Source organism: Phasianus colchicus, chromosome 2 (genome assembly GCF_987193195.1).
Source record: "Phasianus colchicus chromosome 2, bPhaCol1.hap1.1, whole genome shotgun sequence".
NCBI lineage: Eukaryota > Metazoa > Chordata > Aves > Galliformes > Phasianidae > Phasianus > Phasianus colchicus.
In genome coordinates this window covers 22,998,691-23,287,048 of record NC_143437.1, presented here as the reverse complement: position 1 = coordinate 23,287,048, position 288,358 = coordinate 22,998,691, and the positions used below count along the sequence as shown (strand labels likewise).

The window sequence follows — 288,358 nt, the reverse complement described above, 5'->3', positions numbered from 1 at the left end:
TCTATTAATGTTCAAGTCCAGATACAAATAATATCTGATGATGGAAATTCTGGGATAAACTTCTGCTTTTTGGGTGTGTGTACATCTGGACCTAAATATGACATGTATTTCTTACTCATAAGTTCCCAAATAAATAACAAGAATGCCTGTTTAAAAAAAAAAAAAAAAAAAAAAAAAAAAAAGTGAAATGTATTCCTTTTCTCAGTGACCCAAATTACAAAGTAAACTCATCTGTCTGTTTGTAGGTAACAGTTCAGGATAACAGACGAACAGACGTGACAGTAATAAGCTGCCTTGGCCTCAGGCATTTGAGCACAGCCATTTTTCAACTAATGAATCAACTATAACAAGTCAGAATAGCCAGAAGTAAGTCTTTCTTTAAGGCAGATGTTCTCATTACTGAATCAGGCCAAGCGAGGTGGGATTTCTTTTAACCAAATGCTCATTCTGCACCATCAGTTTTTCCTCCTCACCACCCACTGAGTCTCACTTTCCATGTCCTCCAGCTGCCAGCTACCACAGCTAACCTTCCCAGAAGCAGAGATCCTCCCTTAGCCTGAGGCTGCTCTCCATCATTGGCTTCAGAGCAAGTGTACCAAGTTCGTTCCCAAACATCGTTCCCTTGCATTATATATAGCATATTGTGCTGCTAGACATGGTACTCGGGTGGCCTTTTTTAGCTACCTGTTGGATTGGCGAATTCATTCCCCTGCTGCCCTGGGGAGCCTTGATAATGATTCCAAAGGCTTTCACGATGCTTAGCAGGAAAGCAGAAATGAACAAGTGCAGACCTCCCTGCTGCTGGACTCGGACAATAGGGCTGCTCATAATACCAGCAGATGTTTTTGCTTTTTAGGCCATACAGGGCAAATTTATTTTCCTCTCAGGAGCAAATGCAAGCATAGCCAAGACTAAGAAATTTGGAGCTAGCTTCCGGAAACCCACTATTGACCTATGCTGCAAAGCAGTACTTACACTTCAGGTTCATCAATAATTAGGGTCTTCTGGTTAGTCCATGCAAATGCCAGCTCAGCAAAAAGTGATAAAATGGCCTTAGTTTCATACCCTGCTTTGCCAGAGTACCAGATGATTTCTCTGCTTTATGCATCAAACTCATTGTGGTGTTGCATTCTCCTTACCTTATGGCACTGAAGCGTGAAAGCTGTAGTCCTCTGAAGTCCTCATTAATGTTATATGCACCCAGCTAACCTATATCATTTTTTCCTTTTTACTAAAAAAAAATACCTTTTTTACTTTTTTTTTTCAGTATTTCTTGCTCTTTTTTGTGTTCACGGGAGCTCTAAAATTAAAACAGAAAGATAGGGGGAAACATAAAATTGTTTAAAGATTTTAGTCTGCAAAACTTTTAACTGGATGATTTGTTTGGACTCAAAGAGGCAAAACATGAGACTTTGAAGTTCTTCATGTGCCTGTTAAAAGAGAAAGAAAGAGACCCACCAATAGGAAGAAGTTGGCATGAAGCCCTCTTTGACACAGCAAGCACAATGTAAAGGATTAAAGGTCTAATCTAGAAGATATATTGCACACTAAACAGCGGAACCATTTAGGAGAACATTAAATGGCACTTAAGCTAAACAGTTGTCCTTGGGAACTGCAGTTTATATGTGACTGCCCTAATATCCATTTTAAGCTCGCAGGGCTTTGAAAACAAGATGTCATTGTTTTATAAAAACACACACATTTAATCTTCCCTTGCGAGTCTGTTCTTGAAATATCTGGCTGCTGGACTGGCAAAACATTTCAGAGGAAACAAATGGGGCTGGTGTCAAAACTAGTACTGTTGCACTTTATTTCTGAAGTTATTTGCATGTGCTCAGTTGATATTTTTTTGATCCAAATAAGCAAACCACAAACTTTTTCAATGATAAAAGTCCCATTTAATTTTTTTAACAGTATTCCCACTGTTCTATAAGCAAATAATAATAATACAGTTTAAGTAATATGAGAACACCAAGAAAGTGGTCAGTTCTACATTCACTTGTGTTCTGAGTTCTTCATAAATTAATATTTATGGAACTATTAGAAGGCTTCAGCCAAAAATAAAGACCACCCAGAGCAAGGTTTCAATTTTAGTATTCTAGGCACAGTTCATTTAAAAAAAAAAAACCTAGTAAAAAAAGCCTTCTTATGCACCATGTACAGTATGTGGATTTTCACGTACATCACTCAGTAGGCATGTGAAGTATATTCCATTCCTAAAAAATTACAATATGTGCTTTTACAATTTATTTACTATTTTTCATAAGGGAGAAATCATCCTCTCCACCAAGCAAATCAGAAATAGAACAGGAAAAGAGGCAGCAGGGAGGGGATCCTATGTAAAAATATACAGTTCAGTTCAAAAATCTTCCTATTTTGCAATTAATGATCTAGAAAATTAAATGGAGAGAAAAAAACATATTAAAAAATTTTCTATACATCTCATACCTTTGATCTTGTGTACTTGTATCAACAATGACACTAATCCTTAGCATTGTGGCTAATCAAGCAGGATATCCCTTGGATCAAGTCATCATCCCCAAAAGCTATCTGAAAAAAATAAATTGTGCCCTTGTATTCATCATTAATAGTTTTTATTAAATGAGCTGGTGTTCTCCAAACCATTCATGGCGCACAGGCAATCCCAGCTGGTCGCCTTGTTAACTACTCCAGAAGAGAGCCCAAAGGAAAATCAATGAGGAGAGCAGCCATCCCCAGTAGGGATCCAGTGGCCTAAAGTCACAGGTGGCTCCGGGCTGAGGAGCACTCACAAAGCCCTGCAGGATAGGCTGTACAGTGTCACAGGCATGAAGTAAGCAGACAGAAATCCTCTGTCTCTAGCTGGCAGTGCAAGCCATTTCCTGACTGCCAAACGAGTGGGAGAAAAATTAACAGTTATTTCTATAATAACCCTGCCACACTTCTCAGTCACCCAGACCTTCATGCTTATTGGCACTGCTGGCATGCAATTAACTGCTGCAGTATCTGTGAAGCTGCTCCTCTCAGGGCAGGGTAGGAATCCACTTAACTGTTTTTTAATTAAAAGCAGCAGCCGATAGCTCATGGAAAGCATTCTTTGTGCAGACAATATGGACTCTGTCTGTGCTACATACTTGCCATAGTTCTTTGTCCCCATTTGACATCATTAGTTATATTTGCCTGAACAGAGTGGTGAAGTATGCAAAGAGCAGCAGCAAAGATGAGGCAACTGCACTCAGGCATTGGCTTGTCTAGACCACAAAAAAATAAAAAAAATAAAAAATAAAAAAAGGCCGAACTAGAAAGTATTTTAGTTAGACTGTAGGCTTAAAATGTTTTGGTCTGAAATGTGGCAGCAGTGGTGAACAGAGCATTGCCCAGCTGTGGGCAGAACAGTGTGGATCTCAGGATATCGAGTACTTAAGTATCTCAGTCATCATTCTATCTCTCCCTTGAGGAGATTTCTCAAGACATTCTATCCTTTTCAGGCCTTCCACATATACAATCCAAATATCATCCCCTTCCCAAAGCCAGACTTTTCACTCTGGTAAGACCAACTCTTAGTGTGAATCCATCCTTTTTTATTTCTGTCATGCACAGTACCCAGGACTGAGCCTCGGGCTCTAGGAGCCTTCAGACACCCATCCTGGACCCAGCTGCACCTCCCACAGAGAGCTCAGAGCTGAAGAGAGCTGTGTCCCTCACAACAATAAGTTTTCTGCCCTTATAAAAGTAGGAAAGCTGAGTAGAGGTAGTGTCCTCAATTAGGACAGTCTCATCAGAAAAAAAAATGCAAACTTCCAGGCATGGGAGTCCTTCTTCTGGTCTGAAATAGTAGCAAAAATGGCTCAAAATGAAGTCTAAATGAAGAGTTATTTCAACGATTCATTATGTTATCTTAACTTGTAAGATACTGGAGGGAAAACTAGTCATCTTCCATCACAATCATTTGACTGCTTTCTCTGCAGCCTTCGGCAGAGTCTTTCCTCTCTGACTCATTTTGAGACTGCCTCAGTACCCACAGACGAGTCTTACATGCGTTTTGTGTATAGGACAACTCAGGGTTTTCTTTATTTTACTTCTGCTTTATTTTATGGTTAAAAAATGTCAATCAGTTGATATTTCTGTTGTTCTGTACATGCAACAGAGCAATCTCCCCTTAAAAATGACTGCACTAAAAGTTTCTGGAGAGGACTAAAGAGCTTCATGTACTGCAGTGAGAGGCTGGGAATGGAGAATCTAAGGGAAAAAAATGGTTGGCTTTAACAGGAAAAAATTATTTATGACACTTAAGTGGAGTTTATTTAAGCAGAGTTATTCGTGGCGGGTATATAATTTTGGACATCAAAATTTAAATATGTTGGACAATCTCCGAATTTTTCAGATTCACAATCTGGTAAACAATAAAGATAAAAAGTCTGTGGTGAGCAGAATATTTTCCCAACTAGAGTTGGCTGCTCCCATTCTGTAACAATGCATACCCACAAATAGCAAACAACCAAAACACTTTCCATTTCTTAATAGGCTGTCTGCTGTTAATTATTTTAGTGCCTTGCTGGGAACAATAGAGGTGGATTGGAAATGATGGCTCAGAAATGGTGAGAAATGAATAACTGTTGTTAATGCTTTGGACTTTGCTAGTAAACGGCAGCTCTCATTAGAAGATCTCAAAGCACTCAGAAAAAGGGTAACTATTAGCACACTCAATTTACAAGCTAGTAGAGAGGGCAAAGGAGTTAGTAAGGTGTTTAACTTTGAACAGGGTGGAGGGATGGCTTTTGCTACAGCTATTTATAGAGGATTTACACGACTGTAGTGTTTATTGTGTCTTGCAATAAAAAGCAGCTGCGGAAATACACAGCTGGCAAGCTTCAGTACCTGTGAGATACTGAAGACATTATCCAGAAAGCTGATGCACAGGTATGAGTAGATTCACATGTTCTGCAGCACTTTAAGCACTTCTATTGTAACAAAGGTCTGAACTAATTTTAAATGTTTATGTTGTTCAAAATTCTCTCTCTTTGCCTGTTTAAAGCCAGATCCTCATCCTTTTATAAATCATCCAATCACACTGGATAGCTACAGAATCAAGTCCTTCAGATAGGTTTTTACTGTGGAGTTTTTCCTAGGTTCCACTACAGCTATTGTTCCTGGTGGCTCTCTCAAACACACATATAAATATTTCTACAATATTAGTGGTGATATCGACCTAGATTCGCTTGATTAGCTACACAAGTGGGTTACAAGCTCAGCACTGTCTGCACTTTAGCTGACATTGTACCTTCTTTCTCATGAGGAAATTACAGAAGCTGATTCTGACCACTTCAATCCCCTTATACACTCATCTTTCTGTGAGCTTGCAAGGCCCTTTCTGTACACCAGCAGTGCAGGCTCTATACTGGCTCTGTATACACAACATGTAAGAGAGATGCAAAGAAGGATCAAAGTTGCAACCGTAAGCTAAACATCTGCTTCTGCCCAAGATCTGTTTTCCTTGACATTTTCTTATCTCACATGCCTTTCATAAACTCCAGAACTTCCAAACCAATTCCTCCTGTCTTCCACTGCATTATCCTGTCCTGCACTAAAAGAATGAATGTAATTTATATATATCTGGAGATTAAGACCCTATGGAGGGATTGCAAAGGAGATCTGACCGCTATTATAGCCAAAGGGCTCGAACAACACTGATGAAATAGCTGCCTGCGTAAGAAGATGGGGGAACTTTTATGTCTCTGTAAAGTGTTTGTATTTTTCATTTAGGTTTCTGCAAGAGACGAGTTGGGGCTTAGAACTTTACTCTTTAATGGAATCTCTTTTGAGAGGCCATGTAAAGGTCAGCAAAACTTGCCTTATTAAGAGAGAGAGAGTGAACAGGAAAAAAAAATAAAGATAAGAAAAAAAAGATAAAAAGAACCTGGAGATGCTTTGATTGAAAAGGAGAGCATGTTCAATTGCAAAAACCTCATCTTGTCTTTTTATCTGGTAAGACAGGGGCTTCTGTGCTCACTGACTGTTTCAAGATCCTAATCCTAAGATTTCATAGTGAGGCTCATCCCAGAGTCTTCAGGATCACTTCTACAGTCTTCTGTGAGCTTTGGATCGGATTCTCTCCACATGTATCCAATTAACATGGTCACTCAGTCCCTTGAGATCATCTTCCTTTCATCCTCTTGCAATGAGAGTTAGGTTTCTTAGGTCAATCCGATATGCAGTCTCCGTCAGCAAAACTAAAAGGGTAGTGTGTGGATGAAGAAAACACTGGCACCAAACAGCTAATACATCGGATTTTGCCATAATTTCACACTGTGTTCAATCCTATTGACGTCAGTTCTGTGCAGTGTTTAGCCCTAGATTTTCCCACAATGGGATCTCATTCTTCTTGCATGAGAATATCTTGGACAAATTGCCATGTCACATTCATTCAAAGGCCCATGATAAACCTTGCATCTTGCACTGGCTCCCATATACATCAAAGGAATCTCCGCATATAAAACAAGGGTAAAATGTGCCTCTAATTTAAGATTAAAATATATTGCTAAGACATAGGCTAAAATAAGAGGCAGCAAGGAAGTTGAACGACATCAGAGTCCAAAGTACTCTGTCTCAGAAAAATGCAGCCCTTTATAGTACAAGTATTTGACACAAATAGGGAAGAATTTGTAATGTGCCTTTTCAGGGAACAAGCCATATCTCCTTTCCTTCCTACTTAGCATCCCAACTGAAATGCAGAGGAAGAGAAGAAATTCATGATTGTATATGTTCTTTATCTCTCTTTTTACACTGATACTTTCTGGGCTTGGTATCTTATTCCTTCACCTATGATCTAAAAAAGCTGTGGAAAAGACAAGGATGTTCTTTCTCTCCCTTTCCCCTTCCTCCATATATGTATTTCTGAGATGGACAATTTAGTTTGTGGGAAAAAATCCAAAGCTGGTGTCACAGCTTAAATTCTGGTGATGATGTATGGGATCATATGGAAGAAATACATTAGGCATGTATGTTCCTTGCATATATGATTACAAATGTAGAGATGAAAGTTTATTTCTAAGAGTCTAAAGGAATAATTTAAACAGACGTTGACATCAGCTTAAGCTTCCTAAACCAGAGTTAAATTTTGAAATGCAACCTTCAGCTGAGAATATTATAAAAATACCACTGCAAAGGAGATTCTGCAGGGCTGTACATTTGCTGCTACTGTTCACAAACTGTGTGCAAAGTAAAAGTAAAGGCAACAGTGGCAGAATCACCTCCATACTCAGTCTTTTATTTCTATTTCTTGCATTCTGAACACATTGTCTAGATATCACTAGCAGAGTCACCTCAAGAGTTCATCTGTGGCAGTCTCATGGATAGATGGCACTGTGCTGGGAGCTGCTACTTCCATCAAATTGCACTTTCTGGAATGAGGGGAATGATCATTACATCCCATGACATTTTAAAACTTTTCATAATTACTCAGTTCACCCATTGCTATTCACAGAGCTATCAAAAATAGTTATTTGGAAGATTTGGGGTAGCAAACTCTGAACTATGTTATGGAGGGTTTTACAGAAGGATTCAATGTATTCAAATAATTTACAACTGTATCTGACCTTAATTGGGGTATTCCAAGGTCATATATATAAGAAACGATGTCTCTTTCCATGACTTCGGTTTTATGAAAAACTCCTTGTATAGTTCATGACAGTTTTAACTTTTCACAAGACACTTGCAAATTAGAATCATCTTCCTTGTGGGCCGGCTAATGGAAATCCCCTCATAAAGTTATTAGTCACTGTCTTACAATAGCTTCTTGTCTCTAAGTACTTTGATGTTGTACATAAGAGCCATGGATCAATTACATTCATTTTTCCCATTACCAGGCAAATATTTGGACATTTTCTGTTGAGTTGATTCAAGGCAGAACTAAACCAAAGGAGTTGCATACTGTGCAGACATTTCTAACCTTCAGAAGCTGAAGGTTTTGTGACCTGGGAGAATTAATAGATGTTTATTCTAGCAGGATAAATGGAAAAAGACCATTTCTATTTTAGGGAGATAAATGAAAAGCAAGGAAGATGGGGTTTGTTATGACAAAATTGTTCACAAGTGGCATGTTGAAATGAGGAAAAGCAGTTATGTATTTACATTATAATCCTAACGGAATGTTAGTCAAGAGAGTCTCAAGTGGTAAAATGCATTAGTAATTGTTGTGCTTCCTTCACTTATCAAAACAAGTATTTCCACTAAAACTCATCTGCTAAGACTGTCTCCATTGTAAAGATTCAAAACACACCTATCGTCCAGAGTCAAAATCCAGAACTTTTCCATTAAGATACGATTTCTTCCAACAAGGGGAACACATTGCTAATTTTTTCCTGACTGTTTCAAACAATAGCTGTAACTCTTCCACCACTGTGTCAGAAACACATTTTGAAAATATTTCACTTGCCAGGATTCTTCTGCAGAACAGAAGAAGGAAGGCAAGCCAGCTGGCATAGCCAGCAGTGGCAATCTCAAGTGTTTACCACACTCAGGAATGTTATGAAGCAAGAGCAAACAGATGGCATTCCCCAAAAATGGTGTGAAGTATTGCTCAGCTGGTACTGTTCTTCTAAACTTACTCAAGCTGACTACTAACATTTATGGGATGTTTGGCTTGAACAAGGATTTCATTGAGAAGAGACTAGTGCCCTATTTGGTCATCAGTTTTTCATTAAATCTTTTCTTCAGCAGAGACTGAAACCACTTCTTCCGTAATCCAGAAAGGAATATCTAGGACTGTGGTACAGAAAAACCCTCTGTCAATTCTGCCACTCTGCTGCTCTGGCACTGGTGGCCAGAGTGGATTGGCCATACAGTGAGAGAGGCTGTAGGAGAGAGTGTGTGGGGGCTTCAGACATCTGAAGTGATAGAAGCAGTGAGTCCTTAGAAGGAACTCCAAAAGGGGATTCCTCACCAGAAAGGCTGTCAATTTAAAAAGGTGTTTATTTTTGTCTGAAGGTTTAGGAATTTTCAAGGATGAAACTACTGTCAATACTGTCTAAAAAGACAACGGATTTAGAGCCATTCCAAGGATGAATGGGTGGATGGATAATGAATTTCACATTTGATGCAAAAATACATTTATGATTTTTTTTTTTTTTTTTTTTTTTTTTTTTGTGTGTGTGGAACTTTAGTAATATATTTATTAAGGCCTTTGTGAAACAGTTTGAGCTTCTCATTGAGTATTTAGATTTAATGAAAAGCTGGCACTCAGCCAGAAAACTTTCTTTGAAAAACTAAAGCATTTCAATCAATCTGTAATTGATTTTTTTTAATTCTCTGTGCTTGGAATAGACAGTGAATCTGGTTTGAAAAGTTGCACTTGTAACTGTTTGCAAGTCCTTAGAACAGTTTCTGAGCTTTGGTACAAAAGGGCCATATCTGTCATTTCCAAGAACATCTTATGTCACAAATACAAATTTATTTGAACAGAAGAAGACATAGTCTACACTATTAACTGCTGTGGCTGTCAGGAAGGGCATAAATCATTTGCCATCTGAATGTCTGTTCCATTTTTGTGAATTTTACTAAGGAGAAATGCAACCATAATCAACGACCATCAACTGTATAGGTAGCAGGACGTGGGTGCCACAAACACACAGTTTTGTGCTTTTTATCTTTTTCACCCATTTTTGTGGCTTCACTTCCTTTTCTATAATCTTTAAAATGAAAGACACTGCGAAGAGCTACAGATGAGTACAGTCTTATCATAGACAACCACCCTCAACCAGTATGTATTTCATTATACATTGTCTTGAAACTCCCTGCCAGGACTGCAGCTGAGGACAACAGTTGTTCTTGCATTATTGCATTCATCCTATTGTGTTTTGTAGTTTAAAATGTGTTATTTCACTGACATTTAAAATGCATTTGCAGCACATGCAATTTCAAAAAACAGAATGAATTTTACTGCCTCTTTCCATTTATGGCTCAAGCACTTTGTTGGAGTCATCATCATCCATCACAATGTCATTTCATGATTATTATTTTGCCTGCTGGGTACAGACATTTTACTTAAAAGTGAAAGTACCAATTGTGCTAACTACAATTATATGTTTGCAGTATATTGAAGAAAATAGCCACGGCGTGGGAGTTAAGTAAAAAGACAAAATTCTGCCAGGTGCTGTGCAACTTCAGACCCATCCAAGGTGATAAAGATCTAACATGCCTTGCCTTTTTCAGGGTCAGATCACTGATAATTAAACAGTTCTAGCAAATGTGATCTCATACTTATTTGTCTGGGACATTATGAAACACAGGATAAAGGAACTTCAAATGTGGTAGCAGAATACAGAGCACTAATACATGCAGAATGGAACTTAAAATGTGTTCCTTCATAATCCTATATTTCCCAGACAAATGCTTGTAAACATTAAAGTAAAACAAAACACATTTCCTTTTAATGGGGAGAAAAAAAAAAAGAAAAAAAAAGCCCTAAAAACCACAGGATTAGTAACACCAGTGAAGGACAATCCCCCAAAGGTCCTAAATCTTGTTTCCCAAATGTGAGCTAACTGTGTTAACTCAAATTTTTGATGATAGAGCATGGAAAATAAAAATTAAGAAGACAACTACTGGTAAAATATACTCTGAATCGATCCTGAAGTAATAATACCTCACAATGTTAATAGTTTATTGATTACACGGGATGTTCCAATGGTCAGACTTGGAAATAGGACTCAGAAATACTGGATTTTTTTTCTGTCTTGGCTGTAGGTTTCCTGCATAAGCTGGAACAAACCATTTCATCTGCCTTGTGTTGTAGACTCACGGCTAAAGAAAACGTACTGCTTTCAGCCTTGTACAAGTCAGAAACAGTGTAAGTGAAAGAACTTACTTGCCGTTCCTGTCTCCACCCAAAAGCATGGAGAGAACCAGATACACTTTGAGGTAGTAAGAGCTGCTAATATTGAATACTTCCACAGTAAAGCAAAAAATACTGTAGAAAAATTCATTGCTGTCAGATTCTGGATTTGTTGAATCCTATTTTTTTGACAGTAAATGGAAAAAGATGAAATTGTTTAACAGAGTTTTTTTTTTCAAAGTTGATAAAATGTCTCTTTCAGGCATCTCTTTTGTATTTCTGATGCCCAAGCTGTGCCCAGTCACTCAGTCAGAAGAGGAAAACTATTCCACAAGTGAGCATCCCATAGAATTAAATAGACAAAGCAGAATAGTTCACAGTGTGAAAGTACATAAGATGTAACACAGCCCAGAACACTATCTCTTTGACAACGTTTTATCTCTGGCAGCGGGTTTGGTAGGGCTTATTCTATACTACTCTTCAGCTGCCATCTACTTCCCATCTTCCAACATTTAGCAATTTCTGTAACTTCTACACCAGAGGCAGCACGCAAGACACCACATATTAATGACTAACAAAGCATCCAATCTTCATTCATCTAACACAGTAATTTGGTGGAGGGAAAAGATCACTTGTTTGCCCTTCACAGCATCTCTCCTGTGACAAGGATTTCCCTAATTTAATGACGTACTGAACAAAAAAAGAAACATTTTCCTTTTTCTATATCATGCCACTTATCTAATAAGGTGACCATAGTTTCTGCACTCCTGCAAAATTTTTGGATTCTCATAATTTTGGAGCATCTTCACCATGCTGCCCTTTCAGTCATCTCTTTTGAAAGCAGAAAGGTGTTATCAATTCAGTCTCTTTTATAGAAAACTTTCTCCAATTATTTTTTTCCCCATTTGCTATACTATTCATGTTACCCTGACAGTGGTACAGATCTGATCTGTCACAACTGAAGTTGACCAACTGACAATTTTATATTTGAATTTTTCCAAAGCTCTTGCGTGAATGCCATCCATTGTTTTACTGCATTGTCACAGTACTGATTTGCTCTGAAATCTCTGCCTTTCCAGTCTGGGAGTTTGCACAGACTCATTCTGTGTAAAGAACAACCCCAGTGTGAAAGACTCCCATCTCACCTGCAGCAGGAACCAATGCAAATAATTCACCTAGCTGTCTATAATGTCTTTATCTTCCTTCGCTGCTTCTTCTCATCCTGCTTACCATCCAAATGTGCTGCTTCTGATGTACACACAAAAGGTTTTACTGTTAGCTCTGATTGCTTCTGCAAGTTGTTTGCACTAATATTTTTGGCTTACTTTGCTGTGGTTTAACATTTATATTGCTGAGAATTGTACTCTTCCTGTTTTCTTTCTTCGGACACAGCTTCCATGTTTTGGAATACGTCTTTTCACTTGGAATGGCATCAGTTACACTGTTCTTTTACTACACCAGCTGCTGCTTCTTCTGGATGTGACTCATTCAGAGTTTGTTTTTATCAGTGTTATTGCTGTGCACTGACTGGCATGCATTTACTCTTTTGGAAGTACGTACACTACTTGCAAATATTTTACTCTTTTATCTGCTACTTCCAATTCTCCATTAAAGAGCTTTTTCTAGTTTTTTTTAATTCTCCAACTAACTATTTATCGAAAGCATTTTAGTGGTGGTTTCAATGTTATCAGCAAACTCCAAAATCTCTTAACAGATTTTCAAATAGAAATCAGACAATAGAAGAAAACGATTAAAGGAAAGTAGACAGGACAAAACCTTCTCAATCTAATTCATCAAGTCATCCAGAAATTAGTGTTCCATCAGTGTTTTGTTTCACACATTTGCAAAGATCATCCATAAGATCACCCCGAATGGGGTACAGATGTAGTACCTACCACTATATACTGACCTGACAGAGAGACAGGCATTCTATAATAACAGAAAAGAGTATTTTTGGTTATTCCTGAAAGTATATTAAAAGAGTTTTGTTTCATTAAATCTTAGTATGCAATTTGAGAGCAAGAAACCACACTGAATTGTTAGCCCTCTACAAATGATTTAAGATAATCTTTGTGAAACAAAGGGAACCATAGCATGCCTGGCTAAACTGAAACATCAATTTGATTGCATATATTTCACCTTTCATACAATACAAGATATTGTAATATTGTAATACAAGACGCTAAGCCTCCTTCAGCTAATCTGTGCATGGAGACTGCACATTAAGTCTGAACAGTTTCTACATGCAGCTTCAGACTCTGCATACAGCTTTAGGAAAACTACAATAAGTTTTCATACTTTGTCTCTTAGCAATCTTCTTAAATTAATAACTGGAAATATAAAGCAATGAAAATATAAGAGGCATATATTATTAATGCAGCTACTAAAAATCAGAGTGTAATGCCAAATTTACATAAAACTTGGGACTTGACTACTGTCTTTAAATGTCTCTTGATATTTTGGCAGGAATACAACAAAGCTTGTGCCATGCCAAATTTCTTTAATGTCTATAAGCATAAAGAAGTATTTATGAAGCTGCTTCCTGTATTTCTGTCCTCTTTAAATAACAAGTGAATCCTTATTTTTTTTAGAGCTCACAGTGAACGTCTTTCATCAACTGGAGAATTTATGTAGAAAAAGTATCACACACATATTATGTGGATATGGATAGGCACGTTTAACATTGCTTACGCATTTATGTTCTCCATGAATAGTGGTACAAAGCAAATGCATTACTTTTGTTTGTTTGTTTGTTTGTTTGTTTGTTTGTTTCCCAAGAGTGTGGGACGTCAGCAATTCCTCCAATGGGAAAGAAAAGCTAAATGAGTTCTTTATTTTCCACTTTGAGATTTGAATCCTATAAGCCAGTAATTTTTAAATAGTGGAAGAAACAAGATGGGGAGACTGGAAAAACAGATGTCATTGCAAGTGGCAAATAAGAATGCAATGCCATTCAAGAACCGTGTCCGTTCAGAAACTTCCCAATCTGATGTGATTTCTTTGTATGAGAGCTTGAGTAGCACATAGGAACAGAATCATAGAATGGTTGGAGCTTGAAGGGACACTTAAAGGTCATCCATACCAACTCCTGTTCAATGAACAGGGAAACCTACAGCTAAATCAAGTTGCTCAGAGCCCCCCAGCCTGACCTTGAGTGTTTCCAGGGGTAGGGCATCCACCACCTCTCTGGGCAACATGTGCCAGTGCCTCACCACCCTGACAGTAGAAAACTTCTTCCCTATATGCAATCTAAATCTTCCCTCTTTTAGTTGGAAACCATTTCCCATTGTCCTATCACAATAGACCGTGCTAAAGAGTCTGTCCCTTTCTTTCTTATAGCCCTGAAGTAAACTGAAAAGTCAAACAACGTATTATGTACCTGACCAATTTTATGTAAGATCAAATTCAATTTAAATCTTTTATTATTTTTTTTTAATGCTTTATTTTTTTTTTTCCTCACAGTAACACTGAATCCTCTTTAGTTGCTACAGAATGAGTTGAAGGCAATGAAATAGCAAAGACAGAAAGGCGTGCGTGTTTAGCCAGAGCCATGCTTTGTCACTTTATCATACAAACTATGTCAGCTGGTGTCAGCATGAGTAATCTAAGCTTCAAACAATATCACACCACATATAAATCAATGAACACAGACAGAAACAGGCTAAGTCTGCTTTAGGCACCCTAATGATCCTGAGTTTTTTCTAATAGCTTGTCAGACTTCAGCCTGTCAAGCCTGAAGATTTAGGGACAGGGATTCTCTGCAGATTTCCTGATTGCATTCCTGGTGGGCTTCTAGGAATCACAATGGGGACTCCTAGGAAAAGGGAAGAAAATGGATAGCCTTCAGGCCTTTATGAGGCACAGGTTATTGTCATGCCCCAACTAAATCCTAATTACTCTGATTAACAATGGGAGCCTGTCACCACTCATGCATAATAGAGAGAAAGTTTGGGGTAATTACTATCAAACTCTGTGGCAGCTGCCTAGGCCTCCCCACGTGCCCATGGAGGCATTGTCAGCCCTGCATGCCATTCCTCCCGCTGCTGTTGCCAAAATAGCCGTGCCAGTGTGAGCCGCATTTGCAATTCAGACCGGGACTGGATGGACACGGTGGGACCAGCTGCATTGAATACAGTGGGACCAGCTCCAAGAACACAGAGGAGGTCTCAGTTCAGTGTACTGGATATCTCACATCATTCTGATAACTTCACTCTAAAAAACAAGGGTTTGTGCTCGCTTATTACTCAGATTCAGTGTCAGCCTTCTCAGAGCTCTGTCACTGCTTAGCAGTTAAATATCTCCGAGGTATAGTGAAAGTAATATTTGAGGAGGTGTCTGCAACAGCATACAAACATCTAAATGAAAGGAAAAAAGGTGTAACACTGCTTTCATTTTGGGACAGGGGGTGGAAGGGGAGTTCCTTTAAAATAGAGGAAAGACTTGTTTTCTAGGGGAAAAAAAATAAGTATTTTGAGGTGCTTATGCTATGAAAGTAGTTTGCAGTCATGTTTAGGTGAAAAACTTAGTGTGACTCTGCACTGTGCACTGGCAGCCTGGAAAGCCAGTGATGGCCTGAGCTCCATCAGAAGAGGGGTAGCCAGCAAGGTGAGGGAGGGGATTGTCTCCTACTCTGCCTCTGTGAGGCTCTGGCTTTGTCCAAGTATGGGACCTCCAAGTCAGGATAGACATGGAGCTTTTGGAGATGGCCACAAAGGTGATCAGAGAGCTAGAACACCTCTCCTATGAAGATGGGCTGAGGGAGCTGGGTTTGTGCAGCCTGGAGGAGAGAAGGCTCTGGGAAAACCTCACTGGAAGACTCCCTTCCAGTGCTTGAAGGGAGACCATAAGCAGGAGGGAAATCAGCTTGTGAGACACATAGATAGGGATAGGACAGGAGGAAGTGGTTTTAAACGAAATGAGGGAAAATTCTGGTTATATGACAGGGGGAAGTTTTTCACAGAGAGTGGTGAGGCACTGGCACAGGCTGCCCAAAGAGGCTGTGGATGCCCCATCCCTGAAGGTGTTCAAGGCCAGGTGAATGGGGCACTGGGCAGCCTGAGCTTGATGTAGCAATTGGTAACCCACCCTGCAGCAAGGGGTTTGAAACTTGATAATCTTTGAGGTCCCCTCTAACCCCAGCCATTCTATGACTCTATGATACCCCTTTACTGACTCCCCAGCTCTCTCCTCTTGTGCTGACTGTGCTGCCATTCAAACTGACTGCTGAATTTCCTACCAAAGCCCCAGTGCTCCTGGAATTGCAAAGCCCCACCAGCATAGATGAGATGCATGCAGTAAATTCCAAATTTAAGCACACAAAGAAAGCAAAATACTGCTTTGGAAGCACAGGCCAGAGCAGCCACAGGCAGCCCTCTTTCCCTCTGTGGCATGCACCATCCCATTTGGCCAGATTTTTGTTAATGTTGATATTTCGTTCCCGAACTGAGGGAAATGAAATGTTGACAACCTGGAACTTCCCACAAAACAGACGTTTCCTTTTCCGGCCAGCTCTAATGTCCTCACGCACATGCATGTGTCTCTGCAGAATTATTAGCTGCTATGTAATGACACCGGGATTTGTGCCCACTTCCACCATGCGGTATGGAGGGAATCCAGTCCTCAAAAATCCAATGCTTGAGCAGTCACCGGAGAGTTACGGAACCTGGAAAGCAGGGAGGTGGCACAAACCCTTCCCCAGGGAACAACCTGGTGCCGTTTGCGTGTTCTGTGCAACTCGGTGGTGGGAAGCATCACTGCAGAGGAAGCCCGAGGAGCCTGAGAGGGCAGCTCCACACAGTGCAGTCTTTTCTTTGCAAAGCACAGTATTAAAAAGGCGGCACTGTTAGGACCAGCAGTGACTCCATTCCCTGGGAGTCCCATTCCTGAGTCTCCCAGTCCCCGCCCCCCCCCTCCCCCCCACCACAGGAGCAGTTGCAAAGTGCCAAAAGCCATCAGAAAGTCTGCATTACATCAGGGAAGCTGAGTATGCTGCCCCTCTGAGCTAGCCCACAGGGAAGAACAACAGGAGGGAGATTGTTGGGGAAGATAGGACTACTTAAGTGGCAATTCATTGTGAACCACTTTTCTAAGCTGTTGATAGAAGCATTAAGTGTGACAGAGGAAGGGGACTTATCTTTTTGCCCAAGCAGAACCCTAATGACTCCATAATGACTGCTAAATAATGTTGCCAATAATCTCCATTTAATTATACAGCTCTATTATGACCTAAAAAGGAAAGAAAACACAAAAGGCGTCTGCAATCCTGACATACCCTCAAGTTCCTTTAGCCCAGTTCTGCAAAATGTACACGGATATGCGGTGTGAGTTATTGCCAGGAAGACAACTCTCCCATCCTCCCTCTCGTCTGAAACATTCACTGTGCAACAGATTTGTCTGGCTCTTGAAGCAGCCATCAATCTGTGCCACGTCTGCCGCAGCTTGTTAACATCCAGGTAAGCCCTCTTCAAGACACAAATGTATGCAGCTTCACAAATCTGATTGGGAAGGCTCTTCCAAAGCATTTTATCTTTGACCAGCATGGTCTACAAAAGCAGGGTGTTTAATGAACACAGCACCACTTCATGTGGAAGTTTGAGGAACGTTTTTCGGACAGATGCCTATTGTAGAGGCTGATGGCTTACACAATGGCCTTTTTAAAAAGCCTGAAAAGTATGAATTCCCTCTTTATCATTATTAATTTTTTTACAGATGTTGAAAGTCTGAAAAGTCTGAAAATAGGCTGGTCTTTGAAATAACAGCTTAATGGTACGCTATGCATGCAATGGGCAATGGAGAGTATTTTACTTAAGTACAAAATCTATTTTTGGCTTAGTATTCCAAAGCTTACTTAATACTCATTTCACTAAAATACCTCTATAGGCACAGTCCAGATTCTGGCCAATACAAACACTGGTTTCATCTGGAATATTCAGCAAGGTAATTGATAAAAAACATGCATAAATAGGTGAAGGGTCTGTTGTCTGACTTCCACCACCAGCTCAGGAGAGTTATTGTTGTTATAAATAATACTAATCAGGGAAATACCAAGAACCAGATTTCCACTTACTGTGTGGAGAAAGTGCCAAATTCTGGATTTTGCAATTAAGTTATAATAACCAATCCAGTGAAGTAGGAATGAAGATCATCTCCAGAACAGTATTTTGGTGAAAAGGTATCATGATTCCAACTGACAGCTACTGCTCGTTTAATTTTAGATGTGTGTGTTAAGTATGCAGTGTTTTAAGCTCCGGCTGGTGAACCCTGCTGATTTTTTTTTTTTTGGTAAATTGGTAGAGCAGCACCTGTCTTGCCTTTCATTTATGGGTGTGAGGTGGAAGAAGTAGTAGGAATGAGTGTGAAGATTCATAGACCAGAGCATTACCTTAAATTAGGTGGGAATAATATTACGGAGGAGAGGAGGAGCTTTGGTAAATTGCAGCTGAAAAACTGCCTTATTTTAGTGTAAACCTTACAGTGAGTGTTGATTTGAAAATAGGTGGGAGGGACACAGACAGGCATTGCAGGGAGCCGACTTGTCTACAGGAGATGCCCTTGCTGTATTTCCGGGGTCACCTCATCTGTAGGGCATAATAACAGGCCAGACACTGCAGCTAATTATAATACTAAGCTAACAGCCTTACAGAAGCATGAGGAAAGAGACATGGTCATGCCAATTCATCTCATTTCGAATCCCACCAGTGGAATGGAATGGACATGAGGGCAGAGACTTGGGACAGGGAGAGCCACAGCCAGTGGAGAGAGAAGCCAGCCTCCCTATGAAGGTACCTGAGAGAAATGGAAGCAGGGACAGGAGGCCATCTCCCCCCCAGCCCCAGCAGCTGCCTTGGGCTGCAAAATGGAGGTTGAGAGGGAAAAATAACAGCGAGGAGAGGGAGACGCCAGGAGAAGAAGCTGAGTTCAGTGCATAATGCAAGTCCCGAAAGGCAATGGGAAATGAAGAAAGGCTCTGTATTCCTCCAGTGGAAAATATTAGAGCATGTACACATGCTGAAATGCTCTTATTAGACAGGTAGCAGCGACTTCTCTTTTCCTTGCCTAACTTTTCTTTTTCATTAGAAAAATAAAATAAAATTGGCTGGTTGGTGTGATTCAGCTCCTGAACTGGCTTTTCTAGAGGTAACGCTTCCTGTCTGAGGTACTGTTTCTGGCAAGATGGATTTCCTGGCTGAGATTTTCAAAGTCACCTGGGGAACCTATGTGTTCACACATGTACTGTGAATTTAAGCAGAAACGGTCATTTGAACCCCATGAGCAGATGTGAGATGCTCTTTTTTTCCCTCTCTTTTCACATACTCTTTATTTGCTGCATCTTTTATCCGTCTCTTTGCTGTTTGTTCTTTCTTTTCATTTTCTCTTTCCACTAAGGCTTCACATTTCCCTCTCTACTTTTCTCCTATAACTACCAGCTTATTCTATGTCTTTGACTTTTCTTTGTCTCCAAATCCTCTTTTTCCACTCGCACTTCTTTCTATTGTCACCAAGTGCCCCTTATGCAAAAACTGTGCTATATCTTCTGTTCCCAGTGCCACCTATAAAACGAGTTCATCGCAATGCTCCCTTCCCTGCAGTGAGCCTGCACAGACTGTCCAAGCTGCATGCACGAACACTGATCAACAATAGTGCTGAAAAACCCTCTATGAGATTCTGTGGGCTGGTGGGGTGGGGAAGGAGAGAGATTGAAATACATCTGCTTTTATTGGTTACAAATCATTATCTAAAAGTTCAAATAGTTTTGAACACTGACACATGGACCAAGCTGTTCCTCAGTGTGCCAGATTTCCTACTGGCATCTTGCATGTGCTGCAAAGACAAATTTGTGCCTTTACTTTTCAGTTTCCAACACCTGCCAGACCAGGAATTCCCCAGAGTGCTCTTTCTGACTGCCTTTGTGCAAATGTTGACATTTATATGCACTCTATTCCTCTGATTTAGAGCTTCCTCTCCTGTTTGTGTGGTAAAATGGGAGGGTACCACCTGAGCATGGGCTATTCTGAGGAAAGCATCCGTCTAATACTCTTCCTAGTCTGAAAAATAATTAGAATCAAGTATCTGAATGCACTTTTTGCTTCATTATCCAGAAGAAGATCATGCACTGATATGAGCCATGGCATATGTGTTTGGCTACTCAGATAGAAAATATCATCACTATTTTTAAAGTGTCTAAAAAGTGATAATCACAGATCATATTTTTAAGTGAAAATAGAAAAAATGAAAACAAAACAAAACAAAAAAACAATATATTACTTTTTATTTAAGAGATGTAACATTTAATTATGCAGTTTAGCCTAACACCCAAAGCATGGTACAATCTCTTACTTTAAAATACTTGGGTCCTTTGAAGTCAGGGCTTCTTTTTTTGCGGTACTTTGTTAACAAAAAGTCTGCCAATTCTGCAGGACAGAATTTATAGCAGCGGGTCAAAAGACAGTTCCTGGAGGAATTCGGCAGCTCTTTGTAGTAAATCACCAGTCATGTCTTTGATAAATATCTCCCAAGCTCAGCAGTAACTGGTCCTTGGTGCTGAAAGATGAGGCAGTGGACTCGTATGAGTCGTGTAGTTCAGTGAAAGACACGCAGCAACAAGGAACTAGTGAACAGTTTCTGAAGAAGTTATGGTTAAACCAGTGCTCATCAACACTGAACCAGTGCTAGAAAACAAAAGGAAAACCTGTCCTGGCACATGAATTCAAATCTGCTGCTCAGGTATGAAGTAAGTGTGCAGCACTTTGGAGGACAATAAGGCTCTAACCCAAACAAAGGATATAAAACCTTTTTAGAGGAATGAAGACCTCTGCAGACCTTCCTACTGTGTTTGCATCATGAACTGCTGTGCTTAGTCTGTTACTTGGTAACTGTTGAAATGGAGGCCCTGCAAGCACAGAGTAGTTCATGAAGTCCCCAGTTCAGTGAGCTGAGGGTTGATCCTGCAGCTGCAACAGAAACAAGCAACCTTATAGGACCACTCTGAGCAAGTTTATGGGACTGCTGTTTACAAAAGGCTCTTTTTTGGCCTTTCATGGTTAGATCTGCCCTGCCAATCAGCTACACTCAAGTCACTGAGAATATTTTTTGTGGCCTTTAATAGGGACCATGAGGAGTTGCCATGGGCGCAGCAGAACTACTGGATGGCTGGGGAGGGCAAGAGTAGAGGATGAAGATTCTGGGCCAGTTTTCACCAAGCGGAAGCAGCACTCCCATGGGAAATGTCACGGCATTTCAACACTGCTCAGCTTGTCAGTGCCTCATCATATTAACCTCAGAGCAAATGCTGATGAAGCTATGCGTTTCTAGGGGAAATTAGAACACTGGTGCCCTCGACCCTGGAACAGGGTAAAGCTTGGGATAACTGTTAATGCACTGACTCATGAGCTTCTACCATTAGAACAGAGTAGAAGAGGATGCCAACAACTGTGGGATAGGGAAAATTAATTGGTCTTATTATTCTTCTGTCTGAGATTTATGACCCGTCTCATCAAGACTATGGTGTAGACATAAATGAAAATAGGTGTGAGGAGCAGCTTGATTTGACAGAATGAAAATTTGTCCCCAGATGGCAAACAAATCTCTTTCCTTCTTCTATTAAAAAACAAAACAAAAAAAAAAAAACAGTCCATCTAGTTAAAAAAATGGATTAATTCCCATCTAAGACATTATGAAAATTGGTCTTGTTAAAAGCCTGGATTAGCTCTCATCCAAGCCATCAGATCGTCATCCAGGTACTGGAATCACGCTAGGAAAAATATTATTTCATATTCTTCCCAACTGAGTATCTGGCCTCTTTCCACCAGGAGAGGGAAGGCCTCCCTCTGAGAGGAATGGCACCAAGCCCTTTTTGCACTGTTTTAAGGACTGCTTATTATAATTCCCTTCTTTGTGAGATTCCATGTACTTTATCCTAAGAGCAAATACAAGTCTGGTCTGACTCATTAAGGTCTTTCAGAAAATGCAATGCGATTTCTGGTAATAGTTTTCTGAACCTCTTAATGAGGGAGATGTGTCTTTGCAATAGGAATCAGAGCGCATGAGAATTTCTGAAAATATTTCACTAATTCTGCCCTTATAGCTAAACAAAAACTACTTACATACAAGACCCAGATTCTGGATAAAAGTGACTGTTTTCAAGACCAAGCATTTACAGAGGGAAGTTTCTCCAGAATAATAAATTATCTCAGAAGAGATACAGAGGAATCATTGTTTCTCAAGCAGTAATGTTTAGAAGTCCCCTCTGTGTATTCACACTTAACACTCCATGATACAGGATGAAGCTGTTTTGTGGTTTGGGGAAGGATAAGTTTTAAAACGTGATAAAGGGCCAGGTCTAATATACCTCTAAGATCTGCAGCGTCTCCTGCTTCTTTATATGTACTATATAATTACAAAAAAAAATACAGTAAAAGTTTGTGTTCAGGGATTAATGAACACAGAGAGAAAACACGTATTACTGTATATTCTAAGACCATTGTATAGTTGGTTTTTCTGTTGACATAAAATAATGTAAGTTACCTAAGATTGTAACTTGTTAACTAGACTGTGAGGATAGATGTAGTACAAAATGAACCTAAGGTTTATAGGGAAGAGATCCAACTGTCTCTACTATGCTGATGCAAGTAAGAAAGAAACTTGGTTCACAGTAATTTTGTGTTTCAGCTCTGATGAGGAAGCTCATAACTTTCATGAAGCTGATCTCAGACAGCGTGAGAATAGATGAGCAAGTGGGGAACATAAATTATATGGATTCTCGAGACCCACACAGTTTCAAAAGATCGTTTCACATGATGCCAATCCTCCCTTCTTGACCCTCACTCCTTCCTGTTTCAACTTCCATGGCTTTGCAATCACATTTATCTACCTTTTAATATGCCTTTCTCTCCCCCGTTGCTGTGTGAAAGACTCCCACAAACCACAAGATAAACTAATTCAGGACTAGGTTTTCTGAGGCACTGAGTTCCCATTCAGGTCCTCAAATATGTGCCAGGTTTTCAGTAGCTTGGGTTGAACATTTCTGAAAAATGTGACCTTCTTTTATTTATTTAAGTGGGATATGAGATTTTTCTGAGGGTTCCTTAACTAAAACTAATGGCACACAAAGACTAGGAAAAGCAACTAACAAGCAAATTGGCAGTATACTACCTTGTGTGATTTTTTTTCCTCTTCTGGAGTCTAATTCATTTACTACAAAAATAGGTCAAGATGAACAACAAAAATAAGTCAGAATGATCCGAGTAGATGAGTGATTACCCACTCAACTTGTCTTGTATGAGAAAAAGCTTCTGGAGGGGAATCAACTCTTTGAAAGGGTTGATAACTGCAGGACAAGGGGAAATGGTTTTAAATTGAGGGAGGGGAGATTTAGGTTGGATGTCAGGGGGAAGTTCTTTACAGAGAAAGTGGTGAGGTACTGGAACAAGCTGCCCAGAGAGGCTGTGGATGCCCTGTCCCTGGAGGTGTTCAAGACCAGGTTGGATGGGGCCCTGGGCAGCCTGGTCTGGTATTAAATGGGGAGGCTGGTGGCCCTGCATGTGGCAGGGGGGGGGTTGGAGATTCATGATCCTTGAGGTCCCTTCCAACCCTGGCCATTCTGTCATTCTGTGATTCTGTGAAGGCTGAGTAACCTGAGTCTGTTCATCCTGGGGAAAAGAAAACTGAGAAGGGATCTGATAAATGTTTATAAATATCTAAAGAGAGGTGGGAGGCAAATGGATGAGGCCAGGCTCTTCTCGGTGGTGTGCAGCAATAGGACAAGGAGCGATCTCCTAAAACTTGAATGTAGGAAGTTCCATAGAGACGTGCAGAAGAACTTCTTTATGGTAAGGGTGACAAAGCACTGAAACAGGTTACCCACAGAAGTGGTGGAGTGTCCTTCTATGGAGTTATTTAAGGTCTGTCTGGGTGCCTATCTATGTGACCTATCGTAGGGTATCTGCTTTAGCAGGGCGATTGGACTCTACACCGTGACATCCCTTCCAAGCCCTGCAATTCTGTGATTCTGTGAATACCTTGTTAGCAATCCTGAATTTGTGAATGAGTTACCCATTATTATTATGATTTTGCTGTAACAGTTGAGATCCACTAATTTCCAATAGAACAGAATGGAACATATTCCTTCTGCAGAATGCTAAGAAAGGAGAGAATGGCTTCTGTAGCATTGCTTTTTGTAGTGATATTTATTGCAACAGTTGCCACAATCCTCAAGCTCAGAAAGATCTCAGGTCACACAAAATCAGGGGACTTCAAAAAAATTTACTCACCACTGACATTATCATTTGTCTGCTACCTTTGAAATACATTTGAGGTTTCATTATGAAGAATTGCTCACTTGTAAGATTAGAAATACAGCCTTTAAAAAAGCAAATTTAGGGACTTCCAGATAATAATTTGAGCACAGAAACTGAAGATTGAATTGTGAGACCTGTGATAAAATCCTAACAACTGGCAGCATTAACAGTGTGAATGTTACTGCAATTAATGAGTTTCAGGAATGCTATTAAGAGAGAATAGTGCCTCTGTGTGCAAAATACATTTTCCCATAAAACTATAGAGCTTGGCTTTGTATGTAGCTGCCAACTTGAATTAGTCAGGAACAATTCATGTCAAACTATCCTGATTTCCCACTTCAGTAAAGCAAAAGACTTTGTGGGCAGAAGAGCAACACAAGTACTTATATCTCCACTTCAGAAAGTTTTTGGTTTTTTTTTATGTTGTCTCAAGTGACATTACTGTGAGCAAATTAGGGAAACAAGATAGTTGTTGATCCAAGACAGATGTCTATAGGATTCAAAATTACTGTACAGAATTTGCTGGAAAAACATACTTAAAAGGAAATGAGAAATGGTCCACTGCCAGAATACAAGGCTGTATGATGTGGCATTTCCTAGCACTTCTCCTCAGCCAGTTTAATATTTTAATTAATAAAATTTCCTGTTACAATTTCAAACAATGGAAAAGGTTGGAGGAGCTGCAGGCATGCTGAAAACTAGATGTCAGACTGACAAAGAAAGTGGTCAGATGGTTTCAAAAACATAGTAAGATGCAGATTAGTATGGACAATGGCTTTAAACAAAGTCAGGAATAGCCACATGCACAAATTCAAGACAGAGAATAATCAATTCTGCAGAAAAGTCTTTGAGTACAAACTGGATATGATACCAAGCATAAAGAAGAAAGGAAGGAAGGAAGGAAGGAAGGAAGGAAGGAAGGAAGGAAGGAAGGAAGGAAGGAAGGAAGGAAGGAAGGAAGGAAGGAAGGAAGGAAGGAAGGAAGGAAGGAAGGAAGGAAGGAAGGAAGGAAGGAAGGAAGGAAGGAAGGAAGGAAGGAAGGGAGGGAGGAAGGGAGGAAGGGAGGAAGGGAGGAAGGGAGGAAGGGAGGAAGGGAGGAAGAGAGGAAGAGAGGAAGAGAGGAAGAGAGGAAGAGAGGAAGAGAGGAAGAGAGGAAGAGAGGAAGAGAGGAAGAGAGGAAGAGAGGAAGAGAGGAAGAGAGGAAGGAAAGAAAGAGAAAGAGAAAGAAAGAAAGAGAGAAGGAGAAAGAAAGAGAGAAGGAGAGAAAGAGAGAAGGAGAGAAAGAGAGAAGGAGAGAAAGAGAGAAGGAGAGAAGGAGAGAAGGAGAGAAGGAGAGAAGGAGAGAAGGAGAGAAGGAGAGAAGGAGAGAAGGAGAGAAGGAGAGAAGGAGAGAAGGAGAGAAGGAGAGAAGGAGAGAAAGGAAGGAAACATCATATTATATAGTATAAACATTTTTTGTTGGAAAAGTGTAACAATCCTTCTTCTCTCACTAGTGCTGCCAAAATTATAAGTGAAGCTCCATTCCCAGTAATCGGTACCACATTTCAAAGAAGAGCTAAACCACAGAAAGAGAAATTAGAATAATTTTCAAACATACACAAGGTAGCACAAGAAAGAATGTTCTCATAATGACTATAAAGAAAATAATCATAGATCAAAAGAACAACAGCAGATATTTAGAAGGGTTGCTCCAAAAGTAATGCCTCCTAATGTATTATGTTGACCCATGACATCAGATATTGGTGATATGGCAGGAGAGATTCAACCTGCCCACCAGTATTTCATCACACCTTGTTGCCATGTGACAAATGACAGCAGAGGGGCATTTTGACACAGTGGTGTCTCACAGGGAAGTGTGTATGAAGCAAAGGGGTGGAACTGAATTCCTCCATGCAAAAAAAATGGCACCCACTGATGCTTGCTGAACAAACAGTGGATGTGAGCACAGTGAGGCAGTGGGTGGTGCACTTCAGCAGTGGTGACAGCAACAGTGTGTTACCTCCTCTGGTGAAGATGTTTATGAGCACATGTAGGCTGTTGTCCATTGCTAGTGAAATTGCATAGCTAATGATGGAGAAATGTGTTGAAAGATAGTAATTTGCAGCTGAGAATTTTCTCTATTAAATAATGTTATTTGTGTCTGCTGTGGTTTCCATGGATTTAAACAGGAGGCATTACTTCTGGAGCAACCTACATAGATTAATCTTTAGGACAAATTTCAGTGAACGTAAGTAACAACTTCTATCAGAACAATAAGATAACCAAATGAAAGAAGCTACATCATTAACTATGAAATGAAGCAGTATCATCTTGTTGTGTACCACTGCTTCTGAAAATAATCCAAAGAAGAATTTCATGTCACATTAAATGCAGACAACTTCAGGCAGCTTCTTGTAGCACAGTCCAATGAAGTTTGCAATTTAAAGGGATGCGGAGGTAAAAGTATAAGGTGTGAGGAGGTGTAGTTGAGCAATTTTTCATAAGATGTGGATAAAAGCTAAGAGTACTTAGATCATTTTGTTTCCAGCTAGTCATTTTCAGTTATTATTTCACATTGTCTCTATTATGCATAAATTGAAATTAACTGAGTGGTTCTTTTTGGAACTGTAATCAGAGAGATAAGTAACAAAATTAGTGTAGGTTGGTTTAAATTTTATCTACCCTGGTTGATAATTCTGTGCTGTTTGGTCTCTATCTGTACCTTTTTGGCATAAATGCCCCAAAAGATAGTCACAAAAAATTTTAGTTTGCCGTCATAGGATCTGAAAAATTGCAAAAAAAAATTCAACTCCAACCTGAATTTTCCCAAAAGAGACTGACATAAATCTGGATATTATTTACATTGTGTTAGATAGCCAACAAAGTAACAAATGTTTGAGTAAATGAATTCATTATATCTTCCTTAAAAGGTCTACAGTCACCTTTCCTCATTTTGTATATCACCTTTAGGTGTATGATTGCTACAGTTTCACCTTAACACACTGAGAAACTGAACAGATTGCAGAAAGGTGGGGATCCCACTGAACTTAGTAGCTTGCCCTGCTTAAGAGAAAACTAAAAAATTGACAAGGAAATTAAGAAGTTAATTGAATCTGCTTATTCTAACAATAGCCAAAGGCAAAGAAGATGTACTGATATTAGATAATACAGTTTCATTTCTCCCTTGTCCTGAAAGGTGATATGTGTTAGAAGTAATGCCCCTTGGCACAAGAGTTTGCTGGAATGTACTGGTTAGCATGGATCAGTGATCTTAAAGCTTTCCAAAGAGGGTGCAAATGTCAGTCCACTGAGTAATGAGCACCAGGGAGGATTGTTCCCAACAGAATCTGTCTAAATAAATACAAAACTACTATCTGTCAGATTGAAAAGAAGGTCAAAGGCTATTTTTTTTTTCATCTGATTACTTGTTTGTCAAGCGTAAAAAACAATACATAAAAAATAAGGAAATGAGGAAATACCAACTGGCAGATGGCACAGCTTTATGAGATAGGTCAGACTGTGTGTAGAACTGTTCCCAAACAGTCATGTGAAAGTAATGAAAATTATTTTTTTTCCCAGAAAGAAAACATCTTTTAACTGCATTTGGGATATGCAATTTCACCAGTATTTGGACCCAGAGTGTTTTCAAATAAATATTTTGGGAGGAACTGAGAAGTGAGTTTTGTGTAACTGAGTGGCTATTCATTTCTCATGAACAGTGGGTTACTCTAGGAAAAAGATTTTTTTATCTTGTAATCTGCAGTGTCCATGCAGGCAGTCTATGAAAAGTAACAGAGACAAGAAGACATTTTCCACAGATTTACATACATGATGCTGTACCTTCACTAGATGAATGCCAGAGGTCCAGAAGGCAAAAATATTTCAAAAGCCACTGCCATAAGCAGAAGTTGAGATATACGCACCAAGGAACCAGTCCATCTCTCAGTACCTTCAGTGAGAGCTTGGATGACTCCCTCATTCAAAGCCCATGGGAATCAATGTGAGTCATTCAGAGACTTCAATGGACGATGGACCTGACTGTATTTGAATAGCAAAATTTATTTAAATATAAAATTTTAATTTATTTGCAAATGATTTGTGTACAAGAAAGGAACTAATTTAATCAAATAAATATTTTGCTATAAATAATTTGCCCTAAATCCGGTGCTTAACTGATTTCCCTCATAACTTCTGTATAATATCTGCGAACCTAAACTGTAATATAAATGGAGTAAAACTGAATTCCTGCATTCCATGGAGTTCTTTTTGAAGGTTTTATATGCTATATATACACACTATATTCATATTTAAAACAGCTGTTTAACATATGAGGATTTTACTACTTAGTTTACTTCTACCATTTTTCCATTAATAAATTCACCATATATACAGGCTTATGAACAGACTAAAACAGACCCAAATGTTCTAAATACACAGTCAGTTCATTAATAAATGATAATAAAGCAAGGGAAAATGTACAGTTTTTCTATTCATGCTTGCTGAAAATATGCAAGAGAAACAGATTGATATCATCCACATTTACAGACCACAGGAATAAAACCATGTAAGCCTTGATCTACCAAAGAAAATTTAAAAAAACCCAAAAAACAAAAAACAAAAAAGCCAACAGAAAACCAGCCATGTGTTTAAAAAAAAAAAAAAAAAAAGCACTTCAAGAAAATTCCAAAGGAAAAGAATTAGAGACACGTCTTTTCCTGGTTCTGGTCTTGCTCTATTCTCAGTCTCAGGTAATGAAGGTATATTTCCTAAAACAAAAGCACACAGTGATATTTTCAAAGGTACTTCGAGATCACGTTGGCTGAAACTAGCTGAATGATGTTGCAATTCAAATGTATTAAATCTAAGGCACCAAAAGCTACTGCTCTTTTAAGAATCTTTGGGTCATAAAAATGCCTGCTTTCAAATTCATTGTGAATACTGAGCCTAACAACCACACTTTACACAGTTCAGAGAGCCTGCGAGCATCGCCGCCAGCACAGACACACTCACACTTTTACATAGAATCAATGGCAAACTGTGCCGCAGCTCTGCCCCGGGTGGAGATGACAAACAGATGAGTTCCCACACTTGTATTCACTTGGGTTCTTTTTGGCAATTTTAGATGAATTCAGAGGTCACTGGAAAGTGAACTCTGACAGGACGAAATGCTTAAATTACAAGGAAAAAAGCAAACAAACTTGACCCCTAAGCTTGATGATGGCTCTGACAGTCACGAATTTAAAAAATAAGGAATAAAAATAGAAGAAATTGCTGAAGGTTTGATAGGGAATAAAAGTCTTGTGTAACATGGCATGATATCACTCCATGAAGCAGAAAGATTAAAATCCACTGTATCCTTCAGGTTTCCTAATTCTCCTCTCTCCCTAAAAATTCATGGGCTGGGGACAAGTGTGGTGCACACTAAGCATTCCAATTGCTTTTGAAAGGAGCATTTTGCTAGTGGAAAATGTGCCGTCTCTTTGATTGCAAATGTAGTTGATTGTGAGGAGAATGAAAGGATGACCTATGACATGACCTGCTAACGCAATAAGGTCATTTTTTTTTTCCACTCCTCACACAAAAGATAAGAGGATGACTGCTTACAAAGTGTTCTGGCAAATAGACAAATTAGGACTGCCTGGACTCCCGCTCCACTCAAGCAAGTTATTCTAAGTAAAGATAAGTGAAAGTTTGAAATGTTTTGAGGAGGAGGCAGGCTGCAAGCTTTCATTCCTTCCCCAAATGGATGGGTTGTGAAGGAGCAGAGCAAAAAATGGCTTGCCCAGGAGTCTCAGATTTCAGATGTGATGTTTCTGTAACTGTGTGGTGAGAGGAGGACAGGGTGGCTGTGTGGGTGCAAAGACGGTCTGAGCTAAGGACACCAACCCTCAGTTTGACTCCCAGGTTGACCATTTGTTTTCTGAGAAGCACCACTCTAGAAGAGACAAGCAGGTAAAATCCTCCTCTCAGATGCCTAGATGCAAGCCAGGTCTGTGTTAAGTTTCATACAACCACATCACCATAGCACTATATTCAAATAATGCCTGCCCTTTCAGGATAACTCTGGCATCAGGAAAATTCAGCTATGGCTACCAGATCCAAACTTGCATCTCTCCAGCCAGCATGGGCAAGGTTACATCCATACATGCCCATATATATAAACCTACTTTTGGTCTACTCTCAGACCAACATTTCAAGCACTGCAGGAGACAGGGAAAATATTTTCATAAATTGGTGGCGTGATATGAGATGAAATGACCTGAGAGTAAAAGCATTTAGATAGGACTGTGCTGCTCATTTATATACCTACCTAGAAAACTGAGATGAGTTTTAGAAAAATTAGTGTTAATTTTCACTTGAGCCGTCAATACAGCTATGGTTTGGGTGAGAGTTCCCTTGTTCCGACAACAACAACAACAAACCAACAGCTAAAGCTCAATCATTTTAGCATAGGATTGCTCTGAGCTTTGGATTTTGAACACTAACAATCAGCACAGAATTCCTGAGAATGTACTCATTCAGACCAAAAACGAAACAAAGGTTTTGTGAAACCCAGGAAGCCTGAAAAAACAACTTTCTAAGCAGTGCTACAAACCAAGCTGCAGAAAACCACAGAAAAGCCCAAATAGCATGCACACACACACACTCACACTCACAAAAAAAAAAAAAAAAAAAAAAAAAAAAACAGATGGAGAATGTCATTTTCTAGAACTGCTTAATAATCCTGCCTACAAAACTGGCAGGTTCTCTAATTTCTGTTTGATCTGCTTCAGAAATATACAGTATCATTATAATTCCAAATAAAGTTTATCCATCACACACCTGGTACCAGCTGCAAATCTAGCAACTATCCCATGGAAAGTAGAATCTTAATCACCCACCATAGGGTGACAGATCAGTTATATGTTTTCAACACATTCATGAAACGCTATCAAATGTGGTGAAATGTGATTTCACCTCACAAACATTTTTTAAAGGAAATGGAATATTCTTGGGAAATTCTGGAAGACTAGCAAAAAGAGAAATGTATCCCAGCATCACCCCGTTGAATCAGATTTGCACCATCTGACAGAATGTCGCTGTCAGTTCATTTGGGCTCTGGCCCAAAGGAATCTCCAGGCAAGAACTTGACTCTAAACATGGCAGCAATCTCATCCAAGGATTCATATGCTTTAAATGAAACTTCAGTGCTTCAAAGAGGCTGAAGCTACATTAATAGATAAGCGAGAGGTAAACCTGAACTAACTCTTGCATAAAGTACAAAGACAGATCTTTTCTTTTAAGTATTTTTCTCCATAATCAAAATGAACATATAAATGAACCTCTTAGTCCTGACAAAATTGAATACGTGACATGAAATAGGCAATGAGAGTGGGCCTGGCCCCACACAATGCACACAGTTCCCATTCTCTTTTGGTGGAATCTTTGGGAAAATTCAGTCCTATGTATCTGTCAAGACAAATCTTCATCTGTGACCAGAACAATGAAGATAGAGAATCTGGAGATCATTTCCCTTAACACTGTCTTGGACACGCTGATATTATTATGATGTTGTAGAGCATCCATACCTCCTATGTCATGATTATATTGCTAAAATATGTGGGCATATCTGCACAGTGATTCACCATTAGGTTAAAATGAGTAAAGTCAAATAGAAATTTTTATTGCTCCTTGTTTTAGAATATAACAGAAAATACTTGACATCTGGTCTCTTTTAATGGCATCTGGAGTTGTGTCTAAGCAGATACTACAAAATCAGTTTATTCAATTGCATTTGAATTTCAGTATGAGCTATTTCAGCAGATACACAAACTCTTCATTTTAAAGCTAGTTAAACTTACAAGGCAAGAAGGATCACTCTCTAGGGCTCCTTTGGTTAAAATCAGCATCTGTACATTGTACTCTTTGATCTCTGAACAACAAAGAGAAACCTCAACTTGGAGGCAGGATGAGGTAGAGAAGCTGAAGAAAGAAAGTATTCTTTGAACAGAACCGTCAGCTGTCACTCAGCACAAAGGCAGGACACTTCTGTTACCTTTTTGGATTGCGGACTTGTTTTGATTTCCAGCTTGCTTTTGCTTTTCTTTCAGGAAGAAGAAAGATTTGCCAGCAGCTTCTGAAATGTTTCAGAATTCCACTGTTCTATTGCCTGCACTCAGCATTATCTTCTAATCTCCAGCAAAAAAAAAATACAAGAACAATCAAATAGGGTTACCAGGAGTAATGGCATTGCTTCTGATGGATGCAGAATTACAGATATTAGGGTTAACAGGAACAGAGACTGTACAGGTTTAACAGATCTAACAACTGGTGCATGGTCATGGGCTCGTACTCTCAGACACTTCAGTTGTCTTCTGTGTAACTAATTACATGGAATATGTGAATCAGTATTCACAGAATCTGACTCATAAAGAGTACTCAGGGAGATTGGGTAGCTAATTTCAGCTCTGCAGTGACTGATTCATAGCTCAGCAACCAACAGTCAGATGCAGTATCAAATTCACATTGAGTTTTCTCTGTTTTGGCCCCTTGAAGGGACAGAGAACTATATAGTTACCACCTATCAGCTGTCCTGTAGCGTCTATGCTGGCAAGCTGGTAGACTTGGAGGCAAAAAGACTCACAGAGTTTTAATCTACTTTATATCAGTTTACAACTGGAATAGACTAAAGACAGATATAGCCAGTAACCAACTGTTACTGCAGTTCTGCTGCCAGGCAGTAACTTATTACGCTGCTATAATTCAGCTGTCTGTCTGAACTCTAACACATTTGGTTAATGAACACTCGTTAATTATTCTTAACCATGCTGAGATTTCTACTAGAAGCATGCAATTTAGGTTTTTGAGCATGGCTGCTGGGCTTTGGAAAAAGAGGAGGAAGTTAGTTAACTTTTCCACATGCATACAGAAAAATCAGGGTTTAGAATTTTTTTTTTGTTTTTCTGATTACTATGAAATGATTCCCTCAGACACTTTACATACAGGCACTTATACTCAGCTCACTGCAGATACTGTTGGTTTTTAGAAAGAAAAGCAACAAGTTCCAGGAGCACCTTGGCTCTGTGTTCTAGCCATTCAAATTTTGCCCACCTACTGAGTACAAAATAGGGATTTTAGAACATCTAACTTGTGGCGACAGAACTGAATATTTGCAAGTATATTGGCGCATTGCAAGAACATCAACAACAATAGTGTAAGTTGTATCTCTTACAAACTGGGACAAATTCTGCTGCCTGTTTTCAGTGCAGTTACCCCAGCAAAATCAACTGAGTGACTCCAGATTTATACTCATGTAATGCAAAGCAGAATGTGACTCACCATATGGAATTCATTTGGAAAGAAGTCTAGTTGTGAGTTTTATCTAAAGCTTATTGAATTGTTCATTTTTCTTATTTCTATTTTTCTTGGTTTCATTGCAGGTTGATAAGCAATCTGAATGCCTGCTGAGGACTAAAGTTATTATTAAACATCTGAAAGTAAAGGTACCTAGAGAAATAGATGAGCTATCCTATTTCCAAAACTCCATCCAAGTTTCTTTCTGTTGTTACCACACAGAACTCTGACCCAAATCATCACCAGCCCTAAGGGAAAGCACAAGAGTATAAATAAGTTATAAAGAATATTTACCTCTCGAATAACCTATTCAGGACCTGCTGTATGTTTATACAATCACGGTTGTTGCAGTATGGAAGGAATTCTGCTCCCCGGGCTGAATACTCCACAGCCACCAAACAATGGGATCGGTGGCTCCCGTGCACCGCAGTCTCTACTCCCACAGGAATTCCACATTTTCATTTGTTTCACAGCTGCAGTGCAGGCTTCACACACAGGCTCTGTGCTCATCACACAGGTTGCAACGAATGTGGCAGGCTGATGGACCAGCATGTCTCCCATCTTACTGAGAATGCCAGAGACATCAAAGGAGAAAACTTGTGATTCTAAGTGTCACATCAGGATTGTCTTGAGTAGTAGTCTCTGGTTTGACAAAAATCTGAGAACAAAATCAAAATCTGTGAAATTTGGGCCAATTCAATGGGCAGATGGCTTGTGCTATTAATTCCAATGGAAGGCCTGGGGTGTAGCTCATGGTAGCATTTGAGTCCTAACCAGAAAAAGAGTTTGCATGTCCAGAAAATCATTTCAAATCCATGCAGTTAAGATACAACTAAACATTTTATTATATTATTATTTTATTATATTATTATATATTATTTTATCAAACATATAATCCATATTTTAATTTGAAAGGTAGAAACATTCCTAATATATAATTTTTAATGCATAAATTTTCAGTTATGTGAGTTTTTTTAATGAAATAAAGGAATAAATAAAGTCAGTAATGCAAATTATTGGCCTTTAGTTAGATGCTCAATTATGCTATATCTAGAGAGTGCTGTTTGGTGACAAAGAAAGTCGCTAGACACTTTTTGCAACTGGTGTCTAACTCTTTGTCTAGTACTGAGAAACTATGAAGAATGTAGAAAAGATTTGGAAGAGACAATGAAAGGATTGAAAATACTAAAAGACTGAGGAACTCAATAGATTCTTGTGTCAAGGAGAATGAGAAAGGGTGACTTGCTTGGCAACATAAATGTCATAATTCTTCAGAGCTGCAAAAGATCAAATTATAAGAAGCTTAACTGTCTGAGCACTGGAGCTAGATGGAGTCAGAACAGTGACTGATTAACCACTAGGACAGATTAATAAGGTTGTGGTGAATTCTCAGACCATTTAAAATTAGGACTAGAATGTTTTCTAAATCAAATGTTTTATTTGGAGTGAAAAATAGCTTACAAAAGTCCTATCCCTAATGGAGGTCAGACTAAATGATCTTACTGCTTCCATCTGGTTTTGTATTCTTCAAGTAGGAATCTCTTAATATGCTTCCGAAGGGAAGGAGCTCCTAACATGCCTAGATAGCATTTACTTGAGAAGCATTGGTTTCTGATTGACAAAATGTATTCTACAATGTTAGTTTGCAGCATATTTTTTTTATCTTACTATTAAAGTTTAACAACCTGTCTTTATTAGTTTTGGTTGTCTTTAGCAGGAATACTTCACTTGTTAAGAGTAAGCTGTCCTCTGAGCAGCTGATAAATCAGACTAATTCTCTTACAAAAGGAGTTTAAGATTAAGAAAAAGAGACTTTGTGCAAGATTAGATTAACATAACTATTTACTTCCAAAAGGAAAGACTTAGAGGACAATGCCATAATATGTGTATCAAGTCACTTGTCCTGGTTCCAGAACTAATTACTATTACAAATATTGACTCTGTGCATCCTGCCAGCAATCCAACAAGCTGTCTTTTACTAAATTTTCTGTTGAATCAATCCCAGCTTCAGATCTACACAAGACTGTTCTACTGATGTTTATACAGACCTCAGGCCAGAGCAAGTGATTAGCTCCGGCTGCTTCAACTACTTTAGCAACACAGGGTAGATAGCTATAAGCTGGACCAAATGACTACATTTACTGAATTTGTCTCATCATCAAACTTGCTGTAAGTGAAGACATACAGAAGTCTTTATTTTATATCTCTTTTCCAGCTCTCAAAGTTTTCGTACTTATTTTCTCTTGGCAAAAATGAAAGGAGAAATGAGTGAATAATGGAGTGAGTGATGCTTTTCATACTAGCTAGTTTTTTTAGCAGTGCAAGCCCTTGTACTTTGCAGAGAGCAAAATGAACCTATGCTAGAGTGTAAAATATGGATGTTTGAAGACAATTCTGTAAAGGGAACAAATTTCTTCTTTCCTGTGCTTTATGACAGGCTCCTCTGAAGAAATCAGTTCTCTCTCTTTTGGGAAAAAAAAGTGGGAAATCTTTCATTTGTTATTAATTGCTACCAGTGTCAAGATACATCTTAGTCTCAGTTAATAACTTGCATTACTCCATCTTCTGTACAGTACTGAATGAAGAAAAATGATACAAGCTAAATACAAAGGCTAAAAAATGCAGCCTGGGGAGTACAAAATCTAGATCAACTTAGGAAATATTTCCACCAAAGAAAACCAGAAAAAATATCCACAAAATCAAAATATTTAATCAGAATATTTAGAAACTCACATGCATTGATTTTTCTTCCTAATTTTTTTTTCATCAAAAGTGACCCATATCTTTTAAGTGGAGCAAAAAAGGATTAAATAGCACCACAGATAGGCTTTCTGTGTGTAAAACATTTTGGATCTCTTTAAATTTTCTCCACTCATTTTTCCTCAGTGATTTTTTTTTTTCATAATGCGGCTTTGGAAAGAAGAATCCATTATTCATATGCAATGCCAAAATTCCTCTAATAAACCGATTATACTTTTTTTTTTTTTTCTCTAGAAAAATTTACATACAGATTTGAATCCCACACAACTGGATGGGGAAGATTTGTGCCTTCACTAAAGCCCACATTCTTAAACTTGTGCAGTGAAATGAGGGATGTGCTTCAAGGTGAAAATGTATCAGACAAAATTCCTTTTGAAAGCTTGAGTTCTGCAGTTTAACTCTGAGTAAACAATTTGCCAGTGTCTAATTCTTGTGGATCTATTTGCCTTGGTACATATTGGCTACTACTAAAAATGCTAGGAGTTAAAAAGAGAACAGCAGCATAAAAAGAAATCTTTCTAATATTGCATATGAAGTTCTGTTTTTGTGTGAAGCAAAGGGGTTGGAGCTGAATTCCTCCATGAGGAAAAAATTGACATTCATTGGCGTTTGCTGAACATTTACAAAGACCAAACAGTGGATGTGAACACAGTGAGGTGGTGGATGGTGAGTTTTAGCAGTGGTGACAGCAACAGTGGATCACCTCCACTGGTGTAGATTTTTATGAGTGTAGATTTTTATGAATGCAACATACAGGCTATGGTTCATGCTGGTTAAAATGCACAGCTAATGGTGGATAAATGTGTTGAAAAATAGCTTTTTGTAGCTGAGAATTTTCTCTATTAAATAGCGTTGTTGTCCTCTTTGTATCTGTTGTGGTTTCCAGGGAAATAAGGAGGAAGTAATATTTTGGAGAAACCTACGTACAAGCAGGGTGCCCTGGCTCCACTTCTGCTGTGTCACCTGCTCTCATGGGGACTGACAGCTTCATGGAGGTTTTCTTGCTCTGTTTTCTTCCCCATGGTTGGAAGCCGTTCTCACATATTCATCCCCAACTCCACTGCAGAAGGCAGATGCAGTGGTGCTGATCACCTCAGAAAAGGAAGACAGTAGACAATTTATCATGTAGATTGTCTCACATGTATCCCTTAAAATTCACATCGTCCAAATACAGCACTTTATTTTGGCAAGCAGTTATGTATTCAGCTTTTAGGTCTTTACTTCTTGGACGATTCAGAATGCAGTAATTCAGGAAGTAATATTTTAAAACATCTAGTACAAGAAATGGGGCCACTTTCTCATACTCTATTGCAACCATACTAAGCTATTCCTCTCATAGTCTAAAAGAAAGGGGAAGGGATAAAAAAATGTTCAGAGGAAACTGCCAGCAAATGCCATACATTTCTATTTCATTTTTCAATCTTTTTTAGTGTTCAACTGTCCTAAGTTCTGAAACATTTCATTTAATAACATGGTATTAATTTTGGGAATAACACCAGATCTAGAGTTCTTGCCAAGTACATGGGACTGGTTTGATATCTTAGCAATGAATATCACCTTCAGCCTTGAGTATTACTAACTCTTGTAATGCTAAGTTGGCATTATAATGTTCATAGGACTTTTCTTTCCAGACCAAAAGAATGAAAGATTTTATCAAGGCATGAAGTACATTCCAGCAGTATGGACAATTTCTTTATTGCTTAAAGTGTAGCTTTAAAAATCTATAGATCCTACTTATGAACAAAAAATTCCTTATACAGCTGTATTGTGTTGTTTCCACATTTGCTTAAACACAGGAGTCTGGCCACGGAATATACAAAAGATTCATAAAAACATGCCTATGTTACACATGTGTGAAACACATGGAATGTAACACGTGGCTTTCAAACTCAGGGCATGGGTTTCCCTTTCTATAACTATCCAAAATAAGAATTTTCTAACTAGGGACATTTTTTTCAATAATATTTTTAAAAACTTAACCTCAGAGGGTATCAAAAATCTCTGTCCTGATATGGAGCCACCCATATTGCAGACAGCTGTTCAGAAAAGATTACACCCTCCTGAAAAGCAGAAGGGTTGAAGTCTCTACAGCTCATTCTTCTTGGTAAGCAGGAACCATACATGGAAGATTGACCAGAGATATCCTTCCTTTACCTTCATATCTATTAACTGCATAACAAATTTGTGGTCAAAATGTAGAAGTTAGCTTATTCTGTTGACACTATCTTACATAAAGTTAAATGGGAGGTGGAACACAGTCCTTGGCAGCAGTAAGTATCCCAGTTTTCATATACGGAAACACTGCAGGATCAGTGCATTTATTTTCCACCGTCTCTTGCAAATGTTGGATCAACCTGAATAGCAAGAATCTTGCACTGATGTTACGTGTTTGAAGAATGCATCCTCTCATGCAAGTACTGACAGCTTATTTCCAAAAGGTGTCATGTTATTACTTAAGCAACATACAGTTAGTTACTACTAATCATTTCACTTTCATAAGCTAGACTGTAAGATTGTTCTATTTGTTGGTCACAGAAACATGCAATTACATTAGCTCCAACATAGCTCTTCTCAGTCCTCATCTGGTAGAGAAGTCAAATGAAGATCTATCCTGTTTCATGTGCAGTCTCTGGGTTGAAACGTGGCTTTCAGCTTAATGTAACCAGTAAACCCATCCTAATTTCTTAAGCTGTGTGTGCATGTGTGTGTGAATAGGATTAGTCTGAGTAGTGTCATATCTCTATTTCTGCAATAATGACAGGAATCTGGATATTAGCTATGGCTTAAATAAGAGCTCTGTGTTCATTTTCAGATCCTGACAAGAAAGTCTTCCATAAGCTGGCATTCAGTGACTACCAGAAGGCTTGTACTGCAGGATCTTCTCCAATGTTTTTTGGTTTGTTTTTTTTTTGTAAAACAGTATATCTGAGAGTGAAAAATCATCATTTTCATGGCAATCCAGATTGTTTCATCAAACACCTCTTGGCCTTGCACTCTGCTTTTGATTTTATGGTATTTCACTGACACAGTGCTCATTCTGGAGTTGTTGCAAATTTGAATTCAGATAGAATTAACTGTAGATCTGTTTCAATGATTTCAATGAAGGTGGCAGAATAAGTATAATTTCAACAGAGACAGAGAAAAGTTCCATTATTTTCAGATAGCATAAACTGATGGTGGGGCCAAGAAGAAGGTTTCAGATGGAGATAGCATGGGTGTCATCACATAAAAATTAGGATTAAAATAACGTCTAGCATTTCCTTACAAGAAACCCACGGATAAAGTAAGGCAGTGCTCTACAAATCATATCAGTGACAAAGGTGACCCTGGGACTTTCTCCTGTGGCTGCTGTTTTGGGACTGGAAACTGTGGCAACTATCAACAAAGATTTAAAATAAATAAATGAATTAATTAAAATAAAATACAGTCTACATTTATCTGGAGACCAATAGGAGCAGCTGTAGAAAACAACCAGCCTAAGACACAGCCTTAAATCAGCTGGCACTCTGAGGCCAGGATAGCTGAAGTGGTAGCTGATCCCATGTGCCAGAGCTGCCCTGCCCTGCATCAGCAGACAGGAGACTGTGCACGCTCTGATGGAGACAACATTGAAAATACAGGCTGCATATGTAGCTGTTATCATGGAAAGTACGTATTCCCGTTGGCTCCACTGTCAGATAGTCTGAAGCCAGAGAAAATGCCACAAAAGATAAGCCATACACCTCTTTGTTCATTCCACTTGTTTAAATGGTTGTCTGCTCTGCTCTGCTTCGTGGGGTCTTTATCAGAGTCATTCATACAAAAAGCATCAGTCTGCTTCTGATAAGTATTGCTGAGATGATTACTGCTGGAGCGTTGCTAGGAGCATTTAGTCTTGAACAATGAACAATGAGCAATCAACAGCAGGTAATTTATCCACTTACCTATTAAGATATTTAGTTAAATTTGGAGGTCCTGCTACTTGTTTGTTTCTGAATTACAGCTTCATCTGTCCCTAAAAACGTTAGCTCTTGGAGTGTCTGAGCACTTCAGATTTCATTGCCCTGTGCTCAGGATGGCTCAGGACCCAGTGGAGCTTGGCAAGCTGGGAAAACCCAGTTTTACCTGCTCAGTCTAAACACTGTCAGATACTACTTGTGACACAAGGCCAGGCAGTGGCCTGGGATGTGAGATCTTGTTTCATTGTAACAATACTAAATTTTTATAATCCCAAATGCTGAATCAACATAACTTCACTGCATTACAGACAGCAGAAATACTCTTTTTGTTTTTACTTGGATGCTAGCAGAACAAATAAAAAGAATTTCCTTGACATCAGAGGGGAGAGGGGATAAAAGGAAGTAGAACGGATCCTGTGTTTGCTGATGGAGAGAGAAAATGCCTCTCTGCCAAACTCTGAGTGGTGGACAACTCTGATATCTCACATACACCAAAGTTACAGAGACACCTTGAGATCCATCAAAATCAGATTATCTGCTATCCATCTGAATGGTTCAGTAAACTATAACTGCAATATTATCAAAGATTTTTTTTTTGTCTGTCTCTTCTAATTGGTATAATTTTGGAGAAAATAAAATTGTAATGGAAAATTCCACTGACCCAGATCTAATTTTTAAGATGAGGTGCTATTTGGTTTCATTGAATTGCACTAAAAATATCTGACAGAAAAAGTTACTGCCTGACCTGTATTTCCAAAGATTTCCTCCCCAATCCAATTCATTAATATTCAGAGACATAAGCAGTAGCGTTAGAATGTATTTCAAATATAGCAGTTGAAGAATAATCAGTGGGAGACTGCTTTGTTGATAGTTACACAGAGTCGATAATAGTTGTATAACTAAGTTATAAGAAGCCTGTTTTTTAGCTCTTCTTAATTATCCAGGGGTAACACAGTTCACTAAGCATGTCACTTAGCACAACTCCTAGCAAGCAGAATCTTCTTGAAGTTTGTTTAGAAAAGAAACAAGAAAAATAAGGCGAGTTGAAAGACCTAAAGCTGACCACTGCAATTGCCACTGGCACTAAGGCCCTAATCTTAAACTTAGGAGCCAAAATATCAGTAGGTGAAGTTGCTGAATTTAGAGCCACAGGCTCTCTGAATCAATGGGAAGTACATGGATCTTAATGAGAAGCAGTAAAGCACAAATGCAACTTGGACCTATGTCATTCTGCAGATATCACAAGGTTGCCCAAGATGGTCTGCCTTTGCAAGGAGATCAAACTTAGACTCCAAATGATATAGAAATGCCCAAGCTATCCTGAATGTGCTGTGAATAATTTTGTTGAGTTCATTGAGTTTTGGATCCAATCCATTAAATATAATGAAAATGAACCCACTACTGCTGTAATAGCCAAGATTTAAAAAGAGCCCACAGTTTTGCTTTTCTGTTATTTGGCACTGCTAAGCTTAATCGTTAAGGAGCTCTGACTTCATGAACAGGTGTAAGAGCAAATAAAACCTTTAAACTTTGCCTTTGTTATCAAGAGACCATCTAGTACCACCTGCACTCAGAGATGTTTAATTAAAAATAAATGTGTCAATGTTTAACAGAGCACTCCAGTGTTATCCGCAGAACTGCATGGGACAAAAGATTCATTTAGAAACATCCTAGTTCTGAGAGATTTTTAGGTTTTAGGGGCTTTTTCCTTAAGTTTTTCTTTGACTGAATTTATATGATATGAATGAGACTGATTCATGTTATTGGTTTGCCCTAACAGCAAAGAGGTATTTAGGAATGACAAAAATTGAGGATGGTGTAAGAATGGTTCTGAATTTGATACTGAATTTTTGTATCAGAGATTCTCAGATTTGATCCAGATGAATTTTGAATATGAAATTTTAGTGTTATTGTATCATGGTTTTATATAATCATTAATGTTATTGTATAATTAAAAATATGTAAAGAGTTTAACGAGTTTACTATTCATTTTATTTATAAGCATTAAATGAGTCCTCATGATTTTTACAGGCAAATGAATTGTTTCTACCAAGAACATTACTCAAAAAACGAGGTGCATTTGAGTTTAGCTTTAATAAATAAATAAAATTAAGAAGTTTGAAGCAATATGGAGGAAAATGCAGCTATTTTTAATTATTACTGTGTCTAACAGAATGCATGTTAATGAAATAATCTATGCATAACATGAAAAAGCTCTTTTTACTGTTTTTGAAACAGTGTTTACAGCAAAGTAAAACATGTGTGTGATAAAAGAACAAAGCAGAAATCCCTAGTTGCTAGTTCTATTTGAGAACTATATACAAGATATTTACAACATTTCTTGGTATGGTAGAACTCTGTGTGTCAGGATGATTAATTAACAGACATGAAAAGTTAAACCATGAAGGGTTCAGGAAGATATAGCATCTCCTAAACCATCAGGATAGGTAGAGAAGAACATTAGGATTCCTCAGTGTCTTGCTGCAAAGTTTTATTATCACTCAAAAGACACCTGGGTCCAAAGCATCAAGTGGAAGCAATTTTACAAATAAAAGGAGAGAAACCATTTGAAAAAATTATGAGTAACTTGTCTACTCAGAGGAGTTGTAATAGGATCTGGAGCTTTCATCCCCATCCAATTAACAGTGATGAAGACTAACTCTCATCAGGAATAAATTGGGCAGATGTTCCCATCACAATATCACTACTACAGCTGACACCAATTGACTTTCTTATTGGTTGTGTCAACAGAGAGTCAATGATTACATGAGTAAGAATTATTGTCCTTCCAGAAAGGCTTTAGGATGGCTAAAGAGTGATGAATGCAGTGTGTCTAGACTAAGTCTCAAATGGGAACAGGTATTGCTTAGACTTCTGTTTAAAGAATTGCAATAGGCCTGATTCTTTTATTGGATACAGATATTGTAAATCACAACTGCTGATTTACAGCAGTTTGAATGGTATCAATGGAAACTGTTCAACATAAAATTCATGGATGGAAGAACTGGGCTGGAACACTAGGCTCTTCAGGCTTTTTATTGCTTGCTAAATTGCATGCACACTGTCAGCTGAGGAAGGGGAGATTGCACTGTTGCACATACTTCCTATTAAGAGCTTCACTGGTAAAGATGATGAGCAATGAAAGAAGAATCTGACCAAAGTAATTTGTGGGCAAATGGAAACACTGTGTTAATGATTCTTCCAGTGCTTTGATGGAGGAAGAAACACAGTGAGTGCACCTCCTTTTATACTCTGATGACCTTTGTGGCTATTTAGATATAAAAATGTATTTTTTTTAATTATTCTAATTTTTCTTGACATCTTCTTTCATGTGCTCCATACCTTCCATTAGTTCTATAATTAGAATAATATTTAGTTAGCTAAAATGACTTCGTTTAAATGTGACTACTGTGTCTGGAGATAATGAGAGCAAATGTTGGCATAAAATTTATAGATACAGAAACATAAATAATTCTTTAATGAGTTCTTTCAATCTTAACGTAATCAGTGGAAAACTAAACCAGTTGATCCCCTGACCATGGAAATATAAACTCACAGCAGGATTGGCTGATAGCTGAAAAACTTCATTTTGGATAAGAGCCATTTTTAAGAAATGAGCTGTTTACTTAGCTAGGAAAGTTTGGCTGTAGTGAGTAGACATCAGAATTGTTTATTATTGGAACCCAGAAGCACATTAATTATGTGATTTGAGTGACTGGGTAGCATCAACCCCTTAGGTTTTACATGTCAGAGTGCCCTCATCTCGTGTGGTGTAAACTGACCCGTGAAGTGCACATTTGTGCACCGAAGGTTAAAGGAGGACTCTCCTCCATCTCCACCCAGGGTCTGCCAGGGTGGCTGCACTTCAAATTTATGTTTTAAGAAGATCAGAGCACTTTAATATACTGCACAGGGCAGCAGCATAGCTTCAATTTCACTTACATGTTGTGATTTCCTATGAAAGATCATCTGTCATTGGGAGTTCTTGTAACACATTTGCAAATAAGGTCAAACAATTTGTCCAGAGGTGAACACGGTAAGTATAAACACATTGTAAATATTTGAGTATGAGTTTAATGGTGTTTGAGAGGCTTGCACAAAAAACCTCACAAATAAAATTGCTATATTTAAAAACAAATTAGAAACTTGCACATTATTTTAGCCTTTGGTGGGCATTCATCATCATTACAGACATCTCTGTTTATTTTGGTTTGTGTTGGGGTAAGAGAACATTTAGAAAGGCCCAGCAGCATGCTGCAAATCGGGGCCTCGGTGCTCCAGTTTGGCCTCTCATTAGCAGCATCCCAAGCAGGGTTGCCCAAAGAGATTGCACTCACTGTGGAAATATTTTTGGAGAGTGATTATGGTTAGGGGAGAAGCTCTAGTTTGTGCCATTTAGAGTAGGAAAAGTTCAGCAGTGAGGTGTGAAATGAAGGGCCAGTTCTGCTGGCAGCAAGGGGCCTGCTGTGCTTCTTACATGTGTGAGTGGTCAGTTGCGGTTTCGTGTGAAAAACGTTAAGTGATTGTCTGCTAGTCTACATGGAAACTCTTCAGTGTCTCAGGGAAGACAGTGTGCAACTGACTCTCAAAGTGTTTTACTAATATTATTCTTAGGATTGGAGATCTACTGGATCTACCTCATGCGTTGATCAAAGCACTACCAGGGATTTCTCATGAATCCAGTTCTGCTTGTGCCACGTTTGGCATCTCTGTAGTAAAGGCTCCTGATCATAACATAGCCATATTCTAACTCACTCTTGATGTGAATACTTCCCTGCACAAGCACTTTTGTTTCTCCACTACATTTTAATACAGGTTTTGGAACATAGAATGAATGGATGTTTGAAATATATCTCACAAGTTTAGATCCCTGAGTAGTCTCCAAGAAAATCTGGATTTTAAGAGTATTAAGCTATTGATTTCTGAATCCAAAAGGGGAAAAAACGTGGATTCAAAAGTAAGAACGAGTATCATAACTTTCAAGTCCATGATATCTATTTTTTGGATCTTTATATAGAGCCCAATCCTGCAAGTACTTCTGCACATAACATGAGGAAAACCATACCTCAGTGTAGATATTTGCAAGCTTATAAATTCAGCTACAATGCTATTCTAAACAGAGAACTATGTATATGTGGACCAGTATCTAAAGCATCTAGCACATTTAGCTTTGGAATTGTCTTCAATGCCAAATGCGTGAAACGTCACCTGAAAGTAACATACATTTTTCTTCCAGAATTTAGCCTTCAACCACACAAATATGAGCAGCTACCACCACACAAAACCTCAGAATGCAGCAATAGGCAACACATGCTGCTTTGAATTCTTTTTTCATCTTCACTGAGATGTTATTCTTTAAATTGATCCTATTGCTACTTAATTTCCTACCCAAACATTGCTGCTGTTTGTTATTATTTGTTACCATTTGAATGGAGGAAAAGCCACATCATAGTGGTGTGGTATTAATGCTGAACACCAACTCTGGTCATGTCACAACAGGCAGATTTCTGGCAACAGTCCCGTATCACAGATGTTGATGCCATGGTTGGCTGAGGACAGGACTGTCCTCTCTGTCAGGGAGATGTGCTATGGCCAGCATTGGTGCAACAGAGAGAGAAGGCCTGCCCATGGTAATGGAGAGTTTGCTCTTGTTACTGATTAACCCTGGATAGCCACAGCCTGGGACATGGAAGAGACAATACAACAGCATGTTTCTGTCTTCTCACTCCTCATCACTCAAGACTGATTCAACTTTCTACAATGACACTGGGTCATACAATGAGGACAAACACACAGCACAAAGCTGTACCATGTCATGACTCCAAAGGCAGCTGGAAGGTGACCACAGCTATGGATAACATGAGTTCCTCACAGAGCCCACTGTATAGTTCATATGAACTGCATTATATGAAAAAATTTAAAAGCAGTTTAAAATATAAATGTATAGGTAGGACTCCTAGCATTAAAATAGACTTCTCTGTCCAGTAAAATAGTGTATGTAGTATGGGTAAAGAATTCCTGTTCATTAATCTTACTTTTGATCATCCTGAGCCAATTTCACCCCAGGGTTTCATTTGGTCTCTCCTAAAGCCTTACCATAAATCACATGATGTATAGCACACAAAGAATAATTATTTTGCTAAGGTTAAGACTAAGTATTCCACTGCCGTTTTGCCATTTTTAAGTTTTTTTTTTTTTTTTTGCTTCTATAACATTATAAATTGCAGTGCTTGAATACACTTAATACCTGTTGCAGGACACTGTATAAAAAAAAAGCATTCTAGGTGCCAAAATAACTGGGAGTGCCAGCAGCTGTTCTGGGAGCTCTACATTAGCATGACTGTATGGAGAGCCCATTTTCTTCATGGCTACATCTGGAGGAGAGAGCACTGCACAGCCTTTTCATGGCTCCTTGGGGAAAGACAAGCTATTTCATAGGGACTGACCTTCCTCTCAGCTCATGAGACACCATAAACCAAACTGGGAGAGAACTGGACTTAAACCAGTTTCTTCTCTGCCAAGATCACACCCTTTTGGAGGTTGCTTTGTCCCAGCACAGAAGTGTGAGCTGCTGCAGTAATTCTGCCATGAATGAGAGCCTTTCTTTTGAGTCATACGCTTTTGTTTCCAGTCTACAGTGTCTTGGCTTACTACTGTGCTGGGGATTATCCCTTCCAAAAGCCAGAGCCTGGAAAACTGGCCATTTTCAGCAGCTGTTAAACTAGGTTTCTGAGAAGTGTATATATATAAAAAGCAGTCTCACTACAGTAAGACTAGGTAAAAGACTGCAATAATAAAAATAATATAATAACATATTTTAATATTATAATGTAATAGGAAAATGTAGTACCAATAATATTATCATTAATATTAACATTAGTAGCAGTAACAATATACTTCTGGTTAAAGTTCGATTTTTTTGGATGCCAGTCAAACATAATGAATTAGGCTGTCTTTTTTTCCAAGCAGAAAAGGTCCCAGTATTACTGGAAACTTCATGCAGACAAATCCCAAATGTGTGCAGAGAGGGTTTCAGTCAACTTGGGGAAAATGACCCAGCAACAGCTGTAGTAGGATCAGGCTCCAAGTAAGGGCATAGGAGAACTGAAAAAGGAGAAAAGTTGGTAATCATCATATGTGTATGAGGAGATGCATGTATCAACAGTCTGGATTCAGGTCTCTGCTCTCCTACCCTCAAAATCCTACCAAAACCACCACAGTCAGGACCAGAGTTATGCAGGTAGAATTTACGGCAGAATTTGGCAGTGTGTGCATTTCTCTTCAGGTCTCCCAAAAGCCTGATGGACAAATGCATGAATGCCTTGTGTAGTTATATTGTTCCCTATTAATGTGAGATAATATGTCACTATTACTTCATAAGATCTAATATGAAGTTAATGAAAAAAACCCTTGGCAATGAGAAGCTGTGAAACTATATACACTTAAAAGAAAAGACTCTAACATGGAGCAGCTCTGAACTCTTTAATGTTTTAAAAAAATCCTCCAGTCCTGGAGGGTCTCTGGAATTTCTTTCATACTAGAGCACTTCAAAACATTGCGTGTCACGCACCAGATGGTAGGCTGAGATTGCGTCCTTTGCTCACCCTTTTAACACCTCCATTTTGAGTCTCTTGTGGTTGCTTTTTTCCCCCAGACCCCTAAAAGAGGATCGTCAATGGCACAAACCACTCTGCCTGACTACACTGAATCTTATATTTCAGCTTTTCTTTCCCCCCCCCCCATCAAAACCAGATATTTTGGATTCTACATTAAAACTTAAATTATTGTGCCCTGGTCCACAGATATATCCTTGTGTCCTCTCCACTCTAGTAGTATCTTGATCAGGTTTCAGACTCTTAACACCCACTGTGAGTTGAGAAACTCACTGCAGACTACAAAAATCCTTAGTGTCCTTTTCTTCAAGACCTTTATATAGACATACAAAACACGTGCAACAGAGCTGAAGTGTGTCAGCAAAGCAGACAAAGTTCACATTGGTAAGGAATTTGCTGTACTCGCTTTCCCAGTTTTGTTTTAAGGACACATATACCTGATGGGGTGGCCCAGAATAGATGCATCAGGAGGAAATGCTATTTATAAACACAGAAGAAAGGAAATATGAATGGAAATAGGAAGGGGAAGGCAGCAGTGCAGAGAGCTTGCCCAAAAGCCATGAGAAAAAACATGAGGCTGGAAAGACTCTGGAAGTAGTAAGGAGAAAAGTCGTGATGCCAGTCCTAACATCAAACAGTCAAACCAACTATCTGGAGCTATCACTGCTCCAAACTGTTTCCCCTGACATGAAAGCAAGTTTAACCAAGCTGATGTGAGAAATGACAGCAGTTCAGAAGCTGCTGCAAATTGGTCTTCCTTGCTTCAGAGAAGCTGAATTTTCTAATATTTGTGATACAGAAGTGAAGTTTGGTATGTCTTCAGCCATCCAAATTTAATTGGATGTTGTAAGCCTGTCCAAAACCTATTTAAGGCTTCACCAAGGGTAAATAGAAAAGATTCTACCTTTTTCACATTGAAAATGAACTTAGCAGAATTAGTTGTTCCATGTGAAAGGAAACTGCTTGCCAGACACAGATTATTTAAAGCCTTTGAATGACCTGAGAGACTTCTTAAACTTTCTTTCCTCCTCCTACTCCCTACACTATAGGAGTCTCTTATTTTAAAATATATAATGACAATAAATTTAGAACTTCTGGATCTCTCAGTTCACTCTTCCTAGTTGGCGCCTCATGTGAGTAATGGGTCATGAAGTTGACATTCTTCCAGTGACGTATTACTTGCTAGAGTGGCACTGACCACTCTAGGAAAGGCAGGTCAAGTAGTTCTTTAATTTAATCTTTTACAGCTAGAAAAGAGATTGCTATAAAAAATTGCAAAGGAGGATGTCCATGTGATACTCTCACTGGGAGGGGAGAGAGACAACAGCAGGAGCCACAGAGCACTATATCTCAGGAAACATGGCTTATTCTGGGGATGAGCCAAAGGTAGAATAACAAGTGAGAGGGAAATGATAGGGAGATTCTAGGAAATATTTCACTACCTGATTACCTTCTGTCTAAACGTTTGGCTCCAACTTATTTTCAGGTGACTTCATCCAAAACACCCTTCACAACAGAGAAAATATTACTTCTGGGAAGTCAAAGTTGAGTGCATTAAACTTGGTTTTCATTCAGTGGCTTTGATTAATAATGTTTCTTAAAATATATGTTGTTTCTATTGGGCCATTACTCCTGAGGGCATGGCCCTGAAGTTTCTTAGCTTGTTGCAGTTTGTCGTGCTGTTTTTAAAAGTTCAGTGTGTCTCTTTGACTTCATGAAGAACTGGAGTCCACATACAAATCAACAAAAAAAAAGTGTTTTCAGTACCACTACCACTCTGCCTAATATTATGAGGCTCTATTAACCAGGTAAACAACCAAATTCAGGAAGATGTGTTTATATTACTTTACACTTAATAATGTAAATATTTTCTGATGCACTTCTGTAGAAGAATTGCTGAGTCATGTCATGAAGCAGTGATTGAGCACCTGGTGGGAAGGCAGGGCCAACCCAGGGAAGCTCAGGTGCAAGCAATGTACCTGAGTGATTGCACCTGGTGGAGGCAGGATCCACCTCCTTCCCAGACCTCATGTAACAGTTGGTAGGGAAGTCAAGGATATCTTGCTGGAGATCCCTGCATACCTGAGGTCTTCCAAAGGCAAGCAGCTTTTTATTTTTTTGTGTGTGTCCACAAGCTGCTGCATTCCAGCTCGTTCTCATTTGCTGCAACCTAGGATTGTGCCACCTCACTATCCCTCACTATCCCATTGTAGCATTACAAGTTCTGTTTGTTGTACAGTTTGATTAGACATTCCCCACAGCCAAAGAACAAAAAGCGTTGCCTTTCAAAGTTCCAAATCCTTTTTCTTGTTATTACCTTGCTGTTTTATTATTCCTTAGGCTACATGCAAGACGTGTACTTGCTTTTCAGCCCCCTTTGCCCTTACAGTCTTTTTGTCTGCCTCACTGAAACAACGTTTTGTAGAACTACCATCAGAAAACTCATACACCAGAGCTTTTTTTTTTTTAATGAGCAAACATACTTGCACTTCCTAAAAAATGGTTTCAGCAATCTGATTCCAGAATGGAGATTAATAGTTCTGACAATTGTCATAGATGAAGAACCATACTTCTGTTATAGTACAGTTTGTTGTTCTTTTAGCCCCACATATTGTTTATGTGGATCTCTCTCTTCATGCAGAGAAACCTGTATTTCTTCTTTGCTGAAGTGATCCCCATAAAGCATTTTAAAGTTTGAGGAAGAAATTCTGACATATTATTCATTCATCACTGGCACTGCAAAATTTCAAGATATCATGAGAACATCTGAAGAAAGAACAATGTTTATATATGACTTTTCATTTCTTGACCCTGGGAGGTTGTTTGCTTCATATGTTCAACTTTTATCTGCACGCTGGAAGGTTAGCAAGTTACTCTATTTAAAGGAAGCTTAGATTCTCATGAGCTTCCCTTATTCCAGCAGCCGGGGCACAGAACAAAAAAAACAAATACCACAAGAATTGGTGATAAAATTGAAAGCCTTGACAGTGTTTTTTCCTCCTGCTGATTAGCTCTTTAGTCCCTGCGTAATCTGATATAAATAAATAGAGTAAGCCACCAGTAGATATTATTCAGTGTGAGGAAAGCTGGCAGAAATATGTTCTGTTTAAAACTAAATACACTGAAGTAAGTTTCCAACCAGATAGTCTTGGTTAGTCCTATACAGAAACACACTGTATAAAACATATGCATGTACATACACATATATCTGTATACACACATAAACCTAAACTGCTATAAATACTGCACCAGGTCCTGAATCAAATACAGTTCCAGTACGACCATACCATATTATATAAACCATCAAGCAGTTATATCTCTGTTAATCTTAAATCAAGGAAACTGCATCTTTACAAAAAGAAAAGGATTTGTTTATGCCTCTTAAATGCAAAATAGAGACAGAAAGAGCATTGCTGCATGATCACAAGACAGTGCACAACATGAATCGACTTGTGTGGCAACCGGACAGCTCAATATGATGGAAAAAGGTGTTTCACCAGAGATGTAATGATAGAATAATTGACACAATAGAAAGGTGCTATAAAGAAAGATAAAAAAAGAAGTTTGCTTACCCATATCAGAAGATTCCAGGATTGCAGAGGAAAGGACCTCCAGAAAGAGACCCTTCCTCAGTGGCAGTCAGCCCTTAAATAGGGTCTAAGAGAGGTGCAGCCAGGCTCCACTCCTTCTAGTTACACAGCTGAATTGCCTTCACCTGTGCTCCCATGGCTGACCAGGTCTTTTCTCCAGGTGCTCAATCAGTGGTTCAGGCTGTGACTCGACAGTTACTATACATCATTTGTCTACATAAAGTATTGCTTGCATCTAATATAATTACAAAACCTTGTTGTTTGGAGCATTCAGAGTTCTTGGATACTTAGATTCCTGGATCTACACATGTGGCAGCCCTTCCTTTAAACAAAACACTTCAAAACCCTTTCTCCTTTTTGATTGCTTATTTTTACACTTCTTATAAGACCTTAATTTCCTTTGAAACTTCAGGTGTCTGACAAATTTATCTGAAAATCAGCTAGAGTTGTAAAAAGATTTTGTGGGGCATGTAGTATGACTGCAGAGGAAAAAAAAAAAAGCAAGAAAAGAAATGATGTTCAGCTAATAGCAGTAATTCTGTCTTATTTCTGTATTCTATCACAAATTCCCATGAGAAGCACTAGCTGGCATTTGTAAATGGCAGCTGCTGCCTTTGCGCTATCGCACATATTCCATCAATCTTCATGCTACTGCAGCTATACACATAAACAGTAATCAGTGTCTGTGAATCAACAGGCTGAAGCATGTACCATCTCTAGTTGACTACTATCGATATTATTCAAAGTGACATTTCCTTTAAATTAAAGAATTATGTGTTCTGAATGTATTACATACGTTATATCAGATGCTTTCTGATGACTATATAGTGGGGCAAAGAAGAAATGGATGATTGCTCTTCAAACTGATACTATTTTGTGTTTGAAATCACCTTCAAGTCCCACTTAAATCAGTCTTCTGATTTACACAGCTCCAGGGACTTACAGCCTATCGTGTGAAAAGTCTGTTGAAGGTAGTGACAAAAAATGTAAATGGCTCATGGGAAAGTACATTCCTATCTAAGGCTGAAAAGGAGTGACAGTGTGTCTTAAAATCATATGCTTCTTTTGAGCACATAAGAAGCCCACTAATTTAAATGCAGGCATACCAAAATTCAAACTTAAGAAAGCATGTTTTGCCTGATATTTAGTTAACCTTGTCTCTAGGATGTCAAATGCCCGTAGTTGAAGTCATCACTCTATGAATCTTCACACAATTTGAATTGGTTTTCTTATTCTTCTCCAGATGCTTTCTATTCATATCATATCAATTTATACTGAAGCATCCAAAACCAAACTAGGATGCAACTGGAAATGCATCATTTATAGTTTTCAGCTAAATCATTATTACAGTGAGATATTACTTCTGTAAAGTATTTCCCTAATCCATCTCTCAGTTTATTTTGGAAAGGCATGTTCATTGAATTGTAGTACTCATAATGATTCAAATCTGTTTCCTCAGGGAATTGTGCTAGATCAAAGTCCATTACAATAATGAGAAGTTTATTATATTTTCTAACACATATTACTTTCCATTAGAGCTGTCAGCATGCTGATGGATGGAAGAACAAATAGTTTCAGCGAATACAACTATTTTGAGGAGCGTCTGATGGTCTTCCTTAGCTGATCATGATTCAGAATCATTTGTTGACAAATAGCATTAAATCTCTTTTTCCAAAATAGTTAAAATAATAAACAGAAGACCAATATGTTTTGTCATTAGCCTCTTCATAAAAAAATTGGATATTCCCAACATCCTGTGGGTTTTGATTTGCGATGGAAGGTGCTATTTATTTCATTTCAAACTCTCTCATATGGGGTCCTGTTGGAAGCCATTTGAAATTCCACATAAATTATGTTCCAAAGGTTTGTTTCGTTCCTCACTTTATGCACTTTTTCCAGGAATTCTTAAAGATGGAGTGGCACAATTTGCCCTTATGGAAGTTGTGTCAGTTGGTCCTTATCATATTATGCTTATCTTAATGCATAATCTAGTCATGAATTAGATTATATTTGAGGCCTTATCTTTCCCAGCAGAGTAGATTAAAGAGGGAAGTCTTTATTCATTGAAGTGCTCTGACTGACTTGCTCTCAAATCCTTGGAATTCAGAGACTGAGCACTGCAAGTCCAGCAAAAGGTTTCATGCACTTGCTAACTGAGCACAGTCTCCCTGCAGGCAGAAGCCTTCTCTCTTGTGCTTAAAATTACATGTGTGATTAAATACTTTCCAAGCTGTACTGAGCAAGTGAAAAACCTGAACCCCAGGTGAAGAAAAACAGCAGAAAGAACTATCTCAAGCAATTAGCACTTTTTTCCTCTTTTTAATATAGTTTTCATGAATCATATATAACAGTCAGATCATTCAGAAGTTTTCTCTTTAAATACCCTATTTCATTAGTTCTAACTTCCTCAAACAGAGTTTCTGTCATACCTAAGGAACTGCCAAATGTTTCCAAAAGAAGCATATGATGAGAACATTTCTTGGTGAGAAAAATGAAAAGAAAACATGTGCCTAACTTTTCCAAGTCTGTTCTGTCTAAACTTCTATGCTTTTCTCACATGCACAGCTTTGAAACCCTGTGCCTAACACCAAACTGACAGAATTAGCCTTTTCTACATTTGTCCAATGGCTAGCAGAAAGTACACCCCCTCCACTTTTTGCTATATCTCTTACTATGAGATAGTTTATTTCTCTGTGTTAGCATCCAAAGCAAGTCTGTGTATAACTGGGTTTTTAACTGTTGTAAACCCTTTGAAGTCTCCTCTTTCTGCCAAGAGGTCAACACGGTCTTTCTTTTGCCCCTTGAAAAGGACCTTTCATTCATTCCTGTGTTTGGTCAAGTTGTTGTGGGTTCTGCTGCGGCCTGGCACCACGAGTCCTCCCTACACAAGCAATTGCTGCTCTCATTGCTACCGCTGTTTGTATTCCTTGTTGCTTCTTTCATTTATCTTTGCTGACACACCAAAGGAAAGAAGGGGCTGAAAGGGGAGAATTTGGCTGTAAGCTAAATTGATTGCATGTTATATTTCATGGAAGTCTGGCAGGAAGGGTTGAGTGATCTCAGAGTTTCGGGAATATTTTTGTTCCTATTGTGCAAATCAATCACTGTGAGGCTCAGCCTGGGCTGACTGCCCCCCGGCAGCCCACAGCAGAGTTTGCTGCATTGCCAACAACAGTTTGAATATAACAAAAGTCTCCCAAGTGGACACTGCATTCCCTTGATGGGGTCATGTATTACCCAGCATTTAATAAAACTCACGTGAATTTGGAAAGGATTCCCAGATAGATTCATGGTTGAAAAAGCAGTAAATTTAACAGGTAGAAGAAATGCCCAAAAAAGAGGAGGTGCTGTCACATTGAGGTGGCTGTTACTCTTCTGTTCCAATATTAAATACTGTAATTATTGTCAAATAAATGAGACTACCCCTTTCCTGTGATAGTTCTACTCATTCTGGCTCTGTCGTGGATGAATTTGCTTCATCTGGAACACCAGCTTAAAAGGCAGGTTTGCATTCTCAGCTTTCCATTATTCTATGGAGGGCACAGGCCTAAAATAAGCAGAGCCAATGGCTTCAGCAACAATGAGGGTCAAGCAACATCTATGCCATGTTCCCCTAAGTGCTCAGGCAAAGATGCCTCCAGCAGAACTTGTTCTCCCACTTTGTGCCTGAGTACTGTCTTAACCTTTCCAGGAAAACTGCACCACTGCTGCCTGGCCCCTTGCATCCTGCCCTTTTCTGTTACTACCCAGAGATACCCAGTCTCTCCTAAAAATTATAGCTACTCTGCTAACCTCATCTTTAACCAGGTCCTGATAAAAGGTGATTGTGGCTGCTGCTCAAGCAATGAACTCTTCAGTTCTTGTCACATTTTAATTTCGAGCTTGAAGACAGAGTGAGAAATAATGACTCTGCATTCTTCCTTGGCCAGTGTATGGCCATAGGCTATCTAAAGAATATAAGGCCATATGATGTGTCACTGTTCAAAAATTCAAAAGGAATCTGAAGTAGTAGCGTGTCCTTGTTCCTCCCACGTTATCTAGTTCACTACTAGACTTGGCAATCACTGTCACAAGTGAGAGCTGAGGGAATGCTGAGTCTGGAATCATCACTCATCTAACAAGTTAGTGCTCCTGCAAGATACACAGCAACTTGCTGACTGCTACCACCTTAGTTTGGACACAAGTCAGACCAGACAGAGAGAACAGATGCAAGAGCTCATGAAGCCCTGTGCCCTGGCCAGGCACCCATTCTGAAAAACACTTCAAGAGTGCAGTTTGGGTGTGAAGGGTAAAGCCTGTAATCCTCTTTGCTCTTGTGTTTGGGGCTCACATTAATCACCCTCCCTGCAGCATACCATGAAATATATCTTTCATTTGAAGCATTGTTTTTTTAATAATTCATTTTCTCAGTACAAATGTATGTTCAATTAACATATTTATGAGTAGAGAATTACGCAGATACAATTTTAAATCAGTATAAATGTGGAATATGAACTATAGGGAACACATAGCTTACTTGGAATAAAAGAACTATTTTCATAATGTTTTCTTCTTTTTCTTTTAAAGAGCAATTATTTATTTTTAGAAAAATATGCAAGATTGAGTTTTCCAACCGGCTGCCCAAATTCTTTCCGCCGATCCCAAGTCACTGCAGCCAGAAGAGCAATAGTGCACAAAATATGTGTAGACTTGCCCTTTATCCATTGTTATGCAGAATTATTCTGTAGAGTAATTTCAGCTGGCCCATGAAGGAACCCAAATCTTGACTGAATTGGAAAGGCTGAGATTTTTGGAGGGGTTCATGAATTCTGCTTAATGCCGTTAGGTGTCTGGCTACAACAATCACTCAAAAAATCTCAGCCTGAAAAGCCCATGTGACAGCCATCAATTCAAGGACCCAACAGAAAATAAGTTCTATTCTTGCCAGGGCTTTACAGAGACAGACAGAAAACCACAGTTAACAAATGTAAAACCAAACGGAACTTTACACTCTTGGAAAGTGACTGTTCTGAAGCCCAGCCAGTATACTTCATAAACACATCAAAAAAAAAAAAAAGAAAAAAAAAAGAAATCTTTGAGCAGCATGCATTTTTTACAATATAAAGCCCCCACATCACCACAGAGCAGCTGCTTGCTTGAAGCCACCCAATCTATCCCATATTAATGCTGTAAATAGAAAATGTTATTACATGGCCAATTCTGCATTCCAACATGGATGCTTGCTGCTGAATTCAGGGATGCTGTCTTCAGCTCTCAGATCTACAGATTTAAGGAAGAATAAATACGTGTTATATGCTTCTACTACCAACCTCAGATTTCATTGTTCAGCTCTCTGCCTGCACCATCATCCACCAAATTTACTTTGTTGACCAGTACTGAATGAGCTCTTATGTTCTAGAGTTGAATACAGACATACTCTTCTAAGAAAAGAAAAAAAAAAGTGTCTAAAGCTCATCTGCCGTGGAATAAATCTGAGAATAAAATAGGCACTTCTTTCGTTTTGTCTTGAAAGCAATTTGGAAGGAAAAATACAAACAGATTTTAAACAAAGAATCGTGAAAGCAATATTGATACTGCCATCAATGCATTTTAAAATATTTAAACCTGCTTCTGATTATCTTACATGCTTTCCATTTGGCATTTACTGCTTCTGATTATCTTACGTGACTTCCACTTGGCATTTAACAAACCCCCCAGGGCCTGATCAAACGTCAGCTGAAATTAAATCCTTCCTATTCCCCACTGCGTGCTATCGCTCCTTGGTCAGTTTGGCCAGGGAGGCGATGGATAGCTTTAAACACCTCCTCACCATGAGCTGCGACAGGAGGAGAAGGAAGCAGAGATGAAGGCAGTTATGAGATGTGTTCTGCATCCCGGAGTGTGAACCTCACAGGAAAAATCATCCTTCAGCTTCAGCTGGGGCTGCAGAAAGCCCTGAAGACTTCATGTGATTTGCTGAATGCATGTAAGTTGATTGCAAATAAGTCTGGTTAATCAGATATGCTTTTAGTTTTCAGCTGGAATCACTGGTGAGCTGCACTGGGGGAGACTGGGCAAACGACCTCAGATGGGTTAAGCTCTGTGTCTGCACTGAATGTGTGAACAAACACATCCGGAAAGAATAATTTCATGTTTACTTTGAAATGTGTTTCCTCGGGTTTTCCAGTAATCCACTTTCTGCAAATATTTGAGCCAGTAAAGTCTAATCACACAAACATTATGGAAAGCAAACACCAAACAAGTGTGAGCCAAAAAAATTCATTTAAAATCCAGGAAGAACAAAATTAAATCAGCCTTTAGCTGCTGAGAAAGAGAGATCTCAGTTCCTTTTGCTGATTGTGTGTGTTTTGTATAACTAAGAAGTTAATGGATTGAGGGATTGATCCTGTCTTTTCCCAAGCCTGGGGTGCACCATAAGGGGTGGGCAAGGAATATTTCTGTCTGTTTAAGGTTGGATTTGGCCTGCAGTACAGTGGTAATCTCAGAGGGCTTTTGTGTGTGTGCTCTGCTAGGCTAGAACAATGTTAACTATCACGATACTAATTTAAATGAGGATAATTGAAATGATCATATAATTGAAAAGAGGCCTCCTGCATTTGTCGCTGCCTACGCTTTTCCCTTTCTTTCTTTCTTTCTTTTTTTTTTTTTAACTTAAAAAATGTTGACTTATTTATTTTCCATTCACAGTGTTGAAGGAAGTCAGCTGGAACATTGAGCAGAGAGGACACAGTGCTGTGAGGCTTGCAGCCAGGTCCAGCCCCCCCCACAAAAAGTGAGGGCACCTTGGCTTTGGGGATGCCAGGAGGCATTTGGCACCCAGCGTGGCTGGCCAATGTAAATGAATGCTGGCAGGGCACTGATACACCCAGATTGAAGGAGATGCATAGTTAGTCCACCTGACTGTAGGTAATAATTGCAGTAAGTGGCTGCACTGTATTAACCCTAATGGTTGTTACTGTATGCTGAGGGCATATGTTATCTGCAGAAGTTTCATATTTCTTTTCAAAAGTGGAGTTATCCATTAATAAAACAGAAAGTGATTGCATTAATGTGTTCACTTCATAGGTGGCCTGGCAAAACACGTGCAGAGCTTTTTTCCAGGGCTTCCCTGCACGCAGTGCTGCCCCATGTTTTTCCAGCCCCAGAAGGGCTTCCAGGAAATGGGAGAAACACAACAGTAATTCACTGCAGGGATGGGCAACAAGTAAGCACTTGAACTTTGTTGTCCAGTGAAAAGGAAACAAGACCATCTTGCAGTGGGAGAAGGAGCATGAAAAGATGTTAATCGCATGAGCAGTAATCTCTTTGGCTGCTCAGTGTGCCACACTTGGGCTTTGTTTGCCTTGACTTATCTGGCTTACTTATCCCAATCCGTGTGATCATGGAGGTGGTGGAGGGCCTCTGGAAGCGTGCACGAGATCAGCTACTGGGGAAGGGCAATGAAACGTTAAGGAGGAAAGGTGGTATCATAAAAAAGCAACCTTCCAGGCCACCTATCTCGACGAAAGGGCTCAGATGGGCAATAAAAGCAGAAAATCATTGAGACAGCAATGAGTTATGAAGGCTATTAAAACCCACAACTGAATTTACAGAATAAGCTTCCCCTGATGTATTATAAAAATGCTTTTCCCCAGGAACTGGAGATACCAAAATTTGTACTGCAGATTAATTACAGCTTTATTTAGCAGAACTTGGGGAGCAGGGGTTCACCTCGGTCAAAGTAGCACGGATGCTAGTAGTGTTAAACTTTCTGAATTTCAGCTACTGCCAGGAAATCATTAACATTACATTTAACAATTTCAGGTACTTCTGGTTTTGAACTCCAATTTTATTATTTATGGAATCTTGATTGCAGGAAAAACATACCCAGCCCTTGTATTTAGATTCTGTTTACAAAGGAGCTCTGTGTTCTCACTGGAACCTGCATAAGAACAGAAAAGTAGATTATGTGGTTTTTTTAATAGTTCTTCACAAAGAGTCTTCTGTTTCTAACAAATGGTTTATGCAAATGTATTCTCTGTACTGCTTCAAGCAGTATTCGTGGAAAAATGACCATTATGCAATAGGGAACAAATGACTATTCACTGTGTCATTTCTTAGGTGAGCTCATGGACAACATATATTTCACGGCCACTGCCTTTCTCCAATTTTATAATTTTGACAGAGGGCAGAGAAGTATTGACTGGCAGTGGGAAATGCAGAGCATTGACTTTAAGCCTTTCCAGCAGTATTCCAAGAAAGGCAATTGGGGATTTATATTGCATACTAGAAGAAAATGTTCACGTTAAAGTAAAGGGCTGTTGGACAAAGGGACAGTACAGATGAAAAAAAGTAGCTACATCTTCAAAGTTACAGCTACTGCTGGACTTTGGAAGGACAAAAGGGTGAAGATTTCACAAAAATCTTCAAAGGATATGAGTCCCTGGTGTGAATGTGACAAAAAATGAGACAGTTTGGAACATACAGGCCACATCTTAACAAGACTTATTCATACAAGCCAGCTTGCTGAAGTCAATGGCTTTGTTTGAATTGGGCTAGGATTAGACAGTGAGTAAAGACTCATTCTACAGTCCAGTTCAGAAAGGATGAGTTGGTAGAGGAAATTTGATCTTTTACAATAAAATAGACTTAAGCCATCAGTTCATGTACAAACTTTATATGTAAATGACGGTGTAACATAATACAGAGCAAGAAACTGAAAGGAGTAAGACATGGGAGTTAAAGTAGCTGTAGTGTGAATATTTTAAGCCTCCTTTGCCTCTTATGCACCTCGTGTGACAGCAGATAAGCTTCTTGAGTTGAGTCCCGTGAGTGAACATAGCAGTCTGGGGAAAACATCTAGGCTTGTCACTCTCTATTTTGCACTTCTGCAGTTTTTGCTCAGATGTTTTTCTGATCCGGAGATAGAACGGCAGTTGTTTTTGAGAATAAGGGAATCTCAGTTTGCTCACTTCCTCAGCCATTTGCATATTTTCTTACTGGCCATCTGCAATTACCAGAAAGCTGAATAACTGTACCTACCTTGGAGATCAATAATCTTTCGTGAAATTCATACATTCGCTTCATACTGTTTGAAAAAAAACTATCATATCTCTTGCATTTGTTTAGAGCAAAGATATTCAGTGTATGAAACAGAGTATAATACCTTTGATCACTGGTCTTTTCAAGTTTATCACTTTAAATGCAGTTGGAGACTGGAAAACAGTAACTATTTCAGGCATGTAAGTAGATATACTTACATAGTAAGTATGCTTGATTAACTGGTGACCAGAGCTCATCAACTGAGACTGGAGAACCTGCACTACAAGATCACGAAGCACTGCATCTTCCTCAGTTATTTTTACAAACTATTCAGAGAATCAAGAATTTAGTGCCTAGTCCAGATCTATATAATAGTAACGTATGTCTTAATGCAATTTTACACTTTTTTGGTTTCATCAGCAGGTATTGTAAGAAACTTTTCTAAGTAACAGTTCAATAGGTGAGTAATAAAAAAATCCAATGTACACGTACCAATACCATCCATTGCAAGAGGTTTACGTTTATCTTCAAGGATGGTGAAAAGCCTTCTCTGTGGAGTCTGAGGCTTTGCTTAATGTGTGTTTTTAATGTCTTTATGTAGACTGTACATGCTAATATCAAGATTCTAAGCTGAGCATTGTTTCCAGCTTCCTTTGGACTGCATTTCTGGCTGAAGAACAAACAAATATTGAAAGTAATTCACAGAAGAAAAAAATTACTGAAAACACCAAAGACGTGTTCCATTTGTAGATTTAATTAAGATACCATGTCAATAGAAAAGCACTCTCTCACAGAATAACAATTCCCTGCTGCTGTATATGCACCCAGCCAAGGCTGGGGAGCTTATTTCAAGTTGGAAGATACTGGCCCCCATCACAACTATCAAGTTAAGTGATATGACACTCGTATAGGGAAAGACTAGAGCTGTTTTAATAATTTAGCCTTGTGAAAATCCTGAACTTCTGCTTGAGAGAGAGTAGGCATGTGTCAGAAGAAGGGTCAGGTCTGTGCTTATTCATGGTCTTTCCCTCAGAGCCAGTTAGCTGGTGGCTGTCAGACACTGCTAACAGGGTGACTGGCTTTGTGGTCAACCCTACAAGGGGCATTCTGGAGAAAGCCTTTTGAAACGTCCATCTAGGGTCATGGTGAATGGGGATGTTGAATCCAGTCCCATCATTCTTTCCCTCAATGGTGCATTCAGCTCAGGCTCCACATAACATAGCCTTTAGATTGGTGAATCTATTTTTAGCAGGTAAAAGGCCAGCTAGGTTATTCTAAGCAAGTAAAAATGAGATTTTGATTTGCAATTTCCAGGGACTATTCCCTTCTGACAAATAAATAAATAGGTATGTATCCATCTTAAACACTAAACAAAAGTCCTCAATTTGCCCAAATTATGGCATGTCGAATTGCAGCTATAGTCACTATTCTCATCTTTCCATCAAGCTATTTGATTTGTTATAGATAAAACCCCTGATGCAGACAAAGCCAGAGAACACTGGGTCCCAGTTACTTTCTCCAGACTTGCACAACTGGGTACAGCAATGTTTGCAAAACACATTTCTGACAATGAGATTTACATAAAGAAAAAATGGTCTAAGGTTTGACCAGAATCAGCAGTGAGACTGTAATAGAGATGGGAGTGCAAGCTCAGGCTCCTACTGTTTTAACCTCAAAACTTCTCTCAAATTCCTTCTTGGAAGTCATGCTTGCCCTACTTAGAAAGATACTAAAATACTTCTTGCATAACTGCTCAGGAAAGGCCATACATAGGGAATAAATTACTGAGCTGGCATTAATTTCATTTCACTCTAATGCTCTGCAATACGACATATTTTACATCAGCTCCACTGCATACGGTTCTTCTATCAACTTAAAGAGAAAAGCTTGACATCAAATTTATTTCTTGGATAATATACTGGATGCTTCTGAAGCACACACTGAAGCATGAAGTGATAGTGTCTGTTGAAGCCATCAGTTCTTATTGACAAGTCTGGTTAAATTATCAGGTTGTATGTAATTTTATTTGAGTATAGGAAAATGAAGGTTATAGCCAAGAGCTTGGTGGGGTTTTCTTTCCTGAGATGATGATTTATTCATTTTGGCTTCAATAGCTACGGTGTCAGGCGTATTTTATATTTTTCCAAGTTTGACACTTCAAACATTTGATTTCCCTTTGCAACTTCCAACCTAGAGCATGTTTCCCATTATAGATATTCAAGTGACTGCCTTGCACACACTGACTCATGAGGCTGGTTTTTATTTTCACAAAATATATATCCCTATTTGAATAAAATACAGATGGTGTCCAATACATTATACACAGCAAATTTGCCATTCCTTCCTTCATCCCCTCTGTGTTCAGTTCCTCAGATTTGAGCCTCAACATGTCTGAGAGGGCACAGCAACAGAAATTTGATGCCAGTCATACTTGCTTTGCTATAGGAGATACTGTGTAGTTATAAAATTACTATGGTAGGACTTTGCAGTTGGAGCTCTGCTTTAAAAGTGAGATGCATGGCCCTCAGAAGGTACTGAACAGGCAGCTTCATGAGGTCCTTTGGTAGAATTTGCATCAGAGGCGCACAGGATGGAAGATGCAGGCACTTGGCACCAAATGACTTTCCAGGTGACAGCTGGAGCAGATACTGTGCTCTCTTACATCACCAAACAATTTGGAAGGAATCAAAATGCACGTGCACAATGGTTACTTGGAAAGCTTAAGATATAAATTTTTGAAAAAATCTGTCGGCATCACTAGATGGCATTGGAGGGTGCTTTATCTCATCATAGGAGAAAGGTAGGTACAATAGTAGTTAAGGAATTGATTCCAAGCAAGCTGAAGGCACATCCATTCCAACTTTGGAGAGTGAATTGCAACACAAAGCAAGAGCCAATGTTGGCTGATGGGTTACTGAAATGCTGGAATTTTGTTCTGTCACACACAAACAGTCCAACACTGGTGAGCAAGAACTGGAAGACTGAAGCTCAGACAGAAATAACTTGCAGGGTACTGAAGAGACTGAGAACTGATAGACATGGGCTGGTGACCACAGAGAGATGAGAGTTAATCCGTTCCTGAGTTTTAATGGAGAATTTTGGTACTCCACACTCGTTTCTCCACCACAGTAAATTTTGACCACCCAACAAATATTTCTTATATAAATGGCATCTCTGTTTTTCTCATACCTTTTTATTACCTAGTGCCCATGTCCCTTTCCTATTACTTTTAAAATGATGTATATATTTGCCATCCTGTGATGTTTTTGCCTAGCATCAGCATCCATTTGGGAATTACTGTTAATCAGTAGACTCAGTAGCACCACAACTACAGTGGTTTCTGAATTGCATGAGTATTATTACACTCATACAGTTCTCTTTTATTCACACTCTAGTAGCTGCTAAAAAAAACACAAAGAAAAGTATGTTCCTGTGTAACCACATAATTCAAGGAGCTTGGTCTTTAAGAAATGAACCATATATCAGAGTAATTATAGGTCATGAAACATATGTTGCAATATAAGGCTGAAATATGGTAATTTCTTTTCACATCTGCCACCTTGACCTGCAACCCAAGTTATTAAACATTAATTCTCTAGGTAGAATATACAGTCTATTTGCAGACTCATTGCCTATACAATAAAGCAGGTATTATTTTTTGCCCCTGTAGTATTCTCTCTGCTTAAAACCTGAGTGTTGCCTAACTTTCATCCTGAATCAGAAATCAGAACCACATGCAGATGAAGATTTGACTTTTAATTGAGGTGTTTTGTTCTTGAAATGGGCATTAGTTTTGCCACTCATGGGACTACAGTGCAGGATGGTAAAATATGTGAAAATAATAGCATTCATATGATCAATAGCTCGTGTCTAAGAATGAGGTGAGGCCTGGTAATAAGTCATGTAATGTTTATAATAGGTCATGAACTTGCACAGAATCAAGGTCTTGTATGAAATGCGAAGCATGCCCATTTCTAAAACTGCTTTTGTGCCCCTCACTTTCCATTTGACTGGCTGCTCCACATTTCTTCTGGTGTATTTATAGAAAGCTTTATTTATTTATTTGTAAATACCAATTTGTACCATTGTCTTCATACACGCTGGGTACTTCTGAATGCTGAAAACTCGGACTTGTTAGGACATACTTGAACTCGGCAGAAGGATGATAAATGAGGATGACATGAAACCTCTTACTGTTGAACAGTAAATTTGTAGCAATAATACTGTTTTCCTGAGACTATTTATTGAATGGTGTGTCTTTAATTTGCTTAGTCTTGCTAAAGCTTCCACCATAAGGGTAATGCTCCATGTTGTCACTGTTTGACTTTCACATGAACCTTTTATACACATGCTTACACACACATATTATGTGTATGAATATAGGGGGAAATCAGTGTATTTTTCTTCACTTTTATGGTCAGAGCATTTAGATCCAAGAGGTGGGTTTTATTTTGTTTGTACTTCACAGCTACACATCTAACAGTCTGATTCTGTTTTGTATGAACATCAATCAAGGATTAACTGGACTACACTGGAAAAATCAAGCTAAGTGAGATCAAATTTTGGCTTTATCATTTCAAGTAGTCACTGAATAGTTTAGTCTTCCTTCTTAGCCCTACAGTCTTTTGCTGAAAAACTGTGCTGAGTGGGGATTTATTGTTTACAAGCCACAATTTCTAATAAAGGCGTTGTTTGACCTCTGGCTTGACATCAGAGACACTTTAATAATCAGGATGGCTCCTATTGAATTATATTTCCCTTCAGCTTGCATGGGGAAATGGAGCACTTATTAAACAAAGACAAATGTTGACTGTGTGCATCTACGAAAGGAAGAGATGTGATACTTTCACTTCCTTTACATTTTTAAAATGCAGCTTTCAAAACCATCCACGTCAGCTTGAAAAAAATATGCTTGTAGTTACTTGCAAGCAAGTTACCTGTTAGGGTTAAAATGCCAGTGTTCACATCTGTACTGAAGGATGGATATGGCCCTTACATGTCCCAGGAGCTCTCAGAAGTAGTCCTCTGAATCATTTGCCTCATCTACCTTATTATCAACAAGTATATCTTCTTCACTCAAAATAGTGACTCACAAAGTCGTGGGGCCTTATAAACATTAACAGTCAGCACTCCACATCCACCAGGCAAAGTGTAAAAAGGTATATATTTTGCTTCTCTAATTCTCTCTGAAATGCACACCTCATATATATCACCAAGTATCTGCTGTTGCAGAGAGTGTGGGAGAGCAGTAGAGCAGGACAACTTTGTAGGAATCCATGACCACAGCAGAGAAAGCCCACGCGGTAACTACCTCTTTCCAGACAATTGTCTAGAACTGACATGTTAGCCACCACATCTACTCCTTTGTTCATCTACGATAAACACAAGGTTGCATTCACTTACTGTAAGCCGTGGTACAAATGATACAAATTCATCACTCCGTAAGTCAGGCAGGAAAAGCATGGGCAGCCCTTGGAGGCACTTTATGCCACAGTGTGAGCAGGGCACTGCAGCCCCGGGTTGGAACAAGCACGCAGCACAAACCTGCAGAGAGCTGCGACTTCATGGAGCTCTCACTTCTCCAGATGAATTCAACATCCTGTTTAGCACTTCATTTTGTACGTAGCCAATTGCTTTTTCACTAGGTAAATAATCTCTGTTCAGTGTGACATAGACATAAATAAGTGTACACGTACACACACGTGCATGCACACACACAGACATCAGTCATTTAAAGCCGTGTGGGTGTCTTCTTTCATATTTCTACCTTGCAGCCTGAGTATGTCAGGAAATGTAAAAAGCAGTCAAAAAGTTATGGACGGGGAGGAAATAGAAATGCTTTTTTCCACAGAAGACATGGTACGGCTCCTGGCTGAGTAGAACAAACCTGCCAGCTCTCTTTGAGCTCTGCCTCCTCCTCTGCTGTGGTTTCTCAGGGGTTTCCATGCCACAAGCGCCAGTCAGCACTGCTGAATCAGACCCACAGCTGCCAAAGACACTTTCTCCCCATGAATTCAAGCTTTTACCAGTGCTTATTACAGCTATTAAACTCACTTGTTGTAGTATCACGCCTCTCTTATTAAGATTTTAATCACGATTTCCATTGGAAAGCCTTACTCTCAAAGAGTTATAAAGCTGCCTATATAAAGTTGATTACTGCTGTAATCTAGAATCCAGCTTCTTGGCTCATGGCAGTTTCTTACTTACTTGATCTCTGTTTGCAAAAACTGATGTAAATTGGTTTGGCAAGTTTGTTTAATTCCAGAGATAAACAATTTTTAACTTCAGAGGTGTTGTTGTTTTTTTTTTTTCAGGCATGCAGAAAATGATGAAGTGAAATTATCCTTAGGTACCTTCCCACAGTATTAAAGAATTACCCCACATATCTTTTTTTTTTTTTTCTTTTAACTGTTGACAATTTTTTATCTAGGAACACAGCTAAAGGATTTAATCATTCACTTTGTTTATAAATGCTGAGTATTTTTGGAATGGTGTGTAGACCTTAAATGGGGAGGCAATCACAGGAGGCTAAACACTTTCCAAATACATACCAGCACCTCAGTGCCAACAGCCCATATCACTTCAATGAACTGTGCAGCGTGCGTTGGCATGATTTATGTAGCAATTTTAAAAGAATCTGTAGTGTTTGTTTATTACCACAGTGTGATTGATGGGTTTCTAAGTGCACTGCGACACAATCAGCTGAGCTATTGCGGCGGGTAGTTTGATAATCTGTGAGTTACCCCCATTACAGCACGTCATTTCAGTGGACTGCCAGAAGTCGTTAGGATATCAGTGACCTCAGAGGAACCGTGGTAAGACAAGACCTGCTGCCAACTGTGTCACCATCTGACCACACCTTCTGTGCAATCACTTGGACTATGAAAATTTCTGCCCCTCTTCCTTGCTCTCCTGCTACCCTTCTCTCTATGTCCAGTAAGAAAATCAACCATCTAGCACCACGGCTAATTACTTCAGGTTCTATTCTCACCCTCTGCCCCTCTACAAATGGTACTGACATGACTCAAACTTCAGAAAAGGAAAGGCTGATGAAGTGTTGTCTTCTAGTGGTCACCTGCGTTGTGACAGTCAAATACACAAAAGCCATCCCTGGATCCTGAAACACACCCCTTGCTGGAAGCCACTGGAGCAACATCAGCTCATTCCTGGAAATAACACCCTGGATTTAATTTGACTTACAGTACACCATAACTGAATCCTCACTGGATTCTGGCATTTATTTCCAACACAAGAAAAGTAAGTAAGAAAGAGATTGTATTTATCTTTTATTTATTACAAAAATAAACCATTTAAGAAACAAATGCACATTTTTTTCCCTGGCTGTACAAACTACAAAACAGTATGACATTGGTCACTTTAGCATTTACTTCATTGCTTTCACTGAAAGCAAATTCTCTAGACACACCATGCCTATAAAAAGCATTTTATATAGAATTAAGGCTAGCATTCAATTACCATTATTAAGGTCATTTACTTCATTTACTCTAAGAATTAGCAAGCGGTGCCTTAGAAAACCACGGATTTGATGATAAAAATATGAATAACTGCAAGGTATTCCATAAAATAGTCCTGTTCCACCAGATGGATTGTTTTGCCAGTTTGTCAAAGATGTGGCTTCATGAACAATTCAAACTTGATTCAACAAAAGTCTTAAGCACAGGCTTAATTGTAAGCATATGCTTAGGCCTATCCCTATTCAGCAATGCATTCAGCACTTGGGTAAGCCCCTGCCTTTCAGGGGGACCATTCAAATGCTTATGTGATTTGCTAGACCTACAAAATGGCTCTTTTAAATTAAAAAAGTGAACCTTTGTGATAACACTGGAAGCGAAAATGAAAATTAGCTACAGTCTTGCAATTCTAAACATAATCAATTCTTTCATTTTGACAAACATGTTGCTATTGCATATTCGATAGCTTTAACATGAATGCTGATTGTCTTCAGCAATGTTTGATATTTAGCTTACAAATTGATATGCTTCAGTTACTCTGTTGTGATTGTACGAGCTCAAATAAATATCAATGCAGAAGATACAGACTTCTCATAGAAATAATCAACTTCTGTTCCTGTACACACACACAGGTCAGAAAAGTCACACTAACCTTGGTTAGAAAAGTTAGAGCTGCCAGTTGATATATATCCAAAATTACATCCCAACAGTGTATCGTATTTTGTAGTTTGCTTCGTTTTAAAATCACATTTTCAAAATGTTGTCTTATTGCACATTCATCCTGGTCATGCAGGTTACTTTTAAAAGTTTTGTTTAGCACTCTATAGATTAGAATGAGTAATAGTGCAATTATCTCTCCGAACACAGCCATCCTATACATAACAGCTGCCTATATTTATACACAAACAGCTCTGGTCACTCACACATCAGACTGAGCCACTTCAGCTGTCAGTCTGTTACTTTCACATACGTTATCTTGTCAGGATCAGGCATAATATGATTTGAAGCCGCCTTGAAGAAGACAAGCTGCCGACCTGCACATAGTAGGAAAGGGAGGAGAAAGGGAAGAAAGGTGATTAGAAATGATGAGCAAAAGGTTGCCTGCTTTACCGTAATGACATTTTGTATTCACAATCAACCAATGCAGTCTTTAGGCAATCCAACACTGAAGACTTTCTTAACTTTAACTGTAAGCTGTAATGCTTTCATTTGAAGTTGTACTAAATCTTCCCTGCTTTCTGTACATCTACACAATTATGGTCAAGACACAGCTGCATACAGTTGACAAGGTAAATGAGGGAGAGGTCTGAAGGTTTTAATATAAATGTAACATAATTTTTTAAAAGGGAAGACTTCAAAGACTCTCCCACTGAAATAAATGAACCTGGGTTCAGTGCTTCAATGAAGGGCAGTCATTTGACTGCACAGGAGAGGTATCAGCTTTGCATGCTTGAATCTTTGTGACACTGATCAGCACAATATACATTAAACATAACCTTCACTAAAACAGCTCTTGCTGATCACTTCATAGCTCTGGGCTTTATACATGCTGAGGCAACACCTTTTATACCAAAAATGAACGAATAAATAAATAAATAATCCAGCAAGTGATAACCCCCTAAACAATGTAAGGCACCAAATTCAGCTGAGTTCATTCAGGTTTCAATCACCACTATCTGTGGGTGCTGCAGGACAGGTCTCGTATTTTCACATCTGTGTCTCCAGATAAGTTCCTGCCCTCCCATGGACCCAGCAACTGCCTCTCCTTGAAGCAGAAGCTGCAGAAATTTTCCAGCAATACTGAACTTCTGCCTTCACTCTCTAAAATTCAGAACACCGAGTGCTCTTTACTCCCAGCCTGCCTCTCTAGGGGGCTCCCATAACACTATTTTCTTTAAAAGTATCACATGACAAACGGGTTGTTTCAACTCCTGACCAAGTTTTCAAGCTGCAGACTGCAGGGATTCAAGCGCTCACACATCAGGGACAGCACAGAGAAATGCTATTTCATGTAATACTTGAAACATGGTTGCTACATTTTGTTCACTTTTAATTCTATAATCTGAGACAGGGGCTGCTGTAAACTTCCTAGAAACTCCCATAGCCCATTAGAATTATTTTTTAGCATGTTAGTTAACTTCAACAGTCTGATATTCTCATATGATGAGCAAGTAGTCACTGATTAATCACAGGCAAATTTAATATAAACTAGTTTTTCCTGGTTCCATGGAGGTCTCTGTTCGTATCTCTTAGAAGCACAAGAAATACAGAGAGCTGTAGCACTACACTCCCTGAAACACCCTGGCATGTCTGAAGGTTCTCCTCATTTGTGATACTTTCAGAGCTGGAGGTCTGCACCAAGAAACAGGCACATATGTAAGCCTGGTTTGTGCGTATTTATTTTGCTCCGCTAAGCAAAACCGAAGCACCCACTTGCACACAGGGTAAATTTTGATGTTAAGGCGTGCTGTGATCGCAGTTGTACAGACAGAAAGTTTAGCCTCAGAGCCTAAATAATTGCCACGCTGAAGTCTGTGGTAGAGTAAGGCCTTAAATCAGCTTTCCCAAGGGTTGGCTTGCATCAGCCACCCTTCCTCTCAAAGACAGGAGCAGAGGAGACAAGCTGTCCTTTGCTGAAATTGGCAATCCCAAGCAAGAAAATAGCTGTGCTGGGGGAGGGAGAAGAACACACAGCAGTCTCAGGTTGGGAAAGTCCACAGGACACACACGTTGGAACCAGTCACTACAGGAGGAAAACCTCACACTGAACTTCGGTGGGGCCTTATCTCACCGAATGGAGACAAAAGAAGATAGTACAGTTTACTCCACACTAAATGCATGATCATGTCTGGTTTTAGCAGACACTTGCAACGTTTTTGTTTCTCAGCATGCTGTGGAGATCCTCAGAATCACTGTCAGCCTGGTTGAGCAGTCACGAGCCAGGAGCAATGCTCCACTGATGTTAATCAGCATGACCACTTGCCTGCAGGGGAACCACACTGAGATTGCCAGGCCCGCAAACCTTTGGGGAAGTGTATTTATCTTTTTAAGAGGCATATTCTGGTAAAGAAAATGAGCTGTGGTAGCAAATGTTTTTTTTCCCTTAGAAAAAAGATTTTCCCAGATGAAATGTGTCAGGCCATCCACTTCTAACTGGTTGAAACCCTCCCTCCTCACTGTCCTCCAGCCAAGCCCTGCTGGCAGAAGCGCACCAGCAGCAAAACATTCTTCACATCAGACAGGAAGTCCCAGCTAGATGCATGGAAGAACTTGTTTGGTTTCATGTCAAACTGCAACAATCACATGGCTTGGAAAGTTGCATGAAAATCCCATGTTGGGCCACTGCCTGCACATCTAACTGTGGAAACTGGTGACAGACTTTCCTTGTCACCTCTGCAAATGTTTTGTCTGGTGTCCCCTTCAGCAGCATCACGACCTACCTGTCCAAGTTGTCTGGTTGGTTAGGACAAAAGCTTTGCACTGGGAGTAGCTGTCGCAAATCTCAATGGCTTCATTAACGTCAAACACAGAGAGGAGGCAGCCCTTGTGATGGTAAGATGGCCAGCATCTGTAGTTCTCATCAGGAATAAAGGCTTCAGGGACCCGCCGGTACTCTGCAAATAACCACAGCAAAACAATTGTTTCGAAAGGTCTGGCAAACTGCTTGTTCTTAGCAGGCAAGGTTTATTTCAACAGATTAGGAGAGGAATATATGACAAAAAAAGCTGACTGTACCAGTCCTGTTTCACTCCCAAACGTGTTTATAGCTCTGCACCTTACTTTCCTGTTCCTTCCTTCCTTTCTCCTCACCTTTTTTCTTCCAGAAAGCACCTGTAAATAAACAGTCTGTGCACAAAATGCTTTCCCCCTCCCCAGTGTGCAGGCAAGGCTCTGGTTTTACCAGATTTTAGGGGAATAATGTTCTACTGAATCAACATCTCCAGTCAAATGACCCGGCTGACTGTCCCACTTCCCAGGGAGCGTGGCTGCCAGGGGAGCCCACCAGGCGCTCCAGCCCTCCCTCGCTCTCCCAGTGGCACACCATTTTCCTCCAGCCCCTTTACAGGGAGAAGAAAAGACAGCCTTTTAATTAAGCAAACTTCTTTGTTTTGCTCGCTCAGATGAGTACAAAAGGGGAGTTGCTCGCTGGGCCTCGAGAAGGAGGAGGGAAAAAAAGCATAAGGAAGCGCAACGGCTGCCCTGGGCTCCACGCTGCCCAGTGCGCTGCTCGTCCCCTTGGCTGCCGTTCAGTCTCCCTTGCCTTTATGAGCTCCCCTTGTTCTCTGTTCACAGCTCTTCTTGCTTTCTCAGCCGCTTATGGGAGTTTTGCTAATGAATGCGCCAGCAAATTAAACTAATCATTTATAAACATCTCTATTTAGCTTCCAGACACACAAACAGATGGTTCCTCTCCTGTTGCTTCCCCTCCCACATCCTATTCAAAAAATAAATACATTCTATATTTCTTCTAATTGTATCTATTATGGAAACCAGAGCTGCCCGTCCTGACACACAGCCTATTCTTAAGTCACTCTGGTTCAGGCATTTTCTTCCTGACATGGCAGATTCAGCCCACCACTATTTCAGACAGCATATTTTACAAACATCACCAAGCCAGCAGACACACTTGCCTCTGGTCTAAACTGCCAGTATTTCAATCAGGAAAAGAATTGCACACCCAACCGCTCATTCACACCGCATAGTCTGAAACAGTGGGAAACAAATGCAGTAAATACACACTCTTTTTTAAGCCTGTCTCATTAAAATTACTGCAAGACACTCACAAACAGGAAGAAACATCAGAGTTGATCATGTCCCACTTACATCAAAGGCAAAAATCCCTTATGTTAATTTAGGAAATGCAGACTAGCACTCATGAAGAAAAGTAGAAGACTAAGAATGAAAAAATTAGTTTCACATTAGAAACATTCATTTCAGCACCAAAAATATATATACACTCTTTCTGAAGAGGTCGTTGCATAAATCAAACTGCTAATGAGTGAGTGGATAGGTAAAGTCTTTTTTTTCTCTCTGTGAAAACATAATTGCATCTAAGTGAATAATATCCCCTTATCTCTGTATGGTAGCTGTTGAATATTGATCAGCGCCTGGCAGCCCAGGCAAGGAAATTGATGTGTGCAAGTGAGATGTAAAAACGTGGAGCCTGGTGAATCATTTGGGCAGTTTGGAAATGTGAATTGACAGAGGTGGGCCAGCAACAGTGTTGATGGTCAAAGTGGGGTCCTGGCTCATGGGGCAGGAGGGGATGCAGCTTTCAAGCTGGTACTTAGGGTGCTATACCCGAGTGGCCAAGGGGGATGCAGCATGTGCCCCAGGGAACTGGGACAGGCAAGGGTATGGGGTTATTCCAAACCAGCCAGGTGCTCCTGCCATGCTGGGAAACCAGCACAGGATTTCATCAGAGATAGAGAATAGAAAAAATCTGACATTCATTACAATGCCAACCAAACACTGGTCTGAGAAAGCTGGAATTTTATCCAAAAATCGCTTCATCTTGAGCAGGGCAAGGTAGCTGCCTTCACTCTTTGAAAAGCAAAGGCAAACATTCCTGGAATCCCTTGTTTACACAGTCACAAATTAGGGAGCTGACCCCTGAGCCTGAATTTGCATGAGTTGAGAAGAATTACACTCTTCTCAAGAGGAGCCACTGGAAGGGCCCTCCAGATGGATGCCCCTTGGTGGAAATGCTCCTGGCCATGACTGGAGCCTCCTGCTGCTCCATGCTCCCTATCAACCTCAGCCAGCAGGAAAGAAACCTCACTGCAACCAGCTCCTCATTCATGTCCAGATGTAAGTCAGAGGGAAATGCACAAGGAATCCAAACATCAGTACTCCTTGTTTCAGTTTAAAGGGCTGTTCCTCTCTTAGATAAAACCTGCTTAAATAAACTGCAAACAGAACAAAGCTTTCCTGGGCTATCACAGCACAACACCTTCCACATCCAAACCACTTCAGCCGTTCATTTCTTGCTTTCAAAATTCAGTAGAGCCTTTGTGATGTGCCCTGCAATACATATCAACACAAAAATGCCATAGCATTTGTCTTGTATTATGGACACAAGGCAAGTCTATCAGACCCAGCAATGGTTTTTCCACACCTTTAAATGATCATCCTGGTCACCCCATCACACTTATTTGCTCAATTTAGAAATTCTCCAACGGGTTAGGTGCAGCTCTAGCTCAGATGTTTGTCCTGCCAAGACCTGAAACTTGCTTAAATGGAGTCCATGGAATTTGAAGGCTCACAGCAATAAATCACATCATAAAAAGGTCAAAGTTCTGGTCGATTTCCAGACTGATGGTGTTTAAAACCAATAAATACTTGCCTAATACTATAAATGCAGCCATAAATTTACACTTTTGCGTACATATACGTAGTTTGACATAGTGTATATGAAGTCTATCAAGGCAAGAGCAAGGAACAGATCAGAGGTATTCAAGGCACTCCTACCACTACTGCAGTGGAAAAAGAAGCCTTCTTCTCATCTACTGATGTTGTGAGGGCTGTAGCAAATATATATAATGCAGTAAGCTTGATCTTGATGTCACTTACAGCAGATTTATTCCATCTTAACATGCTGGAGCTGATTCGCTGCTCACAGCTACACAAATAAATCCTACCAGGAAACATTTTTCCTGCCACGTAAATATTTTGAAACTTCAGAATATCTTGCTACGCTGAGTCTGGGCAGTTCTCAGAAGTTTTGTTTTTGCAACGTTTTTAATAGTTTTAAAATGTTTTTAGAAGTTGTTTTAAAAAGGTTTCAGAAGTTTGTTCCGGATGATCAAAACATGCTGTTTTAATGTGTCCAAAATCTTCTTAAGATTTTCTTACAGCAATAGCCAGTCCTCACAACAGCCGCAGTGATTTTCAAAGCACACGCCTTCTTGTATGCATCTCAACAAATTGCAACCTCGCTGACCAGTGCAAGAGCTATAAAAGAAAGCCAGCACTTTAAAATCTCATTTTAAAATCTTTCCATCAAAAATCACCTGTGTTGTCCCAAAGTCGACCATAATCTATAAACATACTCATTTTCACTATACTAGACTGAGTCATATAAAAAACTCCACAAGTATACTGTAAACTGTGTGAAATAGCCTGTGGTTTCCCCCCTTTAGGTTGTTTGAGTCACCCAAAATCTGACTTTAATCAGTCCTAATGACCGTTTATTTCAGCCACAGCAGCCAGATTGCACTTTTACTACCAGCTACAGCTACCCGTTGGAAACATGCCCAGTTTTGTAGTTATCACCTGCCAGTACAGCGTGGGTCAATGACATCAATTCAGTAACGTTCATCCTTGAAAAGAAATCACATTACTCCTTTTCCTCCTTCCCCTGTTCCTCTTCTATGGAAAAAAAAAAAAAAAGAAAAAAAGAAAAAAAAGAAAAAAAAAAGCACTCCAGCAGCCAAATCTGGATTTTCTTTTAATTGCTTTGCTTACAAGTAAGCAGAAAGAGCCTCCTGTTGCCAATCATCTCAGTAAAAGCAGTACTGAGTGGTATTTTGCTATACAGTTCTGCTGATTCCCAGGGAGATTAAGGAGCACAGAATTAGATTCTAAATAGGTAATAACATACTTATGCTTATTAGCACATTTCATTTTCTGCTTTAAATTTCCTTATGTCTCAATATCTCACATTTAAAGGTTCTTTCAACAAGAAGCCTTATGTGCAGTTGTGCTAAGGAAAGCCATTTCGGGTGCATCAGAGAAAACAACTTGCTAGGTATATCCTTTATGTCTCTGCTTTTAATTGTTTCTGACAAACCCCGCTGTTCGGACTGACAGGAATGGCTGCCAGAACATGGATTTGCTGCAAGACCAGGAGACAGCACAGCTTCTCTGGTGTGCACTTTTGTCCTTTGGCTGATTCATGCACACAGACTGCAAGCAAATCCTACCTCTTTCCACATGCTATTGTGCTCACAACAGAGCTGTATTTAAACTGGCAAGCCTGCTGTCCTTGCAGCACAAATAAACATGGAGAACGATAGATTCAGTGACATTTTATTCTCATTAACATCACACAGCAGGAGCCGCACGGACGGGGTACTGGGACTCAAAGATAAGTACTGGGCTGCCCATGAAACAGCAAGGCAGCACCAAGTAGACTGCCTGTGCACCTTTACCTCTCAGTCCATCACAAAGCAGCTTTCACATCCCTGGGAACAAAAGGCAAAATGCACAAGTGTGAGATGAATCAAGAATCCAGGCTGCAAGGACTGTGGCCTGCTCCCAGTTGGGCTTGCAAGTGCCTTCACCAGAACCCTTCCAGTCTGAGCATTTTTGCCTGCTGTACGACAGGCAAATGGCCTCCAATTGTATCACAGCAACCTTGCAAAAGTTCCCCTCACACATACACATTTGTGCAAACACACACACCCTACTCGACTCCAATAATTCTTGGGTAGATTTACAATTTCCTAAGCAGGTTGCTATAGTGAGCCTGCAGAATATTTTTTCAAAACACTGTTGTACTGTAAATGTTTACATACAGCATAACCCTGCCAAATTGTCTTAAGACAAAGGAAAACACAAAGTGTCTTTGCTTAATGTTCAGCTTTCCAGCCTCTTTTTAGTGCTGTGACCATACTTTCAACTAACAACAGAAGTTTATTACACCTTTCTGTGAGCTTGTACACCCTTAGGCCTAATAATGGGTCATCTATTAGCTTTAATGAATAACAAAGCTATCGGATTTACTAGCATTAGCTGATTTCATGCATTTCTGAGTAAATTCTGAGCTAACTGAAAGGCTGAGGCTTAGCTTGACATCCGGACGCTCAGTTGCTACAAATCAACATCACTCGATTGAAATAATGCAAATTTTGATACTGAGGCAGGGTGTCACTGATGAGCGTCAGCAGATTTCTTATTTCTTAATCTTGATAATCGTTTTAGATGACATATGCCAGAGGAAATGCATGGTTTCTGGATTAATTCATTCTTCTGGATTCCAACAAAAGAGACTAAGAGTCCACAGAATATAAAATATTTGCTCAGTGTTGTTTTAAACACTGCAATGTTCCTGCAACAACATTAACAGTAGTGTGATTTATGATTACAGAACACATATGAAGCTATCGAATGTCTCCTGCACCTCTACTCTGTTTCTTCGATACTAAAGCAAAGTCCAGAGCATAATATAATTTACAGCACTATAAAATGTTTTACAACTGAAGCACAGTGAAAGCTTAATATCCACGACCTTCTGTAATATGACCATGTCATCTTGTTAAACTTTCTTTATGGGAACACTAGAGCTGACAGGAGCTTTCCTCATGTCACTTCCCCGCCGATTATCAATATCACCTTTCTCACTTCACGTTGTTCGTAGGAGGAGGGCTTCCTTTCAAAAACATAGGTTCAGATAGATAACAGACTGTTTTCTAAAAGTTTACGTTTTAGTTACAGCTTTAGATCATTTGCCCAAGATCATGATTTCCTCTTTCCTACTAAGAATTTACAATGCTCTATCCAAGACAATGGATAATTCAAAACATTTAGATTTAAAACAAATTCTGACGCACCACTACTTAAACCTTCTATGTTTTCTTTTTCAAACAAAACAAAATAAAATCTTGCAATTATTGGATTTGAACTCTCCTCTAGGATTTCAGTAAAGATCATCTATCAGGAAAAGGCCTTCCTTTGTCAAAACTCTTCATTGCCAGAGAGACAGAGACACTATTTTTTGTCATTTTATCTACTTGGAAGAGTGAAAACCTTCAGAGCCAGTCACTCTGAGATGTTCATTGTCCAAAACAAAACTGATGTGAACTTGTGTCTGCAAGGTCTTGGCACACTGGTGTACAAAGGTAAGCTTTGATTAACTTCAGTCTGGCCTCAGAACCAAACCACAATCTAGTTTTATCTTAAGCTGACGCTGGATTGGAAGACACAATCCCTGAACTTTCATTGTGCTACAGAGCAAGATAAAAACGGTTTTAAAAAATCCTATAATCTCACCTAAATAGTTTGCTTTGATTTCAGACAGTAATGCAGGGTCCTCCTAACTCCCAAACAAAGCTGAAGCATCACCTCAGCTGACAGCAGGGGAAACAATCATGGCTGTCCCTTTCATACTCCGCTTCTACTGCCAAGAAAACATTTGACCTGTTCAGCTGCTCAGCCCTGGTTTTGCTGGTCAAGAAGCTAGCTCAGTTGGGAATGTCTTCCAGCAGCAAGAGGATGACCACTCAGACACTAGTTCTTTCCAGTATTACTGCACATCAGAAGAATTTCTCATTTATTGGATAATCAATGGACTGAGGATATTAATTAAATGAACTGATATTAATTCTAGCATGGTATTACAAGTCCAATATTAGTGGAGGATAGAATGTGCTTTGGATAAAAGCGATAGAAATAAGCAGGTAGGGAGGGGTATTTTACCCTCATAATATGACTTCATGCTTTTTTGGCAAGCAAAAGGAGCCTTAAAATAGAAATAAATTACAACCTTTTTTCTGTTTGGTTTAAGTAGCCTTAGAACAAACAAGAAACAGGCCTGCACATCTTAAAGACATGGCAGCTAAGTCTGAAAACATATCTCATCTAAATGTAATTTCCATCAAGATATCTGATTTCTCGGGCTTGCCATTGGTTGAGATCTTTTTCATATCAGGGAATTCAGTGTTACACTCCTAATCTTTAACTTAGTACCCTTTTAGATTGGTCAAATACAATACACATACGTCCACCAATTTTCAACATCTTTGCTCAAGCTGCAGAGCAGCTTCTCTCAAGTCCAAGAGCAGCATCCTAAAAGTAAAAGGGGTTTCTTCCATCAAAGGGTATTACTAGCTATGAAAAAGGACAGATTCTGTGTTATATTATCCAGGACTCTATGGAATTAAACTGACACAAAAATGTGTAATTACTATAGGAGCCAAACATACATGGAGCACTGCTCCGTATTAGTAGAAACTCGCACTGTCACATTTACTACTACTGTCCTAAGCTTTCTTCCCTGAGATGCTTTATAAACATGACAGACCTCTAAAATTCAAAGCTTCATATTGTCCTGATACGGCAGTTAAACCTGGAATAAACCAGCATCACAGAAAAACTCCAGCCCTCCTGGCACTTCTTCAACAAAGGACGTGTTTGTACTATCGATTGTACTGCTGAAAATAATTTTGCTGTGTTGACAGGCATCACTCAGCACAGATCGTGATGAAAAGCCGAAAAATTAGAAAGTTAAATGAACACCTGCAACAATTTTCCTGCCAATTTTACAACAAAATAAATATTGAATTATTCTGATAAGTGGGTCAAATTCATCCCTGGTGTCATGGCCCTCTGAGGTTAACAGCGCTATGACAGGATTGAATTTGGCTCCTGTGTCTCTCTTTCAGAGAAAATGCTTCACCGAACTTTTAAAACCCTCTGTGCCATCATTCATCTTCATTTAGAACCCATCTTTTCTTCTTTACTGTGCTTTTTTGCAGCAAAACTGTAATTTTCCTATCAACTTGCAGTCAATTATGCTGACAGCCTGACATGAACATTGTACATACACAAAAATAATTTGCAAAACAGCTTTTTCAATTGTTAGGCTTAACAGGAATTTCCATCATACATAATCTTCTTTGACATGCACAATTCCACAACCAATCCTTCCCGGAAGAATATACATCCTTCCACATCACAGCTGCTTCAATAGCATTTTACATGTCTGCAGTGCTGCAGAGATCTCACGAAAAACAGAAAGATGCTATACGCAGCCTCATTTTGATGTTGTGATTTTTTCCTTTTTTTTTTTTTTTGACTGTTAATAACACTTCTTTTTCTTATAAAGGAAGATGAAAGTTTTGTCTTGCCATCTTGGTTAAGTTGTGAGAAACTTTTGCCTGACCAACCTAGTGGCCTTTTACAATGGTATAACTGCGTCAATGGACAAGGGAAGAGCCACTGACATCATCTATCTGAACTTCAGTAAGGCCTTTGACACAGTCCCCCACAACATCCTCCTATCCAAATTGGAAAGAGATAGAATTGATAGGTGGACATGTTAGAAAGCATCCAGAGGAGGGGTCACAAAATTGATCCAAGGGATGGCACGCTTCCCCTACAGAGACAGGCTGAGAGCTGGGGAGAAGGCTCCAGGGAGATGTGATAGCAGCCTTTCAGTATCTAAAAGGGGGCTGTAAGAAAGGAGACAGACTCTTTAGCAGGGTCTGTTCTGACTGGACAAAGGGAAATGGTTTCAAACTAAAAGAGAGGAGAATTAGATTGGAACTAGAAAAAAAAATAAATTACAGTAGGGAAACACTAGCACAGGCTGTCCACAGAGGTGGTGGATACCCTGTCTCTAGGGACACTCAAGGTCAGGTTCGGGGGGGCTCTGAGCAACCTGATCAAGCTGTAGGTGTCCGTGTTCATTGTAGAGAAGTTGGACTATATAACCTTTTAAAGGTCACTTCCAACTCCAACAATTCTATGATTCTATGAAATTCCTATGAGCCTCAGAAAATCCTCAGAGGGTTAGGGTATCTTTATGGAATTTCTATTTCAGTCTTGGTGTCTGGGCAAGTTCTAATGCTCCAACAGCAAAGAAGTGTGCGTATGTGATTAAACACATTTTCCACAGACCCTCTAGGACAGCCAGGCTCTGCTAGGCTTCCTTTTACCACTGCAGCCTGCTTATCTCTATGCAAGCCCAACCACTACACTCAGGTGCAGAAGGTGCCCAGGAAGCAAAAAGTGATTATTGTGTGCATGACTTCAACAGCCTGTAAGCTCTCTGTTTTCTAGACATTTTCTCTTTCAAACCTCAAGTATCAGCCAAAGCAGAGTCTTTAATCTTAAGGTTCGAGAAAGAATACTTTACCAGATTTCGATATCCGGGTAGTGTTCTGCAGGTACTCTCCACTCTTATACAGACTCAAAACTCTTTCTAGTTGAGCAGCTGTTTCATCTATCCCCCAGTGAAGCTCTCCTTTAAAAGCATAGAAAAAGCATGATTCAGATGAGGAGCAACCTTCACAGAACTAAAGAAAGGCAGCATTCAAAGAGAGACTGCTCCATGACAGTGCTGTGATGTGGACACAGAGTCCATCAGTTACTACAAAGTGACCATGAATCAGATTTCTTATCTGATGTGCGCTAGGCATGTCAAATGCTGACTCATCCACTTGGGAATCTAAGGCCCATGGGCAAAAAACACTGCACTGAGCTCCCCAGATGGGGTGAACATCAGCCAATGCAGGGAACTCCAAAGAATTTGCTTGTTAGTAGACTGGTACAATTCAGTTCCCAGTGGAACACAACATAGCGCAAGACACAAAGCCCCTAGACCTATGGCCAAAAGCCCTCAAAAGAGAACTGTGGTGCACACAGCTGCTCGTGTCCCAGAGGCACTAACTTGGCCATCAGTAAAGGTCTATGATAATTTCACTTGCCTCTGGCTCCTGAGGGATAAAAGCACCAGAGTTACCACTGGCGACAGGCAAGTAAGCATCCTTTTGGTAGTTACAGATATCCCTGCCAGAAGCAGGGACTCTCCAGACACCACAAGGAGCTCTGCAACAAGGACCATGGTCTACAGGAGACAGCACAACCTCTGGCCATGATGAATTTTCTCTAGATCGCTCCTTGGGATAAATGTAGAAACTGCATTCATTCAATTCACCACTGTGCAGACATGTCAGGAAGAAGCACCAGACCTCTGTCAAGCATAGTTAATATCTCACAGTGGGATTTACCTGGTATACAGGGCCCTTTTTGCCTTTTCTGTATGGGGTGAAATTTATCCTGAGTAGATAAACAATCCAGTTTCCTTACAGCAAATATAAAAGCAGCATCCCCTCACACCCCACACGTGATAGTGACACCAAAAAAAGAAAAGCTTGGCATTACCCCATCCAGTGTGATTACCTGTGGCGTTGACTATCTTATCTAGTAATGGTCTTAGCGAGGGCGGCGCACTGTGTGGCAGAAGGTATGTGAAAAAAAACCTGGAAAGGAAAAGTAATCCATGTTGAAAATAAAAGAAACTACAGACATGGGATAAGTACCGAATAACATAAGGAATGAAATTCCTATTGCTTGTAAGCCACTGACCTATTCAGGAAATAAAATCGTATTCTGCAGTCGTGCGTATTCACACAGCTGTCTGGCATAACTAGACCACACTGCTATATACAAGGCTGCCTTGTAACTATGTGTAAACGTTCCGTTAATGCAGAAATGTGCTGTGAAGCCCCACAGAATGCAACTCTTAGCAAAGCTGTCTGTACCTTGACAAACTGCAAGGATGCCATCAACTTCAGAAGTCTCAGGGGCTTTTCAAGGCTTTAAGTGCATAAATCAGATTTCTGCTCATTTCAAAGAACTGACTGTTACTTTATTTTCTACAGTTTTCCTAGACTTTACAATTAACAGGGAGAAGAAAACTTTCTTCTATTGTTTTCACAACCCTGCAATTCAGAACATCTTTTCTGTTCTCATCGCTTATCTAAAATCAAGATGCATTCATGTGGATTGCCATGTTTGGATGTATCCTCTCCGTTTCATCATTTTTAATCACAAAAGAGAAAAGAAAATGACTTTACTTAGCATCATTTGAAGTATACTTAATTTCACATTGTTCCTTTAAGTTTCTCTTTCTCCTCCAATATTACTAAACACTGTAAACTCAGTGTCATAGCAACCTAAGATAGAGATGGACAGTTCAGGATCTGACAACATAAACAGAGCTATCGGGCATAAATATTAGGTAATGAGCAGAACAGTAACACAATTGGGAAATTGCCCTGCTTTACATCTAACCTGCACAGCAAAGTAAACGTTTTTTCATATACAGAGACCACATTGTCAAACAAAAACCTACAGTGAGTCATACTCAGGAGCAAGACTAGCAGATGTCTTATATAAGCACAAATTAAAAAATTGAGTTACTGATAGCAAAAATTGATCACAGACACAGGTATTATTGAGTTGACATATTCCACTTACACAATGAATATTTCCTTGAGATTTTAACTCCCTCCTAATCCCTTACAAAAATAATATTTATGATTTTCACAAGCGGGATTATCTCCAGGTTGGTTTTTCTAGCCGTGGCCAAGAAACATCCAATGAAAACAGACACAAAAATTTAAAGAGTGGAATAACATTTGTATTGAGTAATTTATCTGGTAAATTTTACTTCATTTTTTCTGCTTAGAAAATAACCATAAGCAGAGTCCAACTGACTGCAAATAGCTCTTTGCAAAAACTCAGCATCTGCCATTTACTTTCCTATCTGCTGGACAGATGCAAGTCACAGAACTCATTGTTCTTCCATAGCTATATGAATACCTAACTTGTCCACATGCAAAATTCTGAAATGTACAATGATGTCTGAATAGTTTAGTTACATGAATGTTTGTTATTCAGAGTAAGGCCAGTGGCATCATTTGTGATCTGCCCAACACAGATTGCCAAATTCCTTCCAGTTTGCTCCTACAGTCTTTTCTTCGTTTCTCTTTTCTCTGAAGAACTACCTGATCTTAACTGCCAGTGATGGAGAATTCACCCACTGGTCAATAGTTCAAAGTATTAAATAGTTTTACATTTAAAACTATTCAATGCTTCTAAAATTAGTCCCTCAAACTAATCCACACAGATGGATTTACGGTAGAAGGTAACGATCTGAAAATTAACAAGTGATCTCAAGGATCATCAAGTTCCAACTCCTTTGCCACAGGGGCAGGGCCACCAACATCCATATCTAATACCAGACCAGGCTGCCCAGGGCCCCATCCAATCTGGCCTTGAACACCTCCAGGGACAGGGCATCCACAACCTCTCTGGGCAGCCTGTTCCAGCACCTCACTACTTTCTCTGTAAAGAATTTCCCTCTGATATCCAACCTAAATCTTCTCTCTGTGAGCTTAAAATCTTGCATAGATTTTTTTTTCTAAAATGTTTTTCCTCCGTTAATTATTTACCTCATAAGGAAACCAAGTAGAGTAGGCTAATTCTAAACAAGAATGAGTAGGCTAATTGTTTGCAAGGTTGGGGCCTACTATAATTTGAAATTTCAAGAGGTTTATGCATTGTTTGTCATTCCTCTGTTTTTGACTAATACCTAACAACAAGCAACCCCTTTGCTGAGCACTGAGAGACACTGCTTTTAATCTCTAACTGTAAAACAGGAGTGTGAAAATAGGAAATTAAGTTATGTACACCTAATGAACTGAACATTTTGCCTTCTAAGACAAGTGCATAGAGTTTGTTACCAAATCCATCACGCATGGTGGCAGCCTCCTGCAGCATCAATCTGCTGTTAAACAAAGGACAGTTGTCTCTACCGGATGAAGCAAAACTGGGGGCTGAAATCACGTGGATATGGGGCGTGTTACACACCAGTGTGCAGTTCAGAGGAAGTACTGTAATAAAAAACGACTGCTTCCTTCAGTGAAACCGGCAACCTGCCCGAAGTCCCGTACACCACAGACACATCTTCGTTTAAGCCTGAGGTGAATGGATGCCTATTAAATGTTTCTCAGCTAGACCAGTAAAATGGTCTTAAGTGAAAGCTAGCTAGCTAAGCAAGATCTTTAAGCCAAGCAAGCAGAAACAGAAAATTTTGCAGGACACACTAAAATCCATGCTGCACAACTGCAGATGGCTGTCATGTGGCATAGCCCATTTCAGTGTGGTCAGTTAATGCAACACACATGCTGGTGAGCACCCCAGGACCAAAGCAGACTCCCTGGAGAAGCTTCTCCTCACTGTAGTCTGGCAAGGAGTGAATGGCATGATATTTGAAAGGGAAGTCTAAGAAATGAGCACACCATTATGGTATTGCTTTGAGCTCCTCCACCCTCATCTCTGGACAGGAAGATGGATGCTTCAGCCAGTGGCTTCTCTCCACAGCTGACTGGTTCGCCATAAACCTGCCACCTCCACATCCCCACATCACGGCACCACCATCTCAGCTGGTGGTAAGAAACATGTGGTGACCATTATGCCAAAGAAGTGCTGGGACAACAGTCTCACTACAGAGTTAATGGGACCTCATCTCTGTGAGCACTGCTGCTGTATGATTATAAAAATCGTTATTTGTGTGAAGAATTCAGTGGAATTAAACCAATGTGAAATTAGACTAAGTGGTGAATCACACTCAAAGCATGGAAAATATTCCCAGTTACAAATGCTATGTTATGGTATTTTCCCCAAATGAAACAATTATTCATAGCTTTTGGATAACAGAACTGAGACAAGATGTACTCGTAGGCATGAATAACTCTAAATGATGCTGCAGGCTTTCTGTCCATTTTTAATTCTCTTTTACCTTACAGAGGACTGATCATGTACCTGTAAGCATTGTAGAGATTCCTCTTTTCATTCATGTTTTGGCACCGTCCCTCAATGGAACAAGGCAGAGTGAAGTTTCGTGCTGGAAACTCCATAAAGCAGTCACTGTTACTGGTGCAAGAGCTTTCCTCAATACTGGCATCATCTAGATCTGTCACCTTCAGCTCCCCATCCACAATCACAAACTGTCGAGGGCGAAAATCCAGAAGTGTCACAGAGCCAAGAGGAGAGTGAGCCAAATAATGCAAAAGCCGAACTAAGCTGAGACATATCTGAAATACAAAAACATGGGTACCTAGCATTATTTTCTCAGCACAGACCGTAAAAATGAAACCACTTTGGCTAAAGATAGATTCATAAACACATGACTTAATATGGGCATTATAACTTATCCTCAACACCAAATATTGCAACTAAGGTATTTTTCATAGGATTAACATAGTTGATTGTAAAGCCCTTGGAGACTTGAAACAAAAATAAGCTTCTTTACCAGTGCTTTCCCACACTATTCTTGAAGCATGGCTCATTGTTGCTATTCTTACTTTGATAGAAATAAAAAGCCTTAACTTTTAATAACACATTACATACAAGCCTTGACCATGCAATCTATGTTTCTGCTCTGTACAAACTCCAGGTTAGGAATTTTGGCCCAAGTGCTGTGCTCCTACAGTCAAAGCTCAGACTGCAGACAGCATCTGCGCTGTCTCTGTATTGATCATGCCTTTTGACTGCTGTTACAATTATATACATAAGGGTTCCCCCTGTATTTCCCTTTTCCAGTTGAAAAGGAGTGTGTGTATCGCAGTGGATCTCCATGTGCCACTTTAAGGCTGGGGTGGAAGCTCTGCACAGACATTTCAGTTGCTGGAAACTCCAGAAACTTATTAGACAGAAAACTCAATGAAAGCTGAACTCAGTCCCCTTACTAAAGCACTGTTTTGAATTAACGCAAAAATAGCATTAATATAAACACAATTAAATATTGGAATTTTTATCCTATATATTAAACGAATAACAGGTCTTATCCAGTCTAGCAAGGTTTTTATTGTTTATATATAATTTTGGTTTTTGTTAACATACACTGTTAATGTCACATACATTGAAGCAGTCAAATCAAAATTCAATCTCAGGGCATAAACAATATGCCCAGGGGAGCACCTAAACACATACTTCATGAAGAAGCAGAAGCCGAGCATGTCTGGAGCTATACTTCACAGACCGCATGTCTGTGCGACATTAGGACTATCCCCCACTTCTATAATCACCTCCTTGCTTGACTGGGCTAGAACGTTTATCCTACTTAAGTGATACCAAAGTTTACACAGTGATGGCTGTCCTGTGAATGAATACAGGCACAGTGATGGGGTGCCAGAGCTGACCTTCCTTTCCTCCCTCTGAAAGTGCACCAAATTCCTGCACGCGCTATCCTGAAATACAAGGTATTAGCCAAAAGCATCCTATAATACACTTATCTTCAATTGCAACAAATCCAGAATTTAGTTTGGATAAAAATACAAGTTGTCATCTGATATCACCACCTTTTCTCAAACCCAAAAGATGCTGCTCCTGCACTGGCAACCTTTCTGAGCCACTATGGACTGATGCCCGGCATACCTACCATGAGTCTGGGGTGTGAAAACCCATGTACAACAAAAGTCTTAAGTACAACAGTGAAGGCTTTGCTCTGCATCACACTGCTGACTGGAGCAGTGTTGCCCTGGGGAGGAAGCCTGCTTCACAGACCAACACCAAGAAATTATTTGTAAGAACAGCCAAGCCATTTATTTAGTCCTTTTCAGGACTGGGTCACCAAAATGTCATAGAATAATTAAGGCTGGAAAAGACCACTAAGATCATCTAGTCCAACCATCAACCCACCACCCCTACACCCACTAACTTGTGTCCCTCGGTTGCCACACCTACATGTTTCTTGAACGTCTTACATATCAATATATGATTTTATTTCCTCTTTCTTCTCTGTGCTAGTTGAGTCCTAGATAATTTCATGCTTAGTAGTTTGTCTAAGACAACTCTCCTTTACCTCCCTTTCCAAGCGCTCGCTCAGAAATATCCATACTAAGGGAAACTTCCCAATTTGTTACCCATCATCTACCATATCTCTTGGTAATTGACTGGGTACTCAGATGCCATCACAGTCCATTGTTGGCACTCTGTGAATGAGATGAGACAAAGACAGCTTCTACTTTCATGGAGCTGTGACAAGCACCTCCGCTGTTTATTATAGACGTATTTCTTCCAGGAGAAGGGAGCTGAAGTTGAGCTCCCTCATTGTTCCCAAACACAACTCAGAAGGCAGCATGGCCATAGGATCCTACCTGATAGACATCTTGCACACAGCCACCCAGTCTTGAGAGTACCAACTGTAACAGTACAGACATAGGCTGTAGCATACCACAGTCTCTGAGGTTAGTCAGGGGCACTTTAATTCTCCTATACAGATGGAGCCATACAGCCCAAAGTGTTTTAGATGAAAACTATTGCTGCCTTGAAATGTCTTAGGGAGTTAACCTCAGTCGACTAGACAGCCCAGTGTACACTGACTGAGACAGCGCTGTCTTGATCAAAGCATTGCTGCAGTCTGGCTTCATTTTGGACAAATTAAGTGTGACCTTCATGCTCCTGGTAAATTGCCAGCGCAGTGGACAAGTCGCCTTTCAGATTTGTGTATGTTGCTTTCACTCTCCCCCCGTAAGAGACAAGCAGAACAGGAAGTGGAAGAAAACAATTATAAAATCAACCTAGGATAATGATTGTAACATCCTTCTATTGTTTAAATTCCAGTTGCGGAGCATAACGCTCAATGCCAAGAACTCTGAGCCTTGATCTTTAACAAGTAAGAAACTTTTGGAGATACGATGTAAAGGCATACAAGCCAGATACAATTAGATAACAATGACAGACAAAACAGCACAGCATATTAAACACTGCAGAAAGGGAGTGTTAAAATCTGCTTCTAAACCAAGATGCAATCACAAGCAAAGCAAATGCTGAATAAACGTGAATTATACCACTCCGCACATAACTTATGTTTCACACCATGTTTTTTCGTGTTCATCGCTCTCTTGCATTATAAGCAGTTGTTACTTACTCGAAATCTGTCTTCCCAGGAAGTCTGTAAAAGCTGAATCATCTCTAAAGGTGAGCCTAGTTCAGTGATGGCCGTCAGCGTGTCTGGGATGTCATTGCTATCTTGGTAACAATAGCCATAGAGCTGGAAAAAATCACAGGGCAGTATCAGTGTAACATATCTTGGCACGCTTTTATGCTTCTCAGAGGAAGAGGTGCAAAGTAAACATTTCTTACAAAGCATTTAGCTGCATTGAAGCCCTCCTCAGCAGCTTTTGGATCCCCTCATTTGAGGAACATTCCCTTGAAATCCCCAAAGGAAGCTCCTAAAGCAGCCAGCACAGCCCCTGAGGGTGTCACACCGCTCCAGGCAAGTAAAGCAGCCACGCATGATTTCATATCAACAAATGTTTAAGAAAAAAACTAAAAGATCCATGAATGTAGAAACAGAACTCTATCAGAAGAAAATTAGCTTAGTCTATGCAACATCTGGCTAAAGACAACTTGATTTCCTTAAAATTTCCCTAAATGATACTGCTTAAAAGACATCACAAAATCTTTCAATGACATTTCCACAGACCTATTATTTGTGCAATGACTGTGCATTTCAGTGAAATACAACTTGAAATGCAATTGAAATACCAGAACTTATCATTTGCCAGCCAGAAATTGCTTCTTGCTCTACTTGATAGACTTCCATATGCAGTACCATTAAAGAAGGACAAATATTTCAAAATATTATCTGCCAGTAGATTCTTCAATTTAAAAGAATTTAAATGGCAATTTCGGCCATGCTCCAGCTCCTTCTTGCATTCCCTTTCCAAGGACATCTGGGTGATTAATTTCCATTTGCACAAATAACTGCCCAAGAAGAATATTTAAGGGCTGCGGGGAAGAGCCGCTTGCTTTATATGGAGTGGGACAATGTCTGACACAGCTACGGGGACAAGCTTTATATGCCACATGCCAAGCCCTGGCAGAGAGGCAATTAGAGGAGCCTGATAAGGATCTGATTGCAACTTCCCAGCCAGAACAGCATGCACATGAAATAAAATTAAATGTAATCTCTGCCCCCAGTCAAATAAACTTAACAATAGAAGGGTTAGAGGGAGAGGGAAGGGAAAAAAAAAAAAAAAATAAAAATAAAAGCTTCAGAAAGTGCTCTGGTTCTATTCATCTCTGCTTTCCCAGAGTAGCCCAATTTTTTTCCAAACCCCTTTTCAGCTCTACAGAGCTCAGTAAAGCTGATGAGGATCTTTCCTATGCTGTGGGACATGGTACAGCCTCACAGAAGACAGACTCATCCACTGCAAGGCCACCAGCAAAACCAAGAGCCGGAGGAACGAGAGCGGCCACAGCTGCTGCCACGAGCAGCTCTGGGTATGGAGCGTGCTCCTACAGCTTGTGATCCTCACAGCCAGAAAAGCAAAGAGCGGGGCTAAGTCAGCAAATACGTGGCTTGTTTCGAACAAGGCTGCTAGCTCCAACTGGAGCTGTCAGCATTTCAATGAAAAAAAGCGTTCCAAAAACGCAAGTGAAGTAAACAGTTTTTCTTTTTGGTGTAAAGATGGCACTGCATTTCAAAACAACAGCTTAAACACGGAGTTAAACCTAAACAAAAAAAAGAGCTAGAAGATTTTATTCTAAGACGCGCAAAAAAGATCTTGGCACTGATGCACAACTGAGGGTTTGGAATGGATGTTGATTGGAACAAATGAAATAGGAAAGCAGACCTTTCTCCTTGCAGCCACGGCAGCAATAATTTCTTAAGCCAGAGCCATTCGGATTGGACTTGGGTGTCTCTGACTCTGTTTTTGTGCAGATGTCTACAGAAACTAGGAATGCGTGTTCAGTGAGTTATCACAGATAGCCACATCAACACACATCTGCTTAAACCTTCTGAACAAAAATAAGAATGAAACTCAATGAAAATATTTAGTGCACTGTCTACCGGTGTTCAGAGAAAGCCAAAATTTTCAGCACAGAGGGATCTGTGAGCTGAAGTCTGCAGTTTTTACTGGGTATTTCACTTCCCTCATGTGAGACGACAGACAAAAATATCTGTGAGCATCAGAATCAAACTTCTGCTCCTCCACTGTGAACTCATCACTTGTCTGTAGCACTCACTGTTACCCACTGGGGAAAAATGCCCTCAGGGAAATGAAAAGGAATAGAGACTAGGAAACAACACTATCACAGTTAAGTGTTGAGTCACAGCAACAGAGAACACAAACAAGACATCAGACTTTGTTAGACAGTCTCAGTTTGTAAAAACTATTCCAAGAACTGAAAGAAGGAAGATAACAATTAGACATGAATTTGATTATAAAATGGGATACACCTATAGTCACACACAAAATACTGATAAACCAGTCTTACTACTTATGTGCAGATGAAATGAATTACAGTGCCTACTTGTATCTATTTGATCTCGATCCACACGTTACCATAGTTAACAGAGTTTCAATTTGTTTACAGAGAACTGGAACTTTTAAGCAGTAATTCTATTTGGGCAATCAGTCAGTACCTGGGCAAAAGTCTTTGCTGTCTGAGCATCTGTGGTACATTTTACTCTTCTATTGGCTATCTACTCACTTCAGTCACTGCAGAAGCTGAAGTGAGCTTGATAACACTGGGTTCCTTATTCTCAGAAGAATATTTTCTTGCACGAGTACTGTTGAATTCATCAAACCATACCAGAGAAACACAGCGCTGAGCAAGTTTGTGTAGGTCTAGCTTAAAAATATATAATCTAACCTGAGCTCTTTATTGCTAAAGTGAAACCTCTCCAGATGCAGTGCTATTACATAATTACATAGAGTTATAAAAGCACAGAAGTTTGAGATATAAAGGATTTATTGGGCTGCATTTGTGCTTTTCTAAATGAAGTCATGAAACTAAATGCAAAAATGCACATGTAATTATATGGTCATACTTGTATGTGCAATTATGATGATTACAAACTGGGTATGTCCCAACAGCCAATTAAGCATCTAAAACAGTTACATTCACCCCCTCCTGATAACCAACACTCAGAACGCAGACGCTTACCAAGTACGGAATATATAATAGAAGCAAAATGCTCAGAGACAGTAATCCTCGGCCCTTTCATTTCATAACTGGCTTGTTAATACGCATGGAGTTATTACGCAAAACATTTTATTTCTTCCCCCTTTAGTTTTTTATTTGGCCTACGCATGAAATGAGACAAACAGGTTTGTATTCCCAGACAGCAAGGTTAAGAAACAGACAGTTGGATGCACATAATGAAAAGAAAAATAACAACCCAGGGAAATCAAATTTGGCTGGAAACAGGAGATGATCCAAAATGTCTCCTCTATGCAAAATCCTGTTGGGCTGGACATCAGCCTCAGCGTCGCAGAGCTGCGCTTTGGATATATTAAGGAATGATGGCTTTCATACTCTTTTGCAGCATGGTTCCAATTAAATGAGTGGAAAGAAATACAACCCACATCTTTTTGATATACCCAGTCTCTGCAGTTAAACACCACCCCAATATATTTTTGTGTAGGATCTAATAGCAAACAGGATGCCTCGCTTTCTGTTTAGAAAAATGGAAGTCAGCTACAAAATGTTTAGCTGTTCTCACATCATGTGCCGTAACTCATTTAGGGCAGCCCTGTTTACTGAATTCTCCCTGGACTGTTTGGGTTTCCTTGCTCATAAAGACTCAGCCCCGTGCTGCTCTCCGACCCCACAGCAGGGCATCCCCCAGCAGCAGCACAGCTCCAAGGAACCATGGCCCACTTGCTTCACAGCCCTACAAGCTACAGGACAGAGCCTCCTGGACAAGCCAAGGGGACAGTGAAAGCAGAGGTCAGAGCCTTCACAAAAGATGACAAGCTTGCTGAATGAAAACACAAAATAAAGGAGCTTATTAAGCTGTCATCAGCAGGGCAAGGATATGCAAACAGGCCCTCCCACATTAGCTAGGCATCCCTCCTGGGTTTTTGTCTGTTCCTTAGGTTTTTCCCCCAGAAAAATAAATGTTGATGCAGAGCTACATCTTGCGAACCCAAGGTGCCCACCAGGACAGAATCCAGCAGCCACTGGTCCACAGAGCCCCACTCCTCCTAGTCAGTAGCTATTCCCCCCACCTCTGAGATCTGTGCTGTTTATACAGTTTTACTAAAAACCACAGCACGCTGTGAAGCTTTCCCTATGCCTTCCTGGTTTTCAGCCCTTCATGCTCATGTTTTTCAGATTTTTTTTCCTACAGCCACAAAAGCTGGAAATCTATCCCACCGTCCTGTATTGAACAGATCTTCCCAACTTAGAGCCTTGACGACAACCCCTTCCTGCAGTCATACAACAACATTACATTAGCAATGTCTGGAGACTTCACTCTCTCTTTCAAGAAGAGTTTGCCCAAACTTATGAGAGAGGACAATTTTTTTTTAAAAATCTTGCTTTCATGAAGAGCAACAGCAGCCAACGCTTGCCACGTCCTTTATTTTCCAAAGCACATGGACATAGATTTACCTCATCAAAACTGGCTGCATCAATATGATATTTTACAGTGACCTGGCAGCAAGGGGAAATAAAAAATCCCAGTGACACTGGTAGGATCTCACTAAACTGTTTGTTTGGACTGCTGCACGTCAAAACCAGGAAGGCACATTTCAGAAGCTTGTACTACCTCACTGTTATCAAAGCCACCAGAATCCTTTTGACACAACCAATGCTTGGATCCACCTGTCACCATCTGAGAGAATCACATCACTCCAAGACCTACTGATCTCCAAAGTTCTAAATGTTTTCCTATTGCTGATTGTATATATACATATATTTGTGCAGGTCACATTCCACCCATGAAGTGACTACATATATGAATATCTGTGTTTCTTTATTATATATACACACTATTTTCATCATTATATTATTTACACTTACATGATTATTTGAATATGTATTTGCCACCCTGTTCAGCTCAAAGCATCTGCCAACCTGTAGTCTCTCCCTGGGAAAAGGATGAGTTCCCTGAAAGGATCAACTTCAATATAAATATCAATGTGAGGTCAGCTCTGCTGCTCCAGAACATAAGAGATGGTGTGTGAGAAGTGAATTAATTTTCCTCATCAAAATGGAGAAATCAAGCCCTGTTGAGCTCTGAGCTTCTCTGAAGAAGACATTCAGACTGCAAGGGCTCAGCACCACTCAGGACCAGGACTGGGCTTAAAGCTGCAAGCTGAAAGCTGTGAAGCAGAATTTCTTGCTGCTGCTGCCAAGCACTGAAACCAACAGCAAGCAGGGGGAATTCACACAGTAATTCAACATTCACAGCTCTGCCCAGGCTTTTATTTATAAATGTGGTATTATTAATAGCACTGAACTCAGAAGAGCTGGAAGGTATGGGACCTCATACCTGGTTCTGTTACTAAACATGGAATTATATTCGTAGAAAAACTGGAATGCATTATTTAGAAATACACAGATATTACAGCTGACCATATACATCTACCAGCATATCCACAGATACCTCTCCACGTATTTTATCAGTATGTGTGTATACATATCTTCATACGCCTACTCATCTGACATATATTACATCGGCTATAATCTTAAGATTTAGTAACGTTATCTCCCATTTACTCACCCTGCTTTCCTTACACTCTGAAGTGGAAAATTCTTCTTCTAAAAACATTTACAGCACTCTGAATTTGCATTGCACTGCACAAGCTCAAGGCCTAACCCTGCAAATATTTAGTCACACAAGTAGTCTACTCTTGTAAAGCCTTCTGTGAGGACAAATAGATCACTCATCCAGCCAGGACCTCAATGGGAAGGCGCTGATATCACTGGAGGCACAGTTCATTATCTTGTAAATAGCCAGACCAGAATCTGCCCTGACCTCCATCCACAGAGGCTGCATTCAACTCCACTGCCCCAGAAGTTTAACCCTTATTACGACAATATTTTGCATTACAAAACTATCAGACAATCTCTGTGCACTGCATGATTGGAAAAGCTTGACCTGCTGGGATATCTATTGGATCCATCTGCATAGTTCTCCCTTCTTAGGCACCTGAGTCACATCACTGTATACTTTATCAGCATTAGGACAACCTTGGGGTAGCAGCCATATACTCCAAGAAAAAAAAAAAAATCAACTCTGTTCAAAATACATTGTTCCAAATTTGTTGTAAAATGACAGTGTTCATATTCAGTGTATACTACTGGAATCTCGGGTTCAGATGAGTGTGATGAAAATTAACAGCTCCTTTAAAATTAGTCCAGAGACAACTTTAGTATTACCATAGTGCCTAGGAGAACCAGTTCTTATCAAATTCTGCATGCTCATCACAGAGAACAAACACTGCAATGAGAGTTAGAAGCCACTGGGCACCTATCTGAGCTATCAGATGACTGTGTTGATGTAAAAGCCCATAAAAGAAGATCACATCACAAACTCTGGTTGCAGCACTTCCAGGTGTGGGTCCACCAACACACTCCAGGACCATGGAGCAAGCACAGGCTCCCCATGCTCTTGAAAAAGGTCCTAAGTCTTTAGCACTGAAAGACTCCACATGTTACCTTAAGCAAATTATTCATACCTTCTACACCTTATATTTGCCACCTACAGTAGAAAAGGAGGGTCAATACTAAGCTTACCCAGCTACCCTGTATTTGGGGTGAGGACTGAAAAAACTCCAAAACCTACAGATTTCCCTTACAATTCACATGTCATTAGCCTGGTCAGAACTGGTTTCCAAGCCCCGTTGGTCAGAGGATGGTGTGGCCTTGCTCACTCCCTGCTGCTTCTCTGAAACAGGCAAGCAGCAAGGGGAACACAGCAGTGCCCACCCATGTTCCTGCCCCACCACAGGAAGGAGCAGGGCCAGACTCCCCAAAGGAATCTGGAGGAGGTTACAAGTCAACAGCTCCCATTAAAGGAGGCAGAAATTCAAACCAGAGTCTTCTGGAATGGTTTACATGGCACATAAAACAGAAACACAATCATAGAAATCATTCAACAACTGATTGGGATTAGTTTTATGAAAGCAGTCTTCAAGAGTAAGGAGGATGCAGTACTTTTTGCTAATTTGGAGGCACGTGCTCTTGCCTCATGGAAATTTGTCCCTGCCAACAGCTTTGCAAGCTGAACATCCCATGCAATTCAATGGGAAAAGCCAGGTTTTGGCAACTGGAGCATCAAGATGTAGGGCTTGCCTTACAGTGACAGAGCTGGTTTGCAATTGTATCAGCTCTGTGCTTCCAGCAGCTCTGGCGTTCTTGTTAACAGATCCTTTCCTCACTCTTAAAAGTGTAGGATAACATCTGGGCCTTTTGGGAAGCAGTCTCGCAATAAAGAAGCACTTTGTGTAATTCTTCTTTCCTCGCCAAACCACATCTGTCTGCTCTCCCTGCCCCTCTCCACTCCATCCGAGCTCCTCGGGGCTGCAGGGACACATACTGCAGCAGCAGGCTGTCTCCACTGAGTCATCAGTAGGTGGCACTGCCTGCTTTCCTCTCTACCACACCAGTATCTGTTGCCAACACCCCACACTCACCAACATCAACGACCTCAGAAGACAACCAGGTGACTTGGAGGCCTCGTCTCTGTGAAGGGTAACATGGAGCAACCAAGGGGACTACGCAGCTGCAGCCCTTCACCAGAGAAAGGAAGTGGCCAGCAGCAGGAGAACCTCTCTAGGCTGCACAAGGCCTGGAGCTCCTGCTTCCACAGTTCAGCAGACAGAGCCAGTCTGCTCCCAGCATCACATCTTCAGCCAATCTGCCTATGAGCAGTTCAAAGTGACTACTTTAAAAAAAAAAAAAATCCCAGCCCATTAGGCACTTCGCTTTGCAAGGTAGACTCCCAACAACTATTGTCCCATCCCAAACTCAGAAACTCATGCAGTCACTGACCAGCCTCTCGGATCAGCAGTGTGCAAAGCTTTCACGGTTAAGTCCCAGTCAGCTGCAAACGAAGGTTCATTGCTGGGCATCCTGCCTGGTGGCAGCGAGGTTTGTCATTCGGCATCCTGCACCACGGTCACCACAAAGGGCATTCACTCACTGTCCATCTGCTGACAGCAGGCAGGTCCCCCAGTGGCTGCTTCAACCATGGCTTCACAGTGTGCTCTTCCCTTCCCCCTGCTTCTGGGAGCACAGCGCTGAATTCATGCAAGAATGGGGAGGACTGCTCCTTCCAGAGTCCTTCCTATGCAAATATGCTAGCACTGAAATTAATTGTATATTGGACTTCTTCGCACTCAGGAAGGCTGTCTGCTTCCACCTGGAATACGCAACATCCATTCAAAGCTCTACCACTTGGATTCTCATGCTAAAAGTAAGACTTGTGCCCTATCCCCCTGACTACGCATACCTATAGGGAAACCATTATGGTAAAAAGGTCGGTAATTATCACTTGCAAAGAGAAGGAAATCCGATTTAAAATTGGGTATGTTAAATACGGTCAGCTAGCAAATCCTGCACCGCGGAGCTTGTCAGCTATGCGTTATTTTTAGTACAATTTTAAGCAACGATGTATATATATAAATACATATTTTAAGAGCGATAAATACCATCACAGTAGTACTAAAGCCAGTCAGTAGCAAACACACGCTTGTGAACGGAATCGATTCCTGCTGCAGTGCCGCCCCCGTACCCCATCGGCACACACTAAGCCTGCCGAGCGCTGAGTGCTCCCCGAACTGCGGATACCGGGCACTCCTTCCCCTACAACCGGCTGCAGACAAAGCCAGCATCACCTTCCGTTGAGCGTTTGTGATTGTTTTTAAGAAAGCGGCGGCTCCTTCTGACACGAATCACTGTGAGCGCTGATAGATGGTTGGCACGGACAGGAGCTCGCACTTCTCCGACGTCTGCGGTGCCAAACCTCCCTGCTCTGCTTCAGCAGAAAGAGATGCCCCAAAGAAGAGGGCACGCTCACGCCACGAAGGGCAGCACCCTACCTTGTGATACTTCGGGGCCATAATCACATCATTGCAGCAAATCAAACATTGCCTTTGTGCCTTCACAATCGTGTCCATTGTCCGAAATTAAATGCAAATGGTTTGATTCTCTTTTCTTCCTCAAACAAGGGCGGGGAGGGATTGAAGAGCACTTAATCACCTTCCTCCCCGAGCACCGGTGTTCACAAAGCGGCATCACAGCTCTGCGAGCAAAGAAACCGCAGCTCGGAGGGAAATGGAGAGCTTGGGCACCGCGTCTGACGGGGAGCGGCTGCAGAGCTATTAGCGGGCCACGAAATCCTTCGTTCTAATAAATCAGCGACCCACTCGCTTCTCTTTCCCCTCTGCCCTTCGTTCTAAAAGCCTCCCGAACGCACCGCCCCTCTTCTCCTCGCGACCTTGCGGACCCACCCGCAGCGCTGCCTGCACCTGCCCGGCCCAGGGGATGGGAGCGCGGCAGCAGAGCAGCCCGGCAGTAGGACGACCTGCTCTCCTCTCTCCGCTTTTCCACGTTCCTATAACAGCGCCGAATGGCCGCATCTACCGGAGCCGACCCATCTGGCTCCTGCCCCGGCGGAAGGCGCGACGGCGGATGTATCAGAACGCTGGTCTGAGGGCAGGGTGCGCTCTGAAAGAGCTCTTTCCCCTCTATCCCTTTATCGTACAGTAAAGGAGTATTTTTAAAGGAAGGCTAAAATAAATAAATAAATGCTGATTTTGACAAGAGACAGGCCCGAATGGGAACTGCTGAGACAGTAAAGAACAAGTCTGTTATCTTACAAACTACACTTCAAGCTGTCAGCTGCCCGAGATTTACAGGAAAACCCCCTTCCTTAGGACGAAACCTACACCGAACTTCATTTCCAGCCCCACCAATGCCACCTCCTCACTCCAAGCCGCCCCAACCACAAACAGGTGTCAACGGGAAAGCGAGGGGTAGCCCCGGTCCCCCTCCTGCCAGGAGGACAGGCAGCCCCAGAACGGAACGATGCGTTCGACGGATGCGAAGTGCGGGAGCGCGGCTGCCGTGGATGAAATGGAAGCGGCTGTCAAAGGCCAGAGAAGAGGGGAGGAGACGGTTTGGCTTTCGAATCCGTTTCCTCTCCCTCGGCCGCAATACTCGGACAGTGATTTCTAAGCCCAAATACCGCCCTGGGCCGGCTTCCACTGAAAACACGGAGAGTTCCAGCACGGAGGCCAAAGGATCCCGTCCCCTTTCAGATTTTAGGGGCATCGTCGGTTTGCCGTTGGTCGCCCGTTCCTATCCCCCCCCGTTTACCGGGGCTCCCGGCTGCCATCGAAGCCCCATTCCCAGCCCCGCCGTGCCCTGACGCGGCCGTCGGGTGAGGCTGCAAGCCTCCCCCTGGGGTGTTGCACCACCGAGCGGAGCGGCACTTCCCCGGCCGTCCCTGTACCTCTCCGGTGCGAAACGTCCCCACGGAGAAAGTCAGGGATTCCAAGGGACTCCCGGTGCGCTTCCTCCGGCTGGCAGAGCCGGGGTACAACCAAAACAAAACGCGATGACAAAACCGTCACGAAACCGAAAAGATGGTCCTGATTTAGCAGCGCGCTATTTTTAAACGGGGCGGCACTGAGATCACCCTCACGAGGGTTCGTCCAGCCGCGGGGCCGCGCTTCTTCCCCCGACGCCCGAGGAGCGGCCGAGAGGTTTCCGGACCCAAGCCCTCCTTCCCTCCCCGGCACGGGACGTGCTTATATCCCACTGTCGGCTCTGCCGGTAATTACTGCACCCGGTGCGTTCCATCGGAAACCAAAAGAGCGAGGCACATCGTTACCGGAATGGCAGCTCTTTGCGGTTCGCTCACGAGGAAAGATAATAGAAATTGAAAGGAAGGAGGAAGGCTCAATTCCTATTTTCCTGCAGATGAATCGCAGCTGCCCGCTCGTTAAGCGGAACGTTCAACTCCAGAGCTGTGACCGCGGGGGCCTGACTGCCACTCCTGCTGTTGCCGGAGAAGAAATACAAAACTCCTCGATTCAGCTCAAAAGCCGCCTATCGTGACACCATCTCCTCCGCTTTCCGTTTTTACTCTTCCGGAACGTTCGCGTTATTCGAAATATCGGCACTGCCATCGGAACGAACCCATTCGGAGCCGCGTCGACGCCCTGTGGCGCAGCCTTCGGGGCTGTCTACACCCGCACGACGCGTTCCGGAGGGTCTCTCCCGGACCCGAGCCCTCCGCCAGCCCCGCGCCGCCGTCCGAACCGCGGGCAGCGCCCTCCCGGCCGTAGCCCCCCGTTGTTACCCCGCTCCCGGCTCACGTCGGGGACAGCCCCGCCGCCGGCTCCTACCTGCAGGACGTTGGCGTGGCGCAGCCGCTGCAGCAGCACCATCTCCTTGACGATCTTGTAGGCGGCCAGGCGGTAGCAGTCGGCCAGAGCCGCGAACTGCCGCACGCAGCGGGCGACGTCGTGCCCTCCGAAATCCACCGCCTTCAGCGCCACGGCCAGAGAGCGGTTAAGCACCGCTTTGTAGACGGCCTTGGTGTAGCCCGAGCCCAGGTACTGCACGCCGCCGGCGGCGCGCAGCTCGCGGCAGCCCAGCGGCGGCGGCTCCAGCCCCAGCTCGGCCGAGGCCCGGCCTCGCTCCGCCGCCGCCCGGCCCCGCGGCTGCTGCTGCTGCTCGGCCGAGGTGCGCGCCGGCGCCAGGTCCATCAGGCGCCGCTCCCGCGGCCGCACCGCCCGGCGCACCCCTGCCGCCCGCGGCTGCCGGTAGCGCAGCACCTCCTCGTAGCGCTCGCGGAGCTGCCGCGCCAACGCGGCTCGCCCGCCGCCGCCCTCCTCCTCCGGCGGCTCCAGGGGGGCGCCGGGCGGGGACGGGGGGGCCCCGTCGCGGGGCGGCGGCGGCGGAGGGGGGAGCTCGGAGCCGGGCACGAAGAGCACGTTGAGCAGGGTGCCCAGCAGCAGGGCGAGGCAGCAGGCGGCCGCCACCGCCGTCTTCCTGCGCCTCATCGCCCCCTCGCTCCCGTGCTCGCCCCTTCCCCGGGAACCGGCCGCAGGGCTCGTTTCGGCTCTCCCCGCTTTTCCCGAGGCTGCGCCGGCGGTGGAGCGGGGCCGGGCGCTCAGCCGGACCTCGGCCCCTTACGGCGCACCCGCATGACACTTGCCTCCCCGCTCCTCGGCTCTCCGGCACTTATTATTAGCGGGAGCGGAGGAGGGCGGGGGGGCGGGGGGGATCCCCGGGTCGCTCCCTCCGCTGACGCGCCCTGATTGACACCCGGCCCTCCGGCCGAGCAGCAGGGGGGCCTGGGAAACGTAGTCCCCCGGAGCAGCCCCGCCGGCCGCCGCCTGGCCCGGGAACGGGACTACATCTCCCAGGCTCGGCCGAGCCCCCCGGCGGGGAGGGCGCGGGGCGGGGCGGGGCGGAGCGCAGCGCAGCTGCCGGGCGGCGTCCTTCCCCCCCCCCCCACCCGCCGACGGGAACCGCGGCCTCGCGCTCTCTCTCCGGCGGGGCCGGGGCTGGGGCGCCGCCGTCGGGGGAACGCGGGAGCTGCCCGGGATGTGCCACGGCCCCGAGGGACACGCGTGGCCGTGGGGAAGCGGTACCGCGGGGAACGTGTCACACGCTCGGGATGGAGCTGTTAATCGCAGCCCTCGCGCTGCCGGAGGTGCGAATCGCCGGGGGGAGCGCTAATGACACGGTTATCCATCAAGGCCACATTACGACGCTGTTAGCAACTAATTAACAAGCACAATCAGCCTGAACCGCTGCCACAAAGGAGAGCCCATCAGCGGGAGGAAAGCCGCTAAGAGGCCGGCGAGGCAAAGTTCACCACAATGGCAGCTGGAAATCGCTTCCAAGGAGGGAGAGGGACGGCCATCGGGGCAATACACATGGCACACACATAAATAAAAATGAAAGAAATCAGCCACGGCTCTCCCGGGAGCTCGGGGCGGCTCAGCCTCCGGCCCCGCGGGGCCGTAATCACCCCATAAACAGAGCGGGGCGCGTAATCACCGCCTCCAATAAAGCCTCCCCGCTGCTGCGTGGGGGGGCTCCGCCCGGGGGATCGCTCTGTAGCCCCGGAGCCGCGCGCTCCCCCCATTCCCCGATGTTTCTGTCCAGAGACGTTGCACGCTTGCAGCCTTCTGTGGTCGGATGGGGATTTAGGGCCGGTTCGGTACCAGCCAGCTCTGCAAAGTCGGGGACGGGATGAAGTGGAACAATCGTGTTTAGAGGCACGGTGCAGCCCGGCGCCGGGGGCTGCGCGTCCGCGGAAGCTCCGCGCCCGCCTCGTATGCGCGGTGCACGGCAGCGGAGAGCCCCGACCGCAAAACAGATGCTTCGCCGCAGATGAAAGCGGCCCACCTGCTTTTCCCATCGCGTCCCATCTCCTAGCCGCTTTTCTTCATTATATCCCTCCCGACAGATACCATGAAATACATCGCTCATTTAGATATGGGAGCCGACCTCTGGAGGACGACTTGTGCGGAGCCCTTTGATGTCGAGAGGCAGATTTCAAACGCCAGAGAGCCCCTCCATGGTTTTAATTACCCCGCGCCCGAGGCCTGCCGCTGATTAGGGCGGCGAGGCGGGCGGGCGGCACGGCGAAAGGGGCTGCGGCCTCGCTACAGCGCGCTGCCAGCAAAACCAACGCGGTTCTGTAAACACAGCTACCGGGCAAAGTCAACAACGAGCTGCGGCCGACAGCAAACAGCCCGCAGGGCCGCGCTGCTCCCCAACGGAGCCGGCCCGGGGCTTCCTTCTGCCCCACCGCTCCCCCCGTGGCCCCGTGGCCCCGCAGGACGCAACGCCGAGAGCATCCCTCGCCCGGCGGCACTGGGCGCGGGGCTTTCAGGTTGGCAGCGGCGCTGGGAAACGTGAAGCGCTGCAGAGGCGGCGAGGGCAGAAGCGCATCTTTCCACGTGAGCTTTACTTAGGTCCCCAACCCGGCCCGGCGACTGCCAAGCAGAGCGCTGCTGTTCTTGTTCTCACACCAGCTTTCAAGTGACTCCCCATTGATCCACCCCAGAGATTTTGGCTCCAGGCCCCAAAACCCCGAATCCCGTATTTCAGGTTGGATACTAGGAAACATTTCTTCTCAAAAATAGCAGTGATGCACTGGCACAATCTGCCCAGGGAGGTGGTGGAGTCACCGTCCCTGGAGGTGTTCAGGAACTGTGGAGATGTGGCACTGAGGTATGGGGGCGGGATGATGACTGGACTAGGTTGTAGAATCATAGAATCACAGAATATAGACCCACAGGAATCACTGAGTCCAACCCCTGCACGCAGGAACACCCGGAAATCAAACCCTATGTCTGTCGGCAATGTCCAAGCACTCTTGAACTCCGGCAGCTCAGGGCTGTGCCCACTGCCCTGGGCAGGCTGTTCCATGCCCACTGCCCTGTGGTGCAGAACCTTTCCCTAACCCCCAGCTGCTCCTCCCCTGAAGCAGCTATATGCCATTCCCCTGGACCCCGCTGCTGTCACCAGATGATCATAGAGGTCTTTACCAACCTTAACGATTCCATGAATTCCAAGCGTGGGCAGCTTCAGGTCCTCACTTAAAAAACACAGCTGGAAATGTGTCTGTGGGAGCTGGGATCTGTCAGAGCTCCTGCAGGGTCACTGGTTTTTCCAGAAGATTTGTGTACTTGCACTGCTCCTCTTTGGCACTTAGGAGTTAATGTTTTTTGAAAGGACTTCATAATCTTTTGAATTCCTGGCCACCTGTTCTGGCTGTTTGTGTGGAAGTGGAGCTTTTTTTTTTTTTTTTTTGGAAAGCCTGAGCCAGGAGGCCCGAGATCCCTTGAACACCCAGGGCTGTGCCTTTGGGTGCGGGCTTCTGCACAGGCAAACTCTCCATCATCCTCTGCCTTGTCAGACTCCAATCCCTTGAACATGTAGGTTTCGTAGTCTTTAGAGAGCGTTCTTACATGGCAAAATCTTTATAGTACTTTTTAAACAAGCTCTTTCTCTTTTTTCTTTAATGTTGTTTCTTCCTTTTCTCTCAGGAAACCCACTCCCTTGTCTATTTGAAGCAAGCTGAGATGCGGCCAATTGTATTAGTTCTGGCTACAGCAAAAATGCAGAATGAAACCTGAAGTGTGTGGTGTGAGTCCAAAATAAATGGTCACTAGCAGAGCCAGCAAAAACTTGCGAGCGCAGACAGTCTGCAAAAAGGAAAAGCTTGGGCTCTACCTGCGGCGCTTTGCATTTTTTCCAAAAGGAAAAATAAGTTCTGGCTTTAAAGAGCTTGGGAAGAGACGCTGGGGGCACTGTGCCTGTTTGTGATTGCGTTTATGAATTGTGATGATTCTTGCATTTTTTAAATTTTTTTTTTTTTTTGTGAATGCAGCATCTGTAAGTGGGGGAAGGTGCTTTATCTCCCGTCCTGCGTTCTCAAAACACAGCATTGATTTTTATGTGCCAGATGTCAGCATGCCCCGACTCTCCATCAGTCAGTTGGGATGAAAGCCTGCCCATATCACAGAGGTGTTGCAAGGATAACTCTGCTCCTGCACAGGGAAATCTGGTACCGCAGCGATAAAGACCCTGTAAATATTTACACAGACAGAGCGAGCTCATGGAAGTGGTACATTATTGGCTTAACTTCATTGCAAGGAAGTAGTTGAAAATGTCACAGATACATTACGTTCACTCTTATTTTTAATTAAGCATCGACAACATATTTGGTGCTGCTTCAAGCCACAAGATTCAGAGTGCTGCTGCTCTAAACGTTTTATAGACTGCAGGGAAATACCAAGTCTCAAGCAAAGGCAAGAAGTAGCACAGCTACTTTAGGACTAAATCCTGCCAGTTAGACCTTTACACTTTTAAGCTTTAGTAAAATAGTGGGGAAAGGACAACCAAAGGATATAATTTATTTGAACATTCAAAAACCTTTTGATAAACACCCATACAAGAAACTGTTAAGGAAACTTGGTAACCACAGAATTAAAATCCGCTTATAAATAGAGATGGAATAAATGGCCAATTCCGGTAGGGAAAGAGATTAATAATGAGGTGCTCTAGAGATCGGGACGCAGACCAACATTGCTTAATCCTGTATTAATAATGTCGGGGTGAAGACTGAAGTGTCAATAGAAAAGCAGTTAGCTTAGGTCAGAACAGCTCCAAAAGAATTTAATAACACAGCAGGACCCTGTGCAGAAGTAAGAGCTCAGCGTGGAAGGTGCCCTCAGAACCTGCAGCAGCCCTCCTGCTCCCCCTGTTACGCTGGCACCATCCCACAGCTGTACAAGGGTGAAGGTCGATAAGCAGGGCACAGGCAGAGGTTTGCATGGCTCAGCTGCTTCCTCGCTCCTCCCATGGGCTGCCCAGCTCCCACAGTCTGCAGTGCCAAGAGGCTGAACTCCCTCTACCAGCCTGTGAATAATATATCTGAGAACTTCTCCAGCAAATGTTTAGAAAAGCCAGTGTGAGTTCCCCATGGCTTATTCTTCCCTGAGGACATGCCAAAAGCTCTCGGTCACCTCTCACAGATACTTTAAGCATTACGTGTTTGCTCTGATGAGAGCAACATGGCAGCAAGCCCCCAGTGCACGTGGTCTATGTAAGCTCTGTAAGAAGCAGTCTGGCACCTCCCGGCACAGCCAGGATGCGAGTAGCTGTGTGTAAATAGTCCCCTCCCCCAGTGCTACACGGGGTAAATGTGTCTGAGCTATAACCACTGAGCTGAGGCACTGTCACTACTGCCCAGTGAAGCTGTAGTCCCCATCACTGGAGATAGATAAAACCAGGTTGAATGGGGCCCTGGGCATCCTGAGCTGGAGCGGGGGTGGGAAGGGAGAGGGCACAGCCCTGACCATGGTTGGGGGTGGGACTGGATGATCTTTGAGGTCCTTTCCAAACCAAGCTATTCTATGATTCAGTGGGCTCTTTGCTATGAGGTTTTTCTTCCCACTGACTTTGCTTTTGCGGTGTGGCTCTGCCTTGCTACTCCTCAGTGGCGTGATGTTTGCAAAGTGGGGAATCCCTGAATCCACACTGTAGGCTATTTGTTCCAGCCTAGTACACAGACAAACATACTTACCCTGGACATAATCTGATGGTATCTCTGTGTAACTTCATTGTTGCCAGCCCTCCTTTCCAACCACTGTCTTCTCCGCAGTGCCACCCTAACACAGCACAGGCTGTGATGGCTTTTGAAGGTAATGACATTCATGGAAACTCAGAGCACTGTTTTTCGCAGGGATTTATTATTGCTTTGTTTTTAACCAGCGGGTCATTTCCAAGGATACTGTTCTGGAAAAGAAAGCAACTCATAAAGAAAGATTTTTAAAAATCCTCTTGATATGACTTGTGAAGTATTTTGAAGTGCCAGCCACAAAATAAATTGTTTTTAAATCCCCTCTTTCATCTGATGATCTACATGACATTGGAAATGCCCCTCACTCACAGTCAGGTCCCTGTTGCAATTGGTGGGTGTAAATACAGCTCACTGTGGCCCTGCTAACAGGGGAAATTGGAAGGCCTCACACCTAGAGGAAGGAGAAAGCCCTGGTGCAAGTGGGAAGAGCCCTGGCTTCAGTCCTGCAGTGCCCAGGGGGCAGTCCAAGGGCTGCTTCCTCTCAGACCACATTCCTGCCAGTGAATCCCAGTGCTTTGCCTCACCCTTGCAGTTCAAACTAAGAATCCAAGCTCTACATGGCTTGTGAACACTCTTCGGATTCTTACTCTTTTCTTTTCTTTTCTTTTCTTTTCTTTTCTTTTCTTTTCTTTTCTTTTCTTTTCTTTTCTTTTCTTTTCTTTTCTTTTCTTTTTTCTTTTTATTTTTTTCTTTTTTTAAATTATTTCTTACTCACAGAATGATTTGGGTTGGAAGGGACCTCAAAGTCCATTCAATTCCATCTCCCTGTCATGAGATGGGCTGCCCCCAACAGCTCAGGCTGCCCAGGGCCCCATGAACCTGACCTTGAGCGCTTCCATGGATGGGGTATCCTAGCTTCTCTGGATAAATCTAAAATGAAAAGCCATATAAAATTAAAAACAACGCACATAATATCCATTCTGCCTAATAAACTGTAACCTAATACTTAAGTGCAGGGGAATGGGCTCTGGGTATGAGCAGGCTTCATTTGTGGAGCTTTATGAACTGATATCAAATGAGAACCTGCTCAGAAGTGAAGGAACAGCTTCATTAGCCCTGCAGCATGTGCAACCAGCAATTCTGCCAAGGGCTGGGGAGGAAAAGATCCTTTCTCTTTGTCCATGGTTCACTGCATTGAATTATTATGGGAAACAAGATGTTCAGGCCACAGTGCAATATGTATGAGCACAGTGTGCAATAATGCAACCACGAAGGCCACTGAACAGCTTGGTATTGCTGGTTTAGAATTTGTGGATTTTACCATTATCACCTTTGATTTTCTCCAAAAGCATTATTCAAAGAAAAACTTTGGGAACTTTTTTGAATAATGCAAATGGGCCAGAGTCTGGGACAGCCCATGGCTCTGGGTATGCTGCAGTACTCATGAAGACCAACACATCAGGACCTGACCTCTGCAGGAGGCAGAGCCCCGGAGTTTCCCTTGAAGTGGCTGCCCTCTGCCTGCCTTACTGCCCTGGTGCAGGGGGAGGAACTGCTCGGGCTCTGGTTTATTGCTGACCTCTCCAGGCTCCTGGATGGCTCTACTGACATCACAGAGACTCTCCAGCACCAACCCTTGCCATGGGCCTCGAAACCCTTCCTCCCCCAGCTCTTCCATTGGCCATTGCTGCTGCTCTTTTCACCCGCCAGCAGATAAATCAGCAGCTCCTCAGTCCCAGCCTCATCCTCCAGATTCTGAGGCCCACAGCAACCATTGTCCTGAGCCACTTCCAGCAGGGCAGAGCTGATTCATTTCCTCCCATTCCCAAGGATAATTAGCAAAAGCTGTCATTTTGTTAATCCGGGTGTAATTAACCACCACCAGTGTTTTGATTTTAATCCTCTGTTTCCATAAACTTTGAGCTTTAGGATCTGCGAGCTTTTATATCTGTGGTTTTAGAAGATACTGACATTTATCTTTATCCAGGACATAAAATCTTTCGCAGAAGTGATAGTTTTTTTGGATGGCCTAAACTATTTTGGATTCAAATCAGGACAAAAATGCAAGGGCCAGACTGGAGAGGTACAGGAGGAGGTTGTCTGACTCTTGCTTTTTCACCAGCATGGAGCAGTAGACAGGCAGAGAAGCTGAGTATTTTGTGCAGAGAAGATGGCTTCTTGCTAGCAACCGATTTTCAAAGACATGGCAAAAAAGACGACCTGGATATGCAATTTCTTCCTTTGCTTTTGGTATCAACCAGCTTCCAAGGATGCTGGCAGGGTTGGCAGCCCTTCCAGTGGCAGGGGATTGGAACAAAATTATCTTTGAAGTCCCTTCCAACCCAAGCCATTCCATGATTCTGTGATTCTATGATAACTGCAGTAGTTTTTGTCAGAGATGGGAATGTCATTATAGACTCACAGAATCATAGAATCACCAAGGTTGGAAAAAACTGCCAAGATCATCAGTTTCACCATCCACCTACCACCAATATTTCCCCTAAATACTAAACCATCTAAACATTTCTTACAACATTTAAACATTTCTTCTTCTTCCAGGGACAGTGACTCTACCACCTCCCTGGGCAGCAGTTCCAGCACCTAAAAACTCTTTCAGAGAAGAAATTTTTCCTAGCATCCAACCTGAATTTCCCCTGGTGCAACTTGAGGTCATAATCTCTTGTCCTATTGCTAGTTATGTGGGAGGAGATGCCAACTCCCACCTCACCACAACCTCCCCTGAGGTAGTTGTAGAGAGTGATAGAGTCTCCCCTGAACCTCCTCTTCTCCAGACTAAATGATCCCAGCTCCTTCAGCCACTCCTCATAAGGCCACTTTACTCCCTTACCAGCTTAGTTGCCCTTCTGTGAACATGCTCCAGAGCCTCAACATCTTTTTTTCCAGTGAAGGGCCCAAAACTGAACACAGTGTTCAAGGTGTGGCCTCACCAGTGTTGAGTACAGAGGGAATTATGTGATACTTTCTGTGAGAATACCCAAGATTGTGGATAGGCAAGACATGGGGACATCTGACAGCCTCTCATTTGAATAGACAAGGTGTTTGAATTGTTTCTAAGAGTCAGTAAAAAATAAAGGCATGTGAAAATGTCAGAGTATTTCCTCTTTCCCTTTCCCACCCAAACACAAAATCAAATCAAAGCAAACACATGGGACACAAATATAGCAGCAGCCTCCTCTGCGCATATTCACTGTGATATGCAGGCAGTTTCCAGCTGTATGGATTACACAGCTCAACCAACTGCTGCTCAAAGATTGGCCTTAGCATATTGACTGAGTACCTCACCATGTCAGAAACTTCTGCACTCAGTGGTAGGGCTTCTGCCCTTTGCATCTGGCTGCATCCATTTGGTGACCTTGTTGCCATCTCTCCATTCCAGCTAGATATTTTTCACATCTCCTGAAGCATGAAGTCTCTGGAATGTAATTAAACATGAGAAAATAAATATGTGAGGTTTTTTTTTAGTCTTTAGTCTTAATATTTTTCAATTGACTGTTGCTATAGTGTAGGAAATGTATAGTTATGACAGCAAGAGCTGTGAAGGATACTCACAGCAGAAAGGGCATCAACACTGCAAAATGTATATAAAACAACTGCCAAAGACAGAGTGCTTAAAAGTACTTTTGGATCTGCACTGAAAAATAAAAGTACTTTCAGATCTGCACTGAAAAATAAGTTAGGATTTTCACGTCATGTGGATGCACATCTCTTATAACTACTTTGATAACTGTGTATTTGTGAGTGCAATTGGATGCTGGATAAGAGTACTCAGACATAAATACTCCTGCAGTAATATTGAGTACATATGTGCTACAGAATCAGTGTGCTTGTGCAGAGCTCCTGCCCTAGGCTATACTGGTTACCACCACCCTAACACAGTGCTTAGTATTTCTAGTCCTGATTCCATTCTTCAGCACTGATCCCTTATTTTTGAGTGGTACTTGCATGAGCAAGACTTGGGGCTACATATGTACAAAAGACACCTTGGCACTTCGACAGCCAAGTTCTCAGTGTCATGTCACTCTACAGTTTGTGTCTTCATGTTATGCACCACAAGAACCTGGGCATTCCAGGAGCAGGAACTGCGTACAGAAGAGGCTCAAGACAGCCATCAGGCTGAGAGAAGAGCTGCTTAACGTCATCAGCAAGAATAAAGAGCAAAAGAAAGCCATCTCTTATGGTTGACAAGGGATAGATATTTCTGCACTTGGGATTCAGACTTGAAGATATCACTGGGCAGAGTGAAGCAGCAGAGGTTCTGTACTGCTATCTCACTGTGCATCCTGAAGGCTAGGATTGAAACTTGTGATGCAGGGGATTCCCATACCCAAATCTTAAAACCAGAGTTCATCCCTTGGCCCTCTCCTCTTGCTGCAGTACTCTGTCAGGAAGCAACTGTATTCACACATGGATCCCTTCCATCACACCTACTAAGATTGGTCCCTATCCTTATTACATGGAAATTATGAAATTATTCCTACTGCAGTGTTTTTTGTTTGTTTGTTTGTTTACCAGCTGCTGTATAAGAGAATTTGTAGTCAGACACTGGTCCAAGCAGAACACTGATACCAATAAATGAAACAGAGACACTTTGCTGGCAGAGGCTGACATGCCAGCAGGATTCATGCATCTCTCAGTTAAGGGTTGAAAGGATTTTGGAGGACTTTTCAGGTTCCAGACACTGCTAAGTAGCTGAATTTGGGGCACACGTGTTTAGAGAGGTTGTGAATGGCTATGGCCCTCTGTGGAGGTGCTCCTCTCCCAGCATTTTGTGGATGCTTTATGGGTGCATCCACAGTCAGATGTGATTATAGTTTGCAGGATGCTTTTTATTGTAGTCTTTCTCTAAATCTTAATAGCTGAGTAATAGCCAGTAAAGTTGGCAGCATTGTTTACAAAGTAGAAAAGATAATTGTTTAATACAACACTCCATCATTCATAAAATACTCCTTTATACTCTCCATTCATCCTGAAAATTTTCAAGAACACATTGTTATATGGGAAAAAGAACTTCTAAAAATGTTTTAGTCCTCAAATCTAGGTCAAAGTCTGGAGCCCCATTTGAATCTAGGACGATCTTTTCCAGAAATGCTGACCGTTTTATATTCTTTGAGCACCCTGATAGGCTGAAAATATTCCTGGGAGATTAGCAGGCTCTCAGCTACTGCTCCAATTCATAGAAATTAAACCTTCCATCATCTGGTTTTTATATTTAGAAAATGTCAGCTATACTTCCTATCACGTATATTGTTGCTTCAATGCACTGAGCCTTCTGTGAATTTCAAAACACATAACTCAGCTCTCAAGCATTTCTTTTGTAAATATTGATAATGGTTTCAAGTTCTTTATTAAATAACTTTTTAATGAGTCTGAGGACAAAGAACTATTTTTTCACAGTCTCCCAAAGATAAGAATCGTAACGTATCTTTCTGTACCATGGAACACATGGTTCTCAATACCTCATTGTGCAGCCTAGGTTTTCCTCATTTTTTAAAACTCACTTAAAAATATATATATTTAAGGCCCCATGATTATAAGAAAGAAAATCTAGCCAGGTCATACCGAGGTGTCTGAAATCACATGCAAATTCTGTGTGACAGCTTTGCAGGTCAGTGTGTGCTGGCATTTGGAGCAGCATTAGAAGGCTCCCTTTACCCTTGTAATCCTACAGCAAGAACTACAAAACACTACAATCACTCCTAATATGGTTCAGCACATAGACCTCTCCTTGTGCAGCATTATTTATTGCCTGCGTTTTTACCAGAAAGGATCCCTGTGCATACACATAGGATCGAAGACAATAAAATATTATGGAGAGGTTCAGCAGGGGAGGTTTCCAGGGAAAGGTTTTTTATCAGTTTACAGGCATGGCCAGAGTACTGCAGGGGAGTTCCTCTTCAGAGCAGGCTGTAAACAATTTACATTGGGTAGGTAATAGGAAGTCTTTAGAGTGCCTTGAAAAATATTAACTTACAGAAGTTCTGACCTCTGTCTTCTAGACCTGGCCCAGAGGACTGATGTTTACTAGTAAGCATTCAGCTCGCTAGGAAACTGCATACTGTTGGTGGAATTAAGGTTATTTGTAATACATTTGAATTAGAAACTGGACTGTGTAGCAGTATACTAAATCAAATACACTGTACGACTAATTTTCTTTACAAAAACTCAAATGGTTACCTTTGAACTTAGAAATGTTGCCTTCAGGCATATAATATTCCAGCCAGCTGTAGTTTAAGTGCATGGCGCAGGTTCTGTAGCTTGCTTCTTCATTCAACACTCAAAATAATTCATGTTTGCTAAGCAGAATTAAAAGCCAGCCAGGAACGTATTACTGGTCCCCTGATATTAACCATTCTTCTCACACATTCCCTTGAAGACTTTCAGCTCTAAATGTGACGTTTTCCTGTGTTGGTCCTATTGATAGTTTGACACCTTAATAACGATCCATTTGAAATGTAAATACTTGGTCTCATTTGAACGGCTTTTCAAAGAAATTGTATTGAATGATTTAGCTGCGACTGCAAACACTGATCATGAGAAACACAAGGCAGCTTAGGTGATTTTAGATAATGTCTTAGGCTTGGTCCAGAGCTGGAGATGTTGCCAAAGTTGTGGTTTCCTAGAAGGCTACGAAACATCTTCAGTCTTACCATTCTCCAAAGTTTCCACCTGTGCATTTTTTTTTTTTCTTGTTAAAATGAAATACAAATGACTTGAATTGGCACAGTGGTTTTGTTTGTTTGTTTTTCTCCAGTGCAGATGGTAACAAAGCCATAGGACTTCTTTATTAAACACGTAACTGAAAGATAAGGCTTGGAAAGGAGCTGCTGTTGTTCACTGGCTAGCAGGTTCTTATTTGCATCTATTATTCTAATGATGCTGAGACGTGCTTGCAGTGTTTAGGATATGTGAGGGCACCACATGCACCCCGCAGGTAACTTTTCAGCTGTTTCCAGTTAAGGCGCATATATTACTGAGTTGTGACTTATAAGAACCATTCCATCTTCCATGTTTGTCATTGTGCCAACACATGGGAAATGACCTCGTCCAAAAAGCTGAACACCTGCAACTCTCATTAAGATCCTCCCAGTGTCACCCATTGCTTTTCAGACTCCTGAATGGGCCTCTTACAATCTACCTGCTTCAAATTCCCTGAGGATTTATTGGCTCAGAACACAGATTACTTGTCTTGGTATCAAAGATTTCCTTTCTTTTGAACACGAACATAAAAACACAAAGAGAGACTAAACTCAAGTAATGTGAAAATATTGTGTTTGATTCCAGCCCGTATATTCAAAGTTATAGCTAAATGTCTGATTTTAACTTGAAATGTGATGCCTCTACTCTGTGTATGATCATACAGCATGTAAAATGTTTGGAAGCCTTTAAAAAAACAGAAATATTTTTGGCTTTGATTCATTCATCATTATGCTTTCTTTAATGCATTTGTATACAACTCAACAGATTTTTACATTATCAAGCTGAGCATCAAGTTTCAGGAATGATTAAATCGGTGACATTATCAATTACAATGTAGTACACAGTCAGAAACCTGTTGTGTACTTTACAGGTGCTATATGTTTAGATGAGAGAATCCCGCTCAAAATCTGTACAGTCCAAAAGCTTGATCCAAATCTTCCTGAAAGCTTTCCATTTTGTTTCAGTGACACGTAGCACTGAAATTTACTTCAGTGACACTGAGCTATTCTCAGTGAGCAGTAAAGTACAGGCACCTGCAACTTGGCGCTAGCCTGAAATTGCTCTACTTTTGCCCTTTTAAATTCAGACTAAGCAATAAAATTTAATGTACACATGCACTTACTGCATTAAAATTAATGGTTTCATTTCCAGACTGATTACTAACCATGAGCTTAAATGAAACTAGTTCTCCTAGAAGATGTCTAAGTACCCATAGAAGTGAATACTAGTTTTCAGACTTGGAAAAAGTGCAATACAGCAAACAATGACAATTTCCCACTCAACTCGCTTAAATGCCTTAGTGATCTCAGGGTTTTTTTGACAGATCCTGACAAGAAATAATCTCTAAGCTCCATTCAACAACTGACTCAAATTTGAAGTGAAACAAAATAAACTCATCACTCATCTTGAAAGGTTTAAATGTAATCCTTTCTAATGAAGACTATTTCTTTCCATTGCTCTACATTCCCCTTTAATTCCATCACTTTTCCATGAGATCATCTAAGCAACTTTACACATAGCTTCTTTTAAAGAAGAAATCACACCTTAATCGAGCATGTTTAAAAATGTTATCCTAAGATAATTTTTGCATTATGAAAGTAAAATTTTAAACCATGTAATTAATTAGTTTTAAATATGACTTGGATGTGAATGGAAGCTTGCAATTAAACCTCATTAATGTACTCAGAGTTTGCAGAGTATGCAGGCTTATGCATCCATCCCTCCAGATACTGTGTCTCCTGAAAGGAGTTAGTCTCTATCCCACTTGCTTGTAATTGAGAGAAACCCCTTGTTGTCCTGCAAAGCTACCTCCAAGTATTTTAAATGATCCAAAAGCTGATATTGTTACCCTTAGAGGAACAGATGACTCTTTAATCCATGGGTGTTCAAGTTTCCGTGGAAACTTCAACTGATGCAAAAAGCACAATAACACTAACAGAGCAAATTCTCAGCTACAAAACACTATTTCTCAATACAGTCACTGCTGCTAGCTGTGCATTTTCACCAGTAATGAACGACAGCCTGCATGCCACACTCATAACAATCTGCACCAGCAGAGGTGACCCACTGTTGCTGTCACCACTGCTGAAATGCACCACCCACTGCCTCACAGTGCTCACATCCACTGTTTGGTGTCCATAAATGTTCAGCAACCATCGATGAATGTCAGTGGGTGCCATTTTTTCTACACAGAGGAACTCAGTGACACACCTTTGCTTCATACACAGTTCCATATCAGATGTCATTGTGTCAGACTGCTCCTCTGCTGTCATCTGTCAGTAGAAGTAGCATGTGATGGAATATTGGTGGGAAGGTTCAACTTCTACTGCTATACCACCAATGTCCACCTCTGACATGGAGAGCCAACAGAATAAAACAGGAGGCATTATTTTCAGAGCAGCCCTCATAGAATAGAAAATATAGTTAATGTATTTAAGTAACAAAACTTATTTTCTTTTTCTTATGTTCTTTTTAAATTAAGACATACAACAAAGAGCAACAAAACCATAAGGCTCATGGGATATGACCTTGTTTTTGTGACACTCGCTCACCAAAGACTGGTCCAAAGGCAGCAGTTGCAATTCACAGTGAGCTCTCAAGGTGTTTGTCAGAGATTTTTGATGAAATTTAACTCTTCCTGTACTTCATCCTTGATAATAATTGTTCACAAATGTACGTACTGCCCAAAAGCAGTGGTATTAATAAGGCATGACTGTGAGGTGAGTAAGTTCTGTGGTAAGAGAGGGCTTATAGAAGTTGGGTAAAGAGACATGATCAAATTTTGGATTGCAGCTCTATACATTCCATTTGAAAACTTGCAGCTAACGTACTTATGTCAAATGAAAATGAAGTCTCAAATAAACAAAAAAAAAATTGATTTTTTTTTGGCAATTTTCAAACGTGTTCTCAGATTCCTTTATCAAAATGGAAAGCGCGGCTGCATATTTTTTGCTGTTCACAGGACTGTGTTTAACCAACGTGTCAAAATCTGTGAACTTATTTGCCACAATTCAAGTTAGCACTGCACTGCATCCTGCCCCCTGCTTTCAGCCCAGATGAGGTTAGTGGCTGAGTGACTGCTGCTTGGTGAGGCAGAGCCACTGCCATGATGGTGTGGGGCGGGGGGCAGCCACAGTGTGAGCTGGGCCAGGCCACATGCGGCCCACGTGTTGGACGTGCCTCTTTAATCAGTATACTTGAAATGCATGGAATTCTTTCAAAGCTAAAGTGGCATGAATGGATTCTCAGGTAAGACTTTAATCAGTAGAAAAATGCATCCAAAGTACAAAATGACTGGAAAACAGTGTCAAATGCTCTCGTACTGTTGTTTCACTGAGACCTCATAAGCTCTGAAGTCAAACCTAGTTCAATTGAATGCTGTCTATACTTACAGTCCCATTAAAAAGCTGTTAAAGTATTATTATTACAACTAGTCATAGGGTACAGTTAAGGTGTGATTTCATTGTGTTTATATGTGGACTGCTTATGCCATTTGCAGCAGTTTTTAAAGTAGTAATGTTTCCTCAGTTTACATTCAATATGTGTGCTCATAATAGATGACTGAAGTTGCAAAAAGTGAGTTGTTTATCACACTCCCCAGAAACATAAAGAATACATCTTCTACCTACCATGTCAGTAGACATACACACAGACCACATCCTTAGCAATCAACATCTAGCAGCCTTAGCAAGTTTGGCAGTCAACATCTGGAAGGCTGGCAGAACCAAGTTTGGGATTTGGATTACGTCTTTTTTTCACAAGGTGTGCAATTGTCCCAGGCAAATAAAGCCCTTAAGCCGAGTAAGGAGCTTTAGAGTATGCAATTACTTTAGGGGACAAATTAAAAGACACTGAAAGCCTCACAAAGTTTTACAGCCTATGTGGCAAAACCTTCTGGCTCTTTACTGCCAAACTCAAATAAATAAGCTTGTCTCCTGGGAAAAAAAATTATTGTGCTGGATATTTCTAATCTTACACATAGTACAGCACTTGGAGATCTCCAGAGGGAAGAGTAGAGGTATTTTATTTTAGTTCTTTCTATTAGATTACCTGTCAGAGAGAAGAGTGGTACAGCTAACCCATTTTCCCCATTTTTTTTCTCCCTGAATATGAACTCTACAGTGCTGCTGAAGAAGTGACTTCATTATATATAGCAGCAATGGATCAAAGGACATATTCTGGAACCTAATCACCATGTGTAAGAAAGGCAGGCAGTAGTGTAGCTAGAAACCAGAGGGAAGAAACACGCAAAGTTATTTTGTAAGCTGTTTTTCTGTTTGTCCAAAAAAGGTTCAAAAGCAATGCTTCTGAGCAGCTAATGCCTTATTTACTTTCCTGTTTTTGTTTTAACCCAGTCTGTGTTATGTAAAAGTAGACTCCAACACACTCATCCAGAGCTTCTTGCCTGAGGCGATGAACCTAGCAATTTCATCTATCAGTTATACCAAACCACAGCACACTTTTCTAAGCTTAGCTTGTTATTGTCTTTCAGGCTGTAGAATAACCCAGGGCAATGGAACAGTTGCTGGCATTACAAATGTTTTCAGACTCTGATGCTAGTAATATGCAACCTTATTTGAATTAAATTACCTCTTTAAGAGAGTCTGAAACCGGATGACTTCATATAATTCATTATATTTAAGAAGGCGGTTTAGTGTGGTAAGTTAAAACCCATTAAATTGCTCTGTAGTTTTCTTGGCTGTGGTTGTTTTTCTTAAGTGAAAGTAATTAAACATAAATATTTACTAATATCCCAGGCTGTGAAACTCTATAGTCAGTAACAAGAACAAGAAGAACCAATCCAGCAGTGGCTTCCTACACTAATATCCCACACTGGCTGAAACATTCCTGCTGACTTTTCAACAAATAGGGCCAGCTATTGTGGATTCCTTTGAGGGGGAATTCAGAAGCTAGGCAGTTGAATTTATTTAAACAAGGGAAGGAAACCACTACTCGGATGCATTTTTTAAATACACACACACACACACACATATATATATACAGGATTAATGCAATGTGCCGCAAGACACCACAAGTAAATTAGCTTTTTCCATATTGATCCTTCCTCTAATCTGCTCCAAAAATCTATTGATGTCAGTACAAAAAGTCTCACTGAATTGCATGGGTTCTGCATCACAGTCTTGCCATAAGTAAGCTAAACCACAGTGGCAGCACTGCTATTTCCTCCTCCAGTCACCTCATCTCATCGCTCCTAAACCATCTCCCTCCAGCCCGCACAAAGTGATGCTGTGACCACACAGGGAAACAGACTAAGGAACAAATATCAGAGATGCCAGGTTAGCTTAAGTATTCTGCTGCAATAAAGCAAAAGCTTGCTCTTGCCCAGCTACTGGTAAGCTACTGATATGGCAAACACCCATAGAGGCAGCATAGAGTCATAGAATTATTAAGGTTGGAAAGATTACTAGGATCATTTAGTCCAACCATCAACCTATGCCTGGGACTGTTGTAAACAATGTCACTCAGTGATATATCTACCTTTTTCTTTAAAACCTCCAGGGATAGTGACTTCATCATCACCCTAGGCAGCTTGTTCTAGTGCCTCACCACTCCTTCTGAGAAATGTTTCCTGGTATCCAAACTGAACCTCTTCTGGCACAACTTGAGGACATTACCTCTCGTCCTATTGCTGTTACCTGGGAGAAGAGGCTGACCCCTACCTCACCATAATCTTTCAGGTAGCTGTAGAATGTAGTAAGGTCTCCAAATGGGTTTAGCATTTCTCAACTGAGGGCCCTCCAAATATGATTTTCAGAGATGAGTATGTAGGATTTAGCTTTGCAATAGTACACATTCTTTCTACTCTACTTAGAACTAAGAAGCCTCTTGTAGCTCTGTAGGACTCAAATACAGTAGAATTAAGCAGAGATATTATTTATACAATGTGGTACTTCACTGAGTTGATCTTTGGGCAGATTTTGCTGTTCCTACAGGTATCAATCCCTGTTCATGCTTATAATAAGACCTCTTTTCTCTAGCATTTGATGAAAGGACTGTAATAAAAGATCTAAGTCCTCAACTGTTGCCAGAAAAATTCAAATCTCTTAGGTTCGAGGAAGGCATCAGTGACTGGCCCTGGGGCACTATTCCAAAAGCAAGATACTGCACACTATGAAAAAGAGCAGCAAAGCCTTAAAACAGATGGCCCAGTATGACTAGAGATGGACACAAGCCTGATCTTGATTCAGGTCATGTGCTGGGAGAACAGAGGACATGCCGGAGGGCTTGTGCCAGCTGTGTGGTGTGGGAGGGTCTCAGCCCTGAGGGTAGATACTGAACTCAGTTTCTTGGAACAAATCATGGCCTGCCCATGGAGCAAAGGCAGCATAAGCAGGGATGCCACAGCTCCCCCCCCCCCCCACCAGCCCCTTTGCAGAGGCACTGTGAGTGTTCATCCACATCACCCCTGGGCCAACATTTCTTCGCATCTCCTGCCAAGCAGGGTGCCAGTTCATGCAAAGTATGCTTCTGAGACACATGGTGTGTTTCAGCCATCGTTAATTCCAAAACCTTTTGCCAAGAAAGAGCTTGTTAAAAGCTGCTTTAGCCAGAAAGATGAAATGCTAAGCTGCCTGCCTTTGCAAGACGATAGCTCACGTGAGAGGTTTGCATTACTGAAACGCAGACATTTTCCTTCAGAATAAGCTGGCGGGATCTTTTCAGTCTTCTGGGGGTTTGAAGTGCAAAGAAACTGCCAAAACAATTAAAAGTTGGGTTATATATGTGGCTGAGAAGCAATCTGTGTGTTCTGCTGGAGTGGATCAACCCACACGTGCTCCCAGCACTGCCCGGACAGCCGCCAGGCCTGGGCCTCCCCTCACACCAGCCCTCATGGCTGCTTGGCTCCTAGCAGCAACCCGTGATTCACCTCAGGGAGCACTGCAGCGAGGGGCCACTTCTCTGTCAGTCAATATGCACTGATAGCAAATAAGACATCCAATATTTGCTAACTGTCTTGGGTTATAAGAAAAAACAGTTAAAACTGCATTTACTGAGTAAGTAGGTCCTTCACTAAGATATAAATTAGACAAGCAAAGTGGCCTTTGGCCATACTACCCTAGACTGGATTTTTGTGAGATTTTTATCACTTATTCAGTAGAATTTGATTAAGTTGGTAAACCTGGATGACAAGTTGCCAACAAAAATTCAGGTCTCAGAGTAATAATTCAGTAGCTGGCATGTTTCTTCTGAGTTATCACTAAGCACATGCCTAGAGCCAGGCTTAGTATTTTTATTTGAATTCTGGAGGCAGCTTTCCAGAGTCAGAGGATACAGTCATCCTTTCAGCATTAGGCGCACAGAGGACCCCTAGGGTATGAGATGCATCATTTAGGACTGTACTCAAACCTTAACCATTCCGTTTCACAAAAGACAAAGATACAGATGAAGGAACACCTGGCAGCTCTCAGTGCAGTGTATGGAGACCACAGCTGCTCTAAAGCCTTTGGTAAATGTCAAGATAGGGCATCCTCACACTGAGCTGAGCCCCTCAAAGAACTCTCTGTACCAGCAGCACAGCAGAGCAAGTCTTGGTCTGCTGCATGCTGTGTTGCAGGGTAAACTGAAATCAGGAGCCCAGCCACGTTCTGTGCAAAGCATTGTGGTGTTTCTGGACAAAACAAAGATAAAAATCTCTACTAAATTAGAGAAGTCTTTCTCACACTAAAATGATTACCAGAAAAAATATGAATCCTAATTCTCTAGGGTGAAGTTGCACAGTTTTTCTTTTTTTTTTATCATCCAAAGGCTCTTGCAAATTACTGCTAGATACTGCAACAAATCTGATGCCAGTAAGCAAGGATTTCTGTACCTTCAGAGACTCTTCTACAAGTGTATCCTTTTTTCATATTTCAATTGCTCCATGTGCTTTGATTCACAACATAATTCAGCAAATCAACGAGAAAGACAGGGAGGATACAAATTTATTTCCATAGTGCTTAACTGGGGGTTTCCCCCACAACCTGTGTGGCAAGTAATAAGCTTAGTCTTATTTGTACAGCAATGCTTGATTTACTTGTTACTCTCCTTCTGCCTTTCTCATACCATGGTGGCACAGTATTGTTTCAAACCACTGATCTTTGCTGTGGTCTCTTGTTTCCCACAACTTGCATTGCTGGGATGTTTACTTCCTGGATTTAATTCTAATTTAGCTACTACACTAATCCTTAAATAAATCTTTTTCAGTTCAACTCTTTCCCTTAGCCCTATACACCAATGTTTACACTAATTTAAATAGGCAGGATATTAGATTAAAGTTAATTGAAGGAGTCAACATACTAATCCAGTTTCTACGGGTTTACACCCCCTGAAGAAAGCATTAAGAGCAGCCATATAAATTGCCTTTTTTCATAGGGAGAGAGAGAATAAGTTTGGAGAGTGGCCCACTATTAGGTTTTGGAAACCCAAGTCATTTGTATGATGTGTTTCTTAAATCATCAAACCAAGCATAATATCAAGACAATGTATGCAGCTAAGCTGAATTCTCTCTTTCCCACTTCAAGGCTGACAGCCCAGGAAAGCTATCTGAACAAAGCTGGAGAAACTACAGTTTCCATAAAAGTGACAGCACATTATCAAAGTGTAGCAATCCATGCCCTATTTCCAAGCAGTACAACTAAAATAAAAACAAAGAAAAAAGAAAGAAAAAAAAAAAAGCAAACAAAAGCCAAAACTTGAATGACATGCATTGTTTGTTATGTTTTCTTAAAGAAGCAGATTGAATTTTAAAACACTCACCTTAGTATCTCAATCCTCAATTCACAATTTGTATCAGTATTTCTATGTGTTCTGTACTGCGCAGGCACATAGGAAAGTGACTTCTGAGTATCACTGCAGCTGTGTTTTGTTTGTCTAAAGATTTTCTAAAATGCCTAAAAATTGAGACCTACACATAAAACACAGTTATTCTATGGTACAAATAAGCATCTATAATTTTTTCTGTTTGTAAAATCAGAGTTCACTTCTGAGTACTACACCCTGAAATAGCTCTTGTTTCCTTGAGCTGAAAATCACAGTTGCACTGCTTTCCCTTTAAACTCCAGTTTCATGTTCCCTCATAGCAAGGTGGATGCTGGCTTACTTACATTCATTAATAACATGACTCAGGGTGAAAATTAGCAAAGAATGGCAACAGACCAGTTCTGAGCTCCTCATATCAATCGCCTGTCCATAGCCCATGCATATACTCGTGCAATAAATTCAGTCACTGTACTATGCTGAATTCTGTTAAATTCCCAATGCTCTGGGGCAGAAGTTGTAGCTTTTCCCTGCCAGGTAGGTGTTTATGAGCCTGGTAGCACCAGAAGCGTTTCTGGAGCCCACAAACATAATTTAGCTGCAGTAATGTGAAATTACAGGGCCTGTCTCGTGCCGACATGTGTTACATGCAATTGTAAAAAGGAAAAAAGTTTAACAGCTTAGCCACAAAGGAATGTTTATATCTGATTACACTAACTGCTAATTTAATGGTAGTTAATCAGTGGCATGTAATACAAGCTGAGCAGTGCAATGGATTTATTGATGAATGGTGTTTAAAGTTGTTGTTAGAAAACTAGTGCATTTGTTACATTAAACAAACAAGTAAAGAGCCTAATGAAACAGTAGCACATTTGCCAAGGGCAAATTTCTGTTTCAGTTACTATGATTCAAGTACTGAGTTACTCCAAATTTAAGAGAGCTGCTCCAAAAGTGATGCCTCCTATTTTATTACATTGGCCCACAACATCAGAGGTTGTTGGTGGTTTGGCAGTAGAGGTTGAATGGTACCTATTGATATTAATGGGCATTTTCTGAACGTTTTATAGAGACCAAACAGTGGATGTGAGCACAGTGATGTGGTGGGTGGTGTGTTTCAGCAGTGACAACAGTGATGTGAAAGACAAGCCATGTTCTGGATGACCATGCGGAACTGTCACAGCACAAAATGAAGAGCATCTCAATCAACTCATCTGCACAAATCTATTAACAGTAATGATTACACTGAAAAACAGTGTTTTGTAGCTGAGAATTTATCAAGTAGCGTTACTGTGCTCTTTGTATCTGTTGTAGTTTCCATGGATATAAAGATGAGGCATTACTTTCAGAGTAATCTACGTACACTGAATGAAAAAGCCAGGATATGAGCTTCAGGCTCAATCCTACAGGAAGCAGATGAAATTCCCTACGGTGGTACCAGGAGGTGTCATTGGTGGGATGTGCTCTGAATTTTAATGCAAAACCATCATGCAATTTGTGTTGTGCACTTTACCAAAATTCAAACATTAGAGGAAAAAAAAAAAAAGAAAAAGAAAAAATAAGATGACAGTGCTGAGGCTGCAACGTGAGGCTTAAATACAGGAGTGGGATTTTTATTCTTCTTGTTTTAAATGCATCTGTGCCCCTGCACACTGGCTATAGGGTCTATAAGCTGCAAGGGACATGCTTCCTTCCCCCGAATTCAGTGGGCGCCAAGACCTAGCAGCATTAGCAGCTGTACAACATCTCACAATGTGTGAGACTGCAGCACATGGGATGAAGGGAGCTGAAATAGGGGAAAGGGAAAAGAAAGGTACAGCCGCTTATCCCCTCTGGCAAGTATTGATTTGCCTGGATGCACACCTCACCTCCCCAAATCTGACCCACACAGCTGCCATGTACCACACAGCTTGTTTTTCTTAGAATGAAATATGAGCAAAGAGAGTCAGCAAAGCAGTTCTGGAAGCAGATCCCCACAGAGTGCATCCATGCCTGAGATTAAAAAGCTGAGAAAAGCTTTTAAAGAAGATCAGGCTGAACCTTTTCACTCACTTTTCACTGGGGTCTTCTCTGAATAGCTATTGCTCTCTGCTCCCCCCAGTGCTGCATCCTGCCATCCCACTGCAGCCTCCTGACCCTAAGGCCAGCTGAAATCATTGGGAATTTTTACTCCTGTCTTGGCTGCAAAGAGGCCAGCTGCCAAGTGAGAGGCATCTGTAAAGGAGAAAGAAGTTTAAAATTATGTCAGTTATTTATTAATGTGAGACAGTTTACTGAATGCTGCCAAAATTTAAGAGCTTCTGTTTCTCTGAGAGCTTCAGTTCCTTCTTGTGTAACTGTCAGGAATCTGTCCAACATTGCCTATTTCATGAATAATTTTCTTTTATCATTTCACTGGAAGATTTCAAATGCAAAAGATGGTGATTTTTCAGGCCGTTAGCAATGGCCATTAGAAGAACAAGAAAGAAATACTAACCTTGGGTAGACCTGGCAAATGAGGTGCCTGGTGACCCAGTAATGTAACTATGGGGTGTTCAAGAATGGTTCATGTGAAACCTAAAACCCAGCCAAAACTTCGATAGCATATTAAATTCTCCCCAATGATATTACTGCAGGGAAAAACAGAGTAAGTAGTATGGCAGTAATTTCTTGTTCAGAATTCATTGTAAATCAACCTCTAGAGAAAGAAGTTTGTTGAATCACTTCGTAGCTTGAGGACGAGAGGAGCCCCAGTAGTCTTCAAGCTTCTGATGAATATAGCAAGCTATGCTGAATCAGTTGCTCCATTAATAAAATCTGTCATTAACAATATAACTGGGTTGATCCTGCATGACACAGGCATAGAAATGCACATCTGGCAGTGGCAAACAAGACACAGGGGGAACAGGGGAATTAGATCAGTCAGGCATGGGAGCGTTGCCATAGTTTCCAAATAACCCATCTGTGATGACAGGTTTGGGCACCAAATGCAGGGTTTCATTAGTAGGAGAGACTTGCAAATTCATTGTGCAGCCTCATCAAACTCATTTGCCAATAGCTTTCTTTGCAGCTCAGCCAGGCTGCTGCACACAGGCACTCACTGAACACTGATGCGTGGAATGGGATTCCTCCACCCCTGCTTCAGTCATTCAGGAGTCAGATATCTAATGCAAGTTACTAATTCAGGCTTCCTCTGTAATTCCTCTATAAATGAGGAGCCTTCTGCCTCAGATGCATTTTATCCATCTCTGTGTTGATTTGGAAAAAAATCACCCTCAGGAGATGCCTCTTCTCTTCACCAGTTCATAAGGGGTTGTGGCTGACCAGCAGTAGGTGGAATAATCCTATTTCAGATGGATATTGCTCAACCTTATGCACTCTCTCATTGCACTCCTCCTTAGGGCTGCAGATGGGGAAGCACAGGTATTTGTGGCCCAGAATTGAAAGAAAGTCAAAATTCATTTCAAGTTAGAAGTTTGGAAGTCAAACAGAAACAAAACGGATAACATGTGTGAAAAATACATAGATCTGAACATATAAGCATCAAGATTGCATTTTTCAGAAACAGTAAGAGATTTCTGATTTCCTAGGATCGTTTAAAAGAGAACTCAAACATAAGAGCCTTTTCATTTAGCTGTTCAGATGGAACCATCTACACCTGCAGTTCCCTGTAGATGGAGACAAACATTAGCCAGGACCGCACACTTTCTGTTCCACTGTTCCCCATGTTTACCATTCATGTTGTGCTTGACTAATTCCTCATGCTGTGTATTTTTGAACGTACCATTAAAAGTTATGGTGCCAGTCGTTTCTTAGGCAAGAGGGAATACTCTACACATAGCAGGGTTTGTTACTTGTTTACTTCCAGAGCTGAATTTTTCTTTCTTTCCAGCTCTGTGCTGCGGAATTTGTTGCTGGTCTGGTATAAACAGCCCATCCTGTGCACTGACCTAATGTAAACAGTCGGTAGCCAGTATAAACAACCAACAGGCTAAATGAAGCCTCAAAGTATGTTTGACCAGCAAGAAATGATACATCAATAAATGTATTTCCATCGTGCAAACTGCTGTTTCTCAGCTTGCCAGAAAATTCTCTTTTTGCAAATTTCTTGGAAGTCTGAGCATCAAGTAGTGTATGGGAACTGTTGAGTCATGGCCTGAACCACTGATTGATCACCCGAGGAAAGGACTGGGTCAGTCTGGGAGCACAGGTGAAGGCACCCTGGAAGTGGTGGAGCCTGGCTGCACTTCTCTTAAACCCCAATTAAGGGCCAACTGCCACTGGGGAAGGATCTCTTTCTGGAGATCCCTTCTTTGTGAAATTTTTTCCCATGAGCCTAGCTCTTCAGATACATGTGTGCATTCTTTTCCTATTTGTCTCCTTTGCCATTCCACCACATTAATCTTTCCAACTGTAACTAGTAGTTTGCAGTTTTCTCAAAGAGAGGGGTGCCAGGGGACATCATCAGCATCATGTATCCTTGCTACAAGCTCAGATGAGCACCTCTCAGAAATCAGCCTGCTGGGGGAAGGAACCTTGGTGAGGTTCAGCCCAAACAATCCAAAAGAGGTTGGAAAAGACCTCTAAGATCAAGTCCAGCTGTTGGCCCATCACCCCCATGCCTGCTAAACATGTCCCCAAGTGCCAAGCATCCATGTTTTTTAAATGCTTCCAAGGATGGTGACTCCACCACTTCCCTGGGCAGTCTGTTCCAATGAATTAAGAGAATCGTGAAAATTCAATGAAACTGATTCACCAGAACAAGTTTGCCTACATTATTACCAATATAATCATCTTCTTTCAAGAACTGGATTGTCCTGAAAAGTTGTCTAATCAGTTAGAAGACTTCTTTATCTGGGGTAGGAGTCTCTGGGAAAATAGGAGTCTTTCACAACTATGCCTCTTTCCCAATCCTCCCCCCTACCCTTATTGAGAAGCAGCTCTCAGTTGCAAAATCCCAGCCATTCTTAAGGAACCAAATTAAATATCATCTAAAAACTCAGGTCACTGGTTAAGATTAATTGTTACTACCCATATGGTTAATCAGCTGCTTCAGTGCCTTCCTCAGAGATAAACACTGAATTGGGCTGGAATGAAATAGAAACGGTGAAAGAGGCAGTGAGGCACAAAGGGCAGTCTGATAGAAGGAGCCTCATACAGCTATACTCAGTAGTAACACCAGGGGAAAAAAATACATGGAGTTATTTCGGGTGTCTCAGACAAACTACAGTAAGAAAACAAACCTTTTATCTTGAAATACTCCATCTGACTTCAGCCCACCTTGGCAGATAGCTGTTTGCTCTCCGAGAAGAAAGGAACCAGATGGTTCTCATATTTCTAATGGCTGCGTATTTACATGACAAACACCATCACCGAGGTTAGCACTAACTGCTGGAAGCTTTGCTGGTGCGTGGGGGTGACTGATTGCAAGAATGAACGTTTTCTCGTCCTCTTTTCACTACCATTGAATGCACAGAAGCACAGAAAGATGGTCCACAGACAAGCAGTGCAGTGTAACTCTTGCAAGACTGTTGGTTTTTTGCAGCCATAAGAGTAGAAATTGAGCAGAATTCAGCCAGAGGTGAACCCTGCTGGGGCATAATGCATTAGGCTTCCGTACTGCTGAACCATGTAATGAATCCCAGGGTCGGCACTAATGCAAAACTAGTGGCGATGTGCTAAATGGTTTAACTGCTCATAAAATGGTGGCTAACCACCTGTCCCATTATTATCGAGCAGGAGAAATTTAGCAGCAATAACCAGCCCATACTATATTAAGTTACAGCTTTGCTTAGAACTGTCATGCCATAGGAAACAAAGGAAGAAAATTAAATTAAAAATTAATTAAAATAGCTGTGTTACGAATAAGGACTCAGTGGAGAATGCAGACTGAAGTCTTCTCCTTACTGTCCTGAAGGAAACAGGCTCTCAATCGAAAGAGGTTTTCACAGTAAAGTGACACTTCACATTATTTTAAAGCTATTTGAGCTCCACTTAACTATTCATAGAAGAAGAGTGGAGAAAGTGGAGTGAATGTTAAGAACCCATTTACCCGCAAGGCTGTCCAGTTAGCTACACAGTTCCACCCTGCTTCAGTAGAAGCTGTATTTTCTTTACAAAAAGATTTTGCCACGCATTGCTGTGCCATATGAAAGGAATGATCTGGTGGCTTTCAAGAGTGGGAATCAGCGTCCATCCCACTTTAGTCACATTTTCACAAAATGATAAATAGGGCACACTGTTAAAATAAGCTTACTTTAATATTAAATAACAACAGGGGAAAGACAAAAGAAGAAGATGCTTTCAGCAAATATGAAATCTCACAGGGAGGATGGTTACTGCCACAGCAAACGTTGGAAATTAAACAATCTTGGACCTTTAGGCCAGACTGAAAATGAAGATAGCCCATGCTACAGAGTAGCAATGTCTTTATCGAGCATTTTCTACACCAGCACCCAGTAAATACATTCCACAGGATACTCAAAAGGGAAAGCTGTGCATGTTTACGAGACTCTGGTTTCCTGGATCACCTTAGATACACCAGGTTACCCCTGTGTTGTAAAAAACATCAGATACTGAACTGAAAGGCCATTGAGAGAAATGCACTTAACTTCACTGCTTAACACTTCACTCCGATGTTTCTTAAATCGCATGTCAGGATCCCTGAACAGACTCAGGCCTACCCCAAAAAGTTTCAGAACCATCTACTAGCTTATGTAGCACTATACTTTTCTACAGGCACTAGCAATAGTTAAGGAAATTCATCACCATAAAATATAGGAATTAAAAAAAAAACAAAAAAACTAAACTCTTACTAGTAAAAAGTTTGGCTCAGTTCCTCAAGGTCAGAGAAATAAAATAGCAGCTGCTTCTACAAATGCTTGTGCTAAGCAAGTAACAACCACTCATCTCTACTAGCAACTCTTTAAAGATAGCGCAGAGAGAGTATAAAGCCAGATCTACTAATTACAGCTGCTTTCTGTTTTCTTTAGAGGAAAGGATATCCCCAAATAGCAAGCTCCTGGCAGACCAACAATAAGGGCCACCTGAGAAGAGGTACGTTCCTAATAAGTCGCACTTGCAAATAATTTTTTAAAAGCCTCAACAACAACAAAACTATAAAACAAATCTGAATTAGATAATCTGCATGCTTTTTCTAGCTGATCTAATAAAAGTGCATATTTTCCAGTATATGTATAAACTGCAGGGCTGGAGTTTGATAGTGCACATCTTAGCAGCACAACTAAATCTGTCTGAGACCCCAACCAATGGAATGGTTTAGCATAAGCAAGAAATTATCGTGTGTAAAGATCGTGTTGATATTGGCTGCCTATGGGTTGATGGGGTTTTGTACATGGGCTGTGAAATCTATGTGCTTGCCTCAAGAAGATCAGTAAGTTGGCTTTGCCAGAGGTTTGCAAAGTTTGCTGAAACAGTTCATCCACACTGCCCTGCCAGCCAGGATTGTGGTAGTGCTCAAGTGTCCTCAGGATCTGAGCACACTCATCACCATACCATTTATCTTAATACTCTCTGTTTTCATAATTTCACAAATTAAATACATTGCATTGATTAGTATATTCCAGTAGAAACATAAATGTTTCCAAGATTTTCTCCATTTTTAAGAATCAGCTTTGTTTTCTCATGGTTCCAACAGCTTTAGAGTGATGGGCATACATTCTGGGTTACAGAATGTAATTTAAAAGGAGAAGCTAAGTGGTGTGAAATCAGAAAAAAACTAAAACTATAGTCCAGTTCCACTAGAAAAGCAAAATTTTAATAATTAAACTCCTTTCAGTATGATGGATGTTTTTGATTTGCATAGACAGTTCTGTGAGAGTATATCTGGGTAATACCAAACTACTGTCCAGAAAACATGCCAGATGCTTTAGATTAGGGATTATATTTTTAGTCTTTCCTTAGGTCCCTTGTACATATCATTTCACAGTAGTTGATTCACCAGTTGCTATAAACCCTGTTTAAATATTCTGCATGTCTAACAACATTACCAAAGGAAAGCTGAGTACTGAAAACCACCCTGGCCCAGTATGACCTCTTCTCCTCTGGAGGGCTGGTAAATGCTGCTCTTGGGGTAGCAGCACCTGGCTCTGCAGTGGACTTTACAGAACAGTTGTATTTCTAACAGTTCAGATGGTTTGGATCTGGCCATGTATGCATTGTTTCAGAGGTTTCAATGACAGATCCAAATCTTGAAGCTCTATGCTGACCATGATGGTTATCATATGGCAAAGGAGCGCAGACTATGTTTATTATTAATAGCAGCCCATATAAATACAAGCCAAGTACAGTCAGAGATGCTGCTCCCCACCCAGCATTTCTGCAGATTACATTTGCCTGCTGCTTTTTACATTACCATTATTCATAGTCGTTTGTTTCGTTTGGCTATGAATGATGGACAGATATGGACAATGCACAAGGGTTCGGAGTGTGAATTTTAACACATGTGGGAAGAATAGAAATGATATATTTATGGACGCTCCCTCAGAGGGTCTCAGCTCTAACACCACAAAAGAGAAACTCTGAGCAGCAGCAAGGAAGCTGAGGGAGGCAGAAATTAGAGCACCTGGTTTGCACTCTCAGAGACTGGGCAGATTTCACTCAGCAGACACATGGGGCAATCATGCAAGTCTGGCCAATGTTATCTGTCTAGCAGTATCTTCCACTTTCACTGCAAGGAAATTAAGATATATTTTGATCTAAAGATGTACATGCACGTGTCTTTATGCATACACATACGTACAACTAATCCATCATTTTCCTTGTAGATAAAATACTGGTTTTCAAGCCTAAGCTTGATCCCTTTCACTAGGCACTCCGTTGCATCCTCTGAGGAGCCCACAGTCTCTCAAATATTTTTCTTCAAAAGACATCACCTAAATTCATATGTATTTATATACTTAAATATTTATGTCTGCTTATCTGTCTCACTCCACATATACATACACACATACACTTATATTTAAAATGTCTTATTTACTTATTGGTATCAGTACTTACCATTGGCTCTTCAGTTGATAAGCACCACTAGCCAAGGCAGTGAAAAAGAATTTGCAATACTCCACTAGGCTCAGTCCTTTCAATATACAGCTAACAATTCAATTCACCTTACTGAATTTTATTTTTATAGTACACCTATTACTTAATGATAATATAAATGAATGAATACAATTCCTTAAGATAATAAGGCTCAGCTACTACAGTGAGGAATGCAGTATAAACCTAGGTAGGCAGATAAAATAGAAGGGATCAGTGATGTCTTATGACTCATGAAAGACGGGAAAATACACATTTATAACATCTAAAAAAGTTGAACAAAGTTCCAGGTTAAAAAAACTGCTATTCTTGCTCAGTTGAGCATCTCCTTTCAGCCCTCCTATTTATGTTGCATCTTCATTAGTCTCAGTTGAGAATAACGTTTAGGAGGTCAGTTGGTCAGTTCATATTATATTAATACAGTTTGCTTAAAAACATTTGATATTTTAATACCCATAGGAATAAGTCATTCAGATGGGTAAATATTTCAAGCAAAACTCATAAACTGGATTTTGCTGAGCTGGCATGATGCATTTAGAAATAGGATGCTTCTGGAGATACGCTCAATGAAGATTTTCTACCTTAAAACTCCTTTTATTTATAGCCTGTGATTTGATTACACCAGTGGATACCAATTATTCCAGAAGCTAATGAGCCATGTAATTTCCCATAAAACAACAATCTTATGCAAAATATCTCAGTAAAAGAACCATTCTAATTGGGGTGGAGGTGGGCCAGATGGGGGTTGGGTTGGTGTTCTGAATTTTTTTTTTTCCATAAAATAAACAAAAGGAAATGATTTAAAAGCACTCTTTTGAATTAATGGATAGTTAATAATTAACTAGGTAAGACTGCTTGGCATGAGGTAGCCTCTTGAAGGAATGGTAGTGTGAAGAGGTGGAGTGGTTTAACCTGGCGAAAAAAAACAGTCCTCCAAGTTAAGCAGAATGAATTACCAGTGTTGTGTCCCAGCCTCCAAGGACTCTTCCAGAAAGAGTGGGATGCTGTGTAAAAGTGTTTTCTGTCTTCTCCCACGACCTTTTAGGCAGCAGGTCCCAACAGCTGCAGTTCTTTCCTTTCTCTGAATAGGAGTTACCATTTTCCCTACGTGACAGAGTCAGACCGGAATCCATTTGGTGGCTGCAAGGCATGCTTTTCCCATGCCCACAGTGAAATAAAGTACATCTGGGTGTACTTTTCCCCCCAGATTTCTCCTACCATAGGCAGTTCTGCACCTGCTGCCTGGCACTGTGGCATACATATCCTGAAAAGTGCCTGCACCCCAATCTACTAGCACTGGAAACAGACTACTCAGCATTCGTTCAGAATACTTTACCACATGTTTGGACATTTTTAAGGTAGTAAATAATACCATCATTGCTGTAGAGAAAAATCACCACCTTTCTTTTCTGGATAACTTATGGGAAAGGGTTTGAGTTGAAGGTACTCAAACGAACAGAATGCCCGAAGCACAGAAAAGATAATTTTTCCCTTTCAAATGGCACAGACCAAAATATTCTCTCAAACACCTCATTACTCCTATTAAGGTAACATTTTGATTTGAAACATCTGCAGCTTCTCAAGGCCTGAGTGAACCTGACATTCTCAGCCTTTGGTGACTGTGTTGTACGTGGCACGCACTTCTGCATACGGATGGGGGAAAGGCAAGGAAGGGCTGAAAGTATTCTGGTAAAGTCCAATCTCTCTCCAAACTCCTCCTGGGCATAGGGTATCCCTCCTTCAGTCAATGGGCAGTCTTTATGGTCACACAGAGTAGGAATTTGTCCACAGCAGATTTGAATAATGTGCACTATACTCCAAAAAACGTCCACAGAAATCACTTCTGCCATTTCATCCAAAAAGGCTTAATGCCTTCCTTTACCACTGCTAGACAACAGATCGATCGGGCTGCTGAAAAATCAGATCCCCACATTTCCTTCCCAAACAGTGCAGGTATCTTAGGTCATGTTTATTTTTCAAGATTGCAAAGATTTTGGCTGCAAGCAGGAAAAAGAAATAACAGCAAAAAAAAAAAAAAAAAAAAAAAAAGGAAAGAAGAAAAAGGGAAAAAAAAAGAAAAATCTTTCTTACACAACTATAATTCAAAGCCCTACAAAATGAATGCATTTCAGAATAACTAAATGGACTTGTCTCTGGCTAGCATAAAGGCATGCCTACTGCGAGGTCTTTGTATAGAGATCCTTAAGGAGGAAAAGATATATTCTCAACAAAATAAAATGTTGTCAGCTGTTTAAAACTTAGTGGGAACTGAAAATGTCAAGCTTATACCTGTTAGGCATCATTTAAATTGAAATATGGACCTTCTTCAGTCTTCAAAGTAATGCACTTCAGGTGATAATGATGGATTAACGTTGAGAGAAAATGACCTAGCAGCCTGTTAGTTACTTTTTTCAATTGAGTGGGAGCACACCAAATTTTTCATCGATCTGCCAATTGGAGACAGCTGAGAAATGACGACTGCGCTTACTGCAGGCTTCATACATAAATATCCACTGATGAGCACATTAAAACATGAGAAAGCAGAGGAACAGTTTGTTCAGATTCTGCTGCGCTTAGTCTCATGTTCAAACAGCCATATATTTCTAAACAGTGAGAGTTTACAAGTTCAAAGATCTGCCCTTTTCACAGTCGTGTTTCTTATAAGTTTCTTACAACATTGCACGAATGCATTTTACAAGGCAACTCTGTTACTCACAAGATTAATTCAGTGCCCTTTAAACTGTGGGAGTTGCATTTAAATGTGGTTTAGATTAAAATGATTTAGCATTATTCCAACATCCAACAACATGGATGTATGTTTTCAATGGTTGAATCTGAAATCAGCTGTTCTGCATTGTTAAGCCCCTTACAACAAGCTGTTTGAATTTCTGGCTGCTCAGCACCCCAAAGGGACAGATTAATCTCTGAACTCTGTGGCTGACTCCTATTTCGGCTTCTCAAGCGTCTGCTGTTCATCTGGGCAGCGCTCGGACAAATAGGACAATTTACAGGAATCAATAGCAAGCAATCCCAGACAGAACTGGAGATAACTCTTGGCCTAGGTGGACGCGGAGATGAGAGCTGTACACTGTGCTTTGTAAAGCCCTTTGCTAAGGCATTGGGCCTGGCTGCTGCTGCTTGGCGATCCTCCAGCCCAGGTAATCCTCTATGAGCAAAGAAGAGCCATCTGGAGTACCGAGGACACAGTGCCTCGCTAAGGTAACGAGGATTTTCCCTGAAACACAGCATGTGCTCCGCACCCCAAGGCAATGCTCTGAAGAACACGTTCCCAAAGAGTCCCTGTGCAAATGCTGTGATCCACAGGACAGAAACACACCAGCAAACCCTTCATAATGTCGTTAGTCATAAGTAATAAAGTAGGAACAAAAGAGGTTTTCTTTCTGAAGGGAACAGTTAGCTTTTCCACTTCAGAGACCAGGGAGAGACGACTTTTGTTACCTGGAGTACAGAAATGGGCAGGAAATGGGGCTCTGTGGATCACTCAGGCATGAAGCCATGAATGTGAGATCTCTTCCAGAGAGAGATGAGAAAAAAGCACAAGAAAATAAATGTAATTTAATAACTGCTTAGAAGAGAAAATAGCTGCCTTTCCTTATTGGTGAAATGTAGCAGCAGTAGCAAGTGCAGGCAAAACAAATCCAACAGACAACTGCGAAGCAGGTAGTGCTTACTGGTGTATTTGGAGGAAAATGTGAGAGGTGGCCTTTTAGATCATTAGAAAACATATTCACCATTCTGTTGATGAATCAGTGGTTTGAAAGTAGGTTGGCTGTTGTTTGGAGGGCTCCTATTACCTACTATGAACCAAAAAAAACCGTGACTTCTTATCAGAGGGGAAAAGTTTGTACCCTGCACTTTACTGCCATTTATCCCAAATGCTATTTTTTTCTGGATGATGAATGACCTCAGACCAAGCTAAGAAAAAATACTCAAACGACATACAGGGTCCACAGTATCTCTTTCTGGCTTTTAGTTACTGTCCTTTGAAATAGTGATTAAAACTCTAATAATTCATTGGTTGTAGGAGAATCAGGATAAGGAACTGACAGGATTTTTTGGCAGTTTATGGGATTTATTTAAGATGATGAGAATTTTATCCCAAAGCTCTGCATATTCTGCAGAATTATAGAATTGTTTGAGTTGGAAGGGACCCTTAAAGGCCATCTAATCCAACTCCTCTGCACTGAACAGGGACACCTGCAACAGATCAGGTTGCTCAGAGTCCCCAAAGCCTGACCTCGAGTGTCTGCAGAGGCGGGGCATCCACCTCCAGGCAACCCGTGCCAGTGCTTCATTACCTTTACTGTCAAAACTTTTTTCTTATATTCAACCTAAATCTCCCGTGTTCCGGTTTGAAACCACTTTCCCTTGTCCCCTTTGCACAGAACATCCTAATCATCAAGTCCTTCTTTATGTGGAACTGCCCTGGAGATGCCTGCACACTTCTCCAGGACTTGCCTTTTGTCCTCTCAAGGGTCAGGCAAAGAGGGAAGCTGAGCTCCAACTGCGACTGAAGCATTTCTTTCTTCAGGAATCACAATGGGAGTCAAGAATAGTTTTTTTCTTCTATCAGGAATTTTCCTCAGATTTGATACAGTGACTTAGCTCTGCTTTCAGACTTTCACTCCCACCACAGGCACCAGACAAGCTCTTCTGAGGTTGATCAAATTTTGAGCTTTCTCAATAGATATCTTGGGAACAGTGCAGGACAGTAATTTTGATACGCTTGAAAAATTCCATCTTAAATGGTGATAAACATGTTTTTTGGCAGGGTCTGTATTTACATTTTTGTTCACATTTCTTGCCATGGCTTTACCCTCCCCCTGGGTCACTCTGCAAGTGGCTACAACAGCAGGAGCATTTTTGTAGACCGCTGAGCTGTTCACAGCTGGTGCCTTTCACACTGGTGCTTTTCCCACTTTTCTAATTGCTATATTTAATGAAGCTTATGTATAGAATTGGATACCTTCAAGATATTGGGCTCTAGCTTATTTTGTAGTTCCTATGCTTTTAACTCCCTAGCTTTTTGACAAAACTACCACACCTGACAACTTTTTACCCAAAATAAACGTGAATTATGACTGGCACAATTCTTGCTCTGACACAATAAACAAAATCTGTGCAGAAAGGACAGTCTCACACTTCCCAGCTGCACAAGTATCCGTGTGGGGCTCAAGCAGGAGTAAACTGGAACAGCCTTAAGGCAGTTTTAATACACACCTAAGAGAAGATGTGTCCAAGGGCTGGCATAAGAATGAAAGAATTTCAAGATTGCCATTGTTACAGTTTGCTGATCACCTCTGGCCCAACAGAAAGCACATATGGAAATGAAGGTGAAAGCCAGAACATTTAATATAGAATTAAATTATGGCTTGCAAAGAACACGTATCAGAAGTCTGGCAATTACTTCAGCTTACATAATCCCCTCAAAATCCAGCTGCTTACAGTAATTATCCAAAGTAAACTACGGCTGGTAATCCTTATTTTTATAAAAATACATTATTTAGGAAAAAAAAAAAACAACTTAAAATAATCCCAGTGAGCAGACTTTCTGTGTAATTGGACGTACTTTTTTTTCTTTACCCATGTGAAACTTTTCAGTTTAGTGAGAGATTTGTCTTGGACACATTCATATGAGTCATGCAAATTTCTATGGAACATTTGAACTTATATTATTATGTCATCCATTAAAAAATGGGAATTTGAAGACACGTCAAGTGTAAGTGCAATAATATGATCAACAGACTCCAGCCGATAGATGACACACAAAAAGAGGAATATACAAAGGAAGCAACATTTGTTAAAGGCAAGTGCTTCCAAAAGTGATGAGAAAACACTTTAATTCATATTATTTCCACGTGCAGCTTTAAATTGGCTTACATGGGTGTGCGACTGAGTCCTGGGCTGACAAGAGGCTGCTGATCCCTGGAAGACTGGAACTTCTTTTGGCTTTAGATTTCAGTCTGGAAGTGAAATCTGACACTAAGCAAGTTTCACCTGGTTTCAGGTTTCACTGGAAAGGATGGAAATGGATGAGTAAGCCCAGGTAGCTGTCAGAAGGCAATTACAATGCAAGATGTGGAGCTGCAAGCCACAGTGTTCCTGTTGCAAACAGAAAAGTATGGCCAGGTCAGGAGCACCCGTTTTCCCTGCACTGTACAGTGCTGATAGGAACACACAGAAACTGATCCCAAGGTAATGGACTCAAGTTGCACCAGGGGAAGTTCAGGTTGTATATTAGGAAAAATCTCTTTTCAGAAAGAGCAGTGATACATTGGAACAGCCTGTGCAGAACAGGCTGGAAAAGGCCACACGGTTGAGTCATCATCCTTGGAGGTGTTCAGAAGTGTGCGGATATGACTCTCAGGGACATAGGTTAGCAGCCATGGTGAGGATGGGCTGATGGCTGGACTAGGTGATCTCAGAGGTCTTTTCCAACCTTAATGATTCCATGATTCAATGAAAGTGATTTTGCTGGTCTTCAGCCCAGCACTTGACTGTGTGTTCCCCCTTTCTAAGCTACAGAGGAGCAAGTCGCATCATCCTGCAGAAGAACTGCTAAACTCTATGAATTTTCCCACAAATATTGTCTGCCCTGCTGTCCCCTTCCCAAAAAGTTATGGGATGGTGAAGTATTTGTACGATAGTAAGATAAATGCACAACAGCTGGAATGCGAGACCTGGCACCAGAGAGCTTTTGCCAGCAGGCCAAGGAGAAGTGCGCAAAGAAAGCGGGAATGAAATTACACGCCTTGTCTGTCCACACTGCGTAGGAGCCTGAGGCCAGCTAACCCAGAGTGATAGATCAGTAATTCGTCATTGTAAGGGAAACAGCTTACAAAGAACACCAGGATCCTTGAAAGATGTGTAACACATTGATTGAATTCCCTGCATAATATTTTAGCAGCAAGAAAAGCCCAAGTGAGATTTAATTATATATCCCACAAAAAATCATTAAGCATTACAGCTGCTTCATTCCACCCTTCCTAATTACTGATTTTTATCAGCAGATTAAAATGCTTCCAGCTGAAAGGCTAATTAGCTGATTTCAGGTTTTCTGCCTGTCCTGATCATAGGGGAAGTCTGCAGTCCAAGGGAAGTGCAGCTCTAAGTGACTGCGAGGATTATTGCCCATGCCGTGTGATTTGCAGCAAAAGATGTACTGCCCCTCAGCTCTCTGTCTTGCTCTGCTATGCAATGCAGAGCCCATCTCCTGGCTGACCATGTTGCTATGTCACCAGCTGTCCCTCCTCCCTTTCACGCACATGCACGCATTCTATGTGCACAAATTCTCCACAGAAGAATTTACTGGTAAATACACAAAAGGTTGGAAAAATCACATATACATGGCTGGGTATACTACACATGGATCACATCTGAGGGTCTCTTCCTGTACCTAAAGATTTTCCAACTAGCTCCTATTAGGCCCTTTAAGTTTTCCAAGCATTCTCCAAATATGACCATGTGAAAATTCTGATGGCTGAAAGTTTCACAGAAAAAACAGCTAATGTAGATGCCTTGCAGAGATCTCTGAGATAAATAGCATATTGTTAGTAAGAAAACAATACTCTCATACATTGTGATAGAAGAGGAAGGAATAACCCAATCCCTGGAACAGAGATTGAGAGGAGGTAATGGCATTTTGCCACTGGCTTCAGTTGGGCCAGAATTATACCCATGGCCTCATCCAGCTCTGCAGGAAACAGTAAAAACTTTCTAACTGGGGAGTCACAGATCTTAGATAAACAGACTGTACTGATTTCTTACTGGAACAAAGTAACAATTGTCATCTTCCAATACCTACCAAATAGGCAACATTTCCTACCTATCTTAGAATCATAGAACCACTGGGGTTGGAAAAGACCACTGAGAACACCTACTCCAACTGTTGACCCATCACCATGCCCACTAACCATGTCCCCAAATGCCACATCTACCATTTTCTTGAACACCTCCAGGGACAGTGATTCTGCCACTTCCCTGGGCAGCCTGTTCATATAAGCAACTCTGAGCTGCTGCATCATTCATTTAATGCACTCTGAATTAAAAATTTTCAGACTAAATGCAGAAATCCATTCCTGGAAGCGTACAAGACCAGGCTAGGTGTGGCTCTGGGCAGCCTGGTCTATTGGCTGGTGATCCTGCCTTACAGCAGGGGGTTAAAACAAGATGATCTTTGAGTTCCTTTTCAACCCAAGCCATTCTATGATTCTATGAAATGATAGAATTAGATATCATGCTATTCCCTTCAGTTCCCCCAGTAAATCATACATATTTATAAAACAAACAAAACCAACCAAACAAAAAACGCACAGCAAAGCACTAAAACATCCAATTGTATAACAATTCACAAATTCTCACACTAGAAAAACTCTTTTCTGACAGACATAGCAATATGTATTTTTTGGACTGGTGTTTGTGTATTTTTACGCACACACATATCAGGCCAAAACATCTACAGCCTGTATAAAAATATCATCCTGTTTTCAATTTTGAGGAATATTTTGTTTCATGTTTATTCTGCTTTTTTTTTTTTTTTTCTTTGTGTTTGGATTGGATGCATTTAGAGCACAGCACACCCTCTTTAATGGAAAATGGGAAAGCTTCACAAAGGAACACTCTGGACTAAGTCATACAAAATAAGGCCTCGTGCTGTATGTACTTTATTTTGCATTCTGTGTGCAGCAGTGGGTCTGCTGAATGTGTGAAGTTAGACATGTATTTTCATGGTTTTAAATTGACAAACCCAGATCCCTAGCATATAATGAGTAGAATTCATTGAAACAAGACCAATATTACAACAAAACCAATTTGGAACATGGCCCAAATCAATTACAGGTAAACTGTCTAAACACATTTGTTATGTACATACAGAGATACACATATAAAAGCTGGAAAAATATTGATAAAATTATTTGATACATCTGGTCATTTCTGAGTTTTTTAAATTAAGTTGTTCAAAGCAGAATCCAACCCCAGTTTTCAAATAAGAAAACACATCCTTAAGGTCCCTTACTTAACAGATTTGTGACACATGTTCTGTACCAGTAAATAAACAGTTTGTGTGAAAATCTTGCAATATGAATGTCTGGATCAGTTGAATTTTCCTTTACATTCTGGAATAAGCATAACACTCCTTCCCCACCCTCCCCCCCCCCCCCCGCCTTTACAGTGAGAGAATTGTACAACGGCATTGGCAGTGGAGCTCTGGTCACCAGATGGTAATGCTGCAGTGTCTCCATTGCCAGACTGGAGTACCAATATGTAGCATTCCTGAGTGACCCACCTTGTTTGCCAGATGTTAATAGCTATTCCCACTACCTCACCAGGCACAAAGCATACCCACAGCCTCAACTACCTGCTCAGAATATCAGGGTTCCCCCAGTGCAGGGGGTTTCCTCCAGATACTGCTTCTCACCAGAGAAGTTGGATCTGCAAATATGGCCCAGGCCACAGTACACCTAGGTAAGGTCTTAGAATGATACTTACCCAGCTAATGCATCCCTCCCAGATATAACCTAGTACACTTTAGTGGTAATCAGAACCAGAGGGCATCCCATACAGCTCTGCTGCTGCGGATCAGACCAGTTTACTTGAGAGAGTAGTGTAGAGGTAACCTGTGCTGCTCAGGAGCCCCAGTCCAGCGCTTACTGATGGGCTGGCTGGGATGAGCTCCACAAAAACCTGACATACACTAAACACAGTTGAGACACTGCCAGTATCATACTTAACAGGAAATTATTACTACTGACATGGGTTCAATCAATATCATACTTTTAAAAAATTCTCAAAAAATAAAACAAAAACAAACCAGAAAACAAAATATTTTGAAACCGCTACAAGATGTCATCGTGACTGCAGCATGGTATGTAATGAGAAAGTAACTCCAAGCTGCCAACAGAGATGATCCAAAATAAGCAGCTCACTGTAAACCCACAAATAGGAAAATTAGGGCTTGTATTTAACATTTTTTCCTCTGAACAAAGCCTAAAACTAAGCTGAAATTGCCTTTACTGTGCACAAAACTGTGCACTGAAGCTGCATAGCCTTTATGGCACTTGTGCTAAATGACTACAAAACCAGGATCTGAACAAGTCAACAGAGTGAAAGGAAGGAGCCAGGAGTTGGACTCGATGTTCTGTATAGGTCCCTTCCAACTCAGATATTCTATGATTCTATTATTCCTCCTGCACCGATCATCCATGGCTCCACAAAGCCATGTATTTTCAGTATGCGAGCAAAAACTATGGAAAAGCTGAAGACCTTGAAACAGCCTATCTGCATCTTAATATCCTGTGGTAGAGATTACAAGTTAGATCCTTACATCTTGACAGTCTTATGCACCATCTAACCAAGAAACATTTCACAAAGGCACTGGCCTTCAAAGCTCTCCTCCGCTGAGAACCATCTCTGAGTTCCCACAGGCACCAGTCATATCTAAGCCACTTTTAGAAATGATGTAAGGATTCTGCAATACAAAACACCTTTTAACTTTTAGATGGAATCTATGCTGACTTTTTCAGATAGAAATTTTGTGCTGAAAGGAGCCTTTGCGAAGATTTAAGACTAAAATTTCTCTCTCCAAAACAGCTCTCATTCCAGTCATGTTACGCTTCTTCCCATGCAAGTCATCCCACTGGCTTCAGGGGACAATTTTACAGCTCAGTACAGGACTGAAATCTGCATTAGCTCAAGATAAAACGCCATCTCTACTCTTAACTCCCACAAACCTAATGCAAGATAGAGTAACACATGCTAGAAAAAGTGGCAGTGCCTTCTAATCAAATCTTAATGCGAGCTATTTTCTGGGGACTGCATTTAAATTCCAGATAAGTGAAGCTGTTGATAATGCAAGCTCTTTTCTTTTGTACATAATAAACGAGAGAAAGCTTACAAATCCAGCTTAGCAGCCCTTTTATACCTTTAAAACTCCAGCTCTGCAAAGACGAAGCACATGTTTGGCTTTATTTATTGCCTTGACTTTAGTGCGGTTACTTACCATATCTAAAAAGTTAATCGGACAAATAAGACTCTGCCTGGTGGACATGAATTCCCACATACACGTTGCCTGGGATGCACATAGTTTATTTTATGAGAAACAATTGTTATCTTAATTTGCTGATTATTTCTTTAAGAATATTGACAGCTGTGCTATTTGATAAACACAGAAATGCATCAAAAGTAAGAATTAATTCTTGGATGTCAGACTTTAACCCCACTAACATCAGCATTGTTATTTATCTATCCTGGTACGAGATGGAGAAGAGTCTGATATAGGGACATTAACTGTCTCTTATTTAAAGCTCAATTTAGTTTTATGGACAGTAAAGAACAAAGTTGTGCTGTCTGTAGTCATGGAGAAAACAGGATTAAAGATGAAGGTTTACCATGATGGCATGTCAGCATCTTTCCTGCTCCAGAAGCTGTCGGAAGCCTGGTTTTAAAATACTGCAAGCAGAAAGCCTGACAACTTCGGGAAGGACAGAAAAAAAAAAAAAAAAAAAAAAAAAAAAAGCAAAAGAGATGCAAGGAGATGTCCCACTGACTTCCTCATCTGTCTGTCAGACATCAGCGCTGGCACTCAGTGCATGCCGGGCCACCCACCTCCAGGAGGAGAGCCCTGCTAAATGGGGCCACCACCGACAGCGAGACTGTCACTGGCTCAGTGTGCAGCTGACCCACAGTGACAAAGGGAGGAGGAGAACCAATAAATCACACGTCAAGCGGGGATAACTCTTGGCGGGGCTTTTGAGGGAGCTCACAGTGAGCGCCATGAGATAAGAATGGGATTGTGGTAATCCTAAATGCTGTTTGGGCTTGTGTGCACATACCCGCTGCCAGGCAGGAAACAGGTTTCAAAGACTAGAAAGCAAAAGCAAGAAGTATTTTACACCTACAAACACTGGGTTAGATCTGCCTTCTTGAGCTCCAGAGGAAGCTGAGGTCCCACAGAGGAGCCCAGGATGATGCACGGTGGGTTACGATACCCTACGTCAGCTCATTAGCCAGTCCTCATCAGAGCCCTACAGTCATGCCACTCTGCTCCAGAGCAGAGTCTTTTGGCTGGTGCCCTCTCCAGACCCATGGTTCTCCCACAGAGAACTATAAACTCAAGTAATTTGGCTTGGTCCCATTGCCTTAATATCCATCTCCTGGCATCCACACAGAAGGCACTATCTTTGTCAAAATTGCTGGATCAAACTTAACAGCCAAAGGACCTAATTTTGGAGATGTAGGAACAATATATTTCTGTTGAGAGTTTTAGTATCTGTAAAGAGCAACACAGGCTCATGAAGCAATCCTCTAAAAAAGATGCTTGAGGTGCTTCCTGAAAGAGGAAGAGGTTAGGAGGACTGACAGGCAGAAAGAAAACAGCTCCTGAAAATGTACAGCAGAAATTAAGTAAGTAAACAACACTGAATTTCTGGGGTTTTGATGGAAAGTGATTTATTAGGGCAACAACAACAAAAATGTCCCACATTTTTAGTTTTCACTTTTTTCTTTCATGGAAACTTTTTAGACATTATGTGCATGCATTTCACATAAGAAACAATTCAAGAGAATTGTGTCTATCTCTAGGGAGTATCCAGGAGACTTAAGTTTCATGTCCTTATTGCATACTGAGAAAGAAAAAGTGCTTAACCTTATAAGTAAGCCCTGATTTTTGCAGGCAATTCTTTTCTTGCCAAGTTTCTCACTGGAACAAACTGCAGATCCCCCATATATTTGCTTCTTGTGAATTTTTGCCGAATTAGAAGATACAGTTTGCTTGCAAGTACCACCTGCTGATTTTGTCGAAAACAGGGAAAGCTCAAGTTTGACATACGACCTCAGAAAATTCTGCTTTTTACAAATAAAAGAGAACGCGCTTCTCCAGCACCATCATATCCCAAGCCAATGCAATTTGCAAAAAGCTGGAGCATTTTTCTTTTAACTGAAAACACTCTTGGGCTGTTTCCACAGAAACCACATGCAAATGTTTGACAACTTTTGTCTCACATTTTCAGAGAGCAGTCAAGAAGAAGGTTGTACTTCTTCTTTAATTAATTAATGCGATACGGGAATTAGCATAGGAAAACAAAGAACACAATTCTTTGGCTTTCTTCTTATTAAATACCTGTGCAGATAACCAATGGTTATAGTTAGTTGGCTTCTTTTGTTGGGCTTTGGGTTTTTTTGTTTTTTGTTTTTTTTTTTTTCCATGTAGTAGACTGTTCAAAGCTGATTTTTTTTTTTCCTTCATTTAAATGTTTTTTCTTCCAATTTGGTTTACATCTAGTAGTAGTCCATCATTCTAAAGCAGCTCCCATAGTTCTTTGCATATTTTCCCATTTACAGACACCAGCACTCAAAAGAGGAGCTACAGATTTCCTGCCTAATATGCTGATTGCCTCTGCTACTAGTAGTTTATCTGATGTCTACATAAAATAACAACTTGCAATGGCAACAACCAGCTATTGAATACATGGCACTGTCCCATTTGGCATTATTAAGGTCTCATTCTGGCAGCACGAGTGCAGATCCTGTAGGGCTCACCTGCTCAGCTATTAGTTTCAATTTGTCTCCCAGCACTTGCCAACACACTAGGGCGTGTGAGCAGTCCCAAAAGACCTCTTTGGAAAATCTCACCACATTCCCACACCTCTGACAATATTTCACTATACCTCAGGGTAATTCTAAACAATCTTTGCATTGTCCAATGCCATCTGTTCAGCATTTCGAAGCATAACTGCTCAGTATTTGCATCTCACGCATGGTAACCAGTTTCTGTTATACCATACCATTCGTTTTTGTCATACTCTTTCTTTTCAGCTCATTTCTTTTTCATCACCAGCCAGTGCTGCGTATCGTACAGGCACACGGCACAGCCAGGAAGCTGGAGTAGTGGAGGAAGCATCATGCTGCTCTGTGTTACTGCCAGAAGCAGCCTATTCTCAGCTCCCTACCCAGGAGAACAGCCTGCATTACTTGTGGGAGTGCCAGCGGGTGCTGCATGACAAATTCCTGCACAGCCAGCCCAGATTTCCACGATTCGTAATAGGATAACCTGCCTGTGTGAGGGGAAACAGGCACTGAATCAAACCCAGGTACGGCACCGCTGTCACAAAGCACTGACTGCTGCCATCCCCCCGTCCAGATGGGGCCATCTCAATCACCACACAGGACGCTGGTCCCTACGCTTCCTCTCAGTCCTATCTGCAGCTCTGTGTTTATCTGAGTAAATAAATTGCACCAGGACTCCACACATGTAAAAGGAGGACAGTGCACAGCCTGATTTGGGAAGTATTTTGGAGCTAGGAATGAGGATATTAAAGAAATTCTCAAAATACCACTATTGCATTTTTGCTGCGTGAATTGGTCCAAACCTTTAAATTAAAGTACTTCATTTAAAACTTGCTATTTTTTAGACTCTTTAGTAGGTAACATCAGTGACTCCTTTCCCTAGTATGTAATGTTTTCAAGTGTCTCAGGTCAGTGAATTTCCAATATGCTAATAAACTAATAAAAAGTAATAAACTAATAAAAAGTTTTCATTCTGAGTTGACATCAAAACTCCACTGGAAGACATGGGGTTCTGTCCAAATTCACACCGAATTCAAGAAGGCCTAAATATTATTTTTAAAAAATTTTAAATAGTTTTGAATATTCAAGCATTTTCTACTCAGTTCTGGAGCAAGTCATAAACTAATTGAAAGGCCTGCTGAATACGCCTAATCATCATCCTAAACTGAGATTTTAGGAATCTTGACCATGTCTCAAATGAGTATTTTTTTTTTCCTTTACCTTCCCATAGCACTGTTCACTCAACTAAAGATTGCCCATCGCTAGTTCTGCAAATGAGCACATGTGGTGACATCCATCGCCAGTAACTGCTGACCTCAGGAAGCTAAGAAAACAAACGGTTTCAAAACCACACTGTGAAATATGGCTGCTAAGATCACCAACACATTCTTCTCATTTTTCATTAGCCTCTCCCGTAGTTGTCACAGAACAAATCACGGGGCAGGAAATGACAGCACTGGCTCAATACTGTGAAATTGGTTTAGTCTGCAACTAAACTTTTTCGATTAAAATCTGACAGTAGCACCTCTCAGGTGCACCCTGATCCTCACCTTCATTGGTAAGTGGATTTGGAGCCAAGGCTCCCAAGGGCACAACAGGAAGCCATCATCCCCTGCGGGTCTCAGCTCTCCTCCAGCAGTGCACGTGAACCCCAAGATGCCCAAGGAGCCAGCAGATTGGGTGACAATTTTCCTCCTGTTTGCCCAGGAGCTCACATTGCAGCCAGCAACATGCACCAGGGCTCAAGCTCTGCCCCAGGTTCCCTGGGACAAAGCCAGACAGTAGTGGGGCAGACCTGGAACCAGGTGAGGTTGTTTGGCTGGGAGCTGTAGAAGCAGCTGCCCATGCCAGGAGAGATGGGCAGTCCTGCAGCAAGCACTCAACAGAGGAATGTTGGTGGGCAGCACAAAACAGCAGCTGTGGGTGCTGATGGCTTTGGCTACATGGGTGCTTAGCAGAATCATAGAATCATTTGAGTTGGAAGGGATGTTTAAAGATCATCCAGTCCAATACCCCTGCAGTGAACAGGGACACTTACAGCAGATCAGATGCTGAGAGCCCCCCTGAGCCTGACCTTGAGTGTCTCAAGGGATGGAACATCCACCACCCCTCTGGGCAACCTGTGCCAGTATAGGAGCCACATAGCTTAACCTTCAAAAAATAAAGATAGCTCTGCCCTAGTATGACTCTGTACCTGCTAATTGGAGGCTTAATTGTGCCCTTAAGGCAGAAGCCTTGTGTCTGGGCTTTTTGGAAGGTGGAATATCCACAGGGAATCCAGTGAAGTTTGTCATTTAAACTTTATTAATCTGAATAAAGAAGGGCATTGTTATTGCATGACTCCCAGAGGAAATATCAAGATAGAAAGGCGGGATGGATCAGAGCCAGTCACTGAGTAAGGTGAAATACCTCACACCTAACGAGATGGAAGTTAGCAGTTCCTGAAGCTGTGCTCTTAATACAACTCACAGCCTTGGTGAAAGCGCTGAAAGGCGAGCAGCTGTTCAGATCCATATGAGGACGTGAGTTTTTCCAAAGCCAGACTTGCCCTATGCTTTGCACCAAGTAAGGGAGTAATGTTCTCTACAAAAGTGAGGGTCCTAATTCCAGTGATGCTTGCAATTAGAACTGCCATGCTAACCATATCTACTAAAGACAACAGCATCAGTATTTTAAAACTGATACGAATAATGTTTTTTTCTACATCAAAATGTCATGCTTCTGGAAAATATTGCAGCCTGCTGGTTGGAGAACTAATTTGACTGACATTAGGCACATTAGGACAGTCAGGTGTCTCCCCTTGTTGTTCGTATTCAGACTTATGAGATATGAAATGCACAACTGTGTGTAATTCTGTGCAGTGTCTTTAGAAATCAAATGCATGCAATTATCCAGCAGCATGTTTTAGTAACTGGAGGACAGCAGCCAAGGAATTGCACAGTGGTATTCACTATATCAGAACTCGCTTGTCTTTCCCTTTTTCCTATCTCCCTCTTTCTCTCTTATTTCTGTTGCTATCTTTAAGGAGAGAAGGGAAGCATTTCTGAGCCTCTAACCTCTAGTGTCCAAGCTGTGCCTTGCTCTCCCCAGGTGGGAGTGAGGATTCCTGTGAAATACAGCAAAACTGAATCAGAAAGAGGCCACAACAGGCTTGTTCTGCAGGTCTGTGCAGCTCCTCTTTCAGAGACTTCTCAGAACCAGGCTAGAGAAAAGCCAACTGATTCAAACATTCAGGACATCAGCCTAACAAAATAATTAAAAAAAAAAAATCACAAGTTCTCTAAAACCCAAACCAAAGCAACAACTGCTTCCATTCATCTTCAGATCTGTGAAGAATTTATAATTCATGTGGCACATTTAAGACTTTTTCCTTAAGTGCTAGATATGCTTAAGATGAAAAAGGAACCAAAAAAACCATAGGAGATTCTCATGTAATTACAGATGTCCAGGAACTAAAAATGTAAAAAAAACAGAGAAATATGGTTATTCTAGTAAAATTGTAAGCTGATGGTAACCAACTTACCCTTCATTTGGCCAGTTTTCAGTGCTGTTTCTGTTCATACATCACATGGGTTCTTCGCCAGCTGTTGTCACTAAATCCATGTGATGGAGTGGGTAGCCTCCAGACTCTGCCAGCAATGCTCATTCATTGTCTGGTTCCTTCATCCCACAGATCTGGTAACATCTGTGCCCAAGAGCAAGGATTTGACTCACAGGCCTTAATCACAACCCCACTAAATCTCTGGGAATTTTGCTTTAGATGTCAGGAAGTATTGGATAGCAAACAGCACGTAACTGTGTGAAAAGAAAATGTCAGCATCATTTAAGTGGACTGGCGGATAGCATATTGGCACATCAATAGGGAAATCACAAGTTCTTCTTTCCCTTATTTTGCAGCAAAACTAGAAACTAATTGCATCATCTCCTCATGCCCCTCTATGCCCCTCCAGTACTATCTTTACCTTCCTGTATTGCAAGCTTCTTTACAGTATGTGTCACCTCATTGTCTATCTCTACTGTGTTAAGACACCAGGAAATCATATTGTAATACAATAAATGCATTAAAACAACTAATTAAAACCATCTTTTTTCCTCACATCCGTGGGTGAGAGAAGCTCAGTGCACAGTGCACACCTGCACTGTGAATTACAGAAAGTTTAAACAAGAAGAGCCTGATCCAAAATCTTAATTCAATACTAACCCAATACTAATCCAGCTTTCTCTAAAAAAACACTGCAAAGTATGACACAGCCTTCATGTAACAAATGGGTTACAAAAAACCATTGATTTCTGAGCAACATTAGCTGCCAGAAATACAGTTGGTCTCTCTGGAAGAGACCTTCACCTCTGGATACAGCCCATCAGTGCACACCCTGTTAGCAATTGCCTGTTCTTAGAAAATTACTTTCATCTGGTTGCAGAAAATAAGCATATAAAAGCACATTTGGCAGCCCTCTCAGATTTTTATTCTCTGCAGTTTCAATTAGATAACTGTCTGCCACCTTTCATGCACACCAGTCCTGTACCTTGATGACACACTACATCTGCCATACCTGAGATATCCTTTGAGTATCCTACCCTTGCCACTATCTTTTTATTAAATTTTAGGGGAAGCTTGGCATTTTTTCTTCTATCCTATGGAAGGAGGTGAGGGATGTGCTTCCAAGTCTCCCTTACCATTCCTACTGATAACTGAGAGGTTTTTATCCCATGTTACTGAATGTTTCTCAGCTCCTCAGGGTGTGCATTTACTGCTCACCGGGGCCTCATTTTCTCTAATTCAAAATAAATCCCAAAGAACTAAAATTTGCACAAGGAACTAAATATAATGAAAGTGGATTAAGAGGAAAAAAAAGAAAAATCTTCATTACAGCTTTTCTGTCACAAATTGTTGCTTCACAGTTCATGCCCTCCATGCATGCAACATCTTTGCTCCTGGCAGCCCCTTAAATGAAGTGCCCACAGGGGACATTCCACTTCCTTCTTGATCCAGAGATGTTTTCAGCACTCTGCACATGCTGTGCATTACTCCTCTACATATCAGTGCATTCTGACTAGACATTGTCTTTCCTTGACCTTCAGGCTCTGCCCAGCACTGGTGGTGACATGGAGTGCTGAGGGACACAGCTGTAGAGCTGGCCCAGAAAGTCGAGCCATTGGTTGTCTTTTGCTCACACAGGCTGATTTAATTCAGGTGTTTTCAGACTTCATTCTTTGAAACTAAGAGTGACACCCAAGAGTTACTGGCCTTTCCAGGCCTTTACTCTGCTGTTCCTATGGGTCCTGTAAGGATTCACTCCAACCAAACAGGTCACCCAGAAGAGTACAAACCTCATTCTTCCTCCTGAAACAGGAGCTGGCAGCTCGTTCTCAGACTGTCTTCTGAAAGACACACTCTCCTGGTAACACAAGTGATATATGCTACTATTATCAGTTCCATGTTTTGAGAAATAGCCACTGAATGAATATATATAAATATACAAACATACTGATCAGGTTTTGATTATATTTTTGATAAGGTTACAGAGTATACGACTAAGACAAGCCCATAAAATACAACTTTTCTTGTAGGTAGGTAATGACAACAAGGAGAACTAGCTTCAGTAGATTCAAGTTTCTTCTTGAAAATGTCAATATCAGGCCTTTTCCAAGCAGCTCAGAGAAAACACCTCTGCGCCATGAACAGGAAGATCTTCATACTTGCTAAAACATCATACTTAAAACTTACATAGAAAGTTACCATTGCAATATCACCTTTGCTCAGTGAAGCCACTATTTTACCCAAGTAGAAAGCAATAAATGCTCAAGCACCGTTTGTCATTTGTTAAGTTCCTAATTCATTTGGAAAAAGAGTGGTGAAATCAAATCACAAAGAGGAAATATTCATCCTAGCAGGAAGAACTCCAATTTCTGAGAAACTTTTCACACCAATCCCATGCATACTGACAGAAAATTGAATTACTGAATTTTGAAAATTGGCTGAGTTGCTTAAAATACATGAAGTTAAATACACGCATACAAAAAGATAAATACCTTGCAGCCATGGGATAGGTTTTGTGCTCTCCCTCACTGTTCTGTTGCTGACAGAGAATTTACTAACCTGTGATTTTTACCAGAAGTTATTTGGCCCACCTGGTGATCTATCTTAACAGTACGAGCAGGTATATTGGAGGGCACCCTGCTACTCTTTGCCTTGAAGCAAGGCTCCAAAGGGAAGCCACTGTGCATGTCCTTGTATCCAAACTTAAAGTAACACCACACTGGAAGGACTGGTAGTCTTTTTCATTTATCCTAACACAATATGTTCATTTCTGCTTCAACATTTGTAGAAACTGGTGAACAGGGGTGGAAAAGAATGCTGTGTGTGACTAAGATATATCTAGATTTATACTTGCTGCATAGATTTCTCTCAACTTTCTAACTTACAGATCGGATAACAGGCAGGTCCACATTTTGATGTCTACTAAGCTAGTTTTAGAGCAACTGTCCGTTCCTGGAAAAGTAGGAGAGTCTTAAGTAACTCTACATTCATGAATGAGTGTTAGGGTTTAGACAAATATCCCTCAGAATACTGGTTCCAGACTTGGAGAATATTCATGTCTACCCCCATGGAGTCCCATCCAAAGATTTCATCACAGTTTCCATCTTTTATGCACTAATTCAGTCCAATTGCCATTGAACATGGTAGTCAGTAAGTGCAATTTTCATTGTCTAGACAGTAAATGGAGTCAAATAACATTCGGCTAAAACCTTAAATCCATGTGAATCTGTAGAGGAATGGCTTGTGCTGGCAATGGCCTAATCCCAAAATGAGGTTTCTCCTCACATTATGGGCTTCACACTCCTTATCCATCTTATAACTTCTTAGTCATACTCTAATCTCAAAATCAGACACAATGATAACCAGTCTACATGGAGTGATAATAGATTTATGGCTCATTGAAAGATATAATGATGGGAAGAACTAGGTACTAATCTTCTACATCCCATTTCCATTAACAAGGAGAATAGGAAACTTTGTTCTCACTACTTTCACTGAGTGATACCAGCAATCACTAAAAAGAAGGTAGTAATTGCTAGAAGTACATGGGATTTAAGACCAGCACATACAGGGGTTGAAGAGTTCAGATCCAATTTAAAACTAACCCAAGTCTTCAAGGCACAGCTACAGGTTGGGATCACGAGGAATGGTGTTAGGCCAATCTAACATTAGAACACAGGATAAGTCAGGTTGTTTCTTGACATGTGATTTGTGTACTACTCTACTTAATCCTGGACTATAGACCAATATAGAAAGGGTCACAGACTTGCTTCCTACCCTTTAGAGTGCATTACTACAATTCATTGATCAGTGAACACAAAAGAAAAAGATTAATTTTTTTTAAGGGTGGTGGGAAAGAAGGAGCTTACTGGCAATAGCTCACCCCTTTTAAAAATCAGCTTCTCAAATTTCTTTGATCATAATTTTATTTATTTATTTATTTTTAAGACTTTCTGATGTGACAATCCCCTATTCTGCTGTTTCCATCCAGATACAGTTTTGTGATGAAAAGCTTTATTCTCCTCTAATATTGAAACATTTGTGAATGTTAATCTACTCTGTTATTCATCTCTGCATGAAGTTATCAGACATTATTCTTTACTGGCTTCCACTGATGTACATCAGGAATCTTTCCAAAGATATGACAGTGTAATATTAAAGTAAGAAAAAGGAGGTCCAGATTTCATATGCTTCCCAGAAGCTACTTCAAGATGAGGGAACTGTGTTCTTTATTTTGACATGATTGCCTCTCCGCAATAAATAGTGGGCTTTTTTTGTTTGTTTGTTCATTTTGTTTTTAAAGAGTCTTCTGGGCAATTAAGACAATCATAGCTGGTCTTCAGCCATTATTCTACAGAAAGCTGTGGAGTGGGTAGGAAAGTTATTGTGTCCCTGCTGCAGATAAAACACAAAGATCACAATTGTATTTTCAATATTGTTAGCTCTAAAGTTCAACCAGTTCTAACATAACAGTGCTCCAAAACATCTTACGTGCTGACACTGCTCGCAGTAGTGCTCTCTAACTCATTCCTGTTGAGCCATCTAAAGGAGATGACTGGAAATGATTAAATCTTCATCTGCTCCCCAGCCCCAGCGGTATCATTTAGGCAAAAGGTTCTGAGCCCTCTCAAACCCACCACACATTCCCCAATTTGGAGATTTTTAAGAACAAGCTCTTGTTTTTAGCACAAAGCCACTGAACGCCAAGAATTGCCATTGTGCAAACAACATGCTCCAATACTCATTTTGCCATTCAGATCCCAAATCCCCTATTTCCTGTTGACTCTCATTGCTTAAGCCAATATCATTCAGCCTACCCTTTCAACTGGGTAGAAGGGCTTAGTCAAACCCCACTGCAGCCAGAGGAGCACAGTGCACATGTGTAACAGAGTAGAAATTTGTTGGCTCAGAGCATATTCATTTGTTGTGTGTAACTCAGTAATAAAAAGCAAATGCAGAGACTTCATTTTATATATAATAAAAATACTCCAATATTTTATGTGTCTCATTTTAGCAGCCTGTTTTTAAATAACAACCTTATTTTCTTCCAATTGCAAATCTCTGAACAGAGGAGCAAAACATTAAAGTATTTTTAGTTTATGGGCTAAGCGTCCAGCCCAGCAGTTTGCTAGTAATATCCGTATACTGATAATAACTGCAACTAGCAGGGGATGCAGTGCAGCCTCAGTTATTTCTTTGCTCTGCAAGAACATACTCCTCCTGTTAAGAATTCAGATGTCAGCCAGGATTTCTAACTGCATCAGTTCACACTTCCCTGAAGAGAAGCAAAATGGTAGATGGTTCTTTGAAACACCACAAAGCCTGTCTGAACAGCATGGCTCAGCTGCTCAGGGAACTGAGGAACCAGCACTGAAATTTTAATTTTTCTTCACATAGTTGTTTCTAAACATCAATAAGCAGAGCACTGCTGGAAATTTGTCATTCTGCCCAGAAGTCAGCACAACTCAGCGCGTGTGGGGCATTTCTCCAGAGAATGCCAGTGATGCATTCCCCAGAGCCAGTGCTGAGGGACTTCCTGAGCTTAACAAGACATTTGACAGAGCTTAAAAATATCTAATTGGAAATCTCTTTGCACAAACACATCTGTCCCTTCCAGAACATTTGCTTTTTATCTCCTGAGTGCAGAGCCTGCCATGGGCAGGCATCAATCGGGGTTGTCCCCCCATTCCTCTTCGGGGAGAGCTCATGCAAGGACGTCAAGGACCACATATAGATAAAATGCACTGTTTTGCTTTAGGTAAAGCATTATGGGCCCTGCACAATGAATGCACATACAAAGTGAAATGCCACTGGCAATGTCCACCTAGAGCTGCCAAAACCACATGAAAATTGGTGTTAATTACATTTCCTACCAGCGTTTTTGTACTACCAAGCTGAATTTGTGGTTTCCCCAGACTCTCCTAATGATCTTGGTATCATTCTAGTAAAATCTGTAGTGAAAGACAATAGTTTTCCTAGAAGCAGATGGGCTTAACACCTCCAAAACCCAAACCATCAGCACATTATATCCACCGCCTCAGCAGGGCAAACACCAGCTCTCAGTGGTTCATTTCTAATCACCTAACTAGTGTTGACACTACCATATCCTTTCTTTCTTATTTTTTTTCCCCTTTGGCTGCTGTATTTCTATTAGGGTGCATTTTAGGATACTAGAAAGAGGAATAATCATCATCTTCAAAGTCATGCCACAGGCTTTACAAGAGGCTAGAATTAGAGAATGGGAATTGAGCAGCTCTCTTCCTTTCTCCCAGACAGAGTTTGGAAAGAGCAGGGTATATTGTTTCCCTCTGGTGTTCTGAGGTGAAGACAAATTAGCCTTTGCTTCTGACAAATTGGTTTCTTGTTTTCAATAACAAAGTCTCCTAATTGAAAACGTAAACCCCAATTCAAATATCCCCCGTGTTTTTGCACACATTGCTTTTTATCTTACGCAGGCTTCTTCACTTCATCATCTTTACAAAGTGTTCATGAGAAGCGAGTCACAATGTCTCCCAGTAAAAATAATGCTAATCATAGACACAGCTTTACAGGTGGGGACAGAAAAATCACAGACAGAAAACAGCTTTCACCAAAGCCTGACTCTTTCCCCTACTGTATCCTTCCAGTGGCAAGAATGCCAGCAAACCAATTCCTGACCCAACTGTGGCTTCAGGAAAAAGGGGGCTGGAAGGACTCAGCTGAGGCTTGCTTCATTAATAGGCTTCTGTGAATCAATTTAGGATGCAAGGTTTGAGCAACTATTTGAAGACAGTACAAACCAGTGACTCCTTCCAAAAGCATTATATACCATCTCCGTAGTGACCTGATTGAGGTGGGGAGATTGGGCACTTCATGGGAGGCGCAACATCGTATCTTCCATTTCCTTTGAGCCAAGGAAAGCACTCACATAATTAGGCAGTTGTGCTGCCCCTGAGAAACAACGAACAAATGAGCCAATTAGCCCCAATTCATTGTTCAGCTTGAAGCCAGCCAACAGCAGCACTTTTCAGAGCAAACTTCATCACTGGTGACTTTATTTTGTTACCATTTTTACTGCCATCTAATTGAAGCCACTGATGGCTAATTGCTTCATTTATCATCGAGTTTACAGGCCACACACTGCAAAACTAATTAGAGACCAGACATTGTGTTTCAGCCTCCCTTTGAAATACTGCTGGCATTTACATATAATTCCAATTTATTATGTTTCAAAGAAGACAAGAGAGTGGGAACAAGAGGATTATTTCTAAAAGGCAGCACTGAGATTAGGCAAGCCCAAGCCCAAGCAATACTTTAAGCATGTTGGGGAACACAGTGGAGAAGAATTAGCAGTTCTCACCAGTTTCTGACACTACTGAGCACATACCTATACCCACATAATGAATCTTGTATAAATGCTAGCAGCAAGCTCTGCTCTGTGCATATAACTCTCAGTGACACCGATTTTCGCAGGGAAGTGGTGAATTTTGCACTCGAGGTGAGAAATACAGCCCTAAGGATTTAAATCTGACAAGTGCCAAGGTCTTGTGAAGGTTCCTCTGTTTGGTGTGGAAAGACAGGAAGGCAGATTTCGGTGTTCACCGTGCATTGATTCACAAATAAATCATCCAAAGCCTGCAGACATTTGGCAGGCCTGCAAAGAATTGTTATTTTAAACTGAAATCTGATAGATTTTCTACTTTTAAGGTATTTCCAGATAAATGCCTCTAAGTTGGAGCCAGCTTTGCTCTTGCCTTGCACAGGTTTTCCCTCCACCTTCACAGAGGCTATTCTTTGGCCAGAGGTACACCAGTTCAGACTCCAAGTGACAATAACGCTTATACCCTCCTTCATTCTTGTCTGATATTCTCCTCTTGCCACTATTCTTCCTTCCCCTTTTTAGGTCCCCTACATCCTGACAGCCTCATTTCTCCCTAAATAAACCTAAAGCACAGAAGCAAAATGCATTTGTTGCCTGGGAAACACACAATTCAGTCTGAGGGGCTGCATCCTAAGAGAGCCATAGACCTCCAAGGAAGTTTTTATATCAATAATTGTAGCCAACCAGAAGGACTAGGTTAATAAAACATTCCCTACCACTTGGTTGTTACTTTTCAAAGTTTTTGATGAGTTCTTCATTATAGCTGTTGCTTTACTGTTTTTTCATGGATAATCTTAGTCTTCATTTCAGACATTTTTCACTGTTACAGCAATAGAATTTGACAGTTTCAGAAGGGAGCAGAAATCCCTGGCTGAGATCTACTGGTAAACTTTCCATCATATCATCACTCTGTCTCATTAGCTCCCATTCTTCATTTGATTAAAAGACTATTTTCTCTAAAACACTCTCTCTGAAACAGTCCCATCTCCTCAGGCCTTCTAAACATCACTAAATACATTTCAGGAGCATTTAGCATTCTGCTTCTGGTACACTGTAAGAAACCCCTTGTTTTTTGCAGGAAAATATTCACACCACTCATTTCCTCTAAGAATTACCCCGTGGAATGTCCCCACTGGGAGACTGGCTAGGTGGGCTTCAAGAGACACTAGGTCACTCTGTACTACACACTTCTTCTAGTTATGATGGTTCTCAAAGGCTCCAGTAATAATAATTTTGCTTCTATGCCAGACAAATAAACAATTATTAGCTGGGCAATCTAATCTACTGCCTCAGATATGAATGCAGCAGCATACTTTAAGTGCAGTCATGATCGGACTCACTGTACTAAAAGCTCTGTGAGTATCTTCTCTGACATCATAGAAGTAAATTAGGTGTAAGTACATGACCACCTTCACCAAGGATTTCTTCCAGCTGGCTTGGTGCTCACTAATGAAAGGGAGGACAGAAGGGGACAACATCCACCACTAACAGCTAACTGTGGAATCTCAAGCAAGGGCCCTAAAAAATAATTGCAGAGAGTCTTGTGTTTGTAGCCTATTTCAAAACTGCAAGAAAGAATCTTGCAATAATTCAATCAAGAACTTATGGATAACTGTGACAAGAGCCTACTCCCAAAGTCAGTGTTACAATCAGTTTAAAAGCTGGTCGTGGTCTGAACTTAAAATATCATATATAAGGATTTCTCCTGATAAAATGGGGAGTTTTCTGAACTGGAGACAAGTGATCTTCAGACAGTCTACAAAACTGGCTCCAGATTTCTTTACCAGTGAGCATGCTTTCTTCCATCATTTATTCAGCAAAGAGTCTATTCTATTTTTATTTTTTTTTAAATGTTATTACCATAAGGCCTCAAAAAAGCATCTATCTCAGCTGAAAGCAAAGCTGAGTTGATGTCTACGTATGGATTCCAGCATGGCCAAAATACAACCTAAGCCACTCCATAGCCTTCCCAGTTATGCTGGCTACTGCAGTCAACAAAAACAGCTTTAAAAACCTCAGCATTAGGCATCCCCTTGAGAGAAAAAAAAAACCAAACATTTTTCCCAAACTACCTTTATTTTTGGAACAGTTTCCTAAACTGAATTTTCACCAAGATTCAAGCAAGTTTTAGAAGAAAAAAAAACTCATGGGTTTAATCAATGAAGCAGGGACCTGACCTTCACTGCTTCCTCTGGTACAAAAGTTTACTGTATTAACATTCTTCTCCAGCATCCAAGTTCTATCTTGTAATTTGATACTGTCAGTGACAATCAGCAGTCGATGTTGCTGCATAAGAAAAATAAACCAGCAATTCACAAGTTCCTCTATGTTTCCTGTTTACATAATACAGCTCTTTTGCAGGGCAAGAGCCCAGAAGAAACTGATAGGGCTGGAAAAGACGTGCAATAAAAGCTATTCAAAATACCCATCAATGCAACAAGACCAGTTGTTTCCTCCATGAAGGCTGTAAAAGAATGGATTTAAATGTGGATTTAAATGTTGTCAGAACTGACTAGAGATGGCAGTGGGGAGAGCTTTCAATTGATGACACTTGTGGGAAAGCCATTTTATACCACTGCTAGTTAGTAGGGCTATTTCTCGTCACAACTACTTTATCGAAGGAATATGTGCAAAATGCATGCGATTTCACAGATGCAGTAGAAGTGCTTATTTTTTTAAAACAAAGGATAACAAAGGCAGGTATTGGTTGGCTACTTCTTACTCTTTAAGGAATTCCAAGCTAAATTAATCAACTACCAGTCTTTTCACATCTCCGAGATAAACTTTTACTTGTCTTCAGTGAGAACTACTACATGTGTCAGCAGTTGTCTTATACGTTTGAGAACCTAACCATACAAAAAGTAACAAATGCTTGCTGTTATGCAGGATATTGTGTTCCAAGACCTTCAATGACCCATTATGGTTTGTACTTCTTAGAGTTTTCAGCAGACTGCCAGCAATTTGAAATACTTTGTGTTAGGTACTTTCTCTCTTACCACAGCCACGTATTTGACAACAGTTTTAGTTTCAAGCAGAATTTTAAATTCAGAAGATGGGCTTTCATCTCAAAGGCAGGCATTAAATGCAAGAGGAGCTCAGACAGCTCCCTTCCTCTTCAGATAGGACCACAGGAACAGACCCTACTCCAACCATCTGGCAAGGAGCAACACTGGTGAGCACAACTAACACCACATGAAGGGTCAAGCTCTAGTCCCACTCCTGTCATTGGAGTGCTGGATAAATTTTATTGTACTCCACAATTTCTTGCTTAAGATGGACTTAGTATCACTACGGCTTTTTGCAAAGCATTTCAAGAAGAAAAGTTCTGTAGAAGATTCACATATAATCTTTTTGTTTCAAGTGCATGAGTAAAAGATATTAAAAAATCCTCTGGTAGAAACATTATCACTAATACTCCTGTCTTGTCTTAGTTTGATTTCAGATAGTTACAGTCATGAACAAAGTTTAACATTGCTTCAAAAAATTAAAGTACAGATCAAAATAACTGCAGTGTTGGAGGTTTTGTGTGTGCATGCATGTGGTTTTATTTCCCTCTTTCTCTGAACTATTAACTTAAGAAGCAGGAAGTCATAAAACAGCCCAAAGTTCAGAAGATCTACAGAGCGTCATTTTGATGCCCATTTTAAAATGTACTGATCTAAGCAAAAAGATTTGGGTAGCCAACTTATTTTAGGTATAGAAAACTAAACTGTAGGGGAAAAAAAATTGTGACTGGGAGTGTGTCATGCAGGAGAGCAACACAAGTTCTGGTAAAAATGAGTGAATCCCATAGTTGGAGACATGCTTCAAGACTTCCCTATACATGGATCCTGGTACCCCAAACTCCATCCCTGTAGATCTACATGATCCTATAGATTTAGGACTGGCTTCAGCTGTATCTGTTCCAAAACCATAACTTCACACATTCATGTTAAATTCCTCTTTACATACATATAGTTAAAGTTTATTTTTTCATTTAATTTTTAGACTAGTTTTTAAGACATGCGTTTGTGGACTGACAGATCTAGGCAAAAAATCCACAAGCTTGAGCATAGTTGCCACATTTATCATCCAATCATTGCTGAAAAGAGCTTCTTCCTGTGGTTGCACGATGACTTTCAGTATTTTATTTTTTTATCTTTCTGAATGTCTTGCATCCCATTAGTTATTATATTTAATGTATATTAACCCAGCAGTTTCTGCTCTTGCAGTTCATTCAGAACTATTATTAGCAAAGGTTTAATATGTTCAAAATTATTCCTCAGATGTCCACGCCAGATTTGCAGACTTACTATTAAGAGGCTTTCATGTAAACTACTGGCAAGAAAAGGCTGGATAAACTGAAAATGGGAAAATCACTTACTTCCCATGTTCTAACTCAAAAAATGGTGGAGTAGATTTCAGTCACATTTCCCAGGACAGTACTGAAGAGAATGGTTTCAAATAAAAATGATTGTTTAACCTTAGCTGTACAGTTACTACACAAAAAAGCTATAATCATCAAATTAAGTGGGTAAAGTTTAAGAAGAGTGTGGGCTGAAACGTCCCAGGATACTGGGTCAGTCCTATGATGTGAAGTGGAATATGGAAAAGGAACAACATAATAACATACATTTTCAGTTTTTTTCATCCACAAAAATTTCAAAATTCTGCCCAGACTAAACATGAAAGTCCAGATTCTGATTTCTGCTCCCCTGGGGTAAATCCAAAGTGGTTGGACTGAAGTTATTAGAGTCAACTCTTCATTTACAAAACTGAAATTGAGATCAGAGGTTTGGCCCTATTGAAGGCATACAGTAATAACTTTCATTCATGTACTGGTCTCATTCAAACAGCTATAATTTGAAGCAAATTCATTTTCCAGCAAAGGGAGAGCTACAATTGATAAATCTGGCAGTCACATATATACAACAAGAAAGAAAAGGCAGTAAAGCAGCTTTTTAACATTCATCCAGAGACGTAAAACAGGCAAGTATCCCTAGGAGTATAAAATATTATTGCTCTAATACACATCAGTAAAAAGCTTCTCCAAGAAAACGTGAAAGAGTAAAGAGTGGGAGGAGGCAGAGAGAAGAAATATGTTAAAACACATGAATATAAACTACAGTGCTCTCTATCCATTCCAGAACACTTCTGACAAGAGAAAACCTCTTTTGTGCAGTGCACTTCATCCCCTGCCACACCCAGATTCCTTCTGAAATGTACTGCATAAAGACGTAATTATCTTAGTTCTTCTGTCACTGCCTCTCATTTCATGTGTTATGAGGCTTAGAATCATAAAATCGCAAGGTTGGAAAAGACCTCTAGTCACCTAGTCCAGCTGTCTACCTACCACCAATTTTGCCCACTAAACCATCTCCCTAAGCACTACGCCTCGTTTCTTGAACACCCTCTCCACATTTCTTGAATACCTCCAGGGTCAGTGACCCCAGCACCTCCTGTTCCAATACCATACCACTCTTTCTGAAAAGAAATTCTTCTCAGTACCTAACTTGAACCTCCCCTGGAACAACTTGAGGCCATTCTTTCTCATCCTGTTGCTGTTACCCAGAAGTGGCTGAGCCCCACCTCACCACAACCTCCTTTCAGTCAGTCGTAGAGGACCCTTAAAAAAGGTCTCCCTTGAGCCCCCTCCTCTCAAGTCGGAATAATCCCAGACACACGAGATCCTTCAAGGCAATCAACATATAAATAAATAAATAAATAAACAAACAGTCCTATCCCAAAGTCTTGCTCCCTGAACCCAATTCAATTCCTGCAGAAGTTCATTATGGTTTCTCTGGACATTTCAGTAAGACTTAAACAGAGGTCTCAATGCCCACAGAGCTGAAATAGAAGTTTTAGTCTTCTTCATCAGAAGAAAGCTGATAGACTATTTTCACACACCCTGCAAAAATGCTCTCCCAACTTCTTTCTTAATCCAGGGCAAAGACCAAGGGTCAAAGATCTATAGTAGAGAGGCACATCTCTTCTTCGTCTGCTTTCATACTAAATTTTATCCTTCCTAATCCAACTGTGTGTCAGCAAATAACTTAAAACTTCCCAGGAGAGTATTTATCTGATCTCAGGTCACTAAGTGTGACTTCAGAACTTAAACTGCTGGTATGTAAAGAACAACAAACCCTGAAATTTATTTGAGCAGAGGAGTCAGAAAACAAGCACGAACCTGAAGGAAAAAGTTATAAAATTTTGAATGATGAACATTAAACTATCTGTCATTATTTAAATAAACAAGGGTTTGCACACAGCATTGATTAAGACTGAAAAAGTCCTCTTGTATTTCTGGGCTCCTGATTTCAGACAGCCAAGGATCACCACCAACTAAAGTCACCATCCAAAAAGTGAGCTAGCCAGCTCTTGGCCTTCTGGAATTCATCTTTATTGAATGTGACACTGTGGTGCTGCAAACTTATGAAGTTACCAGACCAAAGTACTATAACCCAAGTTTTAAATTAGGCATGGCTAAAGAAGTACAGCAATAATTGACACAAGAACTTTTAGAGCTTTCACATCTGACACAAAAATCCTTACCTAATTAATTTCCAGGGAGCAATTCTCAGGCTGCATTAACATACAACTAAGCCCTGAAACAAAGGGTGAAATTCTAAGAAAAATATGCTGATTTATACAGACTGTCATGGGAACTGCTAAAATTGAACAACAAAGTAATTGGCTTTCAAGGTGATTTTGCAATAACTAATTAATATTAAAATACAATTTATTTGTACTGACTTAAGGAGGCCTCTTATAACCCATCCATTAAACATGTACAGACAAACTAAAACCACACAATTATAGAGGACAGATTTCTAACTGAGCCTCTCTCTGTCTGGCCCTTACACTTTTTCCAATCTGGAGCAAAATATACAGTCCAAGGGTCTCTTTTATTTGAAGAAATAAAAATATTTGATAGTCAGTTTAGCAGTAACCTTACTGCATCACTCAGCATAGCAATATTTGCTCAAGGGTAGACTAGTGCCTGAGCATACCTATGCCTCCAAGGAAAGGAGAGGGGAATGATAAGTACCTGCTGCTGTATTTGGCATGTAGAAATACAGGCCTTCCCATATGCCCTCATAAAAATACAGGACTGCAGCAGGGGGAATGTTTGAATTATACCTCTTTTCTTCTCCTCTCTTAATGAAACAATTTTGACAAGGCCTAAATGTTTCTCAAATCAAAAAGAGATAACACTAGGGACAGGTAGGTTCTGATTTGTAAAATAAAGCATCTGGAGTTCCCACTGACTTCAATTAGAGCTGGGGGTGTCTACTCCTCCCTCCAGCCAGACCTTCCCCTGGATGCAGATCTGGGAACTGTCCTGAGCAGTTAAGAGAGTTTTGCAAAATGTTGTACAAAAGTCACAGCTCTCCTGTTCATTTCTGCAGCAAAGGTAACAAGCTACATTTTTACTGAACCAACCATTTTTTTAAATAAAGAAAACACAAGGTTGAGAGAGATAGGGATCTAGGTAACCAGTCTCCTTTCTTGCACCTAAAAAGCATATGTTTTCAGGGCATACAAAGGGAAATCTGCACCCCATGCATTTGTTTCTTTCCCTGGCTCAGGTCGTCATCATGAGTAACAAAAGCGAACAGATTCTAGCACCTCCGTAATGGTCTCCACCTGTCTCTGCTGCTTGCAATATGGGCAGGAAAATAGTCCCCAGAATCCCTATGGATAACAGTGTCAAAAGATGAATGCACAATCATCATCAGAAGCCTTCTCTGAATTTCCAGAGTATCTGGGCTCTTTTTACAAAATAAACAAAAATTTTGTTGCTCTGCTCCACTGCCTTTAACTAAGTAATGAAGTGATCTACAGATAAAAGTTGTGTTCTGTGCAAGCACCTAGCATCCTAAAGCAGAATCTTAGCTAAAAGATGAAAAAAAAAAAAAAACTTTCACAGGTGAATTCAAGAGTGTTTTATAGATCCCATTTGAGAAGACTCATATATTTGCTCTACTTACTTCTCAACATCCTTCTCCCAAAAATCACACTGAAATTCAGACGTGTGTCAGCCCAGCTGAAACTCTCTCTTTGGGAAATCTCTCAGATGCATCTCAGGATGCACATACATATTAATTTCAATTGAATTACTTATTTAATTTAGCAGGTAGTTTAGCTACCACTACAAAGCCTTAAGTGAATAGATGGAAAAATTATTTTTTGGATTATGAGCAAATAATCAAAACCACCCAGAGAACAACAGTTACTTCTTCCAATAATACTAACTCTAGCATTCCCATGTGCTTACCTCTAGTTTCTGTAAAAACCTAGGGTCAGACCTAGCTTTCAGATTTACTTACCTTGGACACAGGAACCTACTCCAAGCCTAGAGAAGGAAAGAAGAAATAAAAACAGCACTGGGCAGGTTGGTATCTATATAGCTCATAAAACACTACTGATAGCAAATTAATTAATGAAGATCTGCCACTAAATAACTCATGTCCTTGAATGCTCTGAAGCTTAATCTCCACCAGCTGAAGCGTATTAGTATTTTCTCCTTCAAATGTCTATGAATTTCAAGCTCAGTAGCACAAATAAGATTTTCAGCTAGGGTTGTTTGCAGATCACAATGAAAACAAGAGGAGGCATAATCTCCTGACCAGAGCACAGAATGTAGAGTTCTCTTTTTGGCATTTGTAGCCTCATACTAGAGGTCATCAGGGAAATCAGTGAAGCTGTGTGGGGCTAATTTACCCTTCATAACACAACCACCTGCCTGTTGCAAGCACTACTTCACATTTCAAAAAGTGTTTGAAACAGCCAAATAAAGGAAGTGCTGGAACTACAAAAATAATTTAGTCGATAGGGTATCAAACCAAATGCTGACTACTCTTTAGCATAAGAGCCAGCAATACTTTTTCATGTGCTGCACTAAAGATCTGGAGCTGAAATCCAGTGCATTGAGTCAGGAAAATGGTTGTAAAGTTGAATGTTAGCTATATCAGAGATGTTTTTACAAGTGGCTGCATGGAAAAAGTGAGATGTAATCTATCAGCATTGAGATTGGCACCATCCATTTATAAATATCTTCCCTTATTCATGCTATAAGTTCAAACAAATGGTAAATTCCATTGTTATAACAGAGTACAGATCATTAATTACCTTGACAATTTTTTTTTTGTGACTGATGAGTTGGTCTTTAGGAACCACTCAATGTATTTCTCTAACAAGATACTACAGAACTGTTCAGCTTAAAATTGTACACATGCCCCTCAGTCTGCGTTCAGTGTACATTCTCCAGCAGTCTAGTTAAGTACCACAGAGCACATCCTGCACAAGGAATGGGGGGAAGGGCACAGAAGTCCATTGAGAAGCAGTGGAAGCATCCCCTTCCCACAGCCTTAGCCATGCAGGATAAGGTTTACTTATTCAGTGCTGTACTATCTCTGAAAGGACTGTAATTGTTCTTAAGCCTAGGCCAATATTGCACATTGGTTTTCTATTTGCCTGGAGAAATAGCTAAGGATGCCTCAATATTTGGCCAGAGCCTTATCATGGTACAGCTCCTCTTATTAGGCTCTTATTAGGCTTGCTGTTAACATTTTCTTTGTTTGGAAAGAAGGAGAAGCATGCCATCATGTATCTCAGGCCCACAAATGACATTTCTTGACACAACACTGGCGAAGATCTTGTTAGTATTTTATTCTCAAGGTAAGTGATGTACTACAGAAGCTTATACTCCCCTCACCTTTTCCATCTTCTGTGTTCTTCCTGACAAACAAGTGACATGATAGTTCTTAAATAAATCAGCCCCTAGTTGTGTTTAATGATGTCATGGTGAGCACAGGCCTGACCCTTGGTAATCAGGATCTCGGCACACCGGGGCTCTTCCTGCTTCAGCCGCTCCAGCAGCCAAGCAAACTTGCCTACACTGCAGAAATCATGTGAATTACCTCACCTCTGTGCATCGTAATAACCCTTACCACACATTATGCCAAATGTTCAGCACTGGGCTGGAAGGAGCCAAAATGCAGACAAAACCCAATAATGTCTAAAACAGAGTTCAAGTGAAGCTGGGTCCCTGCCAGGCTGTGGAGATCGTTCTTCATGTCAGTCTCAGACCTGACTCTTACACATATAATCTAGCGAAAGGGGCTGGGAATAAAACTGTGTTTGAGTTATTCTCACAGAGCAGGTACTTAATAATATCCACATTTCCAGCATTTGAACGCTATACTTTTATTGAGCAAAACACCACTCCCACCAAATATCCCTCCGTTGCAGTAAAGGCTGTGAGCATGATTTTATTTCAGCCTGTGAACAAAGCCATATGGATTTCATCTGAGGGATTTGGGGCTTTTGATTCTTATAAAAGTCATGATGTCAAACAAAACTTCAGATCAGTCCCAAAACATATGCGGTGTGACAGCCGACAATGAAAACTATACAATGACATTCCTCAGCCTAGCAACATCCTCAGGCCCAAAACAAATGTGCAGGGCTCAGGCTTCCCAGAGCTACTCAGAAGGCAGCATCTGACATCAAGAACTGACAATGATGGGATGGGAACAAACGGTGACACATACACTGCTTAGAGCTGCTAGCAGCTCTCCAGCTTCCTACAAAATTCTGTGTCGTGAAGAGCACACATGCTTTCCAAATATTGAATAGGCCTTGAATAGGCATTGAATCTCCTAGACCGCACTCAGCAATATGCATTCTATAATGCCCCAAGTTTTGTGCTCTGCACAGCACAAAGCCCTTTGAGGTTGGTGGGGACATTCCTTGGAGGCCTTTGTCTTGCAAACAGTGAGCAACTCCAGTTGCTTCCTTGACATCAATCCTGAAGGAAAAGATGTCTATTCCAAAAATATATATCAGTGTCTTCAAAAGCCACATCTCAAGGTTCTACAAGAAGTACCTCCTAAGCTATGGGTACATCTGGTAGGAGAGTAGCTAACAAAGCAAAGTTCAATAGCAAAAGAACTTTTACATGATGAAAAATTACTACCTGTTTTTGTATCTTGCAAGATGTTACATAGACATACAGCAACACATTTAGAGTTATTACAGATTCAAAACAAAATTCAGGATATGAAACAAGATCTAGGTTTATTGGCCTTGTACTTTCCTACTCAGCCCAGCCAAATAAAAGAAAAAAAAAGGCCTGTTTACTTTTAATGCTAAAAAATTACTGAAACATTTATAACAGCTGGTCATACTACTGCACAAACTACCCAATTAATCAGTTAACTACCGTATGTTTGAAAGAGACAACGCATGTTTCTATTCCTAATAAAGTGCAAAATATTGATTAGTTCTGGGACAACACATGAATATATAACACGCATTCATAATCAGGCTTTGCAGTGTCCAAAATTTGAGGTACGTTTCACGCGTCATTTATCAATATTCTTTCTTTTATTTCTTTTTGCTTTTACTCACGTTTTTTTTTAGAAAGATGGCCAAAATAAACAGAATATTTCCTTATAGTTCTCCTTCTCACTTCCTTCTTATGAAAGAATTTTCACTCACGGCCTCTTGCACTTCTTGGAATCAAATTTCTTCCAGAAATCTGCAGCACTGTTTTCCCCAGCAACTAGAATGCAGCATTTTAATTAGGAGTATTATTACAATCTCCCTTTTGCTCCCTTGTCCCACATTCCTCCTCTTCTGTTCCAATTGGCTGGTTCTTCCCAAACCAGCTGTTAGAAGTGAAGCTACGGATTTAGTGCTGGCTTCCCCAGTATAATGCCCTCTCAACACTGCTTTATGAGTTCTGGTCTCTCAAAAATAAAATAAGATAAAAATGGAAAGCCACTGAAATTTGCAACATAACTCTTCCGTATGGCATTCTTTTCAGGCATTCTTTAAAGGTTGTGAAAGGCTTAATCTGTCCGCATGTTTGGAGCGCTTGTGGTAGTGGGTACTCCCACCACAGTTATGTTGATCTAGGGATGTCCACACTCACTTCTTCAGGCTTACACAAGCTGCAGCATCCCACACTGCAGACATCTGTGAAGGCCACATGGGCAACACAAATGAATGACACGTTGGTCCTCTACATGTGAATTATGTTCTCTCGTGTTTATAGTACGTGACTAATTCTTTAATAGAATTCCAGAATTGCTTATTTGAAGCACTGAAGGAGCTTTCATGGTCAAGTGTGAGTTTCCCAAATGCTGAATTTGAGAAGGGGTAATTCCTTAAAAGAACAAGGGAGCTCTGCTTCCAGAGACATCGCAAAGTAAGCTGCCGAAAACATCTGAGAACTGTCTTCAGATTAAACTTCTTGCCAAGGAAGGACTCAGGTAACACTGTCTATATGAAAAAAATCATTCCAGGCAATATCCCATCATATTTTAAGTTAAAACCATAGATTTCATTTTTTGATAGTGCTGACAACAGACCTACTTTAGCTAACAGAACTGTCCAAAATGGAAAAATAGAAGTGAAGGAGACCACAGGCATGATGTTTAATTTCTGGTAATACATAGGAACAAATCTATCTCTTGTAAATTTTTAACTACTCAGACTTCCTTTCATGCAGTACAAGCATCTGCATGAGCTGACATGTACACATATGTATACAATGAAATTTGTCTATATGTGTATAAATTCAAATTATATATATGCTTTTGGAACAGACCATTCCAAAAGAAGACTGAGAAAAAAAAGGTAACACAATACACAGTTTCATCTGCACTCCATGAAAGAGTTCATAAGAGTTAAATGCAGAATTTTTGTCATCTGGTGCTTTTCAAGTAACTGTAAATTCAATTCCTTAGGAAGAATCTACAGAGCTAGAACTGTTGAGATGAATGCACTCAGTCATACAAAGGATTTTCTTAACTGTCACACCCTTTTTGGAGTTATCCTCATATTTACTGAATTATTTAAAAAAATGTCACAATACCTATAACTTAAAAGCTTGAGGTTACATAGAAGAATGATAAAAAATATTATGTGCCATACACAAGAAAGTTACCCATGACATTTGTACCAAGGAATAAAAAAAGTGATTTCTGAGAGTGCAACAATTAATAGAGGCATGGATTTCTCAGAATAATAACTTGCAAAAATTTCTTCAGTGTCATTTACTTCACCAGTTAGAACAGATAATTTAATGTGCATTTTAACAAACCAACAACCCTACCACTTACTATTATGTTTAGAACATTATTGTACAGCATTAGTTTGACAGAAGAAACTGAGATAAAGAAAGGACACATTTAATATTGCTTGAATTCAGGTGTTTAAATTTTCCTTTTCTAAATAGTGTCCAAAAAAATAAAAAGCATAGAATAGGGAACATAGAATGCTCTTACATTTCAGAGGAATTTTTTGCTGCATTTCAACTCCCATATGTTCACAAAGAAATTTGTTTCCTGCAAAGATCTGCAGAGCATATTTCTTGGGCTAGCATCAGAAGTTGGCTTGATAAAGGAACTGAAGTGAAAACATAGGAAGCTGAGAAACAGAGATACTCTATGAACACATAAATCATACGCCCAAAAAAGCAAAATTATGATCAATCACGGACCTTGGAAAAGTGAAGGCAGAATAGCAAGCACAAAGCGTGTACATGCAGTTCCCAGATCAAATACGTTTGCAAATCTCACAAACTCAAGAATTACAAATGTCAAATGTAGTATTATAAAGCAACTGTTCAAGAGCCAAAAAAGGGCTGGTTGTATAAACAGTTTGCAGTGATTATTATGATGAACTATAGTCCAAGACATGCTTAAGGATGGTGGTTGTTCTTCCAAGAGACAGCAAGGTTACTAAGAGATGCTGTCAGACTGACTGATATTTTTGAATGAATGGGCACACTTTTGAGCACAAAATTCCCTGTTGGAGTTTGAAAAAGAACAAACATCACATTTAATACACCTGGGGAATAATTGCTCCAAGCTTCACTTACTTACATTGCTCACTTAAGGAAACGGTTGCACAGCTGAAAGATTATCCTTTTTTCCATCTATACACAAGGTATTTCTCCATATAAGGCTTGCCAGTCATGTACGAGTAGCGCATCGTAGAGCTACAACAGGCTACCGCTGCTTTCAAGGCTGTGATGGCTAGAGCATGCAGCATTTTCAAAATCTAGAAAGGTTTCCCACAAGCAACTGTCTTTCAGGGTTCCAGTTAGAGTCACACTGTTTCACAGTAAAAAACTCCAACTTGTTGAGCCAAAGCATTATCCATCCCAGCCAAGTAAATCCAGTACACCTAAGAAAATCTTGACGCAACCTTGAACAGAGATCATACATCCCTGAGAAGAAACTGAAGAACAAATAAGAACTATGAAGAAGAGATCTATGTGCTTGCAGATTAAAATTCATCAGATTGGAAGTACAAGACTTCTATATGATTGAATCCCGCATTTGTATCCTACCTATGCAACTGACTGATGTCTGAGCCTTCAAAAGAGGGCAACTCCCTCTTCCTCACAGTCACATTCTGCACAGCTCTCTAATGCTAGCAGAGCAACACTCTGACTCTAAGGGCATTATACATCTCTTCCCTCTTTTCAATACTGATTCAAAAAAATCCTTTTTTTCAGATTCAATACCTTCTTTTTCATATGAAACTAAGAAAAACCTGGAGATATTGTATCTGCATGTTGAAGAAAATAATAAAAACATGATAAAATTAGATTTTATTTTCTCCTGCAGTAATCTCTCCAAAATCATTTTAACAAGGCTGATAAAATCAATGTTTTGTTCACCATATGTAGATACACTGTTGAATTAAAAAAAAATAATTTGTTTTCTGAAGGTGGTTCATCTACATATTCACATTACAACACCCTATGTTCTGGTTTCTCTTCATCTTATTGCCTTTCCCCAGTTTTACACTTATCTACAATACACTCATTTCTGTTCCTATTGCAGATGCTTTCCCATATAAGAAATTTCACTGACTTCAATGGGAGTCTTCATATGAGATTTTTTAGCATTGGGCCCTAAGTTCTGTGGTTTTTTTGAAGCAGGAAATCCTCTTTATCTGTTTTGTAAAAGATGATAAATAATAGTCCCAAGGGAGACAACTCATAATAAGTAAAAGGCTTAGCAAAACTTCCATCTGGCATACATGTACAATTAGGTTTCCTTAGACTTCTTTATTTTATTTTATTTTTTTGGTCCAGTTTTGCCAGGGGAAGAAAAAGAATGACATTCCAGGGGTGAGAAAGTTATAAATGACATTTCATGACAAATATTTCTTAAATATGTGGCATAACATTAATAACCTCAATGTATAGAGCTTGAGGTCAGGGCTCTACAGCAAATCTCTCGATCTCCTCCCGCAGCCTCAGGAGGCATGAGAGGTCTTCCAAGGGCACCTCCCACACCGCCAAAATCCTGCCACCCCACACGAGCCAAAATCCTCTGCTCTCATTACAACTGCCAACACTGAAGAAGTACAAACTTATGGTTAACTGTCTTAGCAAAGACTAGATTATGGGGCTTTTGTGTAAACTGTTTTCACATTTACCCTCGTCTACAAATGATAAACTTTAAGAAGAAAGCTTGTCAGTTGCTTGGTTTTGTTTTGTTTTTAAGGAGAGGGGGGAAATAATGAGGGGCAGACACACTCCCAGTACCCTTAACGTGCATGCAGCATAGCCAAGCTAGGAACTACTCCTGTGATGGTGAAATACGTCCTGCTTTAGGATTTGCATATCCTAAGTTAATCTTTTTTCCGCTACCCTGGCAGCAAATGCACACCAAGAGACAAAATGGTACACTGAGTGGAAAATCATGTTTGTATATGCCCGTCACTGAAGTCAATCACAATAAAAGATATGACAAATTATGTGATTCCTTCCCAAAATTGAATCCTCTGATGTTTATGCAGAGCATAAGGATACTTATGCCTTTAATGCAACAGGCCTGCTTTCTATTTACATAGATGAGTGAAACATTGCCCTGGCATTACACAGACTGAAGTGTGCAAATTCTAAACCCCTCTATAGTCCCTGGATGTAAGAGTGCATTCATATGTTTGTATTTAACATGAACAAATTTATGATCTGATGTGGATTCCTCTGAGTACAGATGTATTCCAACTATTTGCTGAGTCCTAATTTTGAAGAAACAAATGTGAGTGCTTTGGGGTGGAAAAAAAAGAGTTATTTTCTATTTATTTCGAGGATTTTAAATGCAGAGGGCAGGCTCTTTGTTATGGGAAGTTGCACTTGGGGTGTCTGTGATAGTTTGAGGGACATGGGCAGTGAGAAACAGCATATTCGCAGAAAGTCAAAGCTGGAAAGTAAATGGAATGCTTCCTGATCTATTTATTCATTTTTGCAAATGCAGGTAGTCCAATTTTTATGAACACTGCAAACAGAAACATACTCCAAAAGATCATCCTTTGCTGTTAACACCACCAAAAGTTGCATAAAGCAAAATCCACAGCATTACCATCAAAATCATTTTAGATAAAACGGTGCATTCTAGAATTAGGAAAGCAGAGAGGGAGAAACAAAAAAGCAGCCATGTCTTGTGCACAGCCATGCATCTGTCAGTAGAATTCTCCCCGTACCTTCAGAAGTCCCTTTGGATTCAGCTCTATTGAGTTCTCTATTGCACATAGATGTCCAGTGCTCACGTTCAGGCATTCCCCCTCACTGTGCTAACGGTACATTTTCCCCAGGTTATTTCCTTTGATTTCATGTGCAGGGAAACAAAGGGCACTCCGTCTCTCAGTGCCTAGTTAAGTCAATCTTAAAGACTTTCTAAGCTATAGCGTGGCTTGGAGAGCTCTCTGGAGATCCCAGAGCATGCATTTCAGTATGTGGTTCGGGTTAGAGATAACTACATTACAGCAGGGCATATTTTAGGCTCAGGATCAAAGTTTACATCTGAGGCCAAATCAAGGGAAAACTCCAATGTTTCAGTAATCATGAGAAAGTTCCTAATCATGCTGATGTGCTCTCAGTTTCCACAGTGCCAGTAATCTCACAGACCAATCTGATTTTTCTGAAACTATTGCCATCTTGAAAAGGGGGGAAATGGAATAGGGCAGTTTTCTGTGCAGTTTTAAATCTGCTCTGGAACAGTCTAAAAAAAAATTTTTTTTTTTAAATTCAAGCACTTATTTAAATTGAATGGGGATTATGTTCCTGGTTCTTATTTTGTCCTATTTCTCACGCATACAAATACATATTTTTCAATAATCAGTCATCTGCATCAAGCTTACATGTCCCAGTGTTGTTTCCTTTGATGTAGTTGGCCAAATTCCCATTGATTTCAATTGGAGGAGGGTCAAAACTAATGTGTGTTACTGAAAACATGCAAAACCATATTCCGGCTGGCAGTTATTTAAAGAGCTACGGAGCTTTTAACAATTCAAAGCATATAACCTGCCTTTGATACGAATTAATTTGCCTGCAGATCAGAAAGTACATGTACTTCACATCATGTGTCTTCCTGAAATAGCCTTCTGATTTTAATGTTTTGTCTGGTGATTTCTAGTTACCTCCCTTCCCCAGGAGACTTTCAACTGTGTGCAGTTCAGCACTTTCTTCCTAAAGTTTCCTCCAAGAAGCAGATACTATAAATCACAGAGTGGCTTGGGTTGAAAGGAACCTTAAAGTCCATCCAGCTCCATCCCCTGCCACGGGCAGGGCTGCCCCCCAGCAGGTCAGCTGCCCAGAGCCTCATCCAACCTGGCCTTGAGTGCCTGCAAGGATGGGGCATCACAGCTACTCCAGGCAGCTGTGCCAGCGCCTCACCACCCTCTGATTAGAGAATTTCTTCCTACCATCTAATCCAAATCTCCCCTTTTTTAGTATAAAGCCACTCCCCTTTATCCTAAAAACCAAAGAACTGAACTAGACTAATTTTTTCCTGTACCTCATTATGCTCCATATTGAATCCAAAGGATATTCTAGTTTCAGGGACCCAAATTACGAGCAATTATTGACTGTACCTAGGAAATGAATGCCAAATGCTAATTTAACAAAGTCAAGGCATTGTTTTTTGCAGGTGAAGCAATAATGCACTAAGCATTTCATCACCACCTGATAAAGCCCTAGCTATCCATACCACCTGAATTTTGAAAGATGGAAAAAGACACTGCAAGAGGACTGCAGCACTGTTACAAGGGACTGCACTGTGTCAGTGGCTGCAGCAGGTATGTGAATCAGACCCTCTTCAACTAAAAGCACAGTGCAGTGAACAGTACTAAAGATGCACATGTTTGTCAGAGGTAAAACCACGTAACAGCTGCAAACTACCAGTATGTCGATCAAAAATAGAACCACTGGAGTTTGCTTTAATGGTGACCAAGAAGAACTAGAACTCTAGAACAGCAGTGAGAGATGCCTGAAAATCTGATAACTGCCCCAGAGATAATCTTAAATTATCTTAAATTAAGGTGAATGCAGCCTAGGAAAATCCAGGAAAACAGCTACCTAGAGATACTGGTTGTTTTTGCTTAGGGCTTTTAGGCTCCATGTCTAATTCCCAAGGAGAGTAATTGAGAGATAGAAGACAGAGTATAGGTGTCCGTTTATTTTTTTGAAAAGCAAAGAGCTTGATCCCTGTTTAAAGGCCAAGCACACATCATCTGGAAGACAGGACTCATATTTTTGAAGGTAACATACTTTATGTTTCTGGCAGTAGATCCAAGGTAAGAACATTTTTAGCTCCTTCGTGTTTCAACTTTTTAACTTCAGTTCACTTTGCTACTCGCAGAACACAGCATTTCAAAATCTCACATTACCTACAGCTTTGGTACATATGTTACCAGATAAATCATTGCAAATACATATATATTATTGTGTATTACTCTTCCCTGAGGAAATGTGCTTGTGCAATCACACAGTTTGTCTCCTCCTAACTTCTGAAATCTTTCCCAAATGTGAACCACAAAGATTACAGGTCACAGAGATAACTAAGTTCCTAGAGATACAGTGATAATCAGTAGGTAGGTCAGTGCAACAGCCCAAGCAGCAGGGCAAGCAGAATTCTGCAATTAAACACTCTACAGAGCAGTAGCACCGGGCCAAAGAGAATGCATGAACAAGCCAGATACTTGGGATGTGAGCAACCCCAAATACACACGACACATCATGTATCTTCCCTTCAAGTGTCAACGGTTTTTGCAACCAAGTAATTAAATGGACAGGAAAAAAAAGCAAATCTGAAGGAAACTGTGCTTCACTTGACCTACTGCTTATAGACCAGCTTGCTCAGGAAATGCTAATTGCTTCTCTCTGGATCTTGTTAGTGCATGGGAGAACTGATTTCTATTATGCACCTCTCTCTGTCACAGCTCTGTTCTGCTATCACACACTGTAGGCAGGAATTTGATATATGCAAAAAAGAAGTATGCTGTACTACCAAATTTGCATTGAGTTTCATAAATGACAGACCTTTTCTTTGAGCAGTAAGTCTTTTAATGCCTGATTTGAAGGAAGAACAAAACACTAAAGTATCATGTTACCTGTGAAGTACCCTGTCCATAGTTGCATGTTTTTAAAACTGAATTCAGAAAATAATTAAAAATAGGTGATCATCTTTCTTAATCCTTCAGGTTTATGTCAAAGGTTAACAGTGTGAACCTGTCACAGGTTTGACCCCAATTAATTAGCCAACATAGAGTACCTGTGCAGCAGCATAAATTATACACACTCTTAAAGAAGACAAACAGCAAATACTCATGAAGTCAATTTATCCTTGATTTCCTATGAAAAGAAATCTAAATGACCCTGTCAGGTTAGCACAACCAAATGACAGCCTTGTCCTTAAATTTAGAGCAGTGATATTTACTAACCAGGTATCTTTCCCTGTCTGTTACTGAAAGATAAATTAGAAGTAGTCTTTTCATTCCTGACTATTTTTTAAGAAGGTGGATTTAAGGAATCTGCCTACATTTTACTGCTCTGTAAACTATACCACGACGTGGAGCACAGAGGGATTATTACTGGGTCCTCAAACTAAAAAACTAAAACTAAACTAAAGAACTGCAAAAAGTAATTGCAATAAAATCAGTGTATTTGTCCACAAATAATGTCACATGAGTTTTAGAATGAGAATCTGAAGAAGGAGCATTTCAAAGATCAAGTGTAACAATAAGAAAGCAATCCATATTCAGTAGAGAGATGTGTAGAATACTTCATCTAACTTCAGGTACAGTCAGTTCTGGTAAAAGGACAATTTATAAGATACCATTAAAGTTCCCCTTTTTAAACTTCCAGCAGACTCTCCACCTAGAGAAAGATATTTTCCTAGCAGTGAACAAACCTAATAGCACTAAACTATGTTTAACAGATTTTTCAATGACACATATTTCTGTAGATTACGGAGTGGTCCTCAAGAATTTACAGATGAATCTTTTTTTTCCTCAAATAGCTCTTTGTAACAGAACTACTACTGCAGATTCTGTCTACAGCTCCTTCAAGGTTCCATTCATCTTTCCAGTCTGCACTGAGGTCATATAACGAGTTCTGCAAAGAGAAGACATTTTCTGGACTTTTCAGCAGGATTTTGTTGTTCTAAATATTAGTTAGTTAAAAGAAATTCAAATTATTTTGTGCAGTAGAATTCAATATGGAGTGAGAAAGTTTAAATAACATCAACTCTATGCTTTCCTGAAGTGGGACTTCTGTTTTTAACATGAAGAAAATAAACTCATTTTCAAACTCTCTGAAGAAAAACCCAAAACTCTTTGTAGTCAATGATACTCCTTTCAGTGACTCTATTGGGCTTGGGACCTGCCTTCCTTCCCTGTTGTGATTATAAAACAGAAAAGCTGCCTTATTTTCAGTTTAATGAGGAGTGAAAAGCAGCTAGTTTATGAAATGTAAATCTATTCTGTAGCTGCATATATTATGTGGTGTAATAATTGAAGGAAGAAGGGCATATCCTATTTTAAAAGAGAGAGTTTGTAGTTTTTGTTGGACAATAAAATCACTTTCACATATGTCATAGAGAGGAAAGCACTGAATCTCCTTGAGCCAGAGCATTATGCAAATACAGTAAAACTGTGAAGATTTCAGGCATTTCACTCAGTTGTTCCTAACCTTCCTTTATAGGGACACAGCATCCTGGGTCTCTGAAACCACTTCGACGAGGCACAGCGTATTAAACTTTTTAAAGATTATTTGTGGAAAAATGGTTTCTTTGTCACTCAAGATGTGTTTTTAGGCCTATAATTTCCTTCAAGTGAGCACAATTCTGCTAGCAGCAGTATATTATTTTGACAGTAAGTCAGTTGGCATAAGACTTCATTGTGTATGCCTTTTGTTTATATAATCCTTCCTAACAGTAACAAGGTGTTTACTGTTCAGCAAACACATTTTATTTTAACTGCCAACAGTAAAACTGTCTGATAAAGTTTGATTTAGCTAAAGAAAGCAAGTTCTCATTTAGCCCAAATAAATCCACGGTGCTATAGACAGCTGTTTGGAGTACATAATCCCCCAAGCTCTTTTAGCGAGGCAACTCTTGCTATTGAATGAGCGAGAGAGAGCAGGCTCAGCTGTTCAGGATGTGCTCCATTACAACTGTAATCTATAGCGTCGCACTGCCATATTGTGAAAGCATTACTCACATTCAACGGCAGTGAAGCAAATACTCCTCTGACAGATGCTCGGCAGACTGACAGCTGACACCCTAAGCTGAGCCCTATAGATTTTTCACTAAACGCACCCCACGGCCTGGATCAATGTGGCCTGGCTTTCTGTGCACACCATCCTCCAGCGAGGAGATCAGCAGCTAATGCCGTTCCCGCGAGATTCTCAGGGAGTTAAGCATCTCCAAGTGGGAAAAGTTCAGATTTCAGAGAAACAATGAACACAGACACTTCTCAAAATAACAGCAAGGAAGAATTCGTAAGCCCAAAGGCATTTTTCTCCCACTTTATGGCAGACTTTATCCTGGAGAAATTTGCCAAAGAAATGAGATTTTTAAGGCTGATGTTATAAAAACTTTGGAGAGCAACAGGGGAGAAATAGTTGATCTGTCATGTGGAGGCCAAAAAAACTTGTTTGTAGCAAATGCAAAGCAAAAAAGACTCCAGTATTTGCTTTCTGCCAAAATCAGAATACGTAGTGAGTACGTGCACACAGGCAGAGGCCAGGATATGCATAGAATCATAGGATCAGCAAGGTTAGAAAATACTTCCAAGGTCACCTCATCCAACCTACCACCAGTATGTCCCACTAACCCATGTCTCTTAATACAACATCTGCATGTTTCTTGAACACCTCCAGGGATGGTGACTCCACCACCTACCTGGGCAGCCTGTGCCAGTGCCTGACCACTCTTTCAGAGAAGAAATCTTTCATTATATTCAACCTGAACCTTCCCTGGTGCAACTTGAGGCCATTCCCTCTTGTTCTATTGCTAGTTACATGGGAAAAGAGATCAACCCTCACCTTTCCACAGTGAACCAATGCCGTACTTTATTTTAAAGAAAAAGATGCAGAATTAATCATTTTACTGTAACTATTTATCACCCTTCTAATCATAGCCTCAATGCACTGTTAAGTATTTTGCCTCTTTTTTCCACTTTTTCTTCTATAGGGCTTCTTCATAACACTGCTCCTGCAATTTACTGAGCACAAAAGTTAGGCCACAAAGGGGCTGTGGTCTGGAAAATGCCTTCAGGAATGATAATTAGTTCAAAGCTGAAAAGCAGTCGCTTACCTACAGTGAATACAAGAACAAGCACAGAAAATAACACAAGCTGGTTCTGAAGTGTATTGAGGAGGTTTCAACTATAATTTCTGCACTGGAATTTAGTGACAATTGAGTTGGTTTTTATTCTCTTTTATTACTTGTTTCATCTTACAGCAATCTAAACGCCAAGGAAGTAATCTTACAATAGATCTAGCAGTTCCTAGAAGGGCAACTAGCTCTGCTTCTGATTTTCATCCTGCTACAGTACACATTGCAAAGACAAACAGATGTGTGTGCCCTCTTGCAGTAGGATTACTAGAGTAGGGGTAATTGCAAAGAACTGAAATTCCTCCTAACTGAGCAGCTTCAGGTTTTCGAAGTACATCTTGTGGCAGCTTTTTGGACATTTAGTGTGTTGATTTACTCCATGCTTGGTAAGAATTTGATTTTAAACTCACACTGCATTACTGTTTTGTAAATGTATACGCTAAAGGTAAATGATTATGTGCAAACTGAATGAAAACTAACAACACAGAGAAAGGGATATCTGGGAAGGATGTTGTAAGAGAGGGAGGCAAATAAGCATGTTTGTTTATAATTTGATTGAGAAACTAAGTAATGTCACTAAAAGTTTTAGGATCAGCTTTCACATTTATTTTCTCCCTGGTTTTCATAGACTTTGTTGTATTCTAACTCCTGAGCACATCATGACATGTAGGAGACCAGATGCACTGTGCCTTTGCACAGTCACACCAGAAATTCCAGCTACAGCTATAATACCACTCCTAATAACAACAAAAGTGCCACTGAAAAGTACTTGACTGAGCATTATTTGCTCAAAAATGTAAAAAGGCTTTCCTACAGCAGCTTTGTTAGTGTAATTGAATTTGTCTCGAAAACCTCAATGCACAATGTTAGGCATTCATTTGGACACCTCTACCAGAAATTGGTCAACAAGGTCCTTGGTGCACATCAGCTTAACTGATACCATGCTAGAATATGAGGTGTATCTAATTTACAGGTGAGAAAGATCTTGTACAGGAGCACAGTGCTGCTACATAAGTGTATGCCATTATTTAATCCATAAAACCATATGTGAAACATAGCACAATTGGAAGAGAAAGGACTTGTAGATAATTACCTAATCATTACTCATCAGAAAATCAATAACCACTATCATAAAATGTTCAACAGATTAGAGAGAACTTTGTCAGAAAGGCATGCCCTTGCTTCACACAAATTAATGTAGCTCCATTTACACAAAACCATTCTATCACTTGGCTTTGTACATGAAACTATCAAAATCTCATCAGTGTAGATAGCTGAAAGTAAAATCAAATTAAAAACAGGCAAAGAACAAATCCAGACACCAGGGAGGTGTGAGAATCTGATGGTCCATAATCAGATTGCCCAAGCCATGTACCTCATCACAAAATCATCCCCATTGTTCAGAGCAGGCTCCCGACTGTGTATGATCCTTTTAGAACCAGAGTTAGCAGTTTTTATAAGGTCCTGTCTCCCCTTCACAGCTCTTAGTCACTGTTACTGAGAAGCCATTGCTTGTTTAATAGAACCACCTCTGGTGATCACTGAGATTAATGCACAAACAAAATTATGTCCGCAGATGGGGTTTAACAACTGCAGCTAGCTTCTCTTCCAAACAGAGAAGATGACCATGTCTGAGCTAAACCTAGTGAGTCTCTAAAATTATTTATGCCTTGAGAAACACAGTGTCCATGAATCTGCCTGGATCTGGGTCCATGCAGGCTGCCTGCTGGGCCTAAACACACATGAGAAAAAGTCTAGGATAAATTTTTGTTCTAGTTCCATAGTAAGCTAATATTAACAATAAAGTTCCAATTCTTACAGCAGCTTCTAGTTAAGTCTTTCAAGGCATTTTGCAGGGATGAAGCCATTTTATAAAGGGAGAAATGCTAACTGATTAAGAGCCAGCCTTGTCTAGCTAGACCTTAACACAGCTGTGAAAATGGTTCGCACTGATTGTGGGAGGAAGTCCTTATGCTCACATCTACCAGGGTTCCCCTAGCACACAGACACCTCAGGTTGCAGCCCCCAGGGCTTCTTGCTGAAGAAAAGCAGCAGCACACAGACAATCAAGGATTGCTGCATGGTACCAGAGTGCTCAGAGGAACGAGGAACTCATACTCTGTGCAGGGTCTGTGGTGATAGAACAAGGGGAAATGGGTTCAAGCTTCAAGAGGGTGGATTTAGGTTGGGCATAAGGAGAAAGTCTTTTACAGTGAGGTTGGTGAGGCACTGGAACAGGTTGCCCAGAGATGTGGTTGGTGCCCCATACCTGGAGACTTTCAAGAGCAAGCTGAATCAGGTCTTGGCAACCTGATCGAGCCGCGCACTCCCCTGTTCGTTGCAGGGGAGTTGGACTAGATGACCTTCAAAGGTCCCTTCCACCTCTAAGGGTTCTATGATTATATGACTTCCAGCATTTTCCTTCCAGGAGACAACAGAGCGGTTGAGCCATGAATTATCAACAGATTGCCTGTCTAGCCTCATCCTGCACTTCCTCAGTCCCTCCAGGAGAGCAGAGAGGTTGGCAGAGGATGTCTCCACCACACCGCCTCTTTTTTCCACGCACAGTAGCAGGAAAAACTGGGAAGTGGAGAAACGTAACCACCACAAGCAGGACTGGTAGCAATAACTAATTATGAAACACAGCACTTCAGGATACAAATGGGGAGCAGACACGCACCAACAAACCAAGACATGAAAGAACGATGTTGCCCCCGGTTCACTAATTTGCAGACATTAAGATAAGCCAGTAAAAAACACAAAGCTACCACCTGAACATGAGGATTTAAATATTAACTATTGCTCTAAGTATCCTGAAGGCTGGGTTCAGCCTGCTCTTGGAGGTCCGGGTGGCCCAGGTCCAGGTGGTGAATGCCTAGCACGTCTTGTAGAAAATGCTTGTGCATGCATGCAGCACTTCTGCAGCAAAACCCACAAAACCTTCAGTTCAATGATGTTTTCCAGTATACAAAAAGTATGGCTGAAATTGAACTCAGAAAGGTCAGACTTCAGGAAAACTTAGATATTACTTTAATTCTAGTTTGGGGGCTGAATTACGTTTGTAGGAGAGTGATTTTTATTCTGCTGTAGTGAAATACGCAATCATTAGCACCCGAGAACAAGAACAGCATGTCTCTAACTACCTGGTTTGAGGGACTTATTTTCCCATAGACGTCAGTAATTACCAAGAAGAACAGACTTCCCTCGTGCTTAGAAATTTCTTAGAAGCATCTTCATAGCCTTCTTTATAACTAACTACATCATCCATTATACTACAGCAAGTCCTACTGAAAGCTATTAAGAGTAACTTACATAAACTAAATACAACCTGTAGAAATCATGGGAAAAACAAACAAACAAACAGGACAGATAGCAGAAGACTATAAAAATATTTAACTCTTTTAAGGAGGAACCTAGGGGTATCTGCTTTATGTGTGCACTGCAAACACTATATTAACTGTGGCAGTAGAAGTACACCAAACAAGAACCAGATGCATCACCAAATTCTTTACAGTTAGGATTTTATATTAAATCTTACAAAGGGCTTTATATTATTGTTGTTTCAAAATCTCAATGAGTTTTCTTGTCCTTCTTTTCAAGACTATATGCACGTGATCAATAGCAGTGCATAATCAGAGAGCATGCAAAAACAACGAAGTTTTGCTACGCTTTCAGGTCTGGCCTCCATCTTCTAGCTTCAGATAATATATATTTAATACATCTTCATTATCAAAATTGTATGCAACATCTGCTGCATCTTTGAAAACTGTTAGCAATGGAGGAGACCCGCAGTCTTGAGCACGAACGTAAGGACAAGATTGACAGTCAAGTACATTTAAAAATTTAACATTCTGAAGTGGCTTCCTCAGTTTCTTCAGAAAGTTATTTCACTGTCTGAAGGAACAGAGCCTGATGCTTCATGTAGGCTTTCACTATCTGAACTGAACTCTTTATACATGCAGAGGTACCAGTTAATAGCCTATCTTCAATGCATATTAAGACTGCTAAAATGACAGCCAAGCATGTTCTGCTTATTCTGTTGCCAGTACTTCAGCCATGTAATTTACAGTATGAACTTTACATATACTCTCTCAGGGACCTGTAGATGGTACAAGAAAATAAATATTATCTCACATCAAAAGTAACAGTGCTTGTCTTGCACATACGTGTGTACGTAGAGCCATAAACCCAATTAGACTAAAGAGGGCACATGCACATCCTTGGAAAAAGAAAGCTCAATCCTGACAGTGCTATACATTTTGGCTACAACTGTGTATATGTTTATACAGGCATGTGCATTCTGTCTTCCTATGGTGTCACTGCCTTCAAGACAGCTGAAGCTATAAGCTTATCCTTTCTGCATATTTATGTGACAGAAATGTGGAAGCTCTCCTCTGATTAAACAGAAGTTTCACAACGCTCTTCATTTCTCTCCCACCCAGAGAGAAATGCTTTCTGCATTTCACAGTCCGGACTACAGCGTTTACAACTGGATCATCTCTCCCTCTTTCTAGTTTGGAATCTCTGAGCCCTTATTTGGAGCACAGTGCATGCATCCATTTCTCCCTTATGTGCAGAAAGCATGAGCTACAATCCTTTCCTGAGCTCATAGATGTTCACCTCAAAAGTTCTGCATGCATGAGAAAAGAAATTCTTGCAGTTTTCTAGGGATTTTTCATCCCCTTTTTCAGATGCTTGGGTCCAAACCTGCACTTTACACACAGTGTCAGCTCCTGTGTCTTTTTTGTATTTTACTAACTTTGTACTAACAAGATAAATGCTCAGGCACACAAGCCTACTTCTGTGAGAATCAACTCTCAGGTGAAATCATCTCAGAAACCAAGGGAAATCAATATGTCCTGTAGGACCACCTCTCCATCTATTATACTCAGTGCAAAATTCCAATCTTCACATTATGACAACATAAGAGGGTTTGGTATGACTTTTTTTTTTTTAGTTAAATGAAAACACCACAAAAACAGAACCAAAATTCTGTGAAAGAAAGAGGTCATCTGTGTAGACTCTAGGTTACAGCTTTGCATCTGTAACAGTAAAGAAAGTGGATGAATGTTTTCCCGCTCTCAATTTTTTATATGTGTTTATTTGATTTTATTTTGCCAGCAAATCTATGCAAGTATGATTTATATGTAATAATCCCCATATTTTTTTAATTACCTTGCCATAAAACCTGAATAACTCCCCCTACTTTGATCTCCAACACATTCTGGTGAGTACTGCAGCAGGCATGCCTAAATCAGTTAAGCCATGCACAGAGCTGTTCCTGGAGGGAAGCTTTCCCACATCAGAAGATTGTGTAATAAAACTTAACACAGCTCATTAATTTTCTCTCTTAACCAATGCATCTGACAGAAAGTGACTTTGAAAACCTAAAGGAATGACACAACTCCTATGCTTTGCGTGAAACATCTGTTTCCAGCTCCTTAGCTATTAAATTGACATCTTTTTATTTGAAAAGTTCCTTTTATTTCCCAACTTCCTGCAATTGGTAATGTATATATCCCAAAGAGCTTAAATTCACAGCTTTTAAAACTTGATTAACTAAATGCTGCGTTATTCCTTTCCCAGAGGAAAAATGCCTCTCTCTGCACAGACAGATTAAATGGTACAACCAAGCTTTTTAATCAATTATTAAGAATTTGTTTATTCAAGCAATGTCAGACTTCATAAAGCATCAAAACAGACCTCAAATCTCCAAATAATGTAAACACCGGTGAGATTGCATGTGAAAAATGTTAGTGTTCTTGGATCTGGAAAATCGATAGAATGTGAGCATGCTGTACCTGCTCTCTGGTCCACAAAGGCCATGGACAGTATCATGTTTCGTTCCAGCTATGAAAACCAACCAAGCCTTCTCAGAAGTCTTGCATAAAGAGATAAGGTGATTCTCTGCAGAAGTACTACACCTTCATTACTACATTTTTTCCTTGAAACCCACATCACTCAGCCCCAATTTCACATTATATTGCTCCATTTAATTATGCAGTTCCTCGTACATTGAGGAAGAGAAGAAAGGCCTGGCAAGCTTTTTCCAGACCATCCTGTATCAAGAACAGCTGAATTCTGGAAGCTGATTCAATTCTACTTAGAAGAAAATGGATGTATGTAATTGCACATTGTGTGCAAACAGAAGCATTGTTTTGGTAACTGATAAACCATCTACACCCTATGGACTAATGCAATTTTAAAAGCTTTGAACTTGTTTATACACTTCAGAAAACTTTATTCTTCAGTGTAGTTCAGTGTTAAGGGAGACATCTCCAGATGGGACAGATTAGAATTCACAAGCAGTACCACAAAATAGATAAGGCTGCTCTTGAAATAAATCAACGCTCATATAACTCTTTTTGCCACAAAGTTAGGAAGGAGCACAGAGAATTTATGAAATTAAAGATTCTCAGCAAGTTCTTATTAATTGTGATTTTAAAGATCAATAAGGCAGAACCATGAAATTACACCTGCTTCAGTAGAACTACACTTATGTTCACCAAGAGAGGTTTTTGCTATACTTACTCTTAACCCCTGTCAGTCTCAAGTGTGGGCCATTTTATTGCACACTCCACAAAGATGGAGTGGGTTTGTATGTCCTTTTTAAGGTGTGGTATGAACGATGCTCACTATCAAAGAAAGCGTGAAAGGTTGCAATTAATGCTTATGGTTTACAGTCTGATTTAGATAAAATGCTTAAGAATAAGTCAAGAAGAAGGAAGAGGTGAAAAAAAATGTCTCTTCTAACATTGCCAAGCTGTGCAATAAGTGGAAAAATAAGGAAGTATGTATCCAAGCTGAACAGTTTGCACAATTTATAGGACATGGGGAACTGAGCAAACAGCAAGCCAGGGATTTTTGACACGTGTGAGGAGGAATGCACTCCTTAACCCCTGCAGTTTGTTTATTTTGGGGAGCCAGAAGATGGCTGAAAAGCACATTATGAGTTGAATCAACCCTAATATTTGCACTTCGGTGCCAGCTTGGTCCATCACTGGGACTTTTTAAAGCATAGCTTAGACAAACATGTAGGAATAAACTTGCATCTGGCAGGGAATGGACCACCTGCTCTCTCCCAGTCCTTTTCACTGAGAATCTGTTTCTCTCATGACAGCTCAGTGTATTTTCATTACCATTTATTTTCTCATAATAGGGATATTCAGCCTTTCTAATCCCACATGTCATATCAACATTTTGAAAGGGTGGACCACGGGGATAACTTCAGGCAAGGACCTGCTGAAGAGCTGAAAATCTCTGGGCTACTCTACCACTAAATCCCAGGGCATCTGGGTGATATCAGCAGCTATAACCCACTTGCTCTGTTCCAGCAAGGAACTCTGAGTTTCCCAGAAGTCCCCAAACACAGAACAAAGACCTGCTTTGAGAGTCTCACCTGAGCTGCTCAGTCATTCTGACAGTGCTACAGATTGGCTCCTCTTGCCCCATGAAGTGAGTGATTAACATAATTGCATCCATGCATAAATAAATAACTTGCCCGTTTTCACACAAAAAAATTATGGCCAAGCTGGTAATAAGGTTTAGATTTGCTGCCTCCCACTCTGCCACACCACAGAAATGTGACATATTTCCACAAACTGTGAAAATACTCTTGAAGAGAGGGGAAAGAGACAGGCAAAAGTCATAAAACAAAAAAAATCACCAAACAGTACACGGCAGCACAAATATATCTTCTGAAGCACTGGTTTTGTGTTTGAAAGTATTAAGGAAAACAGAGGAACTGTCCAAACTTTCCAGGAACAATTTCCCATTAGGGGGTCTGAGGAAAGAGGTTCATAAGGCAAAGAATGAAAGCTTTCATCAGAATTATTTTTCCTACCATATAAAAGAGAAGATAGGAATTGCAATTCAGAGAAGCTAGCAAAGGGGAAAGGGAAGTAAAGACAAGCTGAATCATGTTTAATAAAAAGGTTTATAGACATTTCTATCAGGATCCTATCCAGCTGGCACATCATGGCCCTATCACAAGCTGCACTCAGTGAGTTGGAGGGTGTGTTATTGCTCCAGCAATATCACCTGCAGACTTATTTAACCTCACTGAAGAGGCAGCATTTTTCCCTAAGCTACCAGATATTATTTTGACATGATTAAACTTAGTTTCATATTTACTGTTTCTTCCTGATACTCCAGCCCAAACTGGGCCCAGCCTTGCCCTTTGTGCTGGAAGAAACCAGACTGATAATAATAAATACAAGCTGTCATCAGTGATACTGAGGGCAGTAAAGAAAAACAGAGAACGACAGGGAAAATGGCACCATGCAGAAAGCCAGCCTAAAATTCAGGTATGATGTTTTTCACTAAGATATGGGAAGTAAATTACTGTAGTATATACACCTGGTTATAAGCCTTATGCAGAGTGGCTAAAAGAAGAGAAAACGTTGCCCCAGTCTCTATCATACCTCACCTTCACATTTCTCTTAGCACTAAGCATTTCCTGTCTCTCCTATTTCACCATTTTTTCTACTGTATTAGAGCGGAAATTTAAAACATAAAAATACAGTTTTTTTTGCTTAGTGCATTTTTAAACTCTCCCAGTAGAAAACTTCCAGCACTTTTCATAAAACCCTACCTATTAAGCCTGTAGATGTCATTTGTATCCAAGATATATAAGAACAGCATAATCAAAGATAACTGACACAAAGAAACTATTGATGATAAAAAGTACAATATGAAAGACTTATAAAAAAGCCACATTGTAACGCAATGTGACTGTATAGAATGAGTTCAGCTGAAAGGTTGGGAACTGTGATACAAGGCAAGCATATGCAAATTATGAGTTACTCCTCAGTGGCTGTCAGGGAGCACAATTAGGTCCAGCAAAAGGTTGTCCAACAGTTCTAAACTTATTGGAGAAATAACTTTATTACAACCCATCATGCATGACTTAGGCAAGTAACTGCATTTACAAATGAAGCGAGACTGGCTTTGAGATCCACGCAAATGGAAAGGTTTGAAAAATTGCCAATAATACGTTCAGATGAAGCCAAGTTATTCTTGAATCTATATGTCTGCCAAATCAGTTGCATATATTCCCTATTGGCCTGGTGATAGAGGAAGAGAAGTGGTAAAGCCCTGCCTAAGATGTGGGCGCCATTGGAATTTGGCAGCTGTGCTCAAGCTGTAATTGGAATCAGCACTGGCCTGAGCCATCCAGCCTGGAAATGAGAAGGGAGACGATCTCTTGGGTCATCTATGTCATGCCCTTACCATTCTGGGCTGTTTACCTAGGAGGGCCTTTGAACCCGTTGGTGCGACACAGCAGTTACTGGCATGTGGCTGCCTTGTCACCACTTGCCTGGGGCTTCCACACTGAACCCAAAGGATGCCGTGGAGATGTAAGGTCCCTTAGGCTCAGGATGTGAGGACTGCAAAGCACAGAAATGTCAAATTCCAGTTTATGATCAAATAGGCTAAACTCGTTGCATTCTACTCTGTCACAAATGGTTTATTTCCCACATTCTTAAGCAAACACAAAGTTAACTTCCCTTCATCTCATAGAACTGTTACAACCATGTTACAACATGGTTATCTAGGCTCACATTATAAGTACAGCTTGACCATAACTACTAAGAAACATCTTAAACCATTCCAAACAAACAATTCTTGTTTCTATCATAGGACCAAATTATATAAATTAACAAGAAGATGCAAGAAGTAATGCTCATTAAATGTTTTTAATGTGTTTGCTTTGCAATAAAACGCAACAGCTTGTAAAACTGTTTTTACAATTTTTGTGGTAACACAAGCCAGGAAGCATTTTAGTGCAGTTAATTATTCTAGGTTGCTTAGAAAAGCACCATCATTTGAAATATTTCAGTGACTTGTTCCATTAAGGAAAGAAGTAGTAAATCTATGCTTTTCTTGAATATGAGTGGAATAAAGAAAAATAATGCTTGACATTGATATAGCTATTAAAACTGCCAGGGTCAGCTACACTTTTCCTTCCATTTGGTGTTTGTATTTACAGAAAAAAAAAGGCTACCATTTTGATTAGGTGTTTTTTTTAAAGCCAGTAAGTACGGAAGTGTAGGACTCTGCTAGGCAACTAGGAGCTAAGCAACTCTACACACATTAGAGGTATCATTTGTCCTTGGAAGGGTTGCCACATAAGCTGTCTTCCATACTGCCTCTGAAATATTTGGCAAACTAGATAATCATCTCCACACTTTGGTTCCCCACTTATTAACTAGGGTTAATGTTTTCCAGCTTTGAATGTCACAAAACTATATTTCTGGAAGAAAGTCTATCGTTTGTCTCAGCTTTCAAACCTCTATTCCATGAAACAAACTCTAGAGCTTATTAGAGGCTTTTGTATAATTACCCCCTTCTGGCAGGAAGTCTGTGAACTTGCTTACAAGCGCAGAACGTTCCCATCAGCACATTAGTTAAACTGGCTTTAGTTTAGATGAGGCATCTCTGTGGTTTTGGTACATTATAGATGATTCACCTTAGCAGCAACAGAATCTTATAAGACCCTTTTTGAATTCTCTTGTTCTTTTCTACTGACATTTAGACGCATACTTCCAGCTGAGTGGGAAACTCAAAGGTGGATGGGATTTGAGGAAACAATCAAGACAGCAAAGGGAAAATAAGCAAAAGAAAGTAATAAGCAGGACTAGCAACCAGGGAGAACAAAATATTAAGTTATAAAAATCATCTTCAACTTGAATTCAGTTCAGTGTTTTGAAATCTAACAGGAGCAAAAGACTGCTTTTACTCTCTTGTTCAGCAATGTCACTGGACTCCATTGCCAGACATGGCCCATTCACAAAGGATAGTCTTCATCCACAGAGACCAGCAGTTAAAACCCTTAAGGCACGTAATGCCAGACCATGCTTCCTGTCTTCTAAGGTCCAAGGCTTGAAAGCTTCCTTCCTACAAGCAAACAACAAAACTTTCTCCACAAAGAACAAACGTGAAGAAGTTTCTACAGAACGTAAGTGTTAATAAAGGTGTTCAACAGTCAGAGCTACTGAGAACGTCAGAAAAAGAACATTAAAAAAAAAATTTTTATCTTTCAAACGCTATCTAAGGTAACATCAACAGGTCAATGCTTTATGACTGTCAGATTGTGGCAGAGCTACTAGTACCACAAACATTGCTTGTCATGCCAGTATGCCATTTTTGGAAGCAGAAAATCTGCTTCAGCTGGGTGGCTGAAAGTGTTCATCCTTTCAACTGTATCTTACCAAGCAAGTCCTGTCATTCTGGTCTACGCAACCAAACTTCCCATAATGGGGCACAAGAAAATCCCTTCTCTACCCAAGAGCTCTCTATGGCTACATTTTGAGATGTCCCCCTCACAGGCTCGCATTTGTCATCTTCGCCTCCTCTTTCATATTACTGTCACTAGGCTGCAGTTTTCTGCTCTTGCTTTTCAGAGTTGCCAAAGCTTCAGTCCTCCTCAGTTTACTTCTATTTTAGGGTATGATAGGAACCATAAGACATTTTGAACCAAGGATGATGTTAACAATTGCAGGCATTGCACTGCTTCATCATTTTAACAAAAAACAGTGACAGCAGCAAATACGATGTGACAGTTGTAATAATGAGAATTACCATCCTGAAAGAGAGCTCTGTAAGGCTCAAAGATTCAAAGATCTCAGTTTTTTAAAGGAAAATTATTTTGTACTCTGAGGCATCTTAGCATTGCAAGGTAAATTACAAAGAGTACTAAAAAAGCATAGAACAAAGTTGCTGTACTTTTGAGCTTGAGCTCTCTAGCAGATTTGTACTTAAAAGGGGTGTTCAGAAACTGGGAACAGTTCAAAAACAGGTTAGAGGTCTTTTCCTGAAAGGCTATAGAGATTCAAAACCATCCAAGATAATTTGAATGCTTGACTTGATCATCATTTATAAGCTCATCCATGCCAAAAATATTTCTCATCTTATAAATCACCCCAACTACTTTAAGTTTGTAGACAGGGATATGAAAAAGTCCAAGTGAGAACAGACAACATCTGACTGAAAATAACATGCATTTTTACTCAGGAGGTAAATTAGAAGTAAAATAGTCTACTTGAGGACACAATATATTCCTTGTCACTTGAAGTCTGAATAGGAAAACCAAATGTCAAAAAAAATATAAGTTTTGGTAGAATTCAAGTCTGTAAGTTTGATGTGAAAATGGCTGAAAGAGATAGCTAAGAGGTTTCTTCAGGCTCACTCCCCTCTCAAATCCCAGGAATCCATATGAGATCTGCCATCCTGTGGTGATATTTTCACACCTTTAACAGTCTGCTTATGCAAACACTGCCAAATGTACAGTATCTGGATATAGAAGCATTCCAGAGCAACGGCAAATGACTTCACCTCATTCACCACAGAATTATAATATGAGTAAAGTCAACACAGTTCTGATTTATTAGTGACCAGCAGCCCACTGAGTGACATTCACTAGTGGTAAAGGTCACACCTGGCGTAAGATTTCCACCAAAACTGCCTGCAGAGCACAGAGGCTCCATGCATGGCCCTTGGGATCATGGTACTGCACAGGAGCAGGGTGACCTCCTATTTCCTGTTTGGTTACTGAGCTCAGGCCACCCATCCTGCATCAGCATCAATTCTCCCGGGCCAGGTATTGCTGACCTATACTAGATAAGCCCAGCAGGGCTGCCTTGATGACAGCTACTTGCCATGATCTGTGAAGCAGAACTGGCTCTTTGCTCTGACCCAGCAAAGTTATGAAGGAAAACAGCCCACACAGCCTTTTGGCTATATAGGAAGCGGAGCTAACCAGCAGGATTTTCATAGGATCACAGAACGGCTTAGGTTGGACAGGACCTTAAAGATCATCTAGTTCCAAACCCTAGCCATGGGCAGAGCTCCCCCTCCCCAGCTCAGCTGCCCAGGGCCCCATCCAACCTGGCCTGTGAGCACCTCTGGAGATGGGGCTCCACAGCTTCTCTGGGCAGCTGTGCCACTGCCCCACTGCCCTCTGAGTAAAGAATTTCTTCCAAATATCTAACCTAAATCTCTACTCTTTTAGTTAAACCCATTTCCCCTTGTCCTAATATTATCAGTCCATGTAAAAAAATCAGTTCTCCTCCTGCTTGTAATTTTGTAAGGTTTTGGTAGAGAGTGTCTCACAAAACCACACTCCTTGGTTCATTAACACAGACCTGTGCCTCAAGAAAACACTGTGGAACATATTTCCTACTGTGTACGACCTATTTTATCTTCATCTTACTTCAAGGTTAAACACGGAGTGCTGACTCTGGGTTGACATTTTTCAACTGAACTGCAAAATTTTATACAAGTTGGTATTACTTGACAAAAATCAGCAGAGAAGTCCGTTGCTGCACATGGGAAAAAAAAAAAAAAAGAAAAACAAAAAACAAAAAAGATACCTTCCAATAATTTCAAAGTCCCCAAACCCTGCCAGTAATTTTATACCTTGCTCAGTTTGATTAAGGGGTTAAAGAGAGGCCACGTGGGGGATCTTGTCTGGTAAAGCAGCCTTTGTTTATCAACATTTTCTAGCTTTAGACCTCTTAAAAGGAATCAGTAAAGGAAGATAGGAAAGCAGAGAAAAAGCCCAGGTTGTAGACCATACAAATCAGAGTAAAGGTTGTTCAGCATCTCAGGACAAAACAAACAAACAACACCAGAACCTCTCTCAATTCCACTGACCACAGCATCACAAAATAAAATGCTACTTCTGAAAATTTCTCCTCGGTAAGAAACCCAAAATCTAGGTTATTTTTTCATAACCTATGTGTTTCTCCTTTATTTTGACAAGTATCGTTTAATCCTCATGCATAATTTTTCCTAAGATACTAAGAAATGCACACCATACATTTCGTAAAACATGAATAATTATCTGAGAAGTTGCAACTGCACTCTGCACTAAAGCCTTTAAGAAATTGAAAACACTGGCATATTTGGGGACAAGTAATATAGTACTGCACAAAATGCCCAAATATCTTACATGCAAGCATTTAACTTGGTTTTCATCCAGTTAAAATTGGTGGACGTTTTGCTGTGTCAAGGTTATGACTACTTGATGGATGATTGTTCCTGTAGGTGGCTTCACCCAAAAAAAAGGTATTTTTCTTACTTTTCATGTCAGCTAAATGAATTGGCTGAACTTTTCTGGGTACTTTGTAGTGACGTTCTGAGGTCTTTTGTTATGACTTTTATAGCTAGCCATTTTAACACTGGAATTACACTTAAATGTATGTCCACATGTATTGTATATAAATCTAATAAACAGTACGTAATTTGCTTTAAAAACACTGCTATCTTAAAGATAATACAACGTGATTAGAATGTATCCCCTTCTGGCTATTTTCCCATTGAAAACTTACAACTTCAGCTGGTAACTTTAACCTGCAACAACTGTAGAACGTTGTGGCTTTGCCAAGTAGGACAGAGCTTAAATGATTTTATAGAGTAAATTATCCAGAATGCTACTAGCTTATATGTATAGCTCAATCTTTGGGCATTTTTAGGACCAATCAAGACAGGCAACATGCAGGCCATTGTTGATTTTAGATCGTATATGTGAAAATATATATATCTTCAGAGTAATTAGAGAAGCTCTGAAACAACAGTATTAAAAGTTTAACTAGACACTAAATCTAAGGATGTGGGGAGTGTCAAATTACTTTTATTGCTCTGCCCTTGCTTTTAACTCAAGAATGATTACAAAATATGTATACTGAACTAAAATTTTGGTTAGAACTGATACCAAAAGCAGCATCGAAGTTCTTGATCTCCGTGGCTCTGTTCTCTTTTCTCCAAAGCACTGCGTAGGAAATAAGCCTCTTCTTTATTGAAGTTTCATATTTTACAAGCAAATCTGAATGTTTTTAAACTATATTTACAACTTCCTAAGCGTACACACTGTCCTAATGGGAAAATAAACTCCTGATATTATTGTGTGTCAAAGAGTTTGCTACTTGTTCAATATCTCATTTTAGATTTCCCATAACTAGATATAAATGTCACAAGAAAAATGCAACTTTCATTAAACAAATTGCAAAATAGTCATCCCTGGAACCCACTGGGGTGCGTTTGTAACCAGATAACTTTACTCTCCACATTACTAATGCATATTTCTGACTTTCTTACTTTTCTTTAAAGGAAGCTGCTCACTGCTAAAATATAGCTTTTAATTTGTGAAGGGTAAAAATTTAGTACTTAATAAGCATACTTACCAAAGACTTTTAAAAAATTAATAGAAACCAAATAAATCTTGGCTATTAAAATAAAAAAATCTGACACACAGGTTGAGTTATACCAGCCAGCACAAGTACACAGTAAGATTCCAGATGTGCTATTTTCCTGTACACTGACAGCTATCAAACCCACCCCTGCAATAAAAAAGTCATGAAATGGGTTTTTAATCAGGTCTAGATTTCCATTAGCCCATGAGGACCGATGTCTGTGTGTTGTGGTTTTTATTCTTTACAGCACATGCCATTGCTCTTAATATGTGGGGAACACATATTAAGTCTAAACCTTTTTTCAGTAACCTCCTGAAATGGATTTTTTTCATATCTAAATTGAAGCCAAATAAACGTTATTAACAGCTGTATTTTTACAAAGAATTTGAAGGAGGGGCGTTGAGCTCAGAATTGTTCAATTAACATTTCCCAGGCAGAACATAAGACCAGCGCGACTGATGGATGGATGATGTTAAAAAAAGGTTCTGAAGTTTGAAAAAAAATATTAAGGGAATTCAAAGAACATGACAAGTTTCCATACAAACAAAAGAAAACCCAAACTTTCCCTTTGGAAGATAGTCAGAGGCTGACGTATTAATTCACATCTTCCTGGAAACCCTGAGATAGATATCAGTTTCTTCTTACATATTTATTGTAAACATTGGTACAAGATGTTCTGATGGTTTCCAGGAAAATGCTATTAGTTACAGTTGTACAGAATCAATTTCACATAAAATCATACAGCACAGCTACAGAGAAAAAGAAATCTGTAGGCATCTAGTGCAATGAACAAACCACTGCGGTTTATGTTCATCGCAAAACTTTAGTAGAACAATTGGCACCAGCAAAAATATTGCCAAGTTAAAGATATTAGAAGAAGCTGTTTAGGAAAAAAACATTAAACCACAGTTTAAGACCTACAGAAATATTTAAATGATTGCTTTTGTTTGTGTTCTAACAGGATGTAAATGACCTAAATCACAAAAATAAAACAATCACACAGACCAATATTTGGACTCATTAAAAAGCTGCCATGTTCCTTCAATTTGAGTAGATGCCTAGAATTTGACATTTTATACTTTTGCAGTGCAAAGATCATATACAATCATTGCAAAAGTAATAGCCTGTTTATAGAAAACAGGAAAGTGAAGTTTATTAAGCCTTCCTGCTACCCTAGTCTAAATGTAAACACCTGGTCCTTCAAGAAGCAAAAAACAAAACGTAAAGGAAAAAACTCACTCAAAATGAATCAATAGCAAAGCTGAAACTGTCCCTCAGCAACTGCAATACAGACTTTATTTTTGATGCAGCTACAGAGAAATCTGTCACTTCAATAGTTTTAAAGAGCAGGGTTTCTATTTTGCCACTTGCTAGGCAGGGGGGTTTCCACCCTGAACATTGCCTGGAGCCCTGGCAAGCCCCCAGCATACCGTGGGGAACCTTCTCTGAGCTCAGTGTCAGTCTTTCATCTCCTGCATGGTCTCACTTGCCACTCTCCTGCTCTATTTCACATTAGAGTACATGGCAGCACTCATTTTCATAACACAGGATTGGATTCCTCCAAGTTTTCATCCACAGTTATGTTGCTGCTTCAGTCTTAGTCAGATTTATGACCAACTATTTCTACTAAGTGATGGAATACCTTGGAAATATTTACAGCATAACATGCTAATACCAAATGAGCTCATGATTATTTATGTTTATTAGAGAAAAGATTATCAAAAGAATTATAAACCGTGCTACCACAGAGCTTTGGAAATGGTTGACAGCCCTATCTCAGAAAGTGAGGAAGTGGATCTGGAGTATAGAGAAGAATAAGAGGTTTTGCTTTTGGTAAATATCAGCCTGTACAAATAATCAAATAGCCACTTCATTAATCTTATAGTGATTTTGGGGGTGATTTTTAAGGTTTTTCTAAGGCTTTTCCAATAAAAGTCATATAAGCAAAATTTAAAATAGAGGCATTAAAATCCATCGGTTAATATCTATGTGTAGTTCTCATAGAGAACTTTCCATTCCTTTCCATTTTTCTAACCATTCTATTTCTTTTCATTTCTTTTGATTGAAAAGCTAACCCGGTTATTGTCTTACTTGATCCTGCCGTTTAAATAATACAGAACTAACAAAATAAGAGGAATCAAGCGAGACTAAAACTTAGAGCATTCTCTGAAGAAATATTATAAAAAAGATTAAAAACACAGAGAAATGTGAAAATATCAAACCACTGAAACACAGCCAAGCTTAGGTTCTCCGAAGCATGTCATATTGCGTGGCAAATATATGTTAACAGTAAAGATGATGTACTGCAAGCTTGAACTTCATATGGCTATTCCTTAAACCCAATATATCATATTTCAAAAACACAGAGGGTTTTTTTTGGGGGGGTTTTTTTTTTTTTTTTGTACTAAAGATAAAGATCCTCTTTCATGTTTCCTGATAAGAAAAGTCCACCAGAAGATAAGTGATGAGAACATCATTTCATTGGCACAAACTTCCTTGTGTAGCTAAAAAGCAGAGATTCCCAATCCTCCCACAGCCACTAAGTCCCAGTTGTAGGACACATCTTTTTCACATGAGGGCATTAAAAAGGACCTCGACCCAACCTTCTCTGCACAGCGACATTACAAGCCATATCTAAGAAGAGAAGCATGTATAGAAATCATTTCCTTCAGCTCTGTGAGATCTGAATCATTGTCCCATTACCTCTGCCTCTCCCTTCCTCTCTCTGGGAAAAGTCCTGTTTAACTAACTTGATTTCTTTTTATGACAATGTTATTCACCTAATTAACAAAGGGGAGCCAGATGATGTAATATTTATGAGTTTCAGTAAAGCTCTCAATAGTTTCTCACAGTATCCTTCCGGACAATATGTCCTGTGTACAGCTAGACAAATACATAATATAGGGGGTGAACAATTCACTTACAGGTTTGGCTCAAATGAGGTTACACCAGGCTGGAGACCTGTCCCTAGTGGGGTTCCACATGGCTCCATTCTAGGGCCAGTTCTCTTCAGCATATTCATGAATGATCTGGACACAAGACTCAAACGCATACTAAGCTTACAGCTGATACTGAATTAGAATGAGTTGAGTCCCTCAAGGGTAGAGAGACCTTGCAGAGAGCTCTTGACAGACTAGAGGGCTTGGCAATCACCAAGTGCATAAAGTATAAAATAGCAAGTGCTGGCTTCTGTACCTGGGATGGGGCAAACCTAGAGAAGATCAGACTGAGGGGAGGCCTCATGGCAGCCTACAGCTCCTCACAGGGAGCAGAGGGGCAGCGCTGAGCTCTGCTCTGTGTGACAGCAGCAGGGCCTGAGGGAATGGCATGGAGCTATGTCAGGGCAGGATCAAGTTGGATGTTAGGAAAAGATTCTTCCCCGAAAGCAGTGGAAGTGGGCATGGCACCAATACTGCTGGAGTTGGGACAATACTCTCAGATACAGGATTTGAATTTTGGTGATCCAGCACAGATCCAAGAGTTGGACTTGGATGATCCTTGTGGGTTCCTTCCAACTCAGGAAATTCTACAATTATTTGATCATTTGAGATGGTTATCAGCAAGCATTTTTGGAAGAACAAAAGTTTGAGGATATGCAGTAAAAGAGATTTTTTTAAGAAGACGTGCAGAGCATTTAGTCCTTAAGTCCCTGAGAGTCAACCACACTGACATCATCTTTAGAACAAGACAGAGTAAATCTGTTTATAGTATCCCCTCCTCTGCAGGCATCTCAGGAATTACCAGCCACAATAAACCCCCTTTAGGCTGTTCTTCTTGCCTTCATTAAGCTGTCCTTTGGCAGTAAGGGGATGATAGCATCCTGCCTCTTTGTACTACAGAATACTTCTCATCACGTGTGGCTCTTCTGTAAGATCGGCACATTTTCTTCCACATTTACATTTTGAATCTGTACAAATCAATATGTTGTCAGGCAAAAAAAAAAATATGAAGAAAGCAAACTAATATCAAAAATGCTCCAAGCTCAAACACAAAATTTCAAATTATACAAATACTGATGTTTTTCCATACTGACACCTGACAGTACAGACCAAGACCATCAGCTTTTCTGTCCAACAGAGAAAGGCTATGAGGCTACCAGAGGGGAGCTACTGCATGGAAAGCATTTGTAAAATACAGCACCTGAAGCAAATCAAGGAGAGCTGCCTCAGCCATTCACTGTGATGGATCTATCTTTCTGAAAATCTTCCCAAGTACTTTGGTATCAGATTTAGTTTCTGACACTCATCTGATTTTTAAGCTTCGCTTACAGAAAAGTAGCATTACTGATAGTGCTGTGCTTGGGAAAGGAAGGGATGCATGTGTGCACCTGCTTTTATGTTTTTCAAAGAGCTTTAAGATGGAGCTGATTGTGAAGGCAATGTACCAACTGACAGGCTGTGTCTGAGTAAAAGGAAAACAGTCTGCCTAGGTACTGAACTTTCAATTTAAACCACAAAGTTAGACAGCAAGTACTAATTCAGGAACAGGTGGCTTTTTGCTCATAATATTTTATGTCTTTCATTGCTTTACAGTGAAATGAGCTAACCCGCAGCTCCCCTCTTGACCTACCCAACATCCTCAAGTTTAGTGAAAAACAGGTGTTTGGTATCTTGGCTTTACTCTGAGCACTCCCACAATTCAGCAACTCTTTAGCAGTCTACAGAACTCCTACTTTCACTTTAGGTTGGAGGGCAAATAACAGAGCATGTATGAAGTAATAGGTACTAACTCAGCAGTTAAAAAACTTTGCTCCTGGGTAAAAATGTAATAAAAGAGCATCAGTTCAGAAAGTTCAGAAGGAAACTTCTTATAATAGTGCAATTGTAATGAGCCTGCAGCTATCAGAAATCACTTACTCATTAAAAGTGCTGGGTTTCCCCTGCCCTGGTACCAGGCCTCAGGTAAAATCTTAAACTCAAACTGATACACAAAAACTTGGACATGTAATTGCTGCTGGAAGTTCTTGCATTTCATCTCCCTCAAGCTTTATGCACATAGTAGATGTTGCCTTCTATTTAATTAACAATTAATACAACTAATTTTTATACCATCTCTTCTAGGAATTGAGTTTTTTGCTGCAAGACAATGCCACTGAATGAGGAAAAAAAAAACCACCCAAAGAATTATAATGGACAGAGTAGTTCCACTGATGCTAAAGGATAAAAAATTAAATGGAAATGGGTTTTGTAGAAAATTCTATCAGGCAGGTCATAAGAAAGAGCAAGGGTCATATAGACTGACACCATTTTCTCACTGACAGTTTCCCTGAATGCAGAGGGAACACTCGCGTTTTAGGATCGCCTGCTAAATCCGTATGGGGAAAAAAAAATCTGAAGAGTATTTTTCTATGTGGTATTTTTGGAAGAGTCAAATCTTCATTATTTAAAATTTAGAAAAACATAAGTTCAAAAAGATTAACAGACTGCTAGACAGAGAACTTGTGAAAACCATACATACAATGCTCATCAAGGCAAATCTGATATTTAAGACGCATATTTCATATGTAAAATGTTATATAAATTCAAATTGTTAATTTATAGGAACTAAATATGAGCTATTCATCTGAAGTGCTTATGGTTTCCACATTTGAGTAATGGTTGTAGAAAGAGATGCCTACTATTATATGAGATTAGCATTTTGTCTCAAGAGGTTTTTTTTTTTCGGAATTACTGTTTTTAAACTGAATGCACTACGTGACCCAAGAAAAGGGAAAAACATCTGCCTGCTTGTGTTAGATCAGTCCATGGGGGTCTGTAATCTACTTTTTTTTCCAACCACTCAAGAATAATGGAAGGGCAAGCCAAGTAATATTTAAAAACCTCAAACAAAATAAGAGCTGAAAAATGTATATACATAAAACAGATCTGTGAAGCTGAAGTGAAATATTTCAGAGTAACTGGCTAGTTGATTAATGAAGCCAGAAGGAAAATGTCCAGATCAGCATTATCATTGTGTGTGCACATGCAGGCACGTGTATGTGTGTACGTTTCACGGAGTTCAGGTAAATGATATTTATACATTCAGATTTCTTCTGCTTTCATCAGTAGCCTACATCTTCCTTAGAACTAATCTGTTTTTCTCATGGTAGGTTTCAGAGTTGACAACTAAATATCCTATTTTGGGGTTGGTTTTAGGTTTTTCTTGTTTTTCAAATTATTTTTCTAAAGCATTTAAATGACAGTTACGAGTTGTATAATCAAATGCCTGGGGAAAAAATATTAATAACAAACACAAAACAAGACATTGTGTTAATTGAAATTCATTCTGAAAACATTAAAGACCATCAGAATAGCTATGACACCAATCTCACTAAGCACACACATGAGAAATGTAAACATAATGTTGATTCTTTCAGATATAGCAAAGCTATAACGTCCTACCAGCCTAGGGGAACATGCTTTGTAAAGGCAAGTCATAAGTGGTCTGGAAGAAAAATAGGAGAGTAAAAGAAAAGTGGTAGTTTTTAAAATTTGATAGTAAAAAATGTGTTATGACTTGTGTTCTCCTTCACCTTTTGATTAAACATTCACTTACAGTCTCAAGTTAAACCAGTGGGGGTTTAGACTAGATATTAAGAATTTTCTCACAGAGGGGGTGGCCAAGCACTGAAATGGGCTGACCAAGGAAGTGGTGAAGGTATTCAAGAACTGTGTGGCTGTGGTACTTAAAGGACATGCTCTAGTGATGGGACTCAGTGTGGTTGATCATTGGACTTAGTGATCTTGAGGGTCTTTTCCAGCCTAAATACATTCTACAATTCTATAAGTTTAGAGTCCCTGAAACCAAACATGAGAGAGGGAGTAATCACAGATGAACTCCAGGGGACCTTCTGGTTGTAAACCACAAGGCAAAATGGAGCTGTTTGTGTGAGATGTCAGCAACTGTATAAACAAGAACGCATGGAAGCTATGCACTGCTCAGCAAGGTATATCTGATTTTTATGATCTATATCCCAGATAAATGAGCTATAGAAAGTCAGACGAGCAGTGAGTGCAAGAATTATGGAGAGTAAAACAGAAATATAAGGAAACCTACATTCCAAAAAGAAATGAGAACATAAGAATAAGAACTTATATCTTGTCTCACTGGATTCATATTTGAAGGCTTTGAAGATTTTTCTAAAGCACAAAATAAACCTACTCTGCAACTTAGGAGAGCTTTATGAAACAGAGGAGAAGAAAGCTAACAGCTTCATTTTCTGGTACCATTCTAATAAAAATGCCTAGTTTTAAAATATGTCCATCTCAAAGTCACAAATCAAGCATTATAGTATATTTCCTCCAAATATTTGTAATTATCATGAAGTAGTACAGGAGCCTAAAGAATGCAAAACAAAAAGAGCTCCTGAAATAAAGCCTATTGACGTTACCCCATACTTCATTACTACATACACAATACTACAAGATGCAATATAACTTCTTGCACGTGTCCAAATTCAAAAGGCCTGATGTATACAGGAGAATAAGTAAGGCCAGAAAACCGATGTCTGAGAAATCAAACCACTAGATTAAAAGATTTTAAAATCAATCTGACCAAAGATATTTTTTTCTGTCATTAAGGATATACTCAAAAGAGCTTTTCTGGTTCTGCTGTAGCTGAACCAAGCACTGCCTATGCACTATTTTTTTAATGACCTCCTGATTACTATACAATCTTGACTAATTTCTGCAATTAAAGAGGCTCATTTTCAAAGACTGAGATGCTAATGTTCTCAAATTAGTTTTTATGGTTCGGAGCTTTTAATTTGAGATTTAAAAACCATCATAGCTCACAAAACCAAATAAACTGCAGCTAATGAAATTCGCAGAAGTGAAGTGCTCACAGAACATTTCTCACTAGCTTTCTTGGATGATTTATTGACAGCTAGTTGTAAAAACAATTTTATTAAAGGTCATAATGTTTGGCTAAAAAAAAAAAAAGTTTAATTTATGATGTAATTAGCCTTCCTGCAATAGGCATGATTCCAGACCCATCACTTACAAACTTTGGCTTTGGAATAAGCTCTTGATGGTTTTAATTATATCTTTGAGAACGTGTTCAAAGGCAAGTCCTCAGTGATGTGGTGTTACTTTCTCTCTATAGCTGTTTTATTGCTGTTATAATGGCCATGGTAATAGATTTACTTGTACTGATTGCTATGTACACTACACAGGAGGAGCAGGGCTGGGACGATCATGAGGTGACAGGAACGGGCAGTAGCCAAGCCCCATGCTCCCTGGAGGAAGTCATTTGGGATCTGCTTTGTGTCTGAGCCTAGGAGCTGGGATAGTCTGATACGTGCAAGAATGGCTGGGCTCTCCAAGTAGTTATAGGTTTTAAAAATATCCTTGAAATATTATCCAAATCCTGTTGGTTCAATGGCCAGAAGCTGAACAGGAGACCTGATCCTCTACCCATTGGGAAGCACTGTTGCTCCTTTAGAAAGCAAGATTTAGGATCAAGACACAGCTCACATGTTTTTTTGTTTGTTTGTTTGTAAGATTCTCCTTCTTCAGTTCTCAGTTTTATATTTCTGTCATATTTTTCTGATTCACAGAATTTAATTTGCAACAAAAGTTATTATGGATTAAGGGAAAGAATTTATCTGCTTCTGGTATTCTCTATGGTCTTTCCCAGATAAACTTTTAGACAAGAATAGAGCCAAGAACACTAACTGAAGTGCTCACAGATGAGGTGTTAATCAGCAATTATCAGCCTGTGCCCTGAATTTTTATTTTCACTCATTTTCACCTTATTATCACAAAGGCTTCTAAGACCATAAATTGCCATGATAGACTGATTCAGTACCAATGAAAACCTCCCAAATCTTTTCAAATTCAATGAGAGTTCCCAGACTAAACTTCAGACAGATATTTAGCATTTGTATGTAGAGCCAAAGTCAGGAGAGTTATCACTGGCTTTTCTTTGCCAAAATATGGAGTAGTCACTGTAAAACTCCATACAGAGGAAACATCTTGGACAACAAGAGGATAGTTGTGTGGATAGTTGTCGTGACAAATGTGAAAGGCAACAGTCTGGAAGTGCCAGATTAATCTTTCCATCTTCCAAACTATTCCACAAACTACATACCCTACAAAGCAAGTGTTATCAAGAAATGTTTTAATGCAAAACATGAAAATCAGACTAACAATATAATTAAAAAATAATAAAGTAAACTAAAATGTACAAATTCGACACCTAAAAATCTAACAAAGCAATACTTGATTTTGACCAAAACCAGTGCACCAGGTATCATTCCAAATCAGCTATTTGATCTGTCTTCATCATCTAAAGCCCTTTTAAAACTTGATCAACACATCCAGCCACATCTCTGTCAATTTTTAAGAGGCCCATCAGAAAGAAAACTAGAAAAGCAAACAGTTTTGCTGCAGAAACTCTCCCAGGAGGGACTTCAATTATCTCCCAGTGGGAGTCTCAAACTGGGCAAGCAAAGCCAGAAAAATCAGAAATGTTAAGATAAACCTACTGTTAATTCCACTTCTTGACTAAAACACTGTTGAAAAGAAAAAAGGCTCACAGCTGTGGGGCACCTGAAATCTAACACAGAGCTGTCCAATCCAATTAACATTTTTTCCATTTGCAACTGCATTTCAATTCACCACGCAAAACATCTCAGAAAGCTTCAGTCATCAAATCAACATAAACACCAAAGAATGGCTTAAAATTTGTTGACAGTGAATATGTACCCATGGAATGGGGGTTGTATTGTCTGTGAACATCCTGTCCCAGATCTAGAGGCATTTTGCAGAACAAATCAGTAGCCTGTAAAATTCTGCTCTTGAGAAGCCAAAATGACCCCTGCCAGGCCCTGCCAAACTTGATTCTGGCAGTTTTGGTGGCACCATGTAACACCTCCTTGGAGAAAACAGCTCTAGGAGGCATTAGTGTTGGGCATTAATGAGCAAGGTGGTTCTCCCCTGGGCTCTGCAGTTACCATTAAGCATGTAAAGCTGCGTCTAGACATGGTTGAAGCCAAAGCAAAAGGTAAACACATCCATTCTCTCTTTGAAAAGGTTTCTTTGTGTTTTTCCCAACTCACTCAACCGTCATCCTCTTTCTGTTGCTCTATTTTCTAAGACACGTCATCACTTACAAGACATAAGCAGGGCCAGGAAATATGAAATTGTTCAAGAAAAGTAGTTTCTCCCAGTACCGTAGAAAGTGTGAGGCTCAGGTTGGGGTAAAGCAGTGTGGAGCAGACAGTTGAGTAACTGCTCGTTAAAAACTCTCCTCTGCCCCCTCCTAGAGAGTCTGTGATCACCAATTAATTATTTTTGTTTTGCCCTTACTAAAATAATGTAATATAGGTTTACAGAATCTCATGAGAACATGAGACAGCACTTGTAATTTAATCTGAGAAAGACACATACTTCATCAAAAGAGCAGTTGGTTTCAATGATCTACTGAGAGTCCCAAAGGCTTCTTTTTCTAATTTTGAATACAATTATTAAATACTATTTGGCAGCATTGTGCTTTTTCTGGCTCAGCTTCTTCAAAATAAATGTTTTATAATTAATTTTGTTTCAGTCCAGTGGAGTGATCTACAGTTAATTCCAATATAATCAAATCCTTTCTTTGCCCAAGATCCCCCCCTCTTCCTCCCCAGGTTTCCCACTTTCACCACCACCACCCTCCACACACGGGTTGGTATAGTTTTGCAAGGGCTCAGACAGTTCTTCTTCCACTGACATAAAAGGTATTCCTCAATCTGTCATGGATTGAAGCCTATAGTGAGCTTAATCTTTTTTCTTTTCGAAAAACAAAAATTGCATCTGTTTCCATTTTTCAAAGCTAATTGACATGTGATACATAATCTAAAAGATTTATTACAAAATTAAATCAAATGAAATAAACATATGCTGTACGCTAAATTTAATTATGAATCAGCTAATCAAGAAAATGGTATTAATTATGATATTTCCTAAGGAGCCAAGGGATATACAGCAGTAATCACATATTGCAAGGACTGCCCCCTAAATCAAATAACTTCCCATGCCTGAGACTTCCAAATAAGTAACCACCAGTTCTGGTAAAGGCTAAGAAAATTAAATGTCTACAAGCAGCAATCCCAGCAATTTCACCACCAAGTTTGGTGCAGAGACATTTACAAGCCTGGTACCTTGGGGACCCAGACTAGACCACAGTTACAGAAGAGAAGAAAGTAAAGTAGTCTTCTGAGTGCTGCCCAATTACAGTGCTAAAGCCTCATGCTGAGCACCACTTGGTACTTGGCTTTGCATAAAGTACTAACATTAATACTGCCCTACTGCACATTTTGAATAAGGCCTACTGCAATTAGAACACATATCATTAAGCGCTCATTAAACCCCATAATACAACACTGAGAGGTAGCAAGAAACAAAAATTTGGAGATCTTGTTTTATCTGAATGTGTTGCAAATAATCTTCATTTCTACACCAAATGCAGTTTTCTCTCACACATTCATGCTGATTCTATCACCTCCCTTGTACCAGAGAGCTGCAGAAAACAACCCTGAAAGTACAGCCACTGTATGAAAACAGAATCATTATTTGTACTGCACATTCTACCACACTAATAAATGTTGTATTCCTTCCTAGCTTTCAAGTGTGACTTACAGTTACACACTTATTACTAATTGCACTAACAGTTAATGCAGAACTACAAGAAATCTTGGGATCTAAATATATATGTATTTAAAAAAAAAATCACGTAATCTGGCAAATACTGATGTTTCAAGCTCTTATTTTTTTTCTAGAATTTATACCCTGCAGTAATTCAGTAAGTGGCTACAAAAATAAATGAATAAATAAATAAGGATCTCTAGGGCATAACATCAGAATTCAGCTAGCAAAAATTAGGCAAGTTCATGTAGGTTCAAATTTCTAAATAGGTCAACACATTTTCAGATCCATTGACTACTTCCAGCACAGAGAACAAACACATCTGATTTAAGAGCTACACCCTATGCCCAGCCTAGTCACCGTCTGCACTGACATGTAACCGGATCTGCTGACCTACCTGCTCCACCTCACCTCCCTGATAGATCCAGCCCTACCTTGTTTGACACAAAGGAAGAAAGCCCTGACTGTTCCTCTCCCCCTTCATTTTGAAGCCCAGTGCTCAGCCAGACATAAATTTTCTATCTTGAGTGTCCCTAGCTAAATCCTTTTTTCCATTTGAACAAATGTCTGAACTGCATCCAAGCCATTCTGCAGATGTCGGCCTCCTTCCCCATCTGGCTCCCTACAGACAGCCTCACACACTATCACTGCCCTTCAGCCAAAGGCTGCCTGCACGCGAGCTGCTGTGTGCCCTCGCCAAATGCTCTCCAGCACCGCTTCAAGCCTCCCCTGCCCATGTAAAACGGAGCACCTGCATGTGATAGATGAAGGGATGCCTCAAGTCTAAGGGATCTAAATAAGGTCATCCCCATGAAAGTTGTTCCCAATGCCAAAGGTACTGTGAGAACAGATGCTGAGCCCAATTTTAGATTTGACCTTTTAGTGTCAGTTAATTCCCATGGCACAGGTAAGTTTTATGATGAAGAGCCGTCACTGAAGGCACAGACTTCATTCCACATCAACAGGCAATAAGCTATCAGAGAGCAGCTATTTTCAGAGGCAGACCTGCAGTGGACTCTAGCCCATAATCCAGAAGCACAAGATCCTGTTTCCCCAGAGCCAAGCGCTGAGCAATTCCACTGCCACAGACTGACACGTCTATTTTAGTTTTGCACTGGATTAAAAAAAATCAACATTTCTAAATTCAGTGTAATCCCATTTCCTAAAAAAACTCTCACAGCTGAAAAGGGGAATTATTTTGAATTCAGATCCCAATTTGCCACTGATTGAGCAAATAACTAACAGGTGCCTCATCTCCAAGCTCCACACTGCAAGTCTGTTTCTCTTAGAAGTAAGTGCTTCTACCTAAACACTATGAAGGTAATACTTGATCACTGATTTAGGAAAAGAAGAGAAAAAATAGTTAAAACAGTAGTTCCGACTATGAACTGCTGACAGCTGTCATCCACACTTACCAGGTAGAGTTACAGTAATGTTCCCTTTTAAAACAACCTTCATTTTGGTGAACCACACTGAGATAATCAGCATATAAATCAGCTTTTTCCAAAATAAAGAACAAATTTACATCGGCCATTGGAGAGGCAATACCGAATGAAAATAAGGAAATATCCATAAGGTATACTCTTCCCTAAAAACATTCGTGTAACACCTATTACTGGTAACAATTTCAAAACCTATTTTCTTAAACCATCAGATCTCACGAGATCTCAGAAGAAACCTTGATCATGCTTCATCAGCAGTTTTACAGGTGGTCTTCAAAGAGAAGACATTGGTGCTTATGAATCAGTAGTTGCCTATTTCCTTGTGGGTAAGCATGTAAGTGCCAGTCAAATCTATTCTCTAATCCATAAAGCTGACATAAGATCAATGACAAACAGGTTTTAGGAAACCTTTCTTCCTGGAGAGAATAAGACCAAACCGTTTTACATAATATTTACACTAGCATACTGATTTCACCTGAATTTGAAACAGAAAAGTTTAATACCACTTAACATGTTTTAATATAAATATTTTATTTTTTTCCCTATAGAAAATTCAGGGATTAACTCTTCATTTCAGCTCACCATAAGGTAAATACAGCTATCACTCTTGTTTGAAACTGCATCTTTAAATCAGTCTTATCTGTTGCTCCTAGGTTTAATATTTACATCATTTACAAGTAGCAGTTACTCTTAACTTCAATCTTGGAAGCGAAGACAACTCCAGATTACAGCATGTTTTCTAAAAATGCCATATGTTTTTTGTCTGATGTTAATGTATTTTTCTTCCTTTTCAAACTATGCTGCGCATCATTTGTAAACTATCCTTGAATAAGTTAGGACAAATGCTACTACAGTAACAGAGAATATCATTATTCATGTCTGTCATTGGCATGTGCATTAGGCAAACAGTGAAGCTCAGTTTTACACACTGCTTTACACTGACCACCTAACTAGCATTCCATTATCTTACCTCCTATAATGCTGGGTTACTATTGTGGCAAAAGAACAAGAAAAAAAAAAAAGAGCCAGGCTCCTCCACCCCACAACAGCCACCAGCCCCATCTCTGCATAAACCAGAGGGGACCTTCTCCAAAGACCATCATTTGCTAGGCACTATTTATGCCTTCTGGTTCATAAATGTGGTTTTTATTATTTATCTTACCTCACGGGGGTTAAATTAACTGATGTTTTTTTAAGCACACTGAAGTTTTCAGTAAAGCATTAACAGAGCTTTCTCTTCTTGCTTTGTAGTAGTCATTTTTTGAATTCCTTTTGGTTTTCTGTTTGGCTCTTCTTCTCTGGGATGACCACGTGAGTAGACTTAAACCTCCAGTGGGACAAGCTGAGGAAACTAGTTTTTTCCATATCTGTTGTTTGTGCTCAATTTTTTTGAGATACATCTAAAGCATATTTACATTTGCCAACAGTGAGAAGCAGAAATGAAGCTTCAAGCTGTATTTTATCCCTTACAAACTTGATCTGTGAGAAAGCCACAGTTCCTTCCTGAATGTCTGCTTGCCAGATGGAAATTTATCTTTAAAATCTGTACAGTAGTGTGATATTACTGACATGTTATTTCTATGCAGCGTTGTCTGTGCAGTGGTGTACTTTCGAAAAAGAATAATCAATCCATTTTAAACTCAAGATATAATTGCCCATTAATATCCCATTGATACTGTGAGAGCCTTTAATCATGCCTAAATATAAAACAACTCATACTGAAGTTTGTTTTTTTTCTGACTTAGTAAAGCAAATACAAAATGTAGCAAGCCACTAGGTTGATGCAGTTCACTTACAAAGACACTATTCATACACTTTCATTTTCAAACGTTTGTTGAAGATTATTCATTTAAAAGAATTAATTTTACTATTTCATTTTAGTTACATCTAAGACTTGGGTGGAATACTTGATCACCACAAAAATACTTCATATGCAGAATTTCAAAATAAATGACATCTTTAGGAATAGTCTTTTTTATTTTTCACTTTTGTCCAGAACACCTAGTAAACTAATCAGAGATTCCCCACCAGATTAATATCTTTCTGCCTTGCCTTTTCCAATACCCAGAGCTTAATGAGCTCATAACTTTGCCCTTTTCTGCACCTCTGAAGGTACCCCTTACTTACTTACGTTGACTTCTGCAGAATACTCACATCCCAGAAAACAGCTCAACTCTGCTCTAACAGCCTTCTTGTGGGTGACTAAGCCCAGGTGAGAACAACTTTTCGTGCCGTCCCTGAATGAACGTTGGGCAGAACCACAAACTTCACCTTCTAACAAAACCTTTTGCATAGCTGTTCAATTATCTGAGGAGAAGGCCACCAGCTCTGAAACTAAGCCACTTCTTTCATCTGACTAATTTGGGAACATAGTGCTCACATGACATGATCCTGCCTGGTGCTAAAAGAGTGGCTTTAAAGGATCCGACTATTCATCAAAAATAGTAGAGACTCAAAAGTGATAAGCCGTGTTGTTAAAAACCAGCAAAGCCTGAAATAGTTTAACTGATAATAAACAATATTAGGCAGCAAGAGGGTTTCTGACAGAGAAAATATGTTTTCCTCTTAATTGGGTCTCACTGCTAACGTAAACCTTCTCTGATGTACAGCCTGGCTTCTGTGTGCAATAGGACCTTAGCTCTCCATTCTCCATGTTTGAATAGAACCAGAGTGTACCCTGACCTAACCCTTTTCTAATAATCTTCTCTAGTGTCTCAAATTTCTGGCTCAGCTAACAAAGAGAGTTTTATTTCACAGCTTTGTCTTTGAACCTTGGAGCCTTTCCATACTTCTTTAGATGAGGTGAGAAGGGGTAAAAGGAGTGATATTCTTACCTATAAAAATTTCCTCTGAGAAGAAAGAAAACACTGATTAGAGTAGCTAATATTCTGGTTTTTGAGCATTTATTGTTCCAGCTGCATTGAAAATGAGTTTGGCTGCATTCATGCACAGGAACCATCCCAAACCAAGGATGGGGAGAAACTCTGCACCATCTCCAGAACAGAGTCACTGCTGCTCGCCTGCTGCAGGAAGGAGCACTGAACAGGACTCAGGACTGAATTAAAAAACAGTACTGAGAATATGCAAATTTTTGTAGAACCAAGCTGAGAGAATGACAATCTATGAACCCTAGTGCCTTTGAGGGGTGATTTACAACCACACCCTGACTTCAATGCACAAACCATGTACACAGCTCAAGGGCTCACTATCTGCTCTTAGCTATCTCAGGAGATCTGCCTCTCTACCCAGCATAGCTCTTTCCTAATTCAATAAAGTCACAGTGTCTGGCTGTTCTCAGGATGCGTTGCTGAGCATTTTTCCATCCCTCTCCTCTCCCCTCCAAACTGGGCTGTTCCAGAGGAGAAGGGCAAGGGAGCACAGGAGCTGGGCCACTGTTGAGATGAGGCACTGCAGCTAAAGGAGACATAAAAGAGGAAATAACACTCTACAAAAATCCAGATTAATCCCAAACTTTCCACAAACAATTTTTTTCTGGCATCACTTTGTGCTAAGAAGAAATATAATAATCAGGCAGAAAGAAGGCTTTCTTATGAAAGTTAAAAGGCAGAGACTTGTAACAGAAAACAGGTTAGAAACTTAAGTACAGAATTATTATTGTACTTCCATAACACACAAACCACAGCGTTCAAAGTTTTATATAACCTATCAAAACCTGCATGAGTTTTCCATCACATCCACCAGTAGGCAAGCCTTACAAAAAGCATTTTTCCCCGTGTACTTATCAGTGCTGCTCCTCTCATTATGCCAGTCACAGGCTCTCTGTTTAAAGGGCACAGTAGGCATCTTCCTCAGGTTTTATTTTTACTATTCTGGCGCCCTCCAGATTAATGAGGACTAAGCCCCTGCTCCTGCTGCTGTCAGACCTCTCCTTCATTTTTTGCTGACAGCCAAACCTGCCCTTCCTCCTTTCCATTTGATGTAGAATTTATATCGACCACATGGGAAAAGGAGGAGCAGCTTCAACCACTGGCTTTAATCTCCACGTGAAAGGCAAGGCAACGATAGGGCAACAAGGAGCATTGAAGTCTTCACTGTAAATGTTGTTGCTCATTACAAGCTCCATCTCTAGGGACAAAAAAATATCTTCAAAGGGGAACTGCTCTGGTCTCACACACGCCAGCGTTCCCTCACATACACACACGCCTTTCACATCTCATACATGTGGTTTGCACGCAGGAAACAATTACTGTAATTAATAGACCCAAATAACCCCACTGTTCATTTAAAAATGCACTTTAAATTGACAGAGGCATGAAAAAAATGGCTGGGTACTTGGGTCTCATTACCCATGTGGACTGAAATCCTGGTTGTGTATATAGACTGTCAGCTCTGTATTTTTCCAGACCTATCACATCAAATTCAACTCCAGCACAAAACAAAATATGCCCAGGGTTCAAGTGTTGTCCAGGAGGCACTCAGACGCAATTGCTTCTTCCTATGATACCTAGGTGCTATTTTGGCTTGTCTGAAATAAATGCGACAGACACTGGCAATGGGGGAAGGCTTTCATGCCTTGAAAGGTGGTGGCTGACATTTCCTACAGAACACTAAGTTAAGGATTCTCATTTGCCCAGCTGAGAGCATTTACATTTGCTTAAATTATCACTTCTCAAAAAGCCATACAATCAATTGGAAGAAAACCATAAGGATTATGAAGTCCAACCTCTGGCTTCACACAGCACCATCCAAAAACCAAACGCTATGTCTGAGAGTGCTGTCCAAATGTTCCTTGAACTCCAGCAGCTCAGGGCAAAGCCTTCACAAGGCCACCAGTGCTGAGCATCCCCCTTCTCTCAGGGACCCTGTCCAGGACCCAGCTCCTCCACGCCTTGGGGGGACATAGGAAGAAGGATTTGTCTCTGGGGCTAAATGCCTCAGCCCTACATGGAGAGCTCACTGCAGTGGGTCTGGTTTGCTGCGAGCCTGAGATACGTTGACGGCTCGCCTGGCTGGAATAACACAGTGATGTATTCTTTTCTGTAATAGTGCTGAAGAAACCCAGGCCATTTCAGCTGGTACAACAGCTTGATGTGTTCTTCAGCTCACATATCTCACATGAATCAGCCATTTAATTTTGCACTCTCACTTTAGCTTTTCAAAATAAAGAATTTGGGGTGGGTTTTTTTTTTGTTAAAGCCCCTGGGAAGAATATGTTAGATTTGACTTCTGGTATTTGTCTTTCATATGTTTCAGTGAAATTAGTTAGATCTGGAAAATGTTGCCCTTTACCTGGTAATTCAGGAAACCAAAGAAACTCATACATTTATCAACTGAACAGAAATGGCCCTCTGGGTTTCAACAAAGTTTCCTTTTGTTGTATATACTAAATTCCAGTTAATCAATTTTCTACACATCATAATGTTTTAGAACAAAGGTTGAAATGACAATGAAACTTGATTATTATAGGTCATTGCCTGCAGAATAGAGAAAAGAAAGTAGCATTTTATGGTGACATTGTGCACAGAAATAAATCTAGGATCTCTTTTGACAAGAAAGGCCACAGTAGTTCAATTCAGACAGTTAAAGGCTTTTGGTTTGTTCTAGGGGCCACAAGCAGGCAACGCATTAAAAATATATATATCTGATTAAACGAGAACAGGAGGGTGAAAAATTATTCCCTAATTGGTACCCAAGTGAAACCACCTCATAATAGATGTTGACTAAAGAATCAAAGATGTGCCCAGTAGTGCACATACGCTCCAGACAGCATTCCTAAATCAGTCTGTCATTTATGAGTAGAGATACTTTTTCTCTCACTTGCAATCTGGATACACATGGTGATATCTGCTGGCAAATAGCTTGCACATCTTTGTCAAAACAGGAGGTAGGGAACTAACAGCCTTGGGTATATTTACTAATTAGCAGATTCACTCAATTTGCCTCTTCCATGTGGTTGCTAGTTTACAAGGGAAGTGTGAGCACACTCTCTGGAAGCTAAATATTCACTTTCTAAACAGGAACATGCACTATATGCCCTTGTACAGGAGAAAAGCTGCAGCATTGCCAGCTGTATTTTACAACAAGGATTAACTGTTTGGCAGTTTTTACACATCTTCAGCTTCTGGAAGCAAGAGCAGGTTTGGGGTTTTGTCTTGATTGCTTCAGAGGAATGTAAATTTTATCTCATGTGGCAATGAGAAAATCTGGAATGTAAGGTCAAAACAGTCCTGAAGGCATCAGAAGCAAAACAAATAAAAGGGATCCATTACACAATTTCTAGCATCCTAGAAAAAAAAAAAAAACAAAAAAAACAAAAAAACCACAGTTATAAATGCATAAGTTCATACAATCCTATCAAGTATCTTCCTAACACCATTATAGCTCTCTGACCAATTTTACCCATAGTTGGAATAAAGGCTGGAAGTATACATCTTATGTTCCATTCTTGCAACCAGTGATACTGTACCGATCACATTCAGATGATTGGTGAGGTCACAGATCAGACCTGTTGCAACTCTGCTGTCAGCAGCAGCAGCTGATCTCACTTACAGCTCATAGGTAAACACCCAGTTCTTTGTGGATACACCAGTTTAAATAGTATGCATGCACACACAGCTCTGCACATCTGGAGATGAGTCCCACCCAGAGGTTCACGTCCATGAGCTTTAAATTTCTGTGGCTTTTGCAAAAGCAGGCAGTGTGGTAGAGGAAACTTCTAAATAGAGAGAAGCGCCTCATAACGTTCAGCCACAACTTCATGCATTTATACCAGGGACAGCCACAGGGCTGTAAAGTCCTGCTGCTCATGGGAAGTGCATGTTTTGAATTCTCATAACTCTGACAGGGCTGGGGGGGAACTCAGTATGCCACATGATTTTTTACGCTCAATTTTTTCTGGAACAGCAAGTCTCCTAAGATAACAGAGTCAGCACCACAGGGGATGAGAAAGGTATGTAAATGCACAAACCAGGATGGAATCACAGCCCCTATACCTGGAGAAACCCCTGTGTGATAGACTGTGCTGCTCTGAAGATGTCATGGTTAGGAGAAGGAAATGGTGTCTCCAGATTGCTTGCACTCCCCTGAGGAACACAGCACCCTCCTACATCATGTCATTCAGAGAACACAAGCCTTGAAATTAAAGTATATTAGCTGCCATACTGTGTTTGTCCAAAGGTCTGCAAGCAGAGCCCAGCTTCAGGCTCTCTTAGCAGCAGCACAGAAGACATATAAGATATGCATCCATGCAAGCCCAGGCTTCCTGCAGCTCCATGAACTCAGCAGGGGAACACAGGCCCCTCCACATATGCACAAGGCACTGCCGCAAGCCACTGGTGGAGGGATAAGGAGGAACTGAACTTTAGCCCACGAAGATTCCTCTTCTTTCGCATAATATTCCCACATCACAGCTGAAATAACAGCTGTGAATGGTTTACAGAACTCAAGTGAAAGAAAACTTATTTACTTCAATTTTTGTTTCTGAGCTGTTGATTTTTCAGCGATAAAGCTGCCATACGTGTAGACATGAACAACCGCAATGTCTCTGCAGTCTCATCTGTTGGAAGGGATCTGCTCACAGAAACTTGGATACAAGTTTCATTTTATTACTAATTCCTAGCAAAGAGCTGTATCTTCTTATTTTAGTTTTGCTACTTTCGTATGCGGCGCAGTAGTACCCACACAACTCTGGTTTGCCTGCTGTTGTGAGGCAGATCCACAGGAACGCACCAAGATCACAGAGTAAATTCAGCAGCTCTACAGAACAAAAACTAGCTTTTTTTAAAATTTATTTTACACTATAGGGTTCCTGAGTTTTTCAAGGGTCATTACTGAGCAGATTTATAGGATTTTTCAGGGGAGAGCTTCATATACCACAACATACACATAAATATCTTCAGATAGAACATTTGATCTGCTGCTGGGTGACATACACTTCTCCCTTCATTTTGCACAAAGCTGGGCAAGGGTGACCCTAAACTCCCAAACTGGAATGCACAGTTAGAGTCATATTTCCCTAGATCCTTGTAAAATCTTTTGAACTCTAAAGGCACCAGAAAAGCAACATGCATTTCCTTTGGCCCTATCCTTGGGAATTCATTCAGCTTAGAATCTGAAGGAAAGTAGTACAATCAGAAAATTCAATATAAACACATGGAAAATTCATGAAGGAAAAGGTGAAATTCAGCTCATCTTCAGAAATTACTGTTACCACACTACCAAGTCTCCCACTCTGACCTGAAACCATACTTTGGCCTGAAAATATATTTGCTGAGCAGCTAGGCATAACCTGTCCATGGCCACTGACCTCCCACAATCAGCTTCAGTTCTTCCCCCAAATAAGAGGGAAAAAAAAGAACTCGCAAAAATTCAGACTGGGAGAGAAAGAGGCTGCAGGAGAAGGTTGCTTCAGTTTAGTGTCTGGATAAAAACGTCAAGTGGCTAAGCAACAGGACTCGGGGAAAAAGACGACACCAAAGACTTCAGGCAAAAAGCTGAACAGCATAGATAACATTTCCTCTACCAAGATAAACAGTTTCAGTGTCTGTATATGGTTTGGCTTTTTCTAATGAGTGTTGGGTATGAAAGGAAACAGGAGGCAGGGAATGGGAAGAGAAGGACATTGCCTGTGAGCATTAAGGAAACACAAGCAGTGAAGAAGAGAGTTGAGCCCGAGGGATGAATCTTGCTCTATTTGCCCAGGCAACATTCTTATTCACATCCCAAACATTTGTCCGAGCAAACTTAGACTTCTTGCCCGTACTTAACAAGCAGTGTCCCACCTCAGCTTGAACAGCTGCTCTGTACAAGAGGATGAGAAAGGAGGATTTATAGGAAGACAGGATGCAGGAGAGTCAGCTGCCACGTACAGATGCTCAGATATCCCAACGTAAAATCCTCCTGCATGGAGGACTGTATCAGAAAACAGTGTACATTCCCTTGTTCCCCACCCTTACTTGGCTTACACCCTGCCCATCAGTGAGTCCAGACTACTTACTTTCCAAGTAAACACCATGCTATTTTTCCCACAGATCTATTCCTAGATAACTGGCTCTATTTTATGCAGGAATAAATAGAAATCTCACCAACAGTTATATGTTCAACGTACAAAAGAATTAATGAACAGAGGTCTACAACAAGACATCGGTTTTACCAGCACTGCATTTCTTACATAAATCAGCAAAAGGCAGCTGCAGCAGCAAATTTAACTCAAATTTAACTAATCAAGAACTATGCAATAGTAATTGTTATTCACAAATACAAGCAATACTTTTGCCCTAAAATATGGGACTAATCACAAAAAGTACAGCAGCCAAGAGCACCAGATTTCTTACAGCGCCTATATATCTGCAGAGCGTAAGAGAGCAGGGAAGATGTCAATACACAGTACTTCAGAACATATCAGATCTTCTGGTAAGTACTCAAGGTCCAGGCCTCTTCAAACTGTATGGTGGCAGGAATTCTTTTGGGTGTTTCCACTTGGAATCACAAGTGGAGTCACAGACTGGCCCTGCAATTAGGCACTGTACAGAAAACCATTTCATAGAATCATTAAGGCTGGAAAATACATTTAAGATCATCTAGTCCAACCGCCAACACATCACCCCCATGCCCACTAGCTATGTCCCTCAGTGCCACACCTCCACAGTTCTTGAACACCCCCAGGGAGGGAACACCCATATCTCCACCACCTCCCTGAGCAGCCTATTCCATTGCTTTACTATTCTTTCTAAGAATAAAATTTCTCTTAACATCCACCAGATCATTTTTTACCCACGTACTGATAAATATGAAACTGCTTCCACATCCAACATAATTTGCCAGCCTCGTACCTGGAAATGCTAATAAGAGAGGTTCTTTCCAAAGCCTCTGTCAAGAAAAACCTTACCAATATAGACCCAGACAAAAACCTCTCCTCCATTTTATACCAAATTGGGACAAACTGCATTTACTGGCTGATAAAGCCTATTAAAAATAGGTTAAATATGCACAGTGAAGTTTTAGTGCATGAACAACAGGTATGGTTGTTCTTTGGGACTCTTGAAGTTCAAGTCTACTGCAAGAATGGTTGAAAACATGAGTTCTGATGATCAGCAGTTTTCTCCTGGGAGTTAAGGATACTCAGTATTCAACAGAACTGAGTAGCTCCTACAGTTCTTATTTCTCAAAAAAAGGCTATTAGCTCCATTACCATTCTCTAGATTCATTCAAGAAAGTAGAATGATCAAAATTTGTCTGTTGCTACACATACAATGATCTCTCAGAATCTTTATGGAAAACTGGAGGTCTGGCACTCTAATCTGTGGGTGCCCTCACACAATCACAATGTATATTTCCTGCACTCAAATGATGTCATCACTGAGCACTGCGGAACAGGGCTGAGATTTTATATTGCAGTTAATATCTACCCTGTCAACAGAGGTAGGATGCCAGAGCAACTAGTGATCAATCTGGCCAGAAAGTCTGCAAATCTTTCCATGACATTCCTGTGAAATTTCCACCAACACAAACAGCACAGACAGAGAGTCTATAGGGTAACTGCCGTAAAAATGAAATCATGTTCATTCTTCCATCCAGTATTCTAGAGACATATCATGCTAATTCTTACACATCACTGCTCAGTTTTAATCATTTTTGTTTGGCTTGGCAAAATGGCTATAAAAACAACAGAGAACTATCACTGGAGGGGAGAGAGGACTTAGATCATTTTTCCATGTCATTTTTTCATGATTTCTGTAAAAGTATAATTCCTGCTAATAAATTGTTAGGACCTATAAAAACTGTGCTAAGAAAAATCTACAAGATGGAGAAAGAGAACATAAAACCCTTCCAGCTTAGATGGAGCTCACATGTACAAAACCATTAATATTGCCATTGCTTTGCACTTCTGACCTTTCTTTGTTGAAGTAGTCATGATACTTTCTTATTCTGAAATATATAAAGTTACACAAATAAATATATATATAATACTCTTTAATTAAAGATATATATACTGTATGAGAGAGATGTGGGGAGCTTGTTGTAGGCCTCAAACAGGACAAATAGCAGTGAGATATCATATCTGAGTATTATTTTCATATAGGACAGGTCATATTTCATTCAGAATGCAAAGACAATGGAAGTTCTCTTTCAGGAAAAAAAACCTGGGCAGCACCTACAGCCTCAAGGGTGTTATGAATCATAGGTGAATGTGAAAGCTTATGTTACACAAGAGAGAATTTCAGAAATATTATCATACTTATCTCAATCCAAATGTGTTATTCTTTATACTTGTCAAAAGAATGTATGTAAGGAGACTGTCCAAGAAAAAAATGTTGAAATTTCCACTGACAAAGCACACAGAGAGTAAAAAGCCTGAGAAAGGTAAAAGAAATGCCCACATGCGCAGCAGAACTACAAGTTTCTCCACAAGCAGTCCAGCATTCCCTGCTGGAATCAGATCATGTAGTCATCTATGGAAAACAGCCCCTCCACAGCTAAATTTCATTAACACTTCTATCCATCGCAGTAGCGTTCCTTGATCAAGACAATAATAAAAGCCTTGGGAGATGGAAGAAAACAGTAGATCTGTTGTAACCATCCTGCTAGCCCTAACTCATGTATTCCAGCACAAGCAAGGTCTGCTTGGCTTGGCCAGAAGCTCTCAATTAATGCCTATTAATATTTGGAGGGACCCTAAAATTCTTGTATAAAATGTAAACCCTACACTACCTTAATATTTTACAAACACTATTCTCATTATGAAAGGGTTAACAATCACTGAAAATTAACAAAGCATCAAGTTGTTTAGATAATCATGTATGCCTACATTCTGCCAACAGTAAACATCAACTAACAATATCTGCCAGCACTGACATAAATCAAAACTGTCCCTTTTCTTCTCCTGGGCACTGCACTGGAAAATATCAGAACAGCAAAAGTACTTGGAATGTTTCTAACAATTTTTTTTTTATTATTAATGATAAAATATTGGATGTCAACATGCAATGCTTTATGCATTGCATCAGACAGCTCTAACAGTAATTGTGATGAATGGGAGTGAAAGGGCCAAGGTTACAGCCATTTAAGAAGGCTCTGTGGATTGAAAATATTAGGATTGATTAAAGGTCAAATACTTTATGGATTTATCAGTGTTGTATACATTTTCTCATGACACAAAATCACTTACACTACCTACAAAATGAAATAGAAAAGAGCTTCAAATCAGCTCATTTTTAAGTCTTTAACTTACACACAGGCTTAGCCACTGAGTGTAATTAATGGCACTGAAACACTTTGATTAGTCAAGCAATAAACCAGCTGAGCCCCCACACCCCACCCTCCAATAATTCCTCTAACTTCATGCGGGCTCACAGGTAGCAGTATTCTCAATTAACATTCAGTGTTTACAAACACAGTAGCTGGCAAAAGATGTGTTATTACAAAACTGTTTAAAATCTGCATCTATTTAATCAAGTTTGACTAACTTGATAATTTTTCTATGCACTGCCTTCCTTGTTTACTGGGAGAACAGTTTAGGATAGATAACTACTTACTATCTTTGACACTAGGATTTTTCTAGGATCCAGACAAGTAAGTTGCTGTCTCCATTTATTTCACAGTGGAGTTGAACTGGCTTTCCTGATGTCTGTATGTTAATTAGGACAGAGCAGAAGCAATTCTAAGTGTGGGAATCCTTGGGAAAGGGCCTTGGACATTTGCTTTAAGAAACTGCATAAGACAACACTGCTGATTTCACTAACAGGGCTAAACCTTAAGCTGAAACTCCACAATATACCTAAGTACATAACTTTTAAAAAGCCTTTTTGAAGAAAGTGAAATGAGAATGATGTCAGATGCCCCATTCTTCCCCAGCAGAGGAGATCATGCTTTCGTTAAGCTCTGCACCATGTCACTCTACATCAGTAGCTCATCAAGGGGCTTTTTTGGTGCCCTTCCAGCACAGTGCTACCTCCACACTCAAGTTCTAGACTTGAATTTTCAGTTCATTAGAGCTTTAGAACTGTACTGAGAATGCTAGAAGAAACTTGATAGAAACGTAAAGCTTTTTGGGATAGTTTTTGCTATATTTTTTATACATTTGCACAGCTGACCTAGGGACACAGAGGAAGGAGAGCTTTTCTTTACCCAGGGTATGATTTCCTTCTGTTCTGAAGGGCAGTCACAAGACTCTTCCCATGGTACCAATATCACATTCACTAAAGAAATCCTAAGTTTCCCAAAAGATGGTATAAAATGCTGTCTGGTATATATGGAAAAATATTTGTCAGTTTAATCAGTAGATCCATGAAGAAGGGCCCTTGTGGGACCATTACTTTTAGCTACATTTTACCTTGTCAGAGCTGAAAGCAACATTTTTTGCATGGGCTCTTCTATCAGCCTCATGTTCTTTAGTAACTGGGCAAATCCTCCTCTCAGTTACCCTGAGAGGTGTGAAATTCAACCCCAATGACTTTGTACACAGCAGCATTGAAAGGGCTGCTTGAAGTAGATGCCAGTCTTAACAGCTGCGAAGAGGCAACATAGGGATAGCCAGAAACCTCTGCAAGGGACAAAAGACTTCTTAGCATTTGAACAACTTCAGCATCTCTCCACTCTGTCTCCTACAAGGAGCTGCTGGTTTCCCAAGAATATAGACACAGAATCATGGAAACATTATGGTTGGAAAAGACCTCTAATATCATGTCTGATCATCAACCCATCACCACCGTGCTCACTAAGTGACTACATCTACACATTTCTTGAACATCATCATGCATCTTTCAGTAAATACCTGTTTAGTAACAAGAGCATTGGGATGTTTGCAAGATAAAAAAGAGTTAAAGGAACAGAGGCAAGCAAATTTAAGTTTCAGTCTCCAGCATGTGCCAATTTGTCATAAATTATGATTCTATTAAATTTGATAGCAAGGTCCAGCAGGTGGACATAAGAAAACTCAGATCTGTTTCCTCAGCAAGGAAGCTTTAAAGAATAACACCCATTTAGTAGCATAACATTTGATTAAGGCAGGCTCAAATATCCTAGCTGTAAAGGTTAAGCATAGACACGTGTGTCACACATGATGCAGTAAGTGATGTAATGTTGGATAGACCCTTATCAACAAAAAACATTCCAATACAGCAATTTGGTAGCAAATTAAATGGATATTACATGTATGGCATGAAATCAGAGTTCTTTAAAGAATAATACAATATTTATTTGAAACTTTTCAAAATATTTAATTATATTTCAAAACAACTGCTCTGCTTTTAAAATGACAGTTCTTAAGCAGATTTGTACTGTGCAAGCTAGCACATATCTGATACATATTTAAAACTAATAATGGGAGAAAAACATGTGGACAAAGACATTTGTGAAAAGGTCTGGGGGTCTTCTGACTGCTTTCAGATGAAACGTACAAAACATTCTCATCCCCAGGAGTCTCTGAATGAGGATATCAAAATCCATAAGATGGATGATATCAAAATCCATAAGATGGATGATATCAAAATCCATAAGATGGATGATATCAAAATCCATAAGATGGATGATATCAAAATCCATAAGATGGATGATATCAAAATCCATAAGATGGATGATATCAAAATCCATAAGATGGCTATAGTGAGAAATCCACAGCATGTGTCCAACATTAGAAAGGAGATATCAACTAGCGGAGAAAAACAAGGAGTTTTATTGTCCTGCTTATATCATATGATGCATGCTTAATTCATTTATTTATTTTTTCTAATATTATTATCCTTCTATATTATTACAGTGCTTCAGAAAAGCTCAAGGTCTAGGGGGAAGTTTAATGTTTGCTGTTCTGGGATCATTTGAAGCCATACATTCAAAGAGGACAAAATCACTTTTAAGTCTGCCTGTAGGAAATCCATCTTGGCAACCAGACAACTAGAATTAGTTATTAAAGGCATGTCAAATGAATAAAGACACCTCTGTAAGGAAAACCGCAAAAGCATTTACTTTTTCTAATATGAATAGTGGGCTAATACCAAATCAGCTTTCATTTTCCACTCTCCCTTCACCTCCTGGACCAGAGGTCAGATCCAATAAAGACTAACGCAACTGAAAATCATTTTGGTTTTTTGCATGTATTACATAGCAGATGTATATTAAATAGAGTTGCCTGGAAATGAAACAAACTCCCTTAATCTGATGTGGCAATCTCCTCTTGGTACTGGTTCACTGCAAGGCAAAGAAGTCAGCAGTATTATTAACGGTCAGAAGACACAGCAAAATGTGTGGGGAGGGTGTTCCCCACTTCAGGGAGATAAAAAAAAAACAGAACCAAAATGAGGTAGAGCTTTCTAGTTCCATAACGAAAATTAACATACTGAGACAACCAACTTCAGAATGAGAGTCTATGCTTCCCCATTTTGAGCACCCCTCCTAAAAAAAATAAAACCACTCAGTCAACCAGTAAAGACAGAATAAGTATTTTCATGGCAGATCAAAGTGGAAACAATTCCCGGTTTTACCAAATATTTGCTACCTGATGCCTTTCGAATTCCTTAGATCAAAAGAAGAGACTTAGGGATCTCCTGCATAAGAAAGCATGGGCTCCGTGCTGTGTAACTGTTACATCTGCCCTGCAACTTTGCTTGAAAATGTGCAATTCACACACATACCTGCTGTTTTAAATCTTCCTTATCAGAACACAGTCAGATTTGAGCAAGGTCCAAAAACAAGTGTAAGCTTTTCCTAGACTTCTTGGTTAAATGTTGGAGAGCGTCTAATCAGAAGAGAGACAGAAAACCCAGGAGAGCACAACTGACTATCCCAATCTGGTATTTCTTGGAAGAAGTAACTGCAGATTGTGGTTTTATTTTGATCCACTTAGTCTGGAATATTTATTTGTAAGAAAGTAGCCAGAAAAAGCTGCTCTGGCTGTATGTTTAAGAAAAAAAAAAGGTTAATAATTCTGACAACAGGTACCAAAGATCCACTTTTTAGGAAAAATATACTATTTATAATACATACAGAGTACTTCACCTGCTTAATCAGACCCCAGGAAAAAACTAAAAAAAAAAGAACAGGAAAAAAAATCTTGTGGGAGAAAATACTTCCACAGTTTACAGAAGTTGCAGGATAGTTACCTATCACCTATTTAGAAGGTTTTGGAAAAGGAAGAGCTCCAATTCTCAGCAAAAATAAGCAACTTTCAATTCATACAATTTAGCATAATATAGCCCAAAGGCACTTCCAGCTTCTATCAGCTAAAAACATCTCCCCATGCTTGCTAGGTATTGGTTGCCTTCATCACTTCACAGAGGAAGAATTTCTCAGCCATCCTTATTTTCTCCTCACTGAATCTTTTGTATATGCCACCAATATCCCTCACATTGTCCCAGGAAGGAAAATCCTCAGTCATACAACATACAAAAGGTAAACAATTTTAAAAGACATCCTGATTTCTCATAGCATGTGTTGATTTTTCTTCACGTTACACTCACAGCTTAGCTCCAAGGAATTTCTTTATCACTCAGTTCAGATATAGCTAACAGAGAGAATCCAGCTGAAATGCATATAGAAAATTAACTCTTTGGAGCCAGACAAAACCCACCAGGCAGGATATTACTTTAGTCTTTTGCCATCTCTACTCTCAAACAGCAAGAAAAAAAGAAGTTGTCTAGTTTGACTTTGATTCTTTCTAATGAATATATACCACACTGCACAGAATTACCCTGGTTGTTCTGGTATTGAATCCATTGCACTCTGATTTAACAACACATATCCCAGACATTTCCAGTGTGAACTTGAAGATGGCAAGAATGGAGAAGCCACCACTTATCTTAGTTCTGATGAACATTTCCGCAGCAATGATCAGCAGTCATGAAGAGGCAGACTGATAACTGCCCAGAAAGTACTCTCACCTTGATGTTTCCTGGCTGATGACCACATTAACTTGATGCAAGACCTGAGATCCAGAGGCTTATCTCAGTAATTTTCCACATCTTGGAGCAGCACAGATCCCCATTACTGAATTCTAACTCTTCGCTAATTTGGTGCTCACTATAAAAAAGGACTCTGCACTTACTGCTGCTAATAGTTTGTCAGCAAGATTATGGTAGTTTTACATTCTCGTGGAAGTGTAGAGAGATACCATTCCACAGCAATTACCACAACATATTAAAATGGTGGCCCACTGCTACTACATAGTCAATCCTTGACCTGAATTTGATGGAAAATATCACAATTTTTTAGCAGGAAGTCATAATTATTTAGATTCAGGATAAGTTCCATCCTAAACCTCCAGAGAGGCCTTTTTGCGTTCTGAAACATGAAGATTTAAACGTTCTCTATCATAAGTTTCAGCATACTTTTATTCAGATGAGGTTCAACATTTAAAAAACCCTGGCCCGTAAAGCTTTTTACCTGCAATGACATCTTTGTTGAACAGAAACTTGCAGTGAACCATATGTAAGTAAATAAATACTATGTCCTTAGTGGCTTTTTTGAGAGTATTGCTGCATATTTACTTGCAAAACACAGAACAGGTCCTGGATATCTCTGAAACACCTTGATATAACAACTAAGGTCTCTCTTGCTTTGAAAGCATACTCTTGATTACACTGCATGTTGGCAGCCCATAGTGCTATTTTGACTTCAAAGCAATCACCCTTGAAAAATGCAGTCAGCTGTGCTCGTGAGAAGAAACCTACTCATATTAAGGAAAGAGACACCCCATTTGAGCAAGCCCAAAGGAAGAATGATCACTGAAGAAAAAAAATAATCCAACTTCTTTTGTGAAAAACAGGGAATGCAGTGCTCTGCTCCGTTATGCTGCTTTTTATGAAACAGCCATAGTACAAGGCTTCAAAGGAGTAGTTGCAAAATTATTTTGATGTTAACATGCTGCTTATCACACACACATTTTTTCTGTCAAACTTGATTCACAGCCAATCAGATACATTGCATGAAATCAGGGAAGGAAAGAGGGATTCTATCATCCCTCCTTTTCCTTTCCATAGGGTACAGCACAAGGAACAGCACTCTTTCATTTCAACAGATTACACCAAACTTCCACGTTATTACAACTCCACCAGAGAGCATATGCTTAATTTCCTGTGCATCCACAAAGTACCAGTGTCTAACAAGGCTGAGTAATACAGCCTGCAGTATTTTCTCACATACCAAGACAATAAGGAACCACGTAAGTTGTCCAACAGATGTCTGCTGTTAAGATATGTTTTTAATCACAGAAGAACAAATCTAATAAATTGAGAATTTTTATTATCCATTTCAAGTTGTTGTCTCTAGTGCCTATAGTGGCACTGCCTATCTGCTGTAAATTGCATAGCAGTAAATTAGAAGATAGACGAAAGGAAAAGTTACCCTTATTCCCCTCAGTATTTTTATATTTAAAAATAAACTAAAATTCAAGAAAAGCACATGTGTACCATAATGGATATATAAAATCAATTTCCCAGCCTTCTGATTCTCCTTCACTTTCACTGAAGTGCCTCTCTACTAATTCTAGATGTTTATTTTGTCATTGCTGTTACAATCTGACTTGCTGAAAATGAATAAATACATGGATCAGATTAAACTACTCTGGTTCTAGTTTGTCAAAATAAAAACGTGTATCTTTTTGAAGAAGGAAGGTGCTTGAAGCAATTTGCTCACAGCATTATTGATTGAAAGTAACAATTCAGAGGAGGCAGCACACGAAGAAACAAGTTCTGGACTTCAGTAATGAATGTTGAACTGTATTCCATACCATAACCTCCCAGACACGAGTAGATACGTACAAAAGTGAATCATTATGGAAAGAAACTAGAGCATCGCGCATCACAAGATTAATTTCTCTATGATGAAGGGGGATTTCTTCATTGACTGAAGCTTTTTTGGGGAGGAGGGGGGTGTTTGTTTTTATCACGGCTTAATAAAGAAGTCCTTGTAATTTTAGAACAACAGAATGATTTCTTATTCCATTCTCAGCTTTCTTCTTATCTTCACTTAAAGCAAGAACAATTTCTACATAAAAGTATCTGAGTTTTTCTAAACTCATGCACGGTCAAATTCTATAACCAGTACCTCTTGCCACTACCACTGGAAAAGATACTGCTCTCTCTCTCCAAACTGAGAAAGAAGAAGCTGATGGAAATAGGAAGCTAGCATTAACAGTAACATGATGTTTTACACACAGTTTTTTCTTCTCATTTATTTTGATGACAAATTCTAGATCAAATATAAATCATAGTGTTAAACTTCCTTTTGAAACGTTTCAGGCTGTGCGCAACCCCTAAGCAAAAGACCAAGAGAAAACAGCAGAGAGATCAGTGCCACTGACCATAGTAGTCTCACAAAAAATGTCCACGCATCATAAGAACTAGTGATAAACAGCTTTGTCTTTGGGTCACGTATACCATATTTTTGGAATTGCGATTACAGCTTAACACAAAAAAAAATCTGGGTTATGTGAACAGTGTAAATAAAGAAATAGAACAGAATAGTTCAGATGGAAAGGGTCTTCAAAGACCACGAAGTCCAACTGCCTGTCAATGTCAGGCAGGGCTAATCAAAAGTTAAGGCACATTACTGAAGATACTACTCTGTCCCAGGTGCAGTACCCAGCATTTTCACATTATGTTGCACTTAATGCTGTTGTTGACTGTCCAATTCTCCAGAGTATCTAGATACCCCTGCAAGGCCTCTCTCACATGCAGAGAGACAGCAGCACCTCCCATTACACTTTCATATGTAAGTAAGGACTACAACCCAAGCAGTGGATTTCTGTATCCACTGCACTCTTACAGCTGACAAGGCTTCAATCAAAAGCAACAATTTCCAGTGCACGCTATAATCTTCTTTATATCTTACTTCTTGTGAGGCATATTCTTAACTGAATATTTCACTTCAAACTTGTATTCAGTCCTACACTTTCACAGATAATGATGAAACCTGATTACTCTGCATTCCAGCTCATTACCTCCCTGGTGCATCAACTCCAGCAATGCTTGGTGCTGCTGGGAGAGTATAGGGAAGACAAGACAACTGCTTCAATTCAAACCATGTGAAAGTCTGTGGCTGCACTACTGCCCTGTTCTGCTCGACAGCCTGATTTCAGAAGACTGTTTGAAGAAGTAATGCAATCCACTTGCTCAGTTTCTCAATAATGAGAACTGACAGCCTTGTGCTGCAATTGTTGTACACGTTAGCACTGAAGCTTTACTCACAGCAATGAATGGTGGGGGAGGCAGCAGTGAACTTATTTTTAAGTAGCTTAAACTCTTCAGTTCATTGTTCCTCCTCCCATGTATGTGTTCTTTCTTCAGGAAAATGCTAGGAGCCTGCCAAAACAGCAACAGAACAGGAACATTATGAGGGGAGACCAACACTGCTGGCAAAGCAGCAAGAGCCATATGTGATAGCTGAGAACGACCAGAGGTGTTAGAGCAGGTGAATTGGAGGGATGACAGCCATGCTTCAGCACATAAATTATAATGCTTTGCCTGTTTACTTGCTCACATATTTCTCTATCCCACTGTAATTACAACGGAGTAGGTTTAAATTTGAAGTAGGAACACTGAACAGAGTTACAAGATGATTAGGGCTGGCACCTTAAGATATATAAAGACACACAAAAACATGCTGTCCATCTCTCAGTCCAGCTCTGAATCTTTTGTGAGAATGGATGGGCAGAAGATAAGAAGTTTCTAGGCCATCGGCTAAGAGCAGTACTGTTGTACAGAGGTATAAGAGCAGACCAAAAAGACTCGGGAAAGCTTATGTGTACAGCTCCTCAAGTTGTCAGGAAAAACTAAAAGAAATTGAAATAGCTCTTTCTCCAGTGGTGACAGAATTTGGTGTTGAGACTGCTTATCAGCCTGGAGAATGGAAAACTCAGGGGAATCACATCAGTGTCTATAAAGAGAATAGATCCAGGCTCCTTCCAGTGGTGCTCAGTGCCAGCCCAAGAGGCAATGGGCACAAACTGGAACACAGAAGGTTCCCTCCAACCATCAGGAAGCACTTCTGTGCTGTGAGGGTACAAAGCACTAGCACAGGCTGCCCAGAAGCTGTGGGGTCTCCACCTTGGAGATCTTCAAAAGCCACCTGGACACGAGCCTGAGCAAACTGCATGAAACTGGTGCACCTGCTTGAGCCGGGGTTGGATCAGACAGCCTCCAGATGTCCCAGCTGTCCCCAGCCATTCTTTGACATCGTGACAAGAATTTGATAGAAACATCCCTCAAATTCACACAAAGCCCATTCCTAAATCCACACAAACCACATCTGGACTTCACAGAAGAATGCGAATAATCTGTTAATGAGACAGGTCTCACTTGAAGACATTTTGCCAAGAAGTTGCCTAACTAAATTAAAAAAATGAGTTAAATTGACCTACTGCATTCCAAAAGAAACTCTGTTTTTAAGAATGTACATAGGGAAGGTAGAAACAATTCTCTATTCAAGTCCCCGATGTTTAATTCAACTGCTCAGTTCACTAATGATGCTGTAGACAGACATAAATTATCTCTCTCTACTCTCCAGTGAATGGGGACACAGAGGTTATTCACACTGAGCCTTTGCCTTCTTCACAGAAAAAGCTGATGTGTAAAGAGTAAAATACTACTAAGTATGATTTCACTGTTAGAAAAGTCACAGAGAGGAGACCCAATATAGGTCTTATCTAGATGGCAATAGAAGATGCAATCAAGTTGTCTTCATTGGGATTTAATGCAGACAATGAACATGCAGTAGCTAATAATTATCTGTGGGATATGTATTTTAAACGGTGAGTGGCAGATTTACCTTCATAAATAGAGTGGCCAAACAGCAGGATTGCAAAAGCTGCTGAGTATGCTCATGTTTTCTTCCAAACCCTGGCCATGCTATCCTTGTAAATAAGCATCATTACCTTTGAGACATCATTCTATGACTTTCTGAGACAGACAGGACATACAGCTGCTACATCTTCCATGTCACCTACTTCACCTACAACATGTAAGAAATGCCTGGAATTATTTATGCTTTGCAGGTCCTGATCAGTCATGCTGATGTTTTAAGATCCAGGTATGCTCCAGTTACTTGCACATTGTGTACTTATTCACCCCTTTGCTGATTATACCAGTAATGCTATTGGTTTCAGAACTGCTATTTTGAACAACATCAAGCCAGAATTCCGAATACAGCTTAAATACTATGGATCTCAATCTTTACTGTAACTCAAATGACAGAAACCTCATTACTCTTACAGTTACTACTGACACTAGCATAAGAGGAGGGAGCTTGTTTGCACCCATAAATTGAAATGTCTCTTTGGGAACCATCAAAAACCCAATGTAACAAGTCTTTTAAAATGCAGACCAGTCCCTTGAAAAGATTTGCACACACTTGTCAAAATACCACTTTGATGGGGCAGTTCAGACACTGAAATAGAAATGGTTTTTGACCTTTAAATCAATTCCATTTTGCAAGTAGTCCATGTAAGAACCATAAAGGCTATTTATGACATCCATTCTCTGGAGTCAATGGAAACTTTCTGTCAAGTAACCATCTGTAGAGACAGGTAAAATGCATGATGACAGGATATCATTGTGGACAATCAGAACACAATGAAAAATTAAGTCTGGACCTGAAAGAAAATGAGTTAGAATAAAGAGACCTATTAAATACATAATGTGGTAATTAGTCTAGAAAATGAAAAATACTGAGGAATTTCAAACAGTACAATCTAATCAATGAAAAGCATGCTACGTGCTTTCTGGGTAATTCAATCCCCCTTCACCAGCACCACCATTTTCTGCATCATTTTTGTTTGTTTTGGATTTTTATTGTAGAAATAACAACCCATACTCATGGCAATTGCATTCCTTTAAAGCTCAGAAGTCTACAACTACTATCTTTTTCATATGCATCGTGTAGGACTTCATCCTCATCCCCCTATACTCAACAGCAGCCGTCAGTGATTTCAGCCAAAGCAAGGACTCTGGTATTAGATGAGCAAGTAATATGGGGACTTCAGCATAAACAGCTCCATCACCTTCTAGAGATAGGCAGTAATATAAAAGAAAGAGTTAGCCTATCTGGTGAGATAGATGACCCAGGTATACCTTCAGAGTAACGTGTAGTTGGACATTGTTAGGCAAATGCATTTCACGTACTTATTCCATATGCCATAAATTATGTTAGTTCAAGCACTTCTATAGTGAGGCATTCAAACTACACAAGGAAGAGCTAGGCCAGTACAGGAGCACTACTTTTGTGCATCCTAAAGGATTTTAGGTACTTAGAGTACCTAATTTTGCTATAAACCCCTGCAAAAACACACTTTTGAATACCTTAGGCTAGCCCTACTGTAAAACAACATAAAACTCTCCATGCCTTTGATCAAACACTCCAACAGACAATCCAGCACTAATAACCAGGCACCATTTGGAATTACCATGTTTTCCTTGGCTAGCAGACTAGTGCCATATTCCTGATTAGAGACCATAAACATTTAATTAAAACTACCATGTTTTAATAGTGGGTTCATTTAGTACAAGAGCTGCTTTGGAAAAGGACAGTCAATCTAAATGCCTGTCTGTGCCTGGGACCTTCATATACGTTCTTTTGTACTTAATAGCTAAAATACCAAGTAAGCCATTGTTAGTAATGTCCCTGCAACAGACCAGTAGCAATGAAGCTGTAGGAGTTAACTGTTTCATTCTAAGTTTTATTATTGAGTTCCAATTCAGTGTTTCCTCATCTACGAGGAAACAACATTTAGTGAACAATATACCACCCTCTACAAAACACTGACTGCCCCGAGCAGTGATTAGCCAAGATCCAGGTTCCAAACTGTTTGAAGAACTTACCAAAATTACAGTGGGTTGCCTTGATTGAAAAGAAAAATCTCTCTCATAAAATAGCATTACATACTATAGTCAAGGTACTAATAGACAATCAGAAATTAGTTTGCACATCAGAACTATTTTCTCTTTTATTCTCAAATAAGAAAAGGAAGCGTCACTGGTATACAAATACATTGAATGTAAGGATACTTCAAGAATTATATTTAGGACCACCTGGAGTCTGACTTATCTACAAAATGGACTCCAACATCTAGAAATTCCAGAGTGAACACCACATCTCCTACAGGCTTTCTAATGCCTGCTCCCATTTAAGAATAAACAACATCTTGCAGTTCTATCAAGTAACATCCAAATAGCTTCAATCTCTCTTTTTTTAAAAAAAAAAAAAAAAACTGTCAGCAATTTTTCCTTCATCATTTCTTCCCACCATAAGTGTGGAAGCTGCTTCTCTCTGCTGTTCACTTTGTTCCATTGTGCAATTCACATCATGATTGTCTGACAATATGCTTATTCCCATACACTTCCCTCATCTTGGATTGTGTTTCCAGTAAGCCTCCCAAAAGCACTGTAATATTTACTAGTATACATTTTGGCACACATGAAGCATATAATTGTATTTATATTCATGCCCTTCATGAATATACATCTACAGTCCTTCAAAACGTTGCAAGTGTTTTTCCTAAGCTTTTTAACAATTTGACCTTATTGGTGTAGCCTGCTTTAAATCCCTGCATGACTCTTTATTTCACCCATATCATTATAAAAACAACACAGAAACTTTAAACCAACCAGATGCAAAAACCCACCAAAAGAATCCTCTACTTAGTCTGAAAAAAGGCTTGAAATATATATTTTTGAAATACATGTAAACTAACTTTTATCATCATCCCAATCAGCAGTGATATAGTTTTCTTTGAAAACAACCATGGTAATTTAGACTGTGGTATTCATAGATATTAAAACTATATCAGATTTTTATGTAAACAGTTTTTTATTGTAGAGGTTTTTTTGTTTTGTTTTTTAACAAAGTAGTCTCAAGTACAGCCGTATGTAGGATTTATGTGAGGAACAGTCTAAAAGTGAAGAGTGACATCAAAATAACATCAACTGTTTCAAAAGAAAAGCAATTTTAAGTTGAAGTTCCATTTTAAACCATTGCTGTTCAGAGCTATTCCCCCTTAGATTTCAATAGCTCCTGTCCATAGATAGTCAGTGTACAGTGTTTAATAACTGGAAAAATAACTAGGAGTACTGCATTTAAAATAAGTCAATGTGAAAGGTTGTTAACAAAGTACAAAAAAATTTTAAAAATTCATTTTTAAAAGCACGTATTTCACATCAGCTTTTAACATTCCCTCCATCCAAAGAAAATTTAGAGACTCGATTCCCTTCAAGACATAACAGAAGAAGGACTAATTTAATGGATAAAATTAAACTTCAGCCCTTAACTCAACACACAGGTTACAAACCCCTTCTAAGCACCCTCCTCAATGGAAGGAGTGAGCACCCAAACTGGTACATTTGATTAGATAAGGCTTTTAAAAACATGGCCCAAACATAAAATAAAAAACTCTGTGTGTCCTTTTAAAAAAAATTTAAACTCCATGCTACTAATATAGAGCCAGCACTGCCAAATAGTATAATAGATAAATCTAGAAGAGCAGAATATACCCATTTGGAAAATACAGCAAAGTGGCATTAAATTGTGGAAAGCAATTAGAACTGAACCTTTGCTTTCTTTTCTGAACCATGCATAGCTATTCAATTTTTTTCAATTACAACATTGTACAGACCTATATTTCAAAGTGCTGCTCCAGGAACTAATATATAGTGCAACCAGGGTGGTATCCACAGTGTCACCACCAAGGGCAAATGGATAAAGTTACCAGGGGGAATTTTTTTTTTTTTGTGGCAGGTTGATTTAGTCTTTTTAAATGACAGCAGCTGAACAATCAACTCTTATAGAAAGGTGTTAGGCAAGTCAACCTTGCAATAAAAATTTTTCTGTGAGAAGAAACTACCAGTCTTGATAACTAAATTATAGCATTCTTAATAGTAACTATAAAGACCAAGAAGGCTGTGGTGTTGCCTGAATCAGCCACTGGCAATCATTTATCTGCTGTGTTTAGGGACAGTGCTTTCAAAAGCAAAAACAGATTTTTACAGTTAATCAATTCCAGTACTACTTTTAGATAAGATTTGAGATTTGAAAACAGAAGCAAGGGCTTCAGATACTGAGGGATGCATAGCATTAAAAATGAGTCCTCGTAGCTAGAGATTTGAGAGATGTAAATTATCTCTATTTACATACTTGATGAGTAGCCATAACGTCGTACACACAGCGTGCAATATGATGCCCTGCGCCTGGGACAGCAAATACCAACAAGCAAATGAAATAAAATTAAACTCTCAGTAGGATACTCACAAACAGATCATCAAGATAACGGCTGCCAATTTGTCAGCAGCCTGCAGAAAACTCTAATTGAACTCCCTGTAACCTGAAAAGCAACAGCTCCAAAGCCTGAATCGGCTCCAAGGGGGAGTTGGGTTCCCTCACATGTTGGGCTGCGAGTCCCACTAGGCACACTGAGAAAGGGACACGAGGTGACATTTCTGCAAGGCCAGCAGAAACTCAGCAGTAAAACCCAGCACTTCTCTGCAGCTGAGCGCAGTGGGGCTCAGCCTCAGGCCTTGCTCCAGCAGCACTCCTGAACTGTAGCTGATGTCCAGTGAGGCAATTTGCCCCAATGAACCTCATCTCCTCAGAAGAACATCGGGATGGCTCACAGGAATGCCTAGAAGACCCAGTTCAGCTCTTCCATGCAGTTCTAAGCAAGGCAAAGACATTCCCCACCATCCCTCATAATTAAAGACTCACACAAATTTATTCCATTTCCACAGACAGTGGAACCCTAATTATTCTCCACAGTTTGGCTACTTGGCCTACTAGTTCTGAGCCACACACATAGGAGGCTTTTTATGAATCCACTTCCATAAAAAAGGAAGTCCTCCTAGGGGCATTCCCTGGATCGCTTCAAACTCTGCTGGGAGTTTTTCTTTTGCCTGATGGAGGCGTTCAAACACTTCATTAATTGGAGTTCCCTGTTTTTCCTATGAGTGCATTCTTTTGAGATGAAAGACATGGTTTTGATCTAGTAAAAGATACTCTAGTAAAAGATATACTGAAGAAAAAATGCAAATGTTACCCCTCAAATTTTTAACCAACATACACTGAGAAAACCTTAGTTGTAAAACATTCATTTCACTTGTTGCCTACAGCCTTTTCTAAACGAGTACCGTGACACACTGACTACATCTATAAACTACTGTCTCACAGACAAAAGTAACTGAGTTAAACATGAAACAGTATTTCTCCATCTGTATTCTGCTTTGTGTAGAAATTGGATCTACTTCAAGCTTAGAGAAACTTGTGATGTGCTTATTCAGATACACATTAAATTTGATTCAGATAAAATCTTCTACCTTTTCTTTGTAAAATTTTACATTCAGTAACATACCCATGACTGGTATTTCTCTCTGAGTTTTTCTCCTCAGCATCAACATGAATGGCATCTGCAATTGCTCAGGACAAAGAAAATTTTGCTAGATGCCTGCTTCATTTCAGAGAGGATTCAAAATAAGTTTACCCTTAATACAACAGGTTGTGCTTTTCCCCATTACCATCCCAAAGGCTAGCACGTTCACAGGAAGCAAGCTTCACAGGTTACTCTTTCTCAGCCACAACTAGCACATATCCTAACTGCCACAGTGACTAACAGGCTGAGGTCCTTTCCCTTTCTTGCCTTTTAAGAGAGGATACACATGCTCTGAGCTCATTAAATTAAACTGTATATGTGAGGTTGTGCAATCCTGTCCAGGATTAGTCAGAGCCTAGAGAGAGAGGGAATTATGCAGACTTTCAGTTACGGAGCATTGTTTTTCATACACGTACTTTTGGACTGTGTACACAATCTATTTAGTTTCAGCCTTCTCTTTATTATTTCATTAAAGAAAACCCACTTAGATTTGGGCCTGAAAAATACACTGCTATTTTATTGAATCAGTTGGGATCCCCAGACTCTGCTAGCTTTTGACAGATTACATCAGGCTGGAGAGCGTATTAGTATATAGGGTCAAAGAAGGATATTGTGAAAGACAGTTGCACTTAGATTGCTTAAAACAGAGAAAAATAGGAAACTTGTAGTACGTCCATCTAAAGAGACAGGCCTTATCGGATGGAATTCATTCACAGGAACTTTTAAGGTGTGATGGAGAAACCCAGGCTCAGTTATGAAACAGGTATGGGCAGTAGAGGCTGAGCAGCCATAGCTCAATGTGGCGGTTTTCAATCACCTGTCTGCTGAACTGTGAAGCAGGAGTGGTACAGTTTCTATTTCATGGTTATAAATTAACTGGCAAAAGTGAAAGAAAAATCAAAGCTGAGGGTAAAAAATAATATATAAATAACAAGAAAGATTGAATAGCAGAGCTTTTATTGCTTGCTAATGGATTTAACAAACCCAAATATGTGACACATTAGAGCATCCATGTTGCTTAACTGTAAAACCATACATTTTCCAAAAGCTAGGCAAAGCCACTACTGCTATATAGTACTATCCTAGTCTTTCCTTGTAAAGCAATTAAATTGCAAAGAAAAAACGTTACCCATGGAAAACTAAAGTTACACAGAGAACTAGGCATCAACCTGGGGTAGAATTTACTGTAGTCTCCTAAAGGGTTGATCTCTGAAACCAAATCAAAACTTCACTTTAGCATTTCTGTCTTGTTAAAACTACTTTATAAGGTGTTACTGTGACCAACTGAAGTTCACACACAAACGATGCCATGTGCAGCAACACTCAAGGAAAAACAAGAAACTGCTTAAGAGAATTTTTATGATAAAGCTACACATCAGAGTTACAGATGATGATAACACACTGTAATTACTGCAAGCTTTCTAGAAATCTTCAGTTGTCAGTAAACACTGAACAAGGTGTGACAACACAGAGAAGATACCAGAAGGCGAGCTCTCCCATTCTGCTCAGCCTGATTGTTATGGACAATAGCAATCTTCAGACTGGACGACACTCAACTGCTTGCTTTAATAGGGTTCCACCTATCTTTTCTCAATTTGCCTTCTCTCAACTTTCCACCACCTTAGCCATTACATCTTGTGATTCTGTAGTCTGTTCTCTCTCAGACATTTTTGTCTGAAAATCATTTACCCTTGCATCTGACATTTCCTGAAGAACTCATAGCTATACTGCATATCCATAGGAAAAGGCAGTAGCAGATATAGCTACTTTAAACCAGTCTTAAATTACCTAGGAAAAGTAAAGGTCACAATCTAGTAAATAAAGAATAATTGCTTACCTCCTGCTGAAGACCAAGGCTCACCAAAAACTTCAGAGAGAAGATCTCCAAGGAGAACAGCTTCCCTCCCAGGCCAGCCCCTAAATAAGGTGTGGGAGAGCTGGGGTCTGACTCCACCCCTTCTGGTCCCACAGCTGAATTGTTTCCACCTGTGTTCCCAGGGCTGGCTATGCCCATTTCCCAGGTGTTCAATCACTGGTTCAGACTTTGGCCTAACAGTTCCGATACAGGATCCCACAGAATCACAGAAGGTTTGGAAGAGGTGACTATAAAGCCCACCCAGCCCCAACTCCTTTTTATGGGCAGGTCTGCCACCCCCAGGGCCCCATCCAACCTTGCCCTGAGCACCTGCAGGGATGGGGCACCTCTGAGTAAAGAATTTCTCCCAAACATCTAACTTAAATCTCGCACTCTTCTTGTTCAATGCCATTACTCCTTGTCCTGTCACTGTTAAATCATGTAAAAAACTGGTCCCCCTCCGGCTTATAAGTTCCTTTCAAGTACTGGATCTGTTTCATTTAGAGCTGTAGTCTCTAGTGCATGAACTACTACTGCTAGTCGACTATTGGGCAAATTCCTGTTTTGATGCTGACGTGTTTTTCCCAGACAGCACTGTTGATTTCTTTGTAGTACTGTACATATGGCATATCTCTTTTTATCTGATATGTCTACGCTCTCAGTTGAACTACTAGCAAAAACCTGTGATCATTTTTTCCTACAATTGCACTGTGCTTCATTTCAGCAGTTTACTCATTGCTTTTGTCTCATGATGAAGCCATTTTTGGCAACTAGCATTTACTGCAAGTCTACACCAGCTATTCCCAATCCCTAATGCATCTGAAGACCACTGTCAGTAACCTGAATATTATGACTGTAATCCTAACCATATGACCAAGAGACAGCCCTTGATCAGACAAATACCCAGCTTTCCAATGCCATGAACACACAGTGACTTTTGAAGATACCTGATAGAGTAAAATTTTGCTCTAAATAATAGAGAATGCAATTGTCAAAAAGCCACTTATTGCTCTAATAATATTTCGTTCTTTGGAAGAGAGCAAAAGTTGCAGTGAGAATTGGAGCTGGGTTGTGTGGAAACATCAGTAACCAGACATGGTCAACAATCAACAGAAGCAAAGAATCTCGGATTAGAAAATAAGAATAATTTAATCTTGTTGTTTCATTGTTTTGTTCTTCCACTGTCTTTTTTCCCTTACAGAGAAGAGTTTTCTTTTTCAGAAATTTAAGAACTATGGTGTTGCCTGTAAATGTGACTCTGGAGGAACAGTTCCAGATAGAAGAGGCTAACATACAAACACTTTAATGTCAGTCCTTATCGTCCCAGATCATGAGAATAGCTGTGTGCTTTCCAAGAAATTCCCTATATGTAAAGAAAAAGGGATCACTGATGTTTCCCCAGTGGGAAAGTCTTCTTTCCACTGCAGTTCCATGAGTGTGTAAAGAAAGGAATAGTAAGGGGGGCTGGAGGAGTACACAGAATCCCAATGATATAATGTGCTTTGGGCTCCAAAAAGCCAGAATCTGTCCCTTGAATCTAGCCTTTCAATTCATATCTGTAACTTTTACCAGAAAAACTCCTGAAATATTTGCAGTAGCCACTTTTGCACATTTAGCTATTAAAATCAGTGACAAAAAAATACATCCAAGTTGCAGATGTTTCCTCAACATACAATGGGCATTCCTGAAAGAAAGCATCATCTTGATATGCACTGGTTTATAGATTTTTTTTTCACTAATTCTGTGTTTCCACAACACTGAATATATTTTCTGGATGAACAAAATCAAATAGACTTCAGAAATTATGTTGTTGCATGTACTAAGTGGAAGAAAATAAATATCTGTATCTTCATTGTTTTCCTTCAACAAAACCAAAACCAAACTAATTAGATTTATTAATAAATGCAATAAGGCATTTACTTCAGGTAACTCAATTTTCTACAGCAAGAGACCTCACAAATTGTAATGTAAGACACATCAATTCAATTATTATCAACTTGTCTATGGAAAAGTCTTATTTATGTACACATGACAACTAGCTCACAGACAAATGCCAACAGAAGAGAGTTATCTTGGTTTGTTTGGCAGGGTCGAGTGTTCTTTTTGTAATAATGGCTTTCTTCATATTAATAAAACAGAACTTTCCTGGCAACTCTTATGCCTATAATTCATCAGACCTGCAGCCTGGTAATCTTTAATGGTTATCCAGAGGTTGAAATTAAAGGAAAATGATTTCTGCGCCATTGAAACAACACAAATTTGTGCTCTGCGCTGCAGCTTTCTTGGAAACACTCCAAAAACTAGACAAACATTAATTACATTTCATTTTGCTAACTAGAGTTAATAGCTGAGAGGTGCCCGGAACAATTAGCTAAATTTAAAATCATTTAGGACAGCAAACTCAAAGTTGTTTGATCCTAGGCTAAACATTAGTCTGTGATGTCGTATATGCCAAACAAACCACAATTGAGAAATATTTCACTGTTATTTATTTATTTATTAATTTACTGCAACACAACAGCTTCTTTGGAAACTGCAATGCTGAGCGTGATGTTATGTTTCTCAGACCGAGGAAGCATTCTGATTGACTGATGATCATTTTAATATGGAGCTTTAATCTAGTCAAACCACAGGGCTCAGCCAAAGCAGATGTTCAGTGTGTTTCTGAACTGACAGCCCTATCTCAGCAAAAACATATACATTTCTGCTGCACTCCTAGGATCTCCACAAACAGCAGTTTAGGATGACCAACCCAGGCTGCGGCTAGGACATGGCTGCACTCTTAACAGCAATTAAATACAGTTGTCCTGATCAGAGCTTCCAAAATTCCCAACTCAGGAATTTTGTTATGAGCAAACATCTGGCCATGTCTCAATAACAAAGACAGATAAAGTGTTCTTGACAGATCTTTGCCCCCTGGTCATACTTTGCTTTTCACTTACTCCTTTTTGAAGATTATTTGTATAGGCCTCTAACAGGATGTCAATAAGCAGATTCACTGATAATGGAGGAAAGTTCTCCTCTACTTTGAATACAGCTTTTAGAGAAACAGAAAACTGGAAACCTATAACATACAAGTATACATACTCCATTACAACAGACCAAAGCTGATAAATTGCCATCTCTCCACTCTCAGTTCTTTCACCACAAGCTTTCTTTCCTCATTGATCATAGGAAAACAATTTGGACCTTGAAACTTCACCTTGCACTACGTCATCTGAACCAAGAAATGCAAGGGAGTGCTCAGCTTCTGATTTCCTTCCACTGATACAGCAGTGATGCAAAGGCTGACATTTTACCAATGCTCCCTGTTTTGCACGTAGGCTATACAGGAACAATGCAAGTTCAGTACTGTTAAAAAGAAGAGTGACATCAAGCATAAAACTGATTATTTAACAGTGTGAGACAGTATATGAAAACAACACGCTGAAATCAATCCAAAATTAATTCAGGATACTATTCTTAAATAGCTCCTGCAAAGCACCTTACAATCTTACTTCCTTCTGACATAAAGAGGAACTGAGGGAATACATCAGTTTGCACCTTCCAGAAGACTCTACAAGGAGTAGGCTTAATTTACAGTGATGTTGTTGGAAGTCACAAAGAACTTGTTAAATAGACAGGGAGGGATCCTGACATACACAACAATGGGGAAGCAATATCAATACTGTGCTATGGTCTCCTTCATGCATTCTGTATGCAGAGCAGGAGCAGGGAGAATCCATTTGAGGTTAATTTACTCTTTTCCTATTAGAGCCTTAATCACATTCCAGCAACTACCCTCCTGGCTCTTGGAAGTGTTTGAGGGGTAAAACAAACAAACAAACAAACAAGGCATTGGTACAAAAAGTTCTGGAGTAATTTGTAGACAGAGCCCAGACGGAGTAAATTGATTATCTTATTTAGCCCCCCAAAATGAATAATTTCTTTGCTGAAAGAGCCTCAATGGTTGCTCTCTTAACATATATCTACAGACATATCCAGAAAAAAAATCTTTTTATGCCAAAAAAAAAAAACAAAACACATATGTTTCATATCTTTTGTCTTTGATCTGCTCCGCATTTTGTTTTCTCCTTAAGAAGTGAAGCAAATACATAGATTGCTCTGAAAGTAATGCCTCCTTTTTATTTCCATGGCAACTACAGCAGATGCAAAAAGCACAATAGCACTATTTAATAGAGGAAATTCGCAGCTACAAAACACAATTTTTTGCACTCACTACCATAACTGCATTTTCACCAGCGATGAACAACAACCTTCATGACGCTCTCAGAACAATCTACACCAATGGAGGTGAACCACTGTTGCTGTCACTGCTGAAACACACCAGCATGCTCACATCCACTGTTGGGGCTCCAAAAACATTCAGATGAATGTCAGTGGGTGCCATTTTTCCCACATGAAGGAACTGAATTCCACACTCTTTTACTAATATTTGTCACACAGGAATTGAATTCCACACTTTTCTACTAATATCTGTACACAGCAACAACGTGTAATGGAATACTGGTGGGAAGGTTAAGCCTCTACTGCCATAACACCAACATTCGCCTCTGAAGTCGTAGGCCAACATAATAAAACAGGGAGCATTACTTTTGGAGCAGCCCTCATATTTTGCAGCACCAGAAAAGCTAATGGTTGTAATCAAACCCATCTGTGAGATGTAATTCTCGGAAGGTAAAGATATTCCTCTTAAAACAGCAAATGAATGATTTTCCTTGCATACTTTTTTCCCAAGAGAAGTGATAACAAAACACTTGCATTGGCATGATGCTGAGATTTCTTTCCTGGGATCTGTGAACAATACATTATAAGAAGTTATCCATATGTACTGCAAATGCAGCCTGTTTTTATCACTAAGCTACTACCAAAAACATGAATGATAAGCCAGCTTCTTCCATGTATTCTTGACATCTCTCTTTAGAAAAATCAAATTTCCTTAACAATGAAAACTGATATTTTAACCAGAGGTGATTTAGCCTTTGGGAATCATGAGCAACGTCCAACTATCTGTAATATTACACTGCTCTGCGGGTTCACAGCTCATATTTGAGCTCCAAGTGACTGAAAATAAAACAACCTCCAAAAGTTCCCCAGCCATAAACAGAAAAAAAGAAAAAAGCCACCTATCTACATAGCTGAGGACTATCATTTCCCAATTGAGTAATGATCAGTTTGGCTTCAGAGGTTTAACTAGTCCTGCACAGATGTCCACTCACACAGCTAAATAACATAAAAGCTCATACAGTAGCAAAGCAATTTAGTTCCACGTCTTGAAGTTATTGTTGTCACTGAGCTGGACCAAGAGACCATGGATGTTAACTCCATAATAGGGATGGAGTACACTTCTGTCAAGTAGTGAAGTTGTGACATTTGTCTTTTGCATAGAGTGCAACATAGAATATAGATAGCTGAGCAAGGTTTCAGACAAGCTAACCCATGAGGAACAGAAGTAGCTTAGACACAACATCATGAAGCTCTGAATATGCTAATAGACCTTTATGCTTTGCCAAGGATCTAACCGAGCCTTGGGAAGGCTGACTATGGTACATCAGGAGGTGCATTAAAGCTGGTTCTGCTATATCCAGGTTACACTTCCATGTGCAACATTCCTTATCACTTTACAACTCCCTGACATTGAACTGATGGGCACCAGCTGAGAGCTTCAAGTCTTGCTTCCCAAGAAGGCAAAAGGAATTTCTGCATCTTCAACTCATATTTTATAGTTTTCAAGCCATCACTAGAGGTAGACGTGTTCCTTGAGAGATGAGAAGTTTTTCAGTGTAACCCCTTTCATATCCTCAGGTATCAAGGGCAGGAACACACCTTTGATCACCGCACACAAAACAGCTGACAGTGAGTGTTATTTCCTGTCTGGAACCACAGAGGCTATCACATTAGTTACCAAAAGTTTTAAAGAAGAGAAATTGCAGCCAGACATCAATATGCTCTAGAGAGGGTTTCAAGTAACCAGAAACCCACCCATTACTGATGTACATACACGCATTAATCCATGGAACTGGAATATTAAAACTTCAATACAAATTCTCTCATAAACTGTTGCAAATTAAATTAAAATGCAGGCCATGTCAGAACACTATCCCAAAGAGCGAAATATATTCTTGAAAGAAAAACAATCTGCCCAGTATGCCTAGCAAGGACCCCCAGACCTGCGGCTGTTGTGGATGACCATTGCTATCATGCCAGAATAGGTGGCTTTTGCCCCATTACCAACAAAACAACCCAGAAACTCCATACTTCCTAGTGTCATGGCAGTGCCACTGTGGGCAGAGAAAGCCCAAATGAATAAATTCCACTTGGTGAATGAATGGGGATGAATAGTACCTTGCTTCATCAAGGTCCTCTTTTCCCAACAGTGATGGCCTCTTAAAATTTTGTACTCATCTCGGACTTGGCATCCACTTGAATGAATTAGTCTTTTAAAATAATATGTGAATTCATCTACATCAGCAACATTTATTTCATTAATGGGAAGAATTAGTTCTTTGTAGCAAGTCAAAGAATGTGGAGCCAAAATATACTGTACTTTCTCATAAGTTACCTGGAGACCCTTGGACAAACTCCTGGGGTACCATTTAAAATGAATAGTTACCCAGAAAAAAATAGCATTTTAGTGTTTATTTAACATAGATATCTTTCAAAAAAAGGGGGCTCTCAACATTTTTAAACATCTGGTTGCCTTATATTTTAGTTTGTTTCTTCAGTGGTATAAGCAGAACGTCTTCAATTTAGAAAAGACAAGTCTGTTTTTATCCACATGCTCTCAGGTTACAAGCAGTGCATAAGAGGAGCAGATATGTTTAAATACCTTTTAAAATTATTTTAGGATTGACATTAAATTTTAGAGGGCTGGTTTCTACTGTCAGTTACAGTAGTGAGATCACTGAACATAGTCTGGTGATGTAGCTATGTACCCCATACTAGTCATTATGGATACTTCTGCACTTCAGGCACGAAAGTACTGTACAAGCAAAAGTGCAATAAATTTAAACTGCTAAATAGCAGAATTCATTTGTTCTTGTAAGCAGTTAAGATTCTTACCCAAACACAACTGTAGTTACACTGCCGCAAGCCTCCCAAAAAAATCACACAAATATTCACACAAATACATACATGTCTAATGAATGTGGATGTGAATTCACCTTCTATTCACTGGGTCTTGGTTTGGCTTTTTGGCTAAGTAAAAAAATCTTACAAAAGTCTTTTACTCTTTGCAAACAAACAGTGGCCTTGAAATACTCCCATCAGCCTCCTTGTTCTGTTTGGCTCCCAAGCATCAGATTTTGAAGCAAGTATAGAAAGACCTGATAGCATCCCTGGAATTACATTCTTTTTTTTGTTTTGTTTTGTTGTCTTCTTTCCTAACAGACACGCAAAGTTAACTTGCTTTTCTTATTAAGAGCTCAGCTCTCTTATGCATGATAGTAATTACCTTTCCAGTCCTAGAAACTTTTTTTCCACCTACTCATCCAATGCTGTATCCATTCTCCTACAGCCTAAAAGCTCCCATTAACTCGGGTAACTACCACAAACTTCAAAATTCTTAGGATCACTACTTTCTAGCATTAAGAAGTCTTCCACACAAAGGTCTAAATATAGACCTTAGTGCTTGCATTTGACAGTGATAAAATGTCTGTTCTTCCAAACGTATCTTATCAAACAATCCCACCTGGTCAGCAAAAAGGTCCTCCCAGCATAAAGCTTAATTACATCAGGCTATTATTCTAACAATAACTACGTATTTATTTCCAAATAAAGAGAAAAAGAGTCAAACGAATAGCAAGCACTGTGCTAACAATTAGCCTGGCGGCTTTCCTGAAAACAAAAAGCAAAAATATGTTTCTACCCTTGAGATGACAATAACCCTTTCAGAGCTTTTGCACAACACTCTAAATCCTTGCAACACAGAGTGAGTGATTTTGTCTTCTACTAATTGCCTCAACATCATCTGTTAATGAAGGCTGTGAGTAGTTTGTGAGCACATTTAGCTTCATCAACAAAATGTGAAATTCAATCTAGTTATCTGACAAGTGCAGTTTTAAATAAAACTGTCTTCATTGGCAACAATTACTTTATGGCCTTTGCCTAGCTGTGTGTGAAAGATTTTCTTTATTTTTCTGCAGAATCAGTGTCATATTAACCTGAATACAATTAAACAGGTTACTTTGTTTATTCTCTTTAAGCATATTCTCCCATAGCTTTTCTTTTTTTTTTTTCTTTTTTTCTTGGAACTACTGCATTGTTTCAGAACTAATATTTACACTGAATTCCAATAAGATAATTAAAATGGAGTTAAAAATCCACGTCACCCAAAATCCCAAGATCCAGATGTGTTAGTATTCATTATTTTGTGTCTCTCTGCTATAAATTTGCATGAAAAACTGTCTCCAGTAGTCCATTCTTACCGGGGAGTGTGACATTTCATAGTCAGCAGTACAAGATGTGCAAAACCATCTGCTTTCTGATTCAGAGCTAATAGTTAAGCTATCATTTTTTGAAAATATATCTTGTGTTAAATTATTTTCAAGGCCTTAAACAACTCACATTACTATGGTGAGCTTACAATCAGGTTAATCTTTTTTTTTTTTTTTCCTCTGTTGTGTAAATGAATAGTCTCTTTGGTGCAGTTACACAGAATGCTGCAATAAGTAAGTGATATCCTTCACAGCAACTCAGCATACAATGTAATAAATGACTTTTAAGGCCGGTTACATAGTAAGGCAAGGCTGGGGTGTTTAATAACCACAAAAAGCTGTTTATTGCACACAAAGTCCATTGCACTGACACTCTATTTTCATAGCAGAAAGCTTATTTATTTATTTATTTATTTTAAGAAGGTGCTGTGAATTGCACCATACAGCAATCCAGCCTTGAGATGTACTACATGAAAAAGTTTAGGAGTTTGTGCCATTCTGACACCACTGCCCATGACAAGCTGTGACCCCAGCTGCATCTTCAAGTTGGAAAAGTTCTGTTAGTAAAACACCAATTCATAAGATGGCTCAGAAGTATTGTGGGATATATAACCACATGTAAGTTAAAATTTATATATAAACTGGGTGTAGTAAGCTATAAAGGGACATGTTTAAAAAATTATTCTTTGTATTTCTTCCTCAATGTGACTAGCATCTGTTGGTCATTTTGTCCACAAGCCCACGGAGGTTCAGAATATGAAAGAGTAATGAACTGCTAGCATGGCTTTGCTTTGCAAGAGCATTTCTTTGAATTTTCGGCCATAATTGTAGCAGCCTTTGACCAGTCACAAGATAATAATCAATAATAGGACCCTTTTTGCTCCCTGTCTAATCCTACAGCCAGCAGAACCATGTCCTCAAGCCTGTTCTCACCCACGAGCAGAGGGGCAAACACTGCCCCAAGGAGAATTGCTTAGAGACGACCTCTGCTTTAGGGCCTGTTATCATCTCAGCTGAAGTAACAAAACCCAGGTGCTCCACAGGGAAGCTGTTTGTCACCCTTCCTGAGAGCTTGGCAGGTCTGAAAGTGAGGAGAGATATGAAACCTCGTGCAGACATAACTAATACATTTCATTCCCTAGAAAATGAAACTGCTCTTGGAGTTCCCCTAAGTGATGGTTGTAACAGGAGACACAGAGCTGTCAGCACCCGTGTGGGAGCACCATTTGATGGAAACTGGGAACCTTTGCATAATGCAAACTCAGTCCGCAGAGGACAAGTGGGATCAGCCTCCTTACAGTAAAAGCTTTTCCCTCAAATCACTGCTTTTTATGGGTGCTCTATTGCTTCTAAGTAACACTGAAAGAAAGAAATAGTTGGCATAGCTGAACAGTAGTAACTCCACCATCCATCTACATGTCTTGGTAAAGAGTAGATGAACAATCTAAAGAGAAAATTCTCTTTTACAGAACTATTCCTCCATCAAAAATATACAATTCTCCCAGCTTTCATTTAATATTTTAACCCACCACAGTGTGAAGGCTCCTCCTTTATGTACACAAGGAAGGTGCTTCAATGCATTGGAATCCCAAAGCAAGTTATCAAGGTCCTTCCTATCCCTCCTACCTTTGCCTTCACCACACATTTTAGAGCTGCTGACACAACTCCTTGTGTGGTCTTGAAACCGAGGCTGTTCAACAGCAGCCAAAAGAGAGGGGAAAATCTGCTTTTTTATTTATATAAATCTGGCTAAGAGTTTTTATTTATTTAGAATGGAGTTTAAACTGTGCTTGACTCTAAATAAATAAAACACATTATTTTCCCTCCCTACTGGTTGCCACCAAGCCGTGTGAATTTCAGAGACCACACAGATAGCAGCGGCTGTGCGGTAGGATGGGGAGTGAGGCAAAGGGAGCAGCAGTGCAGAGGCTGGGGCTGAGAGCCCCACAGGTGAAGGAAGCGTTATGAAAGGCACATTATAAGAGTACGGGCAAGCCTCATTCTTAAGAAGACATCAGTTCATTGGACATTGTGCTGACTCCGATCGTCCATCCCTGTCTTCCAGTGCACTTCTTCTACAGGACAGAAGCGTACAGCACTGACTCCTATCCATCACAGTGACAACTCTGAATAACAGAAACCCAGTGGGAGTGCAGTGCAGAGGGACAGGCAGGAAGAATGGCAGGACAGCACAGACAGGAGGTTATTTCTCCTTTCAGTTTCTGGTTAAGTGGAGAGAAAGGGAAGTAGATATTTTCAAGATTTTTTCCAGGCTGACCATTACTGAGGACAAACCAACTTCTGTCAGATTCTTGAAAAAATAAATCATAAGGCAAATCCCACAAAGATTAATATCTGGGACAAGAGATTGGATTTTTTTTTTTTCTCTTCTTGTCAATCACAGGCAACATTTCTGTAACACAGCTTTTTTTCAACCTTTAAGTCACAAAGTCAATGGACCAAATGCAATTCATCTTTGGAGTAGCCCCTGGAAAGAATTTATGGAAGCAAGGTCAGGTGAAAGACAGATGAATAGTGCACAAAGCACTTCTTCATTCCCTGCTTCGAGTGTGAGTTCGATCTCATTCAATGATCAGTAATAACATTGACTCCAAGTTACATGCCACACCTGACAGTCCCTCATTTCTTCACATGGTCAGTAAATTAACAACTATAGACAAGGCTGTATCTGATGTTTTGGAAACTCCAGCTTCCCAAGTTTCCATTTGCTAGGCAAGGAACCTGCTAAAGCTCTCAGTGTTTGTCCTTTCAGTATCCAGCTAAAACTGAATGTATTTCTGTTCCTACATTATCTGCTTACAGTGAATGCCATACAAACCCAATAAATTATGGAAAGGTCCCATTTCAAAAATTCAAATAAATGAAAGGATCCATCTGACACTCTCATTGTCCTTGAACTGCTGCACCTCTGATTTGAGTTCTCATTTCTCCTGTCCTTCCAACACTTCTCCATTTAAAAGACAATACAGAGGAAACCACAAAACCCATCTTTTTGGTAGGCATCTTATTGTCATTGGCCAAGGACTCCACCACGCCACGTTTTGCTCCACATATTGTTTAGTGGTTTGCCACTTCCTAAATGGAAGTACAGCTGATTGCAAAGTCATTTCTCCATAGGACTGTGGTCTTCATTTGATCCACAAGGCTTAATCTTGATTCAGTGGTCTAACAGAGGGACCTACCTTTCCTCCAAATCTGTAGATATATTCACCTACACTAACCTGAAAGCATTACTGTTGGAGTCAGAAGAGCAATACATTATTCCTTATGGAATGTCTACATAGACTAATAGAAAAGGCTGAATTTGACAGTATTGGCAAAAATTCAATGGGAAATATTTTTATGGTGCAGACCTGTGCAAATTCACAATTAATGTAAGCTATTTTATTCATACCAATACAACCCTTTGCAGCAGTATCTGCTGACCTGGTGTAAGTATGAACTTGCATATGTCTTTTTCCTGGGATGAGCATCAAATATCAGCAGAAGGACTTAGGTGCAATTAACACCAACTACTAAAATTTTCTCTATTTACTGAGGAAGGAAGAGGGATCAGTAAACATGTGAAATAGAAGAAAACATGAAGACTGGCAGAGCAGAAATGGTCAAAGGAGAGTAGGAAACATACTGGTAGGTGAAACCAACTGAAGATCCTACATTTTTCTCCAAATAAGGCAGATATTCAGAGTCCATAGCTTGTGAGGCACTTAGCCAAAATCAAAGCGAGATATACAAAACTCTACCACAAGAAAGACAGACTGAAAGAAAGAAAAACAGCCATATCTCAGCAGAGCAGCAACTTGGCTCAGAATTTGCTGTTGAAGGAAAGGTCAGCAGACAGTCCTTATTCAGCAATGACTGCCGAATACGACGAGACATAAGCAATGGGCAGATAAAGATGAGGAGATGTGAAAAAATGATTAGAGCAGCAGTAAGCCCTTCCCTGTGGGAAGGGCACTGGGCAAAGCAGATATCTCCCTGTGCTCCCAAGGATATTTAAAATCAGAAGCAATTCCAAGAGGAGACTGGTAACCCTGTCTGGACTCAGAACCTCTTTACAAACTCATCCTGTTCAAATAATGATGTGGCAGAAATAGATTTCCACAAAAAGCCACTTGGCTTTTTAGGCTGTCTTCTAGTGCTGTGCATGGAGAGCATGCTGTTTCATGCAGGCTGCAGAGAGATTATCAGACTCCCATACAGATTTAGGATCACTGACCTTCAGTTAACACACTTGGCACATTTCCACCAAATCTGTTCAATGTGAAAGCTTCCTATCCTTTTAATCATTTATCTTCCTATTTCTACCATCTGACATTCTAGGTATAGTATTTTATTCTAAAGTTGTTCCTTCCCAGCGGTACTCCCTTTCCTTGCCTCTCCCACTTGCACTTCTGGTGGAGTTGGCCTCCACACAGCCAAATGTAAGGTCAGACCAAAAACAAGTGGTGCTCAGAACAGCTGCAAATGTAACACGGATATCCCTGTTAAACCTAGTCTGCAAGACCTTTGCCTGTCATAGCACAAGTCTTTACAGAGAGAAGATTGAATTCTTAGCACCAAGAACAAGAATGCAGATGCCAATAAACTCAAAAAACAAATCAGAAAATCCATCTCCTCTACCTTGTGTCATCTCACTAGATATTACAGCAGCATCCCTCTGAACTACTCAGACATACTTCTGAAGAAATTTTCAATGTACTGTGCATGTGTTTTGGCCTTCCTATTCTTTTTTTTAATCTTTATTCTGATCTCTGGGTGGCAAAAATAGAACAGACTTAAATTTATAAAGCTCTAGAGAACCTATGAGAAGTCTCTTTATATTTGTGTGTGGTCTCACAGTTTTATCCGTTGTCTGACATTTTAATTTCCTGTTCCCCTTTTTTGGTAGGATTCTGATTTCCTCTCAATCTTCCTCCTTTCTCTGTTACAAAAATGTGACGGGCATCTCCCTTTCTACCATCTGTTTCCTATTCTCATTTATAAATACTGAAGCAAATAATTATTTGGGCAAACATGGATGGTGTAGCTTGCCTCATCTTCTATCAACATATGACTGCTACCATCCCTTCTCAGCCTTTTTACTTCTTAAAACTAGCTCCTTTGTATCATACTAGAAAATGTAGTTCAACTTGTCAATGAAACTAGTTTTAAATGGCTTTATACTCTTATGTTAGTAACAGCCATTCAGGGTATTCTGTGTCCCTGTGAAATGTTATGTAAGTAAAGTCTAGCTGCAATTACTCTTTGGAAAAATATCTTCTGGTGTTTACATAGACTAAAACACAAAATTACTATCTGTGAGTAGAGTGACAAAACACATATGCCAAGTAACAGAACTTCTGTCCTGAGTGAGCAACCACACATAGCACTTTGCTAGCGGGGATGTAGTGCTGCTGGAAACAGAAGGATTGGGTCTACTGTAATCCCAAGTTGTTCAAATGGGTATCATCCAACGCCTCTCTATTTCTGTTTTATATGCCAGTGCAGCTCTCCATGGAAATGTCTTATCTATGCATGAAATTCTTCCTGACTGCCCAGCTGCCATTTTCATGAGGCCAATACTGTCCTTTTCTGCTGCAGTTGCTTATGGTGCGTATCAGGATGATGCTAATCTGTGACAGAGCTGCTCAGTGTCTCTGTACAATATGTAAGAAATCCTAACACAGCACTTACGAGCATTCCTAACCCCTTTCTGTTTGCCCACTCTTCACAGCCAAAATACATTAGCATCAACCCGGAGACAAGAAAGCCAGGAGCCAGGGGCTGAGCTGCCACAGCAGAACTTCACCTGCCACTCACAAGACAGAGGTCTTCGTCTCCAAATCAGAGAGGAACCACCAGGAAAGCTGCTGAGAGCAGCCACAAGGAAGCTGGCACTGGCACTCTGCTTTCACCCTTGGTGCCCCGTGCTGGCTTTCCTCAGACTTGTGGCTGTGACTCAGAATTCATCTTCTGGAAGTTCTCCCAGATGAACACACGTGTAGCTTTTCCCCGAGGCTTAAAAACAAAAAGAGTTTTCAGCCTGTTTTTCTGCATCACCACAGGCTTCCCTGGAGATGTCTCTGAGGTAGATATATGGTGAGGTTACACATTCCTAGTCCTCACCGGGAACGGGATTGCAAAAGAACATTCCAATTATTTTAAGTTATGGAAAAAGTAATCAAATATTTCACTCACCGCTAAAATGTCATCCTTTTATGCTTTTCACAAAGAATTCTCTCATTATGTTAGATAGGTCTGGAGAGACTCCAGTCTCTGCGGGTTGCAAGCATTCCCCTGTTCTGTTCAGAAATCAAAAGCCTCAGTCTGCTTTTCAAGAAAGCCAAATCACTTGGTGCCCTGCTACTGACCCAGAACTTAACAGCAATACACCTGATTTCTCTTACAAACTGACTCGGCCTTTTCTTCAGACAGCTGCAAGCACAGTACTCTCCCACATGCTTTGATAAAAATAATAATTGCACATGAAGAAATAAGAAAGTCCAGAACAATGGCCACATCAGCAATCACTTGAGGAAAGTAAGTGAAAAATTTCAGTCACCAATGCTGACTAAACAAGGCAGCAAGCCTATTAGTAGCCTGACTTTTAACTGACTAGATCTCTCTTTTTTATTTTGTCACAATACTGCACCAGTACAGCAGTGTTAGATGAGTATTGCAGCCTTAGAAAGAAGGCTCAGAGATTGAGCAAAGCAGATTCAGAGAGCAACACTGACTGCAAGCAAGCAGTTCTCACTCCAGGAGAAAAGTAAAGCCTGTTCCTGCCTCTTCCATATCATCATAATGCCCAGAAACTCACAGAACCAGAGGAACCGATGACAGGGCCCGGTACAGTACATAAATGCACTGTCCTAAACCTATATCCTACTGTTCTTAATTCTACAGATTGCAACACCGCATGAGAAATCTAGTGGCACAGTAGAGAAAAAGACTGGGTAAGAAATGTCTATATTGTGACACCATTTTTCAGTCACGTTGTTTTAATTTGAACTCCTACATCACAGGATTTTACACAATAAAATGTATCACCTGAAAACATGCTGCGAAGTTTCCCATGTGATCTTCATAAAATACCTTTCTGCAAAATCTCAGAAGCAGAAGAAAAAAATCTGTTTAAAGAACAAGTATAACACATATTCCAGGCTACCTGAAGGATGGTGGTAAGAAATGACACTAACTTAATGTTACATTAAAAAAAAAAAAAAAAGTTCTTTTGAAATGCCATACATTTCTTTTGAAAAGAAGGACGCAATGGGACAATGCACAGGTGTAAGTAGTAGCTTTTAGTGCAGATATTGTCCTAGTGCAGCCTGGTTCCAGTGGATCTGTGAGGATTACAAAAAGTATCACATATCACATCTTATGCTGTAGACTCCACTCATATGAGCAAACCCCATTGCTCTGGCAGGTCTCGCTTCTATGCATGACTCACAGAACAAAAGGCGCATGGCTGAGAGCAGTTGTTAACTCCCTCTAGAGCTGCCTTCAGTAGGGAGAAGGAGATGGAAGAAATTGTGAATTATTCACAATTTTCAGTTTAACTCTAATCCCTTAATTCTGTCGTTCTGAGGGTAGAGACTTTCACTTAGTGGCAGTGCCAGAAATAACAAGCTAGAATTGCATGTTTATGAAATGGGGTCTTAGTTACTTATTAGGATCAACTGGGCTTGAATTAATGTTGGCTCACATTCAAGAGCACTGAGTGGACTGAATAAGCATCATAGGTTTAAAACTCGTTAATGGTTGTTTGTTGTATGTATTTCATGCACTAGAAACATCCAGGCATGCTAGACCATATTGTTCTTATAAACATATGGACACTGAAAAATATGGCTAATATAGCATTACATTCTTTGGATTTGAAGCTCTACTTACACTGGTGATTGATGGATAAAGGCAATTCTGAATATAAGAGGACACCTCTCACTTTCAAATTTAAGTTGTGCTATAGTTAATAAACACATTACAGCATTATCATCTGTGGCTTTGTCTCAGAAGGTAGGTGATAAAGCAGAAAAGGGCAGAAGTAGTGTCCGTGTAGAAGTGATGATGAAATGTAAGCAGATGATCATCCAGACTGGGTAGAAAGAGTTGCTGATACTGTAAGTGACACAGGACTTCAAAAAAGCTTACTGCTGATGGACAATGAACACGTGAAAATTACGTTTTGAACCAAAGAAAAATGCACACGAGATACTTGCTCCAGATGACTTATTAATGATCTGAAACACAGGAGGGACAATTATTCCCACATATTCAGATGCACATTGCAGAGTTGCTTCTACCAATACTGTATTGTTTTCTCAGTTTTTTTTGGTTTTTTTTTGACTGTGGGAAGACCAACGGCACTTAATTTTGCATGACAGCACTGCTATTTTCCTGAAGATTTAACCACATGAGGAATATTCACTGTAGAGGACTATGTGTCAGGAATCACTGAACATAAGAAATAAAGTAAGTCTGACCATGCTAGCTTTCTGTTTCAAATTAGGAACAAGCTTTTGAAGCAAGTGTCCTCATTATGCCACTTACCATGCTTTGGTTTGCATTTCAGACACAGCCTTGAGGCTCACAGCCTGGGTAGAAAAACCACCATTGTAATGTCCAACCCAGCAGCACATCCACTGCTCTCCAACCAGTACCAAAGAGTCCAAGGTAAACCCCCAGAACTGTGCTTGTTGTGGACATCAGCACTTCAGTCCCAGTCATTCTGTTCTGGAGATGCACTGTTACTGAGCTGCAGTCCTTGCTAACATCAATACAGCTAGGAACAGCTGAAAAAAACAGGAATGTGACTATGAACGTTAATATTTAGAATGCTCCAAAGTGAAACAAAGTGTGGGAGCAGAGGCAGAGGAATCAAAATGCTACCTTTCAAGCAACTCATCTACTCCAAGGCAAGACCCAAAGCCCTGACAGCAAAGCAAGGTACCCCCTGAGCCTATTATGTCTTTGCTGAAAGACAGCACTCTGCCAAATCAGATTCAAAGAAAAAAAAAAAAAACAAAACATTGCTTTCAGACAAAGGCTTAAGGCAAAATTTTTATTCTGAAAATAAAAACAAAACAAACTTATGGGTCTGACTGGAAATGATGGCAGTAACAATAACACATAGCAATAATAATAAATATCACAGGATGTGTTTTGTCATCAAAACATTGAAAACTGACTGAAATAACCGAGCTTGCCTGAACACAGTTTTTCTAATTAAAAAAAAAACAAATCTGAGAAAAAGAAATTCCTCTCTGTCATACATAACCACAAAGCAGTGGTGAGTCAAGCCCACATACAGCCAGGTTTACCACAAACCGAGACGCATCTGCAATTGACATAATCCCTACAGCACTCCCTCAAGGACACAGCCCTGTCCTACATAATCTTGACTACATTTAACCAGAAGCAAGGGAAAGTCTGACCAGCATGAGCCCTATGGCCACAAGCTTCAGGGAAACAAAGAAAGTCATCCGCCTCCCCTCCTGGTAAGAAGGGAAGCATGCTACTGAAGACAGTTTCATGCACAAGGGCTTTCAGCCAGCATCTCTGGTAGGAACATTATTGTAAGCAGACATCATCTGGGCCATGGGGAAGCACTCCCTTGCTCTCACATCCCTAGAGTGGAGAGCTCCGTAGCGACAGAGCAGTAACTGCCATGAGAGATTCAGCAGAGCTAAGACACTGAAACTCCCACGCCAATTCCAGTAAAGCTTCCCATATTTCAGTGGCACCAGGAAAAAGGCAAGGGCTGAGTCTGCGTAGATCATTGCCCTGACATGTAAAAGCTGATTCTTGGATAGATCAAGAACTCTAGTGAAGTTCAAGTCCATTAAAGATTTTCAAAGGTAACCTGTGATTTTGGGGCCCTGGTCTGAATCACTCCACAGGCCTGAGAACTTGGTACTTTTGGAAAAAAATGACTACTCGAGGCATCTCAAGGTCTCAGTCATGCTACTTGATGAACAAGTTATTCACAAAAGCTCACAAAAATAAGAAAGATCTGGTTATAAATAATAGATAAATTTATTCCTATACTACAGGAAACACCGATAAGTAATGAAAACCAGAAGTCACATTACGGTCCTGTCCCAAACACAAGTAATTGTGTTATAATTTGAAGGAGACATGATCCCTTTTTCTTTTTTAGTTCAAGGTGCTTTTTTACTTCAGCAGATCAACAGGGTCTTCTGAAGAAAAAGAAATCTAATGTTTTGTTTCCCCTGTCTTCTAACTATAATCTGAAGACAGCAGTTGCAGAAGAAAGGTGCTGAGAATGCTGAGGAAAATGGAAGAAATGTATGTAAAATCATAAATATGAAAGAGAAGTATTAATTAAAGCATAGTAGTTTCTGAACAAAAACATTTTTAGCAGTGCAGGGCAAAGAAAGGCTGCTGAATTATCTGGGAAAAAAAAAAAAAGTGATTGTTTTATGCTGCCAGAGAACATAAAGACATCTATTCAATTTCTCATCAACTAAAATTAATGGCAACTAAACCTAACTGCATTCAGAAAATTGCACAAGACATTAATACTAAAAAAAGGCAAATTAGGCAAATTCCACTTTCATGAAAATCATGCAGAGAGCTAAAGCCTTTTAGAATCGGAGTGGATGAGATATCCACTCTGCAACATCTGAGAAAAGCAGCAGGCTTCTTGTGGTTAAAGGGTTTCAGAGAGGATTCATCAGACCTAGCTTCATTTTGCAATCCCATACAACATTGATTTCTTCATAAGTTCTTCTTCATTCTCCCGTCATTCTGGCAGTAATAAATCACAGCAGTTTAAAAGAAGGTCATGTACACATTTTCATATTTCATGTATGATCCCATTGCACAAGACAAATGATCTGGAATACTTTGCTTGAGAGTTGTAAAGTCATCAGTTCACTTCTGGATTTACTTTAATACATCTCCATGGAATACTTCCATCCTTTTCTCCTTCAGAAGGACTCTGTACACTCATTTGTTCCCTGACTATTATCGGGAAGGCCCAAAACTCATCCAAAATTTAACAGACCACAAAGCTCTCTTTCAGAGGCACAATACATGAGACCATGCAGTCCACCTCTCTCCTGACTCCTAAGTGTGTCCTCCAGCCTTCAGACGCTTCTGCTCCCTGCACAGTTTGTGAGGTTATATGAGTACCCCAGAATAAGACAAAACACACACACGTCTGGCACCTGCATCTCATTGGGACCTCCAGTCTCTAGCACTGCCCCTGAAAAGCTTCCATCCAGCTGCTTCAGCATGTTACAGCCCACTAAATCCAGCCTTTAGCCACCTCCCCAGGGAATGACTATGCTCTTTTCCTCTGCTCACTCAGCAGTCCCTCTAGTCCTTATTATTCATTTTATAAGCCCTGTGGAACCTAGAGCATGGGGGACATACTTAATCCCAAATGGTCAAGTTATGCATAGCAAGGTTAACATTGGACTAGAAATTAATGACTTTGGCTGAATCAGACCTGGTTCTCTATTAAACTGGTCTGTTCCTTTTGCTGCCCTAATATCCCAGGGATGCTCTAGTCTGGTCTTCCCACAGACCATGCTACACCAGCACTTCATTTGGGAGTGTTGTGTGTAGAATTGTGCGTATGGTAATAATGTCTGATACTGCGAGGTTCCTGGTGGGCATCACCTCAGAACAAAGCCCAAGCATGTGCATATCTGTCCTTTACTTCTTTTAATTCATTTTTTTGTTCATTTTTCTCTTTGCAACTCCATGTTTTCAAAGAGCTAGTCAAAGGACATTATCCCGCATCTCTACCATTTACAATCTCCTACAGTTATTACTTGTTTAGTTTGGAAATTTATTTGCATTTATCAATATTGTGTGCAAGGATCAACTTATGCATAATATAAAACAAACTGCTGCGTATCAGGACACTTACTCTGTATGTGCTCATAGAAACACATCTACTTACATTTTCATTACCTGTTTAGGCTACATGATAACTAAACTGAAGACAGTATAGAATAAGATCCGTGGTACATAGACCTTATTTTTGAACAGAGATTTGGATTTTGTGCCTCATGCCAGACCAAAACACTTTACATGCTCCATACTTGATCTGCAGTGTTTATTGTGGTTGAAACTCTGACCCTTCCTCCAAGCAAAACTATCAGAGTCCCTGCTAAAATCCCCAGATCTAGCAACCGCTATCAATTAGGAAGAGATTAGGGGCCAAGGGATTGCTCCAGACCCCATTTTCATGCTCCAAAAAAACACTGTTGTATAGTTGCTGCAGTAGCTGCCTGCCGTCTCCTTGTTTCACATATGATAGAGAGCCCTCTCTGCTCCCACTCTCTCATGCCTCAAGCCAGGCAACAACTTGCAATAAAAAGCTGACGCCAAAAATTTGGATCATAACTGTGTATTGAACCACCATCTGAAGCGCTTACATCCTCAGCAACATATGGATCCAGCAAAAGATCTCAGAGAGGGAGAGGGGAGGAGAGAGGGATGAGAGCTTCTAGCTGAGAAGCACATGGGTTCTTGCGAGTAGCAGCAAAGAGCTGCTGGAACTGATTTACCACTAAAGCTGTTAAGCAATAGCTGACTTTTCCCAGTTATTGGTCTCACAAACAATAATCGGGTCAAAATTAATAACGCGAACATAAAACTTTTCTTAAAAGAAAGGGCTTGCAGTCACGTGGAGGCAGGAGAAACACAAAGGCTAAGAAGCAGAAGACTTACAGGGGTGTCCTGAAGGTGGGAAGTGTGTTTTGTATCAGGAATGGAGCTGCAGGACGCCACACTTCCAGCTCACTCTCTCACCTCAGAAACAGGCAAATGCCACTGTAGTGACAGCGGGGAAGAGCTGGAAGCCAGAGCAGGGTATGATGTCTGAGGTCGCATATGAGTAACAGAGACAGAGATTTAATGGCAGAGATTCAAATCTGAAATACAAGATCTGGTTTTGTACAAGTTTTCCTACTCTACTCTCTGTTTGCAATTACAGACCAAAATTAACTACCTATTCTGCCATCCACACATTTAGTTTCTCGTATTTAACCACTGCACTGCAAACATCTACCTAACAGCCAAGTCTGCTTTAATAAATACAGCACCATTGAAAGTTAACAGATCAAGAAACAGGCATAAAGCTAAGAAATATCTTCAGAAGTGGATGGGGCAGGGAGTTTTCTGATGTTGGGGTGAAAAGCTTATTTATCACAAACCAGATACAGAGGTTTTGTGTAGGTTTTTTTTTTCTTTTTTTAAAGCCTTGGTTTCAGTAACTGTAGCCAAACACAAGAGAAAACTGGAGCCTGAACACAAACGTCTGGCTCCTATCCTTTTCTTAGACCACCATGCTGGATTACCAGCGCTGCTAACAGCACTTCCACTGAGAATTGGCAGATGGGCCCCTTGACAAAATATGAAGATATGTTGATGGGCTTTGAGTTGAAAACACTGAAGTACTCACTCAATTTAATAAGAGAAAGCATCTAAATCTTCTAAGTCAAAAGTTCTACTGGGAAATAAGCAATAGACATTTCTGTGTTCTGAATGTCAAGACTCCCATTCTCCTATAAATCGTGGGCAGGACTCAAATACAGCGGGGAAGGGAGGGAGGGGGAATTCCCAGTGCAATCCTGAACGCCACATAGTCCAGAGTTCTGGAAAAGGACAGTCCTGAGCAACTGCACTATCCATAGAGTTATTACTATGTCGTTTCATACACCCAGAGAGAAAACAAAGACCACCCCATGACAGGAAGTGATTTTGTTCAGCATAGTGGAAATTAATGTACAAATTAATGGAAATCCTTGTACAGGAAGAATTTAGCTTCCTACACACTTGGCAGTATCACTGACTAGGAAATAATAACAGGCTGTTCTGAGATTGTACCACCTTTTCTAATAACTTTGTGCACAGAGAGGTGTTTCTTCCAATCCACAAAATCCTGTACAATTTTGGACCATAGAGACTGTGAAAGAAATGATGACCACTGGCAAATAAAACACCAAGGTAAAGATACAACTCACACCTTGAGAAGTCCCTAGATTGCAGATTATCAGTTATTCCAACAATTTAACAACAAAACATCACCCTAATTATGCTCTGTTTTTATTCTCATCTCTGGATATCCAGTCTGTCCTGTACTAGAAAGAAGGGCACTGTTCTCAGCATTTCTGGCATTTTGCCCCATATATATATTAGGTTTTTTGTATATTTCATTGCTTTTTTCTGCCAGAAAAAGATTTCAGACAGTAAATATGAATTCCACATTCTTTAGTTCTAAAAGCACACAGGAAATTAGGCGCTGGACTCTTAAGTAATAAACAATTCTTAATTGGAACAAATCCTAATAAGATCTCTCCTGATGTGCTGAAAGATGAGATAGCAAGTACCGAGGCAGCCAGAGCTCAGCTGATCTCAAGCAACAGGCTCTCACATAAGGCTTGTGGCCCCACAGTGTCACTTCCTGCAACCTCAAGCTCATTTCCATGACAACTCATGGCAGAACAAAACACAAGACTGAAATCACCATTCTCAGACTGCATCATCAGAAGTCCTTGGGCTGTGAACTGACAGAGTTGCATGACTCAGATTTGTAAGGGCAATATGCAAAAGCAAAAGTGTTGTGGTGTTTAGCAGTGCTCAAGGGACTAACAGGATGCAAACTACACTGTGTAGATCCTCATCTGGATCTGGATTCTAGCTCACCAATCGTTTGTAACATTAAGAGTCAGTGCCATGACTCTTTCCACTCAGAAAAGGAAGAATCTGAGCTCAACAAACATCACGTACAGTCCCATTCTCTGGCACAGTGAGCTGGTAGCTCAAGGCTAGACCCAAACCATGGCGAGGTCCAAGATCTAAAGCTCAGCTAGCCTAACTATTTCTCTTACTTGCACCTCCAGTGGAAATCTTTCATTATCTGAAGCCCCGTTTGAAAAGTGCTCTCCTGAGAGTCTCTCCTGAGAGAGACAGTTTGTTTTTAGGCTTCACATCTTTGAATGTTTTCATTTCCACTGATAATTCCATTTTATTACTCAGTTCCTCTTTCTCTCTGAGATAAAGCAGCGTCAGATGGTGACCCACATTCAGTGAGACTTCTCCATGAAACAGTCTTGGAATTAACAATATCATAAGACCGCATCTAAATAATGTTTTGCAAGTATTCAATTTTTTAAATATACATCCAATATTACCACATAGTCATAAACGCTCTTTGGGCAGCAAAACAAATATCATCAGTATGGAGACAAAAGAATAGGAAAGATGCATATTTAGACAAAATAAAAACACCCAAAGACAGTGAATATTTGAATCAGTTTTGTAGCATCATCTTGAGATATAACTAAGCATTCAATCTGCAGAAAAGGCCTCAAATAATCTTTGATCGTAAAATGTTCACTCTGTTATATCCCTCAAGTAAGTATAATTTCCATGGTTCAGCTCTCTTTGGACTGTGTGTATAGCAGCTAATCGTCTTTGAGATTGCTATGTAAACACAGTTGTACATACCTAGATAAATACATCTACGAGACATTCCTCCATGCTACTGGCATGGACGTTCCTTCTGAGCCATTACCTCTGAAAGATATATTTATTAATATCTTTCTTCCATTCACTGCTTAATTCCATTGGTTTCATTGGTAGGGGAAAAAAAAAATAATGTTCCATGAAGCTTAATGATGTACAGAGCACACTCTCTATGAGACAGTATTTTAGAAAAACTGAGAGCAATGTGAAGATGTCTAAGATAAGCATTCCAAACTGCAGATCTACATTCACAATGATGAAAATCACTCCTTAAACTACAGCTCTTGCAGTTTCGTGTCTATAGGCATCATGTCTGCACGGATCCACACATACAGGAAAATAGAAAGCTAGCCAAATTTAAAATATTTGGAAATCCTGCAAAATTACCAAATCCCACATAATTTATAATTTCAAACAGGAACTCCAATTGATTCCCTGTCAAAAATCTGGGAATATGCCCAGTCTGAACTCTGCTACAGACATTTCATGTGATTGAGGAACATAACAGCTATCCCAACAGTTTGAAGAGTTCCCAACAAGCAGCTGCTCTCATAGCATGAAGCCAATGAGAGCAGTGTGCCTCTGCAGAACACTGAGAACAGGAGTTCAGAGCGAGCTGATAGTTCCCAAGTTCCTCTGAAAACAAAATGAACTATTCCAAATTTTCTACTGTGTCAGGCAGCTCAAAAGGCACAAATAACTGCTGCTGTGATAATGTAGTCATAGCAATTTCATAAAAATTAAGGGTACAATTTAGAAAGGCATTCAGGAAGTAAATTTAAGATTTATTCTTCATAGTTTCAGGCACCACCAAAGAGTGAGACCTTCCTTACCATGTGATTACCAACCCTCCTACAGACTGGAGGAACTACTGAAGGCTCCTAACAGTGGCATTTAAGTTGCTGTTTGAAGGCAGGTAAGAGGAATAAGGGGTACCATGCTTACCTATCTCAGAATGAAGAGCACTGCCTCTTCTAACTTGTTACCAAACCACTGATTTGCAGAACCACCAGAGGAAGTTTGGTTAAAGCAATGGCTTTTCATGAATCTGGAAGGACAACACAACATAGACCCTTGTTTTCACCACACACTGCACTTACTGAGTATGAGACCACTGCCAACCCTGATACAGTCTCAAAAGAACAGAAAATACAACAACTGAAGAATATCAAGGAAGGTATAATGGCTGCTTCACATTTAGCACAAGAGTACAAAATTTGAATCGGTGATAATCACAGCAGACAACAAAGGTAAGTGTAGACAGATTGACAAAGTGGATGAAAATCTTTACTTCATTCCTAGCTCAGATATGGATTTCTTATGTTAACAACAAATAGTAAAATCTTGCAGCAAAAAAATCAGCTAGTACCTTGCTTTTGACATCAGGAAGGCTATGATATCATCTTTGGTGCTTCAAAATTATTTTCTACAGAACACAGATTATAAACTTCTCCCTGTTTCCCAGAGATCTCCAGAGATAAACATCAAACACACAGATGCTGTAGTTATAAGGTATAAATATATATAAGACAAGGAAGAACTTACTATACTCATTTTACAAAAATTGTACTGAATGAAATGAGCACATGCCTCATATAGTGTTAATGAGCTTCCTTTTCTTTTTATTGTTTTGCTTCCTAAAGAATAGTAATTTTTTTTAGTGTTTTCTTCATCTGACAAGACAAAATATCGTAAGAAGAAATGTCAGGTGGAAAAAGTCATCTTTTTTTAAAGCTAAATCTTCCTCCAAAGGCAGCAACTAGTAACTGGAATGTATAGCAACTGAAACTGTAATGGTGCATACAGTGCTTAATTGTGCATATGTGATACACACTATTTAGCCTTTTCTTTCTTTAACACAGCACAGAGAAATTCCCAGGAGACTGAGGAGGGTCATATCCATGGCTGAATGAGAAAAGAGCATTAAAATTATCATTATAGGCCTTCCTCCCTTTGACTTAGCTTGGCGATCCTTAGAAGATTTAGAGTTCAGGTTCAGTTCAGATAAACATCCAAAAGTTCACAGGTTTACCCAAACTATCTGAATCTCTAGAGCCCCAAAATGAGCTGGAAATCTCCAGAACTGCCTCTCTTGAGAGATTTCCTGTCTTTCACTTTGAGACAAATCAGAAGTAAAACAAAAAAAAAAAAAAAAAAAAAAAAAAAGAAAAAATATCTAAAATGAATTAAGTATTTCAGAACCCAAGCACAATTCACTAAGTTACACTTAAAATCAGAGTCTACTGAAATGGATTTCTTATTGTGTTTTGGTGATCTATTTCTTGATATCAGCTTTTAAGTCTGGATAAGAACATGTGTACTTTTTTGGTTTTCCTTCTCTCATTCAGTCTTTCTTACTCATTTTTATCAGACTTGTACATCTACATGGCACATTTCTATCTTGCAGAGAATGTCTCTCCATCCAAACTATTTATTAAGGCATGGACTTTGAAGTGAAAGGAAGAGACAGGGAGTAGAGTGAAGTAGTTTACAAAGTGCTGACATTCATAACAGATAGGCCTCTCATTGGTGTATGAGCTGCTGGTTTCCCTCCTTGACACTGATATGGAAAAAACATCAGCAACCATACTATCAGCAAGAACATGACCTTCTGATCAGCCTTTGTTCACTTTCCCAGAGCAGATTCCCATCTACCAATTTAACCGTGGCCATTCGTTTTCTCTGTTGTAAAAATGTGTTTTCAATCACGTTTGGGACTAAGACAGATGATCTGTGCTAAATGAAGAGCACGTTGCCTTTTAGTACTGCCCATCATCCCCTCTGCCTGGAGAGGAGCGTGGGCACCCCGGCCACGAGCACTCTTCTCCTAGCACACCGTGTAGTGCTCACCTCCTCATGAAGCTCTCCAGTAACAGCTTCCCCATCCACATTGTACAATTTACACCAGGCTGACAAGTATTCTTTCATTTCTTATGCTAGCAAGCAGGAAAAAATGAGGATTCATAAATCTTAGCACTGTCAAAGGTGTGTGTAATCTAGTCTAATAACAGCTATACAAAAAGTGATATGGACAAAGTAATTCTTTCTCTGCTGTACTCATCTAGCTACAAGCAAGGTAGCAGCTTATAGACATCTTGACTGAGAAGTTGCATCTGCACCACCATGTTTAACAGCTACTTGTGAACTTATCCCCCTTGAACTCACCTAATCGTTTTCTGAACCAGCTTATGCTTTTGTCCATCTAGAGGCAATGAAGTCCACGACTTCACTGTACATCCTTTTGCTTGTATAAAAATCAGCTGTCTGAGAACTGAGTGTTCATAGTTGTTGTTGAGTGAAAAATACTACATTGAGAAATCCATTCACCTTCTCTATCTTTCCTCATTCACCTTCACTCTTTTCAGAGGTAATGATCATCTTTCACCCGCAGTCTCTCTTTTCCAGCGTAGGGAGTCAAACAAATTTTTTGTCACAGAAAACAGTCCACAGAATCCTAATGATCCATCTCTTCATGTTTTCTTATAACCTTCAGAATTTTTCAATAGAGAAGTTTCCAGAGTTGCACAAAGACAAGGTGTGACTACGCCATGGCATGATGCTCTGTACTTTGACTTATATCTATTCTCTTCCAACCTTCTCCTGGTGTTCTAGCTGAATGTTTTTTTAGGTGACATTGTTACAACAGGCCATGACGACACCCCATGTGCTTCCACCCACAGTGGGAATAGCGATTTTCTGCAAATCTTGAAATAGTTTCTTCACTCTTCTTTTACTGAAATTAGAAAATAACCTGAGAAAAGAGATTCAGCTATTTGTCATCATAATAGTGCCTAAAACTCCCTGTGGTCGATTTGATTTTAGAGTTTCCTGAATAGTTTTGTACCATTAGCAAACCTTGTCTTTTCACTATTTATCCCATTTTTAGATCAGGAATAATTTAAATAACATGGAATGGATTTGTGACAGTAACTTTCCCCTCCTGTGATTACCTTCCCTTCTATTACATCATTGCAATATTCTAATTAAATAGGGAAGTGTTTTCCACATGATTTTCACCCATTTCTTGGAGGCTTGCCACATCTATTCTCATGAAAGCATGAAATACCTCTTAATGGTCATGGATTGTGAGTTAGGAAAGCAAAAGGTTTCAGTAACTCCTTGCTGGGTCTCAGCAGATGCTATGGCACATGTTAGCTCTTTAAGAAAAGACCTCATGCATTTCCTCTTGCCTTTCCCTTCCTACTTTCCACAGTTTGTTGTTCTTGGTTGGCTTTCTGGTTTATTTGTTTAGGTTTTATTTCTCCAGACCAGTTCAGTGTCGATCTGGGGCTTGCCTCTCTCACCAGTGGCTCAAATGCTTGAAATTATCCAATATCCCCAACAGTGTTCTCAGGTTTTCAGCCCTGCCCCTCCTCCTCCACTGCAAGCCCACAGCCTGCTACAATTTCACACCCTCTGGAAAAACCCACCAGTCAAACTGGCAGCTGAAATTCATGTTTGCTGCAGCGTTCCAGAGGAACTTGTCTCATGGGGTCTGTGCAGCCACTGATGAAAGAAAGGCTTAAGCACAAAACCCACAGCGGCAGCTTGGTGTCCCTGTCCCGGTGTGCTGAGGCTGGGGAAGAGGAGGGGCACGCCACACATGTGCACAGGCACACACACAGTGCATCTTCCCACCAGATGGTGGATCAGACCTATTGGAGTTTAACTTCTAATTAAACAAAGAACTGTGGGCCGCATTCAGTCACAGCATCAATTTGCTCCAAACCAGATGTCTGCAAGATACCACAAAAATTGTATTCATGTGAGCCCAAACCCAGGCTGCGGGTGGCCGCTGCCCAAGCCCCATACGCCATCTCCATTAGGACAGGAAGTCTTCTCCAGCAGCAGGCTGACAGCCCCTCTGTTCTGGGCCATCGTGCCCTGAAAGCCTCCTCTGTCTTTCATGGCATAGTGCTCTTGAAGGTCAATGATCTTGCAAAACATTTCTGTGGCTAAGCAGGCATGGAAAACAGCGTGGCAGGAACAGCTCTGTAGGTAGGTTTACCCAAAGCTCCCCAAAGCAGCACACTTCTTGCCAAGGCACCCAGTAATTACATGCACAGTTACCCTAATTTTTCCTAGCAGTTCAGCACACTGACTGAGAAGCCATAATCCCAGATGTGCATTTAGTCCTGGCTATCAACCTATGAACCCTTCAAACAAACCCTGGATAACACTTCAGTAAGCAGACAGAAAGAAACTTAGAAAAGATCCAGGCCAAGCTGCATGGCAGCCCTACATCCTTCCTGGAGACCTGCCTGTAGATCTCCACCTGTGTCATTCAGAAATTTTAAAAGAAGTGAGGTCCACAAGGCTCCAAAGAAGCAATAATGATTTCTCTGGGTAAAACCTGAAGCCATCTGCCTACCTGTAATGCTGTTTGTCAAGCAAAGGCAACAGACTAGTACAGATTTTATATCCTAGGAATTGACTCAGTGTCAAATATTTAATGAGAAAAAAAAAAGTAGCTATCTGAGAACTGGCACTGGCCATGCTCAAGGATCCAGTCCTTTCTTGCCTCCAGTCTGTCCCCAGTCTGCTTTCCCCTCCCCCTCTGCCTTTCTCACTTGGAAGTTGTTATTGTTTTACATGGCACATTCCCAAGCAGCTAAACCAGGACAGTAAAATTATTCACTGACTTTACTGTGCTCTTCTACTAGTCACTCTGCTTTTAAGCCTTCAGCCTTCCTTCCCTCCACCCCACCTCCTTCACTCCCCAATGAAATTCTCCTTTCCCTCCTCTCCCCTCCTCTTTGCTGGGCAGAATCTGGAAAAAAGAAATCAAGGCCAAACTCAACAAAACTACTGCTGCGTAATAGCAGTTCTTTTTCACACACAGATGGTCAGTCAGAAGAATGAGCGCTTTATAAGACAGACATCATGCTGGTCTTTGCAATCCTGTTCTCCCGGACCTCAGCAGGAGTTTTTCATCACCAAAGTGGATAATAACTCTGTCAGACACCTCGTACGCACAGGTATTAATAAAAAAAAGAAAATATTGTAGTGACTGATTTTACAAGAAACTGGGAACCTTAATGTGATAGTTAAAAATGCACACAATGATTACACACAACCAATAGCTATGTCAGCAGGGCTTTATAGCAGGTTGCTAATAAGCAGGGAATGTGCTTATGCATATATCTATGGTTTTGCACTTTACTGACAGCATTTCCATGGCCAAAGCCTATGTACCATTGCAGAGCCATCAACATGAGCATGTTGGATGCTTGTAAATGCCAAAGTGGCTGTACAAATCCCCATGTTTGCATATGGAAATGCCATTTGCATGGCCAACAGAACTATATGGAATCACTGTCTGAAACGTGACAAAGTTATGCATGCCTTTGTTTTTGACATTTGGCTGAACATAAAAATAGACTTCATTTTCTAAAGAAAATTTCCTTTCTCTGAATTTTGATGACAAAGGAGGTCAGTTTCCATCATTCTTAATTAGATTCCAAAGCCTTGATTTTTCTTGTGATGGATCCAAAGTGCACAAATCACATGCACAGACACACAGCAACAGCATTCTCTAATCCAGAAACACAATTCTCTTTGCTGAAAATGGAAAAATATTTTCAGCAGCTCTTACATTTTTCTACACCCGCAACAAAAGTAGCAACACTAAAAAAATATATATATATATCACTACAGTAAGTATGAGCGAGGAGCTCCATTCGTATAGTCATTCTTCAGAAATGGAAATTCTTAACATTTTTGTAGCTAAGTAAATTTTCAAGTTCAAGTCAAATGAAATTGTGTGTGAACTCACTGCATTAGCCAGATGAGAAGGGGCAGCAATTACTGCTTCTGCTCATGACAGTTCTCACAATAATGTGTTTGAAAACTATTCTGACATGAAAGGTGACAAAAAAAAAAAAAAAAAAAAACCCAAAATCTATTCTACTGTCTGATTCAGTACAGCACAGAAAGAGAAATTATGCCATCTTAAAAGCTTAAAGATGATTCAGATGCCAAAGAGAAATGAGTGTGCTGATGCCCTTTTGTTACCAGCCTGAGCACTAAGCAGTCACTTTGTATGTGAAAGGAGAGTTCCCTGCCACAAACGCATTCTACCCACAGGTTAAGCAGTACCCAGCCTTCAGCCCTCAGAATCTCCACTCTGCCTTGGGCACAGCAGTAAGAAGCACCCCCTGCCCTGGCAACCTTATTTCTTCCATTAAGTAACCTTCTCCTGCTCTCCCCTCCCTGCCTGTGTTTCAGAACCACATCTTTATACTACTAAAACTCTTGAAAAATAAACACCATCAACAGCATCGCACCAATGATTTGTGCTCTCCCCTGGGTGCAAAATTAATTCGGGATTTTGTTCAGGAGTTGCCAAAGAGCAGCATATTACCAATCATTAAAGTGCTGCGTGGACAAAGCTGTGAGTGGCAATTGCCAAGAGCCGGGGCTGGCTGTGCCCTCCTCCCTTTGGTGCTGTCAAACCTTCAGTTTCATTCTCCAAACGTAATGAAATAATTCAAGTTGGCCTTTTCAGTGTCGATCTCATCCACCATAAATTAATTTTAGGGACATTTTCCCATGGATTCCAGCTGATTGCCCTGGATTCCATGCTTCCCGTTTACACCAAACATAAAAATTAACAAGTTTACAAAAGGAGAGCTCATACATGTGGAGCACAGAGTGAGATTTAAGAAAGAGAGAGAAAAAGTGTTTAGCCACCAGAGGAGGGAAGGCAAAAAAAAACCAAGTTTAAACGGCAAGTCTCTGAAAGTAACCCAAAATCATTCAAAACAAATTTGTATTATACTGCGCAACTGGATGGTGTATTAACTTTGAATGCACAACATCACATACACTTCTGTTTTCAATCAAGCTTGTAGACGACATTTTTTTAATTATTATTAATTACAAACACTCAGACATCACCACATCAGCAAAACTCTCATTGCTGAGGGTGAAAGAAGAAACTTGCCCTGGCGACAAGTTTTCCAACACCTATCTCATTGTGTTGGACGGAGGGGAAAACAGAGAAGGTATTTCAGCTGGATTTTAAGTCCCTGAGACCTCTTCTGACTCTGATAGCATTACCACCTTTCTGTCCCCCCTTCCCTCCTTGCCCTCCAGCACAAATGCTCTTTCTCCAGCCGGGGCTCAGTCACATAAATCGCCGGGAATGGCAGAATCCCCAAGTGCTCGTGAAGCTCCTGCTGAAGTTAACGAGACTTGGCAAGAGGTCTTCTTACAGTGAGGGATTTGCAAGAGCAGCACCTTACTGTTGGAGACAACACAAAAAACACTTCTCCATTGGCAGTTTTCAGCTTCAGCTCTAATTTCTACACAAGTCAGGAATATTTTTGCTTTATACCTGACTTGACAGTTATTAATACTACTGTGAGTGCATACCACCTGATTTTGTATGATTTAGAAAGAGGAGAGAGAGCAATGATAACAGTTTCATTATAAGTTTTAAGTGCCCATAAATCTTTCTACATCAAACCATTCCCAGTCTCCCAAGAGGGGCTCTCCAAACACTGAAGCCCTGCCTATTTGGCAACAGCTACAGACAGGGATTTCATTTTTAGCCTCCTTCGTCTCTGCAGAGGACAAAAATCTTGGAGAGAAAACTTTAGTCCAGAAGCCTTTTTCTTTTCTTACAGCAGCTGGAGGCACAGCCATGGTTTTAATAGAGTTCTCTAATGACTCTATTGCTCTTCTTTATAACTATTTTTTGGACCAAGGAAGTGGCAGAGGCAACAATATTGAATCACTGATTTTTCTGTGGTGGGGAAAGGAGCATAATGAGTCCATAAAGTTATTTTCATCTGAAGCCCAGAACCCAACATGTTTCTAGCCCCTGCAACACAAAGTAAAAAATCCCTTCACACCCATGGGCTCTCCCAGTTCACATCAGGATGCTCACATCACCCACTGCATGGGGATAATTTCAGAAGTACCAGTTTGATTCTAACCTGGTTAGATAAAGTTGTCCTGTCCTCCTTGAGTGACCCTTTGGTGATAAAAGCAGAAAAGGCTGGATCTAGATGCCTACACAATATCAGGGCTTTGCAACCAAGAATAAAACAAATATCCTTTCACTACATTAAATAAATTAAAAAAAAAAAAAAAAAAAAGGCAGACTAAAACTGGGAGGTCCAGTTGTGAGATAAAATCCACTGAAGAAAGCTGATGGGGTCTTTACCACTGATTTCACTCCTGCTGATACCCAAATGGCTGGGTTGGGTGTGAGCTCCCTCCATATGCTCAGTAGATAGATTATTAACTTTACAAGAGTGTATCAAAAATAGCTATCTAAACTGAACGTGGCTGAATATGTGTACTCTGTTAAATAAAACCAAATGTCTTTTCCTCCACAACTCAGTTCTCACTACAGTTGTGTCTGCTAGGGTAGAGCAATGCCTGTGACATACTTCTGTGCTATGCTGTACACCAGCAAGGCATGTCAAAAATGCAAACTGAATGCTAAAATTATTTCATTTCCAAAATAAATAAGTGTTTTTGGTTATATTAGTACACAAAAGGCAGGTATATTAAATTAAGGGATCAGTAGGGAATTGGTTCCTCACAAAGCTTTAATTAGCTTTCAAATTATCTCTCTCATAATATGTACAAATATTCCTAACCAGACTTCACTGAAAAATGTATTCTCAATAATTTTATTTACCTAATAATTAACACAAGGATAACAACACACATGCAAATTTAAAATAAAAACATATGTGGGGATTTTTTTTCTTCCAAATAAGAATTTGAAACAGATGTGCTCTTTTAACAGTATTTCTTCACCCAGTACTTTTCACTGTTTGTATTCTTAATATATTTTTTCCATAGGTACAGTAACATATAATCCTAATAAATTATTCTCCCTTTTATCTGACAAGCACAGTTTTTAAATATCATATTCTATCTTTATTTCTTACTGGAATAACTCATTCCTATCAATTGCTGTTTTGCAGAAAGAGAGTTGATTGCAGTTCAAATATAAAATAAATACCATTTTCTTTCAAACCATTTTTAAAACTAACATAACAAAATAAGTTGCTGAATGAAAATATAACATTCACCTCTGTTTGTGCAGTCCTTATCTTCATCAGGCAACTAATAAAGTGAAATTTCATGAAGTAGCTTAAAATAAAAGCTATCAGTTAATTAGCTCTGTACCTAATGCACCACACCTGAATGTGTTCTCTGCGATTCACACTGCTTTCACTCACCTCATGCCAACTCAAGAGATTGTTGGCACCCAGAAGGATTCCAGTCACCAAGCCACAGCTTCAGTTCTTACAATGAAATGCCTTCGGATGATCTTCCATGAGAAATTGCCTGTAGATTTTTCAAAAACACTATATCAAGACAAGCTTCATTAGCACTCACCTGAGCATGAGGTGTCTCAGCCTGTCCTCGTGACGCAAGGTGCTGATGCACAAAAACATCTTGGTTAAGCTTGATCCAGTTTCAAATGAGCCCATCCACATAGATTGCTCCAAAAGTAATGTCTTTTATTTATTTCCATAGAAACTACAACAGATCCAAAGAGCTGTATGGTAAAGAAAATTCTCAGCTACAGAACACTCTTTTTCAACACAGTCACCATCACGAGCCGTGCATTTTCACCAGCAGCAAACAAATGCCACACTTGTAACAATCTGCACCTGTGGAATGGCCCACTGTTTCACAGCTGATCCTGAGCACTGCCTGTCCTGAGGGATGAAGCAATGGGTGACCCGCCCTAAGGCAGAGGAAAACAAGTGAGGAGCAGCTGGAAGCTCTTAGGCTGATGTCCCCAGCTTGCCATGGGCCCACCACCTCCCAGAGGGGTCTGCAAGGCTGATGGGCCTAAGAACAGGAAGAAAGAGAAGAAATGCCAGACTAAAGCCAAGTCTGGAGAAAGAGGAGAAAAGATGCTTTCTTAAGTGCATCTGTATTTTTTTTGTTGTTGTTTGTTTGTTTTTGCTACTTAATACCTAAATCAGTAATCAAAATGTTGTGTTAATTGGCAATAAATTAAGAAAAATTCCCAAAGATGGAATTGAATGAAGTAACATTTAAGAAAATCCTTACCTGTACAATTGAAGTGTTTTTATTCAGCCTTTTCAGTGCATTCATTTCATAGCATGATCTCCAGCTGCATGGCTGGAGGCCACCTTCAACACTGAACTTCACTACGTATATTAGTAACTCAACAGAGTTGTCTTCACTTTCTCTTCCCATTCTATGTATGACAATGGATTATTTTTTTTTTTTTAACCATGCTTACTTTAAGCTGTCCAAAAAAGGAAGTAGAGAATTGACTTCTTGACATTTTCAGTGAAACACGTAACAGCTTCATAATAGGGTACCCAAAAGCATTTTAGAACATATTATCAATAAGGAAATTATCTTTGTAATAGCTGGGCAAGTCTGAAATTTTCAGCGTCTAATCAATATCAATGCTTTATCCAGTTTATTCACAAGATAAAATGTAAACAAATTTAAATTTGGATTTGTGAAACAGAAAAAAAAAAAAAAAGATGATTTCATCATGTGAGAAGATTTTTAGGGTGGATGTAAAAAAGACATATATTTATGACCCAACTCTCAGTTCTCTGACTTTCTCAGGTTTCTCAGGTCTCTAGTTCAAATTCAAAGTGTGTAGCTACAAATACTTTTTTTTTTTTTTTTTTTCATTTTGCACTTAAAACATAAATGATAATGTGAGTTTTGTTCTTTGGTTTTGGGTTTTTGGTTTTTTTTTGTTTTTTTTTTTTGCCTTTGCATTACTCTGAAAAATGCTACACTGTGTCAGTGTACTTTTGCCCAAACAAATGCACTCCTCTTCATGCAGATAAACTTTAAACCTAACAGTTAAAGTCTGGCAAAGCTAAACGTAAAAAAAAAAAAAAATAGGGGCTTACTTAAAAGAGTTGTGCAAAAAAAAAAAAACCAAAGCAATAAAATTGAGAGAAGTGTCAGGGGAATTTAATAACTAGGGAATTTATTATGCTCATAATTAGTATGGATACCAAGGAATAAGTTTGAATATTTTGGGAGCTTTGGCATTCTTGAAGAATTGCGTTCTCAGAACAATCAGATAGAAGGAGGAGGGGAAAAAATAGGTTTTTCAAACCTGGCACATCTCACTGAAAAATCACAATAGAAAACTAAGCTGCAGTGGTCTTACACCAATCAAAAAACACTATAAAGACTGAAACTGTGAGATGGCACTATAAAAACTGTAATCAGATTCAGAGACCAGACTGAGTGAATTATATGCTGGCCTTTGAGAAGCAAATCAAAACAATCAGCAGAGAAATGCAAGCAGCAATGGAACATTGACCACTGGAAACCAACAGCACCAACAGTTCACTGAGATTTTTTCATTATTTTTTAAGTCAACTCAAGCAAAACTAGTGAAACTCAGCAATTGCTAACATACCACCATAACTACAGGTTTAATAATGTCTCGTAAACTTTAAGAATTTGAAATTCGTTGCTGTGGAGCAGCTTTTGCATTCAGTTTGTAACACACCCATTTTCACACACAAAGACATCAGAAAAGCAGATGAAGGTTTATTTTTCTTTTGATAAAGAAGTTAAGCGGATTTTGGCAGCTTGCCACCAATTTGACCCCATCCCCCAGCTTCCCTCCTGCCCAAGAACTATAAATTAATCTTACACTGGTTGAGAAAAAACCTGAAAACCTTCCAGTGTTCAAGTCCTTTGGCTGAACCTCTCAGGGGCATATCCCATGGTGACAATCTTCAGCCTTGACTATCTCAGCTGGCCTCTTCCCCTAAACTATGCCTATAGTGCAAACTTCTCCCTTAGACTCCAATTCTGTTTTCTTTTGGCTTTGATATTACCATCAGCCCGTTTTCTAATTCAGACTCTCCAGAAATATCCATGCTGTCCTTCTGGATTAGCTGTTGAGATTTTCAGAGTAACTTCATTCAGCTGATGCCTGTCCAGATTTGCGCTACAATACCTAAGAGGAAAAGATTGGCCTTACATAGTTAGTCTCACAGATTTGCAATTACATCCAGGAATTATGGGAGGTGGAGGGGGGAAGAGTTATTATTTATTTTGAATGTAATTTAAAAGTTTTTCTAAGTTTTCTGCATAGCAATTAATATACAGAAAGTGAAAAAAAAAATACAAGGTGGGAACTCACAGACACTTTCCAGGCAAGTATGCAATGCACACAGGTTAAAATCTGGGACAGATTTTCTCCTAGTCCTAAGAATACATCATCCCAATCTCCCTTCCAAAATTTTAACCATTTTTTTCTGATGATGATTCTGCAATAATTTCCTACAGTGCTAAATCCACAGTTTCCTCAGCAGGAACCTCAAAGCACAATACCAGAACAACAGGACATGAAACTAAAGACTTGAATATGAATGATTTGGAAAATAATGTGTTTCTATTAGTCTTCTGCCCATAGCTCCTATTTTTGTTTAAATGTCAGTAGGTCAGTGTTGATTATTCTATAATAAATTCTTTCCATATGCTTTTGAATTAAATTTAAACAACTGATTTGCTGGCAAGATGCAGCTTTATGTGCAGGAAGATGAATTGCATTGTTCAAGAAGAAAGTTCTTTCCATTTTCATTTTCTTAAGTGTCATGAGATAAAATGCCAAAGGTAGGCTTCTAGTTTCCACACCAGAACACTGTGGTGGTTATGTCTAGGTTAATCCTGTCTTCTTTGTAGCATCTAACATTCAAGGATTATCTGTAACCAGGTATAAGCTTTGTAAGTGACACTCAAAATGATTTCTCAAGACAGGCTGAAAATGGAGGAAAGTACGAGAGTTTAAGTGTGAATTTTCTGAAGCAAAATGCTAGTTGTTACATCACTCTATGAAAAAAAATATTTATATTGGCTCTGATTTTAAGGTTACATTTCTCTGTTCATGCAAGTGGCGGGAAACATGCAGAATCTAATCAACAGATAGTCCACAGTGCTTGTTAATGCTAAATAAAGACTTGTTATGAAAACAAAAAGATGCAGCTCAGGAAATGAGCTTGGTCATCTCACAACTCCCTGTTGTTCTGCAGCCAAGCATTGGTTAAACATTAGATTATCGTTATAAACAACAGAGAGGAAAGAAATTGCATTCAAGATTTACCATAAATTTCAAGAGCACCCAAGTGATTTATGAGTTTCAGCTCTATTTTCAGATCTGACATAGAGATTAATTCAGATCGTACTGAAAGGCAGGGAATCGCTTTTGAGACACTTAAGTACTTTTTGAAGCATATACCTAAACTACAAAATCCAGTTTTATGCATGAGCCAGAGAAGCCTGTAAGAAAATATATTTCTAAAACATGAATTCATACACAAGAAAAATCTTTTTCACGAGGTCCTTCTTTGAGGACGAAACTCCTTCTGTTTTTCAATGCATGAGGTCAGTGTTACTCGAAAATAAATAACATGAAAGAGGCAGAAGAGGACAGGGGAAATTGCTCTGCAGAAGAAAAACAATGAACCGCAGTCACAGACTTCTCATGAACTCCTGAACTACCAAGTTAACCAAGGTAATCTATTCCTATCCTCCATATTTCTGGTCCAGCCATTCTTCCCTTTCTTCAGCTTTCTTGCTTTAAGTTTCATCCCTTTGGAAGGGTGAACTATGCAATGAATAGGATTTCTGAGCATCCAATGAAGTTCTCAAATTTGTACCCATCAGCCTCAAACTAAGCTGGATTGGATTGTAAAAGTGTAACAGCGATGTTCTTTATTAAGATAGCTGCCTCTGTTTTCACTATTTGACAGCATGATTGCATTTACATTTGGTGGAAAGCCTGTACTAATGGATGGCTTTTGAGTTTGGCTCCAGTATGCACTCTTTAGCTCCTTACATGGTGAAATTAATAGCTATTTTTATTTAATCTGGCAAGGAGTTTTGCAGTCAACGTAGGATTGCATCTCCTGTGACCACAGGGTTTCTCAGATTTCCCAAATGCTTAATTGCTGTGTGCTACGTGAAGTTGCATTTTCAGAGAGAAGGAGCTATTCCATAGCTCTGTGAACCAGTCAGCACGCTTGAAACATAGTCTTTGTTCAGTCACTATTAGGAAAAGAAAATGAATCTGGTTTCAGAGGATAAAGAAGCACAATAAATAGTCCATGCTTAACATTTATCATCAGTCTGATAAAATTAGATTAATGATGCAAAGGCAGTTTAAGGCTAATTTTAAACTTCATTCAGCATATGCTAGAACATGATAGAATCTTCATCAGTGTCTTTATTTCGGACAATAAAGGTCCACAATTACTTGATTTTGGGAAGGGGAATAGAGAGAAGAAGGGAAAGACGACCAAGTGAGTTGGTTGTCTGGACAATCAGTGAAGCCTGGATAATCAATGAAAACAAATACTTGGTTTGTTTTTACTTTCCTCTCTTCCTGAATGAATTAATGAAACTGTTGAACTTTGGCCTCTTTTCCAGGGTAGAGCAGCAAGGGGACGGGCTGACTTAATATCCTCTGCAGCCCACAGCAACCCTGATAGAACATTTTAATGTGAGAACACCTTGTGTTCGTTTGGCATTGCATTCCCTGGAGGGAATATGGTAGACAGCGTATAGATTAAGTTTAGCAAGAATTGGACATTGAGAAACATACATTTTGTGTTTGATAGTAAAGGTCAAGAGAGGGCATTCTAAATGTTGTTTCTTTTGTAGATTTGTTATGCCTTTGTCTTTCTCATTCCTTTTTTTCTTCTAATAATGTAACTGTTGCATAACAGACAACCAATTCACTTGGGTTTTTTTTCCCTCTTTTCCTCTTCCAAGAATCAAGGAATTATGCAGTTTTTCTGTCAGCAATGGAGATACTGATTTTTTCTTTTCTTAGTGATGTTGGTTTAAAAAATAGTAAATGTGTTAGGAAAATAATCAGGATTCTCTGAAGCACTTCTGAAGTCCTTTGCACATGCCTCATAGTTGATTTGAAGTGTCTGATGAAAGAGTCAAGCCCTGTGATACAATTTTTCTCTGGCTTCAAAATCAGAAGGGGAAAAAAATTCCTGCTATAAAAAAGATCAAAACTTCAGGCCTGAAGTGAGAGTTTTCTTGGATTTTTTTTTCTATGCGAAATACCACTGTCAGAGGAATGTTCAGCATTGCACCAGTTAATAACACAAGGATAGTGATCTACAGTGGCTGCTTCGCAGACAATAAAAAAAGCTCGCTTTTAAAATGTGGTGCCAACAACAGTTTCAGGTCATTTCCTAACTGGCTTTTTCCGTCTGGTTTGCCTTGCAGAGTTTTGGCTGTGTTGACACTACAGGTTAAATGAAACAAAAAATCCAAACAGAAGCCACAGAACTCAGCAACTCAGCATTTTTGATCTACCAAAGTGCTTTTAAATCTGCTCATCACCATGGGATTGATCCAAGTGTCCTTTTTCACATTTCAGTGTTTCCAAAAAGGTCAAGCCATGGTAAGATCATAGTGCTTGAGTGGCTGTTACAAGAAAAGGCTGCCTCTTTAGAGGAGAAATGAGTCCTCTTCACAAGAAATAAACCTAAACAGGACAAATTAAAGGTGGAAAAGGACGGAATAGTTATTTTCTCTTGGCAAAAAGATTGATAGAGTTGGCAGCATATGGAAGCAGAACTTCCATCAAGTTGGAAGAAAACTTTCCTCTCACCTACAGGAGCAAAGAGGCCACATTCTTTCAGAAGGATTCTCTTGGGAAAATGTGGATACAGATTGTCCCATAATTCATGGATTGAATAACCATCTGAAAGTGCAAAAATCTGAGATAAAGTGGGATTAGTTTCTTTCATTGACATCTGCTTGGAAAATAGCATGGAAAATCTAATGCAAGGATCATTTGGCTTACTATGTTAATGATAACACTGCCAACATCCAGTACCAAAACAATGAGTAATTTGTAAATATTTGGCATATTACATCCTGCTTAATAAATTCAAAGGCTTAAACATGACAGCATATTGTAATGTAGTAACATAATATTGCAAATTTGCAGGGCCAGATTCAACCCAAGCATAAGTAAACCCAACATTGATTCCAGTATACATACTTCATACTGAATAAATACATACTTGGCTGAACACATCCTAACCCAACTACATATTCAATGAAAAAAAATTGTGCTGCTTCTAGTTATTTTATGTAGTCATGTAATAAACGTATTTTTTCATGCATATTTACATCTGTGTTCTGGCAATAAGAACAGTATACATTTAAATGCAAGACAAGGTCTCTGAAGGTCTGGCAAGCATGATGCTTTAGTCAGCATAAATTAACAGAACCACAGGCAAGACATTCATTCAAAAAGTCACAGCAACTTTGGGGTGAGGGGAAAGTAGTAGAGTGAAAGATAAGGCTTTGCCAGTATAGCCAAATAACAATGGCAAGTACACACTGGTTAAGTTACCTCTGAGAGATGGGCAGGATAACTGCACATCATCTGTGGCACAGGGGAGGCAAGTTAGTACTGATTTCTTGATTCAGTCCATCAAATTGCTGGACCAATCACCCACCAGTGCCTAAAGCACAGTTGTCTGTCCATCTTACACTTATTCAGGGAGTGAAAGTGAGCATGCAGGATTAAATTCCTAATTTTGAGAGTCCTATTTGCAAGATTTTATCATATGCCTTTACAGAGAGGTGAAAGTTTTCACCTATTAGAACTCATCTATGGCACTTCCACTGGGAGAGGCTGGACACCGTTTTCTTCTCCTCACTTATAGAATGCCCAGTGAGATTGCAGCCAGAGAATTCCCGTGGAAGGACCACAGATCTGACATAGTGCAGGGCAGCCCCTGTGATTCCACATTATAAATAGAGAAGCATAGATAAATAATAGACACAACAATTCCTGATCTTGTCCCAAAAAATGGGTCAATTTTCTCTTCAAAATTGTAAGTTTCCTCTAATAACAAAGATCCTCAATCACAAGCAAACATGGAAGAAATGATCCACTGCTTTTTTGGTATCCAACTGCCCAGCTTTGGCCACATAGTAAGGGATAATGGAGGCAGAAGGGGAAGCAGGGAAGCGTGGAAAGAAGGTTCACTAATCCTGTCCAGAGAAAAAGTGTTTCATGTCACTCAACACCATCTCCACAGAGCAGGTATGGGAGAAGCACTGACAGCCTCTAAAAGGAATCGCATCCAGTTGTCCTCCAGCAGGAAGAGGCTGGCTTTGATATGAAGCTTACAGGGAGGGTGAGATGAAAGCATGGGGAAGGGATCTCTGGGCTCCATGAAGGATTTTGCCTTCATCTGCTTTGTGAGGAGAGGGAGGAGGAATGCATTAACAGTCCTGACTGCTCTCAGCTAGCCTGTCCTTTCTGACCCCTTCACCAGGCAGTTCTCTATCCCTCATTGCCTGCCTTTCAGAACTTAAACTTGCTCTCCCTGCTGCCAAAAGTAAAGACAGAAATAACATCTGGGTTTAAAGCAGTTTCAACAGAAGGGAAAGCTGAGGAGGCAGACTGATGATTCTTGCCACGTGACACAGTGTGCATCACAGCACGCCAGCAGAGTAGTACATTTTGCAAACATTTGTACAGCATTGTCCTGTTTTTCTTTAGATGATATTTAGTAGAGCTCATTTAATCACCAGGCTGCTTGGATTGGATTTTCAGCAGTACAAGCAGTAAACAAGCATAGACAAAGAGGTGAAACATCTCCCAAAGACTATGGAGCAGTCACCTGAGACATCAACAAAGTTAAATAAGAATGTACTTAAATTGGATAGCAAACGTCTGTAAGCAGAGTCACCTTCTCCAATGTAAAAATTAACAGGCACACAAAATCGATGTAATTTACATCCCACTAACAAGAGAATCTGAAATGATGGAGAAAGAGGCTCTTCACATCATATACACCAGTGATGAGAAATTGTAATGCTTAACTTGAAGAAACATTACCAAAGAGCAACAGTTCCTTACAGAGCACATGTGATTGCTCATCCCTGCACCAAACCAGAGTATTGCAAGGTTCAGGGTATACAGCTGTGACCAAGGGACTAAATCCTCCTCCCAGAAGACTCTTGAGTCATGCTTTTAAAACATGTAGGTGTTCAGGGTTACAGATGGGCACAAGGTATTCTGAGCTGTCTCAGAGGTTTATGCAGGACTTTTACTGCAGCATGCAGTCTGCTTGCTGCCATTCCACCTTGAACAGCAGCAGCAATATGTCTCTCTCAGACTGCTATCCTCCTCTTCTGGGCACTGAGCATCCTTTTAAAGAATTCTCTCTTCAGAAAGCAAGCAAACAATGGCAATTTCTGATGCTGAATGACTACACAGAGCAGCCCCTCACCCATCAGTACAGAATAAATGCAGAGGTTCAGCTGCTGCTTTGCTTCAACTGTATTTCAACATTGTGTTTTCCCCTTTTGGTGGATTAAAGATGGAAGGTTTTACAGAAGGAAGACATGCCTGTTAATGTAATGTAAACAACAAATAATAACAGAAAAGAGAAAAAAGACTGATTTATTGAAGGTTATTCACTTCTATAAAGTAAATAACGGAACTTTCAATTTAAGTGGACATTTTTACTGCCAAATAAATCTCCTTTTGCAGATATGAGAGGAGAGGCTTGCACGTAGCACATTAAAAAAAAAAAGCAAGTTCGAGAAATTCAGATAATGCAAGTGAAAATACAGAGCCAGACTTGATTTATCCCACCATAGGACTGTTTATATAATCACCTACCATTGAATAATGATGATATACAGTAAGATATAGCAGAAATAAACAAATTGCTTTTGAGTAAACAAACAAAAAAATAGCCAGAGGCCTATCAGCAAGCCTTCACATCATGCAGAATTCCCAAGGAGCTGATATCTTCTTTGCCCAGGTAAAGACTTTTGAAGTAAGCCCCCACATTTAGGCACTACTCCTATTTTTATGTTTTTAAATACCCTGTCCTGAAACTTTTGAGTGCCCAGCAGTTCCCTTGCCATTTTTAGCACTGGATCAGTACTTTGCCTTTGCAAATTCTCATGGAAATGGGTCTAAGGACTGATCTGGACACACACATCCAGACACAGAGTTCATATATGCTCAGTATTGGTTACTACTTGCCCCATTGTAGCTGCTGTCCCACTAATGGCCAAATCATTGCTACTGAACAGTAAATGCTGTAAGTGCAAATGCATGTAAGAATGATTTTTGCAATTGCATATTGCCTCAATCAGGCTGTGTGCTTGGACTCATCCAGTTTCTAGTGAAGATCACAGTAACCTGAGTTTCTTATCATTCCTGAGGGATGTTCAGGCCAAAAACTTAAGTTCTCTCCTTAGTATTCTTTGTTGAATTCTGCACTGACATTCTTACACAGTACTGCATAGTAATCATACAATTTCTGAAAGCTATGTGGATTCTTTCAGTAACCCATAGCAAGGGAATTTGAAATCTACCCTCCTGAATTGTCATCAGATCCACCCTATATATCTTTTTCCAATGGAACAAATCTTATGTCTTTTTTCTCATTTTCCACAGTCAAAGTACAGTCAACACTCTCTGGAGCAACACAGAATATATGGGTACACCTACACCACAGGAACTTGGGAGTGATTTGGAAAGTTTTACATCTGTGAAATAATTGAATTCACACATCAGTGAGTTTTATCTCAAAGGATGGCCACACAAACTGCTTGAGCATGATTCCTAAGTGATGAGATAGTACTGCACTTATTAGATTTCCATCCGAACTGACAGACAGTCCTGACAATTATATGAAATGTGATCTATCCCTCAGACTTGGAGTGAATTTCAACAGGTCACAATTTTAAAACCCCCAAACTTGAATTTGCAGGAAAGAGAATTGCAAATCTAAAAACTTACTGAAGGAACAAAACAGGAGAAGACAATCATGGAAGAGAGTAAGAGAGAGGAAATACCTCCTGGAGGTTTTTTATGTTTGTTTTAGTGATTTAATTATTTTTTCTTTCAGTCAAAATCCACCACCGAGGCTTCTATTTGCTTCCTTAAAAATTAGTATTCCTTTCCTTAACAGTAAGATCTAAGATTATTCATTATCCAGGTACAAATACAACACATCTTTCAAAATGTATAGTAGCTTTTTTTATTCTTCATTGATTTTTTTTTTCAAGAGTTCTCTCTCTTTTGTGACTGCACACAACAAACTGTACATGTTGCTATAGCCAAATGAAGTGGATTGAGAACTTCTCTCTAGACCAGGAGCAGGCTTTGAAGTCACAGAGTCAGCATGATGAAATTAAAATGCAATAGGACATGAGTTCACTGAGTTCACGCACTAGTGAAAATCTGTTTTAAGATTTGAAACTGAAGTTAAAAGCACAATAAAGATACAAATTCCTGCTAATCTGAAACTTTCTCTTTCTCACCTTGTCATAAAAGCCCTTTGTGCCTGTAACCACAGTCCCTTATCTTTCCTATGGACTCTGCCAAAAGGAAACTGACACCTCATCAGAAGATATCTGGGGAGAATGGTACTACTTGAATCCTGCCTCTATCTTCAGAATGATACTTTAGTCTTCAAGGGATGGCAAAGGATTTCTACCAGCAGATGGATCAGCAGAAAATGTAACTGAGCAGCTCATAAACAACATGTCCTGCTCATAACAAGCTAGCTGGCTTTCTGTTTCATGTTCTTGCTTTTAAGAAGTCAGCTGTAACTGCTTCTTTATCTAATACCTATGAATTTTATTTTCCTAGCTGCTGCCTTAGAATTAGAACTGATTTCAGTAAACAATGTAAATGAAGATGGGTTTGCCCTTCACAACCAATCTGTTTCTGCCATGGCAGTTTCTTAAAGTTGCTTAATTTTATGTTATTAAAAGCTGCCTACCCCATTTAGCAGAAAATTAGCACTACCTACTCTGGTCAGAGTAGGTAAAGTAAGTCACTGCTGAATGGAAGAGAGATGACTCCACTGAGCTACCTCGTGGTAGAAACCTACAATGCATGTAGGACTTTGCAGGGTAAGACTTAGCAGCCTCTGATTATGCTGCACTAAAAGATACCCTGCTGCAGTAGAAACATACATGTGGCCATTTATTTCCTGCTTCCTTATTCTTTACTTATATTACACTTTTTCAAGTGTTCAAATAGTACTTCTGTAAAACACATTTTACACTTAAAAAATTTTGCTCCGTGATTGGCTTTAACTACTCATTGCACGCAACTTATTCTTGAGCTCCTTCACTGTTTTTTGATTCAAGGCAAACAGTCCAGCAAGAGACCATGTATTGTTGAATAAAGGATAATGCAAAATGAATGACAGACAATTATGTTCTTTATTCAGGAATATCTTTTATTTCACATGGCACAGCCATTAATACATAATGTTTTCTTAAATACTTAAATGATAAATAAGACAGAGTTAGCAAACCACTTAAGCATGTGCTTACCTTTAAGCCTGTGGAAAGTCTTTCAAATGTTAACTGGAGTGGTCACATGCCTGGAGTTAAGCATGCCTAGCTTCACTGGTTTCAGAGCCAAAATCTGTTTGCATTGTATTTTAGGAACAGCAAAGGACAGAGAACAAAAGGAACAGTTATTCAGAATTTGGACAAATAGCTGTAAATACATTTTTGGTGCTATTAAGCCAACTTTGGCTCTGCTCAGAATGCACTGACTGAAAACACAGTCCTAATAATCACAGCTGAAAAACACAGACCATGGACGTTTATTGATTTAGACAAGATCACTCCTCACAGGAGAGAGTGCCTCTAGTTTTACAGACCTTTTAATTCCCTGTACACCATCCCCTTCCCTTTTACAAATCTCCTGCTGTGAAACTCTAATGCACTCTTGAGAACTGGAAATCAAGGAACTAACCCCATAAATTGTCCATCAGCCAAAAGAGGAAGCAAATCCCAGGACCAAGGAGTTCAGTTGTCATCCATGTTATGGTTTTGCTCTGGGTATAAAGCAACAGTCACCACATACACCTGGAAATCAAAATGCTATTGAAATGCAGATAATAACTATAGATTGCTGTTGTTTTTATTGTATTACACTTTAGTCACATCTCCCCCCAAAAAACGTGAGTACCTCATATCTATCGTGTCCACTGGCCAGAAATATCATTTCTTATTTTAACTAAATCCAACATTCCATGCAAATGGAAATAGTTTCTGCAGTACAGAAAGTCCTTACAGAAAATACTGAACTGATTAGTATTATGGAAAAGTGGAACTAATTACTATAGTGATACAACAAAAGTAACAAAGCTAGAAATCAATGTCATCCAATCCTTATGAAAACTTTCACACATCGGCTTGGTTGCTATTCAGAAACTCACCAAAAGAGCTAATTTAGCCCCTAAAAATGAAGTTTGCTAGCACAAAACTTACCTAGCAGTCAAGCCTCATGTGAGCCCGAGGCAGAGACCTTTCACTGGCCCTTTGCTCCACGGTAAATTTCACCTTTGGAAAAAAGAGGCCATAGGCTTGTCTGAACAACATGTGCTCCTTTTTTGAAGGAACACTGTCAAGGCTGCAGGGCCAACTCATTAACCTATCCCCCAGCAGTCCCATCTGGATGGTCTTATCTGTAGGAATTCAGTTCTTCATTTATTTTTTCAACCACCATTTGTGACAGAGTTTCTTAAAAAGCAGACTCATGACTTATTATTAGCACATGGTAGGTCAGCACTCAGGTTTATATGCTGTTAACCAGCATCCTAACATTCTGTGTTTAAAATCTCCAAAGGGATTTTGAATAGGCTGTAAAAGTAGGAGGTTGAATTCTTGAAGGTAAAAGCTTATGATGGGACTACTGTCGAAGCAAATCATATTTTGCTCTGATGATCTATGAAAATTGCTTTGCAAAGACATACAGCTCATGCACATGAATTTCTGACAATTCCCTTTTTATAAGTGCTTTGATGACCAGCCTGTAATACTTCAGTTGTGCCACTTAGGGAACAATGAAAACATAAGCAAGCATTAAACTTTGAAAAAATACAGCCCATCCTGAAAAGGTAAAAAGAGAGAAGCTGGGGTCAGGAGAGAGAAGAAGTATATACCCAGAAGAATACATACTTAGTAAAGCATACACAGAACATTTCCTGCAGGCTATCACTAAATACTCCCATTCTTGTCAGGGCCAAAACTCCAAGCACAGAAATGGGACCTGTAGAACCTTGATGGGAATCCTGGGAAAATAAGATTCCATTTTCTAACTAGGATGTCTATTTGATCCTCCCCACTCATCGCTTCCCAGTGGAAACACTCACCAAGTACTTGCATCCCATATTGTTTACACTGTGTGTGCACAGCTGACCACCACACCTCAGGAAATTATTCCTAGTGGAGTAAAAATATGGAATCATCTCCAGAAAAGATTATCCACTTGCTTGCTTTCATCTTGCACAGAGCACTGAAAAGTCTGGAAAGAGATAAATGTCTGTTATATGGGGATTTACACATTTCATCCAGACAATTGACTTAAATTTCAAGCATGAAGCCAGAATTAATCATTTATCAAATTAATCTTCATGATGTATTCAATGTCTAACCATAATACTTTCAATTGCTTTCACAGTCCGCAGAGCACTGGGCAGGAAGAGAACACCTGTTAAGAATCAAGAAATAAAAAACAGGTATGCAGTAGGTTGAAGTTACAAACACTGGCCCCAATCCTGCAAACGCTTGGCATGCAGTGAGCACCAGTATGAATGAAGCTATAGCTGGTCACCTTTGTGATCTGATCTTTTTCTACCTGACTTAAGCAAAGATCATCTTCTTAGTTCATTGAGAGGCATGGAAAAGGATTAAGCACTCAGCAATTCACTATTTCTATCTTCCCAATGAAACAAAGGAGCAAGTGAAGTTAATGTGATTACCACATTAACCTAAATGGTTAGGATATCCAGCAGCTTCCTATCACCACGAGTGCCTTGGTGTTTAATCATCACTGAGAAACATTTATTTGGATTGTCACTTTTTGTAATGCTCCTATCAAAAGCAAATATTTTTTTAAAAATAGTAATAATGATAGATCAGACATCTCTCCAGCTTCAGATAAGAAATTGCTTTTTAAAGCAAGAGAACATTTCCAGGCAGCTAATAGTCTTATTTTCTTTTCTGAATGAAAGAAAACAGTTATTCAAGTAATACTCTGATTTCAGGAGCATTAGTTAAAGTTCTAAGACCTCTGTTATAAACTAAAGACTTGATAGCATCCTTTCAATATCTAACGGGGAGTGACAGGACAGACAGGGACAGACTCTTTAGCAGAATCTGTGGTGACAGAACAAGGGGAAATGGCTTCAAGCTTAAAGAGGCTATATTTAGGTTAGATATAAGGAAAAAATCTTTTACAAGTGAAAGTGGTGAGGCACTGGAACAGGTTGCCCAGAGAAGAGGTTGATGTCCTGTCCCTGGAGACTTTCAAGGCAAGGCTGGATCAGGCCATGAGCAACCTGATCAAGCTGTGCACGTTCCTGCTCATTGCAAGGGAGTTGGACTAGATGATCTTTAAAGGTCCCTTCCAGCTCTAGGATTCTATGATTCTATAAATAAACATCTCTAAAACTGAATTTGGCATTTGCCAGTCAAAGTTCTACATCTTAGCTTTGTCAACTAAGCATTGTCAATACGCTTTCTTTTTGCTAAACTGATGCACAAATAGTAGGCAAAATACTCAAAACTCTATATGGAGTTTAGAATACAAATCCTGGCAGTAAAATCTATACCACTAAAACTCTTAAGCGTATTTTCAGTTTTTCCTGTTTTGTAAATGAGCATTGACAATATTAAATTTGTTTTGCCTTTCCAGATTTCCTATATGTTCCATGCAATATTATTTTTACTCAATCTTTTCAAGGTCAGATTGGATGGGCCCTGGGCAGCCTGGTCTAGTATTAAATGGGCTGGTTGGTGGCCCTGAATGTGGAAGGGGGGTTGGAGATTCATGATCCTTGAGGTCCCTTCCAACCCTGGCTATTCTGTGATTCTCTGATTTTCAGTTTAACTGTCAACAAAGGGGGAAAGCTCTTAATTCTTAAAGGCAAGGGGTCCCATCTCTACCTTTCTAAGTGTAGAAGAGTAGACCTATAAATCAGTTTTTTTCTCAGACTATTATCATTGTACATCTTAGCTATATCAATACTACATACAGGGGGAAAAAATACCCTTTAGATCTCTAATTAAACCACCATCTCCTTGCTTCCTATAGCTCTACCCTTTGATTTGATTATCTCTTCCAAAATCCTCTTCCTTGGGAAGAGGAAAGTAAAAGGTGGGATGTTCCATCCAACCTCTATCAGCAGACACAGAAGAGGGTTGCTGGGTTATATCCCAACTCAAATGTCAAGAGAGATGATTATTCGGTCTGGGTTTATTTGTTTGTTTTTAATAATGCCTTGACACAACAGAATCCTGACCAAAGAGGCTTCGCAGCATTTCTGTAATCAAGTTATTCAGTTAACAAACTAGGAGGCAACTCATCATTGGTATCATTCTAAGAGTTGAGAACTCCACATTCATCCATCTGGAGTAACAAAATCATTTCTATACCAGATTTAAAAGATTAGTAATGATCAATTATAAGATAATGTTTTAATTACTCAAATGAATGAGATGCTCACATTCAAAAAATCATTCTTGTATGGACTGTTTAAACCCTGCTTAGACATGACATTTCAATTTCAGTTCAGTAAGCCCAAGTACAGATCACTAACATGTGTGAAAGACAGAAACTGCTGAGGGATTGAACCTGTAAATTCACATTTCTACATTTTTTAATTCCCTAGTGCTGGTTCTGGATTACTTTCGATAAAACAATTAAAAAGAGAAAGTAATGATGTCAGAGTGAAAATTCAGAAATCTGGGTAGCAGAAAAACTTAACTCTATTTTGTCCATTTATACTTGAGAATAGATTTTATTTCAGATGGAAAGAATACGTTTGATCTGTACTAATTATTAGAAATTTGAAAAGCAGCAAGAAGTACAAGCTGGGCTACGGCAAGATACATATGCAAAGCTCCTTTGGCCTGACTGTTGCTTTCTTTTCTGAACTGCCGTTTCACTAAGTGGCAAGCAGCAGAGGTCAGAGGCCAAACGAAAAGGATAAGCGTCAATAGGAGACCCTGTGGTGCGATACAAGTGCATAGTGGTATATTGTCCACAGCCCATGAAGAACTTGTCAACAGCTCAGTGAGAATCCTTCAAAAGAGCGTCTACTGTTTCATTGCATCCCACTCCCTGGAGGCAGTGGCAGATACCCAGGGACACAGCAGCTATATAAGCATGATGGCTCTCCAGGAGTTCTGCTGTCTTCTGGTATTTATTTATCAGCATACAGATTATAAGCAGAAGTGTTCCAAATAACTGAACAATGATATTCAAACAAGGACTGCTAGAAACAGGTTAAAAATGAATTTTGTCTTAGAAAGCTAGACCTGAAGAATAAATACAAATATTTGTTAAATTGAACAAAGCTATTACGGCCCTACAGAATCTTCTTGTGCTATCCCAGTGTCCAGTCTTTCATTCTCCTGTGAAACCTGAACTTACATAAGCAGCACATCAGGCTTTGATGAATAAGAATTTCCTACAAAGGAAATAACAAAGACATAGTGTCCTTCTTAGGAAAAATTAATTATCAAGTTGTCCTCTGAAAGGCAACCTCTCTAGTAGGCAAGCTCTCATTTAATTAGTTCTAATTACTGAAGTATCGAGGACAGCATCTACTGTTAAATGATACCGGCCAGATTTTTCAGTCCTTGTACAGAATTAACAGAATTCTGCACAGAACAAAAGAAAATTTGGTCCACGATTAAGATGCACCTTTGCATTCTTAGAATAATTAGTTAAAAAATGCACAGTACACAAACATATTGCCTTGGCTTCATACAGCTCCTAGAACAACTGAGTAAGAGCCCACAAAAGGTCTTTTAGGCCTAGCATCATACAAGTAATAAATCATCATCCCTATCCTACTTTAAGAAGGAACCGGGACATAAAGTGAAGAATGCTGAATTGTGTCTGTAACAGTGCAGAAAATGAAGAGGCTCATCAGCAAAAGAGATCAGAAGAAATTAAACAGCCTCTATTTGCTGGATGAAGCACATCATAAAGTGTTTGTGGATGAACATGAAGATCCATTTATTCATACAGAAACAAGAGGATTAATCAGAAAGTGAAAATTTGAAGGAAAAGAAAGAAAAAAAGCAACATTTTGTTCTCTTGGTAGTGATTTTTAAAAAAGCCGGAACTTGTGCTTCAGCACAATGGGTAAGGGATTCATCTGGAGTTGCAAAGCAGATTTTGATGACTCTCCCTTTGTTCTTAGTGAATTCAAATGTTATGGTTTTTCTGTTTTACCTCTCCACTCTCCCTTAATCATCATTTTAAACTAATAAAATATGCATGTAATGAAGATGGCCTTATGGATCCTCAGTTGTTTTGATACTGGTACTTTACTCATCTCAGAGCTCTAAAGATGAAAACCATGTTGAAAAGACTAGACATCACTATAAAACAGTAAAAAGATAAACAACATCCTTCCCTTCAGTGGTACCACGTGACTCTGAATAAATTATGTGAAAACTGATTTAGATGCTCATGCCCCGAACTTATTCCTCCTTTGATAAGAAAACATGCAAACATAATGATCTGGAGAAGAAAATGAAATTCCCAGGAATGGATCAAATTCAGAATAAAAACAAAGGGGTTCTTCAAAAGCTAATCTCACAGAAGTCTGCATACAACATGATACTCTCTCAAGGTGCAGATTTCTCTACCTGGCTGCTTAAGTATGCTTTCCTGTGCAGAGTGCAACAATGCAGAACATTTTTTTTTTAATTCAGTTAAAAGGTAACAAATTATCTTAAATCACAAAAGGAGAGAAACAAGATATCAGACCATTAAATTAGAAGTGGTAGGAATCAGATGAAAATCAGACAAACAGAGAGATGTCACTGATTATTGGCTATTAGAAGTATTTATTTTATGGAAAACTAGCATTATGTCAGTCATTTCTGAATAGACATCTGCAGATTCCCAAAGCATCCTCCCAATTAAGGGAAGTGAACTTTATTGGTAAACTGACCTGAAAATGAAGCCAACTGCCAAGATCATTCCAAGGGGCATCACCTTGTTGAAACAGGAGCTGGCAGTCCCCTTCCTGCTTTCTCTATAGCCAGAAGAGTATCAGCTGCCCCTTGGGATCTGCAGACCCTCCTACTGCGAGCCTCCCCACACCCACCACCTTCCATTCTGCTGTCAGCTGGACAAACCATGCCACCTTCCCGTAGAATTTGCCTGCAGAAAGGACCCCTTACTTTATACCACCAACTTAAAAAGGAAAACATACCCCATTGAAGGTGGCCTCTTGTGGAGTCTGAGCTGTAACTTTTGATACAGCTTGGGAGGGGAAACAGCCTAAGAATGACAAAAGAGAATTTATGTCAGGCCAAGAATACATTTTGAACAACACTGTGGCTATGTGCATGAGGAATTATGTTTAAGGTGCATACTTATCTTCATTACTATAAATTATTTATTTCTTCCTTTCTCTGTGAAGATGGTGAAGGGTCTGGAGGGCAAGGCTTGTGGGAAGTGGCTGAGCTCCCTTGGTGTGTTCAGCGCAGAGCAGAGGATGCTGAGGAGCATCCTGCAGCTCCTCACAGGGAGCAGAGGGCAGCGTTGAGCTCTGCTCTGTGTGACAGGGCCTGAGGGATGGCATGGAGCTGTGCCAGGGGAGGGGCAGCTGAGGGTGAGGGACAGGGTCTGCACCAGAGGGCAGTGGGCACTTAAGAACCAGCAGACATTACGTGTCTTTCAGCCTGGTTCTTCAGGCATCTGTTGATTAAGCAGCAATTCTAGAACTCTCTTGAACCAAGATCTACAAGATAAAACCCACAGTTTACTGCCTCTTCCACAGTTTCCAAAAGGTCACAAGAGCTTTTATAAAATCTGATGATATATCTGGTTTCCAGATTAGCTTCTTCCCAGAAAGTTTTCTGCAGAGCAATCCCAGTTTCTGAAACTGTCTAAAAGATTTCCATAGGCATATTTTGCATTCTAGAGATATTAGGTCAAGTACATTATTGATTCTCTTCTGGTTGGTCACTTAAGTCCAGGGTAAAAAAAAAAAAAAAAAAAAAAAAGCAAGATATAATTTGGAAAGCAAGCAAGTCTGATATTTATGAATTAGAAACACATATATTTAACATGCTCAAATTGTCTTCCATTGGATCTATGGAAAACTTATGGATATATAAAATGCCTGCAGACTGATATCTCAGTG

At 40.1% G+C, this 288,358-nt stretch overlaps 1 protein-coding gene and 3 long non-coding RNA genes across 7 annotated transcripts; 1 reads left to right on the top strand and 3 right to left on the bottom strand.

The window, feature by feature from the left end:
- The first annotated feature begins 25,824 nt into the window (after nucleotides 1-25,824).
- LOC149918894 (uncharacterized) lies at nucleotides 25,825-26,332 on the top strand. Its single transcript, XR_016464637.1, has 2 exons — nucleotides 25,825-26,134; nucleotides 26,274-26,332. It is a non-coding gene; the product is annotated as an uncharacterized LOC149918894 (long non-coding RNA).
- A 7,385-nt stretch (nucleotides 26,333-33,717) lies between these two features.
- On the bottom strand, nucleotides 33,718-51,334 carry LOC149918893 (uncharacterized). 2 transcript variants are annotated; one of them, XR_016464635.1, is made up of 3 exons: nucleotides 51,301-51,334; nucleotides 37,105-37,269; nucleotides 33,718-34,075 (listed from the first exon to the last, which is right to left on the bottom strand). It is a non-coding gene; the product is annotated as an uncharacterized LOC149918893 (long non-coding RNA). The 2 variants fall into 2 exon arrangements; XR_016464636.1 differs by having other exon boundaries at nucleotides 37,105-37,261.
- A 15,327-nt stretch (nucleotides 51,335-66,661) lies between these two features.
- PKDCC (protein kinase domain containing, cytoplasmic) lies at nucleotides 66,662-100,477 on the bottom strand. Of its 3 annotated transcripts, XM_031595074.2 has the most exons (7): nucleotides 99,485-100,476; nucleotides 88,255-88,377; nucleotides 85,146-85,417; nucleotides 81,717-81,796; nucleotides 80,671-80,778; nucleotides 71,252-71,425; nucleotides 66,662-68,845 (listed from the first exon to the last, which is right to left on the bottom strand). In XM_031595074.2, exons 1-7 carry the CDS (start codon nucleotides 100,142-100,144, stop codon nucleotides 68,760-68,762), a joined length of 1,503 nt encoding a protein of 500 aa, XP_031450934.2. In that variant the 5' UTR covers nucleotides 100,145-100,476; the 3' UTR covers nucleotides 66,662-68,759. The 3 variants fall into 3 exon arrangements, with proteins under 3 accessions (XP_031450934.2, XP_089991252.1, XP_089991253.1); XM_090135126.1 differs by lacking the exons at nucleotides 66,662-68,845; nucleotides 71,252-71,425 and adding an exon at nucleotides 71,453-74,765 and having other exon boundaries at nucleotides 99,485-100,477; XM_090135127.1 differs by lacking the exons at nucleotides 66,662-68,845; nucleotides 71,252-71,425 and adding an exon at nucleotides 74,792-75,997.
- A 2,729-nt stretch (nucleotides 100,478-103,206) lies between these two features.
- Nucleotides 103,207-234,253, bottom strand: LOC149918892 (uncharacterized). Its single transcript, XR_016464634.1, has 4 exons — nucleotides 234,184-234,253; nucleotides 108,493-108,622; nucleotides 105,193-105,404; nucleotides 103,207-103,691 (listed from the first exon to the last, which is right to left on the bottom strand). It is a non-coding gene; the product is annotated as an uncharacterized LOC149918892 (long non-coding RNA).
- Between the last annotated feature and the right edge of the window lie 54,105 nt (nucleotides 234,254-288,358).

What these genes read in the sequence shown, in the direction of transcription:
- PKDCC (XM_031595074.2), bottom strand. Translation starts at nt 100,144, where the DNA reads ATGAGGCGCAGGAAGACGGCGGTGGCGGCCGCCTGCTGCCTCGCCCTG. An exon ending in AATCTCTACAATGCTTACAG is followed by an intron (nt 81,797 to 85,145) that starts GTACATGATCAG and finishes TTTCCTTTCCAG; the next exon opens with GTTTTTTTTCACATACCTTC. An exon ending in TACCCGGATATCGAAATCTG is followed by an intron (nt 71,426 to 80,670) that starts GTAAAGTATTCT and finishes GGTTATTTGCAG; the next exon opens with AGTACCGGCGGGTCCCTGAA.